A 288,358-nucleotide genomic window follows, 5' to 3' on the forward strand; every position below is an offset into this window, starting at 1 on the left:
CAGTCATTGCTTCTTATAAATGTTATGCAATCTTTTATGCCAGAGTAGTTCAACAAGCCAGGGTCTTGTGTGGAAAGTCAGAGGTTCATGGTGTTCAAAAGAATAGGCAAGAGCAAGTACACAATCGAGGTGTAACGATTGGTGTCAGCACACAGAGAGAATCTGATTGTTGATGATCTGCAGAATCATCAATACAGATGTATACTTGATTATGGATGATCTGCAGAATCACCAATAATACAAGTATGACTAACCTCTGGACACCTAATGAGTAAAGTGCTTGATGAACTGTAGGCTATATCCCGAGGAGCGGGAGATGTAAACGGCTTGGCCAAGAGCCACCTGAGGGGCAGGTGGCCCTGGGCAGTGCAGAAAAATCTCCTTGATAGTGAGGACCTGGTAACCAGGGATAATGATATCAGGTGGTAAACTGTACTGCAGCCAGAGGAAGAGACCACTGGCTGCTAACAGGCCGGACTCTCTAAGGAGCGGGAGTCCAGGTTGCAGCTGACACCTGGTGGAATGGTGTTACTGCTAGTACAGATAGACTGAGCACTCAGGGAGAGTGACAGCTTAAGTGGTCGGGCAGGCCAGGTCGGCAACACACGAGAAGATTAGGTACAGAGAGAGAGACTGATTCGGTAACCGGGTACAGGCAGGGTCTGGCAACAGGTAGGCAAATATGCAGAGGTACCAAATCAGAAAGCAAGAGAAAGGTCGACAAAGAAATGGTCATAACATATAAATATAACAAAGTCCTAGACTGGGGTGTGAGTTCCTTGGTCTCGACACCCTGGAACTGGTCTAGAGTGTAACACAGTAATGACACAGTATCCCTAAGCTTGGGTGTGAGGTCCTTGGTCACAACACCCTGGAACTGGTCTAAATAATAACACAGCAATGACACAGTATCCCTCAGCTTGGGTGTGAGGTCCTTGGTCACAACACCCTGGAACTGGTCTAAAGTATAACACAGCAATGACACAGTATCCCTAAGCTTGGGTGTGAGGTCCTTGGTCACAACACCCTGGAACTGGTCTAACATATAACACAAACGTAATCTGGCTAAGTGTGAATTCCCAGGTCCTCCTGGTTCTAACACACTGTGAGATCTGACTGGTCTGAGTGCTCACACGTTAGTATTCGCAACGGCAGACAACCAGCAACTGACAAGCAAGATGTATATATAGTGCAGCGCTCCTCAGCGCAGCCCAGCACCACTCAGCCAATCACCCACTGCGCTGGGATGAGCTGATCGTCCTGATCAGCTGATCCCTCTCTTACTGGCATAAAGGTCCTGCCTCCTAGCGCGCGCGCGCGTAGCTCTCCATCTGTGTGCACTACTAGGCTCAGACAAACCAGACCCATGCTGCTGTGCGGAAACCACCGGTCTGAACGCGGAGACAACCACCCCGCTGCCAGACCGCGCGGCGGTGTCTCCGCAATCCATTACACAAGGTTGGTTCAGGTGGCAATTTAATACAAGTTCAATGGTCAGGCAAGGTCATAACACTTGAGCAGTCCAATAACCACACCCAGAAGAGTAGCATACTAGTAACTAAATGCTACCATGGGCGGGGATGCACTGAACGGTGCAGAGTTTATTAGGGTGATGACCAATCCTGTGGGACTAGTCTCAGCAACTCATTGGCTGCACAAGTAACAGTGTGGCCAGTTGGCCATTCATCACACAAATATTTCCCCTCCAGCTGCTAGCGATGCCACCAATCTAGGACACTGACCTGTGCACACATGAACACCCACTAGGGATGCCATGCAGTCAGACAGTCACTCATCTGTGCCAGTCCCAAAAGGAAGCTGGCTGTTCCAGAGATGAGGCAGACTCATCATGGAAACCCAGACTAGGTAAGTTATTGACATTTACACTTTTTTTTATGAAAATGGGATTGCCTAATAAGAACAAAAAGTTAACCTAGAAAAAATAAACTGCAGTATATATTTTCTTGCGTGTTCTTATACTGTATCTAATTAAAGAGCTACCTAACTTGATTTGTCTTGATAGCTATACACCACAGCTGAGATTAATATCTAACACCTCTGCCTACTGCACTGCACCTCCCATAAGTCACAGTCTATTTTTCAGAATGACTAGTGAAGGAGGGTTTATGAGCTAGCAGTACTAATTAGCTGATGCGAGCATAACTTTATCATTTGATATAGCACCATTCTTAGAATGATGAAAGTGACTGCAGGAAGATCCATCAAGAAAGTGGGAGTGGGGAAAACCTTTTGATAAACATTTTACAGCCTAAATTTGAAACACAAAGTCCTTTATTTTATATTTTTTTTAGGAAAACACATTTTATTTTTTTAACCAGTATACATTACTGTATATACTATATCCAGTTCTGATTAAAAACTCATCCACATTTTTACATCCTGTACAGTGAGAATTGTTTCTGTAATTGAGGTTGTGAAGCAGGTAATTTCGACACGCACTCTTCCCCGCGCTGCGCCTGACCTGGGCGCCGACATAGACCTGGATTCATAGAGCACAGTGTGGTAAATGTAAAGTGCTCAGTAAATCACCGCATTCGGTATTTTAGACTTTTGTGTGCTAATTCATAAAAATGTTCACAGGTGCGGTAGAAGTTTGGTAATGTACCGGCTTAAATAGACAAACTTCTGTGCAAAGACAGCGTTACAATGGTAAAAGGCATCCTGACATTCCTTTAGATTTACATGTTTTGCTATACTGTTTGTTATACTGCCTCTGCTCGCTCTGAATCTATCTATTTGTCTTTCTTAACATTTTATTTAATTGCCACACCTTAGATGTACTTCCAGAAGAAAGTACACATGCCCTGCTTAGATGATTTCCCTACTAGATACTCTGCATCTTTAAACAGGAACAGAAGAGGTTATACTGCCGAAGGGTAAACTTCTTTTGTTCCGTTTTCTCTGCTCACTGCCTGGGGGTAGAAAAGCTAAGATCCCCCGGAGGAGGCTTCGGGTCCTATCAAAATGCATCATCCTGACTTGCAGGAGACAGGGGCTGTTTCTATTGGCTTCGCACTGTGAGCACTTCTATGGAGGCAGCCTCTGTAGAAGCGCTCACAGTGCTAAATGGCCATAAGGCTTTAGTGCCTAGCACCCACCACAACTCCACATGGTGACATTCCTGACATGTGTTTTTTTTTGAATATATGCACAGATTGTATCTTCATGTGATGTATCGGCACATTTTTTGAATAAAGCAGCTTACAGCAGTGCTGGCTTTCCTCTCCCCTCTGTATTGTGCCAATATAGACTGTTTACCACAGCCTGAGCATGCTGGAATTTACTGCCGAAGTACCGGATGTCCACCCTGCCCCCTGCCGTTGTCACTGCACCTGTCACTGCAGTGCCAGCAGTTTGTCCTCTTTCTTTCCTTTTTGTGATCCAAAATGTTATTATGTCTATGGCCACACAGCAGTGTAATTCGGGTGCCAGCGATCGCCGGACCCCAAATTATTTCTCCCTCCAAGTTGCTCCGACTCGAATTGAGGTTGTATGTAACAGTAATATCCTCCATAAGGATAGGACTGAAACATGTCATATATTACATAACCAGCGCTCTGTAAATTGTGGAAAAACTAGCAACTATTTTTTCTACTATTTACAAAGTGCAAATTATGTAAAACGGTCCATTTCTGTGGACCTAGGATGTAAGTTACACTATATGTTGTTGTGGTACATAAAAGGCTATTCAGTTTACTGGTTTACACTTAGAGCCTTTCTGTTATTGTATTGCTTTATATGCCTTCTGGGACGCCCATTGACATGAGGTGTATTTACTGATGAGAAGACGTTTGCTAAAATCAATGCTAAATACCTACCAGACATTTTCATGACTTTCATTGCTCCTCATCCAAACATCCTCTTTCTTAGTAAGAGTGCTATGCAGGTGCTAGATCCATTGGTGGGTAGCTGGCTACTGGGTGTAACTATGCAGGTGGGTGTGGCCATACTGTGTCATGGGCAGGGCCAAATGTACATAAATTTAGCAATTGTGTAATTCAAAGACAGCAGGCATTCCCAGCAAAACTTTGACTGAAGCCCCCTCTCCTTTAGAATAGTTTGTCAGTCTCAGACACAGTAACAGAATCGCCATCCCAGGTCTCCCATCCTTCTGGACTCCAGCCCAACTGACCATATACCTCTCTCTGTCTCTCACTCTCCTCCTCTGGACCGGTAGCTGTCTCTCTCTCTCTCTCTGTGCTCTCTGCTGGGCTAGCTCTGGTGTCATTCAAATGTCTTGCTAAAATGCACACGTTACACATAACATTGGTAAGAAAGGTATTTTTCAATTTTAATAGCACTTGGAAAATGATAAGAACACAAATATTTCACGTTTTAGCCGTTATACATTAATGTAACATTGTACACAGCCTTAAAAATAAACATTTATTATAAAAATATAAAACTTTAAATCAACATATCCAGTTACATCCTACACCAAATAAACTGTACAGCATTTAAGCGAAAAATTCCACAGGAACAAGCATTATTTTCCAGTCACAGTTTAGATGTCATAAACGTGCTGATCCAGTGTTTACTTTGACAGAATCACCAGGCTGTGTAATGCATGTCTATTGTACGGTATCTATATGTACATAGTAAAAATCTATTAACCCTTCGCACTCTCGCATGCAAATGTTCAAACAAATGCATTCACAGATTCACTCATCCAGGTACAACTGTTATCCCTACAGCTAAGTTAAAAGCCGGGGTCTTAGTTCACAGAAGAATGCATTCTTATGCTTAGTCACCTATACTGCGCAGAAGTACCCAGGTAAACATAGGTGTCCTAACTCTAGCCCTGTAACATGCATAGTGCAGACATGCAAACACATTCATTGCATCAAACCTATTAATGGATTAGGAGCACACATCCTGACGTCCTCTCCTGGGACAGATAGTGCATCTTACCAATCGCACAAGGGAGCTAACCTAATGTATCCATGTGCACCATGCACATACACCAGCATAAGCTGTGTGCATGCTGACAAACACATACAGGGGAAGGAGGGAGTGCACTGAATTAGACCCTAGCCACAGGGGTCAGTAACAAGAACAAAATACATATATCCAGGCACATCGCATCTAGTTAGGACATTAAATAAGTTAAGGAAAGGGAGATGCAATGTGCCTGGATATATGTATTTTGTTCTTGTTACTGACCCCTGTGGCTAGGGTCTAATTCAGTGCACTCCCTCCTTCTCCTGTATGTGTTTGTCAGCTTGCACACAGCTTATGCTGGTGTATGTGCATAGTGCACATGGATACATTACGTTAGCTCCCTTGTGCGATTGAAAAGATGCACTATCTGTCCCAGGAGAGGACGTCAGGATGTGTGCTCCTAATCCATTCATATGTTTGATGCAATGAATGTGTTTGCATGTCTGCACTATGCATGTTACAGGGCTAGAGTTAGGACACCTATGTTTACCTGGGTACTTCTGCGCAGTATAGGTGACTAAGCATAAGAATGCATTCTTCTGTGAACTAAGACCCCGGCTTTTAACTTAGCTGTAGGGATAACAGTTGTACCTGGATGAGTGAATCTGTGAAAGCATTTGTTTGAACATTTGCATGCGAGAGTGCGAAGGGTTAATAGATTTTTGCTGTTTTCTAGCCACACCCCCTTCAGCACCTCCCTTTCCTTAACTTATTTAATGTCCTAACTAGATGCGATGTGCCTGGATATATGTATTTAGTATATGTACATAGTGTGGCATCTATATGAACAGAAATGGTCCAAACGTATACAGTGCAACCAAACTTGTGGTCTACAAATGGGTTTGCCTGACAAATCAAACCTAGGAGAAATGAAACCTGTGTTTCTGCATTTGACCAATATGCTGGACCCATCCTGGATTTTATTGGATAAATTTGTATTTTTACACCCTAAACTGACCTCTGTTACTTCTGTGAAGTGAGTGTTTCCAGCACAAACATTGCACAATCTGCATGGTTGATTTCCAGTGTTTAATCACTCAACATAGAGTGTTACATTTGAGAAACATAATATAAAACAACATAAAGTACACCTTACTTAACAAAAGCTAACATAATATACAACCCAACTATATTAGCTCAACCATAACTAAATTTCTCATCTTGAATAGTTGCTGCTGGATTAAATCATAAATTGCCTATTAGCCTCACAACTCTCAGACTCTCTGTTGGTGAGATATTACCCCTAATACCATCTACTTGTTCCAGCTATGATCGACTGGAGGTTGCAGCAGATGAGATGTAATACACTGTGCTAATGACTGTAAGACTATAGTGGAAATTTACAGAGCTCCATGGGGTGTCATTAGACTGAGAATTAAACAGAGATATTTTTTTTAAGTTATACCTATTATTATATGTTGTCCTTCAAATATGCCTGTCAATTAGTTGGAGACATACTGTAATTGCAGAAACAGATCCAAACATAAGGCTTTCAGGGCCAACGACACGCATATTTAGTTTCTACATTAGTGAGCGAGTGGAAGATTATAGTATTAATATCAGTAATTTGATATTACCAATATTATGCTATTAATAGGCTACCGATTGCACCAAACTCGTCCTAATCTCTTCTTTCACACTAACCCTCCTACTGCCGCTACACTTAACACTGTCCCTCCTACTACTGCTATATATAACAATTTCCCTTCCTCTACCACTGCGCCAAACATTATCCCTCCTACTGCTAGTCACTGCTGCTACATGTACGCTACCACTCATACTCCTGTTACTCACTACTGCTAAACCTACACCTACACTGAAAAGGGAAGTTTAAGTGATACTTTAAAGATACTTCGATAGCAATATTTTGGTTATTATAAATCAATGCAGCAACTTCATTATTATTGTCCACTAGGAGAGCATATGATGAAAAGTAGTATAATTAAAAAGTATTAATATCCAACTTTATTATATAAAAATGCAAAATACTTGGGTAAAAAATACTTCTATATCAAAAAAGTTTCCAAGACACAAGGTTAATACTTCCAAGAGGAATCATACAATCTTGACAATTATGAACAAGAAATATTTTGTACACTTTGTTTGCATAGTAGTTCAGGCAACAACACTAGTCTATTTCGGGTGAATATCGACCCTTTATCAGGCCAAAGAAGATCTATAGGAAAAGCAATGGAAATAAGAAGAGGGATAATAGGCTACACCCCTCTTTAGCTGCCTATTATCCCGGGACAGGCCACTGGATGGTGCAGATGTACATTTGGTTTGTCCAAGTGCTTTACACTATATTGAAGGCCCAATAGTGGCATTTTGCACTTGTGCCCTCTTCTCGTTTCCATTGCTTTTCCTGGAGATCTTATTTGTTTTGCAAAGGCCTGATGAAGGGTCGATATATACCCGAAGTGGACTCGCGTTACTACCTGAACTGCTATGCAAACAAAGTGTACAATATATTTCTTGTTCATAATTGTCAAGATTGTATGATTCCTCTTGGAAGGATTAACTTTGTGTCTTGGAAACTTTTTTGATATAGAAGTCTTTTTTGCCCAAGTATTTTGCATTTTTATATAATAAAGATGGACATTAATACTTTTTAATTAATACTACTCTTCATCATATGCTCTCCTAGTGGACAATAATAATGAAGTTGCTGCATTGATTTATAATAACCAAAATATTGCTATCAATTAGTTCAGTTATTAATAAAACTTGAATGTGGAAAAAAAACAGAAAAATAATGGAGACAGTTCAAACTTCAGCTGTCCCCAGGCCCATGTAGGGCTGTATGACAATAGGTCCATGATACATGCACTGGTGATGTCACACTGATGCCCAGTGGTTCTCTGTTATGGTCATGAGCAGAAACAGCAGCACATGCCAGAGAATTCTGTATCCTTCTTAGCATAGTCAAATATTCTTTTACATCATGAAATGTCTTTACTAACAGTGTCAGGTACTGTGTATCTTTGGTCTTTATTTACCAGCCATGTGAATGTCTGCATCTGGTGCCTGGCAGCTGTACTGAGGCTACTAATGCTGTAATTGTAGTAATTTAACATACTGTATAATATTCATTCTTTGTACCATTTTTCTGTGTCATCTACATGTATCTTTTAACTGTTTTTATTGGTGCTACTTTTGTAGCGTGACCACTTATGATTTGTCCTCATCAGGAGCTTTTGATGAATAAATGTTTTATGACACTACTTTACTGATGTAATCCCATTAAGCTGTTAAACTGCAATCTGGTAGTTCTCTCTTCTTCATTATAACATGTTTTTTCTTAATTTATTGTCCATTCTTCCTCTCCAGTGTCCGAGCAAGGATTTGCACCGCTCACTCAGCTGGCAGCTATCTTCCTAGAATAAAGTGCTATACAGACAATAAAACATGACATACAGCTTCAACCTTGCATTGATTTGAGAAGGGTTCAGAAAACAGCTGTCCAACGCCCGCCATTAGTGACTGGGCTTATGTCTTAAAACTGTGCTCTATACTTGGCAACAATATCAGGGTTAAATATGAGAAACAAGTAACCTTTTTCAAACGTAACAATTAGAAATGTAGTTTACCATGTACCATCTTTTGTACAGTAGTCTGTAGTCACATTAATTAACATACTTCTGCTCGTAGTGCAATATAACAAAACTAAGAAGGAACGTCAACACAGTGCTGACGTAAAACATTGAAGAAGTACTTGGACAAAAAGGTCTGCTTGAAAACCAACAGTGAAATGTTCAGTCACTTGGATGGTTATAAAAAGTCACGTATCCACGCTGAACTCTGTGTTTCCTTCGGTGGGTGGATAAGGAGCAGAACATTTTATGTTGACATACGTTGTGTTGATAAGCACATAATGCTCTCCGATGAAAGTTGAGAAGAGAGATGAAATTTTTGAGACTAATTCCGAAAATGTTGGACGTAACTCAGGTTTTGGATGCCAGCATTTCAACATAACTTCAAACCTGTTTTTTTCCAGAAGAAAAAGCAAGTTGGCAAGAATTAGATAAACAGACATGCTAAACATTTTTCAAATGGTATCAGTATTAATTAAAGTAAGTAAGTAAACACAACATTGTTTCAGTGACATTAATAGTAATAATAATTTTTAATGACACTGCTACTGGTAATAAAAAATAATAGTGTTCCTTTGTTACTCCCTCTTAGAATGGTAGTGCCCGCTGTTGTTCCTATATTTTTCTTTATTGTTATAGATGCTCCCTTCATTGCCCCTGCCCCTTTATTGTGTGGTGTTATAGTAGTATTCTCTGCTGCCCCATACCGCAAAGCAGTTGTTTCAGCGCATGGCACTCAGCACCAAGTGCCAAAACTAGGCACCGCTATTGCAACAATGCTATACTGTACGAGGCAATTAACGTCCCTGGTGGTATGATTATTTCCAGATTCTTTTCACAAGCTTTCAGACTCTAAAAATCATACTGCTAGATAGATCTGCGCCAGCCCTGGACATTCCACACCTCCGATGGATCTAACTCTTACTGCTCAGAACTGTGGATTTCTGTCCCGAGCCTGACTCGGGGTTACCGCTAGGGAGGTTAAGGGTAATTCATGGTTCCTGCAATTGCTGGACCCCAAATTACATCTCTCTCCAAGTTGCAGCAGGAGACCATCAAGAGTGCTTTTGGTATCACAGAAAAGTAGGAAAAGATGCCGTTTGTGGGCTCTTGCCACCGTGCTCGATCAGTCTCAAATTGGTTTGAGGAACATCAGAGTTCAACCTGCTTCCATGGTCAGCTCAGTCCCCAGAACTCAATCCTATTGAGCATTTGTGGGGTGAAGTTGAAAGATCACTTCAAAGCTTGGAAACACCATCATCCAATCTCACCCACCTTAGAGTTGCCATTAGGTCAGTATGGGCCAACATTCCTCAGCAATGGTATTAGCATTTTCTTCCATCCATGCCAAGAAGAATATCAGCTGTGATCAGAGCTAAAGATGGACCAGCTTGTTATTATAGGATGTCTCTAATTTTTTGGCCACTTAGTGTATTTTCTAATGTAATATTAAAATTCACTTTTAGTTTTCCGTCTTTAGCCAGCTATGATTTTCCAGATAAATGATCCAAACACATGCTCTTTTGAGGACTTTGCAGTGAGCACTACGCCCAAAATGTGTCGCAGAGTCTGGACAGTTCATCAGTAGTTATACCCAGTTAGCACTTACTGTTCAAGGTACTTAGTCAGAGGGGATTTGTATTCTTTTCACCAAAGTTTAGATTTCCTTTGAAATTTTACACCAGTAGCTTGCAGTGCAGCCTTGGAAGAAGAAGGTGTGCTTTTTGTATCTCAGTGTAGTTGGGTACCCCCACTTGTAGGGCACTGTAACTCACTGCTTTAAAAACTGTGCTACAATACTCTCCAAAGTGACACAGATGTGTTACTGTGATATCCCTAATAATGTTTAAAGAGACACTGAAGCAAAAAAAAAAAATATTATATCATGAATTGGTTGTGTAGTAGGGGTAATTACTAGAATATTGGTAGCAAAAAAAATATTCTCATATATTTATTTTCAGTTATACAGCTTTTTTTTTTTAATAACATTCTCTAATACTTGCAGTTTACACATTACTCAGCGTTCTAAAAGTTTTTGCAGAACAGGCAGTGAACTTTTGACCTGTCCTGAACTGTTTTCTGCAAAAGAAAAACACAATACAGCAGAGATAACCTAATCAGAAGTCAGAGCTCTCCATGACTTTCGAAGATGCAGAGCTCAATGGCTATTTGCATAGATAACAACTGGAGTTTCTTAACTCTTCCTGTACTGGAAACAAATATTAGACTTATGTCTCTGCTCCTAATGCTTTATTTCTTAGCTGTACTACACAACCAATTCATTATATCATTATTTTTTTTTCGCTTCAGTGTCTCTTTAACATGCCACCTATGACATGGCAGAAAAAAACCTAAGCTGCCAGTAATACTAGAAACGTGTCTTCCTGTAGTATACCTAAAGCATGTGCTGTAAGTATGCCAAATCTCATTCTTGTATATTTATTATATGTTAATCATCAGCATATTTAGCTGTAATACTTACAGTGGATCAGGACAGTATTCTGGTTGTAGAAGTCTTCGACCTTCCAGTAAGTAGACAGTTATATCAAAAGAATTAACATCTGGATATGGTGGTGCTCCTCTTGTCATTAACTCCCATAACAGAATGCCAAATGACCACTAAAATAAATTACTGGCATTAGTAATGGTTGACACAGCATAAATAGCACTCTGCTTTTTAAAGACCAAAATGCAGGAAACTCTCAAACAGCATTTTGCTGCCACTACATAGGCAAAACATATCACATAATATATCAATGAAGAACAATGAGTAAATAAATAGCAAATAATTCCTTCATTTCCCTAAAAAAGCCCGGCATACATCTAGAAGAATCACAATGTTACAGTATACCTATCTCTATTATATATCTATGTACATTTAATAGGTTTTAAACAGCTCTGGCTGCATACCTGGCTTTTCAGGTACAGAAAGGAATGATTGGAATGATTGTATAATTACAGACCTGAAGTATCGACATTACCTCTTGATCACTTGAAGCTAAATATTTGCAGATGCCATCTTTTTTGAGAAGTCAAAGTATTTTTGTTTTCTTTTGGCCACAAATCCTAGTGGTTCTGCCTGGGCTCTGGCATGGCTTATCTAAATATCCTGGAGAACCTTATTGGGTATAATGTAGATGGACTGCTAAAGGAAACCTAATGTGAGACTTGGTGCCATTGCTGACTGGTTCAGAAAGAGCATGCAGATCAGGTTGTCTGACTTTGCTTTTGCTCCACTGGCTGCAACCAACTTTTAGGTCAGTGATTCAGAAACCACCGAACACAAGCCATACATGAATGCCAAGTATCCAACATTTTTTACATGAATTAATGGCAGCCTCCGACTTTCTCTAACTTCAGGTTACACTTATACCAATCCACATACTGAGAGTGAAAAAAGACAGTGTGTCTTTTTAGGAGAGGTGCTACCGTGGCACACAGCAAGTCTTGATTATTTGTTTTATATTCAAACTCAATCATTAAAACTAATCAGTTTATTGTGACCTATTTTAATTTAATTTTAATTGTGTTCTGAATAAAATTGCAAATTGCACAAGTGCAGTCCAAACCTATTTTGCATTGTTAAGTCCACATACTCCATAGCTGATGGTAACATATGTTGAGCTGACAGATGAAAATTTGTGCATGCATTTTGATGACTACTTTTAAGTTCATGAATCTAGTGGTCACATGACAGCTCAGCCCCTGCTTCAAACCCCAGTGTGTCAGGTATCACTTCATCTCTATGGTGGAAGACAGAAACCTGCAGTTTTTTAGAGAGTAAAACAGAAGAATGATTTTTTTGTTTATTTCAGCTGTTACTCGGGTGCTTTTATTCCACAGAGTTAGACTTAAAGTTGTCTTTCTTGTCTCCGATCATATAAAACTAGCGATTGAACAGAAATACAGTGTATAACAATTGTCCTTTGCAATTATTAGAACTCTGACATCCTGTCTCCAATGCTAAGCATAGTGCTGTTTGCGAAATACAAATGACATTTCTTTGTTTTCATGCACTCCTGTGTCTTATAGAATCCCATAGTAATATTGTATGGCAGCATATAACATTGCACAGACACATTCCCAGATCTCCAGTTTCACTTAATTTAACAAAGATGTTTTATGAAATGTGTTTCTGACAGAGGGTTTGACCTGTATCATGTCTACATATTGACATGGAGAACAGATGTGTAATGGACATTTTATTACAGTGTTACATAAGTAAGTTATAAATTTAAGTTCAATTGCTTGTTGTGGCAATGGGTAAGATGAATAAAACTGGTCAAAAAATTGTGTACAGTATACAGTATGCCCATAGCAACTAGCCAGTAGTGTGGAGATAGTTTCTTAGAATTGGTTGGTGGTTGTCCCATCCTCCTGACAGATCTCTTAAAGTGTACCTGAGCCGAAGCTCGGGTACAAAATTAGATATTTACCTCAAGAGAAATGAAAGCCTCAGGATCTTATTGAGGCTTCCCTCAGTGCTTTGATGTCCCCCTTTGCTGAGCACGCCCCAACCCCCTCCCCCGGAAGATTGGCAACAAGGCATTGTCACCACATTCGCAGTAAGCCGCAAAGCTACTGCACGGCCGAGCTTGTATCAGCAGAGGAGCGTGGCCCCATTGTGGAGGGGTAAATATCTATTCTTGAACCTGAGCTTCGGCTCAAGCCCCGTTAAGGGATTAATGCTCTGTCATAGTGATGGGCATAATCCCATACAGACAAGTAATGTGACAAATACTGGGCATGACGCCTCACTTACCACATCTGATTTAGTAGTGAACTTCTGTGTCTGCAGGCTCTCCAGTGCCATCCACTTCACTGGAAGTTTTGCTCCAGTTTTATTGTGAACGCTGTAGTATTCTTTTTCATAAACGTCTCTTGCCAGGCCAAAGTCTGCAACTTTCACAGTGAATGTCTCATCAAGCCTTCCAAAAAATAAACAACATGAGTGAGACAGGGGAAGACAGATTGGTGCATTTTCAACATTAATTAAAAGATATTTGAAGAGTCCTTTCAATACAGTTCTACATATTCTACAAGTATTCTACATATTCTACTTATGACTTGATTGACATTATAGCAATTGTGTTGAGTGAAAGGACAACCATTCAGGTGGATATTCTGTCATCCAAATGGTTTAAATTACAACAGAGCAATTTAAAAGTCTGTCAACTGGTAAAGAGACTCTTACACATTCCCAGTGTGCCAGCGGTGGTGTAACTACTAATTACCGAGGAGTTGCTCCCTCACAGCTAAAAGAGTAAAGGAAGCATTGGGAAGGAGGAGTCAAACTTTATTCTCCCCCCCCCCCCCTCTCAGAGCTTTCCCTACTGCACTCCATGGGTGCATGGCATCAAGTGACACATGACTCGGGAGCAGGACACAGGTGGTAATGGGTGACTGAAACAAAGAGGAGGATGGATTGAGCTCAGTGCTGGAAGAGGTAAGATACTTACTGGTACCACCACTGAACTACTCTCTATAAGGGGGGGGGGGGGTGGAGAGGATCTCACGGTGGCTAAACACAGGCTAAACACAGTATGCTATGGGAGAGTAGGATGGGTGGCTATGCATGTTATGGGTTTGAAGGGAATGGTTGTAAGTCTGAAGTCACAGTGCTCCTAATCCAGTCAGGCATCAACGTGCAGCCTCAGCACAGTGGTTGTTTAGTCAGAGTCAAAATGCTGTCTCCGAGTGGTCACAGTCCTCAAGGTGCACTCGCAATTAAGAATTATATTACAATTATAAAAAATAAACAGTTTTAAAATGCAAGTTTGCTGCATGAGGTAAAGATGGCACTCTGTGTATGGGCACAGTGTTTATTGAACTGCTGATAAGGGGCAAAAGATTTCTGTACATTCTGTGAACAGATCCCCCCACCAGGAGTTTATATTGGTCAATTTAAAGGAAGTCCCATTGCCATGAATCAGGTGGATTTGTTGAAAATGAATATGGTATACTATTCCACAACCATACATAACATCAATCTTGCTAGCTAGGTATGCGATTGTGAGGTCTGTGTTACAGCACTAAAAGTTCTCGAACACATTGTGAATTTGCTTTTTTTTTTTTGCAAATCAGTTAACATACCGTCATTTTTTTTCTCACTATCAGAGAGTCACAGCAACAGTTAAATGGTGTAAATAAACGGAATGTTGTATTTCTTCCAGCTGGAAGAATTTGGAACAGTACCTCATAATTTGTGACGCCTGTAGTTCACATTAAAGTACATAAAAACAAACTGAAAAGTGCTTTAAAATGCTTAGGTATATTTTAAGAAAAGTTAAGATATTATTCTTGGAATTCCCCCTAAATAACTTTGTTATAAATATGTTAAGATTGCAGCTAGTTCTCATAAGTCAAAAAGTAACAAATGTTAGGAAAAACCTGATAAAAATCTCTTAAAATATAAACCATGGAAAAAAATCAGTAATTTTTAGATACTGATGAATGTCTGGAATAAGATAGTGGAAACAGAAAGGATAATAATTTACTTTTTCTGCTTTAATACTGATACAGTTTCTGAATAACGTTACAGATAATGTTGAGTTATTACCACTAGTATCATTTCCCCAAGGATGTTTACATACTAAGTGCACTTACTACCATTATACAGGCTATAGGACTATCTTACAAAATAATCAGTTATCATACCATTCTAGTTTTGGACTAGAAAATGACTGTGCTTTACAGGAATCAATTCAAGATCCCACAGTACTGCAAGGCAAGAGTGGGAATAATTCAGCCACAAAGCAGGAGAAAATCTTTTCTTCAGGGATTAATCATTTAGACAAAATAGAAAGATTATAGTGAGATTAGGGTTAACGCTAGGGAAATTTAATCTTAGAGAAGTTTGAAGGTCAGGGTTAGGCATACAGTAAAGGTAAGGGTTAGTGTTATGCATCTTGAGGGTTAAGTTTAGATTTCAGTACCCAAATTGCTATAAGATATATAATGTAATGTGCTTAAAAGACAAGTGGCCTGAGAGGGATATAGGGGCCGCCATATTAATTTCCTTTCAGGCCAAGTTCACATTGCAAGGGACATTATGGAGCGATGTTAGGGAGACATTGCAATGCTGACAGATGGACAGCACTATTAAGTCTATGCGATGTTCACAGGGCGACGTAAGCGTTGTGGTGTAACGTGTTGCGTTATGGTAACGCACCACTGCAGTGAGGTACTGTTAAACGCACATGTTAACAGGTACAGGGAAGCATATGTTTCATTATCTGTATACATAACTGTACCTCACTGTACGCAATGTAATGCGGCTGTATTGTGGGGTACAAATGTTGTGTTACTGTTACACAGGGAACACAACACCAATGCCCCACTGTGAACCTAGCCTCAAACAATACCAGTGGCCTGACATCATGCTTAGAGATGAGCGTAATGGAGTAATTACGATTTCGCGAAATTTCGCGTAATTAGTGTAATTACGTTTATGGCCGTAAGTACATAATCGTAATGAAGAAGGATTTCGCGAAATTTCGCGTAAGCGTAATTTTCGCATTGCAACGGCTATTACGAAATTAATGCGTATGGTCATGCTCCCGAAGCGGAAAAGTTGACGCATGTATCAATGTTAGTGTAACGATCGGTGGGCGCAGAGAGTATCTGATTACCGGTGATCTGCAGTATCACCGGAAATACAGATATATACCAGATTATAAGTGAACTGCAGTCTCACCGATAATCCGATATACAAACTAACCTCTGATCACCTGAATAGAGTGTATTGTTTGGTGTAACTGTAACACTAAGAGGACAAGGCCTCAATGCAGTAAGGAGTACTGCACAGATTCCTTCCGCAGACCTGAGCTCTCCAAGACGGGAGGAGTCAGACTGACAGTAGGAAGGGATATCTGAAAGTGACCCTCAGGAGGAAGGATCGCTAACAGAGCGAGGAACCGCCTCTAACGGTAAGGTCGGTTCTCGAGGTCGGACAAGCCAGGTCGTACATACACGGACAGATAAAGTACAGGATCAGGAGGCAAAGGCAGAGTCAAAGTACAGGCAGGGTTCAGCAACGGGGTATCAGAAATATCGGGGTACAAAATCAGGAGGCAGAAGCAGAGTCAAAGTACGAGCCGGGGTTCGGCAACAGAGTATCAGAAATATCAAGGTGCAAGATCAGAGTTCAGGAGGATAGTCAAGGCAGGCAAAAGTCATAACAGATAATCACAATCAAACTAGTACTTTAGCTATCAACAGAATCTAGCTTAGTGTAGGATTACAGCTCCAGCTGGTCCCGGCACACTAACGGATCTAACTACGGATCTGGGTGCTCCCACATATGTGAACGCAACGCCAGACAAGGAGCAAGTGAACAACCAGCAGTATATATACTCTAGGACCTTTCCAGGACCTCCCTAATTACTGGTCCAATGGGAGCAGTGGAATTTGTCAGCTGACCCAGCTGGTCAGCCGACACCCTTCTAACTGCTATTTAAATTCTGCCTCAGTGCTCGCGCGCGTGTAAGTCTGAATCTTGGTGGACTATCAGTCCCAGCCACACCAGTACTGTTTTGCAATGTATCTAATGCGGGGGTCGCCTCTGATGTGGATTCCGCCGTTACCAATGCGGATTCCGCCGCACTGCCCATGCGGCATGCGGCGTTTTTTCCGCGTTGTGACGCCATGCTGGACGCGGAAACAGCTGCCTCACCTCGAGAGACGGCGGCTTTTCCGCGTTTCCTCACAGTACCCCCCTCCCGAGGAGTGGACTCCGGACAACTCCCACCAGGTTTCTCGGGATGTACAGCATGAAATTCCTTCACTAACTCGTCCGCATGCATGCGGTTCCTAGGTACCCATTGCCTCTCCTCAATCCCGTACCCCTTCCAATGTACGAGGTACTGTACCGAGTTCTGTACAGTACGTGAATCTATGATCTTCTCCACTTCGTACTCGGGTTGGGCATCCACCAACACGGGAGGAGGAGGAGTGGGACCCACCTGGACTGCTGGTTTAAGAAGGGATACGTGGAAAGACCTCACCCCCCGCATGCTGGTGGGAAGGTCAATGGAATAAGTAACATTATTAATCTTCTTGGTCACGGAAAATGGGCCCACAAACCTGGGACCCAGTTTGGCAGATGGCTGCTTCAGGGTCAAGTGACGTGTGGACACCCAGACTAGATCCCCTGGCCGAAACTTCCATTCCACGGACCGTCTCTTATCTGCTTGACCCTTCTGACTCTGGAACGCCTTCTGTAAATTCCCCTTAACAATTCCCCAATTGTCCCTGAGTGATCTCTGCCAATCTTCCAGTGCTGGAAATGGAGACGAGACAACTGGAAAAGGGGAAAATTTGGGTGACCTCCCTGTTACAATCTGAAATGGGGAAAACCCAGACGAGGAATTCTTTAAATTATTTTGAGCGAATTCCGCGAAGGGCAAAAATTTCCCCCAGTCACTCTGCGCCTCAGCAACGTAGCATCTCAGGAATTGCTCCAGGGATTGGTTAATGCGTTCTGTCTGCCCATTGGTCTGTGGGTGGTAGCCTGACGAGAAAGACAATTTCATGCCCATTTGGTGGCAAAATGCCCTCCAGAATCCAGACACAAACTGGACTCCCCTATCAGACACGATGTCTTCCGGAATGCCATGCAGCCGGAAGATGTGAATGATAAACAATTCAGCCAGTTCTTGAGCCGAGGGGAGTCCTTTCAGGGGCACAAAATGGGCCATTTTGCTAAACCGATCGACTACCACCCAAATGACCGACATGCCTTCAGACCTGGGCAATTCCCCCACAAAATCCATGGACAAGTGGGTCCATGGCTCACTCGGGGTGGGCAAAGGCTGCAACCTTCCTACAGGTGCCAGCCGGGAGGGCTTACTCTGGGCGCACACCGCACACTCCCTAACATACTCCTTGCAATCTGTTGCCAAGGAAGGCCACCAAGCACACCTGGCAATCAGATCCTGCGTTCTGGCAGCTCCAGGATGACCAGCATTCTTATGGGCGTGAAAGAGTTGCAGAACCTGTAACCGGAATGGTAGTGGTATGAACAAGACCCCTTCGGGTTTCCCTTCAGGAACCTCCTGCTGAAAGGGACCCAAGATCTCTGTCCACTCTTCCCAAGACTCCGTGGCGGCTAACACCAGTTTCTGCGGAATGATGGATTCAGGAGTGGGGGGCTGTGCTGTCTCAGGTTCGAAACACCTGGAGAGGGCATCTGCCTTGATGTTTTTGCTACCTGGAGTGTATGTGATTATAAACCTGAATCTCGTAAAAAACAAGGACCACCGGGCCTGACGGGGACTAAGCCTCTTAGCCCCCTCGATGTACTCCAAGTTCTTGTGGTCGGTGTAAACAGTGATCATGTGCTCTGCCCCCTCCAACCAGTGGCGCCACTCCTCAAATGCCAATTTAATGGCCAGGAGCTCTCTGTTGCCTATATCGTAGTTTCTCTCCGCTGGAGAGAACCTACGGGAAAAGTACGCACAGGGATGTAGTCTTCCCTGTAACCCTGATCGCTGAGACAGCACAGCCCCTACCCCGACCTCCGAGGCATCGACCTCAACAATGAACGGATAAGCGGTGTCGACATGTCTCAGGATTGGTGCGGAACAAAACAATTTTTTCAGACTAGAAAATGCATTCTGAGCCTCCGGAGACCAGTGGGTAGTATCTGCCCCCTTTTTTGTAAGACTGGTAAGGGGTGCAATGATTGTGGAGTATCCTTTTATAAACCTCCTATAATAATTTGCAAAACCCAGGAATCTCTGGAGGGCTTTCAGACCCACAGGTTGTGGCCATTCTAGGACAGCTGTGACTTTAGCAGGGTCCATTGACAGACCTGAGGTAGAAATCACATACCCCAGAAACGTGACGGATGTCACCTCAAAAATACACTTTTCTAACTTGGCATAGAGTCTATTCTGTCTTAATTTGTTTAGGACAAATTTCACATGGACCCTGTGTTCGGGGAGGTTATTGGAATAAATTAATATATCATCGAGATATACCAGTACGAATTTACCCAATACCTCCCGGAATACCTCATTGATTAGTTCCTGGAAGACGGCGGGCGCATTGCACAACCCGAAGGGCATCACCAAGTATTCGTAATGCCCGTCGGGTGTGTTAAAGGCCGTCTTCCATTCATCGCCCCTTCTAATGCGGATTAGGTTGTATGCCCCCCTCAGATCTAACTTAGAAAAGATCTTTGCAGTAGTGACCTGCGTGAATAAGTCGTCTATCAATGGTAACGGATAGCGATTTTTCACCGTGATTTTATTGAGACCTCGGTAGTCGATACAAGGTCGAAGACCCCCGTCTTTTTTCTTAACGAAAAAGAAACCGGCCCCAGCAGGTGACCGAGAGGGCCGAATAAACCCCTTGGCCAGGTTGTCACGAATGTAATCCTGCATGGCCAACTTCTCGGGACCGGACAAGTTATACAGGTGACCCCTAGGGGGCATACAACCAGCACCGAGATCAATGGGGCAATCGAACGGGCGATGAGGAGGTAATTGATCAGCAGACTTGGGACAAAAGACATCAGAAAAATCGGAATACACCTCGGGAACACCCTCCACGTACACCTTGGTCTGACCCAATGTCACCTTTCCTAGACACTGTTGGTGACAACGATCAGACCATCTGGTTACCTGACCCGTGGCCCAGTCGATTTGTGGAGAGTGGGCCTGTAACCAAGGCATGCCTAAGATAATAGTGGAGGTTGACATGTTCAAAACGAAAAACTGTAGCTGTTCCCCATGCAATACCCCTATCGTAACCCTCACCTGCGGAGTCTGAGACAGGGGACGATCCCGTTGCAGCGGGGAATCGTCTACTGCCGTGACCTGAATGGGGGGACTTACTGGAGTGAGAGGAATACCCAACTCCCGAGCAAATTCAAGGTTCATAAAATTGGCCGCTGAGCCAGAGTCAATAAAAGCTTCAGTGTCCACAGACTTATCATCCCACGTAATAGTACAGGGGAGAAGTAACTTCTTCTCTTTTTGGGGTGAGAATGAAGTGCCTAGGGTGTCACCCCCCACTACTCCTAGGCAGACCCGTTTCCCGACTTGTTAGGGCAGTTTCGCACCCTGTGCCCTGCTTCTGCACAATACAGGCACAGTTGTTCTGTTATTCTCCGCCTACGTTCCACCTGGGTCAATCTTGATCGACCAATTTGCATGGGTTCGGGTGGTGGTGAGGCTGGAGAGGGTGACACCGGTGGAGATGCCGTTACTGCGGGTGTACCAGAAGGTGCCACATACGAAGTCACCCTGACCCGGTGACTGCCCCTAGTCTGCCTCTGATGGCGTAGTCGACGATCGACTCTGATGGCCGATGATATGGCCTCATCGACTGTTGCGGGCTCGGGTAAGGTTAGCATCAAATCAGAGACCTCCTCCGACAACCCAGATAGAAAATAATCCATCAGAGCAAAATTGTCGAATCTGGCGGTAACAGACCACCTACGAAATTCTGCTGCGTAATCCTCGACCGACCCTCTGCCTTGCCGCAAAAGTTTGAGCTTCCGCTCTGAAGTTGCCGCAAGGTCAGGGTCGTCGTATATTACGGCCATAGCCTTAAAAAATTCCTCGACTGAGGTCAGAGCTAAATTAGTGGGGGACAGGTTGTATGCCCAAGACTGGGAATCACCAGTTAACAGTGTTTTAATGAAAATGACCCGTTGGGTCTCAGTCCCCGAGGATCGGGGTCTTAACTCGAAGTATGACAACACTCTACTCTTGAAATTCCGGAAGTCAGACTTGTGGCCGGAAAATTTATCAGGTACAGGCATACGTATGTCATCACTAGGAGGGGATCGCACTGAATCAACTGACGTCTGGAGGGTTTGCACAGAGCCTGAAAGGGCATCAATCAAAGCTTTGTGCTGGCCCAGTGCTTGATGGAGGTTATCCACCGAAGTGGCAAGCATACCCAGACGACCAGTGTTTGCGTCCATTTTGTTTTTTGGTCTGGCGTTCTGTAACGATCGGTGGGCGCAGAGAGTATCTGATTACCGGTGATCTGCAGTATCACCGGAAATACAGATATATACCAGATTATAAGTGAACTGCAGTCTCACCGATAATCCGATATACAAACTAACCTCTGATCACCTGAATAGAGTGTAGTGTTTGGTGCAACTGTAACACTAAGAGGACAAGGCCTCAATGCAGTAAGGAGTACTGCACAGATTCCTTCCGCAGACCTGAGCTCTCCAAGACGGGAGGAGTCAGACTGACAGTAGGAAGGGATATCTGAAAGTGACCCTCAGGAGGAAGGATCGCTAACAGAGCGAGGAACCGCCTCTAACGGTAAGGTCGGTTCTCGAGGTCGGACAAGCCAGGTCGTACACACACGGACAGATAAAGTACAGGATCAGGAGGCAAAGGCAGAGTCAAAGTACAGGCAGGGTTCAGCAACGGGGTATCAGAAATATCGGGGTACAAAATCAGGAGGCAGAAGCAGAGTCAAAGTACGAGCCGGGGTTCGGCAACAGAGTATCAGAAATATCGAGGTGCAAGATCAGAGTTCAGGAGGATAGTCAAGGCAGGCAAAAGTCATAACAGATAATCACAATCAAACTAGTACTTTAGCTATCAACAGAATCTAGCTTAGTGTAGGATTACAGCTCCAGCTGGTCCCGGCACACTAACGGATCTAACTACGGATCTGGGTGCTCCCACATATGTGAACGCAACGCCAGACAAGGAGCAAGTGAACAACCAGCAGTATATATACTCTAGGACCTTTCCAGGACCTCCCTAATTACTGGTCCAATGGGAGCAGTGGAATTTGTCAGCTGACCCAGCTGGTCAGCCGACACCCTTCTAACTGCTATTTAAATTCTGCCTCAGTGCTCGCGCGCGTGTAAGTCTGAATCTTGGTGGACTATCAGTCCCAGCCACACCAGTACTGTTTTGCAATGTATCTAATGCGGGGGTCGCCTCTGATGTGGATTCCGCCGTTACCAATGCGGATTCCGCCGCACTGCCCATGCGGCATGCGGCGTTTTTTCCGCGTTGTGACGCCATGCTGGACGCGGAAACAGCTGCCTCACCTCGAGAGACGGCGGCTTTTCCGCGTTTCCTCACAGTTAGGTAGCCGCCGACTTTAAGGGTTAATAGCAAAGCCCCCTTAAATGCTAAGAGCCTCAAATTTGGAGAATATATTAAGGAGATCAGGAGGAATAAGAGGAAATTTTTTTTTTCAAAAAGACCTTATAGTTTTTGAGAAAATCGATGTTAAAGTTTCAAAGGAAAAATGTAAACATTTAAAAACCCGCCGACTTTAACGGTTAATAGCAAAGCCTGCTTAAAGTTTAGGAACACCAAATTCACAGGGTATATTAAGGGGAACAGTGGGAATAAGAGAAAATTTTTTTTTTTTCAAAAAGACCTTATAGTTTTTGAGAAAATCAATTTTTAAGTTTCAAGGGCGAAAATGTCTTTTAAATGCAGAAAATGTCCGTTTTTTTTGCACAGGTAACAATAGTGTATTATTTTCATAGATTCCCCCAAGTGGGAAGAGTTTTACTTACTTCGTTCTGAGTGTGGGAAATATTTAAAAAAAACGACGTGGGGTCCCCCCTCCCAGACCTCTTTAACCCCTTGTCCCCCATGCAGGCTGGGATAGCCAGAATGCGGAGCACCGGCCGCGTGGGGCTCCGCACCCTGACTATACCAGCCCGCATGGTCCATGGATTGGGGGGTCTCGGAAGGGGAGGGGCAGCCAAGCTTTCCCCTCCCCCTCCGAGCCCTTGTCCAATCCAAGGACAAGGGGCTCTTCTCCACCTCCAATGGGCGGTGGAGGTGGAGGCCGCGATTTCCTGGGGGGGAGGTTCATGGTGGAATCTGGGAGTCCCCTTTAAAAAGGGGTCCCCCAGATGCCCACCCCCCCCTCCCAGGAGAAATGAGTATAGAGGTACTTGTACCCCTTACCCATTTCCTTTAAGAGTTAAAAGTAAATAAACACACAAACACTTAGAAAAAGTATTTTAATTGAACAAAAAACATAACCACGAAAAAAGTCCTTTAATATTCTTAATTAACCATTAATACTTACCTGTCCCTTTAAATAAATGATCCCTCGAAATAGCCTCGGAAATGTTCTATCAGTTACAATGTAACAAAGTTATTACAATGTAACAACTTTGTTACATTGTAACTACGCCGCACCCCACGTCACTCGCCGCCGCCGCATACGCGTCTGCGCTGCACACATTCCCGACAGAGCTCTGAGCTATATAGCTCAGAGCTCTGAGAAGCATCTTTGTATTTTGGCTCCAAGGAGCCCCATTGGTCCTTAGCAGACCAATGGGGTTCCTTCAAATCAAAAGGAACCCCATTGGTCTGCTAAGGACCAATGGGGCTCCTTGGAGCCCAAATACAAAGATGCTTCTCAGAGCTCTGAGCTATATAGCTCAGAGCTCTGTCGGGTCCGTGCAGGACGCTAAGTCCCCGCAGCTCCCGCTGTCCACCCCGCCCACATCTGTCACCCACATGTCACCCACATGTGAGTGACATGTGGGTGACATGTGGGAGAGGCGGGGAGGGCAGCGAGAGCTGCGGGGAATTAGCGTCCTGCACGGACCCGACAGAGCTCTGAGCTATATAGCTCAGAGCTCTGAGAAGCATCTTTGTATTTGGGCTCCAAGGAGCCCCATTGGTCCTTAGCAGACCAATGGGGTTCCTTTTGATTTGAAGGAACCCCATTGGTCTGCTAAGGACCAATGGGGCTCCTTGGAGCCAAAATACAAAGATGCTTCTCAGAGCTCTGAGCTATATAGCTCAGAGCTCTGTCGGGAATGTGTGCAGCGCAGACGCGTATGCGGCGGCGGCGAGTGACGTGGGGTGCGGCGTAGTTACAATGTAACAAAGTTGTTACATTGTAATAACTTTGTTACATTGTAACTGATAGAACATTTCCGAGGCTATTTCGAGGGATCATTTATTTAAAGGGACAGGTAAGTATTAATGGTTAATTAAGAATATTAAAGGACTTTTTTCGTGGTTATGTTTTTTGTTCAATTAAAATACTTTTTCTAAGTGTTTGTGTGTTTATTTACTTTTAACTCTTAAAGGAAATGGGTAAGGGGTACAAGTACCTCTATACTCATTTCTCCTGGGAGGGGGGGGTGGGCATCTGGGGGACCCCTTTTTAAAGGGGACTCCCAGATTCCACCATGAACCTCCCCCCCAGGAAATCGCGGCCTCCACCTCCACCGCCCATCGGAGGTGGAGAAGAGCCCCTTGTCCTTGGATTGGACAAGGGCTCGGAGGGGGAGGGGAAAGCTTGGCTGCCCCTCCCCTTCCGAGACCCCCCAATCCATGGACCATGCGGGCTGGTATAGTCAGGGTGCGGAGCCCCACGCGGCCGGTGCTCCGCATTCTGGCTATCCCAGCCTGCATGGGGGACAAGGGGTTAAAGAGGTCTGGGAGGGGGGACCCCACGTCGTTTTTTTTTTATATTTCCCACACTCAGAACGAAGTAAGTAAAACTCTTCCCACTTGGGGGAATCTATGAAAATAATACACTATTGTTACCTGTGCAAAAAAAACGGACATTTTCTGCATTTAAAAGACATTTTCGCCCTTGAAACTTAAAAATCGATTTTCTCAAAAACTATAAGGTCTTTTTGAAAAAAAACTTTTTTCCTCTTATTCCCACTGATCCCCTTAATATACCCTGGGAATTTGGTGTTCCTAAACTTTAAGCAGGCTTTGCTATTAACCGTTAAGGCCCGTTTCCACTGTAGCGTTACGAAATCGCCGGCGAATCACCGCAGGCAAATCGCATGCGGGTGCGATTCCGCATGCGTTTTTTGCCGCGATTTCGCATGCGATTTCGCATAGGTAAGGCTGTATGCGATTTTAACCATGTCACTGCCTGTGTGAATTAACATGGGTACCTATGCGAAATCGCATGCGAAATCGCGGCAAAAAACGCATGGGGAAAACGCATGCGATTTCCCTATTAAATACATTGTGTGCGATTCGCCTGCATTCCACACGCAGGCGAATTCTGAGGCCCCTACCCTGCAGATTTTTTCTGCACAGAAAAACGTGCGGGGAAACGCACAAGTGGAAACAGTCCCATCCACTTCTACTGACTGTGCGGATCCGCATGCGTTGCCCGCATGCGGATTCGCGATAGTGGAAACGGGCCCTAAAGTCGGCGGGTTTTTAAATGTTTACATTTTTCCTTTGAAACTTTAACATCGATTTTCTCAAAAACTATAATGTCTTTTTGAAAAAAATTTTTTTCCTCTTATTCCTCCTGATCTCCTTAATATATTCTCCAAATTTGAGGCTCTTAGCATTTAAGGGGGCTTTGCTATTAACCCTTAAAGTCGGCGGCTTTTTTATATTATACGGAGCGTTACGGTTTAACGCGAAATTACGGTAGCGTTTAATGCGAAATTACGGCATGAACGAAACGCGAAATTACGCGTTGAAAATTACACTTACGGTATTTTCAATTACGATTTTAATGGCAATTACGCTACTGTAATTTCGCATCGTAATCGCAAATTTCGCATGCGTAATTTTAGTAATGCGAAATTACGAAAATTTCAGCTCAACTCTAATCATGCTGATCTTTCATGCATTCACCGGGAAAATGCTGCATGTAATTCCCACAAAGTAAGTAATCCCATAGGATTACTTGTGCTGCAGCGCTTTGCTGCTCGCCAGCTGAAAGAGCCCAAGGGAGAACGGGGCCTAAAACTTTTTAAGCACCCAATAAGCAAAAAGTACTTAAAATGTACCTGGGCTAATAAAGACGTGATACACATGCGCAGAAGAGCCGAATGGTGCGACTGAGCCAGATTACCGGGACCGATACCAGAAAACGGAGGCACTCGGGAGGAGGGATGCATCACTGCTCATGGGGCTGTAGGAAGCACTGGGTAGGTATCAAATCTTTTTTATTAGCCCATCTCAGGTACACTTTAAACAAGGCAAGACATATTGAAGTGATTTTGTTTTGTGCTGAAAATATATTGTAAAGCTATGGTGAAATATAAGTAAAGAGGAGTAAGGGCTGATTCACACTACAAAAGCTTTTTAAGCGTTCATGATTTGAAAAGTTCTTGATTATAGAGAACCCAAAGTGGGTTTGTGAAATCATATTAGGACACAGAGGTATGTTCTGTATACAATGACCTGCCTCTGTGTCCTTGCATTGTGCCTCACTCCAGCTCTGCTGTCCCCCATTATTTACCTTAGCCTGCCAGTCACCACTGCTCCCCCACCTCCTGTATAGCGCCGCTCCCCGCCTGTGTCCCTTCCCTCCCCGTCTCCGTAAGCCTATTGGAGGAAGCTTACAGAGACAGGGAGGGAATGGAGGCACAATGCAAGGACACAGAGGCAGGCGATTGTATACAGAACATGCCTCTGTGTCCTAATATGATTTCACAAACCCACCTCGGGTTCTCTTTTAAGCAATGCTATGGGGGATGTTAACAAAATCACATCGCTCCAGTGTGAACAAGCACATAGCATTACATTAATAAAAAATGAAATGCAGCATACATTAACATATATTCTGTATAATATTTGTGGCTGATCATGCCTCATATTAGAAAGTAAATAATCCAAAGTGGGGCAGGAGATAGTACAAAGCTAAGCAAACATATAAGAATATATATATATATATATATATATATATATATATATATATATATATATATATATATATATAATCATAAAACCCAGAAAGGAATAACCCTAGCTGCTGCTTATATTAATAAAAAAAACACTTATTTCATAGCATATTCTTCCCAGCAACAAAAGCCTGTCACACGTAGTGCATAATGCTTCAGATTAAATATTATCTTACAATTTTCTAGCATCTTCTACTTCTGTTAGCTTTTTGCCCTATTCATTTTAACTTTAATTTACAGCTTTATGGCGTAAGAATCATTATGTCATAGTAAATTTAAAGACTTTTTAAGCACAATGACCTGTCTTTAATTAAATGTGGATTTTATTGCTACAATTTGAAGTGAGAAATGATTTTCTCAAAAACTATAAGGTCTTTTTGAAAAAAATTTTTTTCCTCTTATTCCTCCTGATCTCCTTAATATATTCTCCAAATTTGAGGCTCTTAGCATTTAAGGGGGCTTTGCTATTAACCCTTAAAGTCGGCGGCTTTTTTATATTATACGGAGCGTTACGGTTTAACGCGAAATTACGGTAGCGTTTAATGCGAAATTACGGCATGAACGAAACGCGAAATTACGCGTTGAAAATTACACTTACGGTATTTTCAATTACGATTTTAATGGCAATTACGCTACTGTAATTTCGCATCGTAATCGCAAATTTCGCATGCGTAATTTTAGTAATGCGAAATTACGAAAATTTCAGCTCAACTCTAATCATGCTGATCTTTCATGCATTCACCGGGAAAATGCTGCATGTAATTCCCACAAAGTAAGTAATCCCATAGGATTACTTGTGCTGCAGCGCTTTGCTGCTCGCCAGCTGAAAGAGCCCAAGGGAGAACGGGGCCTAAAACTTTTTAAGCACCCAATAAGCAAAAAGTACTTAAAATGTACCTGGGCTAATAAAGACGTGATACACATGCGCAGAAGAGCCGAATGGTGCGACTGAGCCAGATTACCGGGACCGATACCAGAAAACGGAGGCACTCGGGAGGAGGGATGCATCACTGCTCATGGGGCTGTAGGAAGCACTGGGTAGGTATCAAATCTTTTTTATTAGCCCATCTCAGGTACACTTTAAACAAGGCAAGACATATTGAAGTGATTTTGTTTTGTGCTGAAAATATATTGTAAAGCTATGGTGAAATATAAGTAAAGAGGAGTAAGGGCTGATTCACACTACAAAAGCTTTTTAAGCGTTCATGATTTGAAAAGTTCTTGATTATAGAGAACCCAAAGTGGGTTTGTGAAATCATATTAGGACACAGAGGTATGTTCTGTATACAATGACCTGCCTCTGTGTCCTTGCATTGTGCCTCACTCCAGCTCTGCTGTCCCCCATTATTTACCTTAGCCTGCCAGTCACCACTGCTCCCCCACCTCCTGTATAGCGCCGCTCCCCGCCTGTGTCCCTTCCCTCCCCGTCTCCGTAAGCCTATTGGAGGAAGCTTACAGAGACAGGGAGGGAATGGAGGCACAATGCAAGGACACAGAGGCAGGCGATTGTATACAGAACATGCCTCTGTGTCCTAATATGATTTCACAAACCCACCTCGGGTTCTCTTTTAAGCAATGCTATGGGGGATGTTAACAAAATCACATCGCTCCAGTGTGAACAAGCACATAGCATTACATTAATAAAAAATGAAATGCAGCATACATTAACATATATTCTGTATAATATTTGTGGCTGATCATGCCTTATATTAGAAAGTAAATAATCCAAAGTGGGGCAGGAGATAGTACAAAGCTAAGCAAACATATAAGTATATATATATATATATATATATATATATATATATATATATATATAATCATAAAACCCAGAAAGGAATAACCCTAGCTGCTGCTTATATTAATAAAAAAAACACTTATTTCATAGCATATTCTTCCCAGCAACAAAAGCCTGTCACACGTAGTGCATAATGCTTCAGATTAAATATTATCTTACAATTTTCTAGCATCTTCTACTTCTGTTAGCTTTTTGCCCTATTCATTTTAACTTTAATTTACAGCTTTATGGCGTAAGAATCATTATGTCATAGTAAATTTAAAGACTTTTTAAGCACAATGACCTGTCTTTAATTAAATGTGGATTTTATTGCTACAATTTGAAGTGAGAAATGACTCAGAAATGGCATCAATCAGGTAGGAAATGCAATGAAGGTGGGGCTGATTGAAACAGCACTGAAATATTTCTGCAGAACAAGGGCAGACAGGCACGATGAGCCAGCCAAAACCCACGCTTCTCATACGCAGGTGCCAGCTGCTTTCAGAATAGTCATTTCATTTTGCTTTGCAGTGCTGCGGTCCTAGGATCCATCCTCATGGCTGATTCTATCCAGAATAGTGAATTTGTAAGTCAATAAGTTTCAGTCATATTGATCGCATAGATTTATCAAACTAAAATGTTTCTTATCTGCATTGTCTGGCTACAACCCCATGCTAAGATATCAGAGCTGGGTTCACACTATTAATCAAAATTCAGGTTTTATTTAAAACATTTCTATAATATCAATGCCCTAACTAAAACGCTGCATCCCCGTGGCTGCACACTAACTAAATCCCCCCAAACTCCCCGGGGCACATTGCGGGGAGCGCTTCCGTGAAGAGACAGAGCTTTGGGCTGTAGCTCTGCCTCTACACGCGTCCATCAGCATAGATCGCCTCCTCTCCCCGCCCCTCTCAGTCTCCTTTCACTTAGAGGGGTGGGGGAGAGGCGGAGATACACCCGGATTGACGCGCATGAAGGCAGAGGTGCAGCTGAAAGCTCTGCCTCCTCCAGCAGCAAAATCCATGACCAAGAAAGTCATTGATGTTTGCTGGGGAGTTTGGGGTGATTTAGTTAGTGTTCAGCAGCGGGATGCAGCGTTTTAGTTAGGGCATTGATGTTAAAGAGATTTTTTAAATAAAAACCTGAATTTTATGAGACTTCAGAGTCTCTTTAAGTCCTGTAAGAAAAACATCTTTGCTTCTGAAATTATATGATAAGTGCTAAATGATATATCAGGTGTGACCAAAAAGTTCATATTAACATAGATTTATATATCAAATGGACAAGACTAGATACAAATCTGATCTTATTGGGTTTTTTTCAGTCTTAAAGTGGACCCAAATTAAAAATGCAAGATTTCAGAAATAAAATCTATTTTCTAAATTATAATGATAAATAGCAGCCTTTTTTCAGCTGCATGATGACAAATATAAAATATTTTACATTTATTGGAGGAACCCCTCCCTTCCTTTCATATTGCCGGGATTTTTCCGGCAAACTGGTGGAGTAGATGGTGTCCGGCAATGGAGGAATTGCTAATGGCTGCCACCTGTATAACCCTAGTTATGCAAAGAGGAGGGTGAAAGGCAGTCACTGAAATGCTCATAGGCTTGAAGGAGTGTTTATTTACCTTTGTATGTGTCAGAGTGGTGCAACTAAATATTTTTAATAAAAAAAATGTTTGGTTTGGGTCCACTTTAAAGATTGAGTACCTGCACTAAGTTATTGCATGAGCATGCGATATCCATTGCGAATCATTACTCAAACTGCAGATGTTTCCAGAAACCATGGCAGGCCCATACAGGCATACATTTGAAAACGGTGCATGCTAATTTGGGCACGGCATATTCGGCAAAAAAAACGGTAAAAGGGAACATTTTATAGCGGTATAGAATATCGTTAAATGTGCCGATATTTCACTATGACCCAACCTCTCCCGACTCTCACACAGAACTTTTCCCTGGTGGGCAACTAATAACACCCCACAGGCAACTAATAACCTTCCCCATGGCAACTAATAACACTTCCCCTGGGGAACTGATAACCCTCCCCCCAAGGGAATTAATAACCCCTTCCCCATGGGCAACTAATACCCCCCCCCCCCCCCCCCCGACAACAAAAAATGGTAACCCACCACATAGGCACCGGGGTCACCCACTATGGGAACTGTGACTACTAATAGTGGACGCCCATTTTTGGTCGCACAACAATTAGCTGCTCCGCCATAGAGAATACATCATTTGCATTTTGCAATGAAACACCAGTAATTCACCAAGTGTGACCCCCACCGAGGTTCAGTACCACATGCTAATCAGTGAGCACAATCCCACATCCTGTTCGCGTTAATTAATGAACCACTTTGTTATTTCCTTTCATACAAATCCTTTGCCTGGGAAGATGTGTCTGTGTTTTTATTCTCAGCATGCAATGTATCATTTATAAATCTATAAAATAAGCAAACTAAAATATCTATACCATACAAGTATATTACTATAATTTCCTACAAATAATGTCCTGCTTCGTGCTATATACCAATATATCATATGCACTAACTTCAGCAGTACAAGCCAAATAGGTTACATGCCACATACTACAGGTTACATTACAACTATACTATATTTATCTTTCATTCTGCATCAGCTTCCTACATTTTCACTCGCTGCATCTAGCTTTGTCTGACTGGATATCCTTGTTTAAAACAATCACATTTCCTGGAAAAATATTACCCCTCAGGGACACACAAAAGCACAAAAAATGCTGAAAGCTGTTGTTTCACACATGCAGGAACAAACATGCTAATACATTTTTTTTTATATAATATTTAAGCCCAACTCTAGGTAAATATATTTTCACAGTACTAACCCCAACCCCACAATGGAAGTCACAGGTATTAAAAACTTTCTTGCCAAAATCCTGAGGAAATTGACCATCACATGTACCAGGGTGCATGCAGAGCAATGTCCTGTGCAAGTCAGATGCAGCAGCACACATCTTGGATAGAGGTTTTATAGACTATGGGCTTGATTTAGTTAACATGCCTTATCAGAGTAGCATAGAAAACTTATGCCTGCTAATTGGCAATGACTAGAGCTCCACCCGTCCTGCCCTGAGCCCCTGCAGGTTCGTAGCGCTCGCTATGCTACTCTGATAAGGCATGTTAAGGCTATTTGTCTTAGTGAATCAAGCCCTATGTGGTCTCTTCACCATCCAGACTCTTTGGGATTCTCACAGCACACAACATGCATGTGCAATGCTGGCAACTCATGAATGGATTTTAACATGAAAATAATAACAGTTTACATCTAGTTGCTGAGCTTATCTTTTGATATTACACTAAATCAGTCATTATGTTGCCTGATGGAATCGAAAGTAGGGATGATCAATAAGATGCAAATCATTTTTCCTTGTATTAAAATATAATGTAAATGTTATGCAGCTTGAACTTGGACCAATAAAAACTGACAGGAAGTTATTCTGATTGCTCCAACTTCAAGCTGCATATAATTTACACGAAATTTGACTGCAAGGGGAAATGTTTCCATCTCAATGATCTCCCCTAATCTAAAGCTACACACAGAGGAGGGATAATTGTTATTCAGCACAATTGTTGTTGATTGTTCTGAGCAACAGGTTTAGAAATGTACAGATACATTGCTTAACTATAGCCGGGGAGCCTGTTCTGTTTTACAGACAGAGAATGGCAGACATGTGAGGGGCTTCCATGGATGAATATACAATGCGTTCATTTATCAATCTCTAAATGGCACAGTGGGACAGATGTACAGATGCTAGATTTTCATACAAGACAATCAAGAACGGTTGTCTGTAATAGAAGTCTAGTGTATTTAAGTAGCTTTAGCATGTGTGGCTAATATGCCTGAGTAAGGCCTGTTTCACGCAGGTAGATGCAGGTGATGATGAATGCACTGCCTGTCAGCTGCTCCAGGGCACCACTGGATGCTGGGAAGTGCTCAGTACAGGGTCTTGGCACTTATCATGAAGGCTATAGTTACACGCACAGGTGATGCCTTGTGTATCTGTCACGCGTGAGGTTACAAACTCTGCTATTTGACTACATGAAATTGCAGCTGGAATTACATTGCAGCTAAATGTGTGTGCCTGCAACTGCGAGACTACTATTTCCATAAACCTTTACCAATCCTCACTATAATCTGCTATGACCCAGGCAAGCCAAACTTTAAAGAAGCTTAAAGCAGTAAGACAGGCCTGATATCTTAACTTGCTATTGCAGTCATTTCAGTACAGTATTGTATTTAAAAAAAAAAGTGATATTCACATGGGTGTGTATTATATTTAGGCTCCTCTATAAATGTAAAATTAAAAAGACTTTAATTTCCTGTCTGCCTGTGAAAATCTATTTTCATCGTTTTAATGAACTGTGGAAACTCTCTAGTGAGCTTCTTACAAATTGTTGATAGATTTTCTTTTTTAATTTCAGCAAGGCAAGAAGCATAACACATGACATCATGAGCCTGGGCAGTATAGTGGTTAGTATTCATATCTTCTTGTGCTGGGCTTCTGGTCTTGATTTACAGTAAGGACCCTAACTGTATAGAGGTGGGTATGGATTATGGATTTATGTGCGTTTCAACCATCATGTCTAACACATACGGTACCTATTAAAGCACTAGTTTTTGGTAATGTATTTGTAATTATTTGCTAAGTTAGCATTGCACAAAAGTGTGTTTATCCCATGGCTGTACTTTTTACAATAAATATATTGAAAGTACCTGGCTGTCTGTTACCTGTACCTCCATTTACTGGTATGAAGATAGCACATTTTTATTGGACAGACAGCTGTCAAAATTCCTTCCTTTATGCCTTCATCAACTCACATCATGATATGCGCTGTGTGGTAAACAGCCAGTCTATACATGGAACTGACCCTGCCCCCAGTATTGTGCTGAGAGATTAATTCTTTGTGCCCAGCACTGCAACTACAGATTAACAGCTCTACTTAACCCCGTTCAGTGTGTAAAGAAGTAGTCAACTCTCTCTGCACTCTACCCAGTGTCTTTAAATAAAAGCTAAATAAACGATCAGTACGGAATGGTATCTTATTTCAGGCAGGGTGATTAGAGGTGTTAAATTATTTATTACAAACTGAACAGAACGGGAAATAGATAGGAAGTTGATAAAAATTGCTTTTGTGCAGAGTTAATCACTCTTAGCCGAAGAAGGAGATGGATGGCTTAAGCCCCCTCTACACCATTCAATTCCAGGCACGATCGATCAAATTCGATTAGATCAATTAAATTCGACCAGTCCGATCGGAATTCGATCAATTGTGTGATCGATTTGCATTGAAAACGAGCCCAAATCGATCACACGATTAATCGAATCACGATCAGACATGTTGGATTTAATCGATCTAATCAAATTTGATCCAATCAAATTTGATCGATCGCACCTGGAATTGAATGGTGTAGAGGGGGCTTTAAGGTGATTTTCTCTGTGCTAGGGAACAGACTCCAAGCATCACTCTTCTGGAGGCAAGGAGCTACAGGATGTCAAATGCTTTGAATGTCATTAGTACAGATGCCTAACTTGTGCGTTGCTAATAGTGATGGTCAGGTCTAGGAGAACTCACAGAGAAGCATGTGATTTGTTTGATCAGCCGATAGATTTGCAAAGCTCTGATATGCTGTAATCATATCCTGCTTTAGCACATGATCATGACTAGCAAATCAGAGACTCACATATCTATCACCTGACCAACTGATCGCATGCTTCTCCATGAGTTCTAGATATGACCATCACTATTTGCTAATAAATGAAAATTTAATATTTGAGTTTTAAAAATTGGGAGCTTAAAGCAATGTTTGAGTGAAATGTGTGTAAGAATGCCAAGGACACTACACTGCAAGTACTCATGCTGAGAAGACATATGAAAATGGGTATGCTGATGTACCTTTTATAATATGTTCACAATGTATAGATATGCAAGATACATTATTATAAGGTTCAAGTGAAATTTTGTATTTAATTTAATACTTACATGCAGTTTCTTGCTGCCAGATCTCGATGAACAAACTTCTTGCTTGCCAGATATTCCATACCTTTAGCAACCTGCAGACCAAATCCGATAAGATCTTTCACTGTTGGATTCTGAAAAATAAAAACATAAAACAAATACCAAATGACTGTGTAATGTAACTTACCAGACAAGCAAGTTTGTTTGATTTGTTGCAGACTGGTTTCACATAGTAGTGCTTTCTCACCTCAGCTACCGAGATGGACAAGTTATAAGCGTCAAATATGTTAGGTAGGATCACTGGTGGATGCAAGTGGTAGGGGATCCAGCAATGTGGCAAATTATTCAAAGGTACAGCGGGACGGAATGTATGTAAATTGAGAGGATTGAGCTACTTTCTAATAACTAGGCTGGCGTGTGTGTGTGAGAGAGGCATTTGAGCTAAATAATAAGCAATGAGAAGATCAAAAGGCATTTCTAATACACACTGAAGGTTTCTGCTTACTGATCCTTTAGATGACTACATTGTATTCTGGCTCCTACATATTGGTGGCTGTAACTAAACCTTTAGCACTGTTAAAGGTAAGATACATCTACTGATTATTTGTCGTGTCTTCAATGTAACCTCCAGCAAAACATAGAGGAGAAGGCACGTTTAGCAGCCAAACAGATTTAGAGTTCTACTTCTGCCAATAACCAATACATGTATAATGACTGTTTGGTGTACTTACATGGTCTTCATTTCTGATAAAGTTCCTGAGGTCCCCATGTTTCATGAAGGGCAGCACAACTAATGGAGAGCCTTCTGTGGGCAGGCAGATGCCCAACAAGGACAGGACATTCACATGAGTGAAATCTTTCATGATGATGCCTTCTGTGAGAAACTGGGAAACTTCTTCAATATCTGTGATTCCTTGAAATTAAATAAAAGGTTTAAAGTCAATACAATGCAAATTGTTAATGCACACAACTTTACTGTTTCTGCTTTGACTTCAAAATTCATCAGTATGTGTCAGCTGTACAGAATGTAAATTTACGAGAATTTGTTTACCTGTATCCAGGGATGCACTGATAGTCAGACAGCAATGGTGGGTAGCATGGGGCCCTAAAGCCGAGGGACTCATGTAATGCCTAATGTTTGCTAACCTTTTATTCTTTCTCCACTCTGTGACTTTACTTCTTCATGTGCTTTATGAACTGTACATTGCATATAAATATATCCACAGCTGGAGTCCAAAATATTGCTATGGGGGCCATGCATTTCTAATTACTGTACTCAGCACTTGTTCTAATGGTGCAGCTCAAGGAATAGGTGTGAGATGCATATAGTGCCAAAACATGGAGCTAAACAGCATGGCACCAAAATCTAATGTAAGTGCTAAAGGTGGTCTATGCTGCCTGAATGATGTATAAACAAACATGCTCTGACTACACTACCAGTTACACAAGACTGTTTTCAGTTAATATATAACACAATAAATAGGAAAAAAAGGATACATTTAACATGTTTTGTAAAGTATTTTGAGTTAGTTAGCTCTCTCAGTATTGGTTGATGATACGCAACAGACCACACATTACTTATATACTTACTGTTTAAAGATTTGACTGCACAGTGTATTTTCTTGCCATCAGTATCTAAAAGAGTGCCGTGATATACACATCCAAAATGCCCTGCAATGAAACTGATGGTTATTTTATTGTTGTGCATTGACTTGGGGAATGCAAACTGAATTAAGCTGAAAGATAACATGCAACAGCATCTCACAGATAAGCAATGTATTAACCATCTCTATGTGTGTCATTATGAGTTTGGAAACTCACACACTATATTGACCTGATTCAATTATTTAAACCCCACATTTCCGCACACCTGGGCAGATTTATCGAAACTAGTGCAGGGAAAATCTGAACAAAACTAGCACAAAAATGGAGTGGTTGCTCACGGCGACCAATAGTAATTCTTGATCTTTGGAGCTGCTCCAGTTGTAGGGCTATTTTACACCGCAAATTACAAACACAATGATGCAATTTCATTGTGATTTTACAATGTGATTTTGCTATTATTTTGCTGTGATTTTCACTGGATCCTAGGAACACAAGGAGAAAACACTGAAAGAATGCAGCACGAAGGACTTTTGCGATCAGACAAAATTGTATTATTTTTGCATTGTGTTTTTGCATGCGAATGGAAAACTTGGCGAAATAGTGTGTGGTATGAACAACCCTCACACTGCTTTTACTGCAATTTTTTTTGCAACTCAGTCAACTCAAATTTTAAATAAGAAATTCTTTGGCTGCATTTCCCATGATAAACATTTGTGATTCCTGTGTGGGAGAGGTGCTAGCCAATAGCCATACACCAGAGCCAGGAGTGCGCACTATGATATTTCCTGATGTGCTGCTGCTGCTGCTGAGAAGTGTTGAAGAAGGAAAAAGCTCTGCTCTGTACAGCTATATTCAGTTCAGCGAATGCTTTTCTCTTCCTAATTTTACTAGTTTTGTAAGGCAGGAAAAAGTTCTTGTATAGCTGAGTATAGCAGTTTAGAGCCTTTTCCATCCGTCTATCACTACATGAAACTGAAAGGTGTATTTTAACCACCTGCACCTTAGCCACAGTATATGTATGCCAGATTTCATCTAAGCTCCTGTGATATAGATACATGTCTGAAACTCTCAGTTACCAAAAACTAGTATATATCTGTGCTTAGAATCTGTGCTTAGAAAGAAGACACCCCAAGGTATTCCGTTAGTAGTACGGTGAGTTCATAGAAGATTTTATTTTTTGTCACAAGTTAGCGGAAAATGACACTTTGTGAAAAAAACCATCAAAAATCAATTTCCGCTAACTTGTAACAAAAAATAAAATCTTCTATGAACTCACCGTACTACTAACAGAATACCTTGGGGTGTCTTCTTTCTAAAATGGAGTCATTTGTGGGGTTCCTATACTGTCCTGGCATTTTAGGGGCCCTAAACCGTGAGGAGTAGTCTTGAAACAAAATTTCTCAAAATGACCTGTGAAATCCTAAAGGTACTCATTGGACTTTGGGCCCCTTAGCGCAGTTAGGGTGCAAAAAAGTGCCACACATGTGGTATCGCCATACTCGGGAGAAGTAGTACAATGTGTTTTGGGGTGTATTTTTACTCATACCCATGCTGGGTGGGAGAAATAACTCTGTAAATGGACAATTGTGTGTAAAAAAAATCAAAAGATTGTCATTTACAGAGGTAATTCTCCCACCCAGCATGGGTATGTGTAAAAATACACCCCAAAACATATTATACTACTTCTCCCGAGTACGGTGATACCACATGATTGGCACTTTTTTGCTGCCTAACTGTGCTAAGGGGCCCAAAGTCCAATGAGTACCTTTAGGATTTCACAGGTCATTTTTGTTTCAAGACTACTCCTCACTGTTTAGGGCCCCTAAAATGCCAGGGCAGTATAGGAACCCCACTAATGACCCCATTTTAGAAAGAAGACACCCCAAGGTATTCCGTTAGGAGTATGGTGAGTTCATAGAAGTTTTTATTTTTTTGTCACAAGTTAGCGGAAATTGATTTTAATTGTTTTTTTCCACAAAGTATCATTTTCCGCTAACTTGTGACAAAAAATAAAATCTTCTATGAACTCACCATACTCCTAACGGAATACCTTTGGGTGTCTTCTTTCTAGAATGGGGTCATTTGTGGGGTTCCTATACTGCCCTGGCATTTTAGGGGCCCTAAACCGTGAGGAGTAGTCTTGAAACCAACAATGTCGCAAAATGACCTGTGAAATCCTAAAGGTACTCATTGGACTTTGGGCCCCTTAGCGTACTTAGGGTGTAAAAAAGTGCCACATATGTGGTACCGCCGTACTCAGGAGAAGTAGTATAATGTGTTTTGGGGTGTATTTTTACACATACCCATGCTGGGTGGGAGAAATATCTCTGTAAATGACAATTGTTTGATTTTTTTTACACACAATTGTCCATTTACAAAGAGATTTCTCCCACCCAGCATGGGTATGTGTAAAAATACACCCCAAAACACATTATACTACTTCTCCTGAGTACGGCGATACCACATGTGTGACACTTTTTTGCAGCCTAGGTGCGCTAAGGGGCCCAACGTCCTAATCACAGGTCATTTTGAGGCATTTGTTTTCTAGACTACTCCTCATGGTTTAGGGCCCCTAAAATGCCAGGGCAGTATAGGAACTCCACAAGTGACCCCATTTTAGAAAGAAGAAACCCCAAGGTATTCCGTTAGGTGTATGGCGAGTTCATAGAAGATTTTATTTTTTGTCACAAGTTAGTGAAAAATGACACTTTGTGAAAAAAAAAAAAATCAATTTCCGCTAACTTTTGACAAAAAATAAAATCTTCTATGAACTCATCATACACCTAACAAAATACATTGGGGTGTCTTTTTTCTAAAATGGGGTCAGTTTGTGGGGTTCCTATACCGCCCTGGCATTTTACGGGCCCAAAACCGTGAGTAGTCTGGAAACCAAATGTCTCAAAATGACTGTTCAGGGGTATAAGCATCTGAAAATTTTGATGACAGGTGGTCTATGAGGGGGCGAATTTTGTGGAACCGGTCATAAGCAGGGTGGCCTTTTAGATGACAGGTTGTATTGGGCCTGATCTGATGGATAGTAGTGCTAGGGGGTGACAGGAGGTGATTGATGGGTGTCTCAGGGGGTGGTTAGAGGGGAAAATAGATGCAATCAATGCACTGGGGAGGTGATCGGAAGGGGGTCTGAGGGGGATCTGAGGGTTTGGCCGAGTGATCAGGAGCCCACACGGGGCAAATTAGGGCCTGATCTGATGGGTAGGTGTGCTAGGGGGTGACAGGAGGTGATTGATGGGTGTCTCAAGGTGTGATTAGAGGGGGGAATAGATGCAAGCAATGCACTGGCGAGGTGATCAGGGCTGGGGTCTGAGGGCGTTCAGAGGGTATGGGCGGGTGATTGAGTGCCCTAGGGGCAGAGAGGGGTCTAATCTGATGGGTAGCAGTGACAGGGGGTGATTGATGGGTAATTAGTGGGTGTTTGGAGGAGAGAACAGATGTAAACACTGCACTTGGGAGGTGATCTGATGTCGGATCTGCGGGCGATCTATTGGTGTGGGTGGGTGATCAGATTGCCCGCAAGGGGCAGGTTAGGGGCTGATTGATGGGTGGCAGTAACAGGGGGTGATTGATGGGTGGCAGTGACAAGGGGTGATTGATGGGTGATCAGTGGTTTATTACAGGGAAGGACAGATGTAAATAATGCCCTGGCGAATTGATAAGGGGGGTCTGAGGGCAATCTGAGCGTGTAGGCGGGTGATTGGGTGCCCGTAAAGGGGCAGATTAGGGTCTGATTTGATGGGTAACAGTGACAGGTGGTGATAGGGGGTGATTGATGGGTAATTAGTGGGTGTTTAAAGGAGACAATAGATGTAAACACTGCGCTTGGGTGGTGATCTGATGTCGGATCTGCGGGCGATCTATTGGTGTGGGTGGGTGATCAGATTGCCCGCAAGGGGCAGGTTAGGGGCTGATTGATGGGTGGCAGTGACAGGGGGTGATTGATGGGTGGCAGTGACAGGGGGTGATTGATGGGTGATTGACAGGTGATTGACAGGTGATCAGTGGGTTATTACAGGGAAGCACAGATGTAAATATTGCACTGGCTAATTGATAAGGGGGGGTCTGAGGGCAATCTGAGCGTGTAGGCGGGTGATTGGGTGCCCGCAAGGGGCAGATTAGGGTCTGATCTGATGGGTAACAGTGACAGGTGGTGATAGGGGGTGATTGATGGGTAATTAGTGGGTGTTTAGAGGAGAGAATAGATGTAAACACTGCGCTTGGGTGGTGATCTGATGTCGGATCTGCGGGCGATCTATTGCTGTGGGTGAGTGATCAGATTGCCCGCAAGGGGCAGGTTAGGGGCTGATTGATGGGTGGCAGTGCCAGGGGGTGATTGATGGGTGGCAGTGACAGGGGGTGATTGATGGGTGATTGACAGATGATTGACAGGTGATCAGTGGGTTATTACAGGGAAGGGCAGATGTAAATAATGCCCTGGCGAATTGATAAGGGGGGGTCTGAGGGCAATCTGAGCGTGTAGGCGGGTGATTGGGTGCCCGCAAGGGGCAGATTAGGGTCTGATCTGATGGGTAACAGTGACAGGTGGTGATAGGGGGTGATTGATGGGTGATTGATGGGTAATTAGTAGGTGTTTAGAGGAGAGAATAGATGTAAACACTGCGCTTGGGTGGTGATCTGATGTCGGATCTGCGGGCGATCTATCGGTGTGGGTGGGTGATCAGATTGCCCGCAAGGGGCAGGTTAGGAGCTGATTGATGGGTGGCAGTGACAGGGGGTGATTGATGGGTGATTGACAGGTGATTGACAGGTGATCAGGGGGGATAGATGCATACAGTACACGGGGGGGGGGGGGTCTGGGGAGAATCTGAGGGGTGGGGGGGTGATCAGGAGGGGGCAGGGGGCAGGGGGGGGGTTAAAAAAAAAATAGCGTTGACAGATAGTGACAGGGAGTGATTGATGGGTGATTAGGGGGGTGATTGGGTTTAAACATGGGTCTGGGGGGTGGGCAGGGGGGGTCCTGAGGGGTGCTGTGGGCGGGGGGGGGGGAAATCAGTGTGCTTGGGTGCGACATAGGGTGGCTGCAGCCTGCCCTGGTGGTCCCTCGGACACTGGGACCACCAGGGCAGGAGGCAGCCTGTATAATACACTTTGTAAACATTACAAAGTGTATTATACACTTTGTATGCGGCGATCAACTATTTAACATCCTGCCGGCGCTTCCGTATGGCGGCGACAGGCGGAGGCGGAGGATCGCGTCACGGATGACGCGATCGCTTCGCCCATGCCCCTACAAGGATGCCGCCATTTGTCTATACGGCGGTCCTTGCAGTGTCCACTTCCCGGCCGCCATTTGTCAATACGGGAAGTGGTTAAAGCACTCCCAAGACATTTGTGTCAGCTTCCTCCATTTCTACATAGCGTAATATAAATGACATCATAATGTCATGTAACTGACAGGACAGGACTTGGGGGAGCTGTGGTAAAGGCTGGTTAGGAGGACTTTTGAGAAGGACACAATATAAAGACTCTAAGGGCATTATTGGCCACTGTAAATCAGGGAAAGGAAGGGGGGTATTCATATCAAGGCACCATAAATGGGGGGGGGGGGGGGGGCACTAGAACAGGGGGCACTAGAAAGGGAGCTCTAAGAGGAAGACAAATAGAATGGGCATGCCATAGACGCACTATAATAGAAGAAACCACATCCTTTCTAGAAAATGAAATAACCAGTTAACCTCCTCAAAACTTTTCTTCCCATTTTTACAATTATTTATTTTATTAATGATATAGTGGAAGGAGAAAAGCTATATACACAAAGCAGAAAATACCTTTATTTCAAAATCATCGCCATACAAAACACTGTCACATGCCAGCAACATAATTTAAGTGTTGATATAAATGGTATGTATAGCCAAAAAATAACTTGTGGTTTCTATCTACAGTAACACTGTTTATTGTAAAACTATGAGAAGTGAAAACTAAGCAAATGTCTATCTTTTTTCTTTAAATACATATATACTATTATTTTAATGCTGAATCAGCTGAATCAAAAGGGAGCTTGCTGAAATGTCAAAACTGGTCTGGTCCATAAAGTGTACAAATCCTATAAATGTAAAATGGTTAAAACACAGCAGGATTTTTTTTCATGTTTTTTGTATAGTATTGTACCATGTCCAGTATATGTCTAAAAGCTATGGGTACTTACCTCTTCCAATTACTTTATTGAAATGCACAAGGAGACGATCCACCCCAATAACCATGTGCTCTACTTTCTTCATTAGATCTGCACTTAGAGCATTGATGTCAATGTGGACATAGGTCTGTAACAGCGGGCTGGCAATGTCGGAATCTCCACTTGATAATATAGGGGAAAGGTCTCGCATCGGATACTGAGCTGGCCGGCATGATCCACTATGAGATGAGTTCGGAAACTGATCTACATATTTTCAGAAATAAAAGAAGTTAACAAATTTGTTTAGAGTTCATCATTAAGAAAATATCTTTATTATAAGCAGCAATTCAGTAATATGTATTCCAGAGCCTGGCTCAATATTATAAAGTAATGCTAAGTTAGCTCTGACTGTGGCTATGCTGAGTAATGATCTGCAGTGTCCACACAAACAGCAGGCATAAGAGCAGCTTTCTGTCATGAAGCGAAATACAAGGTGACAATGTGACTTTAAAATGATGAACGATATTTATATGATTACAAATGACGTCTGAAATGCCGCAGTGCTGCAGTGATGCTGCCTTATCTTACATGTGACAGATTACATTTCACTGCAAGACAAAAGCAACCCAACATTTAAAACAAATCAGTGAATGAAGCTGCCCATATACAAGGTGAAACAATTCTGGAGTCAGTCTAAAGGTGGCTACTAACAATACAATTTGCTGAACAATTGATTACAAATGATTCTTCGTATGAACGATTGTAAATGATCGTTTGGGACCACTAATGGTCAAAAATCTCCTAATCAATCTGATCAAATTAATGAAATCGATCCAAACTTCAGTTCGATCCCATCAATCTGATTGGATTGATTAGGAGATTTTTGTCCATTAGTGATCCCAAATGATCATCTACGGTCATTCATACGAAGAATCGTTCATAATCGATCGCTCGGCAAATTGTATCATTAGTGGCCAACTTAACATAGAACCCTGCCAAGTCTCCAGTGCGCTTCTCGCTACATCATGTAGAAGCTTAGCCGACGGTCTTCTCTCATCCTTTTATGATGAAAACTACTGTTGTGATATAGGCAAAATACCTTTTACTTGTTTCTTTATTTACATAGTAAGCATGCTTCCCTGATACAAAAACATCCCCTTACTTTGCTGCCATTTCAATTCTTTTAAAAAAAAAATTTGCAGGAGAGAATCAGACCCAGTAAACTGTTATGGCATCCAACATTCCCCTTTGCCAGTTCACAGTGTGTGGCTTCCAGTTGTTTAGCAATAGTGTTCACTTGAGTAGGTCAGGTGCATTATTCTGCTGTAAACTGGTGATGAGCAGAACAACAACAAAAAGCTATCATGCAAATCTGCACTGACCCAGGGAGGGAATAAAATAGTCAATCAAAGCCTCCCGCTACTGTTTATTCCGCTGCCAACTAACTTGAAGCTCCTGGCTTTGGTTGATTCATTTGTTTTTTAATTAAAAGTTATGCTTATCGGTCAGACTTGATCATCTCCCTGCATGTCCCTGGCCCTGGTAAATCATTTTGCCTGCAGTAGAGAGTACCCACATACTGTAGCTCATGGTGATCCAGAAGCACTAGGTATAATATGAATCTTGAAGGAACCAAAAAGCCCCTTACTAAAAAAATAGCTATGCTTAATATAACTTTGCCTTATTAAAACAGAATATATTTGCAATAATTCAGCTTTATGCGAGCAAGTGAGTTCTCCCATGATGCATCACTGCTGAATATTTGCTCAGCTGGAAAGTCCTTGGCACGAGAGAGCAGCGCTTGGAGCCAGGCAGCCGGTGAGTTGTAAACAGCGCTTCCCTGCTGCTCACGAACTCTGCATCTGAGGGGGGAGCACGGAGGGCGCCCGGGAGAGGAGAGGGAGGGAGAGGTCGGGCTGCCCTCCCCGCGGCTCTGGCTCCCCCCTCCATTATAGCGCCCCCCTCCCAACAGCGCCCCGGGCGGCGGCACGCTCCGCACGGGGCAAGAAACGGGGCTGGTTATAGGAGTGAGTAATATTCTCACGTATACTTTATTATTATACTATCCTTTACACACAAAAAGCCAAGAGGTGCCTTTCCCATTTTTCACGTTTTAATAAGGACAAGTTGTCACAAATAATTGCATCCATTTTACTTCAGATTGAATTAAACAAACTTTTTTGGTTTATTAGTATGTAGTTTTACATATAAAGTATCAGAACATATTTTGCACTAAAATTCCAATGTGGTTAAGAAAAATGTAATGTTTTCAGCTGCTTTTACATATTACAAGAATGGCATACATTATTTCAGCATGCTTATTTTTTTATGCGTATATAAAACACAGTCATTCCACAATGTTTATATAGCAAAACTAGCAGTCAATGGATTAGTGCATGTTTTAAAAAAAAGACTGCTCTAGCTAATTTCTCCAGGTTGGTGAGAGTTTCTGTAATATCACATGGCAACAATACTCTAATCTGGAGACACAGTACTGCTGCATGAAATGGTCAGTGCAGATCATTTCTGATCACAAATATTGCAAACGTATTTAGCTTAAAAGGAGACTTAAGTCAAAAACTAAAATGAGTTGAACTTACCTGTGGCTTCTTTCAGCCCCCTGGGTCCTCCTGTGACCACGATGCCGGTTCAAGTCCCTCCGGTAAGAGGGACGTCGCTGCCAGTCAGAAGCGCCAGTCGGAAGCGCTCTGCATGTGTGCAGTAGTAAGTACCTTGCACTGCGCATGTGCAGAACGCTCCTGCCCACGTGCGTGGCCGACCAGCTTAGCGGGAGAATGGTGCTGCTGACCGGAGGGACTTGGACCAGCGTCGTGGGCACAGGAGGACTACAGGGGGCTGCAAGAAGCCCCAAGTAAGTTAAAATCATTTTTGCTAAATGACTTAAGATTTCCTTTAAAGAGACTCCGTAACAAAAATTGCATCCTGTTTTTTATCATCCTACAAGTTCCAAAAGCTATTCTAATGTGTTCTGGCTTACTGCAGCACGTTCTACTATCACCATCTCTGTAATAAATCAACTTATCTCTCTCTTGTCAGACTTGTCAGCCTGTGTCTGGAAGGCTGCCAAGTTCTTCAGTGTTGTGGTTCTGTGATGCATCTCTCCCCTCCAGGCCCCTCTCTGCACACTGCCTGTGTATTATTTAGATTAGGGCAGCTGCTCTCTTCTCTCTTATCTTTTACAAGCTGGATAAATCCTCCTCTGAGCTGGCTGGGCTTTCACATACTGAGGAATTACATACAGGCAGAGCTGTCTGCACTCTGCAGGTAGAAACAGCCTGACACTTCAGTGGAAGATAGTTGAAGGGGGAAAGAAACACACAAATGATCTCTTGAGATTCAAAAGGAAGGGTGTATACAGCCTGCTTGTGTATGAATGTATTTTCTATGTGTGGACATACTGTACATCAACCTACTTCCTGTTTTGGTGGCCATTTTGTTTGTTTATAAACAAACTTTTTAAAACTGTTTTTAACCACTTTTAATGCGGCGAGGAGCGGCGAAATTGTGACAGAGGGTAATAGGAGATGTCCCCTAACGCACTGGTATGTTTACTTTTGTGCAATTTTAACAATACAGATTCTCTTTAAGATTGGATTGCAATCAATGCAAATGATGAAAGATGATAATCAGATTGTATTCTAAATGTCCATGTAGCATCTAACTCTATGGATAGTTTACATTTGGAGCAAAATTGAGTAATTAAGTATGAGTACTAGGGTAGCAACAAGAGTTCACTTGACATGAGTGGCTGACTAAGCTAGGAGCTTATGCAAACACGACAGGTGGAGAGAGTGATGACAACTTTATATTGCCACAGAAATTAAGCAAACATGAATCATCAGTTTGAAACAGCTCAATTTTAGGGCCAAACTGGTGATTCATGGACAAGTCACAAATGTCAAAGGCAATCTCAGGTTTATTATTAATTTAACCTGTGTCATTTTTCTTTATTTTTATTGAAAACTCACAGGTTACACATTGCAGCCCATTTCAAAGCAAAGGTCCAAATATATAACCTAACAGCTCGCTAATCAAAGTGCTCAAATGTCATCTGTTTGTGTCAAACATGGCTTCTGCAGCTAAACATTGATCTAAACATTTTGATCAAATGACCTAAAGCATCTGACTACAGGAAGTCACAGCTTCTGGCTCTGTGGCTATGGCTGCTGCTTGGATGGCTTCATTCCACTATTGAGACTGCAAGCAGGAACGCATAGACTGATTTTTCAGTAAAGATTGCAGCCTATAGTAATAAACATCTGAGTTACAGGAAGTGGCCATTGTTTGGGCTTTGGAACAGGTACTTAAAAGCCTAATTCAAGGAAAAAGGTATTTTTAATTTTAAATAGTGTGGTGTGATTAGGGCCCTGTTTTGGATCGTTTTTGCTGTCCCAGGTCTCCATCTCTGAGAATTTTAACAGCTTCCTGTCCAGACAGGAAGTAGGGAAATCTCTGCAAGACTGACAGAGAGATCAAGAAATCAAACATTGTTTCTATGAGGCTGGGTTCATATAAGACATAGCGTGAAAGGCTGTGTTTTATGTTAATGTTGTGTGCGTTTTTTACGTGTTTTTACTGCGTTTTTGGTGCATTTGCGATGCATTTTTCATGCGTTTTGCGTGCTTTTTAATGCGTTTGCAGTTCGCATATACAAAACGCATATGCGTTTTGTTTGTGTTTTCATATTTCCATTTATGCAAATCACTTGGAAGACAACAGGAACTGGAAGTACAGCAAAAACAAATTATTTTTTGGTAAAAATGCATATAAAAACGCATGGAAAACACATACCATTGCGTTCCCATTGACTTTCATCGTGTGTTTTTGATGCGTTCATGAATATTATGCAACAAAACCAAAGTTTTTAAGAATGCAGGTTTGAAAACGCACAGAAAATGCATATGCGTTTTTATATGCGTTTTTCCTGCGGCCCATAGACTTCCATTAGCAGCAAAAACGCAGCATTTTACGCAACGCTAGCCTTTCTGCTATGTGTGCATCTAGCCTCATAGGGAATAGTTAGAATCCCTGACTAGTTTACATTGTTTACTACTTGTTTTTATATCAAACCCACAAAACTCCCAAAGAGGTCCAAGAGACAAGAAACAACAAAAATATCTTGAAGGGGGGCACAAACAGCAACATATCCCCCCCCCCCCCCCCCCCAAAAAAAAAGGTTTTCAGTTTCACAGTTTGGGCTTTGAAAATGATTCATCTGGCATGAAGTAGCTGAACTGTTTCTCCACATATACTGAATACTTGCACAGAAATAAGAAAACATTTTTCCTAAACAGGTGCATTAAAGGGAATTTAAAGTGAAAATAAACATAGGAGATAACGAATTGCATGTGTATTACAGCTAAGAAATAGAACATTAGTAGCAAAGAACAGAGTCTCATATTGTTTCCAGTGCAGGAAGAGTTAAGAATCTTCACTTGTTATCTATGAAAATTAGCTTCTCTGAGCTCTCCAACCCAACATGGGTTGGCAACAGCGTTGTTTTCTGAAGCACTTCTACATCAAAGAAACAGTGAGAGACAGCTTCAGATAAGGTTTTACTGCCGAGAAGTTCGAAGGGTCATTAGCCCTGCTCTGTTTCATAGTTTAAAATACAGAGTGTGTATATATGACAGAATGATGCAATGTTTTTTTTAAGAAAAAAAAGGTCACAGAAAATAAAAAAAGTGACTCTTTTCTTTGCTACTAATGTTCTATTAATTATCCGTATTACACATACAATTCATATCATACGTATTTTTTTGCTTCAGTGTCAGTTTAAAACCTATAATGCAACAGCCAGTATACATACTGAATGCGTGTACATCGAAAATAAATAAAACAGTGTACATCGAAAATAAATAAAACAGAGTTTGGAGAAGACAAAAGGTCCTTTTTCTTAGCATCTTAATGACAGAATCCTAATGCAATCAATAATAATAAATAGCAGTCTCCCACCTTCTGGAAAGGTAGCCCGGTAGTCCACAGACTCACTGGACACCATTTCTGTGGTGGGGCTAACACTCCTTGCACTCACAAGTCTATCGAGGTGAGGCGTATGTACTCTGCCATCAAATAACACACGCTCACCACCATCTGTAAGACAAATCATCTGAAGGTGAGTACAAATCTTCTGTAACACACAGGAGAATACAGCCCACTGCAATACACACACATTTACCTTTCATCTGCTTTCTTTTCCTTATACATAGAAAAATTCCCAGTAGGAGGAGAACAAGGATCACGCATGATAGAACTCCTGTGAATATTCCAGTGTTGTTCTGATTTTGCTGAATCATCACTTTGCCAATGACAATGGTCGACACTGCTTGCATCAGCTTAAAAACAAACAGACAGGAAAGTACCAGGTTATATTTTCTGGCATGAGTAGTGCATGTATATGTATTTTTCCACATTTCAAAAATATTTGCATATCGTGTTTTGGCAGACCGTATGTTTCAATAAAGAGAATGCTGTGTAAGCAAGGCTAGGCACATGGTAAGCATCTTGCTCACTGCTTAAAACCCATAGGTATAAATCTTCCTATTTTTATTATTATACAATACAAAACAATGGCCCTAAGATAATTATGAGAGTTGAACAATGTCTTTGACAGAGTTTCATTTACAGAAAGCTTGTCTTTTGCTGTAGGTCTGAGGAGGCTCACATGATCCGGAGAGCAGCCACTGATATCAAATGTAAAAACTCATCTATATTATGTGGTAAGTATATTCTTTGTAACACAGACTTTTGTCTGCTTTGGTTCAGTGTGAGGTAAATGTTAAAATAACTAATAGCAATCAATATAGTTCTTAGAAATCTCTTTACTTGCAATTCACCTGATTTGTTCCTATCCAGGTCTGTTTTTTCCCATTAGTAGTTTTGTTTAAAAATTGGGGTACGGTATCCCCTCAGCTGTGGGTATTCAAGGCCCTACTATGTTAAAACCAGTGTATATGGCTTGCAGCTTTAAATAAAGTTTGAAGATACAGACCAGAATAATACCTTTCAAATCTTAAATCACTAGTTTGATGGTAGCTAACACTGGAGTTTTCCACATTACCAGTGCCTCAATATATAGGAATCAGTGCAAGCTATGCCTTGCCTGGTGAACTAGTAAAAGGAATTCTGATCACAACATTTCTTTTCCAAGATATGTCAAGTACACAATACAACTTAATAATTATAAAACAAACAAAAACATTGATAATGAAAAAATAAGTAGCTAAAAATTAAAAAAATGCTAACAAACAAGGAAACCAAAATGTATGGTTTAAATGAGATCAGATTATTACAGCAAATTAACACCAATTTGCAAGCTAAGACGTTCACACAAAATGTGAACAAAATCATGTATTTTATGTCAAAACCTTAAAATCTCCTTTGTTTCAAAAACATATTCACACAACTTAGCAAGGAACTGTTTTTTTTTCTTTTGTCATGAGGCATTTCTTACAGTTTGGACATTTACTGTAGTTTGGCCTGCAACAATGGATATATATATATATATATATATATATATATATATATATATATAATTTTTTTTCCCCAGGATCATCGTTCCAAGGATATTGGCTTGGGTCCATTATTCTGAGGATGTGGCATTGGGTCATTCATAAAGCAGTCATTATTTACATAAAATATTTTTAGCTCAATGGGACATTTTAACAGTCTGTAGGATTGCAGATATATGGAAGTCCCTCCCTTTACTATTAAAGTAGGCAATCCCTGGGAGCTATCTCTAAATGCAGGGTGGTAGTTATGCCGCCCCCCCACCCCCACACACCTTACCCCAAACACACACGCACACACACTCCACTAAGCATACAGTGGGAAGGAGCCCTTTATCCATAATATTGGAAAAGAGTGCTCTTGCAAACAAGGAGGTTGGTGTGCATGAGTGGACGCGGGATTTAACATTAATATGCACTCTCCATTGCACTAAATACAAAATGCAGGGTATTTTGCTATGGGTGTCAATGACCCAGAGCTGAAAGCATAATTTATATTTTCTGTACAATGTGACAGACACAATATGCCCTGAAACATGTCACTGCAGGCTACATGCAATTAGTCCTTATTTAATGTATTTGCATGCCTAGCAGGGGGTCTTCGCAGCCTGAACTGCACCTGTCTTGTTCAGCTTCTTCAGTTAATTAGAAGCGAGCCATACACTGCTGGGAAATGACAGAAATTTGTAATTCACGGCAGGTGAGTAGTTTAATTATTTATGATTTTTGTTAGAGTACATTTTTTAAAAATGGAACCAACTGTAACAAAACGGTTGCTCAGCAAACACTATTGTGCAAAACTAATTAACACAAAGCAACATGCTGACCTTCAAAGCGAAAGCATAAAGAAGTGTACAGAGGATGGGAGCTCTTATATGACAGCTAAATTCTATGGGAGGCAGCTGGTAATACAGTGAAACCTAACATCTTACCTCAATTTTTAACTCACTGTTGGACTTGATCAGGTCAGCAGAAACAGCACAGGAGACCAGATCTGATTTGGAATTAATAATCTCACAGCTCTTGTTACCAACTTTCAGTACTTCTCCTCTAACTGCTTCAGAGTCAATGTGATCTCCCTGCAATAAATGAGCATTACAAATTGTATCAAGTCAAAAAGTTGCCACTGTTATACAAGTCATACGCATAGTACAATAGCCACAATTATAGTTAGCTGTGTGTCTCAAATATCACATCAATTCTGGTACAAATAAGGCCTTGTTCACACTTTATGCATATGGTGTGCAAGAACATCTGAAGTGCATAGACAGTACTTCTGACAATTAGACTATATGCGCAGTAGTGTGATGAACTATCGCACTGCTGCACGCATTTTTGGCAAATCGCAGCGCTGATTCCATTCACTATAATGAATGAGGATCAGCAGTACATGGCAATACTGATGGCAGTGCGTTCAGGCACGTTGCATTCCGATCACATGGCCATCTGCGCTGCCTAATGGGGACAAAACCTAAGGACTCATTTTACTCTTCATTGAAAACTATTTTGGGTCACATTTGGCTAGTAAGTCATGCCAACTGAAGGTTAAAGCAAAGCTAAAGTTAAAGGGACTCTAATGTGAGAGGAATACAGAAGCTGCCATCTTCATTCTCTAATAAACAATGCCAGTTACCTGACTTCTGGGATGATGCTTTGCTGCTAATATTTTAAGGCACTGGCCTAGAATGAGCATCTGCTAAAAATTAGCACCGGCTAAAAACTACTCATGTATGTTAACCTGTCTTGTGTGGCTTAGCACACAAAAGTCCACTCAATACAGAATTTTCAATGTTGATCTGAACTTTTCTTTCAAACCACCATGCTGTGCGCTGCAGTGATATTTTTATATCTCTCATGTGATGAGAGCTGTTCGCTCAGTAGTGCTGACAACTTTACAATACCCCACTGCCTTTGCCTGTCACGCAATCTCCATCAGTACAGATGCTTCTGACAAGTCATTGTGCATGCTCTGAGCAATATTTCTGTTTCTTTCTTCTGCACATAGAATTAATGGCCTGTCACCAACCTGTGTATCAGGGACAGCACAGAGAATAATGGCACTGAGCATGGCTGCTCTTATGTGGCACTTGGGAAGAAAACAAAATGATGTATGCTAAAATATATGTTAAAGAGGTTTAAAGCCCAACGAAACCAAAACTGAAGGTGTTAAATTCTGAAAGGTCATACATTATTAAGTGTAAATTATACACATTAAGCATTTACAAAGTGATTTTTTATAGCTGTTTTGCCTGTAGCTTTACAGCTGGTCCTACAGGTGCAAGACCTCTGCACAGTGGGGACATGCAATGTAACTTCCTGTTAACTACAGTCAAATCTGGGCAAAGCAGAAAGCTAGCTATAGTGCATTGGCAAGCACTCTGACTAACTAAAATGTATTTTGTTCAATACTTTTCTTCTATACAGGCTATATTTACTTATGAAGCTGATTGCTATTAATGTTTGCCTTGTTCAATTATTGGTGTTGGCCTTTAATAATGTATTCTATTGCAGCTGAAACAGCATAAACAGCATACAGTGTATGCACTGTATATCTCTAGCACCTTTCAAGTCTGGGGAATTGTAAAGTTTAACTAAAATAGCAGATGTATTTGGAAGAAAGAACTCAGTATTGCCAGTAAAGTAAGTTTTCAGTGTAATTGTATCTGCATTTTGTACTCTTCCCTTTTTAGTACCCCTAGATATGATTGCTGGAGACCAAAAACATTCTCCTAACATGAACATTTCCACTGACACGGGAAGAAAATTAAATCTCACCAATTTAAGCTTTTAGCTTTAGTTAATTAAAGGGACTCCGAGCAGTGCAGAAACTATGGAAAGATGCACATCATTTTAAAGCTCTCTTTCTCCTCTTTCCAATGATATATAAACCACCACCCTACGCCTTTTAGTTTTCGCTATTTTCGCGATTGAAATTGCCGCGGCCGCGATTTCGATCGCGAAAATAGAGAAAACTAAAAGGCGTAGCGCAACGATGTAGGTGTCGTCAGAAAGAGGAGAAAGAGAGCTTTAAAATGATATCCATCAAGCCATAGTTATATTGTATTACACAGGGCGACTTTTTGTCAAAGTCAGCAGCTGCATTCAGCAGAATGGAGCTGCTGACACTGGGGAAAGTGTCGTCCTGTGTAATACAATATAACTATGGCTTGATGGATATCATTTTAAAGCTCTCTTTCTCCTACACCTACATCGTTGCCCTACGCCTTTTAGTTTTCTCTATTTTCGCGATCGAAATCGCGGTCGCGGCAATTTCAATCGCGAAAATAGCGAAAACTAAAAGGCGTAGGGTGGTGGTTTATACATCATTGGAAAGAGGAGAAAGAGAGCTTTAAAATGATGTGCATCTTTCCATAGTTTCTGCACTGCTCGGAGTCCCTTTAAACTGCTAATTGGTCAGCAGATGCTTTTTTTGATTGGTTTCATTTCTTTCTCTGTTTGGGTCAGTCAAAATTGGTATATCAGAAGAATTCTCTGCTCCTCACTGGAGGGAAGGTTTAATTTACCATTCTAATAAGTCATTAGTAATGAGACAATCTGGAATGATTGTTCCAGCTGTGGAAAATGTAAAGTGTGTACAGGAGTGGAAGAGGTAAGATTAGGACAGAATCGCAGATAACAGATTTCAAGTTAAAGAGCCTTCACGTTAAGGTGACCGCACAGTATCTTGATTTTTTGGAAAATGTGATCATTATGATCAAATCTGCCAGAGATCAATGCTGCAATATGGCTGCCCTATCGTAATTTCGACCAATTTTTGAATTTGGTGACCATCTATAAGTGTATGGGCACCTATACTGTCTGTGGGAATGAAGGATCAGAACTAAAAAAAACTAACTATCGATAATACTGGGCATTCTGGTAAACCATATGTACTGTATGTCACTACAGGTAAACTTAAAGCATGACCATGCTAATAAAGTGTAAGGAGAGTACATAAAAATAGTCAGAGCTAGTAAAATGATTTTCAGCAATGTAAAAAAACAAACAGTTTGCAGGCTGAAACTTACTTTAATTTCAAGAATGTTCTTATTGCCCATAGAAATCACTAATGGTGTATCCATTGGTTTAAACACAGGGTCATTTACAAACGTAAAGGTAGAGGTAGCAGATGTCACGCCATCAAAAATGAAAAAGGCCAGAGTCACAATGGGAGGCCTCAGCTTTAGCTCTTCCAGGGATGGGGTTGAACCACACACTAATTCTGATGTAGACCTGTGAGTACAGTTCTGGAAACAAAAAAAGAGATTTTTTTTACCCCAAAATATTCAGTTAACCACTTGAGGACCTAGGGCTTTCTACCCCTTAAGGACCGGCCACTTTTTTTCCATTCAGACCACTGCAGCTTTCACGGTTTATTGCTCGCTCATACAACCTACCACCTAAATGAATTTTGGCTCCTTTTCTTGTCACTAATAAAGCTTTCTTTTGCTGCTATTTGATTGCTCCTGCGATTTTTACTTTTTATTATATTCATCAAAAAAGACATGAATTTTGGCAAAAAAATGATTTTTTTAACTTTCTGTGCTGACATTTTTCAAATAAAGTAAAATTTCTGTATACATGCAGCGCGAAAAATGTGGACAAACATGTTTTTGATAAAAAAAAAACCATTCAGTGTATATTTATTGGTTTGGGTAAAAGTTATAGCGTTTACAAACTATGGTGCAAAAAGTGAATTTTCCCATTTTCAAGCATCTCTGACTTTTCTGACCCCCTGTCATGTTTCATGAGGGGCTAGAATTCCTGGATAGTATAAATACCCCCCAAATGACCCCATTTTGGAAAGAAGACATCCCAAAGTATTCACTGAGAGGCATAGTGAGTTCATAGAAGATATTATTTTTTGTCACAAGTAAGCGGAAAATGACACTTTGTGAGAAAAAAAAAAAAAAAAGTTTCCATTTCTTCTAACTTGCGACATAAAAAAATGAAATCTGCCACGGACTCACCATGCCCCTCTCTGAATACCTTGAAGGGTCTACTTTCCAAAATGGGGTCATTTGTGGGGTGTGTTTACTGTCCTGACATTTTGGGGGGTGCTAAATTGTAAGCACCCCTGTAAAGCCTAAAGGTGCTCATTGGACTTTGGACCCCTTAGCGCAGTTAGGCTGCAAAAAAGTGCCACACATGTGGTATTGCCGTACTCAAGAGAAGTAGTATAATGTGTTTTGGGGTGTATTTTTACACATACCCATGCTGGGTGGGAGAAATATCTCTGTAAATGACAATTTGTTAATTTTTTTTACACACAATTGTCCATTTACAGAGATCTTTCTCCCACTCAGCATGGGTATGTGTAAAAATACACCACAAAACACATTATACTACTTCTCCTGAGTACGGCGATACCACATGTGTGGCACTTTTTTGCACCCTAACTGCGCTAAAGGGTCCAAAGTCCAATGAGTACCTTTAGGATTTCACAGGTCATTTTGAGAAATTTCGTTTCAAGACTACTCCTCACGGTTTAGGGCCCCTAAAATGCCAGGGCAGTATAGGAACCCCACAAATGACCCTATTTTAGAAAGAAGACACCCCAAGGTATTCCGTTAGGAGTATGGTGAGTTCATAGAAGATTTAATTTTTTGTCAAAAGTTAGCGGAAAATGACACTTTGTGAAAAAACACAATTAAAATCAATTTCCGCTAACTTGTGACAAAAAATAAAATCTTCTATGAACTCGCCATACTACTAACGGAATACCTTGGGGTGTCTTCTTTCTAAAATGGGGTCATTTGTGGGGTTCCTATACTGCCCTGGCATTTTAGGGGCCCTAAACCGTGAGGAGTAGTCTTGAAACGAAATTTCTCAAAAATGACCTGTGAAATCCTAAAGGTACTCATTGGACTTTGGGCCCTTTAGCGCAGTTAGGGTGCAAAAAAGTGCCACACATGTGGTATCGCCATACTCGGGAGAAGTAGTACAATGTGTTTTGGGGTGTATTTTTACACATACCCATGCTGGGTGGGAGAAATACCTCTGTAAATGGACAATTGTGTGTAAAAAAAATCAAAAGATTGTCATTTACAGAGGTATTTCTCCCACCCAGCATGGGTATGTGTAAAAATACACCCCAAAACACATTATACTACTTCTCCCGAGTACGGCGATACCACATGTGTGGCACTTTTTTGCACCCTAACTGCACTAAGGGGCCCAAAGTCCAATGAGTACCTTTAGGATTTCACAGGTCATTTTTGTTTCAAGACTACTCCTCGCGGTTTAGGGCCCCTAAAATGCCAGGGCAGTATAGGAACCCCACTAATGACCCCATTTTAGAAGGAAGACACCCCAAGGTATTCCGTTAGGAGTATGGTGAGTTCATAGAAGTTTTTATTTTTTTGTCACAAGTTAGTGGAAATTGATTTTAATAGTTTTTTTTCACAAAGTGTCATTTTCCGCTAACTTGTGACAAAAAATAAAATCTTCTATGAACTCACCATACTCCGTACGGAATACCTTTGGGTGTCTTCTTTCTAGAATGGGGTCATTTGTGGGGTTCCTATACTGCCCTGGCATTTTAGGGGCCCTAAACCGTGAGGAGTAGTCTTGAAACCAAATGTCGCAAAATGACCTGTGAAATCCTAAAGGTACTCATTGGACTTTGGGCCCCTTAGCGTACTTAGGGTGTAAAAAAGTGCCACACATGTGGTACCGCCGTACTCAGGAGAAGTAGTATAATGCGTTTTGGGGTGTATTTTTACACATACCCATGCTAAGTGGGAGAAATATCTCTGTAAATGACAATTGTTTGGTTTTTTTTACACACAATTGTCCATTTACATAGAAATTTCTCCCACCCAGCATGGGTATGTGTAAAAATACACCCCAAAACACATTATACTACTTTTCCTGAGTACGGCGGTACCACATGTGTGACACTTTTTTTGCAGCCTAGGTGCGCTAAGGGGCCCAACGTCCTATTCACAGGTCATTTTGAGCCATTTGTTTTCTAGACTACTCCTCGCGGTTTAGGGACCCTAAAATGCCAGGGCAGTATAGGAACCCCACAAGTGACCCCATTTTAGAAAGAAGACACCCCAAGGTATTCTGTTAGGTGTATGACGAGTTCATAGAAGATTTTATTTTTTTGTCAAAAGTTAGCGGAAAGTGACACTTTGTGGAAAAAAACCAATAAAAATCAATTTCCGCTAACTTTTGACAAAAAATAAAATCTTCTATGAACTCGTCATACACCTAACAGAATACCTTGGGGTGTCTTTTTTTCTAAAATGGGGACACTTGTGGGGTTCCTATACCGCCCTGGCATTTTACGGGCCCAAAACCGTGAGTAGTCTGGAAACCAAATGTCTCAAAATGACTGTTCAGGGGTATAAGCATCTGCAAATTTTGATGACAGGTGGTCTATGAGGGGGCGAATTTTGTGGAACCGGTCATAAGCAGGGTGGCCTTTTAGATGACAGGTTGTATTGGGCCTGATCTGATGGATAGGAGTGCTAGGGGGGTGACAGGAGGTGATTGATGGGTGTCTCAGGGGGTGGTTAGAGGGGAAAATAGATGCAATCAATGCACTGGGGAGGTGATCGGAAGGGGGTCTGAGGGGGATCTGAGGGTTTGGCCGAGTGATCAGGAGCCCACACGGGGCAAATTAGGGCCTGATCTGATAGGTAGGTGTGCTAGGGGGTGACAGGAGGTGATTGATGGGTGTCTCAAGGTGTGATTAGAGGGGGGAATAGATGCAAGCAATGCACTGGCGAGGTGATCAGGGCTGGGGTCTGAGGGCATTCTGAGGGTGTGGGCGGGTGATTGAGTGCCCTAGGGGCAGATAGGGGTCTAATCTGATAGGTAGCAGTGACAGGGGGTGATTGATGGGTAATTAGTGGGTGTTTAGGGTAGAGAACAGATGTAAACACTGCACTTGGGAGGTGATCGGACGTCGGATCTGCGAGCGATCTATTGGTGTGGGTGGGTGATCAGATTGCCCGCAAGGGGCAGGTTAGGGGCTGATTGATGGGTGGCAGTGACAGCGGGTGATTGATGGGTGGCAGTGACAGGGGGTGATTGATGGGTGGCAGTGACAGGGGGTGATTGATGGGTGATTGATAGGTGATTGACAGGTGATTGACAGGTAATCAGTGGGTTATTACAGGGGAGAACAGATGTAAATATTGCACTGGCGAATTGATAAGGGGGGGTCTGAGGGTAATCTGAGCGTGTAGGCGGGTGATTGGGTGCCCGCAAGGGGCAGATTAGGGTCTGATCTGATGGGTAACAGTGACAGGTGGTGATAGGGGGTGATTGATGGGTAATTAGTGGGTGTTTAGAGGAGAGTAAACGCTGCGCTTGGGTGGTGATCTGATGTCGGATCTGCGGGCGATCTATTGGTGTGGGTGGGTAATCAGATTGCCCGCAAGGGGCAGGTTAGGGGCTGATTGTTGGGTGGCAGTGACAGGGGGTGACAGGGGGTGATTGATGGGTGATAGGTGATTGACAGGTGATCAGTGGGTTATTACAGGGAAGGATAGATGTAAATAATGCCCTGGCGAATTGATAAGGGGGGGGTCTGAGGGTAATCTGAGCGTGTAGGCGGGTGATTGGGTGCCCGCAAGGGGCAGATTAGGGTCTGATCTGATAGGTAACAGTGATAGGGGGTGATTGATGGGTGATTGATGGGTAATTAGTGGGTGTTTAGAGAAGATAACAGATGTAAACAATACATTTGGGAGGTAATCTGACGGCGGGTTTGCGGGCGATCTAATGGTGTGGGTGGGTGATCAGATTGCCCGCAAGGGGCAGGTTAGGGGCTGATTGATGGGTGGCAGTGACAGGGGGTGATTGATGGGTGATAGGTGATTGACAGGTGATCAGTGGGTTATTACAGGGAAGAACAGATGTAATGAATGCACTGGTGAATTGATAAGGGGGGGTCTGAGGGCAATCTGAGCGTGTGGGCGGGTGATTGGGTGCCCGCAAGGGGCAGATTAGGGTCTGATCTGATAGGTAAAAGTGACAGGTGGTGATAGGGGGTGATTGATGGGTAATTAGTGTGTGTTTAGAGGAGAGAATAGATGTAAACAATGGATTTGGGAGGTGATCTGATGTCGGATCTGCGGGCGATCTATTGGTGTGGGGGGGTGATCAGATTGCCCGCAAGGGGCAGGTTAGGGGCTGATTGATGGATGGCAGTGACAGGGGGTGATTGATGGGTGATTGACGGGTGATTGACAGGTGATTGACAGGTGATTGACAGGTGATCAGGGGGGATAGATGCATACAGTGCATGGGGGGGGGGGGGGTCTGGGGAGAATCTGGGGGGTGGGGGGGTGATCAGGAGGGAGCAGGGGGCAGGGGGGGGGGTATAAAAAAAAATAGCGTTGACAGATAGTGACAGGGAGTGATTGATGGGTGATTAGGGGGGTGATTGGGTGCAAACAGGGGTCTGGGGGGTGGGCAGGGGGGGGGTCTGATGGGTGCTGTGGGCGATCTGGGGCGGGGGGGGGGGAGAAAATCAGTGTGCTTGGTGCAGACTAGGGTGGCTGCAGCCTGCCCTGGTGGTCCCTCGGACATTGGGACCACCAGGGCAGGAGGCAGCCTGTATAATACACTTTGTAAACATTACAAAGTGTATTATACACTTTGTATGCGGCGATCGTCGGGTTAACATCCCGCCGGCGCTTCCGTATGGCCGGCGGGATGTTGCGGCGACAGGCGGAGGCGGAGGATCGCGTCACGGATGACGCGATCGCTCCGCCCATGCCCAAACAAGGACCGCCGCCATTTGTCAATACGGCGGTCCTTGCGGCGTCTTCTTCCCGGCCGCCATTTGTCTATACGGCGGTCGGGAAGTAGTTAAATAAAATTAGCCATAAAATAAGATACATTTGCCCTGAAAATGGAAATTAACAGAAGAAAGAAAAGCAAAGCTGAAGTCAGACCACATGGTTCGTTGATGTAGCTTTATCTCTGACATGTCTAAAATTATTCCTGCTCTTTGTCAGTAATACCTAATTGCATGTGTAAAGAAACACAGCAATGAATACATGGTGGAGGTGCTAACTCTTCCCAAATCTATACAAAACTAATACAAATTTTAGCTGCAGGTTGACTTCAATAAGGCTACAAAAGTAAAAGTAAAATATTAGCCAATCAGATTTCCTATTTTACAGTCTTATAGTGTTGAATAAAGACAATTTTGATTGGTTGTAAAATTAATACATAGTATCAGCATTCATTTCTCAGCATTTATAAACAGCTGGGGCCATATGCAATTCCCTTTTTCTCCCAAGTTTTCTCCTAGGTGATAATTTTTCATCTTCGATTTATAGTTACTTTTTAGCAATTTGCAATGGAAAAAGTACCAAAAAGTAGGTGAAAAAGTACTATCAAAATTATTTTGAATATTTATTTTGCTTCCTGGTGGTTTAAAAGGCATTTTATTGACAAGTTTGAAAATTTAACCTTGGAAAAAACTCAAGTGAAAAAGTGAATTGCATATGGGCCCTGGTGTCAGGTCAGGTGACGCAAGGTGCATCTAAGAACCTCTGTTGTACCCTTTCCTGCTTGCTCAGGGATCCTTTACAATGGTCAGCTACACATTACAAAGATACTCTTAATTTCTGACTTGCTCCTTCTCCCCACCCACATACCTCTCAGACAATAGATACCAAACACAATGAATACATTGGTTTGTGGACAGCAGGAAAGGGTTATGTTAATGTGAACCTTCAGACTAAAAATCTATTTAGCAGCACTGAAAAGGCTACATGTTTCTTTAATAGTTTCACAGCATCAGAACTTTTTTTTTCTTACCCAAGTCTCATTTTTAGCTGCACAGAAGAAAACTGCCCGGGCATTTTTCCCCTGATGCTGTGCAAAACATGATGGGATTTCTGATGTTGTTGTTCTCCTTCTGCTCTTTTGGAGCAAATTTGTATTTTAAATTTTGAATTTCAAGCCTAGCGCGCACAGCTAGGAGGCGTGAACAGGACACAGGACAGTTGGAACTGTGTCTCATGCTCCCAGTCACCTTCTTTCAACCAAAAAGATGGCTGCCCCCATGCAAAAGATGGCTGCCTCTGTGAAATCACAAACATTTGCCTGTTCTTTTAAAACAGGGTGGGTAAGAGATGACATTACCTATCCATTTTAATTAACATAACTAGTGTAACTTAATGACAGTATGTTTGTTTAGGCTGAAGTTCACCTTTAAGCAGCAGTGTAAATTTACTAATGCTGACAATAATAATAGCTTCACTTTAAGTAGTACAAACTATACCAGTATGTGGACTAAATGGCAAATACAGCACAATACTTATTTTAGCAACACATCAGTTTGAAATAACTTCTTTTTCACTGGAGTTTTACAAAAACAGCTCATCCTAAGCTTCTGATGCAAGCATTGCATGAAGATAATAAATCTGGCCCATTATAACCCTTTTATTGCGGCATCTAGCGTCTTTGTTGACGTCTTTCTTAACCACAGACTGGCTACAAATCACATTGTTAACCTTAGTTTACACTCACCACCAAAAGAGAGGAGCTTAACAAGTTGGACTGCTTTATTGCCTTCACTATTCGTGATGAAGATTAGAGTGTCACACTGACAATGAGCTGTAGCTTCTTCCATGTCAACCCCTTGCTGGTTTTTCAATCGTGCAATTAATGCATAACTAATCACTTGACCCCACGCAGAGGAATAATTAATTACTACCCACTAAGTTCTTCATGTTTCAGTTATTCAGTTACATTATCAAAGAAATTATTTATTTCTTGTTGTTTTTTCTTTAACGGGGTGGGGGGAGGGGTGGTATTTTTTTCACTAGGTATGTATTCACTTGTTTCTTGTGTGTTTATAAAGAAATGCGTGTGTGTTTATATATATTCATGAAGTTCTGGTGTTATTCTGGTATATTTAGTTCATTTTGCAGACCTGAAACACCTTTTTTATTGGTGGTGGGGAATGGAGGAGGGAAACAAGGATTTGGCTAGAGTGTATTTTTCAGATGCGGGAAGAATGTTTGGACATTGGAATATAAAACAGAAATGGACAATGAAAGGTGGATATCAAATAGGAGGTCAGTATAAGGGAATGAGGAGGGTGGAGGTAATCTTTACTTTATCGGATAACATAGATAACTACTTGGAAAGGCGGGTTGTGGCCCCTTAAGGATCAGAGCCATTTTTAAATTTTTTCTTCATGATCATGGATTGGCTCACAGTGATCACAGGGTCAGGAACTCCGCTGTCGTTAGCTAAGTTTTTTGCTGATGAGGACATGTGATCATGTCCTGTGTACGGGAGCCAGTGTAGTTAAAACTATGCTGCATCAGCTTTAAGCAACCACAAGTGCGGCATAGTTTTTACTACAGGGGGTCAGAGGCAGTTAAAGTAATAGATCAGAAAGGGGGAGGGAACTAGGTAGCAGCAAGCGGTTTATGTTGAGGGGAGGTTAGGGTTACACAGGAGATGTAACCCTGTTGTAATGTCAGAGTATCAGCAGTAATACTCCTTATTAGAATTGATCTTGCTGCAGAGTACCTGTGCTGACTACAATTATGCCTAATCCTCATGTACCCTTGCAGACCAACAGCTTCTCAATGAACAAATATCGATATATGAAAATACAATAATTTCTTTCACTCACTTTTTGGGGTTCACATATCAAAAGACCCTTGGTCTGCTCTCTTGCACTTTAGACTGGACTCCCTTAACAGAGACCAACAAACATTAGCGCACTTTATCTTCGTGGCGGCCAAACAAAGTATTCGCCCGAGCCTGGAGAACACAATTTGTCTCTTTCATAGAAATGAAAAGCAGAGTGACCGCATTCATGATTCAGGAGAAGAGGGCAGCCACTCTAGAGGATAAGGTGAACAAATTTAACAGAATCTGGGAACCTTGGCGCTTGTTGGTGGGTCTCTCTTAGGAGACTGATCTGCTGAAACCTAAAGTGACCCTTGACATCTCTCTAAGGCCCTGCCTTTTGACAAACCCTATTCCCCTACTTCCCCCTCCCTCTTTCTTCTTGTTCTCCCTCTGCTCCTAGTTTAACCACTCTTCTTTAACCTTTCTTGGCCATCTGGCCATTAACACATGCTTCTGGTTATGCCCATGATCTATTTGTGAAGCTTCCTTGATTGCGTGATTTTGATTGAGATGCTACGGCAAGACTAATGGAAACCTCTCTCGTGAATTTTATATGATAATTTGCTTGGTCCATTGTCATACCTCTGTTATATATTGGTCTGTGACCAAACATGACTGTCACTCTTTTACTATGCAAAATTAAAAAAACCCAATAAACATTTTGAAACAGAAAATACAATAATTTCTTAAAATCAGGAGTTATTATATTTCACTGATGGTTTTTGTTAACAAATACTATGATCCAAATGAATTTATTAATAAATAGGTGTCTGCAGGGGCATAACTAGAAATCACTGGGTCCCCCTGCGAAACGTTGGATGGGGCCCCCCACCCTCTCTCCTCACTTTCTGCACAGGTAAACTGAGAACCAATGTTATTCCATTGGCTAGTGCACACTTGAATGCATTTTCCCCATGTAGATAAAAACAAACAGCAGTGAAGCACTGCACACATTTTCTCTACCAATATTACATTAGCTTCTGTGTGAAAACGTGCAGGTTTTCACACATACAGCAGTGTTGCCAACCTTTCACGTTATTTTTTACTGACAAATACCTAAAAATTTACTGACAAAAGATTTTTTTTACTGACAAAATCTCCTGCGGCGAAAAATGTGTGGTCACGCAACAGAATGTGGGCGTGGTCATGGGCGGGGCCGCCAAATATACATGATTTTAGTATTGCTGTAAAAGGTCTGCCAGGGAAGTTTGAGCTCTGCCATAGTGTTTTCCCCCCCTTCCCCCAAAATACATGTAATCTTACAGCATTTCACCAAAAATCCACGTAATCTGGCAAAGGTTCTTCCAAAATACAGACAATATGGCAGTGGTTCCCAAAAAATAGATGTAATCTGGCAGCAGCGATTCCCCCAACATACACATAATCTGGCAGCAGTTCCCCAAAATACATTTAATCTGACAGCAGTGGTTCCCCAAAAATAGGTAGCCCCAGGTCTATAAGTGTCCCCAGAATAAATGACCAGGGGTATATATGTCCCCAGAACAGGTAGCCAGGGGTATATGTGCCCAGTATATGTAGGCAGGGGTACAGGGCCGGTTCTAGACTGGCACATATGAGGGGGCAGTCAAATGGGTAGGGGGCAACATGTACAAGGAAATTTGCGGCGCGCCTTTGCGCGCCGTGGCGACGAAGGTGGGCATGGCAAGTAAATGCACATAATGAGAGACAGCTTTTCACCAGTAAATGCACATTAGAGACAGCCTTTCACCAGTAAATGCACATTAGAGACAGCCTTTCACCAGTAAATGCACATAATGACAGACAGCTTTTCACCAGTAAATGCACGTAATGAGAGACAGCTTTTCACCAGTAAATGCACGTAATGAGAGACAGCTTTTCACCAGTAAATGCACGTAATGAGAGACAGCTTTTCACCAGTAAATGCACGTAATGAGAGACAGCTTTTCACCAGTAAATGAATGTAATGAGAGACAGCTTTTCACCAGTAAATGCACATAATGAGAGACAGCTTTTCACCAGTAAATGCACATAATAAGAGACAGCTTTTCACCAGTAAATGCACGTAATGAGAGACAGCTTTTCACCAGTAAATGCACGTAATAAGAGACAGCTTTTCACCAGTAAATGCACATAATAAGAGACAGCTTTTCACCAGTAAATGCACATAATAAGAGACAGCTTTTCACCAGTATATGCACATAATAAGAGACAGCTTTTCACCAGTAAATGCACATAATAAGAGACAGCTTTTCACTAGTAAATGCACATAATAAGAGACAGCTTTTCACCAGTAAATGCATATAATAAGAGACAGCTTTTCACCAGTAAATGCACATAATGGCAAACAGCCAGCGCCCTCAGTATATGTAGCCAGGGATATATGTGCGCAGTATATGTAGCCAGAGGTATATGTCCCCAGTATATGTAGGTAGGGGTATATGTGCCCAGTATATGTAGCAAGAGGTATATGTCCCCAGTATATGTAGCCAGGGTATATGTGCCCAGTATATGTAGCCAGAGGTATATGTCCCCAGTATATGTAGCCAGGGGTATATGTGCCCAGTATATGTAGCCACAGGTATATGTCCCAGTATTTGTAAACAGGGTTATATGTGCCCAGTATATGCAGCCAGAGGTATATGTGCCCACAATAGGTAGCCAGGGGGTATATGTGCCCAGTATATGTAGCCATGGTTATATGTCCCCAGTATATGTAGGCAGGGTATATGTGCCCAGTATATGTAGCCACAGGTATATGTCCCAGTATATGTAGTCAGGGTTATATGTGCCCCGTATATGTAGCCAGGGGTATATGTGCCCAGTATATGTAGGCAGGGTATATGTGCCCAGTATATGTAGCCACAGGTATATGTGCCCAGTATATGTAGCCACAGGTATATTTGCCCAGTATATGTAGCCAGGGTTATATGTGCCCAGTATGTGTAGCCAGGGGTATATGTGAACAGTATATGTAGGCAGGGTATATGTGCCCAGTATATGTAGCCACAGGTATATGTCCCAGTATATGTAGTCAGGGTAATATGTGCCCAGTATATGTAGCCAGAGGTATATGTGCCCACAATAGGTAGCCAGGGGGTATATGTGCCCACAATAGATAGCCAGGGGGTATATGTGCCCAGTATATGTAGCCAGGGTTATATGTCCCCAGTATATGTAGGCAGGGTATATGTGCCCAGTATATGTAGCCACAGGTATATGTCCCAGTATATGTAGTCAGGGCTATATGTGCCCAGTATATGTAGCAAGAGGTATATGTGCCCACAATAGGTAGCCAGGGGGTATATGTGCCCAGTATATGTAGCCAGGGTTATATGTCCCCAGTATATGTAGGCAGGGTATATGTGCCCAGTATATGTAGCCACAGGTATATGTCCCAGTATATGTAGTCAGGGTTATATGTGCCCAGTATATGTAGGCAGGGTATATGTGCCCAGTATATGTAGGCAGGGTATATGTGCCCAGTATATGTAGCCACAGGTATATGTAGCCAGGGTTATATGTGCCCAGTATATGTAGGCAGGGTATATGTCCCAGTATATGTAGTCAGGGTTATATGTGCCTAGTATATGTAGCCAGAGGTATATGTGCCCACAATAGGTAGCCAGGTGACCCTCCCCCCAGCAGGAGGACAGCAGCGCAGTGGAGGGAGAGCTGTGGCATCAGCGGTGGAGAAGGGGGGCAATCTACTTCTCTCACCTTAGTGCTCTCCCTCCCTCGCTGACTGTCCCCTCCTGATCTAAGTGCTGAGTGGCTGGCAGGCGGCAGCGAGTGGAACTTACCTGCGTCTCGTCGCCGGCGCAGGATGATTTGCCGCTACTCTGGTCTGGTTCAGACCAGAGCAGCAGAACTTCCGGCGCAGGAGCGAGATGGAAGGTAAGTCCCGCCGGCTGCCAAACGCCACTCAGCACAGTTAGATCAGGAGGGGACAGTCAGCGGGGGAGGGAGAGCACTAAGGTGAGAGAAGGGGGGGGGGAGATTGCCCCCCTTCTCCACCGCTGCGCACAGCTCTTCCTCCACTGCGCTGCTGTCCTCCTGCAACAGGGCGGGCGGCCGACTGGCCGCCCTTACGGACACTGCTGAATTCACAGGCAGCTCTTTTTGTATCAAAATTTACGGGCTGCCTGTAAATGTACGGGCGGTTGGCAACACTGACATACAGATACACATGTTGTGCAGAAAACGCGTACAGAAAACTGACAGACTCCCAGCCTCAGCTTATTACACTCACTCTGTCCATCTCTGATGGAGCAAAACTAGCTATGCAGACTTCTCCAGCATCACTACAGTACACTGCAGTTGGGGAGGGGTAGAGAGGTTTGGGGCTAGGCATTGCACACTGAATTGGGACCGTCTATAAATCTTTGTCTACAAAACAATGGTGCAGAGAGCGGAAAGTTTTTTCTCTCCGTGCTCTTAGTTGTCAGACTCTCAGAACAGGGAAAATAAACTTTTCCCCCCGCGGGGCCCCCTGCGGCTGCATCCCTTGCAGGGTCTATTGTTACGCCCCTGGGTGTCTGATATATCAGTTGACTGATGTGTAAAATGTTGATGGTAATGTATGTTTATGTGTAAGTTTACTTGTAAAAGTTTTATTTGCTTTCCAAGAAAAATACAGCAAGTATGAGGAAACCGCTCAACCCTAAAACTACATACGTTGGTGCAGGACAGGTAATCCAAAATACTGCAATTAGGAAAACTATGCAATTTAAAGCACACTGCATAATGACAGTAAATGCTCATAGTTTATTAGAATTGCAGAGAACAGAAATATAAGCTAACACATTTCAGAATGTAAATGTGTCCTTAATCACAGCATGATTGTCTGAAGCGCATTAACTGATCACACTGTCTTCTTAACAAGAAACATGTAAGAAAAACAATCCTACTGCTCCACTACAAGTGCCTTGCATTGGACACAAATGTCCAAAGACTTTAACATGAGTGAAAGAATGAATGAATACTCTGCTAATGGAACCCTCATTTGCAACCTGCAGTTAAATAATTGAATTTTTTCAACATCTTTGACAACCCTTGACACTGAAAACTCCATAAACGCATAGCTACAGTAGAATAATGTATAGAGGGAATGTGGTCCAGAAAAAAATCAAGCAATGCTGGCAGTGAATAACTAAGTCTAGCAAAGTCCCATGAAGTTATCTTGCTGTGATTTGTGTGAGACTTGTGCAGAGTCAGGCTTGTAATACAATATAATGTAAAACTTAGCTTCACACATCATAACCTGCCAATAAAATGCCACAAGTAAATGTCTTCAGGACAACAAGCTAGCTTTTCATTGTGTACAGATTCAAAGGAGGACTTAGTCATCAGAGACTTGTGGTAATACTACACTCCTCATGTCAAACCCATAGGAACAGTGCAGCATGGGAGGTACAGTTCTCTTTGAACTTGATTACCTTTCAGCCATTGTGGGTCAGTCACCAATAAGTAGTCTGTCCTGTCAGTATGGGTATAATTAAAGAACAGCGGGTCATTTGTCTGGTCATCTTACACTGCAGTTTATCTGTCTCAGTCTCCTTGCTACCCTGAGGGAAATGTCCCAGCCTGACTGACAAGTGTCCTGAAAACTGTGTTGAGGAGTGTGTTTCCCAAATACACTGATGGATTTACCAGTGTCTCTCCTTCACAATCCTGTGAAAGGTGACATTAATATGGAAACTATGTCCTATTCAGTTTGTGCATATGGGTTGCATCTTTCCATATCAAACACTTCTTCTCTACAACTCTGAGTGCACAATGATTGCACCAATCACTACACTGTACACATTCCATTTACTCTACCAGAGCTCTGCTGGCAGATCTGAGTCATACAACTCCATAGCTGGTGCTGCTGAAGGATAAGCATCCACAAACAGCTGTAACAGACAGATGAAGATTAAAATGGTTAAGGGCTCTGCCTTTGACATGGGAGACCAGGGTTCAAACCCTGGCTAGGGCCAGTACCTATTCAGTAAGGAGTTCAAGGCAAGGCTATATAAATGTTAGGATTTAAGGATAAATGGGACCATAAGATAGTACCTTTGGCCACCCTTAATGGTCCTTTTGGTAAGCTAAGGAGAGAGAAAGGTCAGAGAAGCTGGCAGTCAGGCCTTTTGACACCCACTAGGCCCAAGGCAGCTGCCTAAGTTGCCTTGTGGATGATCCTGTCTGATCTGTAAGCTAGCTTGAATATAGAACTCTGTAAATAAAAGACTGTAAGTGTGATTCAAGCCAAACCAAGATGCCTGATTTCTTCCAACTCTCACACTGATGCATCTAGATCTTGCTTTTTGGGTACTGCTGGAAGTGATAATAACGTGCAATTGATGTCTCTTTTAAGGCAATAATATTGTTGTCCTTTTTAATACAAGTGACGACATGAAAGAAGCCCCAAATCCTCTCCAATGTGTGTATATCATTTTCCGCCTTTTACATTTGGCTTTGAAAGTTTGACACCATTTATTTTATTATTATTATTTAGTATTTATATAGCTCCGACATCTTCCGCAGCTCTGTACAGAGTATATTGTCTTTGTCGCTAACTGTCCCTCAGAGGGACTCACAATCTAATCCCAACCATAGGTCTATGTACTGTATGTATTGTGTAGTGTAAATATCGTAGTCTAGGGGGAAGCCAATTAACTTATCTGTATGTTTGTAGGAAGTGGGAGGAAACCACCCAGAGGAAACCCATGCCAACATGGAAAGAACATACAAACTCCGTGCAGATAATGCCCTGGCAGGGATTTGAACCGGGGACCCAGCGCTGCAAGACAAGAGCGCTATCCATCATGCCACCATGCTTATGTGTATTTTTGCCACTAGTTATCAATGTGATGCCTTGCAACCTTTAAACCTAGCTAAATACCCCCGGTGCTAGCATGACTCCTCCCCTCCTTCCTCACTAACCCATGCAATACAATATACCTCGATGAAAAATACTACCTTCCCACCCCCAAACCCAGCATAACCCCACCTAGTGTTAAATACTATTCTACACCCTAGCATTCCCCCCCCCCCACCTTATTAAATACTCTCTACCCTGAATATTTAGCATAATCCTTTGGAGATGCAGCAAAAAATGAGTTCTGCGCTGAAAATAATCCTATATATATGAATGATGTGAAGGTTCTAATTTATTCCCTGTCAGTATATAGCATTTTATTTACATTTAGATCATAATTCATCTGAATTGTATTGTCAGACGGTTGCTTCTCATTCATAGCTGCAAAATAACAGTCCAGAACAATGGTTTTCAGCTCCAGGGAAAGATTACATCTCTGCAGCAGAATCTCCACTGATGTGTGCTGACATTAAAGTGAATGGAGTTTTATCAGCTGCCAATATCAATTTCACATAAATCAAATATTTAAGGAGATGTCAGTTTGTTAAAAGGCTCTGATATTCTCCCTTCCCTAATTATTATTCTGTTGACAGTGCTAATGTGTTGCAGGATAAGATTCTACTCTAATATTCATTAAATGCAAAGCGATTTGGAACAAGGCAAACAAAACATCATTTCCATGAAGAAATAGCATTTATATTTGTAGCTAAGAGCCCTGTAAATAATTCAAGAGAAAAGAAAGTAAGATGGATTGTTGTTATACCTCCAGCATGTAATGTACAGGTATGGCCATTGAATAAAGCAGGGTTATAAGACAGACACACAATGAATAATCCACATTGAAATTATGCCAGCTGAAAAGCTTTTTGCCTGGCATACCTACACATTTACTGAACATTCACCATTAAAAGGAACCCGTGGTGACAGACATATGGAGGCTACCGTATTTATTTTCTTTTAAACAATACCAGTTGCCTGGCAGTCCTGCTGGTCTTTCATTAGTGTCTAAATCCCACACTTGAAATAAGCACGCATGCTAATCTTGCCAAAAATGTCAGAAGCATCTGATCTGCAAACTTGTTCACAGTCTGTGCTAAAAGTATTAAGAGACAGAGGATCAGCTGGACAGCCAGGCAGCTGGTATTGTTTAAAAGGAAATATATACTGTATGTCTGTCTCCATATGTTTCTCACCTCTGGTTCGCTTTAACATGTACATTTTCTTACAAGTGAATGATGCTGAAAAAAAATTCTTATTGTACAAAAACCACTTGACCACTACAGGTGGTGTTCCCCTTAGGGATCAGAGCTCCTCCCATTCATTTGCCAATAACTGTATCACTACTTATCTGTTATGATCATGTCTGCAGCGTTTACTGCTGGCTGCAGTGGTATTGTAACCCAAGCAGTTCTGATGTCATTACATGCATTTTCTTGCATAGTTTGGTTTGCACTTAAACTAGTTGCTGATTCCATCTGCAATCGCTCTGAAGTTAATGACAGTTTAATATGCTTTTGTGTAAACAAACATTGTCTGCTGCAATGGAGGGGCAATCCCTTTCCTGCAGGCTGCATATCATTGTCTGCCTTTTCCTATCAGCCTGTGATTAATTACCATTCACTTGTGTGGGAATCTGCAGGTCTGCTCCCATTGGATGACCTCAGTATAAAGAACTGCTTCCTGCAATGCTTGATGGGCTACCATAGTCTCAGATTCTGTCTGTTACTCTGCTCGTGCCCCACCTCGTTCCTGGTCCGTGTGGACTGCGCTGACTCCTGCGAAGGGGTCAGCGAGTCCTCCTAGTTCTGCTCTTGTTCTAGAAGTTGTTACTTGCTTGTCTTGTGTCATATATTGGTTCATCGCCAATATATACGCATACTTGCGCATTTTGTTATTTTCCTTGTATTCGTGTTATTCGTGTTACGTTGATACATCAGTGTCGCTGATATATACGTACACGAACTGTTTATTTCCTGTGTTCAGTTAGTCAGCCTTCCAGCACGTTTTGGTAGTTTGCGCGTATCGTGAGCACCCGTGCTGAGCTAGTATCCTGCTCCTGGTCCTGTTTGTGGATTGCGTTCATCTCTGCGAGGAGATAACGAATCCTTCTGAATCCTGTCATGTTACCGTTTGTGGATTGCGTTCATCTCTGCGAAGAGATAGCGAATCCTTCTGAGCCCTGTTCCCTGTATTGCTCCAGTGCTAGTCAGTGTTCCTGCTTATGTCATATATCGGTTCATTGCCGATATATACATATGTTAGTCAGATGTTACAAATAGTTTAATTGATAGCTGTAATTGTAATACGCTAGGAAAACATACTTATTGTATATTTGTCTGTGTTACGTTCATCTATCTTGATCCTGCTATTTCCTGACTATCTTGTCCTGTCTTTGTGAGGCACGCCATCGCTGCAAGCGCATTGGCTGCCTCATTCCAGTCTGTCTTGTTGTGGACGCTTGCTGTCACTAAGTAGTGGCTAGTTAAGCAGGCGTTCATTCTGTCTACCTGTCCTGATCTCCTCAGTCCTGGTTTATGCGCTCAGCGCTACTTTGCGCTGAGACGTTATTACGAAAGTGTTGTTTGTGGCTGTACGGATCTGCACCGGCTCTGTGCACCACAATCTCCTATTGGAGTCAGTCCTCTCCTCCACTAAACTGGGGATATCCTGATCCCTTGTGCTGGTGTGTGTACCTCCTTCACGTCAGCTTATGTGTTGTATGCTGACTGTGGAGATTACACCCCCAAGCCTAACATTATCACACCAAAATGATCTATATCTTGTTTTGTTTCACCACCAATTAAGCTTTCTTCGGGTGGTATTTTTACTAAGAATTATTTTATTCTAAATGCATTTTAACGGGAATAAAACACCAGTCAATAAGAAGAGTTTTAACAAGATAAGTACTTTCTCCCTTCCAAAGACTAACTACACAATCATTCTTAAAGATGCTATAGATAAAACCGTTTATTTTGCTAAGTATCTCTTGACAAACAGATGAGTTTTATTTATGTAAATATGTGAGTTGGCCATCTGAATAGAGAGGGTGTTAGAAACGTCTATAGTTTATAACTTTAAATAACACACACAAAAAAAAAAATAACAACATTTTTTTTAAAAGGTATAAATGACCACAATGTTAAATGCCCAATACAATAAAATCTCATGACATTTTCCTTTAAGAATGTACAACAAACATTTCCTTTTGACAATCATGTGATTTTGTTAAAAATATTGATAAGACTAAAAAATGAAGCATCCCCACTAAACTATATCGTTATTTGGGTTGAAAAAAGACATATGTCTGTCGAATTCAAGCAGAAAACTACTAAAAATAAATAAAAAGTAACACATCTCTTGAAACAAAAGGAATAACATCCTCACACCGGTAAGGTAAAAAGCAGATATGTGTATACATAAACTTTCACAATAACACCCTGCTGAAATTAATAAAGTAATTCAAGTAAAGCAGGTGCCATAAAACACTAAACACTACTCACAGCATTACATTCCATATGTTATGAGGCTTTTCAGCAACTGTAATCATGCTATGTACTGCACTTTAAATTACCTGCTCTGACGGCATTGCATTTTGCAGCCAAAGGTGGTGTGAGATGAAGTAAACCTGGGTCCATTTCAAATATGTAATTATGAGCTGGGTACATTCCTATTTTAGAATTCCCTTGCACACAATTAGATGTATGGTTAGCAAACAAGTTGACATCACTTGTCTGTACTTAACCTTTACTGAATAACAGTGAAGGGAGAACTCTAATTTACTGTATTTTTAATAAGCAATCCTATGTTAAACCTCAAGAAAAGAACAGCCATTTGAGATACAAGACAACATACATCATTGTAAAAGGGTAGGAAATGTTTGCAGAATGAGAAAAGTAAGCTGTAGTAATTCATTTCAAAACCAAGGTTTTTTTCTTTAAAACATGCTTATACAGTAGAAATGTATGGCACCGCCACAGCACTTTAAACAGACAATAGATGATATAACTTCTGCAGATTCCATGTAGTAAACTTCAAGTCATATATAAAATGGGGTATCTGCAAAGTGATGTGCCTTTCCCTAGTTGTGGAAGAACATTGCAATTGTTGGAAATTAAATGCAACATTTCAAAACATTTCAGAAAAAAATAATTTGCTGGAACCTTGGAAGAAATATGTAAATGTGTGTGATAGCCTCAGATTCACATGCTAATGATTTAATGTGTTTCATACTCAAAGACCAGCTTCATCAAAGGATGTCTTGGAACCACTGAAAATCAGTGAACCTGCAGACAAGGATGACCTATAAAAGCTAAGCAAAGTTTGCCAATGATGCAAAAGTGCTATCATATAGACCAATACAAGAGGTCAAGAATGAGTGTGCCTGAAGATAAGGGTAAAGAGACCAACCAAGTAACTCCTTGGCTAGATAATGATATCCAACAAATACATGAGCAGCACAGACTCCCAGTAATGTACAGTGCAATATCCCTGAAGAGTTCTCTTTGTCCCTAATGCCACTGTAGTCTGAAGTGTATTTTAATGAGGAACATCTTCAGCACCGCTTGCAAAACTTGCTTTTATTTGATCCAGTTGGACTGATTCAGGTTACACAACCAAATATTTAGGATTTGTAGCTGCCAGAAGCCTTACTTTTTGCAATATAGCAGCATATAAGCACTCTTTATTTCTAAGCGATCGGATAGTAAATTTAGAAGTTTGGCTTCACATCATGCATCTCACAGTAAGAAGCACGGGCTATTACCTGCACTTTCTAGTTTAAATATCAGTAACAGGATAAATGAATTACTATTACCTACAGGTTTAATTTCTGTCATGGTAGCAACTTTTGAAGCCAGAAATCCGAGTTAAAAGATCTGTTCACATTATAAAATGTTAAATACTTAAATACTGTCCTGAAAATACTACTTTTTTTTATAAAGATGGAGATAGCCATTAATTGCAGAGAAAATGACATAAAGTGACTTTCCTTCCTTAATAATGCACACAGCTGCATAGATGGGGATGGTGGCTCACAGAAGACCCCTTTTCTCCTAGCCGGTGGACATCAGTGGCTGTGCTGACATAAAGCTCTGCAGAGGGCTGCACACTCTTTGAACTGTGACTGGCTCCCTCGTTCTGTAATCCATCCTTTTATTGTATTATTGGTGAATTCATTGCTCTTCTTATCAACTGTCGAGTAGCGATGTCCTTTAAATTAATAATGGTGGTATATGTAACTCTCTTTGAGGCTATTCTATAGAAGCGGTTCACAAGTGCAGACCACACATTTTACTAGTCAGGTCAGTGGAGAAGATGCTCTTACGGAATGATAAAATCTAATAAGGCTCTTTAGAAGTGATGCAATATGACTGATTGGTAGGGGCAGGAAAATCTCATTTGCGATGACCTTGCTGTTATGTGATTTGACATGACATTTTAAGCTCCAAATTGGTTTTAGCAATTGAAGAATATGATGGTTTTAGTTTTCAAGAAATATTGGATTGCAGAACAATGAGGAAATGCTGTAATTTAATCTACTGGCTACTCAATTAGAATATTGCCCACAAAGCAGCACCTTTGCTTGTGATTGAATTATCTATATTTTAATGGAAAAAATGGTATAGCGCCTTTACTTTTTGTTTACATTACAGGGGAAAACTGAAAACTATCTGTATGTCAATAAGACTGAGTGGAGGCAGGGTAAACGTTATATTGCTCTGTACTGGTGCAAACATACCGCTCTCAAATGCAAAGACAGAGTGCCAGTGGCTCCAGCCTATTTATTTTAGATATATGAGATATTTGACACTGAGATCTTTATCAAGAAATGTTATTTATTTATTACTATTGCAATCCCGGAAAGGATAAAGGTGGCAAACAAATGGCTGAGAAGATACACAAGGCTACACTGCAGCTTGGGTACGCATGTTTATAGGAATGTAATGCTGGGAATACACCATACGTTTTTACCCCCGATAGATAGGTTCGATAGATAATTTCCAACTTAACCGCTATTCCTTCAGATAATTTTCTGGCTTGATTTCTCATAGAGGCGAATAGAAAGAGAATGGAAGATAAGAGAATCGAGCGCAGAATCGAACAGAGAGTCAAGCGGTAAAATCGATCGGGTGGAAAATCGAGCGGAAAAACGTATCGTGTGTACCCAGCATTACATAGCATAGTTGCATATACATTGGAGTAGGGTGAATGTGACTTAGTGATAGCTTACATGAACATATGATCAGAAAATCTGGTTAAAATGTATATTTGGGCGCAGCAGAATTTGCTTGGCATGAACCAAAATTTTGCTAATCAAAGCCTAATCAGATACAGAAGCTGTTGATAATTAATCATTAGCTTGATTTATAAATGAGCTGTCCCAAATTCTGATTAGCCCCTGCAAAGTTTCAGTTTAACCCCTGAAATCTCTGGTCTGCCAATTTCCTCCTCAGTGGCAGCATGCAAGTTTCTCCCTCCTCCCCTACCTGCAGGCAGTTTGAAAAAAAAACCAACCCCTTAACTAAAGTGGGGAATGGATTAAAGCAGCCCATGTAGCAGGGTGATGGAATCAACTGCTCTGCCTGCTTTAAAGTGGACCTGAACTCAGAACTTCCTCTCTGCTCTAAAAGATAAGCAACATCATAATAACATATTGTTAAAATCCAGTGCTTTCAAATGAGCTTATCTGCTGAGGCAGTCATGTGACACAGGGGAGAGATTACAACTTGTGATTAGTCACAGATGAGGGGGTATTAGACAGGCTAAACTCTCTACATACACACAGGGTGAATTTTTCAATGTTTTCCTTTTGTTCTGTGCGTTTCAGGTCCACTTTAACCATGCCTCCTGACTGACTGACTGACTGACTGACTATCCAACTTGCACAAATCTGCTAGATTTCCTAAAATCTAATGGTTGTTCCCATGCCTATATAGTAGCATTTTCCCACAGGAATATCATAGTAGTGCAGCATGGCTGCACATGGGTCTGCAATGTAGCATGATTGTTTATGCGTATGTAAGGTAGTATGGGTGTACATATGTCAACTGAGTACCATGGCTACACTTACGGCTGTAGCAAAATGCTTGTAAATATATGATTGTAAGAGGAAGCTTGTGTGCAGAGCAAAAACAATTCATTTATTTAGTAATCCTGTCATCCATGATTGTAATCATGTCTTCTATCTCCATATTTGCATGGCTGACTGGTTTCTAGGGTGAACATAGCAATTTCCCGGCAGAAGGAACTGAGGACTGGAAATTCTGCTGCAACATGTACCGACAGGGATGATATGATGTTCTCGGTGACTGCTGCCAAATATGTAAGCCTTAGCTACATTACAACAATAAGAAGAGGTACATCCAAAAGTTCACCGCCTCACAGAAAGAAGAAGGATCATGAAATAGTGATCTATTTTTCTGCATAAACCTGAAAACTGACATAAATCTAAACCACAAGCTATAATATACTAACGTCACCCACATTAAACCATACTGGTCACCCTACATAAAACAAACTTACCAAAGAGCAAACATCCACGGAGTCATTAAACACGTCTCACAAGGTACATTGCTACAAGCTTCATTGAATAGTGTTTTTAGAAAATGATCATTGTGCCAACATTGGAATACGGGCTGTAAATAATCTTGTACCCAAGCTAATCTCCATGGTTACAGCTGAATGTATTTCATTTACAGTATTTATAACTGAGTCAATCAATTTTGTTTACCTCCTGGTTGTCTAACACGACCAACTGCTCTACATGTACTTGTCATATATGTCAAAATTGCTGCTGTTGAACACCTGTCTTCTAAGTTGTGTAGTCACTGAATCATTAATGAAACGTCTGTTACAGTTTCCAGATGTTTCAGAAACAGCTGCCAAATCAGCACTCTGGTAAACAGGTAAAATACGTTCTTCAGCAGGCCCCTTATTCTTTTTTTGTTATGTCTAAAACTATAGTCAATAAACCACAGTGTGTTTGTTACTGTGTTGATAGAAGTCTTCTCAGTGCTGATTGGAATCTTGTCATCTTATTGTAGCTGGCATCTTCCATTGCTTTGTTTGTTTTCTTGAAGCTTTTCTTTTTGTTCATTGAAGAGACACAGCCAGCAGCGTCGGTTTTCTCAGAGCTCCAGTGCTCAACTGACGTCATTTATTCTGCAAGCCCTACCTATATTTACAGATACAGTGAGATGATACAGCAGGGTGTTGTGGCCAGGTGAGAGGAAACACGTAGGTAAAAAAAGCTCATGCCAGGGTTTATTGGGATTTCCCTCTGTTACTGATAATGTAGGTAGAAAAAAACAAAGTCTTGTAAAAATAATACCTTTTAATGGCTAACTGATAAAGTTAAATGATGCAAGCTTTCTGGGATCTAGTCCCCTTCTTCTGGCATATTTCCAGAGATTAGCTGAAGTAAAACGCTGATGCAGGTAAATAGTAAACACGTAGATGGCAGTTGTGCTGGTTACTGTTTAGCAGTTAGATGTCAGGTGATCAGCAGGCTGGAGCCAGTGAGTTAGTGCAACCATACATAAAATACAGCAGGTTTCTGAAGACCATGAAGCCACGCCAAATATGTTACATAAGATGTCATGAATCCCATTCCACAATTTAAATCTTCTGTTAATGACTTGAACAGTTTCATAAATTTGTACTCAGAAATCTTTCTTGCTTATTCATTTTTGAAGTTACCCTTAAAGAGAACATGAACTGAAAATTAAAAGTCAAAATAAGCATAAACTGGTCATACTTACCTCCCGTGTAGTCTACTCATCAATCTCTTTCTCCTCTCCTGCGTCCTGTTTGTCCAATGTGATCAATGGAATTCTCCGTCCTCCATTTTGAAAATGGCCATTACCCCATAACAGTTTCCAGGTCAGCACACTTTTAAACTGTAATATCGCCAACTTGAGCCATAAGGAAACATGGGCATTACCTTGCTCATCAGTTGACCTATCAGCTATAACTGACAGTAACTGATATAAACCTGAGAGCAACTGAAATATTTCAGTTCTGACAAAATATTGTCAGAACTGGAAGGGATCATCGTTAGAAGAAAATGGTGAGCTTCTTAAGAGAAACTGATGGTGAGGTAAGTATGTTATATTCATTTGCAAGTACATCATGTGTTTATTTTAAATAATTTTACTCAGTTCAAGTTCCCTTTAAGAATAAGTACTTTGAGATCTTGCATGCTGTGTCCTGGTTCACAGAAGTGTAGGCCCACTGGTGTGTCCATTTTACCTTCATTAATTTTAACGCAGTGATGGTTCATTCTTGTTCGCATTCATTCTTCTGTTACTGACAAAACCCAGGTGCATCACCACACCTGTAAGTAAATCTTGTAAAGAGGATGAGAAAGTTAAGATGAAAACTCAAGTTACACATGCGCATCACCGAATTAGCACCATGGCCATTCGTGGCCTATCACCGTGGGACTAGCAGGAGAGAGCATGTGTGGGGTGGATGGACATGGCACCCTGGCCAATTAGATCACAGCAGGAGAATGCATTAGTGGGCCGGAAGGAGTTTCATATACACAGTGGTGAGCTTGGAAATCATTATTATAGATTGATTATCAGATGACACTGAAATTGGTTCCATACCAAGATACAGAAGCTCTGCTATCAGCATGACAGCAGAGCGAGCGAGTGCAGTGACTCAAAAGTGAGCGGACTGCGCAGCAGGCATGATTGAAACCTACACCCTGGCAGGAACCAGCAGCCATAAACAGGGCATAGATTTCAATTACCGTGGTCCGGAACTGATTAATCACATGACCAGAAGCAGCCGAGTTCATTGAGCCAGTTTCATATTATGCAGCATTAATATAGCGCTGACATCTTCTGCAGCGCTGTACAGAGTGTACTGTCTTGTCAATTAACTGTCCCTCAGAGGAGCTCACAATCTAATCCCTGCCATAATCATATGGACTAGGACTCTAAATCATGGACTTTAAAAGTGATTTTTTTTTTATGTCAGCTAATCATGGAAGTTACCTTTATACACAGTTAGGGCTGGTACACACCAACAGCACTTCTGAGCTCTTTTAAAAATACTAACACTTTAAAAAGCACCTGGATAATGTATTTGAATGGGATGGATCACACCAGAGCGATCTGATTTTCTCTCAAATGCAACCGTGGGTCCTGCAGCATTTCTGTGCTTTTCTGAGGCGATTCAGCCTCAATGTTAAAGGAATACTATTGATACCCAAGTGTTCTAAAATGACAATGTACAAATAATGTCTAAGTAGCTGTTTAAACATTTTCCTACTTTTCATGTTAAATATCAGAGGCAAAAGCTGTAATTTATTGAGGGTAGGATTTAGCTATATTGGGACAAATCAATTGCAGAAGGTGTGTCTGCTTCAATGCACAGCCAGAATTGTATATTAGACTAAAGAAAGCAAATATCAAACATATCAAACTCTGAAATCAAAAACAATATGAAAAAGCTGTGACAATTAGTTACATTTCCTCTGCTCTCTTCAGACACTTTAGTCAGAAACAGAGCTCCCAACAGCTGCAGCTCCTGTGTCCTGTCTCTCTCTGTCACACACAGAGCTACACATAGAGTTAACTGAAGAAGTGTGAGGGGAATTCCCCCTCTCCTCATGGCTCAGTCAGCTGTCAGTTTTGGCGTCAGTAAACTTTGAATGTATTTTGCTAACAGTAAACAAAGAAGTTGCTACTAAAATGTATACACCAGTACTTAGCAGCACTTCCCAAACAATTCCTGTGTCAATTGAAAAAAATATGTGAATCGATAGTATTCCTTTAAGTATAGGAAAGTGGAAAATCTCTCTGAAAAGCACTAGAACAGAGCGATTTTCTAAGCATTTTTGTTATAGAAGCTGTTCAGTTCCAGCTTTACTGTAACAAAAAATAAAAAAACGCTACACCAAAACGCTCCAAAAATTTGCTAGGCACAATTAGAAAATCACTAGGCACATGCTTAGAATCGTTCTGAAAAATCACTTCAAAAAGCCCTGAGAGCTTGCGATTATACTAGAGCTTTTTGGTGTGCACAAGTTCTGCAACTGAGTGCCTGCACAGATCTAGCAAAACATCTGTGCCTGAATTGGGGGTTAAATACTCCAAATCATTGATCCAAAATGAGTGTCCAAATGGGGAATTTTGAAGTCAGTTCAAGAACTACTAAAGCCAAAAAACAGTGTGACAGCTACACAAGTACCATATCTGCAAAGGAATGCCAATGACAGCCTCTGTATTCCTCTATTTTAATTAAGAATTCCTTTAGAACAAGTGACCCCCATGCTAACCTAGAAATAAAAAACACATATATAAGTAGATAAATGCTAGTTCTACTTACATAACAGATGTATTGCACTGTCCATGTTATGATTCCTGTGAATTTTATAAAGGAAAAGCAGAGAATCCTATTCTAGATAGTTTCCATCTTGGTTACCTTTGAATGAAGCTAATCCTGACATAATTTCCTCCCTCAGTCTTTTTTTTCCTCTTGCTAATTGTGTATTTGTTACCCGCCCTCCTCCCAGAGTCTTCAGACACTCCCACTGAGGTCTATACTAGGAAGTGCACTATCTTATGTCATTAGAAGGAGGGGGAAAGAAAGGGAGGAGGAGGAATATATTATAGATAAAAAGACCCCCCTGCATGCAACTGTTTTGCCAGCTGATGGCAATGGCAATTAAAGGGCCAGTGCTCCTAAGATATGTGATAACTCCAAACCATAACAGCAGAAAAAGTTTTGAATGCAGGATTAGCATTTTATCACTTAATACACTCAGACCAGTTGCTGTTGAAATTTGATTTTTATGGTGACAATCCCACTTTAAAGCATTTTTAGTTATTTCCTGAGCCATATTATTCAGAAAGGACTGCCCTGAGGATAAATGTTCTAACTGTTTCACTGTGATATAAATAACCTTTGCCTCACTGATAGGATAGGTGTGACATATAAGTGAACTGTATGCTATCTTCTTATCAAAACAAAAACAGTGGAAATAAAGGGTGTGACAGTGTGAGACTGAATGGCAGAAGGTTAGCGGAGGAGAATTAAGCTGAAAGTAACCAGGATGAGGAGCCGCAGTTTGGCAGATTCAGAGATTTTCCCATGTCATGTCTCATCTTGCCTAATGAGAATGGCTGATTTTCTTATATAGCATGTTATTTTTAGAGCAGCCATGTTTCCATCATGTTGCTAGTACACAGGAATGGGATTTCTGTCGCTGGAAAGGTACTGTTATCATGCTTTATGTGTACACTGTAATGTGCGTAATGACAGACTATATTACAGTGACAGAAAAAGCTAGCATGATAAATAGCTCATGCTCTATAAGGGTAATGATGATAAGAAACTACAAATAGTATCTGCTGAATTCGCAGGGATTACAAAATACTCACCACTTGCAGATGAATTAGTGAAAGCAAACCCTTAAAGGACACGCTACTTCGAGACCCTTCCACTGGGACGCCGTCTCAGATCCATCCCCTCCAAAACCACTAGGCGCATGAACACCTTCTTCCCCCAAGCAGTCCTCCTGTTGAACTCACTGAACTCAGGACGCTCTGGCCCCCAGAGCATCCCTCTCTCATGGCAGTAAACTCTGACTAGAAACATGGACTGTCACATCTGTAAACTCTGACCTCCCAAGACTCTAATCGTTGCTCTATACGTTTGTTTGTTTTATGTTCCTGAACTGCCACTGCTCTATACGTTTGTTGTTATATGTTCCTGAACTGCCATGCCATGTGAACCACAAGCAATTCCGGGCACACCTAGCGGTGTGCTTGGCGATAATAAAGATGATTCTGATTCTGAAGTAAGAGGAATATGGAGGCTGCCATATTTATTTCCTTTTAAACAATACCAGTTGCCTGGCAGCCCTGTTCATCTATTAGACTGCAGAAGCCTTTGAATAACAATAAAAACAAGCATGCGGCTTATCTTGTCAGATCTGACAATGTCAGAAACACCTGATATGCTGCATCTCTCGTTACAGTTGTACTTTGAAGATGATTCAAAAATATAATACCAGAGGTAAGTTTATATACTAAGCGTGCCTTACCTCTTACACTCATTTTCAAGAGTAGAGCTTTACTGTAACCCACTGTGTCCGTAAAGTTAGGGAAAACCCTAATTGTAAGAAATTCGTAGGCTGTCATCCTCATTACTTTGTAAACAATGCCAGTTTTCTGACTTCTGTGCTGATGCTCTGTCTCTAATACTTTAAAGTCAACCTGAGATTACTTAAAAGGAAGAATTAATGCAAACCTGTGGCTTCCTCCAGCCCCCTTCAACCTGATCGCTCCCTCCCTGCCATCCTCTGCCTTCTGAATCCTCTGCTATGGCTCCTGTAAGTTCGGCCAGTTGGGGCTTACTGCACATGCGCGGCCGTGCGTGCACCCCCCATCAGGCTCCTGTGGCTGGGAGCATTCTGTGTCTTTGCAGTGCTATTGTGCATTGGAGGAAACCAGAGTGCCCGGGAGAAACCCACACAAACACGTGGAGAATATATGAACTCTGTGCAGATATTGCCCTGGCTGGGATTTGAACAATGGAGCCAGCCCTGCAAGGCGAGACTGCTAACCACTACGCAACCCGCTACCCTTTTTGAATAAAAAAAATCTTGTCTCGCACATCCCCTCACCCCTTTCACTGACACAGAGGTTTGTCTATGATGTGGCAAGGAGGTGGTGACGACAGATGGGAAGTAACATTTTTTTACTCTACACTATGCAGAGATGCACCTGGGCAGAACTGGAACTTGCAGAGGATTAATCAGATTTGGAAGGCTAAACACGGGTTATCTGACAGCTTGATTAATTATAGTTAATCAGAAGTTTTCAAATCAGTTCTGCCCATGGGAGTTTCCAGTTCCCAACACCTTGAGTGTAATCTGCAGCTGGTTAGGCTGCTCTTCCATATGGGGGTGCACACTGGTGTTCATTAATGGAAAATTCCTGTAAAGGAATACAGCACAGAATATGGCAAGAGTGCTTTGTATTATTATTTAGTACTAGCCGACCCGCGGCGTAGCATACGCCACATAAGAAGGTAGAGGACAGGAAGGGGGTATTGGGCACAGCGGCGGGGAGGGGGGTTGGACCCCCCCTCAACTGGGTCCCCCATGTGCACTCCCCCTCCAGCTTAAGCTCAGCAGGAACCCCCCCCCCTCCCCCTCACCTGGGTCCCCCATGTGCACCCTCCCCCTTCACCTGGGTCCCCCATGTGCGCTCCGCCTCCTAGCAGCCGCCACTATTAGTAAGAGGCAGCAGGCGGGGATGACTCACCTCTTCCGCGTTCCAGCGTGTGTTCCACTGTCGTCACTTACTGCAATGCCACCCACTGCATTGGTGTAATTTTGCTTTTTAAAACAGAAGGAAATCTGCAATAATTCAGCTAAAAGTGAACATTTGTGGTTTCCCACAATGCACTGCTACTAAATATGCAAATTACCCCTTTTCCCTATTGATAAGCCAAGCAAGCATCTAGAGCCGCTGGTGTATAGCAAGCTTATAGCTTTAAATTTTACACAATCATATCAAACCCACATGTAGACAGCCTGTTTCAGACTTTTGGTCCTCATCAGCACATGGCAGTGATTGATACGGCTGCATGAGATAGGGCTTGGACCAGTACAACAGAGTAACCAAGCAGCTCAGGGTGACCCAAACCACTCTGAATGTATAGGGGGATAAAAGGGACCAAAAAGACCTCCTACTAAAAAAAGCAAAGCTTGGTGTAATTTGCCTTCCTAAAACAGAAGGAAATATGCAATAATTCAGCTATAAGTGAACATTTGTGGCTACCCACAATGCACTGCTACTAAATATGCAAATTACCCCTTTTCCCCCTTGGTAAGCCAAGAAAGCATCCAGAGCCGCTGGTGTATAGCAAGCATATAGCTTTAAATTTTACACAGCCATATCAAACCCACATGTGACAGCCTGTTTCAGACTTTTGGTCCTCATCTGTACATGGCAAGGATTGATATGGCTGTATGAGATAGGGCTTGGACCAGTACAACAGAGTAACCAAGCAGCTCAGGGTGGCCCAAACCACTCGGAATGTATAGGGGGATAAAAGGGACCAAGAAGACCTCCTACTAAAAAAAGCAAAGCTTGGTGAAATTTACCTTCCTAAAACAGAAGGAAATATGCAATAATTCAACTAAAAGTGAACATTTGTGATTGCCCATAATGCACTGCTACTAAATATGCAGATAATTCCTTTCCACCGTTGGGAAGTCAAGCAAGCCTATAGCTTTAAGTTTTACACAGTCATATCAAACCCACACGTGACAGCCTATTTCAAACATTTGGTCCTCATCAATTCATAGCAGGGATTGATATGGCTGTATGGGATAGGGCCTGGACCAGTACAACAGAGTAACCAAGCAGCTCAGGGTGACCCAAACTACTAAGAATGTATAGGAGGATAAAAGAGACCAAAAAGTCCTCCTACTAAAAAAAGCAAAGCTTGGTGTAATTTTCCTTCTTAAAACAGAAGTAAATCTGCAATAATTCAGCTATAAGTGAACATTTGTGGTTACCCACAAGGCACTGCTACTGAATATGCAAATTATCCCTCTTTGCCCTTGGTTTGATATGACACTACTTCTTCTTGCTTGGACCAGCCCCTTTTTCTTGCTTGTCCGGCCCTGGGGGCAGGGCGCTACTTCTTCTTCTTGCTTGAAGGTTGAGGCACTTACTCTATTATATATATAGATTTATAGATTGCTGACATCTTCTACAATGCTGTACAGCATATATACTGTAGTCTTGTGCCTTAACTCTCCCTCAGAGGGGCTCACAATATGACTATCCGTATCATAGTCATATGTCCATCATGGTCTAGGGCCAATTGTATGGGGAAGCCAATTAACTTATCTGTATATTTTTGGGATGTGGGAAGAAACTGGGGTGCCCAGAGTAAACGCACGCAGACAGGGGGAGAACTTACAAACTCTGTGCAGATAGTGCCATGGCTGGGATTCGAACCGGGACTCAGCTCTGCAAGGCGAGAGTGCTATCTACTACACCACCGTGTATGTATGTATCACGATGACTTAAAAGGGATGTGTAGTAAAGAGTAGTGAATTTATATTCTATTCCCTATAAACATTCCGTCATATGTAGAGAACTGTCTGTGTTTTTCAGTTCCCTTATGTCTGATTGAATGTTTCCCAAATGTATCAACAAATGATGCATATTTTCAGTATTTAAACAACATTGCGGAAACACTCATGGGAAATGTTTTTCCAAATATACAGTCATATCAGTGGGAACATTGAAACCTGAAATTGCACTGCTATCGATGATACCGGGTCAGTTATATATCTTGAAGAAGGGGATTATTAAGGCATCTCTTCTCTGCCGCAAAGACAGTACTAGCTAGAGCGTTGAAAAGTTCCTCTTGCCCATCCCTGATCTCTGGATCGAGGTAGTTGATGATATTATGCATATGGAGGAATGAACTTCTTCCCACAAAAGTACAGAGGAATCTTTCACTTCCACGTGGTGTTTGTGGCTGAATCATAGAGTTTCAGATTCCTTTAAAGAGAATCTGTATTGTTAAAATCGCACAAAAGTAAACATACCAGTGCGTTAGGGGACATCTCCTATTACCCTCTGTCACAATTTCGCCGCTCCCCGCTGCATTAAAAGTGGTTAAAAACAGTTGTAAAAAGTTTGTTTATAAACAAACAAAATGGCCACCAAAACAGGAAGTAGGTTGATGTACAGTATGTCCACACATAGAAAATACATTCATACACAAGCAGGCTGTATACACCCTTCCTTTTGAATCTCAAGAGATCATTTGTGTGTTTCTTTCTCCCTGCAGTTCTCATGCACTGAAGTTTCAGGCTGCTCTTCCTGCAAACAGCTTTGCCCTTGTCTGTAACTCTTCAGTATGTGAAAGCCCAGCCAGCTCAGAGGATGATTTATCCAACTTGTAAAAGATAAGAGAGAAGAGAGAAGCTGCCCTAATCTAAATAATACACAGGCAGTGTGCATAGAGGGGCCTGGAAGGGGGAGTTCATAGCAGAACCACAACACTGAAGAACTTGGCAGCCTTCCAGACACAGGCCGACAAGTCTGACAGGGGAAAGATACATTGATTTATTACAGAGACGGTGATAGTAGAAAGTGCTGCAGTAAGCCAGAACACATTAGAATAGCTTTTGGAACTTGTAGGATGATAAAAAACAGGATGCAATTTTTGTCTCTTTAAGAAGATAATGTCTTGAGGGATGTACAGAGTGTTGAGTTAGTTAACAATGTATGGGCACTAGGTATTGAAGACAGGACAGTATAAGTTTGTCCGTTAAATGTTGACAGGCTGTATCAGAGAGGGTTAATTTGTAATTTGGGATTGGGAATTTAAAGGCTATGTTTAGTTTTTGGACCTCAGCTCCAATGCTTTTACATATGTGGATTTGCTCTGATTAGAATCACAGACGTGGATGAGAAGTGATGTAACGCATTTCATAACGTATAACTGGTTTTGATGGGATCCGTTTAGTTTTAGTTTTTTATTTTTCTTCTTTTATTGTGTTGATACTGTTTTTCTTTATCTTCGTGGCTCTTTCTTTTCTCTTCTCTCTCCTCTGACTTGTCGGTTGGTATGAAGTTGGCGTACTACTTTGAGCTCACCATTTATCCTCTCTCTTCTTTTCTTCTGTCTCTGTCTTTCTCTCAACTGTATTTCTGTGGGTGCACTTGTTATATGTAACGAATCTGCTGAAATGTGCACTCATTTGCTGTATCCGACTGATGATATTGTCAGGATTTGTTTTATCTCCGGATCACTACTGTTGTACTCCTCTTTCTTTATATTGTTAAATAAAAACAGATTTAACAAGAAACACCCAGTGCTCCACCTGTACTTATGTGAGGTTACCTGCTACTCTTTTGGTGGACACATTTGGTAAGCATTGCTAAAGTACAGTATGTAAGCATGTATGGCAGGGTCCTTAGTACTGTTGTTTTTTTTGTTTTGTTTTTGTGTGTGTGTATGTGTGTGTGGTTGATTGCATCCAAAAGTGATGGTCTTATATAAGCAGTGTTCTTTCTCTTCACGGCGTATGGAAAATGCAGTATTTCAAGGCTAATGTGTAGAAATGCTCTGTCTTCATTCAGTACTGCTATCTCTTTATATAATTTCCCTGTCTCCCTGCGTCCCATGTCCATGTCAGTGCTTTTGCACTATTGCGCATGTCCTGCACTGACAACCATTGGGACAGGACGCAGGAGGGACCAGGGGGCGGGCCGGCTATGCTGGCATGTGTGTGCGCGCATTTGCGCTGTAATGCTGCGGTGGCGGCGAGGTGACAGACATAGAGCCCGTTTTTAAACGGGCTTAGGTCAGCTAGTCTCTAGTGTAAATAAGCTGTATAAATATGGTGACAGCAGGGTGCCACCTAAAGGATCAAGGATCATGCACGTCTTGGTGCATGGCTTATTTGCATGCAATCAGTCAGTTACAGCACAGTAAATAAAAAGCTCTGTGAATTACTACACATTAATCACTATCAAGGAAACATTTGAGTTTTTTAACTAAGGCTAACCAGGAAGAATAGAGATCTGCACCTGGTCATAGAAAAACACGGAGCTAGGAAAACAGAGTAATGTGACTCACCATATTGTACTGCTTATGTGGTTCAGATAACTGGATTACCATCCGAGGTGAGGCAACTGCATTCAGGTTTGTCCCTTGAGCTGTGATTGTGCTTCCTCCACTGTAGAACAATAGCAATATCAACATTAACAACTGTCTTGACTTTAATTAATATTTAAAATGAATGTACCACAAATAGACTAAAATTACGGTATTTGCTATGGTCAACATCATGGCTAATATTACAGATGAATGCATTTGAAGGTTGATACTTACTGTAGGACAGACTGAAGGGAGATACTTTTGTGAAGTGAAATCACATATCTGTCTTAAAGTATTACTTTTAAAGAGTAACTCTACTTTAGTGCAAAATATACATAGCACACAGTATTTCAACTCCACAAAAGGCATTTTGTAATTTAAAGTGGACCTAAAGTATACAAATAAATTCCATGCTGTCAACACAGTCCATAGTAGTTATAATGGGGTAGCATTAAAAATTGTTTAAAAACTGACCTTCTGTGTCAGAAAATACAAGTTTTGTGCAGATTCCATAACATGCAAAAGAAGTGCCAAGTTATGATGATCTCACATATTTTACCAATAAACCATTCTGTGCTTAAGGCTAGGTTCACAGTGCTCAATTGCGTTGCAGAAAAATTCTGCATGTCAACTTACTGCCCATACAATTCTATGGGCCTGTTCACAGTAATGGATAACATTTTTCTAACTTACTGCATGCAGGCTTTGCATTAAAGTCTATGTCCAGTCTCAGTTGTAGTTCACATACATTTTAACACATGCGTTATGCAACTGACCACTGTGAATCCAGCCTTATCCTGCCATGTCTTTCTAATGGAGTGCCAGGTAATACTTTTTTTAACAAGCAAACCAAGGAGGAAGCTGTATTTCTTAAACATTTCTATTGTATAGTCCAATGTTGCTTCTATCTAGCTCTAGATCTACAGTTCTTAAAACTTTTTGACCAGTGTTGACATAATTACAGGAAAATCAGACAAATGGTTACTGCCATTCTTAAAAAAAGAAAGGTATTAAGTATACACTGCTAATGTATGGTGTCAAAAAATGTTTTTTTTTTGTCATACCATAAGCTTGCTTCTAAGACAGCCTCTCCAGCAGTAGGAGAGCTCATGTAGCTGTAAACTGAAGGACTGCATCTCTCCAATGCTGCTCACAAAGCCACAAAGTATGTGCAGATTTTTGTGAACAAAATGTTCCTCAGCCATGTGGTGGGCTTACCATTTCGTTTTGTTTTTACTCATTTAGATACTCTAATTTACTCTTCACGGACCAAATTAAATACCAAATCGCCCCCCCACCCCCCCCCCCCATTAACTTTGATAAATTTACTCCAAATGTTGGGATTCATTCATCCCAACAAAATTCATCCGCTTGAACTTAACTCAGGCCCAGGGGCGTTGTTTGCCCCAAAGATCAGTGGCACGTGCCGCAGATCTATTCTGGGGTGCCCCGGATGTCCCCCAGGCAGAGTCAGATCTGTGGAGCCTCTATGGTGGCATGCTGGGAGCTGTGGTGCGTCAGTGTGGGTATGCTGGGTGCTGTGGTGCCTCTAAGGGGGCATGTTGGGTGCTGTGGTGCCATGCTGGGAGCTGTGGTGCCTTTATGGGGGCATGCAGGGAACTGTGATTATTCTATGGGGGCATGCTGGGAGTTGTGGTGCCTCAATGGGTGGCCTGTGGGAGTATGTGAATAGGGCCAACTAGAAGGTCAGGAAATGCTATGGGGGGACTGCCAGACAAACTGTGATATTTATGTGATATGCTGCATTTATTTATTTTTTTGTATTAATGGAGAAGGCTGCTTCATCCAATATTTTGCTGGGCAGGCCCACTGAGACTGCTGTTACGTTTGTGTAAATTTGACTCCAACCATGACCACACCCACATTCTGGTGCATTGCCCCACCCATTTTTCAGCTGGAATGCCCCGGATCTCTTAGGATCCTAGCAACGGCCCTGCTCAGGCCTGAAACCCACTAGGAGAGCTTTTCTGAGCACTTTGTGATTTGAAAAGCTCTTGCTAATGTAATGCTATGGGTGTGATCCCACTCGAGTGATGTGATTTTATAAATACCCCCATAGCACTGCATTAACAAGAGCTTTTTCAAATCAATAGCGCTTAGAAAAGTCTTCTAGTGGGTTTGAGCCCTCAGGCAGATTTGAGCAGCATTACTTTCTAGCAATCCTGCTAGAAACCATGGCAGCAATATAAGGCTTATGTAAATTACTTCCTAAAATTCTCATTTCCTTGGTGAAGACATTGGTTCTGGCTTTGCTAGGAAGTCAAACTTCACACACCTATATTTGTGGGTGTTTCTGTAATGGAACATTTATTTTATGGAGAGAAGGGATCCTGACAGTTTGTGTGTATAGTGGGGGTGCGTATGCATCAGCTGGGCTGATAACTCCTACCCCTATAGTAGCTGACGTCAATACAAGCTATTGTAGTGAACTCATGAAGCGCTCCACAGCAGTTACCACACAGAATAGGTATATATGTGTAAAAAAAGCTAGGTTCACAGTGGTCAGTTCTATAACTCGTTTGTTATAATGTGTTCAAATGTATGTGAACTGCAATTAAGACTAGACATAGGCCTCAATTCACTGAGCTTATCTCCTGTCTTTAATAACTCTTCTAGAGTTGTTACCATGGTGAAAAGGCATGTAGTATTCAGGAAACATTTTACCTCAGGCAAACCTAAAGTTAACTCTTCTGTCTTTAAGTTAACTCTTCAATCCTTAAAATAACTCCACAGTTAAAGACAGACTGTTTATTAACTGCGTGTGAAAATAACTACAGAGGAGGTAAATTAACTACAGAGGAGGTAAATTAACTACAGAGAAGGTAACTTAAGGAATGAAGAGATAAGATAACTCTCTTACTGTGTGGAGGTAAGTTTTCTCTTGCTTTATTATCTCCAGCATGATCTTAGTGAATTGAGGCCATTGACTCTAATGCAAAGCCTGCATGCAACGAGTTAGAATAATGTGATCAATTACAACTCAGTACTGTGAACAGCCCCATAGAATTGTATGGGCAGTGAGTTGAAATGCAGAATTATTCTGCAATGCAACAGAGCACTTGTGAGCCTAGCTGAAATGTATAGAATTTTTTTGATAAGAATATTTTTTTTCTTAGGGAAACACAGGCACATTGTACAACATAATTGTGGTAGATATCATATCAAACTTTCAAGGCACAAGTCCCCTTCATGAGTTCATTACAAGTGTATAACTGGCCTAACAAAGGAGCTTTGTACTGTGAATGCATGCTATAATCTCCACTACAGCTAGACGATAATGTATGACACTCAGTTACTTTGTGATGTTGATCCACTAAAGTAATATTCTTTGGTGAATGCAATATAAAATGTGTTGTCATTATTGTCTGGAACTTGTGCACATACAGCTATGCATTTTCTTGCTTGCCAAATGCAATAGCAATTATTTAAATATGTTGTAAGTAATTAGTCTAGGCACAAGTCCCAAATGTACAATTTGGCTTATCCTTCCAATAATTACGTTGACTATTGTGGTTTGCTGGATTTTTCTAGAGTAAATAAAAATTTCATCGCTATTCTTGTAGAGTGGACTACCCACAAGTTCAGGTTTCATCATCTGCAGACCCATTGTTATTCTACCATTCTTGTAAAAGAAAACTGAAAAGGCAACTGCAATCCAGCTGAAAATGATGTTCTCAGAAAATGATATACATAATACCTCCAGTCAGGATTCAGGAAAAGGCAATGTTGGAGTTTGAATAATGAGCTATGGAGCTAATAGCTACGGATGGCAAGACATATCCCTCTTCCTGCAGACCTTCTGCAGAACCTGAAACTGTCTTCCAAAGAATAGTACTAATAATAAATCAGTGATTATAAGAATGTTGAGATTTCAAATGGTCCATTTAATGATCACTGTCAGATCAGGAAAGGATTGCACATTTTTCAGGCACTAGCTATACCATACTAACTGCACAAAGGTCGTGCATGCCAAATCCAAATAAGCTTTATTGGCAGGACTAAAAACAATAGCAGTGCCAAAGCAAACTATTAGCATTAACATGGGGGGGGGGGGGGGGGGGAGGTTGGGGTAGGATAAGGGAGGGGTATAGGAAATTAGGGTATACAGTCCATAGGGGTGTGGAGGATATAGGGGACAGTATTGGGGCTGGGATATACAGTCCATGAGGGAGAAGGGTATAGGGGGGCAGTATAAGCGGTATACAGTCCATGGGGTATCATGTTGCTCTCAGTTGGTGTCAGGCAGTGACATATTGGGCAGCTATTTTCATGATTTTCACCACCAGTGTCTGGTATGTCTGACCATTCTCGAGACATTGCACTTCTAATTTCACATTACTGTTCTATCCCAGTGTTCTTTTTTCCTGCTGTCTTACAGGTTCCAAGGCAGTCACAAAGTACTGTTTTAAATGTAGTTATTGCTTCTTGATGGACTTGCTGAACAGCAATATACCATATATATAACTTATCTGTTCATATGTACGATTTTCAGTATCAGTCATCAAAATCTGCAAAGAAGAACTTCAAACCTCGCCATTAGCAAATATCTGTTCTGCTGGCTGTTTGCCCAATCTGGTGGACCCCTGCCATCTTCCATTTGTGCAATTATTTCTGTCAGTGAAGATAATTAAACAGGGCCTCTCTGATCCGTCACCACTTCAGTGATGTCTCTGTACAGCTATGCAGGACCTTGGCACTTTTGCATAGGGAAGATGCTGTGACTGAGGTCACTGCAGGACAAACTTAAACTTCCCTGTGCTTGGTTATCCGATAAGGAGACATGTGACAAAACATTATTCTAACCCCAATCACAACATCTTTCTATTTCAGCTCTGTCACTATGACTTGTGAATTTCTGACAGCATGCTCAGTGGTGCTTTCTGTATCTAAAACATAAACAGGGGGAAAAAAATCAGTAGGGTTGGTGATGACTAGGTCAGTACTATACTGCAATTCTCACTGCTCCCATTGCCATTTTGTGTAGTGTAGTGGTGTGTGTGGCCATCTCACCTAATAGGCAACTGTAATAATTCTGATTGCCTGGACCATGTTGCTGCTGTCTAGTTCTGGTTCTTCCTGCTCCGAAACATGAACAATATATTAAGTGCACATGGCATTTGTGGAAGTCAGCTCCAGCCAGGAGTAGGCAGCAGCAGTGGGGTCTTAGTTCTAAGGACAGTGACAGGCTCCTGGGTGGGGAGTAGGAATATTGCAAATATATGTTTGAAAATGTCAATTTCCAAAATGCATCCATTTGCATACATAATTTACATAATCTTGCATCAACTCTGAATTATTTGCATCTCATTGATCATCCCTACTCTGCAGACATAGACAAATGCAATGTCTGAGCTGCAATTTTACTTTTGTTGGTAGACGTCTGATTTAGTATAAGCAGGTTTAACTATCATTATTCCTTTCTGCATGTAAGTAGATTATGTACATGACGCCCAATCATATCTGAATCTTTCATTTTCAAGGGGAATTTTCTTCTAAAGTCAAATCTGAAAATATGCACATAAAGTATTTCTGAAGCCTTGCTTCCAAACTTAGAATTTTTGTACTTTTCGCTATTCATGTTGTTTACAATTCATCTGCAATGTGATGACTTTTTAGCACATGTTCATTACTTAAATAAAACAGCTAGAAACTGCTTGCATTTACCTAAGGAAGGACTTTGCTGGATGTATTTTAAAAATGGATGGATCTTCTTTATATGTGAAATTTGTGCTTGCCTTACGACGGGCACCGTCAATTTTCAATGTAACTGGATAAGATGCAATTCTTTGGCCTGGTGTGTAGCACTCAATGGCAGTACTGGAAACACTGAAAGAGAGAATAAACATGGTGCAATAAAGAACTGTTTTTATAGAATATGATGTGAGAAAATAAGTTCATTGCAGAGAGAACATGGGTAATTACATTTCTGACAGCACTGGAATTCTACATCGTTAGATCAAACTCCGTTTCAAAGTTACTTTGAAGATTTTGCTAAGTATTCTTATCTGTTAACACGAAGTACGGGTCAGTGTGAGCTCTTTAGAAGCTGAGCCACATTAGTGATTCATATGTTGAGCCTCAGTCAATTTCCTCTTTGATACCCCACCACTTCACACACAAACTTTAATATTGTATACTAATTTCATAAAACGCACTAAAAACAAACTTGAATGAATGTAAAAATGAATGCATGTTGATAAAGGAATTGTTCCATATATTTCCTGTTTAGCTGGGTGAAGGGGGCTTTAATATTTATTTATGTAATAATAGCAATATGTTCTGAGATGGCCTATCCTACAGTACATCTTCTATATTTGGAATGTGCTTGTTCACATGTTGAAATCCTTTGTTTAACTTTATTTGACATGTTCATATATTAATATTTTCTAAATTTGGTCACCTTTAGATAATAGTGACCTTGATTCGTGTTAGAATTTAAGTATGATATGCTTGCATTCACAGGCCTCAGTTACTTTAACTGAGTTTAGTTAAAAGCCTTGATGTGCAGAGAGTCTCCCTTTAGACTAGAAGCACTGTGGAACAGGGTCCGGTGTCTCACCCAAGGCCAGAGTGCTTATCTGTCCTTGATGCACAACAGCAAATTAAATTTCAGTTGCTTTGGTTTGCTTGTATTTACCTCTTAATGGTACAGACATCTTCCCCAATAAGGACTTTCCTGTCCTTTCCACTGTCCAGGTAGTGTCCTTTCAGGGTAAGCAGAGTTCTTCCTGACTGAGGTCCATAACTGGGGGTAATGCCTGCTATTACAGGGTTCTGTCATGAAAAGAAATTCATAAATAAAATAAATAGTTAATAATTAATACATACATTAATCAGGGACTGGTGGTGCATAGAATTAGTGATAAAAAAAACAATGCGGTGTCAGATCATACATAAAAGAGAGGATCTATATAAAAGTTACAATGCTGTAGAGCCTAGGTTCTCAACATGCGGTACGCGTACCCCAGGGGGTACTTCTGATGGGTCCAGGGGGTACTCGGGCTTGATATACTTAACCAAGATAGAGATTTAGAAAATTATAATTCTTATTTAAACAACATCAAATTAGTATTTTAGCTAATTAAAAGCAATAATAAATGCTTGCACATTGTTTAGAACCAATTATCATGTACTACGATTAAATATATATTTGTCAAGGGGTACTTGTGATCATGTTTACTATGCTAGGGGGTACTCGATGAGTACAGGGTTTTAAAAGGGGTACACACTTATAAAATGTTGAGAAACACTGCTGTAGAGTGATACTTACAACAAAAGAAAAGGTAGTGAAGTTCACAGCCTCCTTTCCATTGGACACACTGCTTCTTATGTTGAAATTGGCACTAGGTTCTTGGCTGAGCTTACAGACCAACCTGAAACATACAACATTATTCTACACTGACACGTGTTGTAGTATAAAAATTATGTAATATTAATGAAAATATTTCTTCCGTTCACTGGTTTTTTTTTTTTTGAGTGATCTAAAAAAAAGGCCTCTAAACTAAACACTTCTCTCACTGTCACTTACTTCCCCTAGAGTATTTTTTGTCTACCTATCCTGGATAAGTGGATAACTACCAGACGAGGATAGGTAGACAAAAAATACTCTAGGGGAAGTAAGTGACAGTGAGAGAAGTGTTTAGTTTAGAGGCCGTTTTTCAGGCCGTGTACTTTATAGAAAGATCTAAAAAGATTAGGGAGGACGAATGGTAAATATGAAAGTAAGGTAGCACGTTGCTAGGCAATAGGTAGGGTATCGCGAGAATAGGAAGCTGCTGCTCCCGGAAGTAATTTACATAGATACAGCTTATAGCGTCCCAGTCGGAAGCCGGCCACTAAGCCCCTGATGAGTCATTTGACGAAATCGGTAGGGTGTGGCCTAAGGCGGCAGACTAGGAGGCGTTAGTGGAGCGGTGATGAGGACGTCCTACGTGGAATTTTAAATGTGCATATACCTTTTATGACATGTGAGTGCAATTTTTCTGCTTTTTAAATGGAATAAATACGGAGTTACGGTATGGGAGCGGTGTGTTCGTTTTTTTTCAGGCATACTACCAGGCTACTCATTACAAGGCTACCATATCTGCATTCAAGTGTGTATTGCTGGTCCTTGATCGGTCGGCATAACTATTTGGTGAGCCTGCAGTTTTTCTATCTTGCATGTATGGTGGAAAGCTCAGTGAAGGAGTGTATAAACACTGGTCATAGCTGGTTGTGACACAGTTGTGGCACGGTGTGCATAGCAGGGTGCAGGGGTGCACACACTTTTGCATACATAGAACAATAGAGGAGTTTAAGACCTATACAGATTTATGCTATGTTATTTCACGCTTCTTTATTTTGAGGAACGAGTGAAGCAAGACCAAAGCCTGATAATAACCCACTAAAGCCTGATAGCTGATTTATGGTATAATCAGCCACGCTATCTGGTGAGCTCGCATTTTATCCACTTCCCACTGTGCACACATCTGGTGACGGGCACAGGAGATCCTATCTCAAACTTGATTACGCTATCGTTGGCATTTTTGTATTTTTTTCTCGAGTGTCTATGGATGCAGAGGGAAGACGTTAAGAAGAAAAGTGATTTGAAAAGCGCTTACTGCTGATCTGTAATACCGGTACATCAGCCACTAAACGCTGGTGAGTGTATACTACAGTCATATAGTGAAGTGTACTATTGGAGATACTGGGACTTGTTTTATCTGGACTTTATGTGAACAATATTGTGTGTTCTTCCTGCAACTGGGGTGTGAGCGCTGTATGGACATATGTATACAATTTTGAAGGGGAGAGGTACCCCCATTCTGTATAGTGATCCATCCTACGTTTTTCTGTCAATTTATATAGAGGGTGGAGGAGCGCCCACGCCACTTTCAACACAATAATAATAATAACTATACGAAGAACCAAACTAAGAGAAAGAATCTTACTTGTTTTGACTGTTGCTGTTTTTTGTATCTATTTTACATTTATTTTTTCCAATAACAACTGAGATATCCTGATAACTAAAAATATCTTTGTTTAAAAGGAAATCCCATCCACATATTGTCAGCGGAGTGCTGCCATCAAATGGAGCTGATGTTGGGAAGATCTGGAAAAACAAAACAAATTGACTCAAAACTGAAATAACTTTTTTACACATCTGTTAGTCTTACAATGCCAGTATAAACGTTAAAAGTAAATACGATTGCAGGGACGCTGCTTGGCCCAGGCGAACTAAGCGGCTGTTTGGGGCTTCACCCACAGCAGGGGCCTCCCAAGCTGCTGGGACCACATGGCCTGTGATTTGTATGGCCATCGCTGCCTCTTCATCATGCACACACACAAACCTCTGGTTAGTGGTAACGTTAACAAAGGGGAAAGTGGCGCAGTGACCATGGAGTACACGTCACATACAGAAGTGAGGTCATTGATCATTTCCTGCATTTGAAATGTAACCCACAGTTACTGTGCACTGCTCTCGTTTCTTCAGGTTGCTTCTGATCTGTGGGTCTGTGAGTGCTGGGAATGGGGAGGCAGCAGGGAGCTAAATACCCCCCTTTGACACCAATGCCCTATACAAGGGGAGGGGGGGGGGGGGGGGCACCCTTGGCTACCTATACTGGGGAGCACTATCTATACTGGGAGGTCACCTTGGTGGCTACCTATACTGGTGGGACACTTTGGCTACCTATACTGGGGTGGCTTCCTATGCTGGGGGGGGGGGGGGGCAATTTGGCTACCTATACTTGGGGGGGTACCTTTGGCTACTTACCTACTCTGGAGGGCTACCTACTTTGGGAGTGGGGCACCTTTGGCTACCTATTTTTACAAGAGAAAGGGCCACTGATTGGGGGTGGGGGAGTACCATAAATTACATTTCATTTGAGGCCATAAAAACCTTAGCAGCACCTCTGATTGCAATAAAGTGCTTAGCACTCTTTCCTTGCAGTGCTGTGTCCCCAGCTCCAATCTCAGCCAGAGCGCTATCTGCAAGGAGTTTGTATATTCGCTCTGTGTGCGTGGGTTCCTCCGAGCACTCCGGTTTCCAGCCATATCCCAAAAACATACAGATAAGTTACCTGGCTTTCCCTGAAATTGGCCTTAGACTACAGTACACACACTACATACACTACATGACTATGTTAGGGATTAGATTGTGGTACACAAGAAACATTGACCTGATATGGTTTACTACCACGACTCACCCCTACACTCTGGCCACATCAGTTTTCAAACAAAACAGCTTTTTCCTGATCAAAGTCAAGTTAACAGGATGTTTTTATCAACTCTAATATCTAACTTATTAAAAATATCTAATGGTGTAGGTCTGCCGTTAGGAGCAAGTAGTTTACTCAAGGTAGATATGTACAATGGACTTATAGCTTTATCCTGAAAAGACATTGGGGAACAATAAAATACATGGAAGGAAGTTCAAAACGTATTGAGTTTAATAAAGTGTACAAAGAACAAACAAAACATCTCTGATTTCTGTGCACACAGCACATACTGGCAGGCTTCCCCTGAACTTCTGTTTACCCCTTATTCTTTTTCTAATAGGCATAGAGCAATACGCCAAGCTGTGCACTGACAATTATCAAAGGAAGGGCTTTTTTGTATATTGTAAATTGTGTTAAAATTTCAACAATGGTGGGAAATATACAAATCCCCGTAGATGATTTGAGACAAGCTGTGCCAATAAAAGTCATTAAGCCGTGTTTGTTGGACATTTTTACTACTCTTTAACAATTGACCTCCAATGTACAGTCAAATAAATAATAATGAAAAGACAGAACTCTGAAGGGAGCATTAGGCCACAATTTATTTCTACATTATGTTTTGAAGTATTTATACATGAGGTGGATAACAATGTGCTGTGAGAGCTTTGTGTGAAGCCCCCAGTTCCTCCAGGAGGCTTCACATCATCCTGGCAGTTTCCTCACGAACACTAGAGTCACTGAACCAAGTAACTATGTGTTTGTGTATGAAGAATGTGATAAAACAAAGCATAGATGTGTTGTCCACAGCAGACAGTACACATACTTTCTTTTCATTATTTTTAATTGGGCGTACATAACACAGAGTACAGGGCCAAGAATATACAATTACAGCAGCAGTATCAGTTGTGTCCACAGAGATTTGCCACATTCTGCTTGTCATTTCCCTTGCGCAGTGACATTTGGAATGCAAGTGCTATCGGTGAGGTGACAGTAACAGTTTCCTTTACTAAGGTCTACCAAGGTCTTTAAATATAAGATCATATACTCTGTGTTTGAGCCACAAACTCAAACATATGGAACAGTGAGTTATAATACAGATTTTCTGAAAATACAATGCCAAAAAGACATCCATTCCTCCCAAATGCTTCAATAAATGTTGACACTAAACTCAATAGTGCTCTGAGCAAAATTCAATCAAGATAGGAGGGAATGTAATGCCTAGTACAAATGATGCAATTTTCTGTCAGATTGACGGACGAATTGATTATTTCCAACAGGTCCAATCTAGTTCCCAATCATTTTTCTGATCGATGTTGTACAGAAGTGATCAGAAAAACGTCTGGGAATAAGATCGGACATGTCGGAATTCGGAAATAATCAATTCGACTATCAACCTGATGGAAAATTGCATTCGGAATACTAAGCATTAAAAAGTACTCATTGAAAAAGTTTTTTTTTAATGCATTTGAAATGAACATAAGGGAGCCTAAACCCTAGGGAAAAAAATGAGTTTCACTTACCTGGGGCTTTCACCAGCCCCCTGCAGCCATCCTGTGCCATCGACGTCACTCCTGGATCCTCTGATCCCCCGCTGGCAGCTAGTTTCATTTTTGCCGACTCGGGAGTTGACAGGCCGCCACACATATCATTACAAGCGTTACCGCGGTAACAGGACGTTATAGCGTGTAACGAACGCTATAGCATGTTGTCACGCGCTATAGTATCCTGTTACTGTGGTAACACATGTAATGATACGCGTGGCGGCCTGCCGACTCAAGAGTCGGCAAAAGCGAAAGTAGCTGCCGGCGGGGGACCAGAGGATCTAGGAGTGACATTGAGGGCACAGGATGGCTGCAGGGGGCTGGTAAAAGCCCCAGGTAAGTGAAACTCATTATTCCCCTAGGGTTTAAGTTCCCTTTAAACTTTCAGTATGTAGTATCAATACTAAATCTTGTGTTTTGATTAAGGGAGTGAGACTCCTGAAAGCTAATCCAATGACAATTTTTGATTACATATAAAAAGAATATCGCATCCAGGTATGGACCTTTTTGGTATGTATTAATATATATCCATACTTTGCCTATGTGTGGCTGTTTGACAGATATGCATGAATCCTTACATTTGACAATTTTTACATTTGACAACCCATGTTTGCTAATTGGTATGCTCATTCAGATGTATACTGTGTAGAAAGAAACAATCTTTTTTGCAACAACTAGTTTTTCTTAGAATATGGAACCAGGGAAAACAGAGTGTTTCTAGGGTTAAAAGAAATAGTACGTAGTGCAAATAGCCAAAATATTTCTTTCTTAGGGTTCATTTATCATTGGCAGACACATTAGACAGTAAATTGATCACAAATCAGCCTATATTTGGACTTACATAACAATTAATGGTGAAAATAATGATACATGAAGTCACACATCACAAAATAGCTTGGTGATAAATGTTTCCCAGTAAACATTCCATAGGTTTGTCAGTATCACAGCAGAGCCACACACAACATAAGTAAGCACTTCTGCATCCTGGAAATCTATCATTGTCAGTGGAATTCAGTGACTGTCTAATCATTATTGATAGTTACTAACAAGCATCGCCACATTTTTCTTAAAGCATACCTGAAGTTATAGCTACAATCCCTCCAGTGGAAATCAGTAGGCTAAAGTACTATGAAAAATAAATAATATATACTCATTTTTGTTTGATGGTATTATATTTTCTGGCTAAAACTTAGCTCAGTATTCTCAGTATAAGTGTATCTCACTGACCTACTAACTCTGCGAAGAGTCCGTGTTACACCACTTCCTGCCTGCCCGGACCTTCTAATAGCATCCGGCTGTAATGCAGATGTGATTTGTAGGCACTTTACACAATTTGTAGAATCTTTGCGTAGTGTACTATGAAAAAGCGTGTTTACTATGCAGTTTGGCAAATCTTAGGTCTAGTTCACATCACATAGACTGTTAAACTACCTGGTTACTGCATGGTTCAGTTACACACCAGTAGTCACCCTTTACCTGCTATCTACTGGGGTGTTTGTAAGTGATAAAACTTAAGAGTTAAATATCAGGCTTAAGTCACAGAAGACCACCAAATGTCTGGTAAAGAAAAAGAAATCACACATCCTGCCAATGTGACTGCATAATGAGACAAGCACAAACGCTAATACTATAATTTATTTGCATGGCATACCTTTCTTCCTCTGAATTATAAAGCTTGGGATTATAGCATAAAATACACAGGTAAAATGTTACAGCTGTGCTGCTATATCATGTTTGCAGTCACAACTGTTACAAAACACAATACACACTACAGTTTTTACATTTTTACATTCCTGACAAAGGGAATCCAGCTTGTGAAAATTAGCTATGCAACTAAATAAATACCCTGATCATGATTTTAATATCAAGGGATGTCCCGCTCATGGCCTTCTGGGTATAGGACTGGTGGTCTTTTTAATGATGATGCTGAAATACATCCATTATTTGTGAATCAGCCCAGTTTAGGCCATGGTTCAGTATGTATGGCCCACTGCTAAACATCAGTCCTGTGTATGCCAGGAATATATTGTCTTTTAGCATTATGCATATTGATATTGGATTTGAAATAACATGTCTAAATTTATAAATCATTCCAAGAAAATAAATTGAAAACTGTATGTAATAAAATACCCGGAGGTGAATAAATATCTTGTAAAGTTGTAAATAGGATTATGGATCATCTTTGGGAGAGGGTGTGTTTTTATGTACTGACAATCCAGCACACAGAATCACAGAATTGGCTTAATAACTTCATGCATATTAGGCATCATTACATCTGGCTTTACTTAACTGCCAAGTTTATATAATATTCTAATAAACTAGTACTAATTTAAAAAGAATTCTTTGATGAAATATTTATTTGCTGAAAAACCAGCAAAACGTAGTACTATGCACCGGCATAGTACGCTCCCAATAGCACGGGCAGATGCAGGTGCACGCTCACGCATGCACAGAAGATGCCGACCCATCGGAGGGTACTTAAAGAGGCGGCCAGTGGGACCCGGGAGAAGACCGGAGCTGCAGCAAGGGACACAGGTGACCTCTAGGGGCTGGAAGAAGCCCCACATAAGTAAAGGTAGATTTTACAACTCGCCTCAGATATTCTTTGTAGAGCAACTCTGGAAATGTAGAATCAAATACTACTTTTTGTTGCTTCTCCCTAATTCATGCAAAAATAATTTGTGAACGTGAAAAATCCATGGTAAATGTGGTCCCTCTGCAATCTGAAGAGGAAAGCTTCTATTTATTAATCCTGACTGGTGGATGGACTATTTCCCTATGTGTACATCACCCTCATATGAGGTACACAGTAATGTCTTCACTAATAGGCAAGGTAGGTTCATGATGGGCAGTCAATGGATTACCTGTCAACCTACTAAGCATGGCTACTGAGAAATAAAGTGGTGTGGTAGACCTTACTTGAGACAATGGAAGTGCTGCATACTGTATAGTGGGCATTGTATCCATAAAGGGGTAAGTTGTTGTTTTTGTTTTTTATCAGCCTCCAAAGAATCAATTGGTGTCCAGGAAATCTGATGTAAGTAACATGGCAGCCATGATATTAATATAATGCTGACAATCATGTAAAAAAGCTGGGCATAAAAATCAATTATGAGATAAAACAAAATGCAGAGTTCAGGGGACTTCAGCTGCGTATTCACTTTAGATTTTTCCTGGCTGAAATGACCATTCCTTATCACTTTTCTTAAAAATTCTAAATTGTGTACAGGTGTCCCTCAACATCACTGGCCTCCACTGTAGTGATGAACCACAATGGGTCACTTTCCACAATGCCTTTGTTCCCTGCAGGGGGAAGTGTAATGCTCATTGTGCCTTTGCCCACTCCCCTCTCCATAGAACAGCACATATGGCTCAGCAAGCAGCTCAATCTTGGTTCTATATAGCATTTGTTCCAAAACTGTTGCATGAAACAATTTCTAAATATCAAATGGACTCCCAGCAACTGAAAGACTGTACAGTGCTGGATACCCCCCTGTTTTCCTTCTGTTACAAATTGAACGCATCAGATCAGAAGCCTTATCTATGCCCTATTTGCAATATATGTTACCTCAGACACAACTGGAGAGCAGCTTCTCTGAGTCCACTCATCAGTCATGCAATCCTTTTTTCTGGAACATCGATTCTTGCACCAGCCACAATTCATATAGGAAGGAGTTGAGATGCACTGACTGCAAGATCTGTAATGTTCACAGCCCAAGCCTGATAACGGGACCTTCATGATCTATAACAACATATGGAGAAGAATAATTATAACATGCATATAATGGATCTATACGTTTTACATGCTGAGTAAAGCCAAGCAAGTGGGCCACTGGCTTTAGTCAAATGGCAATCTACTACATACGAAAACATATTCAGCACCAGTAAGGGATGTTTCTCCTGGAACAAAATGTTTTAACAGAATCTTTACTAAAGATGGCCACTAACGATATAATTTGCCAATTGATCATATGAATGATCAGAAATTATCATTTTGGAACCACTAATGGACAGAAATCTCCTAACCGATCCAATCAGATTGACGAGATTGATCCAAAAATCGGATTGATTTCATTAATCTGATTGGATTGGTTAAGAGATTTTCGTCTGTTTATACGAATCATTGTTCGCAAACGTTTGTTTGACAAATTGTATCATTAGTGACCACCTTAACTCAACAAGTGCTATTTCTGTAAAAAAAATTATATATATATATATATATATATATATATATATATATATATATACACTGTATATATATTATTGGAGTTTATACCTATGCCTTGCTAATGCTCTGGTTCTCTTCTAGTGGTGAATTACGAGATGCAGAACCTACCTGAACATCAAGCTTATTCAGAACAGACTATTTGGTCAGTGTATATGATAATGTTTGATCACATGATCCACTGCCAGGGAGAAGCTTTAGGTATTTAAAGAACAGTACCAACTTTTCAGGTGTAAAATGATCAAAATTCACCAGAATTTGTGTAGCGGTAAAGTTTTCGTGAATGGATTTAGTTTCAATTGGCTGCAAAACTATAGGACAGGTTAGGTGAGCGCAGATCCAGTGTAAAAAATGTATTAACTCAACCGAATTAAAATCGCCCGTGGGTCTTATTTTCTATCTCTTGTGCGAGTGCATGTTACACGAGATATCAATAAAATAATCTGTCAATCACATTACATAAGGTACAGATCCCAGTCCACCACTGCACGTTATCCTTACTACATCAACTTTGCAAGGTCCAGCTGCAAGTAAAAATTGTAATGTATGCTATTAGAGATGTCAGAAGCATTTTACAATGCATTATATATGGACGTGGTTGAAGGAAATAGATCCAGGAAAGAATGGAGACAATTGTTTCAGGTCTAGACTACTACCCTAAACTGATTTATGTATACCAGGTGGACCTGAAAACCATTTTGCTTTGAATGGATAACTGTATGTCAAATAAAAACAAGCTATTTATACATTCACAGGTTAAAGTGGACCTGAACTCAGAATTTCATCTCTGCTCTAAAACATATGCAACAGCATAATAAGCTTTAAAGAAAAACATTTCTTTGTTACAGCTGATACAAATCCTGAAATAAATCTGCAGTGTGTCTACTTCCTGTTTTCATGGAAACAGACATATTGTTAACATCCTATGCTTTAAAGAGACACTGTAACATCAAAAAGATCCCCTGGGGGGTACTCACCTCGGGTGGGGGAAGCCTCCGGATCCTAATGAGGCTTCCCACGCCGTCCTCTGTCCCACGGGGGTCTCGCCGCAGCCCTCCGAACAGCCGGCGACTGTGCCGACTGTCAGTTCAATATTTACCTTTGCTGGCTCCAGCGGGGGCGCTGTGGCGACTTTCGGCACGGAAATAGACGGAAATACCCGATCTCCGTCGGGTCCGCTCTACTGCGCAGGTGCCGGAAACTTGCGCCTGCGCAGTAGAGCAGACCCGACGGAGATCGGGTATTTCCGCCTACTTCGGCGCCGACAGCCGTCAGAGCGCCTGCGCAGGAGCCAGGAAGGTAAATATTACGTCACCGCTGCACGGAGGGCTACAGCGAGACCCCTGACGGATGGAGGACGGCGTGGGAAGCCTCATTAGGATCCGGAGGCTTTCCCCACCCGAGGTGAGTACCCCCCAGGGGCCGTTTTGTCGTTACAGTTCCTCTTTAAAATGAGCTTATCTGCCAAGGCAGTCAGGTAACACGGGAGAGATCAAATTACAATGTGTGGTTAGACACAGATGAGGGGGAATTAAACAGGCTAAACTCTCTAAACTCTCTACGTTTCCCTATTGTCCTGTGCAAGAGTTCAGGTTCACTTTAACCACCTTAGCGGTATGGACGAGCTCAGCTCGTCCATTACCGCCAGAGGGTGCCGCTCAGGCCCTGCTGGGCCGATTTACATGAAATAAAGAGCAGCACACGCAGCCGGCACTTTGCCAGCCGCGTGTGCTGCCCGATCGCCGCCGCTCTGCGGCGATCCGCCGCGAGCAGCGGCGAAAGAGGGTCCCCCCAGCCGCCTGAGCCCTGCGCAGCCGGAACAAATAGTTCCGGCCAGCGCTAAGGGCTGGATCGGAGGCGGCAGACGTCAGGACGTCGGCTGACGTCCATGACGTCACTCCGCTCGTCGCTATGGCGACGATCTAAGCAAAACAAGGAAGGCCGCTCATTGCGGCCTTCCTTGTTTATTCCGGGCGCCGGAGGCGATCAGAAGAACGCCTCCGGAGCGCCATCTAGTGGGCTTTCATGCAGCCAACTTTCAGTTGGCTGCATGAAATATTTTTTTTTTTATTTAAAAAAAACCCTCATGCAGCTGCCCTGGCGATCTTAATAGAACGCCAGGGTGGTTAAATCAATATAATACTTAAACTGTATTGGAATATTACAAATAAAACAAACAAGTATAACTATTTTAATGTCCTCTTTATGAAAGATGTTCTTGGTCATATGTGGCTTGTGATATAAGTATGATCTATGACTATGGATTTATGTTGTGTTTAATATGCATCTCTGCTATCTCTGAATATCTCATTCTAATTTCATAATTAAGGTGAACTATGTGATCTGTGACCTCAAAATGTGTAACCCTAACTATCTGAAAAGAATATAATGCAATCAAATACATCTCTTGAATTTAACATTCAGAACTGATGTCAGGTGATCAATCTTTATACATTTTATTGTATCCATTATTTAATTTATGTTTGTGTGATGCAAATAATAATGTAAATGCTTCCATGCATAGGATGATACAATTCTTAGAAAAGATTATTTTATGTTTGGTCTTACCTTGTTTCCTGCACTAACCAGGGCATAGCCATTCTCCATGGGTGTGCCACTGATCACTTCTATAGAAGATATGGGCTGTGTATCTAGGGCTATATTCACATGAGGCTGAGTCTGGCCAGAACGAGAGATCACAACCTGTAACACAAGCACAAAGATTCTTTATGCATTCCATTTTCATTACCATGGTGTGTGTTTACAGTGCTGGAAGCCCAGGCTTCAATCCCACTAGACACTATCTGCATAGGGTTTGCATGTCGTCTCCTGTGTTGGCGTAGGTTTCCTTTGGAAGTTCTAGTTTCCTTCTACATAAAACATTTCATTTTCCACTAAACACTGTTGGGGCATTAGATTTGGGGGCCCATAGGAGGACAATGAGTAATATGAATTGTTCATGTTTTGATACTAAATATTGTATATACTCGCGTATAAGCCTAATTTTTCAGCATAAAAATTGTGCTGAAAAGTTACCCCCTCAGCTTATATGCGAGTCGGTGGAGCAAAACACATGGAGGAGCATGTAACTGGCAGAGGAGCATAGGGATCTTGCAGTAGTGATCCAGCTCTCCATCCCCTGCAACATGGTGTGCAGAGTGTGCTGCTCAAGACTACTTGTGTCCCCTGGCTTGTGGAGCGGAGTGTGCAAGCAGCATGTTAGCGGGGATTCTTCCTGTGTGGCAATCGCTGTGTCTCATATCTTTGACGCGATCTAGTGGCTTCTTGAGACACAGGTGTATGATCCTGGGGCACATCTGGCTATGGGGAGGGGGGCTGACTTGTACTGGGGGAACATCTGGCTACTGTGGCAGGGACTATATTAGGGAGAGGGCTTATACACGAGTCAATCATTTTTTTTCTTGGTTTCTGCATGAAAAGTGGGTACCTTGGCTTATACACGGGTCGGCTTATATGCGAGTATATACAGGTAATTGCTAAGAAACATAAATATGAATAAGAAATAACAGCTTTAACAAGTCATATTAACCTGAACTACAAACAACAACTACAAACAACTGCTACCAGTAACAGTCATAGTGAAGGTTATCACATAATGAACCGATTAAAGGGCATCTATCATGGGAAGATCCCACATTAATGTAATGAACAGAACAGAAATAAGAAATACAGCTGTGTTATGTATTATGCACATATAAACTAGCTCTATTTATAACAGATCTCTGTACATTAGTGGTAGTGAATATCATGGTAATGCTTGGTAGAGAAGACCACGTACTAAAGGGAGATTCCAGGAATCATCCTTGTTACTAGTATAGTGGGACTGATTATATAGTTATCTTTCCAAATCTTTAAGTTTCATCTTCAGACATGATACAAAGCTGGATAAGAAATGTGAACAAAATTCACCTTATGAGGGGTACAATCAATCCAGTGTGTCCCTGTGATTCTTTAGACTGGGATTCCTTTCAAGCTGGGTACAAATGTTGCGATTTACCGCGAGATCCGCGAGATCGATTCTATTATTTCCGACATGGTCGATCGGGTTTTGATAGATACAGCCATCGATTTTGCATGTTAAGTATGCAAAAACGACGGCTGTATCGATCGAAACCCGATCGCACATGTCGGAAATAATCAAATCGATCTCGTGGATCGAGCGGGAAATCGCAACGTGTGTACCCAGCATTAGACTAAATTGTATTACATAATTAAACTTATCCTTTCACTCTCTTGCACATAAGGAAAAGTCAGATTGGTGACAATATACATGTGTTTGATGCTAGTGCAGGAAGCTATTGCGGACATTAAAGCATACATTTTTACGTGTTAACGGTGCAATGCGTAAAAATGTACGCATTAGCTTCCTGCACCAGTGGGAATGCGTGCAAAGGTGCGAGTGGCGGCCCGCCGACTCTGAGTTGGCAAAAATGAAACTAGCTGTCAGCAGGGGACCGGAGGAGCCATGAGTGACTGCGAATGCACAGGATGGCTGCAGGGGGCTGGCAGATGCCCCAGGTAAGTGAAACTCATTTTTTTTTTAGTTAAGGTTCCCTTTAATGGTAATTCTTGTCAGAACTGCTTTTACTTTTATTCACTGTTTAGGGAACTGTACATAATTCAACAAGCTGTTGACAAGTTCTTTTGCAAAAATAACAGCTCAAGTTTTTTAACTCACTGCACTGGAAAATAAAAAGGTACTTCAGAAAATGTCTTAGGGAGAGTACTATATGCATTTATGTTTATCTCATCATGTCACGTCACATCACGCCACTTCAGGTATGCTTTAAAATGAAATAATTGCCTAAAATCAATGCTATGGTACACAGTGCATAGAGCAAGAAGGGTAGAACATAGTTTATCCTTTCTTCCACAACCACTGTTTAGGGGCAGTCTTGATCTCTTCAATATATTTTTGTAATGTAAGCTTTGCATCCAGGGCCATAATGCTGCTTTGAATTGAACATATTATTTCAGTGGCCTATATCTGTATCAGATTATACCTGGTTCTGCAGTCAAAACTAATAAACAAAACTGATAAACATAAATAAAACCAAATAGAGGAATTATAATAACATTACAATAATGGTTCTCGGATCCAGATTCCTGGTGGTCAGGAACTTGTTCCAGAGCTCGCCCATAGCTCACCATGCAAGAAAAAGATGTCATTTGGTCTGTGTTGTTGTCAATGCTTCATGCTCTGCTTCTCACACATAATGAACATGACTGCAGCTTTAAAATAATTGACTCAATCTACAGTTTAATAAGTTCACCATGAAATAATACAGGCATTCCTGAAATATCTAATTACCATAACGACATTCTGTAAAAGGGCAGTGCCATTATTAAGTGGCAGAGGCTATGATTTTACACTGAAGCTATCCTTAGTGAAATACCTGATTCACTGAGCAGCCAACAGCTGTACTCCTAGCTGTGTTTCCCAGAGCCAGACTGGAAACAAACAATGAGAGTCTATGAAACAGCTGCAAGGTTTCATGTACAATTAAAAAAAAGCCAGTGTGGACAGCTTTTCACCAAGTCTCACAATAGGAAGGAAGTAAAATTGCAGCTATTTCCCTCGTTTTACTTGGCAAGTGCCTCACAAGTAATATTACCCATGTGTTTTGTCATATTCACACTGCCTAATCATATAAAGAGGCAAGCAGGTAGCAGGCAAGCCCTGACTAACACTCCATCAGTCACAGCATCTAGCTAAATACACTGCCAATGCTATGCAAGGCCTTTTGAAAAAAGGAATTCCACTTTCACTGTACAATTGCAGTTTGTACAGGTCAAGGTTAAATTTTGCAATTTAATGTTATTAAAATTAAAATGTTTTCATTTCAGTTTGAGGTCAGCTAAGACAGTAAGCTCAAGTTGTACTTATTTGCAACCATGATAACAGTACTCTCTCTGTGTACTTTATTTTGAGTACTATTGCCATGAGAAACTGCCACCTTGCTGCAAGAATAATCAGCTGCACAAAGCAAAGGCATGAAGAATAGAAGAAATTGAGCGCTAGACAATAACAATGTTTTATCTGCCAGAGGTTCCTCCAATCCACAATGGATACAGATGAATACATTTGTAATCCTCAGCACTGTATGTTAAAACACATATTAGCTAATATGTATGAGCCCATGCCTGCTCGCTCTCCTAATCCCCTGATGACGGCATACGGCCAAAACCTGGTCGGGAAGAAGAGACGGGCTACATATATTCTCTGACACTACTGAAAGGTTTACTGATAAGGTGCACTGGATTGACAGTCTGTGCATATACCTTATACCAGATTTCATGCAAGGAGGGTCTGGTGTGCTTGGACCCTCAAATGTAAGTTGTTCTATCTTATGTGCAATGTGCTTTAAATAAAATGTGTGTAACCCCCTGTTGCAAGGAATACTAAGCCTGTGTTGTGGTTTTTTACCCTGGGTGGTGGCCACATCTTATATATTGAGCACTGGGTGACTGCAGGCAGCAACTGGAGGGGTGTTTTAACATACAGAGCTGAGGATTACAAATGTATACAAAGCAAATGCATGTTACTCATTTTTCACACCTGAACTAACCCAGTGACTGGAATCAAAGGTTGATACTTATGGGCATGATTTAATTATAACAATTACTAGAGTTAAAGAGTGAGAGAGAGACTGAAGCCTCCGAAAATGACCCTTTTTTTAGCCAGTCCTGTTAAGCATTAATGGGTTAGCTGAAACTCCGCTATCCCGCGGCAAAACAAAGCTTTCACCCCAAAATGCCCGGGGCAAATTGCGAGGTTCCTTCCCATTGGAGGCAGAGCTTTGAGCTGCAGCTCTGCCTCCTTTCGCGTCTATCTCCCGCGGATCTCCGCCTCCTCCGAGTCTTCTTTCACTGAGAAGGGTGGGGAGGAGGCGGAGATCCGCGGGACATTGGAAGTATTGTCTCGCACTCACTTATGGATCAAACCCATAGTCTTTAAGGGGAGAGCGACAGCTGAAAAGAGGGATGACGCCCTCTATGCAGTATTCAACAAGGGAGAAAGCTGGCACATCCAAAATCAATCTTTATTAGTTCCATGTAAAAATATGGCCATATTTTTACATGGAACTAATAAAGATTGATTTTGGATGTGCCAGCATTCTCCCTTGTTGGAGATCCGCGGGAGACTGACACGAATGGAGGCAGAGCTGCAGCTCAAAGCTCTGCCTCCCCGGGCAGCAAAATCCACGAACAGGAAAGTTGTGGATTTTTGCCCCGGTATTTGGGGGTGAATAAAGCCTCGTTTTGCCTCAGGATAGCAGCGTTTCAGCTAACCCATTAATGCTTAACAGGACAGGCTAAAAAAGGGTCATTTTCGGAGGCTTCAGAGTCTCTTTAAGGCCTAATGATATTTCAATACATGAGGGAGATGTTGATAAATGTATAAGATTTGGGCAGAGGAGGAACACAAGTTTTTTTTTGCACCAAATGTATTTCTTTTTCTAACTCTTTAAATGTATTTAACACCCCCTGCTCCACAACACAAGCTTCTGTTAACCCCTTGTTCCCCATGCAGGTTAAATCGTCAGAACAACTGATCAGCAAGGGTCCTTGTCCCCTGAACAGTATCATACCACATGGTCCATGACATTCAGGGCTGTTTTTGTGAAAATCCTGCTCAACAGAGCTGTACATGAAAGAGAGGGGCTACTGTACATGGATGTTACACATAGAGGGAGAGGCACACACAGAATGGGAGGGGAGCTGTGGCACATGGACAGCAATGTGAATGCTAGCCTAGGGGTGGAAAATGTATAAATCCAGCCTTGATGCCAAAGGTTGGCCTTCAAGGTGGAGGGTGTGGAGGCCTCCCCCAGGCTACCTCCTGGGGAAGGTAGCTTATACTGGAATAGGGAATCCCTTTTAATAAGAAGTCTTCAAAATATTCCCCATATAGCCGGCTTGACCAAGTGTCATCTAGCATATGTGCCCTGATTAATATAGTATAAGCAAAGGAGAGCATCTGTTAGCAGCACTTAATTCAGATACTAGAAAAGGTCTCATTGGGAGCTTTCAGCTTGATATTGAACAGAATGTTGTCTTAACAATACAGTTACACACACACACACACACACACACACACACACACACACATACACACACACACACACACACACACACACACACACAGAGACACACACACACACACACAGACACATACACAGACACACATAACACACACAGAGACACACACACACACACACACACGCATACACACGTGTACACACACACACACACACACACACACACAGACACGCAAAGAGACACACACACGCACAGAGACACACACACGCACAGAGACACACACACGCACAGAGACACACACACACGGAGACACACACACACACACACACACACACGCATACACACGTGCACACACACACACACACACACACACACAGAGACACGCAAAGAGACACACACACGCACAGAGACACACACACGCACAGAGACACACACACACGCACAGAGACACACACACACGGAGACACACACACACACACACACACACACACACACACACACACACACACACACACACACAGACACGCAAAGAGACACACACACGCACAGAGACACACACACGCACAGAGACACACACACGCACAGAGACACACACACACGGAGACACACACACACACACACACACACACACACACACACACACACACACACACACACACACACACACACACACACACACACACACACACACACACACACACACACACACACACACACACACTGAAAGCAAAGATACCAAGAAATGTTTTCTTTTTGCTAGATGGAAAATGCTTAGATATGCTGCTTGTCTAAATATTTTCTCTTGAATTTGATTTGTGTGTCTTATATATTCTGAAATTGTCTTCAGATAGCAATACAGCTCTATATTCCATTTATAGCAATTTGTTAAAAAGTCAAGTCATATATGATATCAGTATAACAACTGAACTAATGCATTAGAAATTGCATAGCATGATATAATAACTACACTTTAAATGTAATGACTTTGTTCTTGCTTTATAGTAAGATCTATACCAGTGAGTTGAAATGTAGCATGATTTCTTTAGAACAGAGTAGCTGAGTGTTCTGAGTGTTCAGGTACTATAAGCACCACAATATTTCTCCATAGCATTAGAAACTGTCATTCACATAATGTACAAGTAATTATGTGATAGTGACGTAAGACTTGCTTTTAGATCTGCTACTTTTTTGTTGAATTGTAGTTTATACCATTCCAGCAGGTGAGCTTGATAAGGAAGAGAACATGCTTGTTACAGAATTTTAGTGCAAGGTTGTAAGGAAACGCGGAAATGCCGCCGTCTCTCAAGGTGAGGCGGCTGTTTCCGCGTCCAGCATGGCGTCACAACGCGGAAAAAACGCTGCATGCCGCATAGGCAGTGCGGCGGAATCCGCATTGGGAACGGCGGAATCCGCATCAGAGGCGGCCCCCGCACTAGATACATTGCATGACAGTACTGGTGTGGCTGGGACTGATAGTCCACCAAGATTCAGACTTACACGCGCGCGAGCAGAAAGGCAGAGTTTAAATAGCAGTTAGAAGGGTGTCGGCTGACCAGCTGGGTCAGCTGACAAATTCCACTGCTCTCATTGGACCAGCAATTAGGGAGGTCCTGGAAAGGTCCTAGAGTATATATACTGCTGGTTGTTCACTTGCTCTTTGTCTGGCGTGCGATCACATACGTGGGAGCACCCAGATCCGTAGTCAGATCCTGAAGTGTGCCGGGACCAGCTGGAGCTGTAATCCTACACTTAGCTAGATATTTGATAGCTAAAGTACTAGTTTGATTGTGATTATATGTTATGACTTTTGCCTGCCTCGACTATCCTCCTGAGCTCTGACCTTGTACCTCGATATTTCTGATACTCTGTTGCCGAACCTCGGCTCGTTCCAAGACTCTGTTTCTGCCTCCTGATTTTGTACCCCGATATATCTGATACCCCGTTGCCGAACCCTGCCTGTACTTTGACTCCGCCTTTGCCTACTGTATTTGTACTTTATCTGTCCGTGTGTGTACGACCTGGCTTGTCTGACCTCGAGAACCGACCTCACGATTGGAGGCGGTTCCCAGTCCTGTTAGTGACACTTCTTCCTGAGTGTCACTCTCGGACTTTCCTTCCTACTGTCAGTCTGACTCCTCCCGTCTTGGAGAGCTCAGGTCTGCGGAAGGAATACGTGCAGTTCTCCTTGCTGCACTGAGGCCTAGGCCTCCTAGTGTTACTGTTACACCAAAACACTACACTCTACTCAGGCGAACAGAGGTTAGTTTGTATATCGGATTATCGGTGAGACTGCAGATCACTTATAATCTGGTATATATCTGTATTTCCGGCGATACTGCAGATCACCGGTAATCAGATACTCTCTGCGCCCACCGATCGTTACAGAACGCCAGACCCAAAAAATGCAAATGGACGCACATACTGACCGTCTGGGCGCACTTGCCACTTCGGTGGAAAACATCAACCAAGTGCTGGGTAGCCACAAGACTATGATTGATGTCCTGTCAGGCTCTGTGCAAACCCTCCAGACGTCAGTTGATTCAGTGCGATCCTCTCCTAGTACTGACATACGTATGCCTGTACCTGATAAATTTTCCGGCCACAAGTCTGACTTCCGGAATTTCAGGAGTAGAGTGTTATCGTATTTCGAGTTGAGACTCCGATCCTCGGGGACTGAGACCCAACGGGTCACCTTTATTAAAACTTTGCTGTCTGGTGACTCCCAGTCATGGGCATACAACCTGCCTTCTACCGATACTGCTCTGACCTCGGTAGAGGAATTTTTTAAGGCCATGGCCGTAATCTACGACGACCCTGACCTTGCTGCATCCTCTGAGCGGAAGCTCAAACTTTTACGGCAAGGCAGGGGTCCAGTCGAGGATTATGCGGCCGAATTTCGTAGGTGGTCAGTTACGGCCAGGTTTGGCACTTATGCCCTGTTAGATTACTTCCTGTCTGGGTTGTCAGATGAGGTCTCCGACCTAATGTTAAGCCAACCCGAACCCAAAACAGTCGACGAGGCCATCTCATCGGCCATTCGAATCGACCGTAGGCTACGCCATCAGAGACAGACTAGGGGCAGTCATCGGCTTAGGCCGACCTCTTACACAGTGCCTCCCGCTGCACCCCTAGTAACTCCGTCTCCTTCTGTCTCATCATCTCCGGTCTTGCCTCCACCTGAGCCGATGCAGATCGGTCGGTCTAAATTGACCCAAGTGGAGAGAAGACGGAGATTGTCGGAACAACTATGTTTATACTGTGGTGAAGGGGGGCATAGGGTACGAGACTGTCTCATTAAGCCTAATAAGGATAAGCCGGGAAACGCTACCGCCTAGGAGTGATAAGGGGTGACACCCTAGGCGCCCAGCTCGCACCCCTGAAAGAAAGACGATTGCTCCTCCCCTGTACGATTACATGGGGGGACAAATCTGAAGCCACAGAGGCCTTTATTGATTCAGGCTCCGCGGCTAACTTCATGAGTTCCGAATTTGCAGAGAAGTTGGACATTCCTCTCACCCCAGTAAAACCACCTATCCAGGTTACTGCCGTGGACGACTCCCCGTTACAAAGGGACCGTCCGCTGTCCCAGACACCAGAGGTGGAAGTCATTACTGGGGTACTGCATAGGGAGAGTTTACGTTTTTTTGTGTTACATATGACCACCTCCACCATTGTCCTAGGTATGCCTTGGCTGCAGCTTCATTCGCCACAGATCAATTGGGCGACAGGACAATTAACCAGTTGGTCAGACTTCTGTTCCCAACAGTGCCTAGGAAAAGTGGTATTAGGTCAGACCAAGGTACATGTGGAGGGTGTTCCCGAGCAATACTCCGAGTTCTCGGATGTATTCTGTCCCAGGGCTGCTGATAGGTTACCTCCTCATCGCCCTTTCGATTGCCCCATCGATCTCCGTGCCGGTTGTATGCCCCCTAGGGGTCACCTGTATAATTTGTCTGGACCAGAGAAGGTGGCTATGCAGGAGTACATCCGTGACAATCTGGCCAAGGGGTTCATTCGCCCCTCCCGCTCGCCTGCAGGGGCCGGTTTCTTTTTTGTTAAGAAAAAAGACGGAGGTCTTCGACCTTGCATCGATTATCGGGGCCTAAATAAAATCACGGTGAAGAATCGTTATCCGTTGCCATTAATAGACGATTTATTCACGCAGGTCACAGACGCTAAGATCTTTTCAAAATTGGATCTGAGGGGTGCATACAACCTGATCCGCATTAGAGAGGGCGATGAATGGAAGACGGCCTTCAACACACCCGATGGGCATTACGAGTACTTAGTGATGCCCTTCGGGTTGTGCAATGCGCCAGCCGTCTTCCAGGAATTGATTAACGAGGTATTCAGGGAGGTGTTGGGTAGGTTTGTGCTTGTATACCTTGACGATATACTAATTTACTCCAACAACCTCTCCGAGCACAGGGTCCATGTCAGATTTGTGCTAAACAAGTTGAGATAAAATCTGCTGTACGCCAAGTTGGAAAAATGTATTTTTGAAGTTACATCTGTCGCCTTTCTGGGGTACATAATCTCCACCTCGGGCCTGTCTATGGACCCTGCCAAGGTATCCGCTGTTCTGGAGTGGCCTCAGCCGGTGGGGTTAAAGTCGTTGCAACGTTTTCTGGGTTTTGCAAACTATTATAGGAGGTTCATAAAGGGGTACTCCACCGTTATTGCACCTCTCACCAGTCTCACTAGGAAAGGGGCGGATACTACTCACTGGTCGCCTGAGGCCCTACAGGCATTTTCGACCTTGAAGGAGCTGTTCTGCACAGCACCCATACTAAGACACGTAGACACTTCCTTCCCTTTTATTGTTGAGGTAGACGCCTCAGAAGTCGGGGTGGGGGCTGTGCTGTCTCAACGTTCAGGCTTACAGGGTAGATTGCACCCATGTGCCTATTTTTCTCGGAGATTCTCTCCAGCAGAGAGAAACTACGATATAGGCAACAGGGAACTCTTAGCCATTAAACTAGCCTTTGAAGAATGGCGTCATTGGTTAGAAGGAGCGGAGCATACTATCACGGTTTTTACCGACCACAAGAATCTGGAATACATCGAGGGGGCTAAGAGGTTAAGCCCTCGTCAGGCTCGATGGTCCCTGTTTTTTTCAAGGTTCACATTCGTGATTACGTACACCCCGGGCAGTAAGAATACTAAGGCAGATGCGCTATCCAGGTGCTTTGAGCCAGAAACAGCACAGGCCTCCGTCCCTGAGACGATTGTTCCGCGAAAATTGGTGCTGGCTGCAATTGATACTTGGGAAGACTGGAAGGAGACGTTGAGCCCCTTCCAGCAGGACATCCCGGAAGGGAAGCCTGAAGGGGTCATGTTTATTCCCTTGCCCTTTCGTCTTCAGATCCTTGAAATGTTCCACGCACATAAAAATGCTGGACATCCTGGAGTTGCCAGAACACAGGATCTTGTAGCCAGGTGTGCCTGGTGGCCTTCCCTGTCTGTTGATTGCAGGGAATTTGTTAGGGAATGCGCAGTATGTGCTAAGAGTAAACCCTCCCGGCTGGCACCTGTCGGTACCTTACAGCCTTTGCCCGCCCCGAGTGAGCCATGGACCCACTTGTCCATGGATTTCGTGGGTGAGCTCCCCAGGTCTGAAGGCATGTCGGTCATTTGGGTGGTAGTCGACCGCTTCAGCAAGATGGCCCATTTCGTGCCCTTGAAAGGACTCCCCTCGGCTCAGGAATTGGCCGACCTGTTCATCATCCACATTTTCCGGCTGCATGGCATTCCGGAAAACATAGTGTCGGATAGGGGAGTCCAATTCATTTCTAGATTCTGGAGGGCATTTTGCCACCAAATGGGCATGAAGCTGTCTTTCTCGTCCGGCTACCACCCACAGACTAATGGCCAGACTGAAAGGATAAATCAGTCTCTAGAACAATTTTTGAGATGTTATGTTGCGGAGGCACAAGACGACTGGGTCAGATTTTTGCCCTTCGCAGAATTTGCTCAAAATAACTTGAGAAATTCCTCCTCCGGATTTTCGCCTTTTCAGGTGGTAACGGGGAGATCGCCCAAGTTTTCCCCCTTGCCAGTTGCCTCCTCTCCGTTTCCAACCCTGGAAGCCTGGCACAGGGCATTTAAAGTCATCTGGGGGAAGGTGAAGAGTAATCTGGAAAGGGCATTCCAGAGTCAAAAGGGTCAGGCTGACAAAAGACGCTCATTGGAGTGGAAGTTCCAGCCAGGAGACTTGGTCTGGGTGTCCACACGTCACTTAACCCTGAGACAGCCCTCAGATAAACTGGGCCCCAGGTTTGTGGGTCCATTTTCAGTGGCCAAGAAGATCAACAACGTTATGTATTCCGTTGATCTTCCCGCCAGCATGCGTGGGGTAAAGTCCTTCCACGTATCCCTGCTTAAACCAGCAGTCCATGTGGGTCCCACTCCTCCTCCTCCTGTGGTGGTGGACGACCAACCTGAGTACGAGGTAGAAAAGATATTGGATTCACGCATGGTACAGAATTCGGTACAGTACCTCGTACATTGGAAAGGGTACGGCATTGAGGAGAGACAGTGGGTACCGGGTTCACGCATGCATGCAGACGAGTTAAGGAGGGAGTTTCATGCCTTACATCCCGAGAAACCTGGTAGGAGTTGTCCGGAGTCCACTCCTCGGGGGGGGGGGGGGGGTACTGTAAGGAAACGCGGAAATGCCGCCGTCTCTCAAGGTGAGGCGGCTGTTTCCGCGTCCAGCATGGCGTCACAACGCGGAAAAAACGCTGCATGCCGCATAGGCAGTGCGGCGGAATCCGCATTGGGAACGGCGGAATCCGCATCAGAGGCGGCCCCCGCACTAGATACATTGCATGACAGTACTGGTGTGGCTGGGACTGATAGTCCACCAAGATTCAGACTTACACGCGCGCGAGCAGAAAGGCAGAGTTTAAATAGCAGTTAGAAGGGTGTCGGCTGACCAGCTGGGTCAGCTGACAAATTCCACTGCTCTCATTGGACCAGCAATTAGGGAGGTCCTGGAAAGGTCCTAGAGTATATATACTGCTGGTTGTTCACTTGCTCTTTGTCTGGCGTGCGATCACATACGTGGGAGCACCCAGATCCGTAGTCAGATCCTGAAGTGTGCCGGGACCAGCTGGAGCTGTAATCCTACACTTAGCTAGATATTTGATAGCTAAAGTACTAGTTTGATTGTGATTATATGTTATGACTTTTGCCTGCCTCGACTATCCTCCTGAGCTCTGACCTTGTACCTCGATATTTCTGATACTCTGTTGCCGAACCTCGGCTCGTTCCAAGACTCTGTTTCTGCCTCCTGATTTTGTACCCCGATATATCTGATACCCCGTTGCCGAACCCTGCCTGTACTTTGACTCCGCCTTTGCCTACTGTATTTGTACTTTATCTGTCCGTGTGTGTACGACCTGGCTTGTCTGACCTCGAGAACCGACCTCACGATTGGAGGCGGTTCCCAGTCCTGTTAGTGACACTTCTTCCTGAGTGTCACTCTCGGACTTTCCTTCCTACTGTCAGTCTGACTCCTCCCGTCTTGGAGAGCTCAGGTCTGCGGAAGGAATACGTGCAGTTCTCCTTGCTGCACTGAGGCCTAGGCCTCCTAGTGTTACTGTTACACCAAAACACTACACTCTACTCAGGCGAACAGAGGTTAGTTTGTATATCGGATTATCGGTGAGACTGCAGATCACTTATAATCTGGTATATATCTGTATTTCCGGCGATACTGCAGATCACCGGTAATCAGATACTCTCTGCGCCCACCGATCGTTACAAAGGTAGTGAGAGATACTGTTCACTGTAAGGGCCCATTTCCAATAGGGCTGAATGTGACTGAAATCACACACACAAATATGGATCTGGAATCTCAGCCTATTGAAATCCATAGGCTGCTTCTGAATTTGTGTGCATGAAAAAATGCTGAAGCGCTTCTTCACAATACAGGACAATGCGTGCAAATCCCCATAGCACGGCTACAGGGATTCAGATGCGTAATCAGTGTGCGCAAGTGCTGGTGTCTATCTTTGAGATGATGGCCGACGCTAGTGGAAGCTTGCCCTTTGTGTACAAAACATATTTACACTCTTGTACCAGATGTATGAAGGAAATAGACTGTTAATATTTTGCAGGTTAGTTACAACTTTGAACTGCAGATAGTGAAGGGTCCAGCAAACAGTTGCAGCAGTTGATGAGCAAGGACAACGAAGTCAAAAAGATGAGTTTGGTATGAACTGGAGATATCCTAGTCTGTTAGTTGCTGGGCCACATGGGAGGACAATATATAAAAATCAAGGCAGAAAATAATTAGGCAAGCACTACCATTTCATCAGTATGTTATCCTATTTAGGATTGAAAATATCCTTGAATACTGATAACTGTGGACATATTAAAATAATGACTATATCACTTCATCATCACACAGTCCACCTGCAAGTCAATGCAGCTTTTGAATTGTTGCAACTTCTTCAACGGTTGAAGAAACATTTTATCTACACCCGAATCCAGGTGCTCCCTTATCTTCATCTTTAGACATGAACATGACTGCCTTTCTAAATGGAACAATAATGTGATATTTAGCGGTGAGTATCTACCCACAATGGTCCTAAAAAGGACAACTGGTGAACTGATGATAGGTTCATTCATGCACAAGGCTTCTTTATGCACATGGGGAGCAGATCACCTAGAAGAGCTAATGCAATACAGATTGCTAACCAACTTAATGCTGAACATGAAAAAAAGAGAACACATTATAGCCTGCTGAATAGAGGGCTGCAGTGAGCATACCGACCCCTGTTTCCTGACAAAGTGCCTACAAGGGGCTCATGAGTATCAGACATGGACCTGAAAAATGGAAGAAGGTGGCCTAGTCTGGTAAATCACATCTTCTTGGTGTAGAAGCTCCCAAAATCTCAATCGTGGGATATGCTGTAGAGACAATAATTTCCATGGAGGTACCTCCTCACAGCTTACAGTTATTAAAGGATCTGCTACTATGTCTTGGTACCATACACCACAGGACCTTCAGACATTTTGTGTGATCCACGCTTCAACAAATCAGATTTTTTTCTACATAAGGAGGTGGTTTTAGTGTGTTGTGTATATGTTACATATTACATAACAAATAACAACCAACTGATGCAGCAATAATGACGCTGCACTCTTGCTTAGAAGCCAGGCTAATATTGTAGCTGTTCAGTGGGGTTTAGGGTCAGGGCTGCTATAAGAATCCCTCTTAATTTCTGAGGCCCCAGAATCATGCAAAACCATGTTTAAAGCCAGATGTCGACATGCTGTTGCATGCAGAAACATAACAACGCTATCCTGACCCCCTGTAGATTTGTGCCCCCCACATGATCCCGCTTGTGGCAGAATAAGTACAGTAGAGCTGTGTAGGCATATTTATCTGGCCAGGCTGCATCACAAGTCCTCTTCCTCCTGTCAGCCTCTTCCTCTATGCTGCCTTTCTCCAGCTCCTGATCACATCATCGTGTAATCGGGAGCTAGAGGAGGGCAGCATAGAGCATGCAACTTCCAGGAGAAAGAAGAGACCTGACACCTTGTTGCCAGGCAAATATTACAGTGCTCCCTACACTATCTCTGCAAACTTGAAAGGGTATATCTGCAGTCATGGGGGCTATTGTTACGCTCCTGGTTGCATACTGTTGATGATGCTTCAGCTAATTAGTTCTGAATATAACATTTCACTGTTTAAATTAGATAAGTAAAAGTCTTTTTCATGTTAGATTCATTTTATGTCTGTGTAATTAAGAGGATTATCAGTGATAACCCACAACCCTGTACTATCTTTATACTGATTTACAGAAACACATGTACAGTACATCCAGCGTACCTGCATAAAACGTCCTCCAGATGTTCCAAGGTTGGCTATAGTGAGGCTCCCTTGAGTGAATACCGAGATGGATGTCAGCAGCACATTGTTGAACTTGCCCATAAACAAGTCAAGGCGCTGTAGTGGGGTTGTAACTTCTACACGATGTTCGTCAACTGGAGATGAGCACTGCGATGCAATTCTTAAATGTGTCTGCAAGGGGAATGCTTACAGTCACCAATCAAAACACAACATGGCATAAATCCTAGAAATGCATTCAGGCAAAGGCAAACCAATGTCATCAGGATTAGGAAATGTCAAACACGTATTAGGACAGGTAAGCACGAAACCATAGAATTATTTTTCTTTACATTACTTACATAGGATTATGTGATAAACTGATGTGTTGTAATACTTAGCATCTAGCCTGTGGTAAAACTATGAATGTAATCTGTTGTTAAATATCACAGCAGACAGACAAATCAACAAACTTTTTTTTTTTTTTTTTACTCAGCAGAATGTTATTTAGATGTGTAGCTTTATATGACTTTTTATGAGGTACTAACTTCTGCACTGGCATGTTATGTATTTTATGGAATAAATGAACTACAGTGTATAGCTAAGTCAAAGCTAAATATCATAAATCCTTTTACAGGTATCATTTTTGCTGATGCTTAAATGATTGTGAAACAAACTTTGAACCATTTTTTACAAAGCTTTAACACATATAATATGTTTCCAGTTTGCTTATCACATCAGCTCTGAATATATTTGTTGTGATGATGGTTCTATGATTGACTTAAAGTGAACCTGAGGTGAAAGGGATACGGAGTCTGCCATATTTATTTACTTTTAACCAATACCAGTTGCCTGTCCTGCTGATCTTCTGGCATCAGTAGTGTCTGAGCCACAACCTTGAAATAAGCATGCATCTAATCCAGTCAGATTTGGGTCAGAGCACCTGATCTACATGCTTGTTTAGGGTCTATGGCTAAAAGTATTAGAGGCAGAGGATCAGCAGGACTGCCAGGCAATCTGCATTGTTTAATTGCTTTGGGACTAAAACTATGACATACTTGTCACTGCTTAAGCCTGATGCGGCGTAGTTTTACTTACACCAGCTCGTGTGTATAGGACATGATAGTGTGTCCCCACGGGCACAAAACTGTCTAAAGACAGCTAAGCCCCATACCATGGTCAGGAGTGAATTTTGTTGGCTCCTGACCTTGTGATCACTGTGAGCCAATCACAGTAATCAGTAATGAAGAAAAGCCTCTGGTTCCCAATCAGTTCAAAATAAATAAATATGGAAGCCTCCATATCACTCTCACCTCGGGTTTCCCTTTAAAAGAAACCTGGAAAATGGATAAAGAAGAATTTATACTTACCTGGGGCTTCCTCCAGCCTCATGAACTCCATGTCCTTGTGGGCTGCTCAGTTCCTCTGCAATCCTTTCCATTAGTAAGGCTTCAGTCGTGTCCATCGGGCTGCACTGCGCATGTTCAGTCCAGCCACACGCAGGCTCCCATTGCGGTCCTGTTGCTGGAAGGTTTCTGCTACTGCGCAGTACTACCTGCAAAGGCACAAAATGCTCCTACCGAGGGGAGCGCGATGAAGAGGACGGCGAAGAGGCCCACAGAGTTCATGGGGCTGGAAGAAGCCCCAGGTAAATATCAATTCTTCTGTTTACATTGTCTTAGGAACACTTTAAAGTGACACTGAAGTGAAAAAAAAAAGTATGATAAAATGATTTGTATGTGTAGTATGGATAATTAATAGCACAGTAGTAGCAAATAAAATAGTCTCATACGTTTATTTTCAGTTATATCGTTTTTTTTTTATAACATTGCGTCATTCTCTAATATTTGCACACTATACTCAGCATTCTAATTGATTTCACTGAGCAGGCTATTGAACATTTGAACTTTCATCTGCAGAAAAAACAAAATACAGTAATAGACACTTGAGATAATAAGCTTCAGAAGACAGAGCTCTCTGCGACTTTGAAAGTTGCAGTGCTCAGAGAAGCTCTTTTGCATAGATAACAACTGGAGTTTCTTAACTCTTACTGTACTGGAAACAATATTAGACTCATATCTCTGCTGCTAATGTTGTATATCTTAGCTATACAGCACATACAAATCATTATATCATAAGTTTATTTTCACTTTAGGTTCCCTTTAGTACTCCCTAAGTATTTACCTCTTTATTGCTAATCATACCTGAACTGACATGTGGAGTGATGAGATAAACATTGTTACCTATACGGCCTGATCCAATTTTCTTTTTCTCCTAAGTTTTCTCCTAGGAGACAATTTTCATCTTTTGTTTAAAATAACTTAAAGTACCAAAAGTAGATGAAAAATACTGTCAAAATTATTCTGAGTATTTTCTTGCATCCTAGTGGCTTAAAAAGCTTTTTATTGATAAGATGTGGAATATCCCCTGGGAGAAAACGTAGAAGAAAACGTGAATAGGCTTGGGCTCAGGGTAATAAACCTTCATACACACGCCAAAGTGCATGACACGACCGCTGACACGACAAGTGGTTAAAACTACTTGTCTTTTCTGCACACCAACCAACTAAATGACCAACTCATTTACATACTGTGTACACAAGCAAAACGACAGTATGCACGACATGGCCACGTTTTGAACAACAATGTAGATCAAATGACATTGTACACACGTGGCCAACTGCACAAAATCAGCCCAAATGTCACGCGAGTGCCTGATATAATTCGCTCATCTTGTTGTCCAATACACATATGATTGTCGTCCAACACACCAAAAACAGAGAACAAACTGGTGTTTTAGTTGAGCGTGTATATGGTCTTTTGATATCTGTCTGTGTCCACTTTTTATTTTTCTGCATTTAAAGGGTTAAGGAACGTACACAAGCCAGATTACTGCAAACGACGGGTCATCTGACCCGCCCGCGGGGCGGCCGTTCGGCTGACAGTTTGCTAGTGTGTACAGTCTGTGGGCAGGCTGATAAGGCTGGTTTTGACAGATCCGCTCAGCACAGACTGTACACACAGACATACTGTCAGCAGAACGGCCACCCCGCGGGCAGGTCTAACGACTCGTTGTTTGCAGTAATCCGGCGTGTGTACGCGCCTTTAAAAGAGCAGTGTTGTATGTATGCAAATGAAGCAGTCACTCTCTGGAGGAATAAACAGAAGCAAATTAGATTTATTAGTGTGAGCAAACACTGCTGATTACAAAAGAGAGCTGGAAAGTTGAATGTTAATTATTTTTTTTCTGATGCACCAGATTGTAGGTCACACTGACATGACTGCTGTATGGACTTTACAGTTAGAATATAACCCCTTAAATTGACCTTAGGAAAGAGAGACTGCAGGGGGGGTACTTTTTTCCATTGCTGCTACACATACAGGTAATTATATCACAAGTTTCTTTTTAAATCAGGTTTGCTTTAAGCAAATTATGTATGGAATTAACAAGTCCATAAATACGTGACCCAAATAATATGTTAAAAATGTTGCACTCTGTGTTATAAATATTAAAGCAGGTATATTTCTGAAGGTTGGTAATGATGAATTCCAGTTGAATTCTAATCAAGCTATGTGAAGTTATTTCCAGTTCTAAAAATAAGTAAATGCTTGTACTATTTCTACTGCAGTACATTCAGTTCTATTTTCAGGTGTTTAATATAATTTATACACATAGTTCATATAACTCACTAACGTTCTTATTTGATTCTTCATAGGCATGTTACTGATATAGTCTAGACACCTCATTTAAATTCTAGGACAGCATATTGTACTTTAGATTGTCTTTTCGTGAGATTGCTAACCGTCCAGAAAATTCAATAGCAATCTATCAATTGGTAATGTGATTAATATTGATGATTTCCCTTCATTTGAGAAAGATGATACATTCCATACTTAGACAAACTCATGAGGAATCTGATCAATAACAAAATTGTGAAACATTTGGACTTTTCTTACCTTGTCCTATTTTCTATTTATGTGATATTATGCTATGTGGGGTTTATTTTATTTAGTGTTTTTAAAGGGCTTTCAAATAAAAAGTGGAAACATACTTTAATTGTTGAGTATTAACAAGATGGGTAAATCACTCATTCCTGTTGACCATTCATGTGTTGAGCAGCTTCTGGACCATCAGGTCATTAAGAGCTGCCCTGGAAGAAAGGTGATACAGTTCTTGACGTGGCATACATGGAAAAAAGGCGCCTGGAAAAAAGGGCGCAGAATTTGCCGGTAGTAGAATATCACTACAAATAGCGATATTCTACTGCTGAATTCTGATAGTAAAATATCAGTAATGATTACTAAAATGTTTGATATAGCCAGAGCCGAGACGAGGTCCTAGAGCACCCAAGGCTGCGACACCAAAGTGCGCCCCTCCATCCCTCCCACCCCAGCCATCACACACTAATTGCTATTAGATTAAGAGGTGCTCCAGGGCTACCAATCCCTTAGTCTGTAGTTATCTGGCTTGCAGTCACTGCCATGTATCTCCATTTCCTATTTCTCTCTGCTTCAAACACAATAGGGGAATGAAAGCTGAGTGAGTTGTGCGCCCCCTCCTACACTGCGCCCTGAGGCTGGAGCCTTTCTCGCCTCTGCCTCGGCACGGCCCTGGCTATAGCTAAACCTAACCCTACTCTCACACAGAACCCTCCCTTGATGGTGTATAAACCTAAGACCTCCCCTGGTGGCGCCTAAACCTAAGACCCCCCCTGGTGGTGCCTAAACCTAAGAAACCCCCGTGCCTAAACCTAGGAACCTCCCCTGGTGCCTAAACCTAAGAACTCCCCTTATGGTGCCTAACCTTAAGCCCCCTCCCCCCCGATGCCTAACCTTACCCCTAGTCTAGGGAGGTGTGCCCAAATTTCTGTCTTTTGCTCCAAATTGTTGCTTTTACAATAGGTGCCTATGGCGGCACCATTTTTTTCTATAGGGGCTCCTGCACACTTTTTTCCTGCTTCGCTTGCTGTGGGTTTTACAAACAGAAGCCATAATGCCTTTCTCTATAGCATAACCATATGCCTGACAATGTTTTTAAATATCTGTTACAGACATCTGAAAATATTTTTATTAGTATTTAAGTTTAAAATCATTTCCATGTAGTTCAAATTGTCATCTTCTTGCAGGTTTATTTTTAGGATAAAATAATAATTCAGTTCGCTATTTTTACCAGTTCATGGTTCACGAAAAGTAACAGTTTAGGAGTAGACCTGCCAAACACAGACAGTGAGCTTCATTTGTAACTGTTCACCAGTTGAGAGACTTTTCCATTTCTTAATAGAATGGATCATTGACTAATCCATCCCATTACTCAGGAAATGATCCTATACTGTACGTATAGGCACTAAGACTATTCTGCAGAACAAACAGTTAAATTATTAGATTTTATGTGGCCTTCCTGTGGTTATTTGGGATGATGATTTTGCCAAAGTTCTGGACTTGTATTCAAAATGTATAATTCTATATAAAATAATCAAAAAGACAATTAGGATTAAGCCTATCTTTTATATTGTATGCCACAGTTGTAGATACTAATTAAATTACCGCATGGAACTTAAAAATTATTGACTTTGAAAATTGAATACAGGAAAATTGAATACAGCAATTAGTTGGCCCTATAACTAGATAGCTAATTATAAAATTAATTTAAAGTGGTGTGTTGTGTGAAAAAATGTTCGCCCACTAAGTCATCTTCCCTGTTACTGCATATTTTATTTATTTATTTATTTTGAAAACAGAACAACGATCTTTAAGATGAGGCAATGCGAGTGCTAACCAACATCTTTATACTCTCTAGGTGCTATATTAAATTACCGGCACACACTAGATACTTTTAATCACTCTCATTTACATTTTATTGGTATTCAAATTAAAATACAGCATTACTGAAAGGTAACCTGAATAAAATATAAAACTTTCTTGGTACCTTTGTGCAGCTTTGCTCATCAATGTTGAAATTAGGATAATACCAATTATTAGCCGACTTAAAAAAGTTATATAATATGTTTTTAATAAAGAAAAAACAAACAAACATCAGTTGTTCACATAATTGTCGGGGTATTTATTCCTTCTTGACAGAACTGCTTAAATGCAGGAAGATTGGTAAGAGTTGGTGTATGAACAAGAAAATTCCTTAGAGCTGTCAAGCCACTTCCCACACTCTGTGCAACCTGCAGACATCAAGTTCTCAGAATAGGGACAAGTGACCATCACCACAAATCAGATGTACTGGAGTCAGGCTTAGTTTCAAACACATTGTGGGTCCACACATATTAGACCCTTTTGCATAAAATCACATCAACAATATTGCACTAATTTCCAATTAAAGTGCTCAATGCTTAAAAATCAATAATTGTAGTTCAGAGAGTGCCTATTCTCCTTCCCTAGGTTGGTGTATGAACCCTTTGTTTCAGGTCATGCCATGGCATTTTTATTGAGTTTAAGTCAGGACCCTGACTAGGCTGTACAAATGTAGCTTTTCCTCAGCCATTTAGTTCTCAACTTGCTCTTGTGTTTTCATTTACTTCCTTGGCCACTACATTAATCCTACTGACAGAATACAAAATATTTTCTTTAACCTTTTGCCGACCACTCCACGCCAATTGGCGTGAACACGGAGGCAGCCCCAGGACCGCACCACGCCGATTGGCGTGAACGATCTTCTATGGGGCTAGAAGGAGATCATGCGCGCCGATGCACACGCATCTCCGCATGGACTCTGAGACTGTTAGACGGCAAAAGCACCATCTAATTAGGCTGTACAGCGCTGCAATCTAAGGCAGCGCTGTACTGGGGACAGCCGTGTGACACGGCTGTCCCCCTGGGGGACACAGAAGTGATCGGCGGTGATAGGCTGAAGCCTATCACAGCCAATCGCTGTGATAGGCAGGCAGAGGGAGGGAGGGAAGGAGGTACCTGGGGGAAAAAAAGAGTAAATTTATTTAAAGATAAATACGAAAAATATTTATAAAAAAAAAAATAAACAGCTGGAGAGCGATCAGACCCCACCAACAGAAAGCTCTGTTGGTGGGAAGAAAAGGGGGGAGGGGGGAAATCACTTGTGTGCTGAGTTGTGCGGCCCTGCAGCGAGCCCTTAAAGCTGCAGTGGCTCAATTGAAGAAAAATGGCCTTGTCTTTAGGGGGGTTTAACACCACGGTCCTCAAGTGGTTAAAGGACTGTCATCATGAATGCAAGATTAATTTTGTAAAGACATAATAAAAAAAGGGCCTTTCAGTATATTCAAGAGCTTTTTTATGCTGTAAAGAATAGCCTTTGCCGAAATTCCAGCTTTTCACACATGTAATCAATTGTACTGCTGCGCATGTGTGAAAAGCGGCAATTCTGAGCTAAGAGTAAATTGGGCAGCAGCAACGGTGATGTTTTTTCTCTCCACAGTTTACAAGGTCCTTGCCATCTCTGCAGCTCAAGCGGCAAGAATCTTTGCCAAAGTACCAGCCAGTTTAGAGAGCTTGAGTTGTGAAGGGACATTGGACTGCACCACTAGTACTTCCTATAAAAAGCCAGCACTGAGCCCCCCCCCCCCCCCGCCATGGAGTGGATTAGACCACTGCCAGGCAGGAAGCTCCAAGCTTCGTCCCTTTCAATGGTCAATAGGCAGTGGCCACTCTTTAAAATGCAATTTTAAATACAGATAATTATTATTTGACACACGTACATCATGTGTACAAGTGTGAGTGTAGTTTTGAAAATTGTAATTTTTAATGTGTATAAGAAGGGAATCATTTAAATTAGAATCAACATTTTTTTTATCTAAAGGCAGGATGGTAAAGATGCATGTGTATTTTCAATAAAAATGTATGAATCAAGAACATCCATTTCTGCAGTGTATACATATCTGAGGAGTACTATGATTAAGATATATTGTATGTCAAGATGGTAAATGTAAGCCATCTGGAAGACCCGTCAGTCCCTTAGTACTACTTTATATCTTACACGGCAATCCTGCACACTTATAAGCTACCTTAGTAAAGGAGGTGCTTTCATATACTTTGCATTACATCATGTCTCAGTAACAAGTTTTAGGTAATTGATAGGCAGATTTTCTGCAGGACGTGTAATGAATGAAAGGATAATTTTGGGCAAGTTAAAATAATAGCTGCAGAATCAGTGACTAATCTAATCAAATTCTCCAGCATTTATCTTACTGAAAGCAGAATAGATCACATTCCAATTTTAATGCTCTGACAGGGCTGTCTATCTCGTTGCTTATTTAGTTATTTTAAGGCATTTGGTTTCCTTTTTGCATTAACTCCGTTTCTCCCTGGTGGCTGAACCACACTACTTTGCATTCACAGAGGATCATTTACTAAAGGAATTATTGTCACTTCAGGTTATATGAAATTGTGTGTGCTCCAAACATCCTCTTATAAGCAGAAGACTCTCCTTTTTAAAAATCCCCCCCTCCAGTTCATGATGCTGTTCAGATATTAGTGACGGGGAAATTACCCAAAAAAAATCAAACCAAACACCACCAATATCCATGGGGTGATTTGGAAAACCATCTCATATTGTCTTGGTCCTCGACAGCAACCAATCAGTAGGATGAAAAGGAACAAGAACATGAAAGCTCCTTTGGTGTGAAACCTAACTCTTCTCATGGACTCCACATCATGTTTGTGGTGGCAGGTTGGACACCTGTGCTTACCTGCCATATGGTCCCGCCCAATGCCTTTAAATACCAGTCCAACACTTTCTGTGAGGTGTTCTAGCTAGTTACATCAGTGCTGTGTTAATGAGAAAGATTTTTGTGTGTGATTATTTTTTGAGGGAGTGATGAGTAATTTGTATGGCTGTGTGAAGCTTATTGGGCACTTGCATGATATCAGAACTTAGCAAAGCCAGGGTTTCTGTTTCAGATCTGGAACTAGTGTAGCAAAGCTACGTTATAAACTACCCTTACTGCTCATTGTTTTGTCCTGTGATACTTAGTATATTTTATGACTGCAGTATAGTAGACCAAGCATTGATGGGCACTTATCAACTCTGATGCCTGTCTACACAGTATATCCTTAAAACAATCCTGAATGGAAAATAAACTGAAGCGATAAACAATTGTATCTATAGTCCTAATCCTAAATAGGATTTTCCTGGAATTCCACATATTTTTGTGTTTAAATGCTTAAAACATAAGAAAAATGTTTTTATTGTCTCGGGAGGAGAGATTTTGTAATGCTTTACAGACCCCCATAATTGAACTATTGATTTTTTTAAAATCTATTTTAAATCTATTCCCTTCACCCCATCTTCCTCTGAAATGCAAGAATTATGACTGTAATTAATTGTAAGAGTTACACAAAAGTCCTACTGAAGTACAACTAAAGAGAAACTGACATACAGAGCCCAGGAATTGTAACCCTTACAACAAGAAAAAAGGGACACATCCTAGTTCTTAGCAGGCTTGGGACTGTACATACACATGGTTGTCTCATCAGGTCAGTTCTAATACCCTTTAAACTACTTTTACTGCTCACCATCATTGCTTTGCGCTGTGTACCTTATTCTACTAAAAATGGAAGCATATCTGATCAGAAATTGGGCACCAGCGCTACATGGTCAGCATAGTATACCTCTGAAACTGCTCATTGGGGTGTAATCTGTGGATTACCATACAACCTTTATACTAAATTAGAACAGTCAGGCAGCTGGACTGAAATTTTCCCATAGTTAAGCCTCACACTGAGGCGGTTGGTTGGGGACATCTGGCATGTGCATTTTGTATGCAAATATATGCAGCTTAAAAAAAATGCACCAATTAAATTAAATTTGGGCAATACTTGTAAATCATGGGTTTCCCAGCAATATTTCGATGGGGCCTACAATTCCTACAATCCAGTAATTCCTCCCCCCCCCCCCCCCCGCTGTGGTGACCCCACAAGGTCCATCAAAAAATGCAGCCACCTTAACCACCCTCCCATCTTAACTTCCCTTTTACACCATAAAAACTGTGGGCACCATTCCACATTGTCATAACAAATGTGGCCATCTTCACTGTCCTCCTTCATATTAAGGATAGCCACCATCCCCCACCACACACAACAAGTACAGCCACCATAACCCATTCTTTGCGCCCTAAAGCAAGAACAGCCCCAAAACCCTCATCCTCCATAACAAGTACAATCACCATAACCCCCTCCTTCCACCCCATAGCAAAGAGGCCTCCATTCCTGCCCTCCATAACAAGTGCCACTGTAATTTTCCTACCACCATAATAAGTGCGGCCAGAATATGTCCCCCAAAATAAATATTACCAGCATGTCTCTCCCTTAAGAAGTGTGGCCAGCATATCTCCTCCAATAACAAGTCTGACCAGCATGCCATTATCCTTAAAGGACCATTATCCGAAAATGATAGAACATTTAAAATATATGTAAACACATAAAAATAAGTAGTACGTTTCTTCCAAAAGTAAAATGAGCCATAAATTACTTTTCTCCTATGTTGCGGTCACTTACAGCAAGTAGTAGAAATATGACAGAACCGACAGGTTTTGGACTAGACCACCTTCTTATAGGGGATTCTCAGGATTTTCTTTATTTTTAAAAGCAATTAGTGAATGGCAGTTGCTCTGTCCAATTGCCAAAAAAGTGCACAGCGAGCAAAGATGCGTTGTATAAATCTTTTTCAGGGAGTGTCTCTATAAAGTATAAAGGCCATGCTGAGAATGCCCTATGGAGAGATGGACTAGCCAAAAACCTGTCGGTAATATCAGATTTCTACTACTTACTGTAAGTTAAAGCAACATAGGAGAAAAGTAATTTATGGCTCATTTTACTCTGGAAGAAACATTTCTTGTTTGTTTGTGGTTACATGTATTTTACATTTTAAGATTTTTGTCCTTTAACAACTGTGGCCAGCATATATCCCCCCTTGCATTGATGGCGAATGGCAACTACTTAGGGGAGCATTGTGGATAAGCTGTAAACCGGAAGGAGATAAAGAGAAGCAGGTCTTCCTGACTCCCAGGAACCCGTGCAGCTGTGGAGACTGCTACCATGGTAGTTATTCCACTGATTAAATAACTAGGTGTCCGTCGGATGCTCTTTGCAATAATTTATTTACAATTTTGATTTAAGTATCATTATGATATATAAAGATCATTGCATACTTCCTTTTTCTATCCTCCAAAATAAAACCCTGCTTCCAGACCAAAAGATCAGATGCTTTTTAATTTGTCTTAACCTGTGTAGTTTTAGATTACTGCTACTGGATCATTTGATTGGTATAAGGGCTTTTTATTATGCAGCTGTGTTATTACTTTTAATTTAGTCAAAATAACCAGACCAAATGATGTGTGGGACTGAGCTGATAAGGTCCCCATGGAGTCATTTGTCTTAGTTTAGCTTATTTTATCTTATTGGACAAGCCTGGAGCATGATGAATCGATATTAGCTATTGTGGTTTTCTCTGATGGAACATCACAATTGTATCCTTCCATTAGACTGTAAAATGTTATGAGCTCTGTCCATAGATCATGTATTTATTGAAATATTAACAGTGTGGTTCCATCATTCCTGACTTCTGCAATTTTTCAATAATATAGAATATCTTTTTTTTTTAATTTGTTGGCTGCTAAACAATAACTATAGGCATTTCTGTAACACTCAGTGGGCCCTATGCAATTACCAAACTCGCCAGCGCTAAGTGCTGGCGAGTTCTTAAAATAGGCGTCAGCAAGGTTGCCTAATGCAATTGCATTTAACACCCCCCAGGGCGGAAAAGAACTCGCTTGGGCGATATAATCGCCCAGCAAGTTCCTTTCCCCCTATGCAATTGCATTTTGCACCCCCCGGGAAGCGATGCTTCCCGCCAAACATAGGTGCTAACTTTTCACCTGCTCTGAGCAGGCGAAAAGACCTATCGCCGGTGTCTGCAGGCTGTTTTTGGCATCTGGGAGCCTCCTTTACTAAGGAAACCCCAGATGCCAGGGATTTAAATAGGTAAAGGAGTCAGTTTTGACTCCTTACCTATTTAAAATGTAACAAAAAACATACCTCCATTGTTCCGGCTCGCCGCATGTCCCACGCCGCTCCTCTGCTCATCTCTGTCTCTGTGAGTATTGGAGCCCGGCAAAGCATCTTTGAGTCTCCCGCCGGGGCTCCCCATTCATCCACTAGGTGGCCCAATGAGAATCATCCTGATTCTCATTGGTCCAATTAGAATCAGGATGATTCTCATTGGGCCACCTAGTGGATGAATGGGGAGCCCCGGCGGGAGACTCAAAGATGCTTTGCCGGGCTCCAATACTCACAGAGACAGAGATGAGCGGAGGAGCGGCGTGGAACATGCGGCGAGCCAGAACGATGGAGGTATGTTCTTTCTGAATTTCCCAGCAGCGACGAGCGGCAGGAGGCGACGGGTAACAGCCTTGCGACGATGCGCGCATCTCCAGGGGAGCGAGGCTGCAGTGGTGTGGTGCTGAAGGACAGCTCCCCAGCACTAATGCCTCGCTCCACATCGCTGGCTACACAGGAGCATCGCTCAGCGAATACCTAGTATTCGCCTGAGTTATGCTCCTTTACGCAAGGACATCGCTCAGGTGAAACTGGCAATTGAATTTGCCGGTAAATCCTGAGCGATGTGAGGAGATAAGAAGCTCGCATGTTTTCAGCTTCTTATCTCCTCAAATTGCATGTGGCCCAGTGTGTTTTACTTAGTACAACTAAGTGATCTGATAATCTAGTACATGAAAAATGTATAATATTCCAATGCTAACTTGTCTCCAAGTTCTTCTTTAACCTCTGCCCTCAATTTCACAGGCGTCTATGCTCTCCAGAGAGACTAGTGTTATTTCTGCTCTTTACTATATGCTTCTTATCACCTAATACACTGCTTCTGAGACTTTAACTCTTATCTGATGGAAATGATCACTGACCACCTCTTGGGGAGTATCGTGTAGGAATGTATGTGTGTGTGTGTGTGTGTGTGTGTGTGTGTGTGTGTGTGTGTGTGTGTGTGTGTGTGTGTGTGTGTGTGTGTGTGTGTGTGTGTGTGTAGCAGGGTAGCAGTATATGAGGCTTTGGAGAGAAATATTTATTGTTCCTTAAGAAAAATAAGTTTGTAAACCCGTTCTGGATGTTTATTTACTTTTAACACTTTAAGGGAATGGTAAAGGGCTACTAATATCACCTTGAGCACGCAGATATATTGGGTCCCATGGATAAGGGGGCTTTCAGATTCCACCATAAGTCACCCCCTGGGGTCTACCACCACATTTGAGGTGGCACTTTCCCCCAGCTCCTCAGACATGAGGTGAGAATGAGCCCCTTTGTCCAAAATTTTGGACAGGGGTGCTTTGTGAAGAGGCAGAAGGCTTCATTGCCCCCATTTGCAGAGTACTCTCAAACTTTTGTAATCCTTGAAATTGCTGATCTTCACTAGACTGTTCTGTGCCTTAATTCAAATATACAGCAGCCTCTTGTTTGCATGTGAATCTGAATACACTGTTAGGCCTGGTCCACACTAGGTCCGGAAACGTATCCGTGGCTGCGTCTTTCAAACCTGATGTAATACGGAGTCCCGGATACTAATGTTCAAAATAGCAGCCAGCCTCACCCAAGTAAAAAACGGATCCGTCTGCGTTTGTGGGGACCCGTTTTCAAAACCTGAACGGAAGGTCCGGGTCTGCTGCATCACGCAACGGATCAGGACCATGGATACACGCAGGGGTAGTGAAAAGCAATGAGAAAACGCATCTCCAGCTCCACAGGCAAAAAACTGATGTGAAAATGGATAGCCTGAGCTTTATGATTGGCCCAAGTAAATCCTCCCACTCCTTCCTAATGATAGAGACGTTTTCTGTCAGGGAAAAACTGAACGGAAACGGATGCAAAACTGATGCAAAACTGATGCAAAACTGATGCACTTTCATTAGTTTGCAGTACGGTGGTACTTCTCCTAATCTTCCCCTGATCCGGACTGCAGTGTCCGTCCTGCAACTGTGTCTAGTGTGGACCTAGCCTCAGGATCACAGCATTATCACGTATTACGCTGGAAAGGTTCTCACTTTTACAAAGTTTTTGAGACAGCATAGGCTTTCATTTTCAGTTTTTCAAACAAAACCTGATGAATTATGTAATATTTTAACCTGTACATTTTGAGTTTGGGGGACTAATCAGTATATCCCACCCTGCTGTCTGATCCCCTCTCCTCCCTCAGTAGAGTTTGGCAGCAGGAAGGATACTAAGTATCTCTCACCTCTTCTGGTTCTTGTTATGATCACGTCTGCAGCATGTACTGCTGGCTGCAGTTTTACTGAAGACAAGCAGTTTTTGATGTCATTACATGCATTTGCTTGCATAGTTTGGGTTGCACTCAAACTAGTTGCTGATTCCATCTGCAGTGGCTCTGCAGTTCTGGCCAGCTCAGGATTGAATAACTACCATTCACCTGTGTGGGAATCTGCATGTCTGCTCCCATTGGATGACCTCAGTATAAAGATCTGCTTCCTGCAGGGTTCCTCGGGCTATCATAGTTTCAGATCAGTCTGTTACTCTGTCTCGGCCCCCCCGTTCCTAGTCCGTGTGGACTGTACTGACTCCTGCACAAGGGTCAGTGAGTCCTTCTAAGCTCTGTTCTGTTTATCAGTAATTGTTACTTTGCTAGTCTTGCATCATATATCGGTTCATCGCCAATATATATGCATACTAGCGTGTTTGTTATTTTCCTTGTATTCGTGTTACGTTAATACATCAGTGTCGCTGATATATACGTACTCGAACTGTTTATATCCTGTGTTCAGTCAGCCAGTTCCAGCATGTTTTGGTAGGTTGCTTGTATCGTGATCACCCGTGCTTAGCTAGTTCAGTCCTGTTCCTGTTACCTTGCGTGGATTGCGCTCACTTCTGCATAGAAGTAGCGAATCCTTCCTAGTCCTGCTCCAGTTCTTAGTTAGTGTTCCTTGCTTATGTCATATATTTATCGCCGATATATACATATGTCAGTCAGTCGTTTGTAGTTTCATTGATAGCTGTAATCGTAACAGTGTTACTTCCCAGTAAGACAAAGGCTACTGATACTTCCTTAACCTTGCCCTGCACAAATTTCTCATCAGAGAAACCAGAGGTCCTGCTGACTTCTGAGTCCAGTCTAGCCAGTACTCATGAGTCTTTGTTTAGTGAAACAGAAATCAAAGAATTATGGCCTGCCTCAACAAACACTTCTGTAGAATTTACCTGTGTCGATAAAGATCAATTCCTGTCTGATCCAGCAGACACCAATAGATGCACTACATCAGTTCCTGAGTCTCAGCAATCGTGTTTGGTAGCCCTAGAACCCAAGCATCTGAATTTTCCAATCTCACAGTTGAAAAGCTATGGTTCAGATTCACAAGCCCTGTGTCCTGATCCTCTTGTTTCTGTACCTTGCTCTAGTTCCACGAATGGTGCCTTGTTCAGAAAATATTCCTGTGAATCAGCCCTGTACCATGAATTGTTCAATTCTTTCCAATGAAACTCAACTCACAGAATCATTTTGCTGCATTGGCTGCCTCATTCCAGTCTGTCTTGTTATGGACGCTTGCTGTCACTTAAGCAGTGACTAGTTAAGCAAGCGTTCATTCTGTTACCTGTTCTGATCTTCTGAGTTTCTGGTTTATGCGCTCAGCGCTACCTTGCGCTGAGCCACTATAGTGGAAGGATTGTTTGTGGCTGTTCGGATCTACGCCTGCTCTGTGCGCCACATCTCCTGTTGGAGTCAGTCCTCTCCTCCACTAAACTATGGATATCCTGGTTCCTTGTGCTAGCGTGTGTACCTCCTTCACGTCAGGATATACACCACATGCTGACTGTGGAGAATATACGACCAAGCGTAACAGTTCTACAGCATGCAGCTCTCTGCTGTAGCTTGTCCTCAGCAGCATCATGTGACTAGTACCAGTCAATTGTGGAATTGTGGGACAGTAGCCATCAATGCTCCTCACAGTTGGGCTTGACTCCACAAAAAATGTGTGAGGAGCTTCAAAGAGGATGCTTTGCGGGTTGAGGCAGAAAGTTGAGGTAGACCTCTGAACTGAAAAAAAACTATTTGACTGAAGCTTTACTTTACAGTAAGGTAAGGATATTTTTTTAATTATTCATAAATGCCAAGTTTAGAAGTTTTATTTGGTATAAATGGCAGAAAAAAAGCACTGCTTTAACCCTGTCAAATAATTCCCTACAGGTTCCCATTAAAGCATTTTTCATGTAGAGATCTCTAAGGAGTAGTGTTATAAAATGTCTGTTTCAATTCTGTGAGCTCAATTTTTCAAGCTAAAACCATGTTGTAGCGACACGTTCAAATGACAAGGAAATCCTCTCTCTTCACAAAAAAGTGTTGCAACATGCATGGATTTCAGCTTTATTTCAATACACCTCTTCTAGGATACTATGCTTTTTTTTAGTTCAGATAACATGTAAAAGGTATATTGAAGAAGAAACATGTAGTTACAGTATAGAGCAGATAAGGGAAAATGTCAATATTCTTTGTACACAATTATTGCGGAAATAATGTTAAATTTGATTTTCTAGCGAAAATGCCCCCCCAAAAATGTTGAAGTTTTTAGCATTTTTCATAAAATTTTGCAGTAAAAATATTGATTTTATGCCATTTTGCTGTAAAAATGTGTGCAGTAAAAACATTGTTTTCCCGCATTTTTGTGCTTTTTGCACATTTTCTATGGACACCAACCATGTGCTTCTTCAGATACACATATTCAAATTTATTCAGACTAAAGGAATGACTGTATGCACATCTCTGGCACATATAAGGATATTAAAGTGGTCCAAAATAATTCCCTCAGAAAATGAAGTACTAAACTCGAACAAGACATCTCTCTGAAGGACCGATCAAGCTAACTGGTCTGCAGAAATGTAACTAATTTCCTTTGACTGCGTAATTACTGGTTTTGTGATTGAGCTTTTGATTTTCAGTAATCTAGAAAAAATGCATCTCTAATACAGGCAATTTAATGCTAATCAGGATCTATAAGGGCACAAATGCAACACTTTCTGTACTGTAAATAAAAATACAAGGATTAGTAAAGGCTCTGTTGTCTGTGCTGTTTTCCATTATCTTGCACTGATACTATACAACTGGGAAAATGTAGGCACAACATTGTGCATTTACTGGTACTCTACTGCTGGTACTCAGCAGTAACATGTAGCAGAGTGCCAGTAACAGAAGCCTCGTGGGGGGTGGGGTCATACATGCATTAAATGCCAGCAATACATTTATGTAAGACCTTCAAAATGGCAGAAGGCAAAGATAACAAATAGTGATGTACATTTTGTTGTTGTTGTATATGGTGTGCAGAGGAATACGTACCCAAGTTCTCTTGAATAAAGGGTTCACTGAAATGCTCCCTGCTATATTTTAAGATGCTTTTATTTATTTCTATGAGACTTCTTATGAACTCCAAGCCTAATGTCTGTTACTCCTGTGTATGCACTCAGTGACGAAGCTTGTTTTTATCCATAATCCTTGATTAGCTGTCAAATAAATGACTTGGAAAGTACAGTACATGGTCAGGAGAGGCCTATGATCAGCTGTTATATGGAGCTGAAAACTGTATTGATGTAGGCCACAAGCTCCTCAGAGAGTTCAGAGTGAGCCTCACCCCTTGTAGTCTGAATAGCATGATGATGCAGGCCAAGTGACAGATCCCTCAGCCCTTGCAACTCAGCTGCTTGATATTATGACAGCACAGTTTTAAATGAGATTTTAGCAGTGGAAGACTGATTTTACACAAACTGGGTAATACATGAGTATTCTGCACACTGAGCTGTCTAATTGTATATTTAGACTTGTGCCAGGATGTGGGTTGCAAAATGCTTTTAATACTGCAGACTTACTGAGGTGTGCATATCTCGTAAATGGAAAAAAGGCATCTGGTAATTTGGGTTCTGGAGGAAGCTAATGGTACAATATCGGAAATGTTATTGATATTCTCCTATTAACTTCACTAACCTAGCTCTCACATTACTCCAACACTACCTATGCCTTACACTAACTCCCCTACCTACACCTAACACTAACCACAACTGCACTAAAATGATCTCCTGATGGTCAGCTATACTACAGCCGTGTGCCCATTGTCAGTGCCAAACGCTGCCAACTGCAGCCCAAACTATGAAATAGCCAAACTCCAGCTGGACTAACCGCCACAATCACTGCTGTTAGCCAAATTTCGGCTATACAATTGCTGAACTATGGTGCCAAATTACAAATTCGGCACTGTCATAGTTGCAAACTGCATTGCGGCCCATGGCAGTGCCAATACTACCATGTGCAACTCTCAAACATTGTGCGATACTTCACTAGCACAGTCGTTACTACGTTAGTTAACATATTGTAATTATATAGTGATGTAGCGCAACTGCAATACTTCACTAGCGCAGCCGCTACTTTGTTAATTATTGTAGTAGAGGCTGCATTAGTGAAGTATCACGGTCGCACTACATCACTATCGCAAGGCATTTGGAAGGATTAGCCCTTACTAGGGAGTGCACACTATGCTGCCAGTAGTGTGCTTGCAGTAAGTCGCACTAATTTAATTAATGCGAGCAATAAGAATTAACTCGTGCTAAAAAGGTTAATGAATCAAGGCCCTAGTGATAGAGAAAGTTTGAGTAGTATATAAAATGTCACAGCAAGTACGTTTTAAAGGAGAAATTGAGTTTTAAAAGGTACAATAAAGATATAACCTCAGCCAATGACCATGTTATGCTCACTCAAATTGTGGTCTCAGACCACATGTTTTACTCTGTTAATTGGCTGTACACCAAATGTATTGTGATTATCAGCCTCCACTCTGCTGGACTGTCCACAGAAGAAATGTTCTGATACTACATAGAATGAAGATACCGTATTAACTTTCCTTCTGTATACTGTGGAAAATGAGCAAACCACATAATAGTCTCCAAAGTACATGGTAGTCCTTGAGCACACTTGTAACTGATTGAGAGATGACGATTGCTATGAGTGGTGGCTCTTTGTTGGACATGTATATACATGTCCCTGGGTCATTGAAAGGGTCCATCAGGTGAAAGAACCAGAGAGACATCTGCTCAGTGCACAGGTTAATCATTAATATGCCTAAGACAGGCTGGATTTTATACTACTAAAACACTTTTATGTGTCTATAGAAATAGTCACTATGGTTATATATGTGTGTTATGCATTATGAAACTATCAAGTCATGAATAATCAAACTGTACAAAAAAATAAATAAACTCAAGATGTCTAGACTCCAGTAAGAATGTGGAGTTTAAGCGATACCTTTTATTGCCAAACTGAAGAGGTTTAAGTTAGCTAAAGAGATTTAAAATGAAAGCTTTTGAGACCACTTATGTGTATTTGTCAGGCAGGAGTCTAGTGCCTAAGAATTACATTTTAAATTTAAGCGATAAAATATTCTAAAGCATAATACGCTCAAAGCTAGAGAGGCTGACTGTATTCTGATTTACTCATTTTAGTCAGCTTTACAACACATGGAAAGCATTTGCTTCCCTGATGTAATTTCAATACGGCATGTTATGGGACATAACCTCACTCTAACCTTGTTTATCTGTGATCATTTGAACCAGATCTTGGGCTGCATACTTTGTCCAGTAAAGACAAGTTAAAATATTAGCAATGACATTTATGATGTAATGATGGGTCTTAAGGAGATGTTATAGGCATCACATATTCCTAAATCACTATTTCTTACCATAGGATACTAGTGGTCAGATGCACTAAGCTTCTTCTGTCTTTTAGTATTTTGCCAATTTCTCTTTATCTCATGATTCACTAAAAATGAAACCCCCCCCCAAAAAAGTTCTATGTTAATTAAAGGGGCACTACAGCGAAAAACTATAAAATTTAAAATATGTGCAAACATATACAAATAAGAAAATACATTTTTTTTAGAGTAAAATGAGCCATAAATTACTTTCCTCCTATGTTGCTAGCACTTACAGTAGGTAGTAGAAATCTGACAGAAGTGACAGGTTTTGGAGTAGTCCATCTCTTTATAGGGGATTCTCAGGGATATATTTATTTTCAAAAGCACTTGAAGTGAATTGCAGTTGCTCTGTCTAACTGCCAAAAAATTGTGTAGGGAGCAGGGAAGCTGACCAGCATCATCGTTTAAATCCTTTTTCAGGAATATCTTTATAAAGAATAAAAGCCTTGCTGAAAATCCCCTATGAAGAGATGGAGTAGTCCAAAACCTGTCACTTCTGTCAGATTTCTACTGCCTACTGTAAGTGACAGCATTATAGGAGAAAGGTAATTAATGGCTCATTTTACTCTGGAAGAAACGTACTTCTTATTTGTATATGTTTGCACATATTTTAAATTTTACAGTTTTTCGCTGTAGTGCCCCTTTAAGCACTTAACTAGAATCATAAATGCACATACAATACTGTATATGTACCTTTGTGTACAACTGATGTTAAGTTGTCTCCCATGCCTGGCTTAAAGACTACCTTATATAAGGCATTCACTGATAGCAAAGCTGTGCTTATGATATACAAAATACATATATGTTTATCTTGGATTTACTTGTTTTTTTTCTCCTTAGTTTATCCCCAAGCTATAGAAGCTGGTAACATGTAACAGGTATCTCAGAGGAAAACTACAGCCAAGCAACTGGCATTAGTTATAAGGGAACGAAGAAGGCAACCACTGTATTCATTTCACTTTAGGTTCTCTTTAAAAACCCTTGTTTTTATTGACTTTAGTTTTACTACCCTCCCACCTTTTAAATCAACCCACCCTTGCTGCTGACATCTACAGGAGCTGGCAAACAGAGTTAGAGGGGACCACCACGCTTTTCTACCAGCTTTTCTAGTTGGGCATGACATTAGTACAGCTTTAGGGTCAATGCATGCTTTTTTTTTTTTTTTGCTTTCCTCAGAGCTGAACTTGTTCAGCACCCTGGAAAGTTTCTGCCGCTGCAGAAGCTGAGCCAGAAGGCTCAGGCAGATACATCAGATATTGGCTCCTACTACCCTGTCTCACATGTAATTTAAAGCTGATGTAGTATACATGAATCGAGCTTGAATGCAGTGGAGCAGATAAAAATTGTGCAGGATGAGCGCAGTTACAAATGGCACCGCCATAGGAGGCAATAGTAAAAGCCATGATTCGCTATTTATCGGGCACCATAATTTAACTTCATTGCCACTGATCAAAGCTATAGCTTTTGACACCTATGCCGTTAGAGGTTAGTTTAGGGAGCTAATGTTAGGCAGAGGAAGGAGCAGTGGTTTAAGGTTAGGCAACGGGGGGGGGAGTGGTTAAGGTTAGGCAGCAGGGTGGAGTGGTCTAATGCTGGGAATACACCATACAATTTTCTGTTAGATTCTTCTGTTAGCTTTTTCTGTTAGAATGCATAATTAGATTATTTTCTGTAATGGATGGTCATTATCTCTGGTGCATTGTCTTCTGTTTATCTCCTGCTGAGTAGAACAATGCTTAATTACTCAGCAGATAGATGGTAAGATAGATACATTTCCAACATGTTGAACTTAATCTATCTGGCAGGTAAATCTAACATAAAATTGTATGGTGTATTCCCAGCATTAGGGTAAGGCAGTGGGGGTGGAGTAGTTAAGTGTTAGGCACCAGGTGGGGTCTCAGAATTAAGCATAGGTAGAGGGAGGGTTCAGTGTGAGAGTAGGCAGGGGGATAAGTATACATTACCTGCTCCCAGCTTCAGTGCTCACATGGTGACTACTTCCTAAAATTGCATTGGTGTCAATAATTTAAAGTGAGTAGCTTGCTGGCCCTAGTTGTAGCTCGTAATTTCAAGCAATGGGTCACATGCAATTGACTTTTCCTCCTAAGTTTTCTTCAAGGTGATATTTTGTCACCATATCAATAAAATGCCCTCAAAGCCTCAGCAAGCAAAAAAAATACTCAGAATAATTTTTACAGTACTTCTTCACCTTACAGTACTTCTTCACCTTTTGTTGGTTCCTTTTCATTAGCAGAATGCTGAAAAGTTATTTTAAATAAAAGATTAAAATGTATCTCCCAGGAGAAAGCGTAGCAGAAAAAGTGAACTGCATAAGGCCCAATGTGTCTGCTGTTCTCTAAATACCAGTAGGTCATTTTCTGCACATATGTACCTATTTTACATTGCGCAAAGAGGTGTGAAGGCTATTTGTTCATTATAATTGTCTTTTATAATTGTTCACTGATGTCTCACACTGAGCTCCTCTAAAGACTGTAACGTTTTCTCTGTAACATGCGCTCCACTCATCAAATTCACATATTATTTGCATTATCACAGGCATTCAAGTAAAATCGAGGCACCTGTTGTGCAAATGATTGATATAAAATGTACGCACACTTCAGGAGATGACTATTAAATCCCACAGTAAAATATACTGCTATGGAACTATGGAAAAGTATGACAAGAGGAAGAAGTATTACATTCCTGATGTTACATGGATTGTCACTGACTTCATAACCTTTCTTCTAATCCAGACCTGCTGTGCATACTTCAAGCAGACTTACAGTCATAGATGACATGTACATAAATCAATGGCAGTATCACCCAAATGATGCTATTATTTAACATATTTCTCTTTATTGCCACGAATAGACATTGCTCCCCTACTTTACTTTCTGTGTCATTTTTGCAGAAGAGGCTATAGAAGGCAGAGGGGGCATGTGAAGTGGCAGCACGGTGGCACAATGCTTAGTGCAATCTCGCCTTGTAGTGGTGGGTCCCTGGTTCGAAATCTCAGCCAGGACATTATCTGCAAAGGGTTTGTATGCTCACCCCGTTTCTGCTTGGGTTTCCTCTGGGAACTCCACCCACATCCCAAAGACATACAGATAAGTTAATTGGCTTCCGCCTAAATTGGCCCCAGACTACGACACATACATAGACATATGACTTGGTAGGGATTCGATTGTGAGCCCCTCTGAGGGACAGTTATGTGACAAGTCAATATACCCTGTACAGCGCTGCGGAAGATATTGGCACTATATAAATACTAAATAATAATAATACAAGTGAAAAAAGCTTCTGTGTAGTGTAACTATTGGGGAAATAGCCCTTGCAGCCACCAGGGGTGGGGGTGAGTTGGGTTAATGGGACCAGGGTCTTGGGGGACTCTAACATTTTACTCTTCCTCCTGTTGATACAGGGTATAAGATACAGGCATGAAACATCCTCGTCACCTGGAGTCTGTGATATGTGATGTTTTAGCAAACACCAATCTATTTGTCATAAATTAGCTAGCATCCCTCCTGAAGTTGTAATTGAGGCATCTAATAACAATTATTTATGTTTGCAAAAGAATGTTTCTCCTCCAAATCTCCAGTGTATTTGAGCTGTTTTAACACCTTGTCAATATGCAGGAACAAAGTCCGAAGAAGGCATACTTTTTATTTATCTCTATGTTAGCCAATAAATGGTACCATCCTGATTGCTTTTACTGATGGCTAACACAGTACAACACTCTACTACTTTTAGAATAAGTACCAGACAATGTCAAATGTGCCTGGGCCTTGGAAGCCAAACTTACAAATGATTATATTTTACATCAACCGGAGTATGAAAGCACTTGGGAAACTATGTAGCCTCCATTTGAGGAAATGAAGTTATATTGTAGGTGCTACAGCAGAAGATGAGCCTGAAAGCACTAAGAAAATTGTGTAGACGTAACTGCCTATAGAGCATCTACACCCTCTATTTGGAGAAATGAAGGATTATTCTAGGTGCCATAGCAGAAAATGAGCCCATAAAATAAAGCGCTGAGGTTGATTGCAGCATTAGATCAGAAGAATGTTACTGACAGATAAAGCTACATTCAGACAAGAATTGAGAAGAATTGGCAGAGAAAGTATAAGACAATCGTAGGCACTTCTAACGTATGCCATGACATTTCAAAACTATATACGTAAGTGAAGCAAGAACTATGGAAACATCAAAAAAGTAGTACAGGAGCAAGCAATATTGAGCATTATAATAACTAGATAATATGCACTGGACTAGATCTCTGTGGTGAACTGAAATACAGTATAGTTATTAATAACATGCTACCAAGCAGTTGTAGTTGACTCACTATCCATATCATCTATCATTAATGAAATGCCCCGTCAGTTGCTGAAATGCCACATATAATTTTTAGACTACAAAGAGGCAGGATTTATGTGACAGCTGCCATGCTTTGAAAGAAAGAAAACAAATGGAAAGGGTTAATCCGCGCTGTGGACGTTGTGCCTTCGGGTTCCCCTGAGACATCTTCTGTCAGCGAGTAAATGATTCTCCTTGAGGCGAGCAGCTGCTGACCAGGAACGCTGCTCTATGTGGGCTACTATTTGGCTCCCTCAAATTGAATTTGACTCCGCAAATGTCCTCTATCATATAGCTTTAAACGAATGCTTCCAAGGAGAGTGGATTCATCTGTGTAAATTACAGTGACACTACTGGCGTGGCTGCTGACCTCAGGGCCAGGGTTACATCACAGGCACTCCTACTCAGTTCCCAGTCCTGATCACTGTGTGTGCAATGTACACTGTAAACACGCACTGGCCCAATCCACAGAACACACAGCTCTTTAACACTGAAGCTTTGCTAGACATGCTGATAAAGTATACTTGCACACAACACACTGTAATTCTTATAATGTTTTCCTCTGAATAGCCTTCTATAAAGAAGATTTTTCACTTCTACACTGTATAGACTAAAGCATTGTGTTGAATGAACCTGTTTGCACCATTGCATAGTAAATGCAACTTACCTATACTGGAAGAAACACTGTGGGAGGCGCCCTTGTATCTAATTATATCCAATATCTATTAAAAAATAGGCAAAGTGTGCCTTACCTGTTATGAAGGCTCGTACACACAGATCAGGTAAAAATGAATTTATTTCAAGCATACATGGACTGGACAACGCGTTTCGCGACCGCAAGTCGCTTCTTCAGGTCAAATAAAATGCTGTTAGCCAGAGATATGTAGCGTGGGCGCCCACGCTACATATCTCTGGCTAACAGCATTTTATTTGACCTGAAGAAGCGACTTGCGGTCGCGAAACGCGTTGTCCAGTCCATGTATGCTTGAAATAAATTCATTTTTACCTGATCTGTGTGTACGAGCCTTCATAACAGGTAAGGCACACTTTGCCTATTTTTTAATAGATATTGGATATAATTAGATACAAGGGCGCCTCCCACAGTGTTTGTTACCAATTAGTACCCCACGAAGTGGGGTTATACTTACTGTAAGGTTATTATAGTAGTATCGTTTTTCGGGAGCGACGACCGACAAGGCCGAGTGGAGACGGTACTTCTCCACATGTTCTGATGGTGGTTGCAGAAATAGCAACCCAGAATTGTGAGTATATTTTTTACTGCGATAGACCGGTTATACAACGATAATACACGATATTGGGCTCCCGGTGTCCCTGTGTGTTTTTTATCTTTACCAGCCCTATACTGGAAGAAAGTTAATTAACTGATACCATTCAGTGTGCCTACATGCTCTTGTGGACAAGGCGATCTCCAGGTCCACATCTCAGGTCACAAGCAACTAACCATGTGGGTGACATGATGACATAGTGGCTAGCACAATGGGATTTGAAGTGCTAGAGTCCCATGTGCAGAAGACTCCAACTGATGCGACTGAGCCAGTAACCGGAGCTAATTGCAGCTGAACGGCAGACCGCGGGAGGATGGCGAGGGACTCACACATGCTTATGAGGCTGGAGGAAGCCCCTGGTAAGTATTGAATCTTTGTATTTGTAACGTCTCTGGTTTCCTTTAAGCATAAGTACATTAAGTCTAGCAAGTAAATTATATAACCACAATGCTGTTCTACATTGGTTAACACCAACACAGGACACTAGTCTACTGCTGCAAAGTATGAATGTAAAAGAGATCCGACTGCAAGCTGTCATGAGTATGTCTAAGATGTAGCCCTAAATATACTCTAGTATGGTCAGCTCTTGCAGCTACAGCTTGTCATCGCAGTTTGTCTGAATTGCTTAGACAACCCTGTTCTGTGATGATTCATTTTCATCCTCCATTTAATCAGACATAGAGTGCTTCTGTATGGTAGACAACAAGAACACACTTCAAACGACTACATCATCTATGAACCGAGGATGAAAATAAGGACACAATATTAAAACATGTGTAATTATGTCTATTCTTCTAATTAAATATTTGTAATTTAGTTGGCTTGACAATTAAAATTCCAAAATTTTAAAAAATTAGGGGATTATATTGTAAAATGTCACCAAGTATTATATATGATGTTAGCAAGTATAAAACAGGTCTTGGGATATTCTGACATCTGGTGCGTACTTATTCCACAAACCCGTATTAGCATTGTGCATGATAATAAAACTATGTAGCAGCCAGTGATCAAAAGGCTATTGTTTATGTACTTGTATATAAACTCAAGAGAGAAATATAATTTTAATCCTTCACAAATTATTAATGCAGCCTCATATTCAACATGCAGTGTGGTTCTGAGCACAATTTGGATGTCCAGATAATTAAAGAGTATGGGGAACAAAGCCTAACTCATTTTAGCATATGTGGTTATCACACCTGACTTTTAGCATTAGAGTGTGTAGTGTTCGAATACTTCTGGGAGCATTCTATGGTTTCCTCACACATCCCAAAAACATACTTGCAATGTAGAAGAAAACTCTGAGAAGTTGATAAAGGTGTTGGTGGAGAGGAGTGTGGGTATGTAATTCGTATTCACAAGAGAGAGGTATCCACCAAAGTACTTTTGCACTTCATTATGCAATGCCTGCTGGTAGGGGTGTAGCTACAGACCCCACCCCTGAAAATCAAACCAAACTCCGGCCTCCTTTAATCGTGTGACTAGCGATATCCTGAGTTCAGCTTTTGCGTGCCCCAGTACAGCTACTTTCTCTCTTCTCTCTCAAAGCTACTCAGGAGACTTGGCTATGTACTTTGCTGCAATATCTTCTCCTATCCTTCCTTAATCTGGTAGTGCTACTAACAGCACACAGCTGGCAGCCACCGCTTGGTTCGTACCCTCAACTCACCTTGAGTATCCCCCATGAGGAGATGTACTAGTCTAAAAAATTGTTGGTCATGTTAAAAATACCTAATGTAAGTGATGGATACATTGGAAAAAATAATTTACAGTGCAGTTACTCTCAGGCCTGACCCTAGACTTTTTGCCGCCTGAGGCAAGCTTTCAAGAAATTGCCGCCCCTCCCCCCCAAGCCGTGGGTGTGAGGGGCGGCCCGAGCTGGAGGGGATAGCGGGCAGGAAGGGGGTATTGGGCCTAGCGGCGGGGAGGGGGGTCGGCCCCCCTCCCTCGCCTGGGTCCCCCGCCCTCCGCTCCCCTCCAGCTTTAAACAGTTACGTCGCTGGCTGCAGCTGTAAGAGGCAACTGGCGGGGATCACTCACCTCTTCCTCATTCCAGCCTGCGCTCCACAGACGTCACTTCCTGCTACGCCGCAGGAAGTGACGGCAGTGGAGCGCAGGCTGGAACGAGGAAGAGGTGAGTGATCCCCGCCCGCCCGTTGCCTCTTATAGCTGCAGCCAGCGACGTAACTGTTTAAAGCTGGAGGGGAGCGGAGGACGGGGGACCCAGGCGAGGGAGGGGGCGTCCGACCCCCCTCCCCGCCGCTAGGCCCAATACCCCCTTCCTGCCCGATATCCCCTCCAGCTCGGGCGGCCCCCCACACCCACGGGCAGGTGCAGCCCCCCGGAAGTGCCACCTGAGGCAAAAGTTTCACTCCGCCTCATGGGCGGGCCGGCCGTGGTTACTCTGGGTCAAATGTATATCGCATATGTATAGTGGTCCTTTAAAGAGACACTAAAGTGAAAAAAAGTATGATATAATAAATTGGTTGTATAGCATGGATAATTACTAGAACATTAGTAGCAAAGAAAATATTCTCATATTTTTATTTTCAGTTATATAGTGTTTTTTATAACTCTGCATCATTCTCTAATATTTGCAGTTTACACAATACTCAGCATTCTAAATGATTTTACAGAGCAGACCAGTGAACTATTGAACTGTCCTCTGGAGATAAAAATAAATTACAATGACTGACAGTTGAGATAACAAGCTTCAGAAGACAGAACTCTCTGCGACTTTGAAAGTCGTGGAGCTCAATGGCTCTTTTGCATAGATAACAACTGAAGTTTCTTAACTCTTCCTGTACTGGAAACAATATTAGACTTATGTCACTGCTCCTAATGTTTTATTTCTTAGCTGTACAACACATATTAATCATTATATCATCATTTTTGTTCGCTTCAGTGTCTCTTTAAAGCTCAACACACACCATACAATCTTGGTTGTACAGATTTACCAAATCTATGTAGTATAAGGGCCAACAGATTGAAAATACCTAGTATGATTGATTAGATAAGCTCTTATACTACATGAAAGTGGTAAGATTGAACAACCAAGATTGAATGGTGTGTGTTGAGCCTAACAAAGATCCTGTTCCATGTCATGTTTTTTATTGTAAAAACAGATGCACTGTTATGATTGTGTACAATTCCATTGTTCACCATAGACTGAACATGAAGAACTTACCTTGTGATTGCAAGTTTGGTGGCTTTCTCTTCCAACAAAATGTTCCAGGCAATTTGTGTGCTTATCTACAACAGAGCTGAAGTAGTCGTTGATAATTTTCACAGACACAGCACACACGGCAGATCTGTTTGTCACTTCAGCAGAGTCTGGCTTACTCTGAGCAAAGACAGCATACAGGATGTCATCATCTTGACTAAAGCTCATCTCATCTGCCAAGGTTTTACCTGCCTTACCGACAGTGGCGGCCTGTAAAATATTGAAATTCTCTCCCATAGCTTGCCTCTTCCTGCGCCTCTCTGTATAAATACACTCCAGGGGCATCTCAATATAGGAACGCAGTTCAGAATCTGAAGCACAGAACCTTATAATTCTAGTGTGATAAGCCTGGGAGTCTAGCGACTCTCTCTGCATTGTTAAAAAGTAAATAAAGTTGCCACTTTGAAAGGTATGAACATATTGGATGGGATATAAATCTCTGTATTGGGGAAGTACATCCATGAAGGAATTATCTGTGAGAAATTCAAATCCGTCTTGTGTCTCTTTCAGTCTCCGAATTGATAGTGAATGAAAAGTGGATGATGACTTGCCAAGAGTGTTGCCCACAAACAAGGTGACAAACCTGTCCTTTTCTGTTAACAGGATCTTGCTGCCTAAGTCACTCACAACACAGTCAGGACAATGATCTGTGCCATTTGTAAGAAGGGGTGAGTACAAGCAATGAACCTCACTTTCTATGTCCCAGGGTTTATCAGGGTTGAGCACATGTCGCTGACAGGTTCCTTGATGGACACTTCCACAGCTTATAAGTTGCTCTTCATAGAAGTCTTCAAAAAGTAGTGCCATATTGACATTATCTTTCCAAGTACCATTTGATTGATGTTCCTCATCCAGACAACCCTCGCATGCTCCTCCACAACTAGATTGTTCTAGGACAGGTCCTGTTTTATACTCAAAAACTTTAGTAAGGTTTTCATTCAGTACATAGAGCTTGTTAACTGCTCCTACGTAAACATAGCCATTGCGTTGTAGGAAATTTTGTATTTGTGATTCGGCACTGAAAGACTGCAAGTTATACTTGATATCGAGGTTCATCTTTGATATCTTAGCTGCTTCCTCACACTGTTCCATGGTACTCCAGGCAAATCCAAGGAAAACTAAGAGGACCAATGAAACTTGCGCATCTCCTGGCATCTTGGCCTGAAGTAGCTGTGGAAGAGAAAAATAACATTGAAATATAAATAACGATAGTTTAGAAACAATATATTGCACATGTCTAGACTGCAATAATACATTCTTTGAGGAGGTATAATAATATTACAAAAATAGATGTAGTGAGCAGATTTCATATACGGTAATAGTCGTGAGCTAATTTTTATACAATGCTGGTCTGTGTCTTTTGTGGTGACAAGTCCATTTTTGTCTCAAGCAGTGATTGGGTTTACAAAGCTCACACTTTTCTTTTATCCTGAATTACACTGGTGTGGTTTGATGTGGTAAAGACTGATGACCAGCATGACATTTCGTGCTCTATGAACAGCTAAACCAATCACTGTGGCTTCACATAAGCGTGAGCGCCACAAACACACTGAGTCACACATCTTGTTGTTCCAGTGGTACAGAATTACAGTCACCGAGTTAAAATAAATCACAAAATTCAAGAGGAAAAGTCAGATGTTGTTAGAAGAGGTCAGGCAAATAGATGACTTCTCCTGCAAAATACTAACCTCCTGCACATCAGCTGGAAGAATTGGCTAAGCAGCAAACAATGAGCAAGGTTGGTCACCCGGTCCCATGACCACATAAAGCAACATGCCAACTTTTACAAGGAAACCTTTATGAATTATAAAAAAGACAAGCATGTCTTTATTTTCCTTCTGGTTGTAGATGCTTAAAGGGAAGGTCCAAGCAAAAAAAAAAAAATGAGATTCACTTACCTGGGGCTTCTACCAGCCCCATGCAGCCATCCTGTGCCCTCGTAGTCACTCACTGCTGCTCCAGTCCCCCGCTGGCAGCTTTCTGACCTCGGAGGTCAGGGCCAAATTGCGTACATTTTTACACATTCCCGCTAGTGCAGGAACATTAACACATACATTTTTACGCGTTAGTGGTGAAACGCGTACATTTTTGTTCCTGCACTAGCTGGAATGCGTAAAAATGTATGCAATGTGGCCCTGACCTCCGAGGTCAGAAAGCTGCCAGCGGGGAACTGGAGCAGCAGTGAGTGACTACGAGGGCACAGGATGGCTACATGGGGCTGGTAGAAGCCCCAGGTAAGTGAATCTCATTTTTTTTTTTTTGCTTGAACCTTCCCTTTAAAGCAAACCTGAGCTGAAAATAAAATCCAGAGATAAGTAACTGTATGTGTAGCAGCAATGCTATGTAGAACTTTCATTTTCTTATTTTCATTGTAAGGTGTTAAATCTCATCTCTGTGCGCAACAGCCATATCTGTGTGATATAATATCTAGTTCATTCAGCTCCACAAAAAAATAAATAGTTTTATTCTTTCAGTATCTTGTTATTAATTGTTTTCTCACCCCGATTAAAGTTTTTGCTTCTGTTTACTTTTCAAGAGAACTGCATTTTCATACTTGAAGCACTTTTTAACACTTGCAGTGGTAAACCTTAGAAGTGAATATAGACATGTTATAAGTACGCTTGGTACTATACCATAACTGTTTATTTCATCATGTCATATGTCAGTTCAGGTACGCTTTGACTGGCACCCCTGCTGCAATAAAATCTACTGAACATCTGTTTCATGCTGTGTGTTTGTCATGTTTGCATCAAGATCCCTAAAGAAAACTTGACTTTTAAAGACACTGATGTATTATCCTTGTCTGTGCTTCACTACTTACTTTTGTACAATGAGACAGCTGGGATGTTCAGAATATTTAAACAATCAGAGTAAGGGCTCAAACCCACTAGCAGCCTTTTCTAAGCACCAGTGATTTGAAAAGCACTTGCTAATGCAATGCTACGGGGGATTTTTACAAAATCACATCACTCAAGTGGGAGCACATCCATAGCATTACATTAGCAAGAGCTTTGCAAATCACAAAGCGCTCAGAAAAGCGCTCCTAGTGGGTTTCGGGCCTAAAACAACATTGCATTAATTGGATGATTTAGTGAATGGCATAGCTGACTACTTTGGTGACTTACTTAAAGCAGTAGGATTAGCCATACTACGCCAGGAAAAAAAAACCACATATCTAAGTAGATAAATACTTGATCTACTGTCTTACATAACACATGTATTGTGCTGTCCACGTTTTGATTTCAGTGAATGTTATATAGTAAATGAAGAGAATTCTGTTCCTGGTGGGCACCATGTATTTTGCCCACAGTTTAGGCTAAATCCTGATGTCATTTATGCCCTTTACTTTTTTTTTCTTTTCTCCTCCAATCGCTGAGTCACCTCAGCCTTGTAAGTGAGCAGGGGATCGTGTTTCAGATAGGCAGCTAGGCAGGGAAATAAATGGAAGAGGAGAAATATATTATACATAAAAAGAACCCCCAGCATGCAAATGTTTGGCACTGACTACTAAAGGGCCAGTGCTCCTTAAGTATGTGATAACTCAAAATCATAACAGCAGAAAAAGTTTTGAAAGTTTTGAATGCAGGATTAGCATCTTTATCACTTAATACAGAGGTTCTCAACGTGTGGTACACGTACCCCAGGGGGTACTTCTGATGGTTCCAGGGGGTACTCGGGCTTGAAATACTTAGCCAAGAATAACAAATTTAGAGTTTTAGAAAATAATTAATCTTATTTAAACAACACTAAATTAGCATTTTAGTTAATTAAAAGCAGTAGTAAATGCTTGGAAATAGTTTCAAACCAATTATCATGTATTATGATTAAATATATATTTGTCAAGGGGTACTTGTGATAATGTTTATTATGCTAGGGGGTACTTGGTGAGTTCAGGGTTTTAAAAGGGGTACATACCAATAAGATGTTGAGAAACACTGACTTAATACACTCAGACCAGTTGCTGTTGAAATTTGATTTTTATGGTGACAATCCCGCTTTGAGAGTTATTTAAACTACTTACTAGCCCGGAAATTCTGCCTAGCTGATTAAAATAGGGTAATCTACAATCTCTGAAAGTGAGGCTTTCACCCCCATTTTTAAAAGACCCAAAGTTGCTTATTACCATCCAACTGCTGCTATCCTTTTAAACAAACATGAGGGGTGGTGAGGGGTAGGTTCTGTAAAAAAGATAACAGTACTACAGCACACAATCACCTTGTTTATTCACCACTTATTACAACACTGTTTAAGATAGAAATTTACCAAGGCTTCGGTTTGTCTGGTGCAGCAGGGGATTTCTTTCTCCTGGTTTGTAACTATATCTTAAAAACATACAATAATGGATTAATCACACACATCACTCACTTGAGAGATACCCATGATAGTAATGTGTTGTATACTACTTACTAGCAGTCCAGGTGAGAGATACCCATATTAGTATTTTATTAGTATTTTATTGTTTTGCTTCTATATACTCTGGTAGTGGTGGTGAAATCTTTTGCACAGAACCTACTGTTCTTTTTGATTGCTACTACACTCATATGACATTCATATGACTCTGAGTCAGCACAGCAGAGGTTGGTGTTTTTGGTAATTTTTGTTTTGTACATTTCTTTAATAATAAAAGTATGGATCAATTCCTATTTCATCATTTCGTCTGACATCTTTGTATATCAAGTGATATTAGACAATATTTTTGCTGAAATTTGATCTAATACCTAGTAGTGCAAGGTGGAAGGCCCGTTAACGTATCAATATCTAGAATTGATTAATCAATTGCTTGATTTACCACAAACTGTATAGCGTAAGACTAGTAGTAGTCACCAGGAGCAGGTGGTGTCCCAGTATGTCCCTAACTTGCAATTTCTATTTGTGTCCCATGGTGTGTCTCTACATGCACTGACATTAAATTATGTTATAGTTGTAGGGAAATTCGTGTTTCTTCACTGAGCATACCTCTCTCTACATATTTATAGCAAAACTGCTATGCACTTTATCTCTAACTGATAAATAAATGGTCAAGCCTTGGCTAGAAATGCAGATTAAATTCCAAATATGCACCGGAGCATAGTAGCTGATCTAATTAGTACTTGTGTGGCCTGACATGTACTAGACTGAGACTATTATAACATAGGTTATTACACTCATGGAATTTGGTGATATGGCTCCAGCGTGCTGAGCTATATAGTAAACATTTTCCATGTGAAATGCTCAAACTTCTTTTACAGCCTTTCCCTACACAGTAGCACTCAGTGGTCCTTGTTTTACTCTGTGAATACATGCATTAGGAGTGACTGCATTTTCTCCCTGCAAATGATTAATCAAGGGACGCCTTATCAGAAGTTAGGGATTGTAAACAGAAGGCAAGTGTTAATATTTGGAGGTGCACACACAGTTCAGGCTCAGGTGGTTATCAAATAAAAGCTCTCACCACCACAACCTTATCTTCTGATTAACAGCATTACAGCACATCCTCACAGCTAAAATGTCATGATTGTCTCTGCATTTTCTAATTCACAATGCATTTTAAAGAGGACCTCCAGTCAAAACATTTAGAACGAATGCCAAGTAAAAGAACATTTTTGAGTTTCTTAACTCTGTCCAAGCTACAATAAAGTTTTGAAATTAGTTCGATTTTAATGTTGTTCACCCATTTTGTTTATTTAAAAACTCTCTTGATCAGCCATTCTACACAGACCCGGATTTACATCACAAGAGCCTATAGGCACAGACGTCCTAGCACCCTAAACTTTGCCCTCCATGAGCCTACAAACACCCACCAAACCGCACCCCAAGTGTGCTGGCTGACCCAGCTGTCACTTCTCCAATCTCCATTACTTCCCTTGCCCATCACAGGTAGCTTACAGGTGCCGCTTAATACTGAAGATAGTACTGGCTACATAATACTAAGTAACTAGAGGTGCCCCCAACTGAAGGGAGACCTGGTCAGTGGAATGCTAAGACCTAGGTGAGTAACCTCTCATTTACACTTCACTTGGGACTCTGCATAGTTAAGGCAGGAGGGAGGAGCTTGGGGAGGGGAGTAAGCCACCTTTCCATCATCAGGCGCCTGTAGGCACGTGCCTACAGTGCCTTATGGTAAATCCGGCCCTGATTCTACAGCAGGGAATGGGGAAGAGGGACTATGTTTGTTGCCATGCAAGTGTAAGTGTGCATTCACACTATGCACATTACATTGTACTGCATTGCTGCATGTGAACATACTGCCTATACAATTATATGGGTACATTCACATCTCTGCATTGTAACAGATTATATTATCCAAACACACTTCATATGTGAATTTCTAGAGAGAGCATTTGCAGTAATGAGCATGTTACATAACAATTGTATATCCTATGAAAATAATGTGCATGTTAAAATGTGCAGAAGGTGCAGCCATTGGGGTTTGTAGTGTAGCTTTGGAGTTACACATAGGCCTTTATTCAATTCACTTTTTCTCCTACATTTTCTCCTAGGAAATAATTTTTAATTTTCTATTGAAAATAACCTTTCAGCACTCTGCAACTGAAAAATAATCAAAAAGCATTTTCTTGCTTACTAGTGGCTTTACTTTGATATTCTATGAAAATATTCCCCTAGAGAAGATGTAGGCGAAAAAGTTAATGTTTCTCCTGTTTTCTCCCAGGGCCAGTTCTAGACTTTTTGCTGCCTGAGCCAAACTTGTGAGGATGCGCACCCTCCCGACAATGAGAGTCAATGATCGCACAGCACCCGACAATTTACTCTGCTTCATTAATGTTCTTACAAAACATGCTGCAGCTCAACACAAAAACACAATGGCTGGCTGCGTGTCTGTGGCAAACACACTGCTCACCCTCAGCCACTCTTTTCCTCCTCAGGAAGGTACACATAGTACAAAAATGCAGCCCCTGAAATCTCTGCGCCTGATGCAAATGTTTCACCTTGACTCATGAGAGAACCAGCCCTGTTTTGTCCTAAGTGATATGTTCACACCTTATCAACTGTCTTATAAGCCACTAGCAAGCACAGAAGAAGGATTAAACATAGTAGGAAAAGTGAATTGAATAAGGAACATTTTTTTTTTCCTAAAAGATCATTTTTCAGGGCTGGCCTGGTGCACACCGAGCGGCTTTTTAGCGTTTCTTCAGCCGTTTGCGGCTGCGGATCCGCTTGGTAAATGTATCTCAATAGGGTGGTGCACATCAGAGCGGGAGGCGTTTTGCAGAAACGAAAAATGCCGGGGTGAGGCATGTTTTGGATTTCGGATGCGTTTCTGCCTCAATGTTAAGTATAGGAAAAACGCAAACCGCTCTGAAAAACGCCTGTTCAGAGTGGTTTTGCCTTGCGTTTTTGTTACAGAAGCTGTTCAGTAACAGCTTTACTGTAACAATATATGAAATGTACTATACTGAAATCCGCTGCAGCAATCCGCAAAACGCTAGCAAAACGCCATAGAAAAATAAGAAAAAGCGTTTCATAATCTGCTAGCATTTTGCGGATCTGCTAGCGGTTTTTGGTGTGCACCAGGCCTCAATTCTGTTTAGAATAATTTTTCAGCACTCTACAACAAAAAAAGTGCCAAAAAGTAAGTGAAAAAGTACTGTCAGTATTATCATGAGTATTTTTGTATGTGATGGTGGCTTAAAAGACATTTTATTAATGAGATGTGAAAATATCACCTAGGAGAAAACAGAGGAGAAAAAAAGTGAATTGCATATAAAGCGATCCTAGTTGTAGGTTTCCCAGTTTTGTACTGCATGGGCAGCATATTAGCATAAATGTAGCAACTGCAGCAGCCAAGGGATATTAGATCAGATCTCTCCTGAGATTTGCATTAAGGTTGAGTGAGGCGCTGTAGGGACAGTATTTGTTTGGAAAAAATTACAGTAAAAGGACATTTATAAAAACAAATAAATAGGCAGATCTTTAGTATAGTTGTAGAATATAAACTGCATTGTGAAAAACAGTATGTGATTTAATGCAAAATACACGTTACCATTTCCTGTATTTAATGACACATCTGCAGAGACCATTATTAGAAATAATAAGTACATAACTGCATGTGTTGGTATACCTACAAACAACAACACAAGTGAGATCGACAAGAAACGGAGCTTCAGCGAGGGGCACACAAGCTGCCAGGGGTAGATCTGCTTATTTTAAAAAACCCTTTAAAGAGACACTGAAGCGGAAAAAAAATCATGATATAATGATTTGTATGTGTAGTACAGCTAAGAAAAAACCATTAGCAGCAGAGACACTTTTTTTCCAGTAAAGGAAGAGCTAAGAAACTTCAGTTGTTATCTATGCAAATTAGCCTTTGAGCTCCTTGACTTTAAGGGCCCGTTTCCACTATTGCGTTGCGGAATCGCCGGCGAATCAACGCAGGCGAATCCCATACGGGTGCGATTCCGCATGCGTTTTTTGCCGCGATTTTGCATGCGATTTTGCATAGGTTAGGGTAATGCGATTTTAACCATGTTGCTGCCTGTGTGAATTAACATGGGTACCTATGCGAAATCGCATGCGAATTCGCGGCAAAAAACGCATGGGGAAAACGCATGCGATTTCCCTATTAAATACATTGCGTGCGATTCGCCTGCATTCCACACGCAGGCGAATTCTGAGGGCTCTGCCATGCAGAAAAATCCTGCACAGAAAAACGCACAGCAAAACTGACAAGTGGAAACAGTCCCATTCACTTGTATTGGCTGTGCGAATCTGCATGCGGGCAACGCATGCGGATTCGCGATAGTGGAAACGGGCCCTAAAAGTTGCAGAAAACTCTGCCAGACACTTAAGATAATAAGCTTTAAAAGACACTATCTTTTATTCCCTCTGCAGGGAAGATTGTACAGAGCAGGCTAGTGAACTTTTGAACCCATTTAGAAAGCTGAGTAGTGTCTAAACTGTAAATATTAGAGAATGATACAATGTTATAAAAAATCACTATATAACTGAAAATAAAAATATTAGAATATTTTCTTTGCTACTAAAACTCTAGTAATTATCCATACTACACAACCAATTCATTATATCATATTTTTTTTACGCTTCAGTGTCTCTTTAAGAAGTAGCACTCTTCAATTCATGGGGCCCCGCAGGGAAACATTGATGGGGCCCCCCAATGGTCAAACCCCTTCAGTTGCCTCCCCTTTATGCCCTTCAGGGCTTTGGAGCCCATCTAAAGTATCATAAAACAAGTGTGGCCATCATCATCTTCATACCCGTAACAAGTGTAGCCACAAAAACACCTGATCTGAAGTGCAGTCCCCTGTATCAGAGGAAGAGAAGGTTAGTAGTTGGGGGCCCCCCACAGCTCTGAGCGATCACAGAGGCTGCTCCCCTCTAGTTATGCCCCTGATCACTGCATTCTGCATTCTTATACCAGTCAGAATGTTTGCTATTGGTATTCAGGAGCAATGTTTTATTAAGCCTATCCATTGCACATGTTCTTTTCAGAAAAGTAAAAACATTGAGATTTTCTGTAATTAGCCATACTCCCTGCTCATCCTTGTCAGCCAGTAATAAGCAAATCATCTAACCTAGGTTATTCCACTGGCCAAGTTCTGCTTCTTACAGATCTAAAAGCCTCCAGCTTACTCACTGTGTTACCACTTGTTTCTCTGCTTTTCTTTTAGGCTGTAAAGTCTCAACAGCAAGGTTCTCTGCCCTGTTCTTTCTTGTAACGCTCTGCTTTGCTACATTTTAGTTATTGGCACCATTATGTTATTTACCTGCACTTTTAATCCTTGTTTCTTTCTAACTTTGTACATCACTACAAAAGATAATGGCATAATAGACCATAATAATAATAATAATAATAATAATGTTTAAATGGGAATGCATAGAATTTTTTGAATATTACATTTATTGTGTTTAGCATGAAAAAATATGATTTTTGTAAGGATCCCTCCTGTAGCGTATTCTGTCCGTTGCAGTGGAGCTGCAAACGGACAGTTCTGACTTATCTGCTTGCATTCCCATTGTCATTTGCAATCGCTCTGCAGTTCTGGGCAGCTCAGGATGCTGTCATCATTCCACCAATTGCTCATTGCAGCTGACCTGCGGCCAGATAGCCCTGGATTTCCTGCATGCATGTTGTTACATAATACTGCATGCATTTCTTATGGGGATCCTTTGCATTCACAGCCAGCTAGCAAATGGTAATCAAGCAGCTCAGGATTGAGTGATTACCATTCAGCTGTGTGGAGATTTGCATACCTGCGTCCATTGGCTGATGCCAGCATAAAAGTCTGCCTCCCATTTTATACCCCGCCCGTCATAGTGGTCAGTACGCTGATCTGCTGGGCACCTTGTTACTCTGTATAGTTCTGTTATTGTAGTTCTATGCGACCTTATTACTTTTGCTTTAGCTAGTTCTTGAGAAATATATTTGCAGACTTGCTAATATATATTTATCGATTAGTTGAGCTGTTTGTTATTTTTCTTATCATTGTGTATTGCCTAGTTCCATGCTTGATGGACATTCACTGCATCCGCGGTGGATCAGTGAAGTCCATTATCCAGATAGCTTGGACTCCACGTGGTGACTGGTAGTATTCCTGCTACTCTAGTTTCTGGTCACGTAACTATAGGCTGCAGTTGCTATTAGTTACATTCTATCCTGTAGTCTTGCCTGGGTGGATGCTTGCTGGTGACTGTTGTTAGCCTGCTTGCTCTGCTTCTGTGGACGTGACTGTGAGCTGTGGTTGCTACTAGTTACGCTCCAATCTATAGTCCTGTCTTGTACCTGTCTGAATACTTGCTATCGCTAAGGCAGCACAGTGCGAACTAAGGCACTGTGCTGCCATTGTCTTTTATTTGTAGCGATATCGGAAGCCCAGAGCTGCAGTTGCACTGCACAGCCTGTGCAACCTCTTCCATTATCCAACTCTTAGCCTTGTTGTGCTGGGTGGTCAGAAAGTATGACCCCCCAGCATTACAATTTTTTCTTACATTAGAACATATGAAATATTACAAATAAAATATTTAGTTTTTAACCGCTTCAGGGCCACAGTGCTAAACCCCCCTAAAGACCAGGCTATTTCTTTCAAAATAGGCTACTGCAGCTTTAAGGCCAAGCTGCAGGGCCGCACAACACAGCACACTTGTGACCCCCTCCTTTTTCTCCCCCAGAGCTCTCTGTTGGTGGGGTCCGCTGCTGATGATCGCAGCGCTGTACTTAGTAAAAAGATGACGGCTCTGCTGTCTAACAGTCTTCCGATCGGCGATCGCCACTCGGAGACTGAAGGCGGGGCAGAGCTCCGCCCCCCCCAAGCAGGAGATTCGTGCGCAGCCTGCATGTGATCTCCTGCAGTAGGTGGCCCCAGGACGTGATGCCAATTGGCGTTAGGCGGTCCTGGGGCTGCCCATTGGCGTGACGTCGACATGGTCTTGAGGTACTTAAAGCTGCACCTGCAGCTGTACCTGACAACTTTTTGTGGGCAGAGTGTTGCTTTATAATAGAAGCGACAAGCTTTGGACTAGTCCATCTCCTCATAGGGGATTTTCAGGGTTTTCTTTGTTTTTCAAAGGCATTTGCTGAACGGCATTTGCTAAGTCTAACTACCAAGATAGTCTGCAAGCGAATAGGGAGGCTGGCTGATATCATACTATTTTGGCAGTTATACTTAGCAACTTCAGTTCAGGAAATGCTTTTAGAAACAAAGAAAACCCCGAAAATCCCCCATAAGTAGATGGACTGGACCAAAACCTGTTGGTTCTGTCAGATTTTAACTGCTTACTTTTTTCACTGTAGTGGTCCTCTAAATGAAATACAGAATATGTGAAATGCTTGCCAAATGATTTGTAATTTAATCTATTAAGTCAGTCCTGTGATTTAGACAGCTCAGTTAACAAGCACAACTCTTTGTCCTGCCTTTTATTTCCTCTGTAGCTAGGAAACACGAGCATTCCCCATCCCTCCACCTGCTGATTGGGCAGTGCAAGTTAGCAGCTGATTGCAAAGTCATCATTCTGCACTTCCCTTCTGTAGCCAAGCTGAAACGATCCTAAATTCAAAATGACCATTTTCAATATTCTAACTCTTCCGCAAAACATTTTTGTTGCTTTTATTTTTTTTTTTTTAACAATAATTTAACAAAAAATATATTTTCCATTAAATTTCATGATCAGATTAGGCTGAATTTCAACTTTGTACTGAAACCCCCAGTGGTTCCATGCATGTCTTTTTGTGCACAATTTTCTGAACATGGTGCATATTCATACACAATAATCATACACAATGTAATGGGCATGTTCTCCACAGTCACACAACCTTTGTCAATAGATAAATGTGCGCACTGTTCGAAAAAAAAAAAAATAAGCGCAGTAAAAAACGCATTTAGATGGAAGCGGACAACTGATTTTAAGTGTCTGTCTGTCCTAATTTTTTCGTATGCAGAAAAGTTTTTCATATGTAGAAAATGCACACGAGCGGGGCTAGTGAAAATGCAACCTCCATCATAAAGTTGTATCAAATAAATGGATTGCATCCCGAATGACCAGCTTCTCAGCTATGATTTTATTAAAAAATATTTGCCTACAGTTCATCATTACTAGTGTCGTCTGATTATAAAGATAGTAATATTTGTTTTACAATTGTGCACCCAACAAGGTGCAGTAATAAAAACTCTGTTTGTTTTGTAAAGTCTGATGAAGAAGTTTGCCATAACTGTTTTAGTTACTGTGGACTTTTTTTATAAGAGCAGTAGTTTATCATTTTCTGCAGAGATACAATCCAGTAGTTGATGACAGCGACTGGCTGGAAAATGTGTGTGATCCTCTTTCAGTCTCTGTAGGTAAACTGTACCTGAGGCTATGTACTTAGAGAAATAGGTCACACACAGTGACAAGGGCTAAAAGCTGAATATTTGGCTTCTAGGGACCTGCAGTGTACAATGCCTAAAACCTGAGAAAAAAAAACTATTGTGCCTTTGATGAGTGCTGCAAATTTGTATTGTTTCTGTCCTTGCAAAGTTTCCCAGGACCAACTAAAAAATAGGATTCTAGAGATCCGTTTTCCTGTGTAACTGATCCATTATGAACAGGTGTTTAAGTTTCAGTAAATCAAGATATCTTCCTCTTGTCACCTTTCATGTCTGTGTATGGCTTGTAGAAAGGAAACAAGATGAAGTACGAAGAGGTCAGAGATCACCTATATGTCAGGAGAATGGAATGGCTGTGTCTTGCTTAACATGAAAAATCCAGGCACACCGCTGCTATCCATAACCTGCTGGAATACATATTGCATTACAACTGAATGGATTTCTCTGGAGTTGCTCCATTGAACTTTGCACCTGCATCATTGACTATAGCTCTGTTTTATAGTAATGGCACCTTACCTCCAATATGTAAAATATTCACCGGTACTCTGTACTTATGCTGATAGTAATCTAGCTTCAGTGTGTGTGATGATCCTGTTCGAAAAATTTGCCTCTGAAAATCTGCCAGATTTTGCTACAGTTTTGTTTCCCTTTGATTATTTGTCAGTATCATCCTTGTGCACACCTCAGCACACTTTGAGTACTAACTAAGAATGAGTTTCTTTAGTATAAACATTGTAAGTCACATGGCAGTGTTTAAAAAGGTCTAAAATATCTAAAAGTTTAAGTACACTAAGGCCGGGTTTCCACTGCTGCGAATCCAGGCCGATTCCCCGCCCACGAATTCGGATGGATTTCAGCAGCCTATAGAAGTCTATGAGAGCCATCCAAATTCGTGGCCGAGGAAAAATCTGAGGCCCTGCAGCATAATTTCGTCCGTAGCTGTCCGAATCCCATAGCCGCGCATAGCACGGCTAGAGGGATTCGGCTGCGAGAGGCAACAGCTGTGCCGGCATCGCGTCTCGCAAGACGCATGCCGCCGCACAAATGGAAACCTAGCCTAATGCTTTAAGCAGTAGCTACTTGTATGATGTCTTGTATTATTTATAACTGAGGTTTAATAGTACGCTTAATAAATATCTGAATGCAAGAAGATACATCCACATACTACCGGTACTTACTATTTTATGCAATTCACTGAGATGCTACACTACCTGGGTGATAAATTTTTTCAAGTGATCACTGAAATATCTTGACAAATAGACAGAATACCCAAGCAGCTCGGGGACCTAAAACCACTAGGAAAGTATATGGGACTAAAAGAGACTAAAAATTCTGCCTACTAAAAAGTAACACTCAGTGTATTATGCCTTCTTAAAACAGAAGGTATTGGTGATAATTCAGCTTCAAGTAAGCAACTGTGGTTTACAACAATGCATCAATACTGAATATGAAAATGATCTATTTATGCCCCTGAAGCCAGGCTTACATATAGAACCACTGGTGTATAGCAAGCCTATAGCTTATATATTTTACAGAGCCACATCAGCCCAACATGCAGACAGCCTGCTTCAGCCTATTGGTCCTCATCAGTGAATTGCAGGGATTGATATGGCTCTATGGGATAGGGCTTAGACCAGTGCAACAGAATACCCCCTGAGCTGCTTCTACAATTTGGTAAATCTGACAAAATGTAAAGGATAATTAAAATATAGTGAAATATAGTGTCTGAATTATCAACCTTCTATGAATAGTCAGGTATTTATAGAAATATCGAACGTATTGTTTGTGGTTATTGTGATAAGACTGTGATATAACAGTGTTTACAGATGCCTCCAGGTGCTTTACAGTCCAAATATGAAATATCTGCTTGTTTGTTTGAACGGCAGGAAAGTGGTACAGTGATGAATGACTGAAGGCAACAGTGAAGTATGGTTGAACAGAGAATCTTGTAAATGTGAAGCACACAGTGCAGACATTCCCACAATAGCACAATTTAAAGTATACCGTAGACTAGATTTCATAAAAGTTTTATACATACCTGGGGCTTCTCCAGCTCCGGGTCCCGTAAGTTTTGCCAGTCGCAGTCGAGATACTGTATGTAGAGAACGCACTTCTCTTGTGCAGACTGGCCGTGACTGGCAGAACTTACGGGACACAGTACCGGAGCTGCAGAAGACTGAGGATGGCGGCATGGGAGCAATCTGTGCACATGAGGCTGGAGGAAGCCCCAGGTATGTATAAAACTTTTATTAAATCTCGTCACTGGTTTCCTTTAGAGGGGAAGATAATGTCAAAAATGGCTATCACTGCACTGTTTGCACTGTGACAATTTAGCTGGTGAGATTTGGGAAGAAAAGTGCCATGTGCTATGCCACAAGGCTAGTAAAATACATAAGTAAATAAATAAAAAACAAAACTAAACTCTAATAGAGAGACACAGAAATGCCATGACTCCAGTTTACCCTGCAGTGACAAGATATTTTAATCAACCCCTTTCACAGTGGAAAAGTCCTGATCCTTACTGCAAAAAGCTACTTTCCAAAAGCTTAGTCTTCCTCTTGTCACCTTCATTAAAAGATGAATTTAAAAGTGATAAAGGGAAAAACATACGAAAAAAACTTACATGTGAATGTTAATTGTTACACAATGCACCCATAAATAATATGGAGTAAGCATTTTGTTAATTTAACAAAACAGGAGATATGAAAAAGTCTATTTATAATGTGTAAAGCACTGCGGACGATATCAGGGCTAAATATCTACTAAATTATTGTATTAATCTCACTGTAGGACTAGGATTGCGCAATGTGTTCATTGGAAATTGTGTATGGAGTAATCTTTCCAAGCAGGAGCAAAACAGAAGTCAAATATTTATCGCAATAGGGATATAGCAATGTATCTACTTTACTTTTACACATTCCGAAGTCCTTCTTTAACTGTTACTGAAACTCCATTTCTTCAGACATACTGTATAGCACACACAGTATGGATAATAAAATAATCATGCCTAAGATTGAATTCTATCAGTTTCAATGGGAAAGGCACCAAAAAATCTCATTGAAACTATGGGAGAGTGATAAAAAAATATAATTGCACAAGCATGCAGGGCCGTCTCCACAAAGTTCTCAGACAAAACCTGCCTGTAAACATGATATACCCCAGAGAGAAGCTCATCAAACATCTCAGCAAAGTACGGTAAATGGTGAAAGAGAACCAAACTTATAATAATAAAACTGACTGAAGAGCCATACAGCTTCCCTTTACATTCTCTCGGTATGTGAGTACAATGTGTTCTGAAGAGATACTATATTATGACAATAATCTGGCAGAGGCATAGCACTGTGTACCAGCTTCAAAGGCAGGTTGATGTGTGTGCTGGGTGCCAGCCTTCAGGGCTTCAGATGTTTTTCATTGGTCGTTTTTCCTATTTGCTTTCTAATGCCTACAAACAGACAGCTTCATTAACGTGACACGTGTTATTTACTTTGCAGACTACTGTTTAAATAGTAGTGAGCATATAGGGAAGTAAAAGATTAAAGGGAATTTGTGAGCAAAGATTTCAGGAAAAAACAATCCTCCATCGCATTGTCTTTTAGTGATCTATATTTTTCACCAAGTGGTGACTTAAGTGCAGGGCGTTCTCATGCCACAGTGATGAAAAATAAGAATGCACCCTTCACTTTCACTGTATGTTTTGTAAACAAAAGGCAGGGGACCAATGCCTTACAAAATACAAATTAACTGAAGTGTTTTGAAGTCGTCCTTAATCAATAATAGACATCAATAATAGAGTTAATTCAAGATTTTAATACTAAAATCTTCTCAGCATCGCTCACGCTTTTCATATAAGGTGTACAGCTTGTCTGTGTCTTTTGGAATTATGGGAGACCGGACACAATGCCTTTAGGGCTCTTTGTATGGCTTCAGTGTTCTAATATTTACTATCAGCCACCCTTTATATTCTATACATAACTTTAAGAACTCCTGATGATTGAATTACCCAATGTCATATACGAGTCATCAGTATATCATTGAGTACAGTATTCTAGTCATAACCTCAACAAGTAAATTACATGCTGGCAATTGTTCTTTAAAATGGAAAAAATTATTTTGCATTCATTGCAAACTCAAAAACAATTTTAAAATGCTCAGAGGTCCAGGGGCGTAAGTGCAGAGGTGTAGCTCCTGCAACCGCAGAAGAGCCCAGCACTATGAGGGGGCCACAATTACTGACCTTACCTTCCTCCAATAAAGGGGTCCTTCCTCAGATCAGGTGTTTTTGTGGCTACGATTGTTATGGATGTGAAGATTGTCTACACTCTTTTTATGACCCTTGCAAGAAATGGGCCACAGGCTATGAGGGTCACCAGGGGGTGGCAAGGGAATGAGTCTAAACATCGGCGGTGACCATTAAAGTTTTGCTGGGGGGCCTTATAATTTGTAGTTACGGCACTGCTGAGGTGCACAGAGCCACAATTCTAGAATCTGGATTCTGGGGGATCTGCTGTTTGGCTACCAAGCAGTTATCAAAGTCTTTCTGTAATTGTAGATGTTTATAAAACAGGATATAGAGATCACATAGACCTTAGACCATTGTTTGACTCTTCTGCCTAAGAGAAACATCAGTGCTGAAGTAACACAGAGCCACTCCATCACACCTGGGAGTCTAATATTAAAAACTGAAATAGGCTGCTTTCAATAATTTGCTGTTATGGCAGTTTTCCCCAGGCATAGCTGATCTTATGTATTATGTCAGGTGTAGTAGAAACAATGTTCCAAAATAAATTAATGAAGCCACCCACATCGTTAACTTTTTTTTTTTTTTTTTTTTTTTTAAACTCAGTACACACACCCAGATTCATGAGTAATCAGTTACATGGGGCATTAGCAATTTCTTTTCTTGCCATACCCCTAAACTGAAATGTGTAATCATCATAGTTTATACATCGTAGATTGGTAAGAGCTAAATAGGCATCTCTGTAATATTCTTCATCATTAGGCTCTTATTTCTCACAATTACATGACTGTTGCTGGGACAATTATCTATTTATCCTTCTCATACCACAATCATATACATGAGCCCCGTCAACATCCTGTGTATACTCCTCTCATCTCTCCAACCTCTCTTTTGAAGGGTATCTGTACCTTGCAACAAACATACACGTCCCAAACGTACCACTCACAGTCACCCCGTCATCCATTCCCTCCCCGGGGCCCCTCGTCCCACCCCAACACCAGCCAACACCGCCCCCCCCCGGCCCCAACAACACTCGCCAGCGACTCCCAATTCTCAGCTCACTCCCTCCCCAGGGTAAACCTAACCGAGATTAGCTATAAGACTTCTCCATATTTCTTCTACCTTATTCGTAGTTCCCAGCTCTATGTTCTTACACAGTTCATCCATCCTAGCAAACCATTCTCCTATATCTAGCCTAGACGGATTTTTCCAGTTATTAGCGATAATACTTTTGGCAACAATCGTGCCATATTCTTTAATCAGAGAGCATCCAGGGCTTTCTTTTTTAGCTGTATAACTAAGAATTGCTTCCTTCGGAGTAAGTTCAAATTTTTCTTTTAGCAGTCTCTCGGCCAAGAGGATGATATCATCCCAAAATTTTCTAACTATCTGGCACTGCCACCACATATGTAAGGTACCTCCATCCCCCTGTCCACACCTCCAGCACATCACCTTGCGGTTTGCAAACTTACCAACACGGGATGGTGTCATGTACCATCTACCAATTGTTTTAAATTGAATCAATTGTAATCTTGGATCTTGGATTTTAAAAGTATTTACCCATATTTGTGGCCATAACCCTTCCAGACTGGACCCCAGGTCAATTTCCCATTTTCTGCAATATGCAGGGAAGTCCTGGTCATATTCTGCTGCGCAGATATCTGCGTATAAACTGGAAATGGATTTATTCATTTTTTTTTCCCAGATAAAAGTGTCTCTCAAAATTATTCAGCTCCCTCTTCTGAACCACCCTCGAGGCAAACTTATAGAAGAAACTATGTATCTGGGAGAAACCCCAAAAACCAATCTGGTCACCACACTCAAGAATTGATTTAATTCCCAGCGTGGGGTTTCCCCCAATATTTACAACACGTGTTTCACGACTTATATTATGTTTACCAAACCAAGCTGGGTCAAGACCTGGGGGAAAGTCTGGATTATCTCGTAGGGTTATCAAGGGGGATAACCCTGTTTTTTTTTGCCATTTTTCAATTATCCAGAGTAATGATTTCAGGGTTGGTTTAATCAACGGATGGGACGATATATTATATACTTTATTGATATTTTTAATGATCCAAGTAAAGACAAGATCAAAATCTGATTCTTCCTCCTCTAGCCGCGGCCATATCTTGTTCTCTGCACCAGTAGAGGTCTCCATTTTCCATTCTAGAATTCTTGTCAGATGTACACTTTTGTAATAGTTATATAAATTTGGAGCGGCAAGTCCGCCCTGGTCTTTTCTTTTCATGACTAATTTATAATTTATTCTGTGCTTAGCATTGTTCCAGATAAAATTCTGGAATATCTTGTGCCAGTTCTGGAACCATATATTAGGGATGGCTATTGGTAGGCTCTGCAACAAAAAGATAAGTTTAGGGAGGATCAACATTTTAATAATGTTAATCCTACCAATTAGGTTGAAACATGGACGGTCCCAAGATCTCAGCTTTTTTTTACATTCACCTATTATTTTCACAAAGTTATTTTTAAAAAGCGAGTCAAGATTGCTGGTAAGGTTAATACCTAAGTATTTAATTGCATGGTTATTACCCTTAAACTCACTACTCTGTTTTATCTCCTCCATAAGTTCTACCGAACAGCCTATGTTTAGAATCTCTGTTTTTTCTTTATTCAGTTTAAAATTTGAATATTTTGCAAAAAAATTAAGTTTATCTCGACATTTTATTGTTGAATTAAGTGGGTCCGTCAGAGTTAGGAGTAAATCGTCGGCATAGGCCAGGATCTTCATCTCGCCTTGCCTAGTTTTTATACCTCTAATTTCATCATCCTGTTGAATAGCTTGAATAATTGTTTCAATACCAAGATTAAATAGAATGGGGGACAAGGGACATCCTTGCCTAACCCCGTTTGAGATAGGAAAAGTGTGATCAAGCTGATTATTTACCTTGACGCTTGAGCTTTGGTTTTTATAAAGTTTCTTCAGGTTCCCAATAAATATTGGGCCTAGCCCAAATTCTTCCAGCACTGCAAAGATAAAGCCTCTCGATATACGGTCAAATGCTTTTTCAGCGTCCACTGCAATCATCACTGCAGCCTCCCCTCTATTTCTACACCTGTGAATCAGATCAATTGCAGTGTATATGTTATCTTTAGTTTGTTTATTTTTAATAAAACCTGATTGTTGACTCCCCAAAAGATGGCTAATTATTTTATTTAATCTATTTGCTAATATTTTGGCGTAAATTTTTACGTCACAATTTATGAGGGATATAGGTCGAAATTGGGCACAACTTGGGTTCGGTTTATCCCCTTTTGGAATTAGGGTTATGGTAGCTCGGTTTGATTCATTAGAGAAAATTACGGAGTTCTCGTCATCATTCACAAGCCTACAAAAGAGGGGTGCCAAGATGTCCGCAAATGATTGATAAAATTCGGCATTAAAACCGTCAGGGCCTGGGCATTTTTTTTTGGGTAGCTCCCTTACAGTGCTGAAGAATTCGGCCGGAGATATCGGGGATTCTAGTTCTGCTTTATCATTCGGGCTTACCTTTGGGAGGTTTATTTTGTCTAGGAAGTTTTTTGGATTTAGCAGGCCCGATTCGTCCATATTGTATAGTTCCTTGTAAAAATTAGAAAACTCACCTGAGATCTGTTTAGTATCATGGATTATTTTACCTTTTTTATCGGTTATATGGTGAATAAATTTGGATCTTCCTTTATCTTTCAGGAGGTTAGCTAGGACTTTCCCCGATTTGTTTTTCCCCAATGTATATCGTTTTTTTAATTCTCTATGTTCTGATGAACATTTGTTATTCAGGAGACCATTAAGTTCTGTTCTAATTTCAGTCACCCTTGATAAAGTTGTTATAGTTGAGCTTTTTTTATGTTCACTTTCTGCTTGTTGTAGGAATTTTAGTAAGTTATTAATTTTATTATTCCTTTCTTTATTCACTTTACTTTTAATGCTAATTAGAGTTCCTCTAATAACACATTTTAAGGTGTCCCACAGGATACCACATGAGCTGACAGAGTTTTCATTCAGATCTATAAAATCTTTAATCGCACTTGCAATTTGTTGCCTATAATCAATATTGTCCAACAGTGAAACATCTAGATTCCATTGTTTACCTTCAGTGGATCTTTTCCTCAGTAAAATAGATATTATCACCGGTGCGTGGTCAGAGAAGGTAATTTGACCTATTTTTACATCTGTCACTGACAATATAGTATCCTGCTGGACTAAAAAATAATCGATTCTTGAGTAGTTATGATGAACATGTGAAAAGTATGTGAAATCTCTTTCATTAAGGTTTTTAATTCTCCAGATATCGACCAATCTATTGTTACTAATTGCTTTTTGAACTTCTGAAATTTCATCTTTAGACAAATACGACCTGCCCTTGGAGGTATCCTGTTCAGGATTTAATGGTAGATTAAAATCACCTCCCAAAATTATCATCCCTTTCGCTTTAATTTTAACTTTATTAATAAAATTGATCACAGCGGCAGATTGGCCTTTGTTCGGGGCATATATATTAGCAAGCGTTACTGGGTCTCCATTTACCCTCCCCAATACAATAAGTTCCCTGGCATCATCATCCTTATATACTCTATCCACAGAGAAATCGAGACCAGTTCTTATAATAATTGAAACACCACATGTTTTCTTAAGACGGTTGGGGTTATTGATCCACTCTTTATATCTTTTATCAAAGATTGTTGGGGCCTTCCCTAATTGAAAGTGTGTCTCTTGAATAAAAGCAATATCGATTTTATTTTTTAACAACAAATCAGTAATTCTTCCTCTCTTACAGCCTGAATTGGCTCCTTTTACATTCATAGAAAGGATTTTTAATTCATACATCTTTATTTATATATATATTTTTTTTTTTTTTTTTTTTTTTTTAAAAGCAATAGGCAAAAAAGAGGATTCGCGGCCAAGGGAGGATAAGGCAAGCGGGCGCGCGAGAGGAGGTGTAGGCTGGGGGAGGGGCTCCAGGGCAAGAAACATACGACCCACACACCACACTCCCATTTCAATCATACCTAAAATAAGCATCGCACACAATCAAACAACAAACTCTCTCTTTTTCCCTTTTTTTTCCTTTCCCGACCTAGTCCGCTCTGTCAACCTTGTTGACTATTTTGTGTCGGACTCTTCTAAACCTGTCAATTAACAGAAATAACAGGAGTAGAGCCCCTGCAACCCAATCTGACGCAAACTCCCCCCCCCCCCCCCCCTCCATCAGTGATCATACTAGAGAATCAGGGACAAGCTATCCCTACACATCTGCTTATGAATCAAGCCTCAGTATCTTCCCAGCCTGGGATATGTATTGTGGGCAGTTTTAGAGCTTTTTGGATATTTATCAGAGGTTCTCCATCTGTCAGATTATATGTTTTCCCGTCTATAGTTGCTCTTAAAGAGAAGGGGAAACCCCAGCTATATTGCCCTCCTTTTTTTTTAATCTCCTCCAGTAATGGTTTTAATTGTCTTCTTCGATCGATAGTTCGTTTTGAAAGGTCAGGAAAAAGTTCAATTTTCCAACCCTTAAACTCGATATTGCCCAGGGATCGCGCCTTGCCTAGAATTCCTTCCTTTTCATGGAAGAAGTGAATCCTACAAAGGATATCGGTACTTTTCCCCTCTTTTTGTGATCTTACTCTGCCAATCCTATGGATTCTGTCAATCACAATTTTATTTTCAGAGTCTTTATATAGCAAATCTTTAAAAAGTTCTTGTGCTAGTGATGGTAGTTCTTTGGCCGGAATGTTGGCGGGGATACCCCTGATTTTTATATTATTTCTTCGACTTCGGTTTTCAAGGTCATCTATTTTTAATGTAATTTCTTTTATCATCTTATTATGTGTTGCTAAATCGTTTGATTGCTTATTAGTGGTTTTAACCACTTCCTCCACATTTTTTTCCAGCCTATCAACTTTGTCCATGAGCTGGTGTAACTCTTCTTTGATAATTTTGAACTCATTACTCACAGCTTCTTTAATAGTAGCTTGCACTGTTTCAACCATAGTCACTTTTATTTTTGCAGAGAATTCCTCCATTAAGTCCCTTATGTTTATATCGGATGTAGGTCCCTTTGGGCAGCTGTTCTCACAGATTTCCTGGTTAGCCTCATTCTCTGTTGCCAGTGTGGTTAGATGTTGTAATTCTTGGGGAGTAGCTTGTTGTACCTCTTTAGTATTTTTAGTATTTTTTTCCCGCCCTTGAGTTTCTTTAACTGATTTTTGAACCACATCACAGAATTCTGTGATTTTTTTGATGTGTTTATTAATATCTTGTGGAGTAACCGAACCGAGGGGGGAAAACATACCCTCTGCTTTTCTGTTTGGTGTTGAGGGATAACTTAAGGGATCATCCCCTTGACCCTTGACCTGCTCCCCCTGTACCAAAGCCAAAGTTTTGTAAGCCCTTTTCGGGTTGATTTCCCTTATTTTTCCTAGTACCTGTAGCCATTGTTGGAGTACAATCATACAATCTTGACCAGCACTATACAGCACTATACAGCACTATACAGCACTATCTAGCAATATAGCAATGTAGCAATATACAGCAAACAATACAGCAATAGACACACAATATGGAGCCTCTTTGTTAAGAAGATTGTACTTAACTCTCCTTGTATTTAACTCTCTTTAACTCTCTTTAACTCTCCTCGCTGGGACTTCAGTTTAAATAGATGAAACAGATGCTTATGCAATAGTTAACTTTAACAGTGGCAGGCACAGACTGGACTGCAGCCTATAATAATGACAGTTTGTAGTACTGAAGGAAACAAGTATCTGAGTTCTTTAAAAGTGATTAATTTGATATTGGCTTATAAACGAGCTTATACAGTGATAAAAGCAAATTCTGCAATGGATTCTCTGCACAGATATGGAAAAATATGTGGCCTAAAACAGTACTGTAAATGAAATTAAATGGTAAAAAATATATTTGGCAGAAATGGGTCTTAAATCAACATACACTTGCTAGAGAGTTCTGGGCCAAACAGATCCAGAGTGCTGGATTACCTTTGCGGAGTGCAGGCCGAGACCATTGTTTCCCTCCTTACCTCCCCCACTCTGTCAAGCGCTGCACTGTCTTCCCTTTGCCCCCTGGCATAGTAACAGAATGCACTGATAGCCTACTGTATATGCCAGTGACACATGGGTACAGAACTCGGTCCCAAACTGTCATCCAACTGTTACCCATCAGTAATTGTATGTGTGTGTATGCACCTATGCTCCTCATAAAATCTAGAGCAGTGATAGACTAAAGACTAAATTACTTCTTCTTGCTTCTCTATAACATATTTTAAGAATTCTAAGTTGCAGTAGACTTTTTACAGCGCAGTATGGATCAATATCATAGTATGGCAAAATATTCACTCCTGAATACCAAATACTTTGACCACAATACATGAAGTCTGTTTTTTCAATTAGCTATGTCATTACTGGAACATACTGTACACGTCCTACAGCGGTTTAAGTGCTGATCAGAGAAACAAATATTTGCATACGTGTTATGTTGGTAGTTAGTCACCACAGCTCTTATAAATCCACCCTCTGAGCAGTTGTTGAATTGACTTTTACAAATGATCCAAAGTACAAGATACTTTGGGGTGTATGCAATAAACGGCATTAAGCAGAATAACCTGCATAAAATCTTATGCTCAATGAGTGGAGTGTAATGTAATACGTTATATGCAATGCGAAAAGCTCTTTACACACATTATCCTGCTTGAAGAGACTCTGTAACATGCTTACCTCGGGAGGGGGAAGCCTTAGGGTCCCAATGAGGCTTCCCCCTTCCATGTAGCTTCAGGGAATCCAGCGCTGGCTCCCCTGAACCTTCCCATAATCCTCCCCTGACAAGCTTGACAAGGCTTGATATATTTACCTCGCCAGGATCCAGCGTAGGTGCAGTATCAGCTCTTCGTTCAGGCTGCCGAAATAGTCGGGCCCAATCATATCCGCTCTACTGCGCAGATGCAAAAAGACTCGCATCTGTGCAGTAGAGCGGATCGATCGGGTTCAGCTATTTCCACCTTAACCTGAATGAAGAGCGGCCAGTGCTCCTGCGCAGGATCACGGTAGGTAAATATTTACCTCGCCGCGATTAGGAGGGTCCTGGCAAAGCAACAGAGGGACAGAGGAGGACGGGGGAAGCCTCTTTAGGATCCAGAGGCTTCTCCAACCTTCTAATACTGCTCCATTCCTGTGCTGGGACCCATGTTCCTACCACCCATCTCCCTCCATAAAACAGAAGATACTAGCTCTATTGCCGAATACACACATTGCGATTTCCCGCGCGATTCGCGGGATCGATTCGATTACTTCCAACATGTTCGATCGTGTTTCGATGGATACAGCCATCGATTTTGCATATTAAGTATGCAAAATCGATGGCTGTATCCATCAAAGCACGATCGCACATGTTGGAAATAATCAAATTGATTGAATCGATCCCGCGAATCTCGTGAGAAATCGCAACGTGTGTATTCAGCATAAGACCACAGCCTAAGAAAACCACATTATGCAGATGTCCGTAACTTTGAGATTATCCTTATCAAACTGGCCTTTGCACATTTGAGTTAAAATAAGACAGTACATACACAGATATCTATAAAATCTATGGGTGAGGAAATATACCGCATGCCTTTAACCATTATAATAATCCAGCCGCAGCTAATAAATGAATCTGTGAGGAATGTTATCCGCTTTCAACCCTCCCATCTCAACATTCTTAAATATTATTTTAGTCAATCTGAACCTACACAAGAGAGAGCTCTTTTCTGGAGTTCTGTAGCTACATTTGAAACTGAAGAAGATACAGCTTTATTTTTCTTCTTGAGATCTAGTTACACCTAAACATGCACAAGAGAAAACTCTTTTCTTGAGGTCTACAGCTACATTTTTTTTTTTTATAACAATGTTTTATTTAAAAGGTTTTCATGTTTTTCCTCCCAAGCAGGTTACATCTTTATCATGCACAGAGGGTTACATTTAAAACAGTTTCACACTTTTTTCATGTTTCTCCTACTACCTCCATACATTAGATTCGTGCGGCTTGACAAAATTTCCTGCTCCCCCCCCCCCTCTAACATATGAAACTATATAACAGAACTTTTTTCCTCCCCCCTCCCTTGTCACCGTCTCTCTATATCTGTTTAAATGAAAAGTTTTGCTGGTCCTTTTTGCTATTCGACTCTATGTCATCTTCTCTGCTTACGTGTACAAGTTCTTGAGTTATATTTTAGGTTTTAAGTTTTCCCAAGCTACCTTGTAGATCTCTGGTTGCATACCACGTCGTATATTTGAAGGGGTCCATAATGTTACTTATTTCTTGACTTGTGAAGGTGGCTGTAATGAATTTTCCCCATATGTCAAAGAATTTTTTTGAGGATCTTTCCTTATGTAGTTTAGTTTCCTGGTAGTCGAGATTGAATAGGTGCAGGAGCTCCTCTTTGAGATCCCATGTGGTGGGTAGGCTGGGGTATATCCATTTGTTATAAATGACTTTCCTGGCTGCAATAAGCATGAGATGAGCAAGTCTTGAAATAGGCTTGGTTTGGTCTCTGCTGGATGGCTCTTGTATTTCTGGCTTATGGTTGAATAGGCATATCTGGGGTAGCATTTCAATGTCCATGTTACAAATATGTCTAATGTACTTTTTAACCTTTTCCCAGTAGATTTTTATTTCTTTGCATGACCACATACAATGGTATAGATTCGCATTTGGCGTGGAGCATTTAGGGCACATTGGTTTGTAGTGTGCTGGGGGCTGCTTGTACTTTATATTGAATGCGTATTTTGCTCGGTGCATTAGTTTATAATGTGATTCCCTCCATGTTTCGCTCAGAATAAGCGATCGGAATAATCTGTTTCCCTCTATGATATCTTTTCCTATACTTGTGGAGTCTATATCTTTTTGCCATCCCTTAAAATTATTTCTCGCTATACGTTCGATGTCTAAATTTTGTATTATATGGTGTATGTCTGCTAGTGTTCTAATCCCCCCTTGTGGTTGTATTAGTCGGTCAAACGAGTCTGCGTCCATGATTGATTTTATATCGTTGGTTTGGGCTTGTACAAATGATTTAAGTTGTGCATAGTAAAGGAAGTGTTGTTTAGGTACTCCATACATACTCTTTATTTCTTGGAATGTGTACCACCGGTTTTTCTTGAATGACCACATGTTCCCTATTTTGCTGATTCCCTTCTTTTCCCACTCTAAGAACCCTCCATGTTCTATGCTTGCTGGGAAGGCTGGGTTGCCCCATAGTGGCATGTACTTTGATAGGTGGTATGGCCTATTGAGTAATTTTCTGGTTGCCTTCCATGTCGCCCATGTGTCTATTATCATTTTACTGCTTTTGACTCGTGTCGGTAGATTTCTATAAGGTGTGTGTAGTACTGCCAAGGTGGTCCACGGTTCTAGGAAAGCTTCCTCAAGTTGTGTGTTTGAATAGATGCTTGTTTTCATCACCCAGTCTCTTATGTGGCGGAATATGCAGGCTAAGTTATATAGGCGTACGTTTGGTATATTGAGCCCTGCCCAATCCTTGGGTAATTTCAATTTTGCTAGTGCTATCCGTGGCTTGCGCCCTGCCCATAGGAATTTTGTGAATAATCTATCTAGTGTTTGGTTGTCTTTGTGTGTCAACAGGAGGGGTATAGTTTGTAGTGGGTAAAGCAGCCTCCCAAATATCACACTTTTTAGAATTGCTGCCCTTCCCATGAGATTTAACGGTAGGTTTGCCCACCTTTGCAGCTGTTGCTCAATGCTGAGGATGAGAGGATTATAGTTTAAGGTATATAGCGAGTTGGGGTCTTTACTTATGTTAATACCTAGATACCTGACTTGTGATTTTATTGAGATGCCCTGCTCTTGTGCCACTGCCATAGAGTCTGTCCCACTAGTAAGATATAGTAGTTCACTCTTTGTCTTATTTATACAGAAACCACTCTGTTTTCCTATATTTTGTATTATGCAGAAAATTTTAGGGAGATCCTCCTTTGGTTTAGCTAAAAAGAGCAGGATATCATCTGCAAAAGCTGCTTGGCTGACTCTTGCATTTCCCACTGGTATCCCTGTCATATGTTTGTCTAGTTCCCTCAGGAGCGGTTCCAGTGCCAGATCTAATAAAAGGGGTGAAAGGGGGCACCCTTGGCGCGTTCCTTTTGTCAGGGGAAAGCTAGGTGAAATAAAGCCCGGTGTATATATGTGGGCTCTGGGGTTTGTATGCATGGCTTTTATCAGGTTCATAAATGTTCCAGAGAATCCCATCCTTTCTAGGACCTTCCAGAGCCACACCCAGCGAACATTGTCGAATGCTTTTTCAGCATCTAAAAGTAGAATAGCTTGATTGCGACATGTGGCTGGGTAGGCCCTGGTGTAGTCCAAAATTGTGAGTACTTTTCTGATATTCATAGTGGCCGACCTGTGTCGGATAAACCCTGATTGGGTAGGACTTACTAGCTTATACATTAACTCTGCTAATCTTCCTGCTATAATTTTGTTGAGGATCTTGATATCTTGGTTCATCAGGGAGATGGGCCTATATGATTCGGGAAGTAGGGGATCTTTTCCTGGTTTGGGTAGCAGTTTTATGTAGGCTAGTTGGGATGTGGGAGGCATAATTCCTTTTATAATAATCAAATTGAATAGGGACTGCAAAGATTGGGTTATATCTGGGTTTAGTAATTTGAAAAATTCTGCCGAGAGGCCATCAGGGCCTGGGGATTTGTGATTAGCTAGTTGTTTAATTGTGTCGCTAATTTCAGCAGTTGAGATATCTGCATTGAGCATTTCTAGGTCTTCCTCTGTTAGTTTAGGTAGTGTTATGTTTTTTAGTAGATTGTCAGTTTCCTTGTTGTTATTCTTGGGGTCATTATCTATGTATAGTTTGGCATAAAATTGTTGTAGGCAAGTATTTATATTTTTGGGGTCAGTCAGTACGTTCCCTTGTGTGTCTTTTATTGCTGCTATGTTTGTCTGCGGTCTTTCTCCCCTCAATATATTACTGAGTAGTCTGCTCATTTTATTGCCATGTCTGCGATACTTTAGTTCAGTGTAGGATTTTGTCATTTCATCTCTGATTTTTAACCATCTATCTACCTCAGATTTAGTCTTAAGCCACTGTTGTCGGTTACTGGGTGATGGGTCTTGTTGGCATTGTTTCAAGGCTTCCCTGACCTTCCCCACGGCTCCCATGTATTGCTCTTGTGTGTGTTTCTTTTTTCCTCCCACATATGACATGATTTTCCCTCTCATTACTGGTTTCGCTGCCTCCCAATATAAAATTGGATTTGAGATATGCTCCTTATTGTCCTCGCTATATTCTAACCACCATTGGTGTAGCATTGCGGCAAAGCTCTCGTCCCCATATAAGTATGTGGGGAAGCGCCAGATAATATCTGATCCCCGTGGTATAGATTCCCTCATCTCCAGCTGGACCGGGCTATGGTCTGAGATTACCATGTCTAATATTTCTACGGAGATTATTTTGGTAATTAGTGGGGCTGATACTAGCAAGAAATCTAATCGTGCCCACATGTCGTGTGGAGTAGAGTAGAATGAGAATTGTCTGTCGTATGGGTGATACACCCTCCAAATGTCTGTTAGGTGAGACTCTTGCGCAAATATGCCCAAATTATCTATTTTCTTTTGGTATGAGGTGGTTATATTTGTATGTGAAGTTCTGTCTTCTTTGGCATCCATTATTGTGTTAAAATCTCCCCCTACAATCCAGCTGGAGATGGGGGAGCTCACTAGCTTGTCTCGAATTTCTCCCAGGCATTTATTATTATCATCATTGGGGCCATATACATTTACTATTTGGATATATTCGCCATGTATTTTGCCCCTGATCGACACCCATCTCCCTTCGTCATCATGTTCAATTTCTTCTATTTCACACTTTAGATTTTTGTGTATCAGGATTATTACCCCCGCTCTTCTGCCTAGTGCTGGAGAGCCGAAGATTTGTCCTACCCAATTGCGTTTCAGGAATTTAAAGTGCTCTTTTGCTAGGTGGGTCTCCTGTAAGAGGGCGACCTCTGTTTTTAATTTTCTGAGGTGCCGTAGCACCATAGATCTCTTTCGTGGAGTTCTAAGTCCCTTCACATTCCACGTACATAGTTTAACTACCATGATGACTTAGGGTAATATGCGAGTCGATCAAAGCCAGCTTCCATTATTACACATTTCCTAGCTAATAGAGAGACAGTGACATTTCCCTCCCCCCAACAGTAAATTCCCCCCATGTAACCCCTCAACACATTATCTAACAGTCTTATTAACTCATGGCTGAGCCAGATATAATCTGGCATACTCACTTCAGCCATCCTGTCTCTTGCAAACCTATAACTTGACTCCACTTCTTCCCTCGTGGAGGAGGGCTACTCACAGAGTCGCCATCTTTGTGTTTAACTTGTTTGATTTTTATTTCCAGCCGGGTCTTTGTTTAGTGCTTATCCAGTCTCAGATAGGTCCATTTGTTCCCAAAAATGTTGGTTTCAATGTGTACGTTTCTTTTTGTTAGGGCTTTCATCTTGATTTGGGTGTTCAGTGCCCGCTCCTAAGGTTCTTGTCATTCAGCCTGTATCTGTGGATCTTGTAGGTGACAGGGTAGCTGCTATGGTGGCTGTATCTTTTCCCAGGAACAGGGTCTCTGCTTCTTGTGGGGTTTTCAGTATGTGTGTGATTCCTTTGTCATCAGTGGCTTTCAGGATAGCCGGGTATAGTAAGGTGAATTTCCAATTTCTCTCTATGCACTCGCTGCAGGCTGCGTTGAATTTTTGTCTGAGTTTTGATACTTCTAGCGAGTAGTCGTTGAACAATCTAAGTTTTGCTCCTTTATATTCCAGATTTAGCTTGTTCTGTCTGTATGCTCTTAAGATGTTTGTTTTGTCCATGTAGTCCAGGTATTTAACCATTATTACTCGCGGTTTGGTTTTACGGTCTGCGTCACTGGGGGGACCCACTCTGTGTGCTCTTTCCACTTTGCAGGGAGAGGGGAGTCCCAGGATTTGTGGTATTTCCTTGGAGCACAGGTTATGGAGCGAGTCTGCTGCAAATGATTCGGGCAGGCCTACCAGCCTTAAGTTGCTGCGTCTTGATCTGTTCTCTAGATCTTGTACTTTAGCATGTAGTTCTTTGTTCTCCTTAAGAACTTGTTCTAGTTTTGTGTTCCGTTCGGTATAGCCATCTTCTAAATCTGAGATTCGCTTTTCTGCTTGTGTTATGCGGTGTGTATGGGCCTGCATTTCTTTATGCACCTTCTTTAGTGTTTGTTGCACTGCCCCTTTAATCATCGATTCGAGGTCGGGCCTTAGCTGTCTCACCACCGCCATAGCAATCTTATTATAATTTATGTTGGACTCACCCCCATTGTCTCCTTCTTCATTGTCAGAGTCCCAGTTCTGCCGTTGCTGCTCTTCCTCAGCCCCCTCTGAAGTTTGGGATGGCGTGGGAGAGTTGTCTCTTGCTCCTGCTGCAGCTTTAGCTTTGGGCGCCATCTTGGCCTCGCGCTCATCGTCTCCGCGCTTGCGGCTAGGGTGTGTTATAAATTTGTCCATGGCTCTTCCGGACAGCTCTCGGAGGTGCTCTTTGCGTTCCCCTGTCTCTCTGTCGTTCCCTGGTTGAAGCGGGCACTTTCTCTGGGTACGGACACAGCTACAGTGGGATTGTGAGACGGAGCTCCGTGCTTAGCCTCCTCTCATCGCGGCGCCGGAACCGGAAGTCTACAGCTACATTTTAAACTACACAAGAGAGAGCTCTTTTCTTGAGGTCTACAGCTACATCTGAACCTACACAAGAGATATCTCCAGAGTCTTCAGATACATGTCCTCCTTAATGCCAATGGCTTGATACGCTAAGCTATAAATATTTCAGCTGCTTTAGCCCATTGTACTGAATTTTTTTTTTTTTTTGCAAAATAGTTAAAATGCCCAACTTATTGCTATTGCTGTTGCTCATTTTCAAAACCCAATACTATAATCAGTTTTCACGTTAAAACCACAAAATTCCACTGTAGTTCCGGAAGGCAGGAAATTAGGTTATATCTCTCCAGTAGAGAAACAGGTGCAGATAAAAACCTCTAAAAGTTTTCACTTCCTTTACACCCTATTTAAAACTAAAAGTCAAAGAAAAACTAAACCTTAAAATTGGACTTTAAAGATGGTCTTGCTGTGTGTAGTGGATGTATTTATCTTCATTAATTTAGTTTGCCGGAATGTTGCTCCATAGTTCTCAGTAGGAGTCACTGAATGTTGTTTATACTCTTGCCCAGATTTTAAAAATAAATTGAAATGGATCATTCAAACTTGTTCAATGACCAGAATAATAACATGGCACATAATTAACATCTTCAATAATCTGAAAGGAGACAGAGTGATCAATCATCTTAATGCACTCATTCAAATCCCTTCACTCTCCATTGTGTTCGGCACTGCTGTCTGTCTCAATTGATTTACAATAAAGGTAAGAATGAACTGTTTCATTTGATAACAAAACACCAAAAGAGCAAAGAAGCCCGTTCATATTCAAATGAGTATAAGGAACATCAGAGATATTTGTGGCTTTTAACAGTTCAGAATTACTTATTTAACCATTTATAGAGCCAAAAAATATATACAGCAGTATAATAAAAATAATGGAGATTTGCCAGTGTACTTATTACTGTGTTATTTCAGTTCTATGAATAAAAGAAATGCCCATGTGTTGTATCTGAATTAAATAAGAAATGATTAAAGCCCAACTACAAATAAATATAATATTGTTGTTGTGGATAGCATGAAAGAGGGCTTGGGTTGTTACTGCTGTCTGAAATCCCACTGGAGAGACTCTACCTTACTTCTCATTCTAGGCACCTCCATGGCTTTTATATAAACCCTGGTGGTCCTTGAGACCATAAATGAGGGACAGCAACAGAAGCTTGACATAGGTTCTAACCCCTCTCTGCCCAGCAAGAACTTAAGATTGTTGCTGTCTTTTTAGACGCTACTTACAAACTTCCAGTTAGGACAACAAAAATGGGTAAGTTCTACTGGATGTCATTAAACTATAAAACTCCAAAAAGTTGCAAACCCCATCCCATACTATTCAAATACACAGTTGACACATTTCCTATCCAAGTATAGATTTTTTTGGCTACATGCTTTCTGGTGACTTTTCTGATTGACCACCAATCTTGTGCTTAGTACAGAAGTATTACTTGTACTTGATGACAGCTCTGGGCAGGTATAAGTCATTGGTCAGTTAAAGGTGAAAGGTAAACTGATTAGAACCCAATTAAACCCATGTGAAAAACAAAAGATTTAACCAAAAATCATAGCAAAAATGTAAATGTAGCTATAACTTACTGGCAAAATGGTACTGCACTCTGGATCGGCTAGGGGTGTTGAAAGTTGGAAATGTGAACAACCCAAGGCTTTACAAAGATTTTGGAATTGTAATAACATGCAGCAGTTCTGGTCTCTAAACAATTCTGCACTGAACATATTAACAGCAATTGTAAATTTTACTATCTTTCATCTGTCTTTAATACATATGGGATTAAAAAAAGGAACATCCAGACATAGACTAATTAAAATAGCTTTATACGCCATCAAAATGGAAAGGAACAAACCTAGAATCCCATCACTGGCAGATTGGATTAGGGAGGTACTTTCTGTCTTAAGAGGAAAGAGTTAGGTTCTAGTGACACAGGGAAATCAAAAGTAACTGACAAAGCTAAATGCGTTTGGTGTAACTTATTTGAATAGGCTCTGTTAAAGGGCAGGAGGGTGGCAGAGAGGGGCCATTGAGGGATGCTATGTGTCACAGTACGAAGTAAGAGAATATGTGCTAGAGTGTGAGGAAGGTGATTTCTTAAGACAGTGAGGTATGTGTAAGTATGGGATGTATGATGAAATTTAGAGACCGCAACTATTAAGCGTTTTCCATCTATAGCTGATTGTCAAATCGGAATCTTAGAACAGTACTACTTAGCTACTAGATGGGTAGTCAAAATATTATTTTTTAGATTTAAGCAAATAAAACTGTTCAGTTATAGCTCTTTTAGTTTAGTTTTTTTTTGTCAATGATCTAACTGGTAACCCAACAGGAGTGAATTTGAAAAAAGAAGAAGAATAGAATAGAAAGGTACAGAAAACATGGTTAATACACTCCTAAAGTTACAAGCACTTTTTTGCATTTTAGGGGCTTCAGTTCCTTCAACTTTTTGAGTAGTAAATGATAGTATAAATTCTATAAGTTAGGAAGGCAATTTGAATAGTTAGGTTAATATTAGGGATAATGAATATTTAGGTGAGTTTAAAGGTTATGGTTAGGCATACAGTAGGTAGGGTTTATGTAATTTGTATAGTAGAGGTTAAGTTTAATATTGGGCATAAAGTAGGTTTAAAGGTTTGGATTAAGCATTTGTAGGAGGTAAAAGTTATGGTTAGGATTAGAGTTGGGGTAAAAGTTAATGTAAGGCAAACAGAAGGAGTAAAGGTTACTATCAGAATATAGCATGGGGAAAGGTTAGGATTGGGCATTTAGTAGATGTAAAGGTTGGAGTTAGGTATAGAGTAGGAGTAAAGTTTAGTGTTATGCATATAAAAGTGAAGGTTAGTGCTGAACAGTTCAAGGGTAAGAGAAGTTAGATATATATTTTGGTTTTCAGTATGTGGAACTTTCAGATGCTCCAACATAGCAGTGCCAAATTTAGAGCCTAAATGGAACAGCACCAAAATCTAACATCCTCCAATCAAACAGACTTTCAGTAAAAGTAGAACTAGATTTGCCTGTTCGTGTGAAAAGGCATCAGGGGATACATTGTGTCTACCACAGCTCAGACATGAAGAGACTTGATTCAATGTGACTTGTCAAGCTGGTAGCGACAATGTCTCACAGGGGACAGCAGCAAAACACATCTGCATAAGAAAATCCCCTGCTGTTTCCTTCCTAGGATCAGAAGTGACTGTGCTGCATACAATGAATTGTAATAAATGCCATCCATTGTGAGATGCAGGCAGATTTCAGAATGTATCTGTACAGGTCAAAAACCTGAGGCAGGCTTGATGGGAAGGACAGAGCTGCAGACTTTCCAAGCATCAAAGCAAGACAAAGTTGACATTAATGTGCCACAGAGCAAGTCTACCACATGAGAAAAGTGCTGAAGAGACATTTATGCTGATATTATGAGCTGTTGAAAAAAAATGATTATAGATACTGTAAAGGATCAGCCTTTATGCCCCTGCTTAAAGGGGTTCTTTCGCGAATGAGAAAAAAAACACCAAGTGGTTTATGCATAACCTATTAAACATCCTTCTAAAATAGTGCAAAAAGTTTTTCAAAAAAATGAATGGTTTCCTCAATACTACATGTAATGTAATCAGTGTCGGATGACGGGTTGGGAGGCTAATCCATTTGATAGGGGTGTTTTTTTTTTTTACTTGCATTTCACAAACCACACTCTTGCCTACCTAGTTTTCAGTTTTGTAAACCACTGCCATCAGGATTTGCAGTTAAAGCTGTTATAATAACTGCCGAGCTCTGGCTGAGCTCCTCGGCAAGTTATTTATTGTAGTTTCACAGACAGTACCCCTGCAGGAATAGCTCAAGCAGAAAGCCGAGCAGCGTTTCAGTGAGCACGTCATGTGTTTACTTCGTTGCCTGGCAACTTGACTCCAGCGTGTGTGCAGATAAGTTTCTATCCTCTGCAAGCGAGTCATCTTATCAGCTGCTGACAAACTCCAGCGTCTCTGCAGGAGTAATGTGTCTTCAGAGTGTGCCCCACTTATCTTTTAGATCATTGTTACACAGTCCTTCCAGGAGAAGATTTTTAGAGGCTTGTTTCTATTCTATCTGTTCTAGTAATAGTGACCTGACAAGGTAAATTTTATGATATATATATTTAAAGTTTATGTAAATTGCAATACATTTTTAAATGGATGTGTGTGTGTGTGTGTGTGTGTGTGTGTGTGTGTGTGTGTGTGTGTGTGTGTGTGTGTGTGTGTGTGTGTGTGTGTGTGGTGTGTGTGGTGTGTGTTTGTGTGTGTGAGTGTGTGAGTGTGTGAGTGTGTGAGTGTGTGTGTGTGTGTGTGTGGTGTGTGTGTATGGTGTGTGTGTGTGTGTGTGTGTGTGTGTATGATATTTATTTATATATAGATATGTATATGTGAATGTACGCGTGCCGGAAAGTAGGTTGTCGTGAACGTGTGCATGCACTTGAGTATTGCAAGAGGGTGTGTTGAATGGGAGGGTGCGTAAGGCACGCTTTGGGGGGGGGGGGGGGGGTACTGGTGTGGGATGATGTGTATGCTAAAGCCTAGCACCTGTTTATTAAAGGAAACATCAAGCAAAAATAACTCCCCATGATATACTTACCAGGGGCTTCCTCCAGCCCCTTGAAGCTGACATGTCCCACGCCGCATCTCCGTTCGCAGCTACCAGGCCGAACGGGAGGTCATCCTTACTGCGCCTGTGTTAAGCGCTGCTGTCAATCAAGTCCATGTTGTATGCAGCGTACTGCACAGGCACAGAACTACTGCACCTACGCAGTACACTGTGGACAACGTGGACTTGACTGACAGCGGAGCTCACGCAGGTGCAGTAGAGGAGGTTGGCCTTTGCACATGGCAGTGGCAGCTGCGTTTGGAGATGCGGCGTGGGGCATGTCGGCTTCAAGGGGCTGGAGGAAGCCCCTGGTAAGTATATCATGGGGAGTTAATTTTGCTTGATGTTTCCTTTAATAAACAGGCACTAGGCTTTAGCATACACATCATCCCACACCAGTCCCCCCCCCTACCCCCAACCCCGCAAAGCGTGCCTTACGCACCCTCCCATTCAACACACCCTCTTGCAATACTCACATGCATGCACATGTTCGCAACAACCCACGTTCCGGCACATGTACATTCATATATACATAACTATATATAAATATATACATATTTATATATTTATGTGTATATATAGAACCATCTATTTAAAAATGTATTGCAATTTATATAAATTTAAAAAAATATATATAATTGACATAAAATTTACCTTGTCAGGTCACTATTACTAAAACAGAAACAAACCTCTAAAAACCTTCTCCTTGCAGCTAAAAGCAGATGGCATGACGCACATGACTGTGTAACAATGAACTCTAGTTCTAAAACAAGATAAGGGGGGCACACTCAGGGGAGGACTGGGACCATTTGGCCTGGGGGGGAAACAAATCCTAGAGGCCTTTTCAGGTCATGGTAGCCCCATTTATGTACACACACACACACACACACTTTCTCATATAGGATACACAAGACTATTCTTTACCTCAAAAAATAATATTATGTGATTAGGCCACAGAGCTGGACTTTGAGGCAATATCCCTTTGGAAAACACTACACTTTCACAGATGGGGAGGGGGAGAGTGCTTGATATTAGTTACAGGGGGTGGGTAGGTTTTTGGTTTGGGTATAAAATACAAAATTAAAGCACTAATCAGCATCACATTTTAGATTAATTTAGTTGCTTTTGAAGCATGCCCCCCCCCCCTCCCACAACCTCTTCTGCCAACTCCAGTTGTATCCAGGCGGTGACCCCCTCTCCTCCATTCTCTCTGTGTCTCCCTGCTCCTCCTCTGCTTGGAAGGATGATGTGGTGGCTGGCTGCGTGCAGCTAGGATCTTCCAGAGCTGGATTAACACCATACAGAGCAATGAATTTGGGCCTCACCACAGCCTCCCAGTTTATCGGTTAAAAAGGTGCTCAGACAAGTAAGAAGATTTCAGTCCAATGAGAAGTGGAAGCCCACAATTCATCATACTGCCGCAAAGGCAATCTGTCTTTTAACTCTAGGCGACATTACCAATACTGGAAAGCGATGTGGTCTCCTATACCAGAATTGAATAGACATTATACCACTAAATACAATATTTAAGTAGCCATTTGCCCTAAGAAAAAAAAAAATAGCCAGGTCATGTGTCTCCTTTATACAAAAATTAAGTAGCCATGTTCCTCCAGATACAACAGCTAGGTAGCCATGAGCCACCAGATAAAATATGAAAGTAGTCATGTGCCCCTGGATATCACTATTAGGTAACCAGATGTGCCTCCAGCCTCCCAGTTTGCAGTACTGGGTATCCTGTGGTTGCCCCAGATAGCAGTATTAGGAAGCCTTGAATGATCACCCTTACCAAATAATATTGGGTAGCTACTTGTGCCCCTGCCTAGATAAATTATCACAATCAATTGCAATTTTGCAAACCAATTTTCCAAACAGGTTTTTAAAACTACCGATATAGTGCGATTTTGCAGATTTACTTCATGTGTAATCCCTCAGAAAATTCTGCATGCTGCAGTGGGATCAATGTCATAGGGTTTATAGTACATTGTACTAGAGCTTTGATGACCGCTGGCTAATTGCCAGTGATCAGCAACCTTCCCGTTAGAGTGAACTAGCTCTTACATTAATCTCACCCCTTCCTCTGCCTAACTCCCACCCCTCTCCTCTGCCTAACACTAACTCCCGCCCCTGTCATCTGCCTAATACTACCCCCCCCCTGTCTAAAGGTTTCCATTAACCCTCCTGGCGGTTTGTCAAAATCCGCCAGGGGGCAGCAAATACGTTTAAAAAAAAATAAAAAAAAAATTTCATGTAGCGAGACGAGGTCTCGCTACATGATAGCCGCTGCTGAGCGGCATCCCCCCAGCCCCTCCGATCGCCGCCGGCGATCGGAGATCAGGAGATCCCGTTCAAAGAATGGCCATGGCAACGGGGCGGGATGACGTCACCGACGTCCTCGACGTCGTGACGTCAAAGGGGACTCCGATCCACCCCACGGCGCTGCCTGGCACTGATTGGCCAGGCAGCGCACGGGGTCTAGGGGGGGGGGGCGTATAGCGGCGGATCGGCGGGTAGCGGCGGCGATCGGGCACTGCACGCAGCTAGCAAAGTGCTGGCTGCGTGCAGCAAAAAAAAAATTATGCAAATCGGCCCAGCGGGGCCTGAGCGGTGCCTCCCGGCGGCATAGCCCGTGCTCAGCACGGGCTTACCGCCAGGGAGGTTAATGGTACCGTGTTTTCATCAGATGCGATCTTTCGATGCAATTTTTACAATCAAAAGTAATTGAAAGGTAATTATCAATTGTTCTCATGAACAGGTTGATTAGGGCATTTTCTCTCTTCCAATTCAATCATAAAATCCAACATTCGGATCGACAACATTTTCTGGTCTAATGGACGATAGAATCGTTTTACAATTTGATCTTAAAAACATCCAAGATCGCATCTGATGAAAAAAATTGTACCATTAATGGCCACCTTTACACTAATCTTCCCTCTCCTTTTCCCATCACTAACCTACCATCTCCTCTGCCTAATAGTTGCCTATAACTATCCAATCTGGTGGAAAATTGATTGTTTCTGATTGCTGCTATGCTTGATCATGCACACTAGCGAACAAAAACGCACTGGCCAATGTGATCAGAATAGTGGGATTGATATATTTTTCTGATCAATCCCATTAATCTGATCAGCCTGCACTGTTTTGTTCATTAGTGTGCACGGTCGATCATTTCTAATCGATTATAGTGATTATATAATTATAAAACTCCCCGATACATAAAATTGCACAGCATATACAATCCCCATAAACTACCAACAGGTACAGGCAATGTATGGTGGGCGACGTGTACATTAAAATGTGCAGTAAATGCACAACGTTAATAAAAGTGTGACTCTCCCTTTAGTTAAGTACACACATGCAAGAATTTTCTCCCTTTGGGGATAGGGAAACAATCCTTCGGGCGTCAATTTGGGCATTGATGCTGTAAAGACACATCCTGAGCCTTGAGGCTAGCGATGTGTTTTGTTGCTATGGAGGGGGGCAGAAGGACAGTGTTTGTGAACGATTGAGTGGCTCCAATCAGTTGCTGGGGGGATGGGGGGATAGCATTGTGATTGGTAATGTTCGGGCATCAGCAATATCCATCATCAGCCTCTGTACACACATGATAATGGTTACTGCATGTGTGTGAGTAGCTTTACTGTGTGTCAAGCACATAGGACCTAACAGAGAGTGAGTGAGTAAGTGAGCGTATGTTTGTATAGAGTGTGTATATGTAGTGTGTTTGTAGAGTCTGTGTACACCTTACAAGCTGCCAGCTTCTGTTTTTCAAACACATCCCTGCTGTTTCTGGAAACCTGGCTGGAGAGTTTTAGGGCTGGTTCACATTAGCGTTTTTTTCCGCAATGTAAGCGGAACGTATACTGTACAAACAGATGGATGTGAATGGATCCAATGTTAACCTATGGATCCATTCACATCTGTCCGTTGGTGCAGATACGTTCCGTACATTCCGGCCCCCAAAATTGCAGCAGGCCCTAATTTTCCAGACCATTCTGCCCTGCGGAACGTAGTCGGAAAAAAAATGCAGCAGCATTGCGGGCAATAGGAAACGGAAAGTTTCTTCACACTAGTGAAGAAGCGGACCGTTCCACGGGGGATGGGGGCATGTGCCGATGGGAACCTGAGCGACGGGAGGGTGCAGTAGCCGGGCGGGTGGGCTAGGGATTCTTTACACATACCTAGTCTTGCGCAGCAGCCGGCGGTAGAAGCTTCCGTCTTCTTCCGGGTCATGTGACTACATGACGCGTCATGTGACTAGTCACATGACGCGCTGTGTAATTATAGCGGAAGGAGAGGAACCCTCTACCGCCGGCTGCTGCTCAAGATAAGGTATGTATTTGCTCAGTGAAAACGGATCCGATCAATCATTGATCAGATCCGTTTTCACAATGTGAATGGCCACTCCGCGGGCCATCCGGATCCGGTGATGTGGACCCCGGATCCACTCACCAGATCCGGTTTGGCCCAAAATGCAAATGTGAACCGACCCTTACTGACTTCTGCCAACCACTGTGTAGCAGATAGCAAATCGCCTCCAGCCCTCTTCTCACACATTGCTTTATCTTCAGCAGCCCTCTCACTATTCCATCTTTATCAGAGGGGGAGTGGGATTGAGACAGGCCTGGCCAGAATAAGCACATGCCACTGCAGGCCCTCAAGTCTTCAGGTCAGGCAGAGACTGCATGCTAAGCTTTGTGTTATCTCTGCTGCAGGGAGATCACTATCTGTGCTGTGATCTCCTTACCATTCCATGCAGACATTGTGATTGCTCAAGTCACTGTAGCCAATACAGCAGTCACACAAGAGGAATCTGCAAGCACGCAAGGCCTGTAGAGGGAGCCTGAAAGTCTGATCAATTGCAGCCAGCCAATAGCGAAAGAGCCCTGACTCATGAGTAGCAACAGCCACGATACTCTTTGCTGGGTCCTGTGTCTGTGAAACTACAATAAATAACTGCCGAGGAGCTCAGCCTGAGGTCGGCAGTTATTATAACAGCTTTAACTGCAACTCCTAATGGCAATGGATTACACAACCGAAAACTAGCTAGGCAGGAGTTCTGTTTGAGAAATGCAAGTAAAAAAAAACACCCCTATCAAATGGATTAGCCTCCCAGCCCGTCATCGGTCACTATTTACATTACATGTTGTATTGAGGAAACCATTCATTTTTTTGAAAAAGTTTTTACACTATTTTAGAAGTATGTTTAATAGTTTATGCATAAACCACTTTTCATTTTTTTCATCATTCGCGAAAGAACCCCTTTAATTCAGAAAGCTAGTAGTGTGCAGGAGCTTGTAAACTATAGAGTGCCAAATATTTACTAGTGAAGACAGCAGATCATCACCAGACAGCGAGAAAAGCAAGCCACGTCCTTTAGCTCAATTTACAACACATTTGATTTACAGATCCTAAACCTTTAGGTTGCATCACCAGCAAATGGTTTTAGTGATTCCCAGTTGTATTAGAAACACATTTTTTGTGATCTTTTAGCAGGTAAATAATCGACAATCATGCTCATAAGAACTATATCAACTGTCTATATATTCAATGTTAAACAGCAGGAGCAAAACTAGTAGTTTAGATAACCAAAGAGCAATCTGCTCTCTTGTTAAATAAGAAAAAAAGTAGTTTCTTGCACCAGATTTGGAAAGTTCAATGCACAAATGAACAGTGTGCCCTGCTCTATGGAGAGTGGAGAGGGGAGAGGGGGGGGGGGCGAGCTGCTGGCATCTGCAGTGGTAAATATCAATAGGGGCTAAGAATGATTCTCTAGCATACCCAATTGGTAGCTTGTCCATAATGGAGGGTGAGAGGCACATATTCACTTGGAGAAGGTGCCCAAAACCATCTGAGATAATTGTTTTGGCTGATCTAAGTTGCAAGCGGTGTACAACAAAGGCACAGACACCTGAACACTTCAAATCACTGAGAGGAAGATGTTCCAAGTTTCAGAGAAAAAAAAAAAAAAAAAAAGCTAACAGCATTTGCCTGCCTCCATCATGGAGGAATTACAAACCTAAGCAGTTTTCTTTGTGTCTGCAGGTCTCATTCAGGGTTTTCTTTATAGTTCAGGGGTGTCACAAGCCAACCTCAATGTCTACTGGCCCCCTTGCTCTCTTATAAAGTTCCCAGGTGGCCTCCCTTCCTCAGCTATACAGTTCCCTGGTGTCTAGTGCTTCCCCCTTCCTTCCCCATATGGCTTTCCTTGTGATCTAGGGCTTCACTCCCAATATAGCTTCACTTGTAGTCTAGAGTGGGCCAAACATAATGCAAAGTGGCGAAACCACTTTAGGGCCATATTTAATGGCTGTGAGGGACAGATTTGGCCCGCGGGGTGGAGTTTGTCATGTATGTTATAGGTGGAATTAGCAAATATAATTTTTACCTTTGCCTTATTGTACTTTCTTATACACCATCTGCTTTACCTCTCCATAGCACTGACCCCTTTCCATTTGCTAATGATTCCTTTCAGTTCTGACAAAATTTTGTCAGAACTGAAATATTTCAGTTGCGGTAAGTTATATATCAGTTGCTGTCAGTTATAACTGAGTGCACAACTGATGTGCAAGGTAATGTCGATATTTCCCTATGGCTCATGTGGGCGATATTACAATTTAAAAGTGTGCTGACCTGGAAGCTGTTACAGGGTTATTGCCATTTTTAAAATGGATGACGGATAATTCCATTGATCACAGTAAACAAACAGGATGCGGTAGAAGAGAAAGAAAATGATAAGTAAACTACACGGTAGGTAAGTATGATGTGTGTGTGTTTAATTTGACTTTTAATTTTCAGTTCAGATTTGGTTTAAAGAGACTCCGAAGTCTCATAAAATTCACCTTTTAATTTAAAAAATCTCTTTTACATCATTCTCCTAACTAAATCGCTGCATCCCCGCGGCTGAACACATACTCCCCCCTAACTCACCCCCGCAAAATCCACGACTTTCTTGGTCGTGGATTTTGCTGCTGTAGGAGACAGAGCTTTCGGCTGCAGCTCTGCCTCCATGCGTGTCAATCAGAGCGTATCTCCGCCTCTCCCCCGCCCCTCTCAGTGAAGGAAGACTGAGAGGGGCGGGCAGAGGCGGAGATACGCGCTGATATACGCGTGGAGAGGCAGAGCTGCAGCTGAAAGCTCTGCCTCTCACAGAAGTGCTCCCCGCAGTGTGTCCCAGGGAGTTTGGGGGGATTTAGTTATATTTCAGCCGCGGGGATGCGGTATTTTTGTTAGGGCAATAATGTTAAAGAGGTTTTTAAAATAAAAAGGTCAATTTTATGAGACTTCAGAGTCTCTTTAACTGTTTGAATGCTGTTCTGCTACAATTTTTTGGTAGTAGTAGGTTTAAGACTGTTAATAATTTTTTAGAGAAAGGAAAAAATGCTGAGTTTTATTCCACTTTAATGATAATACAGGAAAAAGTGTTGGCATTGATTCTTCTAAGGGCAGCAGAATATGTCTGTTTCCAGTAAACTGAACTGTCTTCATGCACAGGTTAGTTAAAGAGTAACAGCAGGTGTGTCACCATGGAGCGCTTCACTGATATGCTGGGCTGTTTCTAGTTCTACAAACTTTGAGCTTCCTGGAACAGCTGAAAAACACAACTTTAATATTTCCTAATCCCCTTGCCAAGCAAATAGTCCTACAACAACACGTTATAAAAAATGTTGTAGAGTTTCCATTGAAAGTATAAATTGGAGTAAGCATTACAAATGCATTCTTGGGTACATATAACAGTTATTTATCCCACAATTCCAGGAAAGGTGTGTTGTTAGGTAATGCTGTAAAGGAACCCCACCAGTGATCACATCCATTGCTTGTGAAAAATCTATAAAACAGGCATTGCTAGGAACACACACACACTCAAACCATAAAAACTATGGACTAGTGGATTTTACAAAGCTTTGTTAAAACATCCCGTCTTGTTAATAAGTATTGTGTGTCAAGGATAGAATAGTGATGTAAATTCCAAGTTCACTTTTATTAAGAAACGAACTGAACAGTGATGAAAATAAACAATTCAACAAAACATCCAGAGAGTTTATCTTCTGTTGTTTTATTCTAGAGAAAAGGCTGCTGCATTACTCTGGAATTTGCTAGTTCATGATAAGGCAGCCAGGGCAGAACCATGTGGGCAGGGAGGACAATGGTCAGTTACTCCACACAAGTATGCATCTTCTGATATGATTCAGTCATATAAATGAAAGTTCACATATCTAGGATAATAAATCTACGGACTCATAGACTGTAATCTCTCTTGGGTAGGGTACCATTCTCCTTCAGTTTCTCTCTATGACTGTTTGTCTTATATTAACCTCCTTGGCGGTAATCCCGAGCTGAGCTCGGGGTATGCCGCCGGAGGTCGCCGCTCAGGCCCTGCTGGGCCGATTTCAATTCTGAAAAAAGCAGCACACGCAGCCGGCACTTTGCCAGCCGCGTGTGCTGCCCGATCGCCGCCGCTCCGCGGCGATCCGCCGCGTGCAGCGGCGAAAGAGTGTCCCCCCAGCCGCCCGAGCCCAGCGCAGCCGGAACAAACAGTTCCGGCCGGCGCTAGAGGCTGGATCGGGCGGCTCTGACGTCAGGACGTCGACCGACGTCCATGACGTCACTCCGCTCGTCGCCATGGCGACGACAAAAGCGAAACAAGATAGGCCGCTCATTGCGGCCTATCTTGTTACTTTCGATTGCCGGAGGCGATCGAAAGAACGCAACAGGAGCGCCCTCTAGTGGGCTTTCATGCAGCCAACTTTCAGTTGGCTGCATGAAATATTTTTTTTTTTTATTAAAAAAAAACCACGTTGCAGCCTCCCTGGCAAAATAAATAAACCGCCAGGGAGGTTAATAGTCTAGCCAAAATTGTAATTATGGGGACCAGTGAGAAATACAGCCTTGACCCTGCAATGTCATCCGAGTGATCAGGTTCTGATCCCCACTGGGCCACATACCTTGTGTGTACAGGGCTTTAGCATGCACTGAAGTGATAATAAGAATGGCACAGAGATGATAAGCCATGCAAAAAAAATAAAAGAAAGGAAGATGTCAGAAGAAGTGGCAATCATTATGTCTCCCCCTAAAGTGTTTCTAACATTATTCAAGTAAGGATTAGAATACTGTTTAACTAGCTTACTAACAATATAACCACAGTAGTTTACACTCTACATCCTGCAGATGGCAAGACAATAATGTGAAACAAGTATACTGCATTATTGATAAGGGCCCCAATTTAGGCCAGTTTTAGCTAATTTAAATATATGTAAGTTAATATTATATATGATATTAACAAAATAACCCCAATAGGGACCTAGATCCAGAGGTGACTCAAACCCTTTTCCACATTATCCGAAACAAACATATTTTCTCCTGCTCTTGGGAAAAGATAGACACAAGTTACCTGTCACACGGGGGATCAAGTCCTGATGCCTAAGATGATGTTGCTAGCATAGCCCTTTACACCTGTTGGGCCCAAAGCTCTTGAGAACTGCAGCCACGCTCATCAGGCCACCCTGCAGTGTTAGAGAGTCTTGCCCAGGAACTGTCTAGGGACTGGTTTTACACTATCCAGCTGGGGGCAGCAGTAAATGTGTATGCACCTTAAAGAGAAACTCCAACCTAGAATTGAACTTTATCCCAATCAGTAGCTGATACCCCCTTTTACATGAGAAATATAATGATTTTCACAAACAGACCATCAGGGGGCGCTGTATGACTGATTTTGTGCTGAAACCTGTAACGATCGGTGTAACACAGAGAGGGTCTGATTACCGGTGAACTGCAGTATCACAGAGAATACAGAATATACCCGATTATTGGTGATCTGCAGTATCACCGATAATCAGATATATCTACTAACCTCTGGACACCTGATAGAACAAGTGAGTGTAATAACTGAGTGTTAGATGCAACAGTATACTTTGAGTACTTCTCCAGAAGTATGTTCCTTCCTCTGGCATAGACTCTCCAGGAGGGAGGAGCTAGGCTGAGGGGAGGAAGGACAGAGCGTGAGTGACACCCGAGAGGTAGGGTGTCACTAACAGGTCTGGGAACTGCCTCTAACAGTAAGGTCAGTTCTCGAGGTCGGCAAGCCAGGTCGTTAACACACAGACAGATAAGGTACAGATTCAGGAGGCAGATACGGAATCCAATAATCAGACAGGGTTTGGCAACGGAGTATCAGAATAGCACAGTACAGAATCAGGAGGCCAATACAGAGTCCAGGAACGAGCAGAGATTGGCAACAGGGTAACAGAAATAGCGAGGTACAGAATCAGAGTTCAGAGGAATGGTCAGACAGGCCGAAGGTCATAACAAATAATACAGTTCAATATTCCTAATGCTAAGGTGTGAGTTCCTTGATCAACAACACCTTTGGAAACTATTCTAGAACACAGATACAGACAAGGTCTGAGTGCTACCACGTAGTGATCGCAACGGCAGACAACCAGAGAATGACCAGCACCCAGTATATATAGCAAAGCGCTCTCCAGCGCCTCCCCTAAGTACTGGACCAATGGCAGGTGGTAAAAATGTCAGCTGACCCTTTTCTGGCTGTCATATAAGCTCTGCCTCTCAACGCGCGCGCGCGTCCTTCTGAACCTGTGTGGACTAGCAGTCCCAGCCACACCAGACATGTCTTGCAATGTGACCACTGATTCAGGCGCGGGGACCGCCGCCCCGCTCTGTAAGCGAGCGGCGGTTTCCCTGCGTCCAGCCGCAATGCCAGCTGCTTTGCCATGCGTACAATCCGCCGCATCCAACGCGGACTCCACCGCTCTGCCCATGCGGCATGCGGCAGTTTCTTCGCGTTGTGCCGCCATGTTAGACGCGGAAACAGCCGCCTCACTCTGAGCCCTTGCGGCGGCTTTTCCGCGTTTCCTCACAAAACCCCTCCCACAAGAAGCTCTGATTACCGCGGTACTCTGGGCAAACTGCCACAATGTAACAATGTTCACAGACAGGAATTAGCTGTTTATAGCTGTCTCTAACAGCCAAAACAGCTAGGAGCAGCTACATAACCTGCCCACAGTAAAAATGTCACCATGTAATACATGTCAGAATGTGAATCTGGGAGAGGCAAGATTTTACAATGAGCAAACACTGACTAAATCATTTATACATAATTATGGTAAAAAATGAAGCACTTTTTTTACTACATTATTTTCACTGGAGTTCCTCTTTAAGTATTAGTTAATTTACAAAATGTCATCTAAGTGAATGGCAGCTACTAGGCCTGGCTGGCTGACATTGAAGGCACTGTAAATTTGCATATTGAAAGAATTTACAGCTCATCTCTAGTTAGGAGTTTTTGTGTCCTGGGGTAGCGGTAGGCACTGCTGGGAACAAGGACCCTCATTTCTGCTGAACACATAGACACAACCGTTATGATGCAGCCTATGGAGAACTTCCCCAACGTGCACTAGACTGAGGACATACGCGCTGGGTGAAAAACGGAGGCTCATCAGTCTTTCATGAATGATCAGAAGAGCTTTTGTTAGGAATCTTTAATTTCAGCTGGCTTTGTAGGCCAGGCAGCACTAACTGAAGTAGCTGCTTGAATCCTTATTAGAGATAGCTTTGAAGAGTCACACTATGAGATTTCTTTTGTCCCATAGATATGTTAGAGGAAAATAGCTGGAAGGCTGTGTCATATAGGCAGAAGGGTGACAAACAACAGCACTACACAGTCTACTGGGCAGGAAGCATTTACAAAAGTACTACAGGAAAATGCTATGAAGATTTATCAGCATTTATAAAATATCTGCAACCTTAGAATTTTGTTTCAGACATACATAAAGTATTCATTGTGGAGAGCCTTTAGAAAACGTGTTTATGTATATTGTGCTTGCACCGTAGTAGCCTTATCTCTCTTTCCAATGACTTCTCATTAATTTAAAAATCTACAAGATATACTAGTTTTGAAGTGAAACTGAACTTTTGAAGTAACCAGACATCAGAAGATTCTCACCTTAGGCCCGGTTCACATCAGCGTTCCCTGTCCGGATCCGCCTGATCGGATCCGGACCGTATACTGTACAAACGGAACGTACGTTCCGCATAGCAATGCAAAGGCTATGCAGACGTTCACACGCGTCCGTTTCGTACAGTACGGAGCCGGACCGGATCCGGACACTTTTCCAACCTGCGCTATTTTTTGGTCCGGCTCATCCGGCCCACGCGCCCGGACCGGAGCCTGACTGCACCATCCGGAAACAGAAAACCAATGAGAAACGGAAGCACAGAACACACTGGCTACAAACACCTGACGTTCTACCCCACTTCCTATGCATATTGTAGCGGCGATTTTGGATGGGGACACATGGGCAAGCATTTTGGAGTGGAGCAGCAGTGACTTTTAACGTGCTGGAGCTGTTGGCAGTATGTCGGAGGTGGAGGTGAGGCCTATACAGCGGAGGACCTGATTCCACAGGTGCACCTTCTGCTGACCTCCCAGACCCCAAAATTTTTATTTATTTCTACTCTCTTTTGCCAAACGGATCCGGATCGCATCCTGATGTACACCTGATGCAACCTGACCGGATCCGGATCAGAACCGTACGGTTCTGATCCGGATCCAATCAGGTCATCCGGTCCGTTTGGCAGAGAAACGGAAGTGTGAACGGGGCCTAATTCAATCACTTATAGTCAAATCAAGAGCCTATACTCCTGTGCCACTTACTGACTAAGTTTGACTTTCCTGGCCAGTTGCAAGTTTTCCTGTGAAATAAGCTGACCCAAGGGATGTCCTCTTCCTCTTACCCCTTCCTGCTGTTCATGCCAAGCTTTTGGCAGTTGGACAATGTGTGGGGTTCCTCCCTACATGTGAATCCATTCGCTTATTGCCCATAGTTATCTTTTGGCCCACAATTACTAGAGAGTTGCATTTTACAGGTACAGATGGGATTTGTTCTCAATGGAAGAGCAAAAGGCACAAGGGAGGATGTGAGAAATGTACAAACTTTGTGCTGGTTTATTTCTATTTTCTTAACTAGGGGAATTTTCCTTTTCAGTTCACACAAGTCAAGTCAGTAACATTTACTGTTAGTAGAGTATATTTCAATGACTTAATAATGCAGGAAACAACAGCTACCCTCATCAAGCTTACTTGCAGCCCTAATTTAGCCTTCAGCTATTAATGCATATGATAGTACATTTGCATTCATTAGCAACAGAACTAAGTTTTTACAATGAACATTTGTACTTGTTGCAATCAATATACTGAAAGCATTTGTCTAGGCTATTGCAGGCTGCATCCAGTAGCTTCTTTCTGCCAGGAAAGTGGGTGTGTTTTCACCCACACAGAGCAAATCATCTGAGGAAGCTCGCCTCCCACACTGCTGAGAGAGGTAATTGTATGTGGCCAGTTCTGCAACATTATAATGCCATGTGAACCTAATTGCTCTGCTTTCAACAAGAAACAATTTATCTTTTTTGTAACTTTTTATTGTTTACACAAACGCACTGGAAAGTAAAGGCAACTGTTTTAATACACAGTGAGCAGAGAGGAGCTAGCCATGAACTATTAATTAAATGCTATAAAGCTGTAGAGCTTCTGTCCCAACGAGTTCATCTTTCTCAGCAGTACAGAGTAAGTGGGCATTCACAGTCACAGATAAGCCCCCTCCCAGTTCCTCCCTGACTACCTCACAAAACCTTGTTAATTGAAAAGTATAATATATTCCACAAACGCTTTGTGTTGCTGGATACGTCCTTAATAAAGTCACAAAGAATAAGTGGACAAGTTGCGGACCATATTTGTCTTTCTCATATTCCACACAGGCAGAGGTATTATAAAAACCAGTACAAAGAAAAATAGAGCAAAAATGGTGCTTATAAAAGGGTGCAAATGTGAAACGGTTGCTCAGAGCGACAATGAGAATCCCTGCTCAGAGCATCTGCTCTACTTCTGCACCTGTTTTACTCCAATTCTCTTTGCATTAGTTTTGATAAATCTTCAATACTTACTTAAAAATACTTTCTACAAATGCTTACAAAAATACATGCCTAACTAGAGCTATAATGTTATGATGAGCTAAGTGCAGTAACCCACTAAGAGAGTAACTTTGCAAAAACTTACTGTAGTTTTGATCGGACTACAGTTAAAGGATACAAATACTTTTGCTACAGAATATACGGAAATAACTCTAGCTGCCATCTTGTTAACTGTATATTTATAAAGTGACCCCCATCCCCAATCTCCAGTGGCATATAACAAGTTTACTTACATCTGTAATCTGCAAATTAAGCCTACTTATGTAGTTCTATTTGTAATCAATTCCCTTATTGTCTGTTCTCTGGAGACAGATCAATTGTCAGACCTGATGTGTAGATAACACACCCTGTCACACTGACATGTATGTGGAAAGAGGTTGTAGGAAGAGTAGGGGAAGCACTCGGACATGCAGCTGACTCATTGCAGTTCTGCTGTACAGTGGTGTATACAAGCTTCTGTTAGCGAGGACGCATTCCTAAATATTAAGCAGCCAGGGAGGCCTCAGATTGCTTGGGGGGGGGGGGGGGGGGATCGATAATGGTTCTAAAAAGTTACCAATGAAGAGGCAGTTTGGGGTTGGAATTTGGCATATTTATGCTATTAACACACTTGTCCTATAAGGTGTTTCTCGAGTAAAAAGGGACAATATAAACTGAGCATATGATGATAGAATAATACTCAGAGGTTACCTTCAGAGGAAACGGCATGTCCCAACAATTTTTTTTAATTTTCCTATAGCTACAACCAGAAGATGTACTACTGTTGCTAGGAGGGTCCCTCCTCTTTGACCTTTCAGTCTTCGTTACTGGTCCTTCAGAAAGATGGATGGCTTCACTGTCCAACAGAGAATCCAAGCTTTGTTAACCCCACTTCTAATTCCACCTGCTCTAATTTCTGGCAATACTGATAACATATCCATGCAGCTTTTACCCTAGGTAGCTTTATATATATCCATGCAGCTTTTACCTTAATGGGCGGAGACTGTGCGTCACTGTAGCACCTCCTGCAGACTACACACCGGGCTAACTCACGGAAGCGCTCTCTGGTCCGTATCCGTTCTGGACGAACTGGGGAGTTAGCGTGGCCCCTCCATGCTGGATGGGAGCTTGGTATACCGGCAATGATATATGGAACTTATACCCCAAGGCTGTTGGACGAGTGAGCGGAACAGACACTTGCGGAAGCGTGGGTACCCACTAGACTGGATCATACGACAGAAGTGGTGAGATGAAAAGTGCATGCTGATCTTCCCTGTTAGTGTACAATACATACAGCAGTGGCTATTAAGGTCCGGAAGCCTTCATCTTTACATTTGAACTCCCACAGTTATTGCTGCTACGCAGGTGGAACTCGCTTGCCCCCGATGGGGTGCTTTATTGCAGGTTAAGCCCTATCATCCTGGACTGTGGCCACCATAGTATGTGTGGGCGCCCTGGCTGTATGTGAATGTGCGGGAGTGTGCTTGATATGCCGGCCTAGATTAGGTTTTTACTGGTCTTGCTTGTGCAATACATAGAAAAGTGACTCTATGATCCTCCAGCATAATTTTAAATTGGTTTTTAATTAGCTAATTTTTGCATGCAATTAAGCGAATTGTATAGTTATCGAATTATAATAAATTGATCTATCTGGCTAACACATCATGAGCCCCAGCCGTGTATATAATTTTTTCAGCTTTTACCTTATGTAGCTTTACATATCCATGCAGCTTTTGCCTTAAGTAGCTTTACATATCCATGCAGTTTTTACCTTAGGTAGCTTTACATATCCATGCAGCTTTTACCTTAGGTAGCTTTACATATCCATGCAGCTTTTACCTTAGGTAGCTTTACATATCCATGCAGCTTTTACCCTAGGTAGCTTTACATATCCATGCAGCTTTTACCCTAGGTAGCATTACATATCCATGCAGCTTTTACCTTAGGTAGCGTTACATATCCATGCAGCTTTTACCTTAGGTAGCATTACATATCCATGCAGCTTTTACCTTAGGTAGCATTACATATCCATGCAGCTTTTACCCTAGGTAGCATTACATATCCATGCAGCTTTTACCTTAGGTAGCTTTACATATCCATGCAGCTTTTACCCTAGGTAGCTTTACATATCCATGCAGCTTTTGCCTTAAGTAGCTTTACATATCCATGCAGTTTTTACCTTAGGTAGCTTTACATATCCATGCAGCTTTTGCCCTAGGTAGCTTTACATATCCATGCAGCTTTTACCCTAGGTAGCTTTACATATCCATGCAGCTTTTACCTTAGGTAGCATTACATATCCATGCAGCTTTTGCCTTAAGTAGCTTTACATATCCATGCAGTTTTTACCTTAGGTAGCTTTACATATCCATGCAGCTTTTACCTTAGGTAGCTTTACATATCCATGCAGCTTTTACCTTAGGTAGCTTTACATATCCATGCAGCTTTTACCCTAGGTAGCTTTACATATCCATGCAGCTTTTACCCTAGGTAGCATTACATATCCATGCAGCTTTTACCTTAGGTAGCTTTACATATCCATGCAGCTTTTACCCTAGGTAGCGTTACATATCCATGCAGCTTTTACCTTAGGTAGCTTTACATATCCATGCAGCTTTTACCCTAGGTAGCTTTACATATCCATGCAGCTTTTACCTTAGGTAGCATTACATATCCATGCAGCTTTTGCCTTAAGTAGCTTTACATATCCATGCAGTTTTTACCTTAGGTAGCTTTACATATCCATGCAGCTTTTACCTTAGGTAGCTTTACATATCCATGCAGCTTTTACCTTAGGTAGCTTTACATATCCATGCAGCTTTTACCCTAGGTAGCTTTACATATCCATGCAGCTTTTACCCTAGGTAGCATTACATATCCATGCAGCTTTTACCTTAGGTAGCTTTACATATCCATGCAGCTTTTGCCCTAGGTAGCTTTACATATCCATGCAGCTTTTACCCTAGGTAGCTTTACATATCCATGCAGCTTTTACCTTAGGTAGCATTACATATCCATGCAGCTTTTGCCTTAAAGAGAACCCGAGGTGTGTTTAAAGAATGTTATCTGCATACAGAGGCTGGATCTGCCTATACAGCCCAGCCTCTGTTGCTATCCCAAACCCCACTAAGGTCCCCCTGCACTCTGCAATCCCTCATAAATCACAGCCGTGCTGTGAGGCTCTGTGTACATCTGTAGTGTCAGTCTCAGCTGCTCCCCCGCCTCCTGCATAGCTCCAGTCCCTGCCCCCGTCCCTTCCCTCCAATCAGCAGGGAGGGAAGGGATGCAGGCGGGGACTGGAGTTCTGCAGGAGGCGGGAAGAGCAGCAGACTGACACTATAGAGATAAACATAGCCAGCTCTGACAAGCTGTTTGTCAGCAGCGTGGCTGTGATTTATGAGGGATTGCAGAGTGCAGGGGGACCTTAGGGGGGTTTGGGATAACAACAGAGGCTGGGCTGTATAGGCAGATCCAGCCTCTGTATGCAGATAATATTCTTCAAACCCACCTCGGGTTCTCTTTAAGTAGCTTTACATATCCATGCAGTTTTTACCTTAGGTAGCTTTACATATCCATGCAGCTTTTACCTTAGGTAGCTTTACATATCCATGCAGCTTTTACCTTAGGTAGCTTTACATATCCATGCAGCTTTTACCCTAGGTAGCTTTACATATCCATGCAGCTTTTACCCTAGGTAGCATTACATATCCATGCAGCTTTTACCTTAGGTAGCTTTACATATCCATGCAGCTTTTACCCTAGGTAGCGTTACATATCCATGCAACTTTTACCTTAGGTAGCATTACATATCCATGCAGCTTTTACCCTAGGTAGCATTACATATCCATGCAGCTTTTACCTTAGGTAGCTTTACATATCCATGCAGCTTTTACCCTAGGTAGCTTTACATATCCATGCAGCTTTTGCCTTAAGTAGCTTTACATATCCATGCAGTTTTTACCTTAGGTAGCTTTACATATCCATGCAGCTTTTGCCCTAGGTAGCTTTACATACCCATGCAGCTTTTGCCTTAAGTAGCTTTACATATCCATGCAGTTTTTACCTTAGGTAGCTTTACATATCCATGCAGCTTTTGCCCTAGGTAGCTTTACATACCCATGCAGCTTTTGCCTTAAGTAGCTTTACATATCCATGCAGCTTTTACCTTAGGTAGCTTTACATATCCATGCAGCTTTTACCTTAGGTAGCTTTACATATCCATGCAGCTTTTACCTTAGGTAGCTTTACATATCCATGCAGCTTTTACCCTAGGTAGCTTTACATATCCATGCAGCTTTTACCCTAGGTAGCGTTACATATCCATGCAGCTTTTACCTTAGGTAGCGTTACATATTCATGCAGCTTTTACCCTAGGTAGCATTACATATCCATGCAGCTTTTACCTTAGGTAGCTTTACATATCCATGCAGCTTTTACCCTAGGTAGCTTTACATATCCATGCAGCTTTTACCCTAGGTAGCATTACATATCCATGCAGCTTTTACCTTAGGTAGCTTTACATATCCATGCAGCTTTTACCTTAGGTAGCTTTACATATCCATGCAGCTTTTACCCTAGGTAGCATTACATACCCATGCAGCTTTTACCTTAGGTAGCTTTACATATCCATGCAGCTTTTACCTTAGGTAGCTTTACATATCCATGCAGCTTTTACCTTAGGTAGCTTTACATATACATGCAGCTTTTACCCTAGGTAGCTTTACATATCCATGCAACTTTTACCCTAGGTAGCATTACATATCCATGCAGCTTTTACCTTAGGTAGCTTTACATATCCATGCAGCTTTTACCCTAGGTAGCTTACATATCCATGCAGCTTTTACCCTAGGTAGCTTTACATATCCATGCAGCTTTTACCCTAGGTAGCGTTACATATCCATGCAGCTTTTACCTTAGGTAGCATTACATATCCATGCAGCTTTTACCCTAGGTAGATTTACATATACATGCAGCTTTTACCCTAGGTAGCTTTACATATACATGCAGCTTTTACCCTAGGTAGCATTACATATCCATGCAGCTTTTACCTTAGGTAGATTTACATATACATGCAGCTTTTACCTTAGGTAGCATTACATATCCATGCAGCTTTTACCCTAGGTAGCATTACATATACATGCAGCTTTTACCTTAGGTAGCATTACATATCCATGCAGCTTTTACCTTAGGTAGCTTTACATATCCATGCAGCTTTTACCTTAGGTAGCTTTACATATCCATGCAGCTTTTACCTTAGGTAGCTTTACATATACATGCAGCTTTTACCTTAGATAGCTTTTATTATTTACTTTTTCTTCATATGATCTGTTTAAATTGTGCGGATTTACTTCAGTTTATATATGATTGGTTAATATGGATTACTCTTCTCTGAGTATTATATTTTGCTCTTTGCACTGCTATATTAAATAAAGCTAAACTTAGCCATCAATGAAAAATGATGTGCTTTTAATTCCAAATTTAACACAATAACATACTCTCGCACTGAATTCCACAATTGTAGATAAATAGTAATAATACAGTATTAAGGGATATCACTACACAAATCAATTTCCAATTCTAAAATCATCCATATTCTAAGAACACAAATGACAGGTAAAGTAGAATAAATATATTTCCAGTTATTAGAGTACTAGAATTGCAGATATTGAATTGCTCTTTGCCTTAAAGTGGGATAAAACTCTGACATAACATTCAATAAAAATGTGTTTTCTTACTTTTTTATTACCCATACAGTTACCATACAGTGGGATGCGAAAGTTTGGGCAACCTTGTTAATTGTCATGATTTTCCTGTATAAATCATTGGTTGTTACGATACAAAATGTCAGTTAAAGTGGACCCAAATTAAAAATACAAGATTTAAGAAATAAAATCTATTTTCTAAATTATAATAATAAATAGCAGCCTTTTTTCATCTGCATGATGACAAATATAAAATATTTTACATTTATTTATTTTCCGGCAAACCGGTGGAGTAGATGGTGTCCGGCAATGCAGGAATTGCTAATGGCTGCCCCCAGTATAACCCTAGCTATGAAAAGAGAAGGGTGAAAAGCATGCACTGAAATGATCATAGGTTTGAAGGAGTGTTTATTTATCTTTGTATGTGTCAGCGTGGTGCAACTAAATATTTTTAATTAAAAAAATGTTTGGTTTGGGTCCGCTTTAAATATATCATATAGGAGACACACACAGTGATATTGGAGAAGTGAAATTAAATTTATTGGATTTACAGAAAGTGTGCAATAATTGTTTAAACAAAATTAGGCAGGTGCATACATTTGGGCACTACAAAAAAGAAATGAAATCAATAATTAGTAGATCCTCCTCTTGCAGAAATTACAGCCTCTAAATCAGGCATGGGCAAACTTGGCCCTCCAGCTGTTAAGGAACTACACGTCCCACAATGCCTTGCAGGAGTCTGACAGCCACAGTCATGACTCATAAAGGCAAATGCATTGTGGGACTTGTAGTTCTGTAACAGCTGGAAGGCCGAGTTTGCCCATGCCTGCTCTAAACACTTTATGTAGGTTCCAATGAGAGTCTGGATTCTGGTTGAAGGTATTTTGGACCATTCCTCTTTACAAAATATATCTAGTTCAATCAGGTTTGATGGCTTCCGAGCATGGACAGCTCTCTTTAACTCACACCACAGATTTTCAATTATATTCAGGTCTGGGGACTGAGATGGCCATTCCAGAAAGTTGTACTTGTTCCTCTGCATGAATGCCTTAGTGGATTTTGAGCAGTGTTTAGGGTCGTTGTCTTGTTTAAAGATCCAGCCCCGGTACAGCTTCAACTTTGTCACTGATTCCTGAACATTGGTCTCCAGAATCTGCTGATACTGAGTGGAATCCATGCGTCCCTCAACTTTGACAAGATTCTCAGTCCCTGCACTGGCCACACAGCCCCGCAGCATGATGGAACCACCACCATATTTTACTGTAGGTAGCAGGTGTTTTTCTTGGAATGCTGTGTTATTTTTCCTCCATGCATAACCCGCCTCGTTATGCCCAAATAACTCAATTTTAGTTTCATCAGTCCACAGCACCTTATTCCAAAATGAAGCTGGCTTGTCCAAATGTGCTTTAGCATACCTCAAGTGGCTCTGTTTGTGCTGTTGGCGGAGAAAAGGCTTCCTCTGCATCACTCTCACTTACAGCATCTCCTTGTGTAAAGTGCGCCGAATGGTTGAATGATGCACAGTGACTCTATCTGCAGCAAGATGATGTTGTAGATGATTGGTGCTGGTCTGTGGGTTGACTCTGACTGTTTTCACCATTTGTCACTTCTGTCTATCCGAGATTTTTCTTGGTCTGCCAATTTGAGCCTTAACTTGAACTGAGCCTGTGGTCTGCCATTTCCTCAATACGTTCCAAACTGTGGAAACAGACAGCTGAAATCTCTGAGACAGCTTTCCGTATGCTTACACTAAACCATAATGGTGAACAGTCTTTGTCTTCAGGTCATTTGGGAGTTGTTTTGAGAACCTCATGTTGCTACTTTTCAGAGAAAATTAAAAGAGGAGGGAAACAATTGACCCACTTAAATACTCTTTCTCATAATTGGATTCACTTATGTATGTAGGTCAGGGGTCACTGAGCTTACTAAGCCAATTTGAGTTCCATTAATTAGTTCTAAAGTTTTGGAATCAATAAAATTACAACAGTGCCCAAATTTATGCACCTGCCTAATTTTATTCAAACAATTATTGTGCACTTTCTGTAAATCCAATAAACTTCATTTCACTTCTCAAATATCACTGTGCGTGTCTCTTATATAATATATTTAACTGACATTTTATATTGTATCAACCAACGATTTATACTGGAAAATCATGACAATTGACAAGGTTGCCCAAACTTTCGCATCCCACTGTATTTGCTTTTGTCCACAAGTTATATTGTGTGTTAACAAATTACAAGGTCCCAAAGTACAGTTTTCCTGCTCTGAAAGCTGCCATTGCATATTATTGCATAGCTGTTGTATTTATATATTAAAATCTATCTAGTGATCACTACTTAGCTGCACACATACTAGAAGCAAAGCAAAGCTCAGTTTCAGCAGTTTGCTGATGTTCAGTAAATGTATCTGACAAAGGTATGCAAGCAAAAGATAATGTTATCACCTCTTTGGATGTGGCCAGAAACTGCCCACTGAAGCAAGGAGCTTTCCACTGAAGACTGAACTGCTGTGTTTAACTGTTTGAATGCTGTTCTGCTACAATTTTTTGTGGTAGTAGATTTTATGCTGTAAACAATCTTATAGAGAAAACAGGAAATGCTGAGTTTCATACCACTTCAAAGTGAACCTATTGAATGCCTAATGCAGCGTCTACATTTCCATGCCATATACAGCACTTGACGCTTTCAACATCCCATGTCTGTTTTTCTGTTTCCACATTTATCGTATTGAAAATAAAATCTCTTGTCAAGCCCATTACCTGTATGAAACTGCCATTGTCTGACTCACAATCCACTTGCTTGTTCCTCCCCACCCCCAGTGATGTTGAACAGGTGCTTTGCCCTGTAACTTGCTTGCAGCTTGTGAGCCAGACAGTGCCAGTGCCTATCGGAGTAATAGTCTAATGACATATTCCCTTCAACATTAGTAGCAGCTGTTTCACTTGGCTGGTGACCATCTATAATCTATGTCGTATGTCATATATGTTTATGTCCATATCTGAAAAGTGTGCCTGCACAATAAGACATAATCATTCTTAATGGGGGTTAGCAATCTTAACAAACACAATCATATAGCTTCTTTCTTCACAACACGTTCATACGTCTTGTTTAATGAATTGCTGCACCATAAGCAAGTGTTACACTTTTTGAGTCAAACATGGTTCTGTTCATCCAATGTTCTTAAATATCCACACAAGGAAAACAAATAATATATTATATCTTATTTTTCAGCATTAAATTTGTTCTACCCGCCCAAGATTTTTGTCATGTTTAAATCCAACAGCAACTCCCTAAGCATTTGTAATTCTTAGGACTCCTGTCCTTACACTGAAAACCTCTGCTATACTGGCAAAACACATTAAAGCATGATATAAATGATGCTAGATTGCCTTATAAATTTCTAATAGCACCAATGTACTTGCCATGTATTTGCTGTGACCATCGTGACCTAACCTAATTTATTTTGCTAAGCTCTGTTTACTGAAGACTCCTAGACAGATGAGACCAAAAGAGCAAATATGCAGAATATAATAAAAAAAAAAGCAAGGGACATACTGCATTTGAAAGCAGCACAACACAATGACAAACAGAACTGGAATAAATAAATATTACTCCAAATAAGATTCAAAACAGATGTCTGATAAGCTAGAGCGACATTTATCTCTTTTGACAACAATAAGCAACAATAAAGACTGTATATGATTGCTATATGAACTACCTAGTATGCAACATACATTGACATTGAAGGAGGCTTTGTACAATGGAATACGGAACAAGAAAAATATGTATTTTTATTATTAGATGCACAACTGTATATCAATAAGCCCCCTTGAAAAGCTTTAAATGAACCCCAACATCCACCAAGGAAAAAAAATAGACTCTAAAGTGCCACATGAGATGCTGTAAACAAACATATCTGGGAAGCATGTGCTCTCACAAGCATATGTTTTACCAGTATGTCCCCAAATACTGACAAGCCTGGTAGCATGTCCCCCAAAACACCAATCAGTATGTCCACCAAATAACAAGTATAGTATATGACCTACAAATAACAACTTAGGGCAGTGTGCTCCCTAGGAAAAGAATAATAAAAACTGCATGCATGTTTCCTTACTAACAAATTTGTGCAGTATGTTCCACAGAACAACTTTGAAGCAACAGGCAGATTGCTGTCTTACCCCCCACCCCCCACTCTGCTCTCCAGAATATACCCATCACTTGTACACTCATCTTATCTACCATGCTGATGACTTCTGCTGATCTACATCACACTATCTGAGTTGGGGGCCACGGAATGGTAGACATCAAATGTCATACAGGAAGCCTTTTATATCACTAATATGTAATATGTATTTCTACCATAAATTCCTCAAAATTTAGGTCACAGGTGTCACACTCTAGTATTTATAGTATAGCTCTTAGGGATGCTCATTTGGATTCCGCGGAATTGAAATTTCCATACATCCGATCAGAAATCGGCATTTCCGTTCGAAACTCGGAAATCGGATTTCTGTGGAAATACCGCATTACCGCAACTCAGTCATTTTAGCCCAATCACAGAACTCTGAAGCATTGGGCCAATTAAAGAATAGAGAGAGAATGCAAAAAATGACCAAAAAAAGACTCCTCAGAAATTGGAATCCTAAAATCCGCAGAATCAATAAACAGCATTAGAGGAAATCGGAATTTCTGCAGAATGGGAAATCTGCATTTCCGACCATCTCTATAGCGCTAAATAACAAATGGTAATGTTACAGGAAAAGTGTAGTTCACTATGCAAATGGTCTCTTCCCATCCCAAAGTACTGGCATATACAAGGCCCTGAAGGCCTGGTGTTGGGCAACCCCGATTTAAGTGCTTATGGCAAATAGTAATGGTCATGTCTAGGAAAACTCATGGAGAAGCATGTGATTTGATTTATAAGCTGATAGATTTGCAAAGCTCTGATTTACTGTGGTCACATCCTGCTTTGAGCACATACCTGTAATCCTGACTAGCAAATCAGAGACTTATATATCTATCACCTGACCAAACTGATCACATGCTTCTCCATGAGTTCTCCTAGATATGACCATCACTAATGGCAAACCTGTGCTAGGAAGAATGAGGAAGACTAAATTGCTTTCCTCCATGTAATTTGCCTTACCATCATAATCATATTCATCTTTGAGGGTAGGTTCACATTGTGACGTTAAAGTCGCGTGTTATAGCCCTTTCTAAAGTGTACAAATGCACTGCAATGCAAAGTCAATGCTACATTCACAGTGCATGCGTTGCGTTATAGTGTAACGCAGCACGTTCTGTGAAAGTAGTGCTTGCAGTGCATTTGGCACGTTATGGGCTGCGTTACTGTGTTTGCACATGCTCAGTGGATTTTGTTTTTAATAAAAAAAAACTAACGCATGCGCCGTTTTGGGCGCATCAGGATGCCATGATAACAGCGCATTTGATGCGACATTAAAGTCGCATTGAAATGACAGCTAAACGCAACGCAATATAGCATAACGTGTACTAACACATTATGCTTTTGCGTTGCGTTACTACCTGCGGTGCGACCTTAACGTCACACCAACAACGCAACGTCAACTGTGAACTTAGCCTGAAACACAGCTGGACTAGGCAAGCCCCCAATACAACACCATGTTATACATGCCTGACATTCTTCTCTAATTACGCATCTCACGATTTATAAATAAAATCTTCAGCCTATTTGAAACACATTAAAGTTTCTTTTAAAGAAAAACAAATGTTTTGTGCAGTTAAGATTCTCCTACTGTTTTTGGTACCTGCTAGACCAATTCCTTCACTCGGTGCTTGTAAACATCATGTGATCTTGCTGGCCTATGAGAAGTTGGGAAATATCCCGTCTACTCATTGCAAAGAAAGGATGCAATCAGTGGTGAGAAGAGCCACTTGAGTGGGAGGGTAAGGGACAAGCTCATCTGTGGCCTGTAAGACTACTCCATTGAGAGGATATGTCCCCAGAGATGTGCCTCACTGTATATATAACCCAGTATTTCTTCTTTGCTCTAAAAGATTATTTACAGCATATAATATATTAACACAATGGTTTTTTTTTAGTAAAACAGCATTTAAAGGGTTACATCACAGGACTGACTTTTTCTACTGCAGGGGCTGCCGCATCTGAACTGGTGATTAGCTTATCTTCTGTATACATTCTTTACTTGACACAATTAAATAAACATTCTCTGGCTGTGCAAAAACTTATGCTAATGAGTCCTGGAGTGAAACACAGGTCAGAAATTACTGATGGTTGCATTTAAAACAGAATTACAACAGTTATAAATAAAATGCACCAGCAGCTTTCAAAGTAAATAAACTGAACTTTGGGAAGTTATAATTTATAAATGAATTATAATACTTGTGCACAAAAGCAAATAGGATTATTGTATGGGTTATAAAAAGTAGGAAAACACATTTTTGTTGAATATTTTGTCAGAGTTTTAAACCGCTTTAAATTGTGCAGTGCAATACCTGCATGAGAAATGTGAAGTCACTTTTCCTTAATGTAATTTTTAAAATAGTCCCCTAAATGTCATCATGAGCCAAACAAGAAGGAGGTGAAAAAAAGCCAAAAGTTCAGCCAGAAAACACTTGCATCAGAAGTCCTCTGGAGAGGGCAGAAGCTGGCGGGTTACTGAACTTATTTTTCAAAGACCGGACGCTAAAATATAAGTTCTGGCCGGATGCTGCCTTTTTAAGCTCGTACATTAATTCTAACTATTTTTGTCTCTTCACCATTAACATATACTATTAACAAAGCCTTGAAACTCAATCAAGAACATTTGTCATAATATGGCAAAGTATTAATGGTGAAGTCATAACATGACTAATGTAGAAAACAGCTATTCAAATCCCCTGCAGATTCCTGTGGCTCTACAGGAGTGAAGAATTATCTGTTATTGATAACACTCAGTAATTCCACTCAAATAGCTTTAAGACAGAAACACAAAAATAACACATTTCCTCCTGAAGGATAATTATTTTTATATAAGTTATTTGTTTATTGATCTAAGTACAACAAGCCAAACTACCAGAGGCCAGCGGGTATTGCTAAAGGGTTAGTAAATTAGTAACTGTATGATTACAGGCATATGCAGGCACCTGCAGCAAGAACTTTTTTAAAGGGCAATGACCAGATTTTCTGCTACTGCTATTAACCACCTTGGCATTCTGATTCTTTCCGGATTTTAGGGTCTAAAAGCGGTGCAATTTTTTTGCACCCTTTCAGACACTAAAACCTGGAAAAAGTCATGCTGCCAGGGAGATCTGCAGCAGCCCAGCAATCACTCATCTCTCTGGCTCCAGCGGAGAAGAAGAAGAAGAATGCCAGCCGACGTCGGGATCCCCGGGAGGTATGGAGAAACGCTCCCACTGCATGCATTGCTCTGCATTCAGCCTCCGGCGGCTACCCCGAGCAAAGGTTGGGATCACCGCTCTTAGCTGCAGTTTTCCGCCCCGACCCTAGCTCGGGATAACCGCCAAGGAGGTTAATGTCATGGCAGCAGAATAAAAAAAATCCTCAATATATTTGATCTGACTTTTTCAGAAATTAAACTTTTCAGCTTCTGGCACATATTTATTGTTATTTTTATTTATAGAGTGCCAACATAGTCCGTAATGCTGTACAACGTGCAAAACATACTACAATGGGTAGCATAGATACATGAGCAGCTTAGCATACTGTACAATCAGGACAACCAGTGACACAAGTAGATACATACAACTGATGTGCAGTTTGAATAACATCACCAATACAGATAGATGTTTATTTGATAAAATGCACAGAAACAAGAAACACAAGGGGGAGATTCCTGCCCTTGCGAGCTTACAATCTAAAGGGTAGTGGGGTTGAGACACTGGGGGAGTAGACAAAAGGGTTACCAGATGAGGCAGTGAGCTTTAAATTATAGCTATAGCAAATTATTAGTTGTCTGAAAAGGTGTGTACCTTTGAAAGTTACAAAAATACTCTAAGGGAGCTCAAAGCGTCATGATTATACCATTTATCTATTTATTAATCAACAATGAAAGTACAAAACTCATGAAGCAACACATAACATTCATATATATATCCTGGGTTTTGTGCTGTCTCATGGGTTTTGTACTGTCATTGTTGATTAATAAATGGTATAATTATGACGCTTTGATCTCCCTTAGAGTATTTTTGTGGTTTCCAATGCATTTTAAGGTGAGACAAGCAAACGGTACATATCCCGTTACCCCTCAGTTTTGTACCTTTGAAAATTACCAGGCTTGGAGCTTTCCCATCAGTCAGCATGGCTGCTGAAAGAGACAGGGATTCCCACCTGCACTTGGTCTCTTCCCCGTCTAAGGGCTTGCTTACACCACTAGTGGTCCTGGGCAGCCCTCACTGCTCTGCAGCACCTCCTAATTGCTGCTGCATTAGCTTCCCTTCACATTTATGGTTTCATTCACATTGACAATGGTGTGACATCATAAAGAAGTCAGACAAGCTGCAATTAGGCGTAGTCGAAATGAGGCCCCATTCATGTTCATTAAAAGCTGTTTTCCAGCACTACCCACCAGTGCAGTGTGTCCTGCTTATTGTTTATTAGCCTGATTTTTCACTGCAATCCTCCACTTTTCTATGGGTGATCGTCAATCCATCCAGAAAAGGACTGAAGATTTCCCTGTGTAATGTGATCAATAGTGAAGGAGCCACTAAAAGAGCTCGCCACGTCTGAGGTCTCTGCATCACATGGTGTAGACTAGAGCACAGGTGTCAAACACAAGGCGAATGCACAGCCTCCTTGCCATTTTATGTGGCCCTCGAGAGCTTCAAATGTGCATCATTGTAAGCAGTAAAAGAACAACAGTACACAGCAGTTCCAGCCAGAGTAGCAGTGTTTCTGGTTGAAAGATTGTCCAATTGAGCCAGGGTGCAGTAAAAAAACCCACAGGAACCCCTCTGTGAAATTAACATAATCCAACCCCGCCCCTGTGTGGCTGGTAAAAAACACAAAGCTACACACCTTTCCCCCTGGCACCATCTCCCCACATAGTAGTGCAGAGGAGCAGTGTAATATTTAGCTGCTCCAGCGCTGCATCTTGTCTTTTCCATTCTTCCCTGCAGCTGCACGCTCCAAACTTCCTCACCTCCAGCTCCTGATTACATGACATGCATTCAGAGCCAGAGGTGTGCAGGATAGAGCATGTGGCTGTCAGGAAGATTAAAGTATATGTTATACGCTATAGCAGCATAGAGGGTGATATAGAGGCTGGGAACACGTAGAATCACTCGCGTTCCCAGCCTGTCGGCAGCTGTCGCCGAACCCGGAAGTAGCCGCCGGCGGGGACAGGAGGATCGGAGCCAGGCTGCAAGGGCACCATACAGCTCCAGGGGGCTGAGGGATGCCCCAGGTGAGTAAAAATCATTTTTTTATTTTGACTTAAGTAGTCCTTTAAAGGAGACCTAAAGCAGCACTGGAGCAGGCAAATACAACAATGCTCCACTGGCCTACTCTGCAGAAGGGGGAGGAGCGGGATCCAGGCCCCCACGGTCACTACAGTTATGTCACATTATTTGAGACTGTTCTATAAATGTCAAATCTTAATAAACAATATGACCTGCGATGGCCCCTTACACGATTGAATTTGACACCCCTGATGTAGAGTAACCCAAGATACAGAATGTAGGCCCGGGTGGGGCCCATGGGTGATATCAGCTTATAGAAAAGCATGCAGAGAGCCTGTGATCAGCTGCTCAGTACGAGTTTCGTTCTACTAGGCATGCCGGGACCATACTATGCCGTGGCCAGTATGGACAAGCTTGTGCACGGTGAGAGTATGCATGAAAAGCATATTTAACAAACACTTACCGAACATATTTAGCAAGACCTAGCACTGAAACGGTGGGGTGTAGGAGGATGAGGAAGCCACTGGACTATACAGCGGCTGTCCTCTACTGAAGTATCTATTTTTAATTTGCTTCAAGTATGCTTTTAAATACAGCAGATGGATAATCTACTTCACATTGAACATTCCCTGATAGGAAATAATTTATCCTTAGTAACTATAGCATATAGAATGGAGGGTTCAGCTCCAAATGCATTATTAACATTCACTAACTTATCCATGCTTACCATATGGAAATCAACATTACTAGTGTACACATGAAAGCATATTTGGCATAACCACCAACTAACCTAATATTTTCTGGACTAATACTTTCACTACAAACAAGAAAGGTGGCCCAGTCATGTGACATGATGTAATGTTCTTGCTGTAGTGGGAAAACAAATAAAGGGCATGTCCAGCAGATCCTGTGGGAAGGCTTTGGGCTGTATTTGCAATGGAACACCACAGTAACTACTGTTATTGTTTTCAGTGTAACCAATAGCTTCAGTAATACTACTGATTGCACAAACCCACTGATTGTGATATTGTTGAACCTGACAGTGGGAATACCTTATAATCAGGCAGGATAATATTTGCTAATAAACTTATACCCAGCATTATCACTCCACAGTTCAGGAAGGGAGAAAGCATTGCTTCTGAATCTCTACAGTCAAACTTAAAGCCTTGGTTCAGATTTGTGTTTTTAATGCATATCGTGTGAAATCATGCATCATAATTTATAAAGCACACATTTTATGCACTGCACATAAACAGTGTCTGCACTTACTTTTACATTTTTTATCACAAAGTTTGCAAAACTATCTTCCTGGCCCAATGTCAGATGCTGCTGGGTAAGACCAAACAGCAGTCTGTGAGGTGTCTAACCCCCCCCCCCCCCTCCGATAGCCCATAGTCACCCTCTAAAAAGTAGTCAAAGAAGATCTAGAGAGACAAACAGCCAGACTTTCACTGAGAACAGAGCAGATCCCCAGATCCTACTCACCTTTCTCCCTATGCTTCTGAAATTAACTCTTAGCGACCAGCAGTGCAACACAATAGCTCTGCAGAGTCTCATAATCAATTCCTTTCTAGATCATCTCTGCCCAGTCTGTAATAAAGCATGTACCCTTCCCACACCTTATCAAGAGGGTTTCTAAAAAGTTAAAGGAAAGTGACTTATTGCAGGCAGGGCGATGACACACATGACCTACATGACACATGACATACAGAAGGTGCTAAATGCTTTATTACGCACTGAGCAGGGAGGAATAGAGTTGGGCCGAACCTCCGATTTTAGGTTCGCGAACCGGGTTCGCGAACTTTCGCGGAACGTTCGGTTCGCGTTAAAGTTCGCGAACCGCAATAGACTTCAATGGGGATGCGAACTTTGAAAAAAAAAATAATTATGCTGGCCACAAAAGTGATGGAAAAGATGTTTCAAGGGGTCTAACACCTGGAGGGGGGCATGGCGGAGTGGGATACACGCCAAAAGTCCCCGGGAAAAATCTGGATTTGACGCAAAGCAGCGTTTTAAGGGCAGAAATCACATTGAATGCTAAATGACAGGCCTAAAGTGCTTTAAAACATCTTGCATGTGTATACATCAATCAGGTAGTGTAATTAAGGTACTGCTTCACACTGACACACCAAACTCACCGTGTAACGCACCGCAAACAGCTGTTTGTACTAGTGACGGCCGTGCTGGACTGGTGCGCACCATGGCGAGAGTGCAGGTTTTTGTGGCTTTACAGCCCATATGGTCGGCCTGGCTGATGTAGCTGAATGACAGAACAGTGACTGTCCAGCTGATCAAATTTGGTCTGACCACAATGAAGCAACGACCTTATTATCTTTTGTGTGCCCCCCGAGACACTCATCTAGGCGCCGGTCATTGCTTCATTGTGATACGCAAGCCCCTTCACCACGGCAAGGTAATGATCACGAAGGGGAATGGGCGCATGTACATGCCTTTTCTTTTGTTGTTGCAGCTGCCCTCAGTGCAGCCAGAAAAATTAGGCAGTCATGTACACGCACCATAAAAATTATTACAGCGGCCGCTGCTAGCAGCGGCCTAAAAAATTCAGCAATCCGCCTGGAGTCCCGGACCCTGTTGGTGGTGGCGGAGAAGGTAGTGAAGCGGCCTGCAGGCAGACATGCTGTGTGGAGGGACTGGGAGCGACTTAGTCTTTTTGGGGCAGGCCAGGCAGCCAGTCACACGGCGTGCAGGCAGAGATGCTGTGTGTGCGGGGACTGACTTAGTCTTGGGGCGGGCAGCAGCCCTCCGGGATCCATGCCTCATTCATTTTGATAAAGGTGAGGTACTTAACACTTTTGTGACTTAGGCGACTTCTCTTCTCTGTGACAATGCCTCCAGCTGCGCTGAAGGTCCTCTCTGACAGGACGCTTGCGGCAGGGCAGGAGAGAAGTTGGATGGCAAATTGGGACAGCTCTGGCCACAGGTCAAGCCTGCGCACCCAGTAGTTCAAGGGTTCCTCATCGCTGTTCACAGCAGTGTCTACATCCACACTTAAGGCCAGGTAGTCGGCTACCTGCCGGTCGAGGCGTTGGTGGAGGGTGGATCCGGAAGGGCTACGGCGAGGCGTTGGACTAAAGAACGTCCGCATGTCCGACATCACCATGAGATCGCTGGAGCGTCCTGTCTTTGACTGCGTGGACACGGGAGGAGGATTAGTGGCAGTGGTACCTTGCTGGCGTTGTGCCGTCACATCACCCTTAAAGGCATTGTAAAGCATAGTTGACAGCTGGTTCTGCATATGCTGCATCCTTTCCACCTTCCGGTGAGTTGGTAACAGGTCCGCCACTTTGTGCCTGTACCGAGGGTCTAGTAGTGTGGCCACCCAGTACAGCTCATTCCCCTTGAGGTTTTTTATACGGGGGTCCCTCAACAGGCAGGACAGCATAAAAGACGACATCTGCACAAAGTCGGATCCAGTACCCTCCATCTCCTCTTGCTCTTCCTCAGTGACGTCAGGTAAGTCAACCTCCTCCCCCCAGCCGCGAACAATACCACGGGAAGGTTGAGCAGCACAAGCCCCCTGCGACGCCTGCTGCGGTTGTTGTCCTGCCGCTGTCCCCTCCTCCTCCTCCTCCCCCAAAGAAACACCTTGCTCATCATCCTCTGAGTCTGACTCGTCTTCTGCACACGACCTCTCTTCTTCCTCCTCCTCCCCCCTCTGTGCTGCCGCAGGTGTTGAGGAAACAGCTGGGTCTGATGAAAATTGGTCCCATGCCTGTTCCTGCCGTAACGGTTCCTGGTCACGCTCATTCGCAGCTTCATCCGCCACTCTACGCACAGCACGCTCCAAGAAGTACGCGTAGGGAATTAAGTCGCTGATGGTGCCCTCACTGCGGCTCACCAGGTTGGTCACCTCCTCAAACGGCCGCATGAGCCTGCATGCATTTTTCATCAGTGTCCAGTTGTCGGGCCAGAACATCCCCATCTTCCCAGACTGTTTCGTTCTACTCCAGTTGTAGAGGTACTGGGTGACGGCTTTCTTCTGTTCTAGCAGGCGGGAGAACATGAGCAGGGTCGAGTTCCATCGAGTGGGGCTATCGCAAATGAGGCGTCTCACCGGCATGTTGTTTTTACGCTGAATTTCTGCAAATCGTGCCATGGCTGTGTAAGAGCGCCTCAAATGCCCACAGAACTTCCTGGCCTGCTTCAGGACATCCGCTAAGCCAGGGTACTTTGCCACAAATCTTTGAACCACTAGATTCATGACATGTGCCATGCAGGGTATGTGTGTCAGCTTCCCCATATGCAAAGCGGCAAGCAGATTGCTGCCGTTGTCGCACACCACGTTGCCTATCTCCAGGTGGTGCGGGGTCAGCCACTCATCCACCTGTTTCTTAAGAGCAGCCAGGAGAGCTGCTCCAGTGTGACTCTCCGCTTTGAGACAAGCCATGTCTAAGATGGCGTGACACCGTCGTACCTGGCATGCAGCATAGGCCCTGCGGAGCTGGGGCTGTGTAGCTGGAGAGGAGAACTGCCACTCAGCCAAGGAGGAGGAGGAGGACAGCGAAGAGCATGTAGCAGGAGGAGAGGAGGTGGCAGGAGGCCTGCCTGCAAGCCGTGGAGGTGTCACAATTTGGTCCGCCGCTTTCTGCTTGCCATCGTTCACCACCAGGTTCACCCAATGGGCTGTGTAGGTAATGTAGCGGCCCTGCCCGTGCTTGGCAGACCAGCCATCCGTGGTCAGGTGTACCCTTGACCCAACGCTCTTCGCAAGAGATGACACCACTTGCCTCTCAACTTCACGGTGCAGTTGGGGTATGGCCTTTCTCGAAAAATAAGTGCGGCCTGGCATCTTCCACTGCGGTGTTCCGATGGCCACAAATTTACGGAAGGCCTCAGAGTCCACCAGCCGGTATGGTAACAGCTGGCGAGCTAACAGTTCCGCCACGCCAGCTGTCAGACGCCGGGCAAGGGGGTGACTGGCCAAAAGTGGCTTCTTCCGCTCAAACATTTCCTTCACGGACACCTGACTGCTGCTGTGGGCAGAGGAGCAGGAACCGCTCAAGGGCAGAGGCGGAGTGGAGGAGGGTGCCTGTGAAGGTGCAAAGGAGAAAGCGGCAGAAGCAGATGATGCACCTGAAGGAGGAAGAGGAGAAGGAGGGTGACTTTTCTTTTGTGTGCTGCTGCTGCTTTTGCTCAGGTGGCCATCCCATTGCTGTTTGTGCCTTTTCTCCAGGTGCCTTCGTAAGGCACTTGTCCCTACGTGAGTGTTGGCCTTTCCACGGCTCAATTTTTGTTGGCAGAGCGAACAGATGGCTTTGGTCCGATCTGAGGCACACACATTAAAAAATTTCCACACCGCTGAGCCACCCTGGGATGTGGGCACTATGGGGACCTCAGCAGCTGATGCTGAAGGGCAAGTTGGCTGGCTGTACATAGGTGGCGATACATGGTGCCGGACTCTGCCACCAGCTGTTTCTGACGAAGAGCTGCCCCAGCTTCTTTCAGCAACTTCTCTCCTCCTACTACTCTCTGACTCCCCCTCTGAACTGTCCCCCTCTTCATCTCCTCTATTGGGAACATACAGAGGATCCCTATTACCGTCATCATCGTAGTCATCCTGCCCAGCTTCGCTTGCCTCAGACAAATCCAAACTTGCACCATCAGTAGGTCCTTCATCCTCCTGACACGTTACATCCATAGTGTTGCCGCGTAACTCAGACATATTAGCTGGTGAAAATTCATCTGGCTGTAACAACAATGGCTGTGCATCAGTGATTTCAACACTAAATAATTCTTGCGAAGTGTCAAATGCAGCGGAAGTGGTGCTAGTAGTAGCGCTGGTGGCTGAGCAAGATGAGGTGTTCTGTGTCGCTAAATACTCAACCACGTCCTGACAATCTTGGGAGGTGATGGGACGTGCCTTCTTCCGAGCACTGTACTGTGGGCCAGATCCACACGAAATTACATTTACACGACCTCGCGCAGACCTGCCGGGTGGCCTTCCTCTGCCTCTGCCACTACCTCTTCCTCTTCCTCTACCTGTTTTGTCCATATTGGGTATGCACGGAGTGGTATATCACACTGCGTGCACTCACGTAGGTAGGTGGGTTCACTTAACTGCACAGGTATGCGCACTGATGCGGTGGGTTCACTGAACAGAACAGGTATACAGTGGCGGGTTCACAGAACAGGTATACAGTGGCGGGTCCACTGAACAGAACAGGTATACAGTGGCGGGTTCACAGAACAGGTATGCAGTGGCAGGATCACTGAACACAATAGGTATGCAGTGGCGTGTTCACTAAACAGGTATACAGTGGCGGGTCCACTGAACAGAACAGGTATACAGTGGCGGGTCCACTGAACAGAACAGGTATACAGTGGCGGGTTCACTAAACAGGTATGCAGTGGCAGGTTCACTGAACACAACAGGTATGCAGTGGCAGGTTCACTGAACACAACAGGTATGCAGTGGCGGGTTCACTGAACAGGTATACAGTGGCGGGTCCACTGAACAGAACAGGTATACAGTGGCGGGTCCACTGAACAGAACAGGTATACAGTGGCGGGTCCACTGAACAGAACAGGTATACAGTGGCGGGTTCACAGAACAGGTATACAGTGGCGGGTCCACTGAACAGAACAGGTATACAGTGGCGGGTTCACAGAACAGGTATGCAGTGGCAGGATCACTGAACACAATAGGTATGCAGTGGCGTGTTCACTAAACAGGTATACAGTGGCGGGTCCACTGAACAGAACAGGTATACAGTGGCGGGTCCACTGAACAGAACAGGTATACAGTGGCGGGTCCACTGAACAGAACAGGTATACAGTGGCGGGTTCACAGAACAGGTATACAGTGGCGGGTCCACTGAACAGAACAGGTATACAGTGGCGGGTTCACAGAACAGGTATGCAGTGGCAGGATCACTGAACACAATAGGTATGCAGTGGCGTGTTCACTAAACAGGTATACAGTGGCGGGTCCACTGAACAGAACAGGTATACAGTGGCGGGTTCACTGAACAGGTATACAGTGGCGGGTCCACTGAACAGAACAGGTATACAGTGGCGGGTTCACTAAACAGGTATGCAGTGGCAGGTTCACTGAACACAACAGGTATGCAGTGGCAGGTTCACTGAAGACAACAGGTATGCAGTGGCGGGTTCACTGAACAGGTATACAGTGGCGGGTCCACTGAACAGAACAGGTATACAGTGGCGGGTCCACTGAACAGAACAGGTATACAGTGGCGGGTCCACTGAACAGAACAGGTATACAGTGGCGGGTTCACAGAACAGGTATACAGTGGCGGGTCCACTGAACAGAACAGGTATACAGTGGCGGGTCCACAGAACAGGTATGCAGTGGCAGGATCACTGAACAGGTATGCAGTGGCAGGATCACTGAACAGGTATGGAGTGGCAGGATCACAGTACAGGTATGCAGTGGGCTGAGGGCTCACTGAACAGAACAGGTATGCAGTGGCAGGATCACTGAACAGGTATGGAGTGGCAGGATCACAGTACAGGTATGCAGTGGGCTGAGGGCTCACTGAACAGAACAGGTATGCAGTGGCAGGATCACTGAACAGGTATGCAGTGGCAGGATCACTGAACAGGTATGCAGTGGCAGGATCACAGTACAGGTATGCAGTGGGCTGAGGGCTCACTGAACAGAACAGGTATGCAGTGGCAGGATCACTGAACAGGTATGGAGTGGCAGGATCACAGTACAGGTATGCAGTGGGCTGAGGGCTCACTGAACAGAATAGGTATGCAGTGGCAGGATCACTGAACAGGTATGCAGTGGCAGGATCACTGAACAGGTATGCAGTGGCAGGATCACAGTACAGGTATGCAGTGGCAGGATCACAGTACAGGTATGCAGTGGGCTGAGGGCTCACTGAACAGAACAGGTATGCAGCCAGGAAGAAGTTAAGCCTAACTAATCTTTCCCTATATGAGAGACTGCAGCAGCTCGCCCTACTCTCACTAATGCAGGCACACGAGTGGCCGTAATGGCCGCCGCTGCCTGCCTTATATAAGGGGGGGTGGGGCTCCAGGGGCTAGTGTAGCCTAATTGGCTACACTGGGCCTGCTGACTGTGATGTAGAGGGTCAAAGTTGACCCTCAGTGCATTATGGGGCGAACCGAACTTCTTCCGCAAAAGGTTCGCGTGCGGTACCCGCACGCGAACCACCTACGTTCGCGCGAACCACGTTCGCCGGCGAACCACGTTCGCCGGCGAACCGTTCGGCCCAACTCTAGGGAGGAACTGCTGGACAGTAGTTTTAGTGCTAGCCAGAAAAGTTTCATTCTCTCAACAGTGGAAAGAGGTGGACTTGGTTGGGAAGATTTTCTATGTGGTGGGGAAAGAATATATAGAGCAAAATGTACAGAGGTGCAATGGACAAAACTTTATGTACTGCTAATTCATGTAAATTTACTATCATATACATTAAAAATAGCTGAACTAGGGATCTAAAGATGAGACGCTTATGCAGAATGAAAAATCAAAGAAAGCATGTCCTTGTGAGTTATATTATATTAGTAAATGGGGGAATGGGTATGTACTAATTCTCAAATCTAAAAATGTCTACACGCGCTTAAAGTTCAAATCTAATTTTTCTTTTTATTGGATAAAACTCCTCAATAAAAAACCTCATTTACTTATACCAAATATTGCACTTTATATAGTCACTCATTCAACCTGCACCACTCTTTCATTCACATACTAGAAGGGCCCTTCTAAAAAAAGTTCATTGGACTTTTTTTTAGAAGGGCCCTTCTAGTATGTGAATGAAAGAGTGGTGCAGGTTGAATGAGTGATTATGTAAAGTGCAATATTTGGTATAAGTAATTGAGGTTTTTATTGAGGAGTTTTATCCAATAAAAAGAAAAATTAGATTTGAACTTTAAGCGCGTGTAGACATTTTTTGTATTTTCTGGCTGTTTATGAGGTTTTAAGGGACCCCTCAGTACTACACACTGCTCGTTGTAATAGCTGATCCCCTCCAAGCGCCTGGTAAAACTTTATTCTAATTCTCAAATCTATTTGTTGGATGTTGTTCAATACAAAGTGCCATGTGTCATTGATGGAACTGCCATTATGAAAGTTTTCAGTGTAGAGGAAAAGGTCACTGCTAGCTTTACTGTACTGATGAAGGTTTATGTCTGGAATACTGCTTAGTATGATAATGTCCCACATAATATAGTGTGAAGGTTAGGCAAAAAATTGAGAAGTAAAGTTAATGCTTTTTGGTTTTATTGCTGACAGTTTTTTGGCACCCAGTTGATTATGCCGGGATAATTAGTGCCGAATGGTAGATTACACAATAGAGAAGCCCCAGTAGAGTTGAACAATTCAGTAGCTGTTATCAGCAGGCTGTTGCTTTGACAAGTAGGCCCATTTATTTAGGGTCCTCTCCTGGAAGCACTTGTTCAGCACTGAAGGGACACAGGCTGGTATATCACTTGCTACATTTCTGACAATCACACATTACAGCCAAGTGCATTGCCTACTGCCTACCTCCTGTTCTCTTCCATTAGCACATCAATGGGGCCCCTAAGTTACTGGCCACTGTGGCCAGGAGACACAAACCAGTGATGCAGGCTGGCAGTAGGCTGAGGTTCACACTTTAATTCTAATATACAAATGACAAACTAAAGACCATATAAAGCGGCAACCATCAGAACCCACTGGCTGTAAATTGTTTCAATCCAGGTCAAAGTCTAAACTAAGGACTGATTTAATCATTTAATTGATGGTGGTTATGATGAAAATAGCTGATATCTGAATGGGATATGAAAAATGATATGAGCTCATAGTTCCATGCCTCTGGCCATGAATCTTCATCCCTAGCCTGCACCTCTCTGACAAGATTCACAGCTGTACTACATACAATGCAATAATATATCATATCAAGACCTGCGACTTCCTGCTACTCACAAACAGGTTTGGTTGATGATTTTTAAAGGAAATCTAAAGTGTGAGCTTTCTTTCCTTTTAGAGAATGTAAATGCTAGCTGTTTGTACTTTTTTGGCTTTCATATTCTGGGCCATTAACTCAGAAAGATGGAAAGTAGAGTTTAAGTCAGTGACACAGAACGTATTTAATGCAAAGTAACAGTCCAAAATCAGACAAGCATCTTTTTTAACAAGAAAATCAGTGATGGAAGCTTTTATATTCTGTTTTGTTTTTCTAAATATAAGGATGGAAAACCATGGGAACACCCCTTTTGCAAAATGAGGTACTTCTGTTATTTGATGTAAACACACAAGATGCTATTGCCCCTTTACCAGCTTTTAGCATAGGAGGGAGGTTAATTAAAATTCAGTGTATCAGATATCAGAGTGACGACAATACAGAAATACACTCATGTATGCTCGCTATAAGGAATTCATTAGAATTGTATTATGTAAAGCTGTATTTTCTCAAAGCAGTTCAAAATTCTCCACCCTCTTAATTCCTGAAGGATTACAGGAACCTTAATGGAAGTAACATAGGCTGCATTCAGGAGAAACTGAGTAATATTGTACAGTCAGTGTGTCCTAAGGTGTATAAAGGAAAATACATTGTAGACTCTACTACTATAGTCTGCCAATATGTACAGGAAATTATGGAGTTAAATGATGCCAGTAGATTACAATAGTAGCTCTAGAGACAGTTCATATATATTCGCTGGTTATAGTATAATACAGGCATTACAATTTATCATGCATTATAGAACACTCAGCGACTGTATGCAAACTCTCAATATATATAAGAGAGCTTGTCCCTCCTATGTCAAAGTCCACTGACAGTCACAGGCCTGCAGAAGGCTGAGCTGCAAATAAAATCTCTATTGCCCCTTGTGATTCCTGACGTAGCTAGGTGCGCTCCGTGCCTATATAATTAGCACAGACTTAAATGTTAAACTTATAAAACTTTACAAATTGAGTTGGTGAAAGGTTATAATTATCTCCTAAGCAGTTAACCACCGTTACCCAATTTCCTTTGGAACACACCTGCACAGTTGCAACACAAATGTAAACGTTTGCTCAACTTTGATTGACAGGCTTATCACAGTGATAAACATGGAGTCAGAAAGGAAAAAACAAGCAGATTTCAAGGTTGTTTGCCATGAATATACAGTAGTACATTGCAGTACCATGCCACATATGTTCCTCTGATATCCTCATAAAACAGACACTTGAGATGAATCTGATAAATGTATTTTTCCATTTTCAATCAGTAGATAACACCTGAGACTCTCAGCAGTGTCAGGGCAGATATGTACAGGGACACAATGCCTTTCTAGATGTATGCACAGTGACACTACGTGACAACATGCCAGTCCCACTCACACTTACTCCTGGCACCGGTCCTCAGCAGCACTGTCACAGTCCACAGCCAGGAAATCGCAGCAATTAGTGAAATATTCCAAATATTTCTTTGTACACTCATCTTTTACATTAACCCTGGAACTCACACACAGGATAAAGCCCTTGAATCCCCTGATCAGTGTGGATACAGGTGACACATGGCTGGGCTATGTAACACAAATGAGCAGCTTATGCATAGCTCTTATCAAACATAAACGTGGCATTGTCTGTCACACACAGTCATCACTTTCAGCTAAATCACTAATCCATCTATGACTCTGCGTACAAATCCAGTGGAGCAAGCAATGCTATATTAGTACTAAATTGACTTGTAAAAAGCATAAACACCTCAAATAAGTAAGAATAAAATACTTTGCAGATCTATATGTCGTGCTAACATACATGTGACAATGCAGGAGTGCTCTTGATGGCTATTGAGCTGTAATCAGCTTCGTTAGTTATGCTCCCTACACACGCTCGATCACCATTGCTATAAAAAAGTGATGCCTGATGCATTGCAATAAACAACAATAAACAAATGATGCTGCAACACGTTTGAATTCAACAATATATTGCCTATTGGATCTCTAGCAGAAGCGCTAGAATGAGGACCCAGTAGGCCTAATTAGCCACACATGAGTACTATAAATGGAGTGATTGGTTGTTATCGTTTGATACGATCAACTAAGCCTTATACGCACGCTTGATCAAAGTAGGCTGAGGTGGCCGTAAATTACTATATCAGCTGATAATCAGGTGTGTGTACAGAGGCGCCCGATCCCTGACTCGCGGCACGCAAATGATCCGCCTGGCGGTGGCGAATCAATTCACCCACAGTGGCGGCTAATGTCATTGTTCATGCCGCTCCTCCACTGCGTGACGTTTACGCACCCTTCATAACAACACATCGCATCATCAGCTATACAGCTGACTCGCATCTGTGCAACCTAGCCCAGCGATGTCGCTCAAGGGGATCGGGTCCTTATATCCGATGGGCGACATCCATTAAAGGTGTGTATGCCCCTCAACACCGATTATCAAACCGATCCACCAGGACTGATCGGTCTACAAGGACAAGTCTACAAGGACAATAATCGCTGTCTTTTACTGTCATCGGGACACATTTTTTTAAAAGAATGTTTTTTCTCCCCCTTGTTCCTCCTTCATTTCAGACGACAGCAGTCGACTGTGTGCACAGAGTGCACGTGTAAGGTGCAGCACATTGCCCTCAAGCAAAGTGTTCCTGATGCAAGTGTGACACACAATCCACCTGTAAACTGTCAGTCCTCCTCTTCTCACTCATCCCATCCTACACTGATGGACACATCCGCAGCTAATACTCAGCCAAGCAATAAACACCCTCACTAGTAACTGCTGCAAAAGAGCTAGACACAAGAAGTTGGTAAAGCGCAGCACATGTTCAGTGGAGAGTGTCAGACAGTATTGCCCATGCCGCTCACCTTCTGCCAGTCTGTAGAGAAACTTGCTGAAAGCAGCACCGATCAGAGCGAGGATCCCCGAGTAGCCATCCACTCTGGTGCAAGGTGTCTTGCTGTGATAATAAGTCCTCCCGGTTAGTCAGAGCAAAGGTTAGAGAGCCGCTGTGCTGGACTGCTATTCTCCTTCCCACATGAGCTCCCGTTCCCTGAGTCAGTCAGTCAGTGTGCTCAGGAATCTGTAGTGTGGGATCCAGGCACTGAATCAGACACAGGAGGGAGGAGGGAGGGAGAGAGCTGCACATGTCCAATCTCCAAACTACTATCAACTCCTCCTCGCTGCTAAGGGGCTGATAGCACAGGGAATAGCCAGGGATATGTACAGCCACACCACTCACTGAAAGTTGTTTTGGGACAACACATGATGTACATTATTTTATATATTTGTTTTTATTACTTCAGAAATGTTGTCAACCGCTTGTTTGGCATAAAATATTATGTATCTCCATATTTTACATTATTGTTCTGTACTACTACTATCACCACAGCTTCAGATCCAAGTTTCTATCACCACAGCTTCTGATCCAAGTTTGTCTCCTTATTTTTGTTTCAGATTTTTTTTTTCCTTTGATAACTCTTTTGAACACAGACCTCTGTATTATCTTATTTATGGTTCACAATTATTTTTCCTCTTTGGTTAATCACTAGATTTGCTCCTTTGGATCTTTACCAAAATAGAGAGGGAAAAAAAGCAACTATCTGGGGCAAACCCAGGATTTTCAAGGTGGGTATTCCTGAAAGGTCTCCCTCAGCGCGCACAACACAGTACAATAATATGATAGGACATCATGCTGGGTACACATAATGCAATTTCTCATCTGATTGACAGGATCTGACAATTATTTCCTAAATGTTCGATCTGCTCCCGATCGACGATATCAAGTGGATCGATCAGGAGCAGTTTGGATACAGATAATAATGAGGACAGCTGACATTGCTAATGAAGGGGAAAGTGAAGTATTCACACAGCAGGGCACAGGGCTGTGCTCATACCTGACTCTAAGTTCCCCAGAGCTGCTCCAAGCTCTATACACATGCTTCTGCTTCATTGAAAGTTAAGTGTAGCAGGGAAAGAAAGGGGGCAGTGTTGTGAGCTGCAGGATGCCTGCAGATACCTGCAGATATTCTGTTGCCTGTCCCCAGACACTGCACTAGCCCTGGTCTGAGGGGGGATTCTGGGCAGCTGTAATCCCCCCTTGCGTTTGCCTATGACTATCTATAACAGGGGACCAGGGGTGACCATTGAGTAGATCACAATCTACCGGTAGATCACAAAGGACTTTATGGTAGATCTCAGCCGCACTACATTTTCCATTTTGTATATATAATTGTGCTCCTAAACTTGTACATAGGTAGATCATTTTGACTTGCTAATTTTTAAAGTAGCTCACAAGCCAAATAGGTGTGGGCATCTCTGATCTATACCACACAGATACAGATACATAAATATATATATTGTTATTATTTAATAGCAAATACAGTAAACCCCCAAAGCATTTCTAAATCATTTACAACATAGTTGCTAGATAGGAAGTATGCAGACCATTAACGGTACAATATTTTCCACAGATTATTATTATTTCTTTTTTTTATTTATATAGCGCCAACATATTCCACAGCGCCTTACAAAGCACAATAAGACGACAAGGGGAACATAGATACAACTAACAAATGTACAGCAGAGTTCCAAGCAGCACAAATATTGTTACAAGAACAGTAAACATTAGGAGGATGACCCTGCCCTTGCGAGCTTACAATCTAATAATGCGATCATTCATTAACATTTTGTAAGAAATTGGAAGATAGGTATCGATTATTGCCATAAGCAGGTCGGTTGGGGCACTTTCTCTTTTCAGACATGTAGGATTCAAAATTCTGATCGACAAAATTCTGTATGCAAATTGACCATAGAATCAGTTCACGGTTATTTCCTCCACATACTGCATGTTTATCTGTACAATTCAGTCATATAAACCTGATCAAATATTTGCATTTGTGAAAAATAATGATTAAAATACTGAAAGTCCAGTATGTAAAAGTAAGCAAGAGACTGATTACAGCTTTGTCCTAGCATGGTTTTGCTAAATATCCAAGAGAAGCCTGAAGAAGCAGAGATCACATATCTCTAGAGGGAGAGCTTCACATATGAGCTCAAAGTACATTTTGTACTTCTTTAAGTTCCAGAAAAAGCTACACAGTAGCATAAACTCATATGCCACACGTTTTACTTAATATGTGCGTAAAATGATAGAATGGACTTTGTAGTAGCAATTATTATTGATCAGTAAATCACCAACATATTCCATGGGGCTGAGCAATGTACACTAACCAACAAAAACCATGAAAAAAGATATTTGGTTGCAGAATTATACTTTAAAACTAGCATAGATTTAATTTGAATTGCTCAAATGTATCCCTATATATATTGAAGATACTGTCAATATGAAATTGAATGGAAACATTGTATACATTTGATTTATCAAAAAAAGCAGAGCGCTCAACAGACTCTATAAACAGATACAACTACAGTTCACAACATGTGTAGGGACTCTCCCCTTGTGCTCAGCCTAAAGCTGCGCCTCTTAAAGTTCATAAAAATTGTATACATTTACATTATTTCTGTATTTTTTTAATATATCTCAATAGGTTGTAGCTGTAAGCTCAGGTTGTACACTCAGAAGGGCATACTTCTCTCCCCTAGTGTAATATTGCTGTGTAATATGTTTATAAATATTGTGCTTCTATATACAGTTTTCAAGCACCGGTGTTTATTTGTGTATTTTCAGTATCCACTCATTGTATGTACTATAACACCATAGAAGAAGTTAGCGCTACTGTATATAAAAGATACTAAAAATAATTTTTATTACAGCAGCAAGAATATAAAAAAATATGTATATTTGTGTTATAAATCATATATTTAGTAACAACAATGTAGTGTTGAGCATTGGACAGCACTTTCACCTTGTAGCACTACGCATATTCAGTATTCACAAGTTTGCCTCAGGCAGCAAAAAGTCTAAAACCGGCCCTGTATTCCCCTCCTATGTATGACCTGTGTGGCATTCCATACATTATACTTTCATGTGCCACACTACCAAACCTCTATCTACAGTGTGTTGTTCTTTTATGTAACATTTTATATGGATTAGCACAGTTTTCTGCTTTTATATTAGACTTTTGCAATAGACCATTTTTATTTCATCAGTAAAGGTAGCCATACATCTAGGGATGTCTGGGCAGATTAGACAAAGAGACAAATCTCTCTCTAATTGAATCTGATTGGAAAGAGATCTGTCAGCTGCCCATACACCACAGGCCGATTCCGGATCAATTTCAGCATGAAATCTCTCGGGAATCGTCCTTGTGCGCCGCATCCATCCGCCTTGCATTTGGGCGCTTTGCCCCCCAATGAAAATGTCCCCGTGCCCAGTACAAGGTATACATTGCCTTTCCGCCGCCTCCGCTAGTCTACGCAGGCTCCGGGTTGGTCACCTAGTAACATGGCCACGTGTATGACTCCAACTGATGGAAGTGTGGGGACCCGGTTCCCAAAGCTGCGGGCAGCGGAGGACGGCCGCAAGGGAGTGATCCCTGCGGATGGGGCTGGAGGAAGCCCCAGGTATGTACTGTTTACTTATTTCAGCTTTGGGCCACTTTAAAGAAGCACCATAGTGACATTTAGTGGAATGCAGTAAATTATTCAGGATACCCACTTTTATCATATTTGTCCAGGTTTCAGTATCAGAAACACTTCCTAGATCTATATTTTTCTGCAAATTGGTATGCAACTCCGCCCTCCCAGTGATGTTTTTCCTAGACTGTTTAGCTATGTGGAATTATCTTCCAGGCATTCAGGGAGACCAGGTATATTTTTTACTGGCTTTAGAACTCCCAGAAACAAGCATTCTGCAGAGATCATGTTTTCGATGGGGCTCCAGTGCAGAAGAAGGTGAGCCCCTAGCAACGTGTATCAGCTGCTGAAGGAGAATCTTCTATCAATATTTAAAAGAGAAGAAAGAAGCAAGAAGTAAAAGAAGGACACCAGCCTGGAAGAGAAGGGGTGAAAGAAAGTTTAAAAAAGGTTTTCTATTCATTTCTGATTTTTTCTATCCCCTTTTCCTTTGTGTCTTGCCTCTCTTTGTTCTTTCCTTTCTTTCTCCAATTTATTTAAAAGATGGCTCTCATATTGACTATTACGTGTTCATTTTGTGTGAACTGCACATTTGTAATCCCATCCCAATCACTGCACCTGTTCACTGTTCAGTGCACCTACCTACCTACCTATGTAAGCGCACGCATTGTTAATACCACCAGTCATTGCACTTGTTCACGGTACCTGTGTGTGTGACAGGTGCACATTTGTAATACCCAGCAGCACTGCATATACATACCTGTTGTTCAGTGCACCCACCTACCTACGTGAGCGCACGCAGTGTGCTATTTATTACCACCAGTCACTGTACCTGTTCACTGTACATGTGTGTGACAGGTGCACATTTGTAATACCCATCACTGCATATACCTACCTGTTGTTCAGTGCACCCACCTACCTACATGAGCACACGCAGTGTGCTATTTAATACCACCAGTCACTGTACCTGTTCACGGTACGTGTGTGTGACAGGTGCACATTTGTAATACCCATCACTGCATATACCTACCTGTTGTTCAGTGCACCCACCTACCTATGTGAGCGCACACAGTGTGATATACCACTCCGTGCATACCTGTTAACTGCACCTGTGTGACTGCACATTGTATTAGTCAAGTCAGTGTATACCTTTCACTTCATTTCCCCCGATATGGACAAAACAGGTAGAAGCAGAGGCAGGGGCAGACCCAGAGGCAGGCCACCCGGCATGTCTGTTCGAGGTCGTGCTGATGTGATTTCGTGCAGCCCTGGACCAGGCATAGCAGCAGTCACTATAATAATTTTTCTGGTGCGTGTACATGCCTGCCTAATTTTTCTGGCTGCACTGCGGCTGCAACAACAAAACAAAAGGCATGTACATGTGTCAATTCCCCTTCGTGATCGTTACCTTGCCGTGGGGAAGGGGCTTGCGTATCACAATGAAGCAATGACCGACAGCCATATGAGTGTCTCGAGGGGGGGGGCACACCCAAGATAATAAGGTCAGATAATAAGGTTGTTGCTTCATTGTGGACAGACCAAATTCGATCAGCTGGACAGTCACTGTTGTTCTATCATTGAGCTACCACAGCCCGGCGACCATATGATCTTGAAAACCGCCATGGCCTGCACTCTCGCCATGGTGCGCACCAGTCCAGCATGGCCGTCACTACACAAACAGCTGTTTGCGGTGCGTTACACAGTGAGTTTGGTGTGTCAGTGTGAAGCAGTACTCTAATTACACTCCCTGATTGATGTATACACATGCAAGATGTTTTAAAGCACTTTAGGCCTCCAATTTAGCATGCAATGTGATTTCTGCCCCTAAAACGCTGCTTTGCATCAAATCCAGATTTTTCCCCGGGACTTTTGGCGTCTATCCCACTCATCCATGCCCCCCTCCAGGTGTTAGACCCCTTGAAACATCTTTTCCATCACTTTTGTGGCCCACATAAATGTTTCTAGTTTTCACAGTTCGCATACTCATTAAAGTCTATTGCGGTTCGAACTTTTGCGGAAGTTCGCGTTCGAGGTTCGCGAACCGAAAATTGGAGGTTCGAGCCATCACTAGTGACAACCTGCCATCCAGTTGGACCTGTGCAGAATTGGAAGTGTCACCTGATGCAGAATTGGAAGCCAGCAAATGACTGCTCGCTGTAGTATGTGGATGGGTGGTGCCAGCACTGCTAATTTATTTGTGGGCTGAGGATATTTAAAGGTGCAGTGGGCCACATCTATAAGTTATACATTTTGTGTTTGGGGGCCAGTGAAAAAATCTCAGGGTGCCACATTCTGCCCGCGGGCCGTAGTTTGAGGACCACTGATCTAGACCAATGAAATGTCATGTCTGGATATATTCAAGTACTATACTGGATGTATAAATGTGCAATAATAATTATAAGAAAGCTTTTCCCTCTCCTATCATGTCAAAATAAAGCTATCACTGTCCTGAATGTGAACTTCCCAGTTATTTGTTTATTTAGCATTCTGAGACTGAGACATTGGCTGGGAGAATGTGACATCATCATTTGCTCTCTCATTCTTGCCACTCTAGCAGGATATTGTACATTCTGAGGCATATAGCTCTGCACTGCTGTTCCCAAGAGATTCAGGGTGGCTATTTGTGATTATATTTCTCATCTCAAGGCAAAACTAAAATATAAATGTAACTGAAACTAGCTCTTATTAAACAGTTTCAAGCAGGTTCCAAGGTGACATACAAGGCAGTTTTGTCACAAAGGAGAGATTACACCATGTTCCTGTGTGTTCCATGCACCATACACAATGAAAGGTTAAGGTCACTTGGTCATTAACAGAAGGCATTAGCCTCTTCACATACAGAGGGCAAGAGGTAGCTTATCTTGTAATTATACTTGGAAGAGATCAGGGTAATTGATGGACTCCCTGAGAACATATTTATTTTAAACTGACAACTATAAGTGTTTTGTTCACATTAGTTGATTTTGGTCTGAGCAGAGAAAGGCAGGTTTCTTTATTAGGGGTCATAAATCTGCCAGTTCCTTCTTGGTATATATTTTACAACAACAAGGCCCACTGGGAGCAGTGCTGTCATCTCTCCCTCCATGTGCAGATATCCTAAAGGGCAAGGAAGTGTGTGGACAAGATGCAGCTGGGCTTTTAATGAGGCAACAGCTTCAAATAAACTCCTGAAGGAATTCCATGCATGGCACATGGGGACTTCATTGTTTTATTCTTAACATTTACCACTTTTTTGGTAAAAATTTAAAAAAATAATGAATGTATTATTATAATTAGCAAGCCAGCTAGACAGTAAATCACAAACAGAATCAATAGACCTTAAAGCTGAACCATTGCAAAGACCTTCTGTTTTAGTCGATAAAGAAATAGATTTGTATCTGGACAATATGTCACAGATTACAGATGTTCAATATGAGGCAGATCGCACATTAAATAGTCCAACACAGGTACCACCAAAACAGGCTGGCTAACTTTTGCTTTATGGTTTATAATGGTTTATAACTTGTATATATGGTTTATAACTTGTTGTTACAATGTGATTTGATTACATATGTCTGATCCCTTTGGGGGATATTTTTTTTGTGCTGTTATCTGAAAACTAATACATATTTTTTTTTACAAAAGGTTAGTTTGCTCTCTTATCATACATATATCATGAATAAACCAGGTTTCCATAGTGTAACACGTTCCACTTCAATGATCACCATTGTGTGAACACAGTTAAGGACAATATGGATGGGGCTGTTGTCACCAGGATTATATGCAGGGATCCCCACTATGTCCCCACTCACCAGCTGCTTCTATTTGGTCTGGGCATGTAAAATTTCAGCTGCTGCTACAATATGCAGTAAGGCAAATAGTGGCTTCTCATTGTGTAATGCTAAGAATGCTCCCTGAGGAGATGGACTAGTCCAATTTCTGCCAGATATTTACTAGTTACAGCAACATGGGAGAACAGTAATATGTGTTTTTGCATTTATTTTAACTTTTACAGTTTTTTTGCGATAGTTTTACTTTAATGAACATTTTCTCTATAAGAATGTCAGAGAAAATGTATTAAACTCATCTCTACACACTGTCAAGGACAGTTTTGATCTATGCGCCCGAGCTCCGCACGGCTATTGTTAAGGTTATCTGTTTTATTGACCTGAGGAAGCGGGCTAAGCCCCGTGAAATGTGTTGTCTGCAGTATAACCGTTATTTAGACTCCTTTTTCTACCCACGTGAGTCTTCTTTGGAGGTAAGAGACCTCCTGATCATACCATATTTTTATTTATTTATTTTTATATTTATTTGTATTTATCTAATTTTATAAGCAAAATTATCTAGCTGTTGCTGCAACATATTTTTGGGGGCCTCCACCAAAGGACATAGCAACTTCCCCTGCAATTGAGCAGGCAATCTTTGTACCACTACAAGTAGTCTTTTGTAACCTTTAAGGTGGCCATACATTGAGCAATGATGGGCAGATTCGACCAAGAGACAGGTCTTTCTCTCATCGACTCTCACAACACGTCCACATTATGCCAGCAACCACATGTGGTGCATGTATGTGAAGAAGAGGCAGACCCCGACAGGTTAAGTATTCATGCATGGGGGGACATTTTACACTCGGGGGACATCTCTTGGGGTTCCGTCGTGTTTGTTGCTCATTTTATATCAGACGCCTTTACCACCGCACACCCGAATGAGGTCAGCAATTTTTTGCCTGGAAATGGTCACGCATCGTCAGTTGGGCATGCTCTCTTATAATCATTGAATCGGCAGCATTCATTGTTTTCCCAACAACTAGGTGTTCATGAAGCAATCAAATGCATTCTAATAGGAGACAGTCTAAAGTTATCTTGCAATCATCCTGGATTTTAAAACATAGGAATCCTCAGAGATAGAGGTGGTACAGTGGGATGCGAAAGTTTGGACAACCTTGTTAATCGTCATGATTTTCCTGTATAAATCATTGGTTGTTACGATAAAAAATGTCAGTTAAATATATCGTATAGGAGACACACACAGTGATATTTGAGAAGTGAAATTAAGTATATTGGATTTACAGAAAGTGTGCAATAATTGTTTAAACAAAATTAAGCAGGTGCATAAATGTGGGCACCACAAACAAGAAATGAAATTAATAGTTAGTAGATCCTCCTTTTGCAGAAATGACAGCCTCTAAACGCTTCCTGTAGGTTCCAATGAGAGTCTGGATTCTGGTTGAAGGTATTTTAGACCATTCCTCTTTACAAACATCTCTAGTTCATTCAGGTTTGATGGCTTCCGAGCATGGACAGCTCTCTTTAACTCACACCACAGATGTTCAATTATATTCAGGTCTGGGGACTGAGATGGCCATTTCAGAATGTTGTACTTGTTCCTCTACATGAACGCCATAGCGGATTTTGAGCAGTGTTTATGGTTATTGTCTTGTTGAAAGATCCAGTTCCGGTGCAGCTTCAGCTTTGTCACTGATTTCTGGACATTGGTCTCCAGAATCTGCTGATACTGAGTGGAATCCATGTGTCCCACAACTATGACAAGATTTCCAGTCCCTGCACTGGTCACACAGCCCCAGAGCGTGATGGAACCACCACCATATTTTACTGTAGGTAGCAGGTGTTTCTCTTGGAATTCTGTGCTCTTTTTCCTCCATGCATAACGCCCCTTGTTATGCCCAAATAACTAAATTTTAGTTTCATCAGTCCGCAGCACCTTATTCCAAAATGAAGCTGGCTTGTCCAAATGTGCTTTAGCATACTTCAAGCAGTTCTGTTTGTGCTGTGGGCGCAGAAAAGGCTTCCTCTGCATGAATCTCACATACAGCATCTCCTTGTGTAAAGTGCGCCAAATGGTTGAACGATGCACAGTGACTCTATCTGCAGCAAGATGATGTTGTAGGTCTTTGGTGCTGGTCTGTGGGTTTACTATGACTGTTCTCACCATTCGTCGCTTCTGTTTATCCGAGATTTTTCTTGGTCTGCCACTTCGAGCCTTAACTTAAACTGAGCCTATGGTCTTCCATTTCCTCAATATGTTCCTAACGGTGGAAACAGACAGCTGACATCTCTAAAACTGCTTTTTGTATCCTTCCCCTAAAACATGATGGTGAACAATCTTTGTCTTCAGGTCATTTCAGAGTTGTTTTGAGACCCCCCATGTTGATACTCTTCAGAGAAAATTAAAAGAGGAGGGAAACTTGCAATTGACTCCCTTAAATACTCTTTCTCATAATTGGATTCACTTATGTATGTAGGTCAGGGGTCACTGAACTTACCAAGCCAATTTGAGTTCCGATAATTAGTTCTAAAGGTTTTGGAAGCAATAAAATGACAACAGTGCCCACATTTATGCACCTGCCTAATTGTATTTAAACAATTATTGCGCACTTCCTGTAACTTCAATAAACTTCATTTCACTTCTCAAATATCACTGTGTGTGTCTCCTATATGATATATCTAACTGACATTTTTAACGTAACAACCAACGATTTATACAGGAAAATCATAACAACAAGGTTGCCCAAACTTTCGCATCCCACTGTATTTGATTACACCATGTCACTGGGGATTCTTAGAATGTAAGCTTTGTTGGCTGTAGGTAGAAGTACACTCTCTGTTTTGCAAAACACTGTGGTCTTCTGCAGGGTCTGTTAAAAACCTTCAGCAGCATATAAAACATGTTTTTTTTATTTATATGCTAACAAATGTGTGCTACTGGACATACTATAGATTGGGTAGATATGCATAATCGATGGAGGTTTTAAGGGTTTAATGGCTGATCCTCCCACCTTCTCTATCTATTCTTCCACCATGAGCTATAAATCTTCTTTCCATGCCTCCACATTCTCCAATTCCTAATGTCTGTGGCTCTTGCACTGCACCTCCAACCTACTATGTTCAACCAAGTGGTGTAACAGCAGCACCCTATGACCGTGAGACTGCAGGGGTCCCCGGAAGCTATGGGGTTCTGCTCTTCCAGGAGTAGGTAAATATTATATAGCTCTGCTTTGATTACAATACAAGGTGGGCAAAGGGGTGTACGCAATGACTGTGTGTAATGACCGTATGTGAGTGGGATCCAGGTGGAGGTAGTTTGAATGGGTAGACACTCTCTGCCAGCAGGTTCTCATAAAGGAAGGGGTCGGAGGGAAGGGTGAGCATATCTGCTGTGTGGGAGTGTGTGTGTGTGTGTGTGTGTTTGTGTGTGTTGGTATGGGGGTTTGTGTATGCATCTACAGTATCTTTGAGTCTGTGTGAAGTGTGAGTGCATAATCTACAGTGTGCTAGAGTGTGCATGTTTGTGGTGTCTGTGAGTGTGTCTATGAACATTGTGTGATAATTTCTGCAATGTGAGCTTGTATCTACAGTGTGTGTATGTGTAGCCACAATGCGTGTTGTGTGTGTGCAAACTGAGAGGTGGGAGTGTCTATTGTATGTTTGTGTGTTTACATATAGTATGTGTATGATTAGCGAATGTGCACTATTGTGTGTTAGAGAAGTTGACAAACTGGCGCCTGTGCCTTGGGCTCTGGATGATCTTGTCCATGCCTTAGTGTCCTTACAATATAACATTGTAACTGTGTTACTGTAAACACCACTACATTAATAACACACTGTAAGTGCAGGCAGTTAATGAAGGTCTTTATTGGTTTCCCTCTAACATCTGTCGTCTCCACTTATGGTTATGCCTTAGGTGTCAACGTTCCTGGATGGCAATTGTTAATATAACATTTTCTGCACCATACTATATCATCAGAATAGAATAAAGAATATAAAGGATAGGGCCATTTTGAAAGCATGTCAATATTAACCTGTTTGCACTCAAAAAAAAAAAAAAAATTATACAGAAACATTTTACAGGCAAAGGAAAAATAAACACTACATGTAAAAATAAGAAATATAGGGAATTAGTTTTCTCCCCAAAATGCTGTGTTTATGCATTAAGCCATTTCACCACAACAAGGTTCCCTCCTTAGAGCTGGTACCAACCAGGGACATAACCAGAAATCACTGGGGCCTCCTAACCTTCCCCCAGTATAGGTATCCAGCTATAAGTGCCCCCAGTATAGGTATCCAGCTATAGGTGCCCCCAATGTATGTATCCAGCTTTAGGCGCCCCCAGTATAGGTATCCAGCTATAGGTGCCCCTAGTATAGGTTGCCAGACATAGGTTCCCCCTGTACAGGTAGCCAGCTATAGGTGCCCCCAGTATAGGTCAGCTAGGTATAGTTTCCCCCAGTATAGGTAGCCAGGCATAGGTGCCCTGAGTATAGGTAGCCAGCTATAAGTGCCACCAGTATAGGTAGTCATCTATAGGTGCCCCCAATATAGGTAGCCAGTTATAGGTGACCCCAGTATAGCTAGCTAGGCCCCCTAGCCAGGTACATAGCAAGGAAATGAGCAGCACAAGCAATGTATAAAGTCAGCGCAGGTCTATAGTAATACAGCTTTCGTCATTTTCTGGTATACAGGATCTTCGAACAAGAAGGTAAAGAAGCTAGGCTTACCAGATTCCAACAACCCACATTAGAAGGTTGTAAACGAGTTTGATAGATGGTCCGCAGAACTTTCAAATGGTGTCGACAGGCGGCACCATTTTATTTGAGGTCTTCCATTTTATGCGCGCTACTTTTTCGGGGTTCCCAGTGCACGGGCCCCGTATGTGAGTTTCTTTTATTCTTGTTTTTAAATTGTTTTACTTGTTATGTAATAAAGACGGTTTACACTTAGATGTGCCGTACATCTCTTTGATGTCACTATCCTACTGGACTCCTCTTTGACGAGTCTCTGCGACCTCAGGATATCTAATATATTCCGGAGGAATCTGTGGTGTGCAACATCGCTGGTGAAACGACACCATTTGAAAGTTCTGCGGACCATCTATCAAACTCGTTTACAACCTTATAATGTGGGTTGTTGGAATCTGGTAAGCCTTGCTTCTTTACCTTTTTGTTCGAAGATCCTGTATACCAGAAAATGACGAAAGCTGTATTACTATAGACCTGCGCTGACTTTATATATTCAAGGAAATGAGCAGCGCTACTTAAAAACAGACTAGTGCCTACCTGCAAAAGAGTGCAAGCCCCACTTGTGGGGTCGAATACACACCGAGCATACACATGACCTGTCTACCACTAGAGGAGGATGTTGGTTTCCATCAACAGCTTGCATGCAACCTATTAAGTACTCGTCCCTCCCACTGCGAAGAGGTCAATCCTCCATGGGAGGGGCCTAACACTAACTAAATCCTAACCTATGTATATGCATAGCCTGGGTGCGGCTAATCAAATAAAATCGAAAATTGAAAATTGCGCAAAAAGTGGATCAGCGCAACACCTGGCCTGGTGTTGCGCTGATCCACTTTTTGCCCCTAGCCAGGTAGCCAGGCTTCTCCCCCCAGGGCCCCACTACAGTTGCATCCACTGCAGGGGTAATTGATTAGCCCCTGCTCCCAACTCTACCCCACACATGTCTTAAAGGACACCTGAGGTGAAATTAAACTAATGAGATAAACAATTGTATCCATCTTCCTTCTCCTAAAAATGAGTTTTTAAGATACTCCACAGTTTTATTTTATATTTAAATATACGGTACCTTTCAAATTTTTACTGTTTTATTGTTTAACTCTTTCAGGCAGATAAAGAAAAAAAGGAAAACAGCACAATTACTTTTTGTGCTAGGCACTGTACACATACACATGTCTATCTCATCATGTCACATGTCACCTTGGGTATCCTTTAAAGGTGTTGTGGTCTGACTTTAAGCTGTAGTTCATTTGTCCCTATGCTATTACAGCCCATACTTTATAAAAGGTGTGAGGGAAAAAAATAATTGTTTCATGGAGATTGGTGTTGCATGTGTGTGTTTCCTTTATTTGCAGGTTAAAGCAGGCCATACACTGGCTCGATTCACGGCCGTTTCGACAGCAGATCCGATCCTGGGATCGGATCTGCTGCCAATCGCTTGCGCTAAACGCACCCGCCGATCCGATTTCCTCCCGAAATCGGATCGGTCCGTCGATCGCGCCGTGCGGGAAATTACCCTCGATCGCCCGGCGGTAGGAGCGCGTCACTTGCGGCGTACGATTCGGGCCCGATCCGAGCATGTATACATTACCTGAAGCTGGCTCCGGGGTCCTCTTCTCCTCGCTGGACCGCATTTCCGCATGTCCCAGTGTACGCTTATACTTCCTGTGTCACTCCGGTGACCAGGAAGTTGAAATAGAGGGCGCTCTATTTGAACTTCCTGGTCACGGAGTAACACAGGAAGCGCCGGGATGGAGCAAGAACAGCGGTGCGGTGCAGTGCGGAGAAGACGCCTGGGAGCCAGCCTCAGGTAATGTATACGGGGGGGGGGACGACAGGCGGCAGGAGCAGCTGAACAGATTGTGATCGGTTTCAGGCTGAAATCGATTCACAATCTGTTTGCAGTAAAGGCAGCCATACGATCCCTATCTGATCAGATTCGATCAGATAGGGATCTGTCAGCTGGTCGATCTAATGGCACATCGACCAGTGTATGGCCACCTTAAGAACCCAAATTGGAACCAATTCAGGTCTAAATGTATGAAGTATGCGCTTGTGTGAAGATTGATGTAGGTTAGGAATGGATGTGTTTATTAGTGCTTGTGTTGATGGTTGCTGTGTGAATGTATTTCTGGGTGCAAAGAGCTAATATTGGTATGTACTGTTTTTTAATTAATTAATGCAAATTTACTATCACGTGTATAAAAAATGGGAGCATAAACTAGGACTTTAAAGTAAGCATAATTGCAGAAATGTGCAAAGCAAGCATAACCACACACGTTAAATATGAGCAAGTCTTTATTTAATTTCTTTTCAAATGTTCCTGAATATTTATGAATCTTATGTAATGTCTTCAGATAGCAGATTCCATATTTACAAATGATCCTTTTACCCGTGAACTTTTCACTTGCCTTGTCTCAAATTTGTTGTGAAGGGAACTTTCTTACTATCAGCGATGAACACGTTTATCGTAAATCAAGGCATAAGCTAGTAAGCTCATTTCTTCACATAATGCACAGCAATTCCATAAGCTCCTGTTAATTGCAAGACTCAAAAAAAAATAAATAAATAAAAAGAAGTACAGAATAATGATCTTCTATTTCCAGACTCCTATCTAATTCCTATTCACTCCAGTATCCTGTATGTACACTTTCAGGCTCTCAGATTTTGGATATCCACATAAGCCTACTCTGTCCTGAGCCAGACTTGTCAAACCTGACCCATGTATGAACTCTTTTTTTCTGTCCTTTTCTTTCGTGTACCTGTACAGGCCCCACCCACCTAGCTAGTTTTCACCTGTGGGTTCTAACCTGCCTTAGGGCTGGTTCACACGGACGCTTGGTGGGCGTTTACCGCTGGCGTCCGGGACTTGTCATTAAACACTCCCATTCAAGAGAGTGGGAGCGTTTGTATCGGGCTTTTACCAGTGTTTACACGAACGCTGCATTCTAATCCCGATTTTTCTCCTCATTTCAGCGACCCTGGATGCTACATGCAGCGTCCAGGGTCGATTACCGATGCCTCGTCTTTGTGTTCCCCTGCGGGGATGAAAAACGACAATCGGGATGGGAAACTGCCAAAAGCTCGAACTAGACACCATTAGAAGCTGGGCAGAAGCCAGTGTGAACCAGCTCAGCAGCACAAACAAGAGCTTTCACTGCCAAATGGTATTTCTGTGCCTTGACTATAACCTACACCACAAGGTGTTCCTCTGCAATCATGCAATCAATCATGCAAAACATCTGTGGGCTTTCTATTTAAGAACTCCACCTCTCCTAGGACTTTGGCAGTTTTTCAAGTGCATTGCTTTGCTGGGTGTCTGACTTCTTGCTTTCTGACCCTATTGTTCTTATTCCGTTCTGCATTTGCTTTCTGTATCTGTGAATCTGGTTACTGTATGTATTTTGTTGCCACATTTCTGTGCAGACATAGTTGAGATATCAAATTACACTTGTGATTACTTACAGATGAAGAGGTAATTAGACAGCCTTCTCTCTCTAAAAACACACAGGGTGCATTTCTCTCTGTTTTCCTTGTGTCCTGTACAAGAGTTCAGGTCCACTTTAAAGTGCAGAGTAGCTCATTGTATCAGCAAAGACAAAGTTTCAGTAGACTGGCTGGATAATAGCCAAAGAAAAGCCTAAACAGAGATATTGGAGGAATAAATTACTTCTTATCAATACTGAACAATGTTATACATTATGCTAAAACTGAACTTACAGGCATAATTCCATAAATCTCTGCCATCTGATGCCATGGATGATATCATCCTAATTATTGGTATGTGGCAATCTTCTAAAGTAATAACATACACATAAGTTCATGGTAAGCACAGGAGTCCCAAAATGGATTAGGACATGTTTTTGGATATTAGATAACACTAAGAAAAATGCTATTCCCAAGTAATGATGTGCAGCACTGATTATTTTCAGAGCAGGTACAACCGAGAAAGCTAGTTTAGTCATTGCCTTGATTAGTGATATGGATTAGCTGACAATGCCCTGGGGTCTTCAGTCAATGGTCAGAAGCTGCAAATTCAATAATGTAATACAGAACATATTCATAATGCATGGGATCTTACATTATTTGAGGTGCTTCACTTGCTCACTGATCATGCATTTGCGATGCCTCAGTTAAGGATGAAAGACTGTTCAGCTTAAAAAAGGAAAACATTTTGGATTTGGTAGGTCTTGAATCCTAAGTAACACAATTGAAGTAAATGGGCAGACATTTTGGTGGTTTGTTTTGATCTCAGGAGAGCATTGCACTAGCCAAAGGCAACACAATGACGTGGGAATCCCAACATATTGCTATTTAAAAAAATGTAAAAATCTGTATAGTGCCAGGGAGGTGCATTTCATGCAGCTTCATGAGCAACAAGGGAAAGAAACATTATTGTAAACACACAGCATTTTTGTAGCATATTGTCAGCATTTTTCTTGGCTATTTTGGAGCAATTTCTGGTAATTATTTAAGCGTTTTGAATTTACTGCGTGGGATTTGTAGAGTGACTGCGATTTGTGATCAGCGATTTGAAATGTGATCTGTGGATTAAAATGCTTTTTTTCCGTAATAATATGTGCAGATCATGTAGAGCTGTGCCTAACACTAACCGATACCCCCTAGTAATGCCTAAGGGCCTCTTTCCACTACACGCAGATTGGATGCAGAATGGATGCAGAAAAACTGACTCCAATGAAAGCCTATGGGCCTGTTTCTACTAAACGCGATTTAGCTGATGCAGATTTTCCCATAGGCATTCATTGGAGTTAGTTTTTCTGCATCCATTCTGCATCCAATCTGCGTGTAGTGGAAACAGGCCCTAACACTAAGGATGCCCCCAAGTGGTGCATGGGCACAAACAGGATGTTGACACACATGTGCATAGCATTCTGGGAAAAGCTGATGATTATGGTTAGCACGAGCACTCAAAAATCGTTTTGCAGCACAATTCAAGGGTGATTTTACTGCAATAATATACTTTCTAAATGCTGCAAACCAGGAGGTAGTGAGAGTTATAGGCACTAGAGATGGAGAAGACCAGCAGCAAGTGATTGGCCCTTGGACCTGGGAGGGAGGATAGTTATTTTATGAGCCTTCACTGCATCTACTCTGCAGTGGAGGAGGAAGCACAGAGGGGGGCCCCGAGGAGAGGGAGGAAGAAGTCAGGCATCTCTCCCCGTGGTTGAGTCCCAAAGTGGCTGCGGCTCCCCCATCCATCACTACGCCGTCCCCCCCCCCCTCCTTGGATCTTGGAGGGGTTATATACTAATCTTGGAGGGGTTATATACTAATATAGCAATATAAATGTATGGAAAGTCTGAAAGCAGGATAATTAATGTAAAGCTGAGTTTCCTAAAAAAATGTATTATATTCTACTCTATGCTGGTGCCTCTTTAAAAGCAGTAATCGTATCTTGCAAGTGATATAATAAGCAAAGCACAATATCGACAGTCTTACACTCTTTCAATTTCATTCTGAAGATGATACCTTCGCAATGACTCATTAGAGTACTGCTGCTCTGCACAGTCCAATATTCCAACCTGTCTGTGCTCACTGTAAAAATAAGAATATGATTGCTGCTGGCTGTCTAAAACAAACTCAGCAGCAGGATTGGCTGAATTTACCGTAATGATGAATGAAGTAAGCTATCTCATGCATAATGTATTTTCCCTGAACCTGGCAGCCGCCTCCTATAAGCTCCCCAGCTATGTGGCTACCATAATGTGTCTGCATGTGATTGGAAGGTGCAGGTGCCATTACATCTAAAAACCTGGAGACAGATCTGCAGGCTAAGCTACAACTCCCTGAATATTTCCAGTTGATATATCACCAAACAATGCAGGAGTTTAGGAATGTTGGCAATGTGATTTCTTGGTGAGAAAAATCGTGTAACCGCTTATCTTTGCTGTAATTTAGCCTTACAGGGTTAATTTATGCATGACTGCATTTCTTCTCTTCTTGTATAAACGTTTCCTGTCCCCCTAATACTCTGACTCAGGATAGAGCATACCGATATATTATGTGAAGATATATTTCCTTTTAGACATGTTGTAATTCCCAGGACTGCTTCTGGAGAGATAAAAGTGAAAAGTAAATATTCTGCACGTATTTGTGGAATGCAGCAGAGGCCTCACACATAGGTAATCATTAACATTACAACTGAATTCTGAATACATTATACATATGACTATCCATCCATTCATCTGACAAGATGCAATAAACTTTATTTCATTCTGACTGATTTGATTTGGCATAGCTGGCCATGCTCCCAGGAGATTTATATATATGAATGTGAAGCAGTCTGATGTCTGTGTTGCGGGGGGCTTCTTTTTACTACTGAGTTGATCTGCAGAGCTTTGCTGTAACATTGTATGCTCTGATTGACAGTAGGAAGTGATTAGGGTGAGTACATTTCTAATGTGCATTTTATGGCCAGTACATATCAGTTTATTATATTCTTAGTTCACCATTCTCTAAGGGTATACACACATGTTATTTTAATTGGCCAATCACTGGCCAATTTTACTACTTCAATGTAGTATGGGAGCTTTCCTACATGATCTGTTCATAGTATTCAAAGTCTGTTGGCTTTCATACCACATGCAACTGGTAAAAATGGCCAATCATTGGCCAGTCATAATTGGACGTGGGTATCTTAAGCTGGCATACACTTTCAATGATGATTAGCCAATCACTGACCAATTTTACTACCTCCATGAACAGAGGCGCCTCTAGGGACCAGCTGATAAGCTAATTGCCTGGAGTGCAGCTTTATCTATGGGCGGGCTTCCAGGGGAGAAAAAAAAAGTTTATTTTTCCTGTCCTAATGCTGGATACACACCATGCGTTTCCACGTTCGATGCGTCTGTCGATACGCATCGATTCGATTATTTCCGACATGTCCGATTCAAGCTTCGATGGATCGTTAGGTCAATTTGCCATACTTTACATGGCAATCGACCTAAAAATCATCGAAATGCGTTCGGAAATGCTCGGAAATAATCAAATCGACGCGTATCGACTGACGCATTCGACGCGGAAACGCATGGTGTGTATCCAGCATTAGAGACTAAGGGTGCAGAGAGAAAAAGTTCTAATGAAAGCATCTGCTAAGCCTCTCATAAGGAATCTACAAGCCTTTTTTCTACAAAAACTCTTTGTATGACATTCTCTAATGAGTTATCTGGAGATCTAGAATGTGTCTGTCTGTGCACTCCTGTCCCACCCCTACTTATGACCATGAGAAGAAAACACATCAGAAGAGGAGGATGGTGTCTTTCTATGGAAGCAGGTACAAGCCATTCCAGAATGGACTGGCCAGAGGAAAATGGACTAGATTTCCCCCCAGGCTGCTGGTACAATGTATAAGGTAATGTGAAGCACTAAGCTGGCTGAGGGAAATAAAAGTACTGTAACGAAAATTCCACGACGCCGGACGGATTGCGGAAATATGGTCGCATCCGTTCCGGCATGCGGACTTTCCAATGCGGAAATTTGTCTGCATCCGCTCCGGGCGCACCGCGTCAAACTCACCGGCGTGCTGCACACCAGGGCTCTGCCATCTTGCCTCTAGGGGGTGCGCGCGCGCACCAGGCACGCCTTTATACCCCTAGAAAGCGTGTCAGCTGACCTAGAGGTTTTGCCTGCCCTGATTGGTTGCTGCTTGGGGTGGAGACTTCTCTCCCAGGCAGTATATAAGGAAGTGCTTTGCAGTCACACTTCGTCTGTGTTTGCGATACCCTGTGTCAGCACTCAGACCTAGTTAGTTCCCATGTGACAATCCGGCAGGACCCCGGCTCTTGTTACACTTAGCAAGTCTTGTATTTGATATTGCGTTATATACTGGTTTATTGCCAGTATATACGCATATTGAACTGTATTGATTTCCTGTGTATGACTCTGTGCCTGTCTTGACCATCCTTCTGTTTTCTGATTCTGTACTTTGCCAGCCCTTACTGTTATCGACTATTGGCTTGGTTTCTGACTCTTCTCTCGTCTCACGTTTCTGTACTGTTGCCGCCTGATCTGTTGCCGAACCTCTATTTGTCTGACCTTTCTCCCTTCAGTGGAACGTCTCCCACTGTAGGGTACTACCTGAGGCTTGCCTCTCTGAGACGCCCGCCCTAGCAGACCGTTACTGCCAGAGGCCGAGATTCCTTCACTGCTTCCTTGGAGGATCTTACACACGGGGTTCCCATTCAGAGGTAACCACACCTCTGAGGAATTACCGGGTGGTGAACATTTCCACAATCTAGTGTGTTATTCTGCATTTGTATTTTGCTGTACTGTTCCTGTGTACACTCCCTTTTTGATCTGCCCGCATTATTGGCAATTCCGCAGATTGCTATATAATCGGGTCAATCCTTGTATTATTGGTGATTCTGTGGATCACCAATAATCAAGGCTCTGGGTGTGACACTGATCTTCTCCGATCGTTACAAGTACAAGTACAGGGGACGGCAAGCTGGTAAATGTACACAGCATGATGCAGAAGAAAGGCTTGCCTTATGCAGAGCCCGTGGAAAAAAACTCTGTCTGCTCTCTCACCATTGTAAACGCTGCATGTGGACAGCTAGATGAGGTATTACACAGGGTGAAAAGTTTGACAGTGCCTAGACTCCAGGAGGGCTACTGCAGTCTTGTGTGAGAGATTGGCAGGGACTGGAGTCATATTACCGACAAGTCACCTCTGTGTGATGTGACTGCAATGCAGATAAGCTCTCTGCTCCATCTCAGGCTATTCTCAGTATCTCTCCACTCTTCTTTACTCCCTCATTAACCTTCATTTCCCCCCCTCCCCCTAGTGCTGGCTGTCTTCTTGTCATACAGGAAAGCTAAATAAAAGTGCTTTTCTCCCCTCTCTCTGGATAGTGTAATGGTTAAAGGGAATGTCCAAGCAAAATAAAAAAAATTATTTTCACTTACCCGGGGCTTCTACCAGCCCCATGCAGCCATCCTGTACCCTCGTAGTCACTCATTGCTGCTCCAGTCCCCCACTGGCAGCATGACGACCTCGGAGGTCGGCGGGACGCATTGCGTACATTTTTACGCATTCCCGCTAGTCCAGGAACATTAACACATACATTTTTACGCGTTACTGGTTCAATGCGTACATTTTTACGCATTGAACCAGTATTGCGTAAAAATGTATGTGTTAATGTTCCTGCACTAGCAGGAATGTGTAAAAATGTACGCAATGCCAGTGGGGGACTGAAGCAGCAGTGAGTGACTACGAGGGCACAGGATAGCTGCATGGGGCTGGTAGAAGCCCCAGGTAAGTGAAACTCATTTTTTTATTTTGCTTGGACATTCCCTTTAAGGGCTCTGCCTCTGGCACACGCGATCTGGGTGCAAATCTCAGCTCTTCCTACTCAGTAAGCCAGCACCTATTCAGTAGGAGACCTTGGGCAATACTCCCTAACACTGATACTGCCTACTGAGTGATTCTTAGTGACTGCAGCTCAAGCAATTTGAGTTCGCCAGAAGAAAATCGCATAGATAATACTTTCGATCAATCCAGTGCAAAAATAGGTTGCTCAGCTCCAGGAGAATATGCAAATTCAGATTTTCCATCAGGGCTTATTTGAATTTGCTGCCTGTGTATGTTCCACGTGGCATCCTACAAAAAGAAAAAAAAAGAGAGAATTTGCTGCATAGGTTTCTTATTTGATTGGGTGTTAGAATATAGGAGAAGCCTCAGTGGGGCACAGAGCCGGGACAAGGTCCTCCAGCACCCAAGGCTGATATACCAAAGTGCGCCCCTCCTTACCTCCCACCCCAGTCATCACAAACTGACTGCTATTAGACTAAGAGGCGCCCCAGGGCCCCCAACACCTTAATTTCTAGTTATCTGGCTTTCAGTCACTGCCATGTATCTGCTTTTTTAATTTCTCCCTGCTTCAAACACAGTAGGGGAATGATAGCTGAGTGAGTTGTGCGCCCCCTTCTACACTGCGCCCTGAGGCTGGAGCCTCTCTCCCCTCTGCCTCGGCCCGATCCTGGTGGGGCATTCAAAAAAGCCAAAGACTGGGTCCCCTGACCGCTTGCTGCTTTTGTTTATTCTTTGCCCATTTTCAGCTACCCATCCAAGGTCAGGATTCTTGATTAGTAATTTTAAAGGCCCATACCCACCTCGCGATTTTTCACATAATTTTCCCGATGACCAACAATTTATTGAGCGACGAGCGGATGTTTCCGCAATTTCGCGATGTGGGTACAGACACATAATCACACAAACATCGCTTAGCATCACACAGCGATAAAGACCGTCACGGCAGATCAGATATTTAAGATCTCCAACGACTCCCGCTCTAAGTACCGTGATCGCTTAAAGTCTCGTTAGCGCCCATCAAGTAATGCCACGTGATGTTGCACATGTCCGCCAGCCTGAAGATGGAGGAAGATGGATCAGGTAGCGCTTGTCATCAAGGAGACGTTGCCGAATCCATCTTCCTGCATCACAAGGTGAGTATGTTGTTGATTTCCAGGTGGAAGTTATTTTAACCACTTCTCTACCACAGGGTTTTTCCCCTAAAAACCACACTAATTTTAACATTTCAGGGAGGCAAGGGTTAATGGGCTTAATGGGGGTATCATTTATTTAAAAAAAAAACTCACTGATGCTGATCACTCACTAATGCTGTATTAGTTATCTGAGATCCTCTTACGAGTGATCTCAGTAACTGTAACAGCATAGTGACTGATTCAATGTTTACACACATTCTGAATGAATGAATGAGCACTGCCATTAGCTTTGGCAGTGCTTATTCAAACTTGTAAGCACTTTGATTGGCTGACCAGCGGGTGCCGAACGCGACCGCGCATCCGCGTGCACGCGATTGCGCACGCGAACGCTCACAGCGGGAAAACAAACAGGAGATGCCTATTTACGCCCCTGTGCCCCAGGTGAATTTTAAAGGGGCGTAGATAAGCGTGGCAAGGATTGCTAAGTGGTTAATTTACTGTAGCTCACCACTTTTGGATGTAGGTGATGTACTGTATCCAGCAGGTGCTGAAGAGAATGTTCAGGCTCACTGACTCTCCAGTAGTTTCAGGATATTATACTCCTCGACATGAAAAATTCCTCAGACCCCAAGCTACTAGAATGTTTTTTTCTTTTCTGAAAAAAAAATGGATAAAACAGCTGTGAGTGATAACTAGTTGTGCTTTTGTGTGAACCAGTAGTCCTGAGTGATAAATGAGTTTACTTGAGCTGGTGTAACAGACTACTTGCCCACCTTCAATGCTTGTTAATGAGCATTATTTGTCTAATATCTATCCTCATGACCTTTTTGCACTTTTCAATCAACCAAAGGTTATCTCTTCTTGTAGAAATAGTACATTTCATTTCACTATTGTGGCTCCAAAACACATTGAAAGCAAGCCATGCCAAAAGGCTAACTTGCTGTCATTTTAATGTAGCAGCCTTTACTGAGAGCTTTTTTGGAATTTTGTGTGGGAGAAATTCCCACAGACATCTCTGGATAATTGCTGGCAAGTTTAGTAACAAAACATCTGTACAGTGGTGAAAAATAATTTTACAGCTCATATCACTCAAGAATGTTGTGCATGATTTTGCTGAATCACCTAAGGCTGGGAATACACGGTTCGTTTTTGAGCCATTTAGAGGGCTCGATAGATAATTTCCGACATGTCCAATTTCCATTCGATTGTTTCGCTACTTGATTTCTCATAGAGGTGAATAGAAAAAGATAAGAAAAATGAGTGGAAGATACGAGTATCGACTGCAGAGTTGAGCGGCAAAAACGATTGAGCGCAGAATCGAGCGGCAGAAACAAACTGTGTATTCCTAGCATTACAGTGTCTTATGTCTGTCATTGTCTATGGTTGTGAGATCTCTGCTTAGCCAGAACTTCATCCTACTCCAGGTCCTATGGACATTAGATCCTTCCCTTCCAAAAAGTCTGTGGCACTTGCGTACCCAATTGGTCGATCCAGAAGGCCTCACTGCATACCAGAGGGTCTTAATGCATGTTGGGATCTGAGTTTGATGTATGAAATGTAACTTCAATCTCACTCTTTTTCCCCATATTCTGTGCTTCTTCCCACCCCTCCCCACCCCCTTTTTTTTTTTTTTTTTTTTTTTGTCATCTCACGCTGCTATGGTTACTCACTTTCATTTTCCTTCTATATTTAATTTCAGTGAGTTGTAAAAGATTTACAATGCTTTTATTATATTTTATTTGCATTTATCTGACATACTAAATAACTTTTGAGCGTACTCCTTTAAGAAACAATGTAGTCTGTTCGGTTGGGCAGGACCAGGGCCGGCGCTACCATTAAGGCAAAGGAGGCAGCTGCCCCAGGGCCCTAGAGCTTGTAGGGGCCCCCAGTGGCTACAAGAGGGAAAACATTTTTTCAAATCGGCCTTATAGTTTTTGAGAAAATCGATTTTAAAGTTTCAAAGGAAAAAAAAACACATTTAAAAACCTGCCGACTTTAATGGTTAATAGGAAATCCATCTTAAATGCTAGAAACCCTAAATTTGCAGGATATGTTAAGGAGATCATTAGGAATAAGAGGAAAAAACAATTTTTCAAAAAGACTGTATAGTTTTTGAGAAAATCGATTTTAAAGTTTAGAAGGAAAAAAGTATAGTTTTAAATGCGGTAAATGTAACTTTTAGTAGCAAACCTAACGGTAGTGTAATTTTACATGCATCAAACGAAAGCGCAATAAATTTCCTGACGGGGTTTCCAGGGGGTCTATACGCAGCCGCAGCGCTTTGGCCAGGGATCGCTATACAGCCGCAATATGGCTGTATGAAGATCCCTGGCATTTTTTCCTATTTTCCCAAAATTTTTTACGTTTGGAGTGTGGGAATTTTTAAAAAAAAAATTATGTGGGGTCCCCCCTCCTGAAACCTTTTAACCCCTGGAGCTCTGATCGATTGGGACTTCACACCCTGACTATACCAGCTGCAAAAAAGGTCCCCTAATGCCTATTTTTGTTCCGGGGTATATGTTGGGGGGGGGGGCCCAGGTTTATTTTGCCCTGGGGCCCCATTGTTGCTTAAACCGGCCCTGGGCAGGACTTACCCTCCTCTCCCTTATTTAGACTCCAAGTGTGCTCAATTTCTTTACAACTATGACTAAGGGCAGACTGTGAGACCGATACAGATTGTCCAGGAAGCTCAGGGTGTGTAAAATGTAAGCAGTGAAATAGGTCAGCCTGTGTATAGAGCATGGAGCAGCTCTGGGGAACTTGACACAGCACATTGCCAGGTATGAGCACAGCCCGGTGCCCCTGCTGTGTGCTAGTAAAGGAGGAAGAATGCTTCACTACCCCCTTCATTACAGATGCCATTGCCGGATGTCCTCATTATTATCTGTATTCACTGGCTCCTTTAACACCAAACTGAATGTGCTAACTTCTGTAGTGATAGGAGAAGCACTGAGGGAGGTCTGGACAGATAATCCAGCTGAATACTTCCTGGTCTCTGGCTGCTCATGTGATTGCCCTCTTATGCTGGATACACACGGTGCGTTCGCGCACTCGATTTTCCCGTCGATTTGTTTATTTCCAACATGTCCGCATTGGAATTTCGATGGATCGTTAGGTCGATTCGCATGCAAAGTATGCCGAATCGACCTAACGATCCATCGAAATCCAAATCGGACATGTTGGAAATAAACTAATCGACGGGAATCAACGGGAAAATCGAGTGCGCGAACGCACCGTGTGTATCCAGCATTATATCTAATTACCTCTTTTTCTCACTGAAGTGTGTGTCTCGCTCTCCCCATGTCATTCTCATCCTCTTTCCCCTTTTACCCCATCTCTTTTCCACAGTGCAAAAGGTCTGTGTATCATCTCAGTATTGCCCTGCAAAATAGAATATTGCTATCCTGGTCAGGTATCTCTCACCTGCTTCCTGCGTTCCAGGTAATGGCGCACAGTCATCGGCATGTGACACTGGTCTCCGCCTTCTCCACCGCTTACTGTGCTTCCTGATTAGCGGAAGCACAGTGAGCAGCAGAGAAGTCGGTGACCAGTGTCACGTGAGGATGATGCTGTGCGCCATCGCCTGGAACGCAGGAAGCAGGTGAGTAAGTCCTCTCCGCCCGCTCCTGCCTGCTTCTCTAAGCTGCTGCTAATTAGGAGGGGGGAAGCACCAGAAGGAGGGGACCCAGGTGAGGGAGGTGGGGGGTCTGGCCCCCCTCCCCGCCGCTTTCCCCGCTACCCCTCCTTTCTGTGTTGCTTCCCCCTCCTGCACAGACCTCTGTGGGAGGCCTTGGTGACATCCCCTGGGACGCCCGACACCCGGAGTGCCCCGCCCCTTGCCGCCCTATGGTAGGAACACCACTGGTAGTCAGTGATGTGTCCAATAAGATGATAAATGCATGAGAGCATTCATTTATATGCATAAAATCATTATAGTAGTTTTACCCTTCCTTACCGCATAGAAAACTGACTTGCATTGTACCTTAACCTTAAATTAAAACTTTATGTGGTTCCAGGGCCACATTTTCTCTGTGCTCGGGAAGTGTGGCTTCCCCAGCCTTGCAGGCTATGTGGGCTATGAAGAGGGGGCGGCAGGGAGCTGTCGTAGTTCACTGGTCAGAAGGCTGGATCGTCTTCTATTCTCCTCCACCGTGGCGGTGATGATCGTGATTCAGGGGATGGTGTCAGCATCACTCAGTGGTGGAAGAGGGGTGATGGAAGAGTCCCTTTCATCATCCCTCTTCCACCACCATGTGGCGTGTAATGCTGACACCATCTCCTGGATCCCGATCACATATCATATCATGTGTTCAGATGGGATTGGGACCCTGAAGACATGTCGGAAGTTCAGTGCCGCTGCCATGGGTGGAGGAGAAGCCGATCCAGTCTTCCGGATAGGTAACTGTAACAACTCCATGCCACCCGTTCTGCATGGCTGTGCTAGGCAGCCGAGCTAAGACAGCCCCCACAGGGCTGTTAGAAGGATAAATATAATGCTTGACTCACTGCAATGTTACTAAGCAAGAAGCAAATACACTTCCAGCTGGCACCTCATATGTAGAGGTACAACTACAGAGGATTATTATATTGTTCAGTAGCGGCCGGCATGTGCGTTTCCTGAGGTTGAAAACTAAGCTACAGGATGAGAAGTGATTTGCCTAAATAAATATTAGAATTAAAGGGTGGCTTGTGGTCAGGGAGAAAGGAAAATATACAACTGTGTAAACCGAAATTTACGCTCCTTTCAGCCTTTCCACTTTTTTGTATTATATTGTGATCACTGTTTAAGTAGTTTAGTAGGAAACAGAAAGGAAGCATAGCAATACCTTCAGATCCTAACCAGTGCAAGAAAAACAGAGTGAGTTACTGCCGCTTACTCACTCACTTAATGAACATTAGCCACACATACAAGCACAAAACTGCTGAAAACAGCGTGAGCAATTGTAAGGCTCTGTGTGTTTTTATGAGAAGTCACACTCATCAGGATGCAGGTGCTTTAACTCTCAGCATAAACACACACTCGTATTTCTTAACTGCTCGAAACTTTACTACTCAGAAAAAGTCTTGCCATATTTTGATGCTGAAAACATTTAAACGCTGCAATGAAATAAACCAACCCTGACTGATATAATTACTACTATTACTTGTGATAAGGGCTAGCTATAGCTAGTAGACAAAATGTTTGTGAATGCATTCGCCAGGGCTAATTCAATTCCTATTGGCCATTTTAACCCAGCTGACATTAGTTTAAACATCATGCTAAACATTATGGGAAATAACTGTTTCAAAGTCTGTGCCTGCAGCCAGGCAATTAGCATTGATAAAAAGGATATAGATATCTAGATAGAAAGGGAGCGCTCCATAGTGCATTACTGCATAAAAATCTTTATTCACAAGTTAAAAATATACTCACAAGATGCAAGTGAATATACACTTGTCAGCAGGCAACCACCGCTAAACCTCCCCTTGGCGGTTCGTCCTTCCGCTTCTGTGGCCAGCAGTGCGTACTCCGATCAGACATATGCTCGTCTTGCTAGGGGATGGGCGGGGTTAGGTCCTGGCATGCCTATAGCGTCATTACGCGTTTCGGCGCTCTGCGCCTTCGTCAGATGACGCTACAGGCATAGGCACGCCCTTTATGTACACAACCATCGCCTAGGTAACGACGGTGGCTGTGTGGGGGGATGGATGCATTTACGCGTAAAAACTTGCCGTAAAGGCAAGGGGTGGAACAGGGGGGGGGGGGTGGAACAGGGGGGGGGGGGGGGTGGATAGGAAGGCGTTGCAGCATCGAGGTAAATAAGCCGGCCACGATGCTTCAGACTCCCCGCGCACAGTTAAAAAATATTATATGACAAATGGCAACATAAAAATCCAAGAACGGGGAGAAATCCACATTGACTTAAACAATCAGTGTAAAATTAAAACATAACAATAAAACTAATTTCTGAAAGTCAGGTAAAGAATGACACTTATGGAAACTTTTAAGAACCGCATATTAAAACTAACCCCAGAATTACTATAGATATCCACACTACATGGTTACTTTAAAGAGGAACTGTAACGACATATAGTAGAATGCAGTAAAATTATTCAGCATACCCACTTTTACACTAAATTTCCTGGTTTCAGCATGAGACACCCTACTATAGCTACATATTGCTGTATATTGGTATGTAGCCCCATCCTCCATCTGAGGCTTAGCGTAGACTGTTTATTATTCTGTATTTTCTCCCCCTAGTGTTCTGGGAGATGAGAGATATTTTTTTTTTACTGGTGTAGTACTAATAGATGTTGCTACCTGTGATGACTTTCAGAAAGTAAATCAGGGAGAGGAATTTTTTCAATGGACAAAACACTGACTAAATAATTTATAATGAATATTGTAAAAAATAAGAACTTTTATTCATTGTATTATTTGCAGCTCCTATTTAAAGCTACAGCTCCTATTTAAAGGGAACCAGAGAGAAATGATTTGTTAAAGGGGAACTGAAGAGAGAGGTATATGGAGGCTGTCATGTTTATTTCCTTTTAATCAATACCAGTTGCCTGGCAGCCCTGCTGGTCTATTTCTCTGCAGTAGTATCTGATTAAAACCAGAAACAAGCATGCAGCTAGTCTTGTCAGATCAGACTTATAAGTCTGAACCACTGAAACACCTGATCTGCTGCATGCTTGTTCAGGGGCTATGGCTAATAGTATTAGAGGCAGAGGATCAGTAGGGCTGCCAGGCAACTGGTATTGTCTAAAAGGAAATAAACATGACAGCCTCCATATACCTCTCTCTTCAGTTCCCCTTTAAGGCTAATTTCACACCAGGACGTTGCGTTAGAGGGGGCGTTAAGGTCGCATAACGTCCCCCTAACTCAACGCCTGGTGGTGCTGGATCTGGATGTCAGAGTGAGCCGCGTTGTGCAGCTCACTCTGGCGTCAGTGATGCCGTGATGCGCACTCTTGTGCGCATGCGGCATCACGTGGTCCCGCCGGCCAATCGCCGCACAGAGCGGCTGCTCCAGGAAGTAAACACTGCACGTCATAACGTGCAGTGCATATTAATTAGCCATGTGCCTGGCCGCTCTCCGCTCCTCCCCAACATTAGTGAGCATGTGCAAGCAGTCTAACGCGGCTCAGCCGCGTCTAAAGTACTGCATGCAGTACGTTGCCTTGTGACGCAGCGTTACAATGTAACGCAACGTCCGCACTGTGAACAGCCCCATTGATTTTTCATTACTGTGCGGTGGGCTGCGTTACAGGCTGCTCTAACGTGCGCCTGTAACGTCCCACTGTGAAACCAGCCTAAAAGAGAAAAAGATTTTATACATACCTGGGGCTTCTTCCAGCCCCATAAGCCTGGATCGCTTCCACGCCGCCATCCTCCGCTTCCTCTATCGCCGCTACCGGGTCCCGTCACTTCCGGCGGACGCGGCCAATTGTCCGCATCACAGGGGCTCCCGCCATACACGTACGCATGCGGCTGCGCAGTAGGCAGCCACACGCGTAACTGTATGGAGGGAGCCCCCTGAGATGCGGAGAATTGGCCACGTCCGCCAGCCGACTGGCCGTCTGGCAGTAATGACGGGACCCGGTACTGGCGGATCCAGGCAGCTGAGGACGGCGGCGTGGGAGTGATCCGTGGGTATGGGGCTGGAGGAAGCCCCAGGTATGTATAAAATCTTTTATTGATCCTCTTAAAGGGAACTTCCCTTTAAGTGTTTTTGATAGTCATTCTTTAACCACTTCAGCCTACAGTATCATTTCACCTTATCACTACTTATCACAATTAATTGATCTATATCTTGTTTTTACCGCCACCAATCATGCTTTCTTTGGGTGGTACATTTTGCTAAGAATTACTTTTTTCTAAATGCATTTTAGCGGGAATATTAAGAAAAAAATGGAAAAAAAATCATTATTTCTCAGTTTTCAGCCATTATAGCGTTAAAATAATACATGCTACCATAATTAAAACCCACACACTTTATTTGCCAATTTGTCCCGGTTATTACACCATTTAAATTATGTCCCTATAACAATGTATGGCGTCAATATTTTATTTGGAAAAAAGGTGCAATTTTTCAATCTGCACCCATCACTATTTACAAGCTTATAATTGAGAAAATTATAGTAATATACTCGCTTGACATGCATATTAAAAAAGTTCAGACCCTTAGGTAACTATTTATGGGTTTTTTTTTATTGTAATTTTTTTTTTTATTAAAACATTTATTTGGTTTTTTTTTTGGAGTGAGGAGGTAAACAGGTGATTTTAAATGAAATTGATTGTGTATATTTCAGAAAAAAAATTATGTAGATGTAGTTTTACAAGATGGCCACTGTGACCTATAGATTTTTCGTCCTGTGAGAGCTCTCGCTTACAGGAACTGAAGGGGTGCCGTGGGACACAGAATAATTGCGGCTTTTCAGAGAAAGCCGTCGGTTTTTCTTAGGGGGCATAGATCAATGAATAGTATCTGTATTCCCAGTCATTGATCTCAGGGGCAGCGGAAGGTGCCGGGAGCGCGTGCAGGCGCGGCGCCGCAGCAGCAGTGCAGGCTATCTGGACGGATATATCCGTCCAGATAGACCCAAGTGGATAAGATAAGCTCTCTTCTTTGACAAGCTCTCTTTTTTAACAAATCTAAGTTCAATACAACAGGGCTCTTAGTCAATTCACTTTTTTCTCCTAAGTTTTCTACTAGGAGATAAGTTTCATATTCTGTTTAAAATAACTTTTCAGCACTCTGCAATTGAAAAAATACTAAACAGTAGGTGACGAAGTACTGTCAACATTATTCTGAGTATTTTCTTGCTTGCTGGTGGCTTAAAGGGCATTAGCTTAGGAGAAAAAGTGAATTGAATAACGGCCCAGGTGTAAAATAAAGAGAGGGTCACTTTAAAACATGCTTTGTAGATTGGTACAGTTATGAGCTTGTAGCTCTGTGTAGATCTTTCATGCTCAATAATGACATACCTATGTAAGGCTAAAATTAGTAGTTTCACAGGCTGGTTCTACCTTTGCATTGTCATAATGAAAGTATTCTGTTTGCAATTCATACATACCCTATACATTCTACATGAAATATATCCTTCATAATGCAAGCAGCTGCATAAATAGTTCAGAAAAATAAATAGATAACAATATCTTGTGCAGGTGTAATGGAACGCGGAAAAGCCACCGCGTGTATTGACAGCAAGTAGGCTGATTCCGCGTCCATCGCGGCGGTTTGCACGCAGCAGCGTGCGTCTGGTGTGGCTGAGTCTGTTAGTTCACACAGATTGAGAAATACGCGCGCGCGCGCTGAGAGGCAGGACCTTTATGAAGCCGAGGAGGGATCAGCTGACCAGGTTGGTCAGCTGACCTCAGAGCAAGTGACTATTGGTCAATCACTGATGGGTGGCGCCGGAGAGCGCTGCTCTATATATAGTCACTGTTGGTCAGTCTCAGGTTGTCTGCCGTTGCTAACACTTACGTGGAAGCACTCAGACCTTAGTCAGATCCTACAGTGTGTTACAACCAGGAGGACCTGGGAATTCACACTGAGCCAGATTACTTCTGTTTATCATTGTGTTATACTTCAGATGAGTTCAAGGGTGTCGAGACCACGGAACTCACACCCAAGATTAGGGACTTTGCGTTATCATTGTGTTATACTTCAGACTAGTTCCAGGGTGCCGAGACCACGGACCTCACACCCAAGACTAGGGATACTGTGTGTACCATCATATTATACTGCAGACTAGTTCCAGGGTGTAGAGACCACGTACCTCACACCCAAGACTAGGCATTGTTTGATATCTGTTATGACCTACTGCTTTTCTGACTATCCCTCAGCTTTCTGATTCGGTACCTACGCATATCTGATTATCTGTTGCCAACCCTGCCTGCCTTTGGATACCGAATCAGCCTTCTGTCTCTGTACCTTGTCTGTCCATGTGTTGCCGACCTGGCTTGCCCGACCTTGAGAGCTATCTCTCTCCTTAAGAGATAGTCTACAGACCTGCTAGTGACACCCACCTTCAGGTGTCACTCACTCACAGGTCTTTCCTACTTTCAGCCTGGGACTCCACCCCTTTGGAGGTCTCAGGCTGCTGGAAGGTTTTGCACTTCTCAGAAGGCAGTATCGCCCATACTGCCAAAGACCACCTGCTCCTCGGGTGGTCTTACTCAAAGTCATTACTGTTGCACCAAACACTCACACTATATAGGTGTCCAGAGGTTAGTTATACTTGGATTATCTGTGATTCTGCAGATCATCAATAATCGGGTATATATCTGTATTCTTGGTGATACTGCAGATCACCAATAATCAGATTCTCTCTGTGTGCTGACACCGATCGTTACAGCAGGCAAAACAATACAGTGACAGAAATAGCAATACCACTGCTTCTGCAGATGTTTAACATTTTGATATGCATACTATCTGTTGTGCTTAAAATTACATAAAATGGGGATCTGATCATTTATACTACGCTACTTATGTCTTATGTCTATGCATTATACACACATCCGCAGCATGTCCCAGAAGAGAAATCAGGATTTGATCCCTTTGACAACAGTTCATGTTCTGTTGTTGTGCGGAAGCGCGACTGAGCACTGCACATTCAAGTGAGCGGGGCAAGATAGAGGAAAATGCCCCCGACAGTGCTCAGCCAAGTTGATCCGCCAAGGCCATTCGATGGCCAAGGCATTAAGGCTGGTTTGGAGCCACTGCACACATGCTCGATTATTGGCAGAGGCTGCCCCTACTGGCCACCTTGGCTATGAACCATTTAGCATGTGTAGGAAGCGTTACTAAATTTGCTTCTTCTTCATCATAAAATGTAATCTACTACTTCTGTTGACTTTTCAGAATTACTTCTCTAGGCACAGTCTTTACAGATTCTCAATGTTCAGTAATCAGCAATTGAGAAGAGATATATTAATGAGTGTACAAGTCATTTTCACCATGTGGCCTATAGTAGAGTAGAGTGTAAAGGTATGTACACACCTTTGTACACACCTTTGACCTATGCCGCCCATCGGTGATGGAGACCCAAACCTCTTGTGCAACATTGCTGTACTGGCCTGTACAGGCCGTGTCAGCTGTGTAACGGACAATGCATTCTGTGGCTATGCGGGGGGGCTGAGGGAAGAAGGAGCAGCACTTCCATAGCGTCACGTGGCGGGCAGGGGGAGCACAATGGAGTTGGTCGTCACTCAGCCAAGTTGATCACACCTGACTATCCGCAGAGGCCACCTAAGCCGACATTAGTCAGGCATGTGTACGAGGCTTAAAGGATACACCCGAGCTAAAAAAAACAAGATCTACTTACCTGGGGCTTCCTCCAGCCCCTGGTAGCCTAACTGTCCCTCCCCACAGCTTTGGGCTCCCTCCATTGCAGATGCCAACCTCGCTAGGCCGGCTTCTTCTGTGCCTGCTCAAGTGTGGCAGCACCGCTCGTGATCGTGCTCATGTGGCCTGGAGCATTCTGCACAGGCGCAGTACTACTGCACCTGTTCGGAATGATCCCTGCCACCGGAGCGCGACAGCGAGCATTGCAGCCGTGTGATCGCAGAGGATGCCAACCTGGCGAGGTCGGCATCTGCAACGGAGGGACTCCGGAGCAACAGCGAAGGACAGATAGGCTGGCAGGGGCTGGAGGAAGCCCCCGGTAAGTAGATCTTGTTTTTTTTTTTTGAAGCTCAGATGCAATGGCGTAACTAGAAATCACTAAACCCCCCTGCAAAACTTTGGATGGGTCCCCCCTCCCTCCCCCCTTTCTGCACAGGTAAACTGAGAACCAATGTTATTCAATCAGCTAGTGCACACTTGAATGTGTTTTCCCCATGTAGATAAAGACAGTGAAACACTGCACACATTTTCTCTATATTACATGAGCTTCTGTCATAAAACATACATGTTTTCACACATACAGACACACATGGGCCCGTAATTTTTTCACCTGCTTTTTCTCCTATGTGATATTTTCTGACTATCCCTCAGCTTTCTGATTCGGTACCTACGCATATCTGATTATCTGTTGCCAACCCTGCCTGCCTTTGGATACCGAATCAGCCTTCTGTCTCTGTACCTTGTCTGTCCATGTGTTGCCGACCTGGCTTGCCCGACCTTGAGAGCTATCTCTCTCCTTAAGAGATAGTCTACAGACCTGCTAGTGACACCCACCTTCAGGTGTCACTCACTCACAGGTCTTTCCTACTTTCAGCCTGGGACTCCACCCCTTTGGAGGTCTCAGGCTGCTGGAAGGTTTTTGCACTTCTCAGAAGGCAGTATCGCCCATACTGCCAAAGACCACCTGCTCCTCGGGTGGTCTTACTCAAAGTCATTACTGTTGCACCAAACACTCACACTATATAGGTGTCCAGAGGTTAGTTATACTTGGATTATCTGTGATTCTGCAGATCATCAATAATCGGGTATATATCTGTATTCTTGGTGATACTGCAGATCACCAATAATCAGATTCTCTCTGTGTGCTGACACCGATCGTTACAGCAGGCAAAACAATACAGTGACAGAAATAGCAATCCCACTGCTTCTGCAGATGTTTAACATTTTGATATACATAATATCTGTTGTGCTTAAAATTACATAAAATGGGGATCTGATCATTTATACTACGCTACTTATGTCTTATGTCTATGCATTATACACACATCCGCAGAATGTCCCAGAAGAGAAATCAGGATTTGATCCCTTTGACAACAGTTCATGTTCTGTTGTTGTGCGGAAGCGCGACTGAGCACTGCACATTCAAGTGAGCGGGGCAAGATAGAGGAAAATGCCCCCGACAGTGCTCAGCCAAGTTGATCCGCCAAGGCCATTCGATGGCCAAGGCATTAAGGCTGGTTTGGAGCCACTGCACACATGCTCGATTATTGGCAGAGGCTGCCCCTACTGGCCACCTTGGCTATGAACCATTTAGCATGTGTAGGAAGCGTTACTAAATTTGCTTCTTCTTCATCATAAAATGTAATCTACTACTTCTGTTGACTTTTCAGAATTACTTCTCTAGGCACAGTCTTTACAGATTCTCAATGTTCAGTAATCAGCAATTGAGAAGAGATATATTAATGAGTGTACAAGTCATTTTCACCATGTGGCCTATAGTAGAGTAGAGTGTAAAGGTATGTACACACCTTTGTACACACCTTTGACCTATGCCGCCCATCGGTGATGGAGACCCAAACCTCTTGTGCAACATTGCTGTACTGGCCTGTACAGGCCGTGTCAGCTGTGTAACGGACAATGCATTCTGTGGCTATGCGGGGGGGCTGAGGGAAGAAGGAGCAGCACTTCCATAGCGTCACGTGGCGGGCAGGGGGAGCACAATGGAGTTGGTCGTCACTCAGCCAAGTTGATCACACCTGACTATCCGCAGAGGCCACCTAAGCCGACATTAGTCAGGCATGTGTACGAGGCTTAAAGGATACACCCGAGCTAAAAAAAACAAGATCTACTTACCTGGGGCTTCCTCCAGCCCCTGGTAGCCTAACTGTCCCTCCCCACAGCTTTGGGCTCCCTCCATTGCAGATGCCAACCTCGCCAGGTCGGCTTCTTCTGTGCCTGCTCAAGTGTGGCAGCACCGCTCGTGATCGTGCTCATGTGGCCTGGAGCATTCTGCACAGGCGCAGTACTACTGCACCTGTTCGGAATGATCCCTGCCACCGGAGCGCGACAGCGAGCATTGCAGCCGTGTGATCGCAGAGGATGCCAACCTGGCGAGGTCGGCATCTGCAACGGAGGGACTCCGGAGCAACAGCGAAGGACAGATAGGCTGGCAGGGGCTGGAGGAAGCCCCCGGTAAGTAGATCTTGTTTTTTTTTTGAAGCTCAGATGCAATGGCGTAACTAGAAATCACTAAACCCCCCTGCAAAACTTTGGATGGGTCCCCCCTCCCTCCCCCCTTTCTGCACAGGTAAACTGAGAACCAATGTTATTCAATCAGCTAGTGCACACTTGAATGTGTTTTCCCCATGTAGATAAAGACAGTGAAACACTGCACACATTTTCTCTATATTACATGAGCTTCTGTCATAAAACATACATGTTTTCACACATACAGACACACATGGGCCCGTAATTTTTTCACCTGCTTTTTCTCCTATGTGATATTTTCAAAATTGTCAATTTTCTGACTATCCCTCAGCTTTCTGATTCGGTACCTACGCATATCTGATTATCTGTTGCCAACCCTGCCTGCCTTTGGATACCGAATCAGCCTTCTGTCTCTGTACCTTGTCTGTCCATGTGTTGCCGACCTGGCTTGCCCGACCTTGAGAGCTATCTCTCTCCTTAAGAGATAGTCTACAGACCTGCTAGTGACACCCACCTTCAGGTGTCACTCACTCACAGGTCTTTCCTACTTTCAGCCTGGGACTCCACCCCTTTGGAGGTCTCAGGCTGCTGGAAGGTTTTTGCACTTCTCAGAAGGCAGTATCGCCCATACTGCCAAAGACCACCTGCTCCTCGGGTGGTCTTACTCAAAGTCATTACTGTTGCACCAAACACTCACACTATATAGGTGTCCAGAGGTTAGTTATACTTGGATTATCTGTGATTCTGCAGATCATCAATAATCGGGTATATATCTGTATTCTTGGTGATACTGCAGATCACCAATAATCAGATTCTCTCTGTGTGCTGACACCGATCGTTACAGCAGGCAAAACAATACAGTGACAGAAATAGCAATCCCACTGCTTCTGCAGATGTTTAACATTTTGATATACATAATATCTGTTGTGCTTAAAATTACATAAAATGGGGATCTGATCATTTATACTACGCTACTTATGTCTTATGTCTATGCATTATACACACATCCGCAGAATGTCCCAGAAGAGAAATCAGGATTTGATCCCTTTGACAACAGTTCATGTTCTGTTGTTGTGCGGAAGCGCGACTGAGCACTGCACATTCAAGTGAGCGGGGCAAGATAGAGGAAAATGCCCCCGACAGTGCTCAGCCAAGTTGATCCGCCAAGGCCATTCGCTGGCCAAGGCATCAAGGCTGGTTTGGAGCCACTGCACACATGCTCGATTATTGGCAGAGGCTGCCCCTACTGGCCACCTTGGCTATGAACCATTTAGCATGTGTAGGAAGCGTTACTAAATTTGCTTCTTCTTCATCATAAAATGTAATCTACTACTTCTGTTGACTTTGCAGAATTACTTCTCTAGACACAGTCTTTACAGATTCTCAATGTTCAGTAATCAGCAATTGAAAAGAGATATATTAATGAGTGTACAAGTCATTTTCACCATGTGGCCTATAGTAGAGTAGAGTGTAAAGGTATGTACACACCTTTGTACACACCTTTGACCTATGCCGCCCATCGGTGATGGAGACCCAAACCTCTTGTGCAACATTGCTGTACTGGCCTGTACAGGCCGTGTCAGCTGTGTAACGGACAATGCATTCTGTGGCTATGCGGGGGGGCTGAGGGAAGAAGGAGCAGCACTTCCATAGCGTCACGTGGCGGGCAGGGGGAGCACAATGGAGTTGGTCGTCACTCAGCCAAGTTGATCACACCTGACTATCTGCAGAGGCCACCTAAGCCGACATTAGTCAGGCATGTGTACGAGGCTTAAAGGATACACCCGAGCTAAAAAAACCAAGATCTACTTACCTGGGGCTTCCTCCAGCCCCTGGTAGCCTAACTGTCCCTCCCCACAGCTTTGGGCTCCCTCCATTGCAGATGCCAACCTCGCTAGGTCGGCTTCTTCTGTGCCTGCTCAAGTGTGGCAGCACCGCTCGTGATCGTGCTCATGTGGCCTGGAGCGTTCTGCACAGGCGCAGTACTACTGCACCTGTTCGGAATGATCCCGGCCACCGGAGCGCGACAGCGAGCATTGCAGCCGTGTGATCGCAGAGGATGCCAACCTGGCGAGGTCGGCATCTGCAACGGAGGGACTCCGGAGCAACAGCGAAGGACAGATAGGCTGGCAGGGGCTGGAGGAAGCCCCCGGTAAGTAGATCTTGTTTTTTTTTTGAAGCTCAGATGCAATGGCGTAACTAGAAATCACTAAACCCCCCTGCGAAACTTTGGATGGGTCCCCCCTCCCTCCCCCCTTTCTGCACAGGTAAACTGAGAACCAATGTTATTCAATCAGCTAGTGCACACTTGAATGTGTTTTCCCCATGTAGATAAAGACAGTGAAACACTGCACACATTTTCTCTATATTACATGAGCTTCTGTCATAAAACATACATGTTTTCACACATACAGACACACATGGGCCCGTAATTTTTTCACCTGCTTTTTCTCCTATGTGATATTTTCAAAATTGTCAATTTTCTGACTATCCCTCAGCTTTCTGATTCGGTACCTACGCATATCTGATTATCTGTTGCCAACCCTGCCTGCCTTTGGATACCGAATCAGCCTTTTGTCTCTGTACCTTGTCTGTCCATGTGTTGCCGACCTGGCTTGCCCGACCTTGAGAGCTATCTCTCTCCTTAAGAGATAGTCTACAGACCTGCTAGTGACACCCACCTTCAGGTGTCACTCACTCACAGGTCTTTCCTACTTTCAGCCTGGGACTCCACCCCTTTGGAGGTCTCAGGCTGCTGGAAGGTTTTTGCACTTCTCAGAAGGCAGTATCGCCCATACTGCCAAAGACCACCTGCTCCTCGGGTGGTCTTACTGAAAGTCATTACTGTTGCACCAAACACTCACACTATATAGGTGTCCAGAGGTTAGTTATACTTGGATTACCTGTGATTCTGCAGATCATCAATAATCGGGTATATATCTGTATTCTTGGTGATACTGCAGATCACCAATAATCAGATTCTCTCTGTGTGCTGACACCGATCATTACAGCAGGCAAAACAATACAGTGACAGAAATAGCAATACCACTGCTTCTGCAGATGTTTAACATTTTGATATGCATACTATCTGTTGTGCTTAAAATTACATAAAATGGGGATCTGATCATTTATACTACGCTACTTATGTCTTATGTCTATGCATTATACACACATCCGCAGAATGTCCCAGAAGAGAAATCAGGATTTGATCCCTTTGACAACAGTTCATGTTCTGTTGTTGTGCGGAAGCGCGACTGAGCACTGCACATTCAAGTGAGCGGGGCAAGATAGAGGAAAATGCCCCCGACAGTGCTCAGCCAAGTTGATCCGCCAAGGCCATTCGCTGGCCAAGGCATCAAGGCTGGTTTGGAGCCACTGCACACATGCTCGATTATTGGCAGAGGCTGCCCCTACTGGCCACCTTGGCTATGAACCATTTAGCATGTGTAGGAAGCGTTACTAAATTTGCTTCTTCTTCATCATAAAATGTAATCTACTACTTCTGTTGACTTTGCAGAATTACTTCTCTAAACACAGTCTTTACAGATTCTCAATGTTCAGTAATCAGCAATTGAAAAGATATATATCAATGAGTGTACAAGTCATTTTCACCATGTGGCCTATAGTAGAGTAGAGTGTAAAGGTATGTACACACCTTTGTACACACCTTTGACTCATGCTGCCCATCGGTGATGGAGACTGCACTGGCCTGTACAGGCCGTGTCAGCTGTGTAACGGACAATGCATTCTGTGGCTATGCGGGGGGGGGGGGGGGGTGGGGGGATGGGGGCTGAGGGAAGAAGGAGCAGCACTTCCATAGTGTCACGTGGCGGGCAGGGGGAGCACAATGGAGTTGGTCGTCACTCAGCCAAGTTAATCACACCTGACTATCCGCAGAGGCCACCTAAGCCGACATTAGTCAGGCATGTGTACGAGGCTTAAAGGATACACCCGAGCTAAAAAAACCAAGATCTACTTACCTGGGGCTTCCTCCAGCCCCTGGTAGCCTAACTGTCCCTCCCCACAGCTTTGGGCTCCCTCCATTGCAGATGCCAACCTCGCTAGGTCGGCTTCTTCTGTGCCTGCTCAAGTGTGGCAGCACCGCTCGTGATCGTGCTCATGTGGCCTGGAGCGTTCTGCACAGGCGCAGTACTACTGCACCTGTTCGGAATGATCCCGGCCACCGGAGCGCGACAGCGAGCATTGCAGCCGTGTGATCGCAGAGGATGCCAACCTGGCGAGGTCGGCATCTGCAACGGAGGGACTCCGGAGCAACGGCGAAGGACAGATAGGCTGCCAGGGGCTGGAGGAAGCCCCCGGTAAGTAGATCTTGTTTTTTTTTTGAAGCTCAGATGCAATGGCGTAACTAGAAATCACTAAACCCCCCTGCGAAACTTTGGATGGGTCCCCCCTCCCTCCCCCCTTTCTGCACAGGTAAACTGAGAACCAATGTTATTCAATCAGCTAGTGCACACTTGAATGTGTTTTCCCCATGTAGATAAAGACAGTGAAACACTGCACACATTTTCTCTATATTACATGAGCTTCTGTCATAAAACATACATGTTTTCACAGATAGAGACACACATGGGCCTGTAATTTTTTCACCTGCTTTTTCTCCTATGTGATATTTTCAAAATTGTCAATAAAATACCTTTTAAACCACCAGCAAGCAAAACAATATGCAAAATAAGTTTGATAGTACATTTTCACCAACCTTTTGGTACTTTTTCAGTTGCAAAGTGCTAAAAAGTTATTTTAAATAGAAAAATGACCTCCTAGGTGAAAAAGTGAATTGCATATGGGCCCATGGTGTGCAGAAAACACATATAGAAAACCGTCAGATGACTGTGCTCCCAGCCTCAGCTTATTACACCCATTCTGTCCATCTCTGATGCAGCAAAACTGGCTCTGTAGACTTCTCCAGCTTCACTAAAGTACAGAGCACTTGAGAAGGGGTAGAGAGGTTGTTGGCTGGGCACAGGGGCGTAGCTTGGGGGGGGGGGGCAGGGTAGTACATGGGCCTCCGGGCGCTGGATCCCTAAGGGTGCCCAGCCGTGCGGTGTCCTTTTTTTAAAAAAAAATTCCCCTAAGTAGCTTGCTTGCCGGGCTGGGGTCTCCCTGTGAGCTCAGTGACGTCCCCGTAGCTGCTCAGAGTGGCAGAGCCAGCCTGATCCATTTGCTCTGAGGAGGAACCGAGGAGTCAGGAACAGCTGCGACTGTGGATTGTGGAGCGGGAGTAGAGCGAGCGGTCGTAGCAGAGCCAGCAGCCAAAACCAACTTGTCTCTGCAAATGCAGAGACAAGCAAAAATGTCCTCCTCCGAGTCCGCCCGGTGCTCCCTCCCCCCCCCCCCCCCCCCCCGGAAAAGAAAGAATGATCCGGACCGGAAGAATACAAAGGCTACAGTGCCTTATGGTAAATCACTCTGCTATCAATACTGCAACACTGTTATAAATTTTGTGGTTAATGCTGTATGGCAGCTTTTGCTTGTCACCACCTGCTGAAGTGGCCTAGATAACCCAGTATGAGTGCACGTCTGTGTGTATATGGGGTCGACCTCAACTGCATCAGTCTATTTTAATTGTTTTTAGATTGCACATTTTCCCTGATGGACAGGTGCAACCTGTCTGACACGTGAAACTATCTATCTATTGAAATATTCTGTTTTTTCAGCTTTTGTGAGGCTCATAATTGAAACATCCTTTTGTTTTTTTCTCCGCATTTTCTTGGTTTATTACTCTGTTTCTGAGCCAACTTCCATGTTATATAGGTGGATGAGAAGTGTTGTCATCACCACTCTACACATAATAGAATTTCTATTGAGGAACCCTTGAACAAAAGATTTTTTTTTTGTTGCCAGCAGGGAGTACATCACATGGCAAGTGGCGCAATGCTATGGCCAGGTGTAAAATGTAAACGAAAGCGGACCTGTACTCAGAAGAGTCAGAACTTCCTCTCCGCTCCAGAGGAGTAGCTATGGGTGGGCAAGAGGGGACAGATGTCCCCAGGCACAGCACTGTAAGTGGGCTCAGCACGGCCGCTGCACCTCCACATGCATGAGAGGCGGCTTGCTGGCTGCCCGAAGTGCCCCTGCTTCTCTTCCTGCCTCAGTAGAGGAGTGCAGAAGCATTACAGCAGCAGAAAAAGCGGGGCACGTCTGGCTATTTAAAGGGTGGCACATCTGGCTATCTGAACAGGGTAAGGGGGCACACCTGGCTATCTAAACAGCATTTGTAGATTTGACTTCACCCATGACCACGTCCACATTCTGATGTGTGGCTATGCAAATTTTGTCCATAGGGGGCGCAAAGACTGTCTTTGTTCCCGGGCGCTGAAAACCCTAGCTACATCTCTGGCTGGGCACTGTACACAAGAGCCTGCTGCACACTGAATAGGGACTGTCTACAAATCTTTATCTGCAAAACATTGTATAATTCCTTATCAGTAGCGGTGCAGACAGGGCCGGTCCTGGACTTTCTGCTGCCTGAGGCAAAGATCGTAAAGGCGCCCCCCCCCCCCAATATTTCTACATAACATGAGCGGCGGCCGGCGGCAGCCAGCCAGCCTTATCATCATCATCGACACGTCGGCGGCGCTCGCTGCTCAGTGACTGACCGTGACAATCAGCCGCAGCCAGGGCAGCAGAGCGGGCGGCAGCCGCCGCCATCAAATCAGCAGGCTTAGGCACTAGGCAGCGTCACCAGCATGCAGCCTTGGAGGAGACAGGAGAGGCCGCAGAGCTAAGAGTCATCGGACTCGGAGGCCGGCGGCAACAGTGCAGTTTCTAGGCTAAAATGCACCCAGGGCGAGGGTGTAAAAATTGCGCCCCCCCCCCCCCAGTATAGGTAACCAGCTATAGGTCCCCCCCCCCGAGTATAGGTGGCCAGGCATGGGTGAGCCAGTAAAGTTGCCCCCAGTATAGGTTAGCCAGGTAGTTGCCTCCAGTATAGGTAGCCAGTATAGTTGCCCCCAGTATGTTAGATAGGCAGGCACCCCCCCCCCCCGGTATAAGTTAGATAAGTAGGTGCCCCCAGTACAGGTTAGCTAGGTAGGTGCCTCCAATATAGGTAGCCAGTATAGTTGCCCCCAGCATGGGTTAGATAGGTAGGTACCCCCAGTATAGGTTAGTTAGGTAGGTGCCCCCAGTATAGGTAGCCAGTATAGTTGCCACCTGTATAGGCTAGCTAGGTAGGTAGGTGCCCCCAATACAGGTTAGATAAGTGCCCCCAGTATAGGTTAGATTAGGTCGCTGCCCTTCAGTATAGGTTAGATTAGGTAGGTGCCCCCAGTACAGGTTAGATTAGGTAGGTGCCCCCAGTATAGATTAGATAGGTAGCTGCCCCCAGCATAGGTGAGACAGGTAGCTGCCCCCCAGTATAGGTTAGATAGGTAGCTGCCCCCCAGTATAGGTTAGATAGGTAGCTGCCCCCCAGTACAGGTTAGATTAGGTAGGTGCCCCCCAGTATAGGATAGATAGGTAGCTGCCCCCAGTACAGGTTAGATTAGGTAGGTGCCCCCCAGTATAGGATAGACAGGTAGCTGCCCCCAATATAGGTTAGATAGGTAGCTGCCCCCCAGTATAGGTTAGATAGGTAGCTGCCCCCCAGTACAGGTTAGATTAGGTAGGTGCCCCCCAGTATAGGATAGATAGGTAGCTGCCCCCAGTACAGGTTAGATTAGGTAGGTGCCCCCCAGTATAGGATAGATAGGTAGCTGCCCCCAGTATAGGTTAGATAGGTAGCTGCCCCCCAGTGTAGGTTAGATAGGTAGCTGCCCCCCAGTGTAGGTTAGATAGGTAGCTGCCCCCCAGTATAGGATAGATAGGTAGCTGCCCCCCAGTATAGGTTAGATAGGTAGCTGCCCCCCAGTATAGGTTAGATAGGTAGCTGCCCCCCAGTATAGGTTAGATAGGTAGCTGCCCCCCAGTACAGGATAGATAGGTAGCTGGCCCCCAGTATAGGTTAGATTAGGTAGGTGCCCCCCAGTATAGGATAGATAGGTAGCTGCCCCTAGTACAGGTTAGATTAGGTAGGTGCCCCCCAGTATAGGATAGATAGGTAGCTGCCCCCAAAACAGGTTAGATTAGGTAGGTGCCCCCCAGTATAGGATAGATAGGTAGCTGCCCCAAAAACAGGTTAGATTAGGTAGGTGCCCCCCAGTATAGGATAGATAGGTAGCTGCCCCCAAAACAGGTTAGATTAGGTAGGTGCCCCCCAGTATAGGATAGATAGGTAGCTTGCCCAGGTAGGTGCCCCCTCATAATGGCGGAGGGGGGAGCCGGAGCCGCGGGGAGGGCAGCCCGACCTCTCCCTCCCTCTCCCCGGGCCGCCCTCCATGCTCCCCCCTCGGACTTTAGGCAGCAGAGTTAGCGCGCAGGGAAGCGCTGCTGTACACAGCCTGTTACTCACCTCCCTGGATCCGATCGCCGCTTCCGCCCTGCTGGTCTCCTCTCTGCCTAGCCGGCTGATACACACGCGGCTGCTTCCTGTGTAAACAGGAAGCAGCGTGTGTAATGTATCAGCGACTACATTGCAGAGAGGAGACCAGCAGGGCGGGAGCGGCGATCGGATCCAGGGAGGTGAGTAACAGGCTGTGTACAGCAGCGCTTCCCTGCGCGCTAACTCTGCTGCCTAAAGTCCGAGGGGGGAGCATGGAGGGTGGCCCGGGGAGAGGGAGGGAGAGGTCGGGCTGCCCTCACCGCGGCTCTGGCTCCCCCCGCTTAGTCACAGCCACTTCATCTGGTGCCGCCCCTCCACTTCCTGCCGCCTGAGGAACCCGCCTCACCCCGCCTCATGGGCGGGCCGGCCCTGGGTGCAGATGTAGTTATTAGAACAATTGTGAAGAGAGCAGAACATTTTTTTTCTCTCCATGCCCTTAGTTGTCAGTTTCTCAGGACAGGGAAAATAAACGTATCCCCTGAGGGGTCCCCTGTGACTTCTCAGCCCTCCTGCAGCTGCATCCCTTGCAGGGTCTATTGTTACACCCCTGCTCAGATATATCCTTTAACCACCCTGGCGTTCTGATTAAATCGCCAGGGTGGCTGCGGGAGGGTTTTTTTTAAATAAAAAAAAAACTATTTCATGCAGCCAACTGAAAGTTGGCTGCATAAAAGCCCACTAGAGGGCGCTCCGGAGGCGATCTTCCGATCGCCTCCGGCGCCCAGAATAAACAAGGAAGGCCGCAATGAGCGGCCTTCCTTGTTTTGCTTATATCGTCGCCATAGCGACGAGCGGAGTGACGTCATCGACGTCAGCCGACGTCCTGACGTCAGCCGCCTCCGATTCAGCCCTTAGCGCTGGCCGGAACTTTTTGTTCCGGCTACGCTGGGCTCAGGCGGCTGGGGGGACCCTCTTTCGCCGCTGCTCGCGGCGAATCGCCGCAGAGCGGCGGCGATCAGGCAGCACACGCGGCTGGCAAAGTGCCGGCTGCGTGTGCTGCTTTTTATTTCATTAAAATCGGCCCAGCAGGGCCTGAGCGGCAGCCGCTGGCGGTGTTGGACGAGCTGAGCTCGTCCAAACCGCTCAGCTGGTTAAAGAGAAACTCAAACCAAGAATTGAACTTTATCCCAATCAGTAGCTGATACCGCCTTTTGCATGAGAAATCTATTCCTTTTCACAAACAGACCATCAGGGGGCACTGTATGACTGATATTGTGGTGAAACCCCTCCCACAAGAAACTCTGAAGACCGTGGTACTCCTGGCAGTTTCCTGTCTGTGAACCTTGTTGCATTGTGGGAAATAGCTGTTTACAGCTGTTTCCAACTGCCAAAAAATGCATGCAGCAGCTACATCACCTGCCAACAGTAAAAATATCATCATGTAATAAATGTCAGAATGTATATCAGGGATATAAAAGAGTTTACAATGGGCAAACACTGACTAAATCATGTATACATAATTATTGTAAAAATGAAGCACTTTTTTTTATTACATTATTTTCACTGGAGTTCCTTTTTAAGAGCTCATATTGTACAAATTCTACATTGCATTATTAATCAGGGTTTCAGTTTAAGCTAATCAAAAACACTTTATTATAAGAACATTACCACTTTAAAAAATCTCATTAATTCAGAGTATTCCAATCTCTAGCCTTTAGTTTCCGGCATTTGCAAAGACAATCTGACCTGACGTGCTTGGGCCATATAGGTTTCCACACAGACACCAACTATAAAACAAGTTACAGGTGTGTATATAGCTAAACCATGATGATTCAGAGCTGCCAGACTTTTCTGTTACAAAGAAGGAAACCAGGTGCACTTTACTGTATTCTGTTGGAGAGAGCTGAACAATTATACAAAATGTTACATTTCACAAGTCCACTCTCTACAAAAAATAACTATTATATCATCATGTATTATAGTGTTACATTCATTGATGGGAATAATTCTGTGTTATATGACCCTTATATAATCCCATCAAAAGCAGTGTTCAGTGTTCAAATGTAGTTCGGCACCATCAGTAATACAGCTCTTTAGTAAAACATAGTTTTTATCTATGAAAATACAATGTTTGGTTGTATTCAGCAGCAGCCCACTGTTTCAGATTACCACCAGTCTTTCTTCAAGCTGACCAGCCATCAATATGAAACACTCACCGCTCTAAATAATTTTAAACTAAAAGTGTGAGTGAGCAAGGCAGAGTGAGCAATCAGAAGCAGCTCTGCCCCTCTTGAACCTGAAAGGGAACTGTCACAGTGAACAAGGTCCTACCTTTAGGATCATATAACTCACCTCTATACATTACCATTAAAAACTGTTCAGGACCAGAAACACCCCTTACTAGGCTCATGGGTGTCAGGGTGTTTCCTCTGGCCTATCAAAAGCCTCTCTGTACTGCCAGCAATATCCTTGATTTTGCGTTCTTATGTTGCTTGGATATCAAATATGCCTGATGAAGGCTCTAACTCTCTGAAATCTCATTGAATATCTAGTGGTATAAGGTGGTAAACCAGTTCAAGGCTTAAAGTGGACCCAAACCAAACATTTTTTTTTAATTCAAAATATTTAGTTACACCATTCTGACACATACAAAGATAAATAAACACTCCTTCAAGCCTATGAGCATTTCAGTGCATACTTTTCACCCTTCTCTTTTCATAACTAGGGTTATACAGGTGGCAGCCATTAACAATTCCTCCTTTGCCGGACACCATCTACTCCACCAGTCTGCCGGATTCTGTCCCGGCAATATGAAAGGAAGGGAGGGGTTCCTCCAATAAATGTAAAATATTTTATATTTGTCATCGTGCAGCTGAAAAAAGGCTGCTATTTATTATTATAATTTAGAAAATAGATTTTATTTCTGAAATCTTGTATTTTTTATTTGGGTCCACTTTAATATCAGGGGATACTGCTGGTTATTTACTTGATCTGCTTGAAATCCAACAGTGTACCGCTATATTGATAGTCATGTCTATTTTATTTTATTTTATTTTTATTTATTTATTTATTTATTTTTTGGGGGTGGGGGTAAATGTTATTTGGATAAAAGTTGCCTAGAATTGTTTTTGGAGATATGCTAGCCAAAACTATTAGGGGGCTAGTGTGGCTTGGGAAACAATCTAATTATGTTATTTGGTGTCACAGTGTCTAATTACGCTAGTTGGGGAACATGCTTCCCAAGTATGCTATTTAGGGACAGGCTGGCTAATAATAGTATTTGGGTATCGCACACTGACTAATTTTGCTATCAGTTGTCTGATACAGATGATTCATGGTTTGCTCCTTAACTTTTCTTTGGAGGCGGGAGGAAGCCATAGTTTTGCTGGGGGTGAGGGGCACAGTGATTTCTAGTTATGTTCCTGCTTTTGTCACAACTTTGTTTACACTAGACTCTTGCTGTCAACTTCACAGAGATTGGGCTAAATCGGAAGATTATTCTGTTGAAAATCTGTTTGCAAATTCAATCATGGGACCAAGAGATCCCCCAAGAAGCAGAGTGGGTTTTTCATACAGTCTGAAAACAGTTTTCAAATCTTGATTGTACTTATTATTATTACTTAGTATTGATATAGCACTGACATCTTGACGTGTTTAAATCCAGACTGAAAACCTACCTGTTCAGCAGAAATATAACTTTTGTTGTGTGAATACTTCATCCTACTACCAATTACTGAATCTGAGAGAGCCTAAGCGCTTTGAGTCCTATGGGAGAAAAGCGCTATAGAAATGTTATTGTATTTTATTGTATTGTATTACATCTTCTGCAGCGCCATACAAAGTATATCTTATTGTCACTAGCTGTCCCCCAGAGAAGCTCACAATCTAATCTCTACCATACTCATATGTCCATTATAATCTAGAGCCAATTTTAGGAGGAAACCATTTCACTTATCTGTATGCTTTTGGGATGTGGGAGGAAACCAGAGTGCCCAGAGGAAACTCACGCAGACAGTTGAAGAACATACAAACTCCATGCAGATAGTTCCCCCCTGACTTGCTGCAAGGCAAAAGTTCTATCCAGGAATGCCACTATGCTACCCGACTTTTTCACTTTATGATTAGATAACATATTTGCATAGTGTTTTCCCATTTCTGAGCTGTAATTGTAGGTGACATGTGCCTTCTTAAAACAGAAGGACATTTGCAATAATTCAGCTATAAGTGAACATTGGTGGTTACCCACACTGCTCCACTACTGAATATGCAAATTATCCCTTTCCCCCTTGTAAGCAAGGCAAGCATCCAGAACCGCTGGTGTATAGCAAGCCTATAGCTTTAAATATTACACAGCCACATCAACCCCACATGTAGACAGCCTGTTTCGGGCTTTTGGTCCTCATCAGTACATGGCAAGGATTGATATGGCTGTATGGGATAGGGCTTGGACCAGTACAACAGAGTAACCAATCAACTCAGGGTGACCCAAACCAATGGAAAGGTGTACTTTGAAATGGACATCTGTAGCAAAAGTCGTACTGACAGCCAGCCACATCCATGCCTTTTATGTAGGTCGCAGTAATTCTAGTATGGATCATGCAGATTTCTATGTAAGGTGCACGACTCCCTTTTTTGACAACTGCGTATTGCCAGGTTTAAAAATAAATAAAACATAGACTGTCTGTTGCCAGGCTAGTTCTGGCAGATAGCCATTATTCTGCAGGGTCAGAGATAGGGTAAAACTGCTGGCTTCAAATTTCACAGTCTCTACTTGGCCCTGATTTTTCATACCTTATCAATGAAATCAATTTTCAGCCCTAACCAAGCAAAAAAAGTGCTCAAAATCAGTTGTCCGACAATTAATTTAAGTTTGATTTTACTTGTTATACTTATTTTTCAGTGCTTTTTAATTTGCTTGGTGCTAAAATGTAGGTTGTAGATAGATACAATGAAAAATAGAAAGAATCTCTTGGAAGAAGCTCAGAAGAAAACTTTATCTATTGTGGTGGATGGTCCATATCCATATCTAGAGAGTGACACTCCTCGAAACATAGCAGCATCAGACATCGGTGGCTCTTGCATCAATTGGCCAGTTACATGTCGGTGATATAGGTACTGTATGGGAATTTTGTTCACTTCAAGCTTGATTGACAGCTACTCATGGCATGGCCATCCTGTATCCCCTCCTGTTACGCTCTATGCACACAACAAGGCCTTTTTGTGGTCACTTCTGGATGATTGGTGGTTTATATGAGTTCTCATGTTATGCTATTCCATTTTGTTTTTGTAGATCCATGCCTTTAGCAGGCTTTGCCTTGAAAAGGGGACCCTGTGTGGTCCCAAATTGTTGGCTTTATTTACTGTTTAAAGATTGTTATAGGAAGTGCCATCTTTCTCTTTTGACAAGCATGCAGCCAGTCATGTCAGTTATGACAATGATGTCAGAATGAAACACCTGATCTGCTGCATGCTTGTTCAGGGTCTATAGCTAAAAGTATAAATGGCAGAGGATCAGCAGGCTAGCCGGGCAACTGGTATTGTTTAAAATGAAATAAATATGGCAGCCTCCTTATCCCTCTTACTTTAGTTGTCCTTTAGCTCGGCTAAATATGATAATGATAATCTCACTAATATTATAAATGCGAAAGTTTGGATGTTTGTTCAGTCACGCAACAATGGCTGAACAGATTTGAATGACATTTGGCACACACATAGTACATTACCTGGAATAACATATAGGATACTTTCTATCCCCATAACCAATAAGAGGGAGGAGACAAATACAAATTTCACTGGGAAAATGTAAACTGCAACCATTCTTACACTGTTAGGGTTCTCAAACTTTGCACAGTTGGTCACTTGGTGACAGTGATTAATATTCAGAAAAGTGGGTGGAACCTACAAAAGCCAATCAAAATTCACCTATTGATTTTCAAGGGGAAAGCTTAATTGCTGTCAATCTTGCACTGTTAATCGCACAAACCTCAAACCTGGTACAGTTGATCATTAGGTGACTGGGGTTTAAATTCAGAAAAGGGGTGGAGCCACAGGCAATCAGATTTGTTTCATGTCAACGTAAATTATTGATGCCAAAGACCGCACAGCTCACAAACTAGGTCATTGAGTAATTGAGTGTTATGGTTAGAAAAAGTGGGCGGAGCCAACACCAGCCAAATACAAACCCGGGCAATGCCGGGCCATCAGCTAGTAAGGTTATAAGGAAAGAGCTGCTAGCTGGGTGCAGCTAAGCTGTAGGTACTGTAGAAGAGACAATAGCCTTGGATGAGTGGGAAGCATGGGCTCACTCGGAAGACACCTCAGTAGAAGGTGATTGAGGTGCACAGTGATGCTCTTGCATTGGATGCATGAATGAATGTGGGGATTTCTCAAGTGAAAGTAATAAGTCAGAGTTCAGCATTAGAATTCCCTGTAGCATAAAGTGGACATAGCAGTATTCAGACAAGTGGGATCACATGTTCTTTTTTGTTTTGTATTTTTATTCATTGTTTACGGTTTCTATATTTTTTACATTGCTTGTTCTTTGAAGAACTCAGTGGTTCTTTGGGGGTCTTCCATAACATGAACCAGTTGCCTTGTCTTCTCATTAAATTATGGCTGCATTACATTATTTTTAATAACTTTTTAACAATAATTGTGACATCTTCCTGTGTCATGGTGCAGCAATCAGCTGTTTTCACACAACATGGTGCCAACATTGATACTTTTCTATAACAATGGGTAAAGGGGATGGAGCATGTAAACAAGTGTATAAGTAAATACTGCTATAAAGAGCTAGACAAAACATTGGAGAGAGTCACTGTGGCATGTTTGCTTCCGGTGATAAGGACTATGTGTTTGCAATCTTCAAGGGAAATGACAGTGATCAGCAAGAACTGTCACTACCTCTTCTCCCTCCACATACACACAATGCTAGAATCTTGCTTGATGTTGCTGATGCTGATGACTGTCATATAGAGCAGCTGTCTTTTCTATAGGTACTTTTATTGCCCAAATCTGGCAACTTTCCTTTTTGACTATGGGCACCTCAAGAAATGTAATTCCTTCTGCTCTTGAACCAGTTATTTGTGATTACACACATTTCTCCCCCAGGATTCTATATCTCCTGAAAACAAGGTCATCTTGCAGTCAGCTAGGAGCAGGTTAGATAAGAAAGAATTTACCTTTCTAGCTAGTACAATTAGAGTAGCGCTCTTTCATTTTATCTGTGTAATCCCTTTCAATCTTTCTTGGATACCATTCACTAAAGTCATTTCAATTTTAGGACACTTGATAGCTATTCTTTTGTTTTGCTGTCTAAGAAAAGTCCTCAGGGTGTCAGTCTACAATTTTCAGGAGATGGATCTGTAAAAGCACTATTACAGTTTGTATGTGACTGAAGGTGTTGATTAGTGAAATTTGGCTGACAAATGGTCGATCTTGATGACAGATAATGTTTTAGATCTTACGGCTTATGAGTTACCCTATAGCATGAGACGCACGTGTCAGTTTTTCATTTAAGCTCTAGATGTATTGGGGTTTTTTATGCAATATCTTTCTATAAATTGCTTTTACAGCACAGCTGAGTTTGCTTTTCATCTTTCCGTGGATACAATAAAAGGACTGTATTATTTAATTCAATCTTCAGTATTCGTAGTCAAAGGCATTATGTTAATATGCTTCTTGAGGAATATCTTTTGGCTTGTGCAAAGGTTTAAGGCTGCGAATATCCTGCTTCTGCATCATAAAGAAGAGTAAAGTAAAATGCTAAAATATATAATTAAACATCCATTTTCTTAAGTCAGTGAAAGTGTGAGTAGCTCATCAGTGTGACATCTCTGATCATGGATAGTATAGCTGTAAAATGTTATCCTGCTGTTTCTGTATTCATGCAGAGATTAATTTATGATAATAAAACATTAGACTATTCTTCTGCAGATGGCCCACTTTATGAGACTATTCATCATAGTTATGTTTGTGGATTTCTGGCTAGATGAATGATCTTAAAATATGTTTTTTCTTTAACCCTAGAATGAGCTATTAATTGCATGTCCAGGTCCAGAATTATGGAGGGTAATAACATTTTGACACTTGCCTTCTTTAAAGGCAAACTACACATTAGGCTCCTTCTCTGCTTCATGTGCTGCACTGTAGTGCGTGGTATAGAGTGTAGAACGGATCCATTGTTTTTAAATGGGTCCCTTCTCGCTTCCTCTGCTGCAGCGCACAATGCCCTGCTGTATATATTTGTAGCAGAAACTTAATGTGTTGCCATTTCTATTAATGAATGGCATATGTTCAGCAATGGTAATAATGTCTGTTGCATTAAAATCCAAACCAAGGCACAATTATTGCCTAGAGAAAGGCTACAACGTAAATCATACTCACAAAGTATTTCAAAATTGATTACTTTCCAACTGAATTCCAACCAGATAGGGTTCTATGGGCTTGGCGTATAGGACCATAATTGAGCCCTGTATGACTGACTAGCGTAGTACATGGGCATAGCAATAGTGGTTGCAGCAGTTGCGACCGCATCAGGGCACTTGGGCCAAAGGGGCCCTGAAGGGCCCTCCCTCAACTGCAGTATTAGCTCTCTATTGGTCATGTGCTCATAATAATGATTTCTATAGATACTTTGAATAGTGGTAATTATTAACACACTGTTCCCCATTCCCTTCTTGCATCTCTGACACTGTAGTTGCCATTGGCAGGTTTTAGTGCACTGTATAAATTGTTATGTATACAGTGCTTGGGGGGTCCCATTGTAAAACTTGCATCGGGGCCCGCAGCTCCTTAGCTACGCCACTGGCGTAGTATGTCACCTCTCCCCCATTCTAGAGACAGTTGTGGCTGTCATGTGTCCTGCGTGTGAGCTGCCTTCCTCCATCTGTTAAGTCTTAGCCTGACACCATCATCAAACTGGAACCCAGAACAGAAGACCCTGGCTGGAGTGGAGGCACTGGAGCACTGCAATTGTTGATGGAAACTAAAGTGATGAGATGGTGATGTTAACATGAATAGAGATGGGACCATGAGGCCATCAGGTAACATTGTACAGGACCAAAATGGAGAGAAGGCATTTAATAGATGTCACAATACAGATGCTTAAAGAGGAACTCCAGTGAAAATAATGTAGTAAAAAAAATGCTTCATTTTTTACCATAATTATGTATAAATTATTTAGTCAGTGTTTGCTCATTGTAAAATCTTTCCTCTCCCCGATTTACAGTCTGACATTTATTACATGGTGACATTTTTACTGTGGGCAGGTTATGTAGCTGCTCCTAGCTGTTTTGGCTGTTAGAGACAGCTGTAAACAGCTATTTTCTGTCTGTGAACATTGTTACATTGTGGCAGTTTCCCCAGAGTACCGCGGTCCAAGAGCTTCTTGTGGGAGGGGTTTCAGCACAAAATCAGTCATACAGCGCCCCCTGATGGTCTGTTTGTGAAAAGCATTATATTTCTCATGTAGAAGGGGGTATCAGCTACTGATTGGGATAAAGTTCAATTCTAGGTTGGAGTTTCTCTTTAATGTGGTGTCCTCTATAACAGGAACTACATAGGAGCCACCATAAGGGGGTCCAAAATAGGGGAGACTGCATGGGGCTCTACAAATGGGCTGGGAGATGCAGTGCATATTAGTCAATATTTAGAATGTGCGCTCATGGTGTGTTATACTGTATTACTGCTGTGTCTTGTTGGTACTCATTTTCCTGGCAGCAACAAATGCCTGATGGGATGGGTGTGAGCAGGAAGCTATTGGGGAGTGGTTCAAGCGGGATGGGTGTGAACAGGAAGCTATCTGGGAGTAGTTCAGACTGGATGAGAGTAAGTGGGAAGCTATTAGGGAGTGGTTCAGGTAGGATGGGTGTGAGCAGGAAGCTATCTGTGGTTTAGGTTGGATGGTATGCAGGGCCGGTTCTAGTTACAATGCCCGCAGTCTCCGAGCTCACTCCCAGGACCCATCCCACCACACTCCCAGCCACACAAAATCATTAGGTGTCGATCATATGTTGTCCCCAAAAGCATTGTTGGGGACCCCATTATTCCTCTCCTCCTTTCCCTTACAAATCCAGAGTGTGCAGACATTGGGGTTTTAAAGGAAACCAGAGCTGTTCTAACTAAAACGTTTTATACATACCTGGGGCTTCCTCCAGCCCCTATACGCACGGATCGCTCCCACGCCGCCGTCCTCAGTCTTCAGCAGCTCCGATACCGGGCCCCCGCACTTCAGTCAGTCGGGCCAGTCTACGCAGGAGAAGTGCGCCCTCTCTGAACAGCGCACTTCACTTACATTAGGCTGGCTCAGACTGATAGAAGTGCGGGGGACCCGGTATCGGAGCTGCGGGAAGACTGAGGATGGCGGCGTGGGAGCGATTGGAGCGGATGGGGCTGGAGGAAGCCCCAGGTATGTATAAAACTTTTTAGTTAGAACAGCTCTGGTACACTTTAACTAATCCAGGCAGGATACAGGAGCCAGCACCATGCTCGTCTACACTCCTGACTTCTCACGACGCCTCACTTCCTCAATCCCTGCAGGCATGTATGGGGTCTCCATAGCTTGAGGTGAGGGGACACACACCTTGGAGGCCCCTAAAGGCTCTGGGGCCCTGGGGCAGTTTCCCCCTTTGCCTCTATGGAAGCGCTGGCCCTGATGGTATGAATGGGCAGCTATTGGGTATTGTTTCAGGCTGGACAATTGTGTGCGTGGGAAAACAGGCCCGGATTAACATCACAGGAGCCTATAGGCACAGATGTCCTGGCACCCTGGACTTCGCCCTCCATAAACCTACAAACACCCGCCAAACAGCACCACAAGTGTGCTGGCTGGCCCAGCTGTCACTTCTCCCTTACTTCCCTTGTCCATCATAGGTGGCTACAGGTGTCCCTTAGCATTAGGTAGCCTGACGTATCCTCAGTATTAAAGTGAACCCGAGGTGAGAGTGATATGGAGGCTGCCATATTTATTTCCTTTTAAACAATACTAGTTGCCTGGCAGTCCTGCTGATCTATTTGGCTGCAGTATTGAACTGAATTACACCAGAAGCAAGCATGCAGCTAATCTTGTCAGTTCTGACAATATTGTTGTTATAAACTGTTCTTATATCACCTTGCTTCGACACCAGTAACTTCTTACAGTTACGTCTCACAGACTGGGAGATCACTTGACTCTCCACACAGCAAGCAGGAGATAGACTTTCTCAGGCTTCTTCAATGTTTACGTTATTTATTCAGGAAACAGGAATACAGATAGATACATTCATCATATCCTAGCCATGCCAATCTTCATGTTGCGTTACAAGCTCGTGATTAGACTCCCTGCTGAAGTCAATCAGGTACCTTCTTCCTAACTACGTTACACTAAACTACCTATGTACAGCATACATTATATCAGATTACAGAAAGGAAGAACATGCTTAGAGGTCCCAGTCGGCCTTGCGAGCTAGTGCGAAAGGAAGAAGCAGAATGCTCTCTCCATCGCTCACTCCGGGTTTAATACCGACTAGGAAAGAGTTAAATATGACATCATCTTCGCCACCCCCTAGATCAGATTATTGGTGGACCCACTCGTGGTGTCATCATACCCACCTACTTGATTAATAATCAATGAGGCATTTGACCTAAATGCAGGAATGTGGATGTTTAGTAAATATGGCCGATGTTTACTGTTCCTGTGGTGTACGTGGAGGTCAGAGTAGGCCGATGGCCTTCTTTTAGGAACATGTTCTCAGTATCTGCGTGTATCCTCTGCTACACGCAGACCCTGAGATGCCTCTGCCTGCATCACAAAACCTCTATTGATTTTAAAGGCATACACTGCGGACAAGCCTTTTACATAAAACTCAGGCCAAGTAACTGAGGCCTACTTAAATTATAACAATCCCCCCTAAAACGGCTTGACCCGCAGATTCCAGCGTCTGAACCTCCCAGTACCTGGTTTCTTTCTTTTATGTTTCACTTTTCGATGTTCGTGCTCACACAACTTCTCTGCTCTCGGTGGTTACCCCTCGAAGAGAGAGAGCATGACCTCTTGGTCTTCCTGTAACCAGGCTCTCTGGGGAGGCCCTACTTCTAAATCCCTCTATACCACATGCTCAGCATTTGCGTCACTTGCGTATCACTCACAAACTTGCATGACCACAGAAAAGTGAAACTCGTTTGGTTGTTACTCAAGGGAGCAGTGCCAGGTGCCTTCTAAAAGAACGCCTTTATACAATCAGCTCCATCACAGGTACTACTAAACCTATACCCGTAACCCTGTATATCTCTTAATTTGAAAATATTGGTTCAGGAGATTGTTTATGAGGCACCAATCTCTGGACCAGGTTAATTTGTTTTACGTAATTTTAACACGCAACCTCACCTGGATAATGATGCCTAACGTTGTCATCCCCATCCAGACGACCAGTGGGTGTAGAAAAAACTTTGGAACTGCAGAGGCCCAGTCCGAGTGTCCCTGGAACATCACCGGAACCTTTGTCCACCAGGTCAGACTGGCACTCACCTGCTCATTTTTGTGTTCTACCTCGTTAAGATCACCTGTATCATGGTGAAATCTTACCTCTAACTTAGTGTACTGTTTGTTTAACTTTTGTAACAAAATGTGGTCGTCTTGGATCAAACCCTGTTCCCCTTTGTCCCATGTCGTGTTCTCTTTCAGGACGGGAACTACCCTTGAAACTTTGCACTTTAGAGTTCTCTTAACAATTTGAGAAACAACGTCATCCAACCTGGATGACTGGATCCATATGGGATCTCCGCTCCCACAATATGTTCCCCTTGGAAAATCTCCCTTATCGGAACAATTATGAGAATATACCTTAAATGTATCATTAGACCTTATGTTAAAAAACCAAACCTTTCCTTCAGCCACCGGAACTATCGGTTGGGCTTCAGGGTGGATCTTTTGAATGGTATCCTCGCATTCTGCGTTCTTGAGCCTGCAGGCTTCTTCACTAAATTTGACTTGCCCCGGCCAACGCAGGTACTTCTGCAAGAATTGCCTGCATGAGGACAACTCTACTTGCTTCACCTCCCCGTCTAGCACCAAAAAAGGTTGACCTCTCAGGTCCTGGTGTGAGACACGGGTTGAGGTGGGAACTAAGGAAGTGGCGGTGCCTAAAGGAATCTTGCACCGTTTCCATTTGTTCACCCAAACATCTCGAAGCTGCCATGCAAAAGATCCTTCTCCAGAAAAATCGATATACCTCCCCTTGTCCAATCTCAGTTGCACAGGATCTTTTAGCATCTCCCTGACAACATATGTCCCCAACTGTCCTGATTGGACCTCTTCCCCCCTTATGTCCCGAGGCACAATATGTACCTGAGGTCGGGAAGACTGTACTCTCTACAATTTTTCAATTAAGAGTACCTCTTCACTTACCCAGCTATCATGAGGATAAGCTGCTGCATATGGACTGTGTAATATCGTCCCCTGTTGTGACCCGTGTGGTGTGAATGGGGTTCCCTGTGTTGGCGTTCCCTCCCCCGGGACCGCTCTCCCCACCCTCTTTGTCACCTGGAAATGTGGCTTGATCTCGATTTTTACTTCTTGTTTCGAGAACCACCCACCCACGGCTTTCCAGCCTTTACGTGTGTATAGTTGTTTCAGAGGCACTCTCTGTTGGTAGCTCCAGAGTGTGATGTTGTCCCCCGCGTCTCTCCGGCAGGAGAATTGACGCCTCCTGCTCGTTCCTCTCCAATCTGGAACCATCTCACTCTGCATAACCAAGACAAGGTACCCCTGAATCACACACTCCACCTTTTGCATGTACCCATTGTACTGCAATGTACCTTTTAACAAACCTTTGGATCGGTGCATCGATTCTGGGAGTGTGACCTTCAATAGCAGATTTACACTGCCTTTCCAGTCACCCTGCCAGCACACCTGACCTTTTAGACCTTTCACCCACATTGTGCCATGAAATTTGTTTTCTCCTGGCACAAGTGCTCTTTTCCTCCATCCCTGCTTGGTCCATCTGTGCCAATCAGAGGGAGGTGTGAAAGGATTAGTACCTTTGTCACCCAACATTAACATGCTTGGGCCTTGCATTCTCATTAACCCCTTATTATACATGAGAATGTCCTCTCTTCGTTCTCCTAGGACGGAATGGCAACCTAGGATCACCATCAGCACGGTACTCTTTATTATAAAAGCACCACCTTGGGAAAGAAAAACATTGGCAATTTGCAATATGCTTTGCTCAGTCAGTTTTTTTAGACGTTTTCCGATCTCAGGAACCTCGGTTTTTAGTCTCTTTCCAATTTCAGGAATCTCGTGTTTTCGTCTCTTTCCAATTTCAGGAATCTCGTGTTTCTCCAAACTTAGATTGGCATCTGGAACCTTTCGCTTATCCGACTGACATCTCCAGCTTTGCTGCCAGCACTGCAGCTGT

General features: G+C 42.4%; 1 protein-coding gene across 2 annotated transcripts; it reads right to left on the reverse strand.

Annotated features, from left to right (window-relative positions):
- Positions 1–7,635: 7,635 nt before the first annotated feature.
- LOC137563690 (hepatocyte growth factor receptor-like) lies at positions 7,636–229,308 on the reverse strand. 2 transcript variants are annotated; one of them, XM_068276451.1, is made up of 21 exons: positions 229,111–229,308; positions 150,815–152,020; positions 122,275–122,466; positions 106,935–107,069; positions 103,710–103,883; positions 97,332–97,492; positions 95,672–95,774; positions 95,039–95,175; positions 94,066–94,227; positions 88,360–88,459; positions 54,281–54,499; positions 51,185–51,331; positions 48,923–49,079; positions 48,700–48,837; positions 42,757–42,987; positions 36,561–36,641; positions 35,702–35,883; positions 34,995–35,104; positions 13,318–13,483; positions 11,038–11,174; positions 7,636–8,945 (listed from the first exon to the last, which is right to left on the reverse strand). In XM_068276451.1, the coding sequence occupies exons 2-21, from the start codon at positions 152,003–152,005 to the stop codon at positions 8,744–8,746; spliced, it is 4,125 nt and encodes a 1,374-aa protein (XP_068132552.1). In that variant the 5' UTR covers positions 152,006–152,020; positions 229,111–229,308; the 3' UTR covers positions 7,636–8,743. The 2 variants fall into 2 exon arrangements, with proteins under 2 accessions (XP_068132552.1, XP_068132553.1); XM_068276452.1 differs by lacking the exon at positions 229,111–229,308 and adding an exon at positions 193,639–193,683.
- Between the last annotated feature and the right edge of the window lie 59,050 nt (positions 229,309–288,358).

The sequence above is a fragment of the Hyperolius riggenbachi genome, chromosome 3 (assembly GCF_040937935.1).
Source record: "Hyperolius riggenbachi isolate aHypRig1 chromosome 3, aHypRig1.pri, whole genome shotgun sequence".
In the NCBI taxonomy this organism is placed as follows: Eukaryota; Metazoa; Chordata; class Amphibia; order Anura; family Hyperoliidae; genus Hyperolius; species Hyperolius riggenbachi.

Coding starts and splice junctions, on each gene's coding strand:
- LOC137563690 (XM_068276451.1), bottom strand. CDS start 152,005: ATGCCAGGAGATGCGCAAGTTTCATTGGTCCTCTTAGTTTTCCTTGGA. Junction 35,884..36,560: donor TGCAGTCAAATCTTTAAACA/GTAAGTATATAA, acceptor TTTAATTTCAAG/GAATCACAGATATTGAAGAA. Junction 11,175..13,317: donor TCACTACTAAATCAGATGTG/GTAAGTGAGGCG, acceptor AATTTATTTTAG/TGGTCATTTGGCATTCTGTT.